The sequence below is a fragment of the Meles meles genome, chromosome 3 (assembly GCF_922984935.1).
Source record: "Meles meles chromosome 3, mMelMel3.1 paternal haplotype, whole genome shotgun sequence".
NCBI lineage: Eukaryota > Metazoa > Chordata > Mammalia > Carnivora > Mustelidae > Meles > Meles meles.
Window position 1 is genome coordinate 151,021,881 of NC_060068.1, and position 276,513 is coordinate 151,298,393.

General features: G+C 39.1%; 2 protein-coding genes across 2 annotated transcripts; one reads left to right on the top strand and one right to left on the bottom strand.

The window, feature by feature from the left end:
- Positions 1–45,295: 45,295 nt before the first annotated feature.
- On the top strand, positions 45,296–219,683 carry PLCXD3 (phosphatidylinositol specific phospholipase C X domain containing 3). Its single transcript, XM_046000972.1, has 3 exons — positions 45,296–45,590; positions 157,815–158,523; positions 213,070–219,683. The coding sequence occupies exons 1-3, from the start codon at positions 45,488–45,490 to the stop codon at positions 213,221–213,223; spliced, it is 966 nt and encodes a 321-aa protein (XP_045856928.1). The 5' UTR covers positions 45,296–45,487; the 3' UTR covers positions 213,224–219,683.
- Positions 219,684–256,086: 36,403 nt separating this feature from the next.
- LOC123938691 (40S ribosomal protein S4-like) lies at positions 256,087–256,791 on the bottom strand. Its single transcript, XM_046000297.1, has one exon. It carries the CDS (start codon positions 256,789–256,791, stop codon positions 256,087–256,089), a length of 705 nt encoding a protein of 234 aa, XP_045856253.1.
- Positions 256,792–276,513: the final 19,722 nt, after the last annotated feature.

The following is a 276,513-nucleotide window of genomic DNA, read 5'->3' on the forward strand; positions in this document are numbered from 1 at the left end:
GTCAGGATTCACAGGCAGCTGCCTGACTCCAGGATAGGGGTCATTTCATTATATCAGGCTACCTTTCAGAGTGTAGTCCGTATTTTTAAGATCTTATGAGGGCTTTATTGTAATTTGCTTGGAGTGAGAGGATGAATGAAGCTCCTTCCAGAGCTATGACTGATGCTGTAAGTATGCCAAATACTGTAGATATTGGCAGCCATAATGTTTACAGTGAAGTATCGAGTTGAGTATGAGAAAGTGGCTGAGAAGTCAAGAGAGACTTGTATTCTACCCTCATTTCCATAGGTAACAAAGTGTAAGACTTCGAGCAAGTCATAACCAATTTGCCCTCCTATTCGTCCTCTGTAAAATGATCTGAACTTTTTATAGACTGATTCTATGACGCTTTAAAGAAGAAATAAAAACCTTCCATTAATCTGTTGTGTGGAGAAGTTAACTAAGATCTGTATAACATTTTCTATTTCTTAAAGTCACTTAAAGCTTCATTGCATCTTTTAACGACCCAGATGTGTTCTAGAAGATGTGTGTATCCACACTGAATGGCTTTGCTGTGTTTCTAACATGATCTAGAGGTTGAAATAAGAGAATAGGAAGAGAGGTCATGGTTGAAAATACTTCTAGACCACCACTTTGGACCTCAAGGTCATGATGCCTTTCTAAGTGTCTTAGGTCATCAATCTGAAAGGATAGGGGGAAATCTGGGCTAAATGCTTGAATTTCAACTCCATCTCACATACTCACACACATACTCTTCTAGCCATTTCCTGTCCCATTTCCTGGTAGAATGAAGCAGATGATCACCAGTACTATTGATGCCACAAAAAAAACAACAGTTGCTTTTGTTGGAGAGCATGTATTGGTAGGGAGATCTTTTTTTTTGTTGAGAGATCTGCTCCAGGAAAACCTGGAGAGAAACTCTACACTGTCCTAAACTAGGACAGGTCCCACATGGTACCTATTGTGGGTGCTTTGTGTCTCCTTCCCAGAGAAGGAGTTCTTCTCAGAGAAGGGCTCTTCTCCCAGAGCCCATGGTAGTCCTCTTCCTTATAAGGGATAAAGATGAGCCTCTTTTCACCACCTATTGAAGAATGACACATCCTTCCTTCTCCATGAATATTTGGGGTAGTCTGCTTCTGTCTTTGGTCTAGATCATCTCTCTTATCTATGGGATCTTATTCTAATAACAAAGCAAAATCTTTTATGTTAGGTCTGTAAATATGGTCTCTCACCCTTTGGGAATTCTTTCACTAAATAGTTTTAAAAATTGTGAAACTTTATAATAAATATCTACATATTGAAAAAATGAATAAACTCTTACATTATGAGAAAACATTAATTCCTCCAGCTTTCCTCTGGATATTTTTCCAAACAAACCATTTAACCTTTTGTTTAGTTTTCTGCTCACACTACATAGGCCAATTTTGCAGTAGCACCTGCCCAGGTGAGATGTGGAGCAGGGGAGGTTTTTTCTCACTTGTACATACTCATATGGTCAACTACCCACTGGAAATCACCATACGGTTCAGATGTATCTAAAACAAACATCTAAAACTTAGTATGTTCATTGAGCTCTTGATTTCCCTCCCGCACCAGCTCTTTTCATATTCCACATATCCAGGTTATTAAGGACTGTCTTCTTTTAGTTACTATATCCAAACATCTTGGGTCATCCTTGACTCCACTCTTTCTTTCACACTCTGTGACCAGTCCGTCAGCATATTTTGTTAGCTCTACCTTCAAAAAATATCCAGAAACTGATTACTTCTAACAGTCTCCACTGTCGATGCGTCATCATCTCTTACCAGAATTACTTCACTAGTCTTTTAAGCTGGATCCCTGCTTCTACCCTCCTCCTCTGTAGTCCATTCCTGACAGTGGCCAGAAAGGTCCTGTTAAGACATAAGTCAGATCATGTTATCTTCTGATCAAAATCTTCCAGGGAATTCCCATATCACTTGAAATAAAAGCCAAAGTTTGTATATCACATCTGCCTCTTGTATTATATCTCAGAACTCACCTCCTACCACATCACCTCTTGTTCATTCTGCTGCAGCCATGCTGGTCTCCTTGCTGTGCTTTGAGCACGTCTGGTTTCCTCCCCAGAGCCTTTGCATATATGCATATGCATCCACAGCCTGGCTCCCTCAACTTCAGATCTTTATGCAAATATTTCCTTTCACTGAGACTTATTTTGGCTATTCTATTTAATACTGCATTTGACCCCTATTCTCCACGTACACATATGTCATGTTGAGTGTTCCTACTTCATTTTCTCATAGCATCTGTTTTGGATTGAATCGTGTTCCCAAACATGTCTGTTGAATGTCCTAACCCTTCATACATATGAATGTGACCTTATTTGGAAATAGTATGTTTGTCCACTTAATCAAGGTAAGATGAGGTCATTAGGGTAGACTGTAACTCAATTTGACTTGTATCTTTACGAGAAGAAGAAAACATCATAGGAAGACAGAGACACACAGGGAGATTGCTAAGTGATGACAGAGGCAGAGCTTGGAGCAATGCATTTGCAAACCAAGGAAAGACAAGTATTGACATTCACCACCAGAAGCTAGAGAGAGTCAGGGAAGGATTCTAGAGGGAGCATGGACCTGCCAACACCTTGATTTCAGATTTTTAGCCTCCAGATTATGAGAGAATGAATTTCTGTTGTTTTAAGCCAGCTAGCTGTAGTACATTATCATGGCAGCCCTGGTAAACGAATACAGTATGTATAATACCATCTGATACACTACATATTTTGCATATTTGTTGTATTTATCATCTGTCTCCCCAACACAGTAATGTAAACTTGAGGGAGGACATCCCAGTTCTTGTTTTCTGTTCTATACTGCTCCGGTCTCTTCTGGATTCCACACAATTTGACTTCTGCCTAGGATTAATTGGTCCTAATGCTTCTGAATGAACCTGCAGAGGAATTTTATGGGGATAAGAACTGAACTCAAAGCAAGAAGTGGAAATTCTATCTTATAAGGATAGTGGGAGAGTAATTTGGAATTGGAAAAAAAAATGGAGACTAGAGTATCATGTTCCAATATAAGAAGTCATCCATTTGAACTCCCAGCTAATGCTGACCATGTGCCCAGACCATATAGTGAAAGGGATTAGGTCAGTGCCTGTGTATTAGAGGAAGAAAGTGCTGATGGATTGGTTGGACACAGGACACATACCACAGAGAATCCCTGACAATTATGAAGATATCTTGTCAAAAATTTATTTGTTTTTAGTTTTTCCTCAGTGTTGGTTTTAATAGATTTAATTTTTTTCATAGCAATGAAAGTGTCTCAATAATACTTTGCCCCAAAGGAAAATGTATTAACTTTGTAACACAATATTATATATATTATTGAATTCTGAAGCTAAACATGTTAGAAGAGCAATGCATGACATACAAAGCATTCTCTAGAATGCTTTAGAGCATTTCAAATAACACCAAAGAGAAATGCTGTCCATCACCCAGAAGATGCCCTATACCTCATTCCTGGTTTGTAAACACAAATAGAAAATTATAAAGGGAGGGGGAAAGTAAAAACTTGAAAAAGAAAGTGAGGACCTTAGGGTAATATAGTGCAAAGTTTGGGGGAACAGACTATGGAGTTAGAGCTGGATTTGAGTTCTGGTTGAAGACTCAGTAGCTGTGGATAGTCACTAAAACAGCTTAAAGAGTTGTCGTAAGTTAAAGTGGGTTATAAATTAAATACACATGGAAAATACTTAGCTCAATCCTCAGAAAGGGGTAGCCATTACTGTTATGTCTCCCAATGGAGCTGTACTCTGTAGGTGAGGTTTGTTTTAACCTCTTGTAAAAGAACATTGAAAGGAGAGACTTGGCTGAAAGACTGCTGTGGAGCTGCTCAAGATCTCCTTTCAGGAGATATAAATGTGCTTGTTGACAGTAACTATTATTGGGAGAAAGGAATCATGCACAGCCTTCCTGATTAACTACTGTATTGCTTCCCATCATTATCCTTTTCATCTTACTTGATACAAATATGTAATCTAATGATCCTTTCACTTAAATGGCTCCTTTGATGATGGGATTTCTAAGTGCTTTCTTTAATTATGCAAGTCCACCCATTTTTCTAGAGCTCGCTGAGATACTTGAAGAACTTGGGGGAATAGGAAATTCCCCCTGATTTTCTAGAGGAGACAGACAGCCTGACTAATTTTAAAGTAAATCATGTAGAGGAGGAGAAAGGTTATTCTAGGACTTAACCTTGTAACTGTTTCCTTATTAGTGTTTATTTGTAAGTTCCCTTGAAAATCTTTTACCATGTGCATGAATTGACTAGAGTCTGTCACATGACATTTAGAACTTCTGGAAAATATGCCTCCCTGTTTTAATTATCTTCTTCTTCAAGGTCTGGTATCATGGATTCTGATTTCTCAGCATTACCTTTACCTCTCTAATTTCATCCCATGGCAAATAATTATCCAGCTGAACGTTCAATATTACCTTTAACTGGGGGACAGCAGCTATTAGATAACTGTGAATTTAAAACTACTCAGCTAAAGGAAAACACCAGCATGCAGATAATCCAGGAACTTCATTGAACCTGAGTTTGATCCACAATCTGAGCAGGGAACTTGGCTGTCAACAAATGAAGCATGCTTTAATTAAGAAGTTTTGTTACATCATTACAGGGAGTAAAGACAGTGTGGTTCCAGAAATCAAAGGCTAAAGGCTTAAATGAAGCTCTCCAGCCATAAGACCCCCATCAGATCTGACCTCTGCCATTCTGGAAGATGATAAGAAAGAAATGGTCCTGTGTTTCTTGGTTTGCTCAGTGGTTAAGAAAATAACCAGGTTTTTTGAAATTGCAGTAAAATGCCTTCTTCAGAATTATTTTGGAAAAAGAGTGTGAGATTATTGCTGTGCCCTCTCCAGGGAATCCACACCCTAAGATTGCATGGCAAGTTCCTCACTTTGCTTAGGTCTCTCTACTCAAATGCTTCCTCCTTGATCTGTCTTTGTGGGACACATCAGAACATTTTCTTTCCTTTATTTTTTTTTAAATTTTATTTATTTACTTGACAGACAGAGATCATAAGTAGGCAGAGAGGCAAGCAGAGAGAGAGGAAGGGAAGCAGTCTCCCTGCTGAGCAGAGAGCCTGATGTAGGGATTGATCCCAGGACCCTGAGATCATGACCTGAGCAGAAGGCAGAGGCTTAACCCACTGAGCCACCCAGGCGACTCCATCACAACCTTTTCATTGCATTTTATATTTGTATGGTTATTTATTGTCTTGTCACCTCTACTGGAACATGGATTCTGTGACAGCACAGACTTGAGATGGTCACCACTCCATTGCTAGTCAATAATTGTTGAATGGAAATTGAAAGACTTGAAGGAGGTTCTGGAGAGATGGAGTTAGATGCATGGTGTATGGTAATGAAGTGGACACAATGAACTGGTGTGGGAGCTACCAGGCCTAGTCTGAAAAAGTTTTTATGAAAACCTGACTCTTCTTTTAAGAGCCTCATTTCTGTCACTGTAGTAATGAGAAGCAGGAAGAATTATAATCTGCAAATAATCCTAAAACACTCTTCAATTTTAGCCACTAGTTCAACCTCTCTGTCAGACTGACCTATCCCCTATTTTCTGCATCCCTTTTCCTCATCCTAGGCAGAAGAGAGGAGTTGAGCTGGGAGGAACATCAGAGGGTAAGGGAAGGGTGGGTACTGGAAGTGTTGGCGTTGGTAGGGATTTGGCGAAAATGGTAGGTGTTTTGAGGCTTTCTCTCTCAGGTGGCTAGTGACAAGAGCCTATTGCATTGGCAACTAGATTACACTCCCATTTCTCTATGGCTCCTACCTTCTTCCCTCAATGCTAAGCCTTATTTAAACCCTTTTCCTTTGCTTTCCTTCCTTATTAGTATCTTTCTTTCCATCCTGCCTTCATGACTAGGCGCAGAGACTCAAGCTCCTTCTTGGAAAAGTCAAGATAAAACCTTTGGAACTAAAGGACAGAGATACCAAAATAGTATCTGTTCTTTTCATTATTGGCTGGGCTGCCCAGACTCTGTGGAAGAGGTTGGGTATAAATCATTCTTTTTTTCTAGTTTGTCTTTTGTCCAGGGTGTGTTAAGGATGGAATAAGTCTTAAATGCATTTTGAACAAATCTACTTATGCTCTTCTCTGTGTGTCTGCTTTGAATAAATTTATTGTCTGCTGTTAGTTTTAGTGAAAAGTATCAGATGATGATGGTGATGGTGAGAGCTACCATTTTTGAACATGAATGTTCTAGGCCTTGTACTAAGTGCTATATTTGCATTATTTATTTAATAGTCTCAACAATGAAGGTAGGTATTAATATTAGCTCCATTTTACCAATAAGGAAGTTTCTCAAAGCCAAGAGCTAATAAAAATAAAAGTCTAAGGCACCTGGATGGCTCAGTTGGTTAAGTGTCTGCCTTTGGCTCAGGTCATGGTCTCAGGATCCTGGGATAGGACCTCATCATGTTCTCTGCTCAGCGGGGAGTCTGCCTCTCTCTCTTACTCTCCCTCTGTGCTCTCTCTTTCAAATAAATAAATAAAATCTTGGAAAAAAAAGCAGTCTGTGGTTCAGCATATGCAATACACCACAGTAATTGAATGAAGTATGAAAAACACATTATTCTAGCTGATGCAGAAAAAAAATTTGAAAAATTCAATACTCTTTCATGTACAGAAAAACTCAGCAAACTAGAAATAGAATGAAACAACTTGAAGATGTTGACTAGGATGTGGAGAAACTGGAACCCTTATAAATCATTGGTGAGGATATAAAAGGGTGTAGCTACTATGGAAAACATTATATCAGTTCCTCAAAAAATTATAAATAGAATTAACCTATGATCCAGCAATCACAATTCTGGGTATATATCAAAAATAATAGAAAACAGTGTCCTGAAAAGATGTTTTCATACCCTTGTTTATAGTGGCACTATTCACAATAGACAAAAGGTAAGAAGAAGTGCAAATGTCCATCAATGGGCAATAAACAAAATCTGGTATATATGTACAGTGTAATATTATTCAGCCTCAAAAAGGAAGGAAGATCAGACACACAGCATAACATAGATGAACCTTAAGGACATTATGCTTAGGTAAAATAAGCTATTCTCAAAAGGACAGATATTGTAGGATTCCACGTATATGAGGTACCCATATTAGACAAATGCAAAAAGACAAAGTAAAGTGGTTGACAAGGGCTGGGAGAAGGAATGGGTGTTAATATTTAATGGGCACATAGTTTCAGGTTAGAAAGATGAAAAGTGTTCTGGAGATGGGTTGGTCATGATTGTTGCACAACAGCGTGAATGCACTTACTGCCACAGAAATGTGTGCTTAAAAATGTAGTTTTAAGTTATTTAAATTTTACCAAAACTTTTAAAAAAGTGAAATTGGGACTTACACCTAAACTTGTTTTTAAAAAAAGCTCTGAGAATCCAACATGTCCAGAGCACTTGGGAGAATTATGAAGGAGGAACTCTGCTGTAGAGCCTATCGAGTGTGAGTGGCAGCCTTCTGTGTTTTGGTCCAAGATGCCTGACCAATGTGATACAGAAGCCAATATGGTTAAGACTTCGATTTCACAGTCAGAATGCCTGATTTCAGGTCCTACAGTTCATGCATGAGCTTGTGCCCTCTGTTAATCTGGTACCATCCTTCTCATGCCCTAACATGAGTGGTAATTTCAGAAACTTGTTCAGAAAGGCCAAGTTCTTCTGAGACAAGTATCAATTGTATTGCTTATCTGGGCATCATTCAGGTGTGGTCTGTACCACGACTTTATGAATGAGATTTTGAGGCAACAGCTCTTCTCTAACACATCATGCCCTTACACTTAGAAAATACCTTATTGACCAATTTAGTAGACAATGGGATGGGTGTAAATTTGGTACAGTCTAACCTTTCAAAGTCTAGACTTAGAAATATGTGTTAATTCTCAGGGGTATTATGAAAGCATTTTTTCCCAATCTGCTTAACAGAAACTAAATATGTAACACCAGCTTCAACCTCTGATTTTATGACTTCGAGCCACAAACATGGACAAAGTGTATCCAGGAGAACATTAGGAAAATTACAATATATTCAGTGCTTCTGATTATGGCCTTCTATAGTATTTGTTGGCTGCGTGACATTAAGAAAGTTATACAATCTTCCAGGCCTCAGTTTCTTCATCTTACGGTGAGTTTTATAATAGTATCTACTGCCCAGGATGGTGGTAATGATTAAATGAGATGATCCCAAATGGCCTTTCTATTTCTACCCTCATTCTATTAAAGCTGTTTCAACACAGCAGTTGTAGTTATAGGCACACTTTCAAGTCGCAACATGTCACGTCTTGGCTCAGTACTAGAATGGCTTGCCATTTTGCTCAGAGTGAAAGCCAAAGTCTGCAAGTAGCCTGTAGGGCCATATGTAATCCTTTGAAATTTGTGTGGCCTGCAAGGCCATATGTGCTCCTTAAAATTGGTGTGGCCCTTCTAACTCCTAAATGGTAATTTTACTATTTCCCCCCTTTTCTCTGTTAGTAATAGTGACCATTAGCATACCAAGGATATTTCTGCCTGGAGGTCTTTTGGGGACCTTTCACTATGGGACATTCTTTTTTTTTATTTTTTTTAAGATTTTATTTATTTATTGGACAGACAGAGATCACAAGTAGGCAGAGAGGCCGGCAGAGAGAGAGGGGAAAGCAGGCTCCCTGAGGAGCAGAGATCCTGGTCTGGGGCTCAATCCCAGGACCCTGGGATCATGACCTGAGCCGAAGACAGAGGCTTTAACCCACTGAGCCACCCAGGCGCCCCTGGGACATTCTTTACCCACATATGCATAGAGCTCATTCTTTACCTGCTTTAAAACTTTCTTTCAGTGAGGCCTAGACTAACCACTCTAGTCAAAATATAATTAATATCGCTTCCCGAGCATTATCTGTCCCCCTTAGCTTATTATGATCTTTTGCTGGCACTTACTGTCTTCTAATATACTAAACAATAAACTTAGAGATTGTATATTTGTCTGTAGCCACTACTAGAATTTAAGAGCATGAGGACAGAGATGTTGATCTGTTTTTTTCACTACCGTATCTCCAGTGCCTAGAACAGTGCTGGAACATGGTAGGCATTTAATGGATTTGAATGAATGAGTAATTCCATATAAAGCACTTAGCATAGATACTGGTATATAGTAAGCGCTTAATATACAGTAGCTATTTTAAGGACTGTAGGCTGGTTCAAATTTAAGACTAGAAGTGGTGCTTCATACTTCTGCTGTAATGAACATGAGGAAAGCAAATCTATCAAACACAGATCTAGGAAAAGTCCTGTGATGCCAAGGTCCTGAGCATAATTTGTCCTATTCCCTAATTGTAGAAAGTAGGACATTAGGGAATGTTTTTAAATGTATAATTTAAAATAAGCAGGAATCTCAATAATGTATATTATTACTACCTGGCAATCAAATTCTTGGAAATAAACTTAGATATTTTTACATTAATCTTTTAAAGAATAACTTTTGTTAATTAAATGACTTTGGGTAAGTCATTAATGTCACTGAACCTCAGTGTCTTGCCTGTTAGTATCAGGTAACTGGGAATTGATGTCCTGCCAGACTGGGATACAGTCTTGGGTGTGGTCCCTCTAGGACCATAAGTTGTATCATCTAGTATTCTCAGGGGGTAAGAAGGTTGAAGTTCTTCATTCATACCCACTCACTACACAACTAAGGCTTAAGAAAATAAATGAATATTAAGCACCAGGTAAGATATGCCTACCAAGCCATCCTTTTTTTGAGCTCAACTAAGCCGGAGGAATTGGCTGTCTGTTAACTTGTTGCTATGGTTTTGTGCCTTGCCTTTTGTAAGTTCTTTCTCTCCACTTTTTTCCCCCCTTGGGTCCTCATCTTGTTCCCCATTCCTCCCTCTTAAGGCGTTACCTCTCCTCTGTGTGGCTGCTTCACTCTTTGGGGACTTTGATGTCTACTCCCTAGATGAGGAAGTCTGCATCTTTATCTAGCACTAAAGATTTTTCCCTACCCACAATAAAATAATAAGAACAGTATGAATAATTTTATGCAAAGAATATATGTGACAACTTACATGAAATAGAAAAATTCTTTAAAAGCACAACTTGTCAAAACTGACACAAAAGAGAATATTGGAATAAGGTTTATATCTGCCAAAGAAATTGAAACCATAATTAAAATACTTCCCATGGGAAAATTCCAGGCCTAAATGACCTCACTGGTTCAATCCTCCAAAACTTCAGGAGATAATACTGTGTTTACACAGATTCTTTCAGAAAATAAAGAAAGAGAACTCTCACGGTTCATTTTGTGAGGTCAGTACAACCTTGAAACTGAAACATGATAAGGACATTATAGGAAAAAAATGACATCCCTTTATCTATTATGAACATAGACTCAAAATTCTAAAACACAATATTAGCAGAGTACAATAGTACAGAAATAACATAATACTCCCTGACCAACTAAAATTTATTTAAGGAATACAATAATAACTTAATATTTAAAACCCAATTAATCCATGTAATTTTAAAAGTAACTTTAAAACATAGAAAATCATATTATCATCTCAATAGATACAGAAAAGACGTGTGACAAAATTTAACTCCATTCATGACTAACATAAGATGATGGCAAGAAAATTAAGAATAGAAGAGAACTTTCTTAATGTGAATAAAGGCATCTACAAAACTCTACAGCTGATACCATATTTAATGGCATAATATTGAACTCTTTTCCCTTAAATTTGGGAATGTCCAATGTTACCATGTCTATTTAACATACTTTTGAAGGTTACAGTCAGAAGAAAAAAGAATAAAAATATTTGCAAATATCAAAAGGAATAAAATTGCCTCTATTTACAAATGACATACTTATATAAGAAATTTAAAAGAAGTTATAAGCTATTAGATTAAATTACTTAACAGATCTGCTGGTTGAGAAAATCCTTACAGAAAAAGTACACTGTTTCTTTTTTTTTAAATAAATAAAATGTTTTATTGTCATAGTGGAATTAAATTAGAAATCAATGACAGAAGAGATGACATATGGAAAATTCTCAAATATTTGGAAACTAAATATAACACTTCTAAATATTTCATGGATCAAAGAAAAAGTTGAATGGAAAGTAGAACTTTTTTGAACAGAATGAAAGTGAAAACACAAAATACAAAACTTTGTGAAATGCAGTATTATTTTCACTGGAATGCAATTCTAGAATGACAGTTCTTTCAGCACTTGCAAAATGTTATGCCACCTCTTCTGGCCTCCATGGTTTTGATGAGAAGTCTTTTGTCATTTAAATTGTCTCTTCTCCAGGAAAGTGTCATTTCTTTCACTGGTTTCAAGTGTTTTTGTTTTTGTTTTTTTTTTTCCTTTAGTTTCAGAAGTTTGGTTATGATGAGTTTTGTGTATTTCTTTGGGTTTATCCTGTTTAGGGTTTGATCACCTTCTGTAAGCTGCAAATTTATGTTTTTTGGCCAAATTTGGGGAGTTTTTAGCCATTATTCCTTTGCATACTTGTTAAGCCCCACTCTCTTCTCTCCTGAGACTCTGATAATGGGCATACTAGATTTTTTTGTTTACAAAACCACAGTTCTTTGAGGCTCTGCTAATTTCTTTTTAGTTTGTTTTCTCTCTATTGTTCATCCTAAATTCTATTGTACTATCTTCCATTTCATTGATTCTTCCTCTGTTTCATCCATTCTATTGAGTCAGTCTACTGAGATTTTATTTTAGTTATTGTATTTCTCAGTTCTAAAAATTCCATTTGTTTCTTTACAGCTTATATTCTTTACTGAGATTTTCTATTTCTTTGATGGGACTTCTTTCTTCATTTGTTTTGAGTATGTTAGCAGTTGCTCGTTGAAATATGTTTATGATGGCTGCTTTAAAGTCCTTGTCAGATAATTCTAACATCTGTGTCAATTTGTTGTTCTCGTGTACTAGTTGTTTTTTCTTAAGTCGAACTCTACTTGGTCTTGGTGTGACAGGTAACTTTTGCTTGAAACCTGGACAATTTGGGCATTATGTCATGAGACTCTAAGACTCCGGATCTTACTTAAACCTATTTTCACTAGTTTCTTCTGATGGTATTGAGGTGAAGGTATTGGTGGGGTAGAAGTCCAGGTTCCCCACTCAGCCTTACTGACACCCAGGAGAGGGCTCCATGTTAATTTAGCAGGGATGGGACTTCTAGCTCTCCACCATGTCCCCCTGATACCCTACACCCCCAGGCTGGGAGGGATAGGAGGGCCTCTTTACTGGTTTCTGCATGGTCTCTGTGTCTTGCTAAGCTGCCCCTTTGCGGGTCCATGGACTAGAGGGATTGGGGAATTCATCACTGTCTCATTCCTTGCATCCTGAGGTCCCTAGTCAACCTGCCCTTTTCTATCTTTCAGTGTCTTATGTTTGTTTTATATATAATGACCAGGGTTTTAGTTGTACTTAGAGGGAAGAATCGGAAATAGTATGGCTTATTGTCTTCCCAAGCAGAAGTCACTCTTTTCAGCTTTTTACTGTAAGAAAAAGTACTTAATTCACCTTCATTTTTTTTCACTTTTTTAAAATTTCTTTTCAGCGTAACAGTATTCATTGTTTTTGCACAACACCCAGTGCTCCATGCAATACATGCCCTCCCTATTACCCACCACCTTGTTCCCCAACCTCCCACCCCCCGCCCCTTCAAAACCCTCAGGTTGTTTTTCAGAGTCCATAGTCTCTCATGGTTCATCTCCCCTTCCATTTTCCCTCAACTCCCTTCTCCTCTCCATCTCCCCAGGTCCTCCATGTTCTTTGTTATGCTCCACAAATAAGTGAAACCATATGATACTTGACTCTCTCTGCTTGACTTATTTCACTCAGCACAATCTCTTCCAGTCCCGTCCATATTGCTACAGAAGTTGTGTATTCATCCTTTCTGATGGAGGCATAATACTCCATCGTGTCTATGGACCACATCTTCCTTATCCATTCGTCCATTGAAGGGCATCTTGGTTCTTTCCATGGTTTGGCAACCATGGCCATTGCTGCTATAAACATTGGGGCACAGATGACTCTTCTTTTCACTACATCTGTATCTTTGGGGTAAATATCCAGCAGTGCAATTGCAGGGTCATAGGGAAGCTCTATTTTTAATTTCTTGAGGAATCTCCACACTGTTCTCCAAAGTGGCTGCACCAACTTGCATTCCCACCAACAGTGTAAGAGGGTTCCCCTTTCTCCACATCCTCTCCAAGACACGTTGTTTCCTGTCTTGCTAATTTTGGCCATTCTAACTGGTGTAAGGTGATATCTCAATGAGGTTTTCATTTGAATCTCCCTGATGGCTAGTGATGATGAGCATTTTCTCATGTGTCTGATAGCCATTTGTATGTCTTCATTGGAGAAGTGTCTGTTCATATCTTCTGCTCATTTTTTTTTTTTGATATGATTATCTGTTTTGTGTGTGTTGAGTTTGAGGAGTTCTTTATAGATCTTGGATATCAACCTTTTGTCTGTACTGTCATTTGCAAATATCTTCTCCCATTCTGTGGGTTGCCTTTTTGTTTTGTTGACTGTTTCCTTTGCTGTGCAGAAGTTTTGATCTTGATGAAGTCCCAAAAGTTCATTTTCACTTTTGTTTCCTTGGCCTTTGGAGACATACCTTGAAAGAAGTTGCTGTGGCTGATATCGAAGAGGTTAAAAGAGGTTAGGTTCTCCTCTAGGATTCTGATGGATTCCTATCTCACGTTGAGGTCTCTTATCCATTTCGAGTTTATCTTTGTGTACGGTGTAAGAGAATGGTCGAGTTTCATTCTTCTACATATAGCTGTCCAGTTTTCCCAGCACCATTTATTGAAGAGACTGTCTTTTTTCATTGTATATTTTTTCCTGTTTTGTCGAAGATTATTTGACCATAGAGTTGAGGGTCCATATCTGGGCTCTCCACTCTGTTCCACTGGTCTATGCGTCTGTTTTTATGCCAGTACCACGCTGTCTTGGTGATCACAGCTTTGTAGTAAAGCTTGAAATCAGGTAACGTGATGCCGCCTTGAGTACAGATCCTTTACCTCTTTTGTTAGGTTTATTCCCAGGTATCTTATGGTTCTTGGTGCTCTAGTAAATGGAATTGATTCTCTAATTTCCCTTTCTGTATTTTCATTGTTAGTGTACAAGAAAGTCACTGATTTCTGTACATTGACTTGGTATCCTGCCACGTTACTGAATTGCTGTATGAGTTCTAGTAGTTTGGGGGTTTTCCATATAAAGTCTTTGGGTTTTCCATATAAAGAATCATGTCATCTGTGAAGAGAGAGAGTTTGACTTCTTCCTTGCCAATTTGGATACCTTTTATTTCTCTTTGTTGTCTGATTGCCATTGTTAGGACTTTAATACTATGTTGAACAAGAGTGGTGAGAGTGGGCATCCTTGTTGTGTTCCTGATCTCAACGGGGAGGCTGCAAGCTTTTTCCCACTGAGGATGATATTTGCTGTGGGTCTTTCATAGATAGATTTTATGAAGTTCAGGAATGTTCCCTCTATCCCTATACTTTGAAGTGGTTTAATCAGGAATGGATGCTGGATTTTGTCAAATGCTTTTTCTGTATCAATTGAGAGGACCATGTGGTTCTTCTCTCTTCTCTTATTGATTTGTTCTATTACATTGATTGTTTTGCGAATGTTGAACTATCCTTGTAACCCAGGGATGAATCCCACCTGGTCATGGTGGATAATCTTTTTAATGTGCTGCTGGATCCTGTTTGCTAGGATCTTGTTGAGAATCTTAGTATCCATATTCATCAGCAATATTGGTCTGAAATTCTCCTTTTTGGTAGGGTCTTTGCCTGGTTTGTGGATCAGGGTAATGCTGGCTTCATAGAAAGAGTCTGGAAGTTTTCCTTCCATTTCAATTTTTTGAAACAGCTTCAGGAGAATTGGTGTTATTTCTTCTTTGAAAGTTTGGTAGAATTCCCCAGGGAATCTGTCAGGTCCTGGGCTCTTGTTTTTTGGGAGGTTTTTGATCACTGCTTCAATCTTGTTACTAGATATCAGTCTATTCAGGTTGTCAATTTCTTCCTGGTTCAATTTTGGGAGTTTATAGTTTTCCAGGAATGCATCCATTTCATCTAGGTTGCTTAGCTTATTGGCATATAACTGTTGGTAATAATTTCTGATGATTGTTTCTATTTCCTTAGTGTTAGTTGTGATCTCTCCCTTTTCATTCATAATTTTATTAATTTGGGCTTTCTCTCTTTTCTTTTGGGTTGGTGTGGCCAGTGGTTTATTGATCTTATTGATTCTTTCAAAAAACCAGCTTCTAGTTTCATTGATACATTCTACTGTATCTCTGGTTTCTACCTCATTGATCTCTGCTCTAATCTTGATTATTTCCCTTCTTGCGTGTGGAGTTGGTTTGATTTGTTGTTGATTCTCCAGTTCTTTAAGGTGTAGAGACAGCTGGTGTATTCTGGATTTTTCAATTTTTTGGAGGGAGGCTTGGATGGCTATGTATTTCCCCCTTAGAACCACCTTTGCTGATTCCCATAGGTTTTGGATAGAAGTGTCTTCCTTCTCATTGGTTTCCATGAATTGTTTAAGTTCTTCTTTGATCTCCTGGTTGATCCAAGCATTCTTAAGCAAAGTATTCTTTAGCTTCCTGGTTTTTGAGTTCCTTCCGAACTTTTCCTTGTGATTGAGCTCCAGTTTCAAAGCATTGTGATCTGAGAATATGCAGGGAATAATGTCAGTCTTTTGGTATCGGTTGAGTCCTGCTTTGTGACCGAGTATGTGGTCTAAACTGGAGAAGGTTCCATGTGCACTTGAGAAGAATGAGTATTCTGTTGTTTTAGGGTGGAATGTTCTGTATATGTCTATGAGGTCCAACTGGTCCAATGTTTCATTCAATGCTCTTATTTCTTTATTGATTTTCTGCTTCAGTGATCTGTCTATTACTGAGAGAGGCATGTTAAAATATCCTACTATTAATGAATTCATATCAATATGACTCTTTATCTTGATTAATAGTTTTCTTATGTAACTGGCTGCTCCCATATTGGGGGCATAGATATTCACAATTGTTAGATCGTCTTGGCGGATAGTCCCTTTAAGAATTATGTAGTGTCCTTCTGTATCTCTGACTACAGTCTTTAGTTTAAAATCTAATTTATCAAAAAAGAGAATCACTATCCCGGCCTTCTTTTGAGGCCCATTGGCATGAAAGATGCTTCTCCATCCCTTCACTTTCAGTCTGGTTGTATCTTTAGGTTCAAAGTGTGTCTCTTGTAGACAACATATGGATAGGTCCTGTCGTTTTATCCAATCTGCAACCCTGTGTCATTTTATGGGTGCATTTAGGCCATTCACATTGAGAGTGATTATTGATAGATATGTTTTTATTGATATCATGTTACCTTTGAAGTCTTTCTGTCTGTAGAATGTCTCTATATTTCTGTTCAATGATATTCTTAGGATTTTTTCTCTTTTATAGAACCCCCCTTAATATTTCCTGCAGTGTCGGCTTGGTGGTTGCATAGTCTTTTTTTTTTTTTTTCTTTCTTTTCAGCATAACTGTAACAACCAGAGACTATGGTTGCATAGTGTTTTAAACCTTGCCAGTTTTGGAAACTCTTTATCTCTCCATCCATTTTGAATGTCAGTCTTGCCGGATAAAGTATTCTTGGCTGCATGTTCCTCTCATTTAGTAGTCTGAATATAGTTTGCCAGCCCTTCCTGGCTTGCCAGGTCTCTGTGGACAGGTCTGACATTATTCTAATGGGCTTTCCTCTGTATGTAAGGAGCTTCTTTGTCCTAGCTGCTTTCAGGAGGGTCTGCCTACAATTGTAATTCTTCATTCTAACTCTAGGTGTCGTGAGGACTTTTGAGAATCTAAAATCTTGGGGGGGGGGGGATCGTTCTGCCTCTAGCACATGAACGCTGTTTGCATTCGTGAGATTGGGGAAATTTTCATAGACAACTTGTTCTACTATATCTTCTAGACTTCTTTCTTTCTCCTCCCCTTCAGGGATTCCAATAATTCTGACGGAACGTTTCATGGCATCATTTATTTCCCTGATTCTGTTTTCGTGGCTTCTGAGCTGTTTGTTCCAGGCTTCCTCCTGATCCTTTCTCTCTATCTGTTTGTCCTCCAGATCGATAATTCTATCTTCTGTCTCAGTTACCCTAGCTTTTAGAGAACTTAGATTAGATTGGAACTCATTGAGAGCATTTTGAACATCATCCCTGGTGGCTTTCAGTTCTGCCCTAATCAATTCGGTTTGGTCATCCATGGCTTTCTCCAACCTAGCTATTGCCTGGATAATTGTTATCCTGAATTCCTTTTCCGACATATTGTCTATGTCGGTAGCCATTAGCTCTGTTGCAGAAGGTCCATCCTCTGTATTTTTCTTCTGTTGGGCATTCCTCCTCCTAGTCATTTTGGTAAGAGATGACTGATCGGATGTAGCTGGATGTATTCTGTGCAATCAGGATTCCCCACCCAAATGAGAGAAAAGAAAAAAGAAAAGAAAAAGAGAGAGAGAGAGAGAGAGAGAGACAGGAAAAAAGGAAGATAAAAGAGAAGGCTCAGCCCAAATGGGCCCCAAGGTAAGATTTATGAAGTATACAAACAAAAACAGACAAACAAAAAGACTGATAAAAGTATATGACAAGAGAAAGAAAAAAATATATATATAAAAGCAAAAAAAAAAAAAAAGGAAGAACCTCATCAAAAAGAACCCCAATTATAAGATTTATATACTATCAGGACAAACACAAATACACAGAAACACTGGCAGAAGAAAAGATGGGAGAGTGGTTATAAATTCTCAGTATTGGTGAGGAAGGTTATTTTGATTCTTCCTGGATGTATCTTGATGTCTTTGTTAAAGGACTCAACTTTCCTAAGATAAAGGGGGATTTAAAATTAGTTTACCTATAGGGGTAGCATTGATTGGGGAAAGGGGATTACCTTGATGTTTAACTCTATATGTATATTAGAAAATAAAAATTAAAAAGAATAAATTAGACTAAACTAAACTAAAATTAAAAAAATTTTTTTAAATAGAAAAGCAAAAGAAAAACATGGGTGTATGTATCAAGAAGTTCAGGTTAGAAGGTTATTAAGGAGTTTGATGTACTGGACATCTCACTGTGATGGTAAATAGGTCAAAAAATTATATGTATAAAAAAAATGAACCAGAATAGTGGTAACGAGTTAAAAATAAAAGTTGTATTTATGAAGTAGTGGTGGTTGTTCTCTTATAGTCTTTTTTTTTTTCTTCCTTCCTGGTTGGTTTTCTGGGGGAGGGGCCTGCCACGTGGGTTTTTTAGTCAATGATGTTCCCTGAGTTAAGTCCTCCCACACCCCTCAAGGGGGTGGGCTCTGAGGAAACCGGTTTTTTTTCAGGCTTTTGTTCTGGAGGTATTTATGTTTGTTCATCTGTTTTCTCTCGCCTTGACAGCTTTTGATGGTTTTCCGAGGTTTAGAGGAGAGCAAACTGCACCCCAACCTCCCTCTCAGAGAGAAGCCTCAGAATGCTCTGCAGAGCTGCTGACAGAGTAGGTTCCGAGTCATGGTCCCTGGGGATTCAGGATCTCTTCCGTGTACCCAAAACCATGGCAGCGGCGGCTGTCTGGGCAGCTCCAGACCGCCAGAGAGGTTCCAAGCAGCGATCGCACAATGAGATTTTCTTGCTGGCCCGGGCTGGGAGTGCCTGGTTTTTCCAGGTCCCAGAGCTCCCGGTAGTGCCTGTGAGCACCTCTCCCAGGGGAGGGTGTGGGGCACGCGCATCTCAGGAATGCCATCTGGTGAGGCTCCCAGCCCCTCACGGGAGCCAGACCCCACAGGTTCTCTGGCCCGCTGGTGGCTCAGGGACCAAGACCTGGTTTCTCTGGCGCACTCTCTCTGGCTCAGCACCGGGGAGGCTGTCCTGGGTCCGGGGACTTAAGCCCCTGTCCCTAACTGCCCCGATTCCCACAATTTCCCCCCGCGATCCTTTGCTCTTTTTTTTTTTTTTTGAGTGCTTTCAACCAGACTCCAAGTTAATGCTGGTCCCCAGACACAGGGCACTCTCATGTTGGGGTGTTACTTTCCAATCGGTCGCCTCTGGTGGCTCCCTCCCCCTTTTGTTTATCTTCCGGTATCAGTCTGACGCTCCCAGTCTGCTTTACCTGCCACTGGCGTCTTCTGCTCCAGTAGAGATCCAGACGTGTATAATTCTGATCTCAGGCTGATTTCATGGGTGGTCGGAGTTCTTTGGTAGGTAATCAGCTCACTTTAGGGTACAGGTTGAAACGGGGTCTCCTCCTACTTCCCCGCCATCTTGACTCCCCCAAAGAACTCTATTTCTATATATCAGCCAAAAATACAACAATAAAATTAGAAAAGTAATACTACTTAAAATAGCACTTAAAAATTGTGTACCTGTGGATTAAACTTAACAAAATAGTTATAATATGTCTATAATTAAAATTACAAAATGTTGCTAAAAGAAATTAAAGAATACTTACATGGGGAGATATATCAAGTTTGTGGATTGGAAGACTCAGTATTTTTAAGATGTTATTTTCCCCCAAATTGATGTATAAATTCAATCTGACCCCAATCAAAATACCTAGCAGGATTGACAAGCTGATTCCAAAATTTATATGGAAATGAAAGGACTTAAAAAAGCTTAGATAATATTGAAGAAGAACAAAGTTGGAGGACTTAGACTACCAGATTTCCAGACTTAGTGTAAAGCTCTAGTAATTAAGACAGTGTGCTATTATGCAAGGAAAGACAAATAGATGAAATGGACAGAAATATTATGAGTCCAGAAATAGACTCACACATACAGAGTCTCTTGATTTATCATAAAGGTGCAATTGCAGTTCAGTGGGAGAAAGTTGGTTTTGCATTAAACTGTGCTGTAACATTAAATATTCATATGAAAACAATGAACCTGACCCCCTATATTACAGCATACAGTAAAATTAATTTTAGGTGGAATGTAGATCTCTATGTGCAAGATAGAAAAATAAGCTTCAAGAATAAAACAGAAGGTACATCTATGACCTTACGTTAGACATGAATTTCTTAAACAAGATACATAAAGCATTACCAATAATAAAGCAAAACCCTGATAAACTGGACTTCAATAAAATTATGACTATCAATTCATCAAAAGATATTAATCATTATAATAATGAAAAGACAGGCCATATACTGGGAGAAAATATTTGTAATTTATGTCTGGCAAAGGCCTGGTACCCTGAATATATGAAGAGTACATGCAAATTAATATGATGTAAACAAGCCATACAAATTTTTCAAAAATTTCAGACATTTCATAAATAAGATATCCAAATATTGAATAAATATACAAAAATCTAATATTATTATTCATGAAGCAAATAAAAAACAGAATCTGACTTATAAATACAGAGAACAAGTTGATGGTTGGTGTGGGGATAGAGGTGGGAGTTGGGGCAAAATTGGTGAAGGGGAGTAGGAGATATAGGCTTCCAGTTATGGAATGAATAAGTCATGGAAATAAAAAGTCCAATATAGGGAATATAGTCAATGGTGATTTTAATAGTGTTGTATGGTAACAGATAGCAGCTACACTGTGATCAGCAGAGCATAATATAGAGACTTATCTAATCACTGGCATGTACCTGAAACTAACGTAACATCATGTGCCAACTACACTCAAAAAAACCTAAGAAAGGGACGCCTGGGTGGCTCAGTTGGTTGGACGACTGCCTTCGGCTCATGATCCCGGAGTGCTGGCATCTAGTCCCGCATCAGGCTCCCAGCTCCACAGGGAGTCTGCTTCTCTCTCTGACCTTCTCGTCGCTCATGCTCTCTCTCACTGTCTCTCTAAAATAAATAAATAAAATATTAAAAAAAAACAAACCTAAGAAAGTGTAAACACTTTATACCACTAAAATGGCAAAAAGTTAAAGGATTTACGGTATAAAGGCCTATTGTCATACATTGCTGCTGGGAGTGTAACTGGTACACTTACTTTGGAAAACTGACAATATCTACTAAAACTGCATCATGTTATTCAGGAACTTTACTCTTAGTTATATAAACAGTAGAAATGTGTACATATATTCACCAAAACCTCCAGCAAGAATGTCGATAGAATTATTATTCATAATAGCTAAAAAGCAGAAACAACAAAATGTCTATCAACGGGAGAATGGATAAAAAACCATGATGCATTCATACAATGGAATGCTACAGGCAATGAAAAAAATCAACTACTGGTCAAAACATGGATGAATATCAAAATAATTATGCCCTAGGAAGCCAGATCAAAAAAAGAATGCATAGTTTTGATTTTGTTTATGTGAAGTTCAAACAGGTAAAACCAGTGTATTTGTGACAGAAGTCAGAATAGTGTTTATCCCAAGGGACTGTAATTATTGGGAGGAGGCATAAAAGGATTTCCTTGGCTGCTGGTAATATTCTCTGGCTTGATTTAGTGGGGGTTACACAGGAATATACATATATGAAGATACATTCAGCTTTCTGGTCAAGATTTGTGTACTCTATGCACTTCGGTGGATGTGCATTATACATAAAAAGCAAAATTTAAAATTAGATTTTAGTAAAGGTAAAAAGCATTAGTTAAAAGAACATAATTAAACAAGAAAGAATATCCAATGCAAAAAAATAGTCCCTTCAACAAATGGTGCTGGGAATACTGGACAGCTACATGCAAAATAATTAAAATGAACTACTTTGTTACACCATATGCAAAAACAAATCGAAAATGCATAAAATAACTAAATGTAAGACATGAAACCATAAATATCCTAGAGGAGAACATATGCAGTAACCTCTGGCATTGGCTTTGGCAACTTCTTTCTAGGTATGTCTCCTGAGGCAAGGGAAACAAATGCAAAAATAAACCATTGGGACTTCATCAAAATAAAAAGCTACACAGCAAAGGAAACAATCAATAGAACTAATAGACAACCCAAGGAATGAGAGGAGAGATTTGTAAATGACATATCTGATAAAGGATTAGTATCCAAAATATATAAAGAAATTATAAAACTTAACACCCAAAAAAACAAATAATACAATTTAAAAATGGGCAGAAGATATGAATAGACATTTCTCCAAGGAAGACATCCGGGTAAGAACTATGAAAACATACTCAACGTCACTCCATTCTAGGGAAATACAAACCAAAACCACAATGTGATATCACCTCACACCTATCATAATGGTTAAAATCAACAGCACGAGAAACAACAGGTGTTAGTGAGGATGTGGAGAAAGGGGAAACTTTTTGTACTATTGGTGGGAATGCAAGCTGATGCAGCCACTCTGGAAAACAGTATGGAGGTTCCTCAAAAAATTGAAAATAGAACTACCCTACAATTGAAAATAGAACTACCCTACAATACTACTGGGTATTTGTACATAGAATACAAAAATACTAATTTGAAGGGAAACATGCCTCCTGAGGTTTATAGCAGCATTATCTACCGTGGCCAAATCATTGAAACAATTGTCTCTCTACTGATGAACAGATAAGTAAGATATACACACATATGCAATGGAATATTAGTCATATAGACAGATACGCAATGGAATATTAGTCATAGAAAAGGATAAAATCTTGCCACAATTGGATGGAGTTAGGGAGTATAATGCTAAGTGGAGGAAGTCAGTCAAAGAAAGACAAATACCATATGATTTCACTTATTTGTGAAATTTAAGAAGCAAAATAAAGGGGAAAAAGAGAGAGGCAAGCCAAGAAACACACTCTTGACTATAGAGAACAAACTGATCATTATCAGAGGGGAGGTAGGTGGGGGGATGGGTGAAATAGGTGATGGGGATTAAGGCATGCACTTGTTGTGATGAGCACTGGGTGATGTACGGAAGTGTTGAATCAGTAGATTGTACACCTGACACTAATATTACACTGTATGTTAACTAACTGGAATGTAAATTAAAACTTAAAAAATTAAGATAAAATAATGAAAGTTAAATCAACATGTGGAAGAACACAAATCCCAAATTCTCACACATCTGAATGGGCAGACCACTAGGTTACAGTTTCCTGGAGCGAACAGCAGGCAGTGTACACTGAGGTTTGGGCAGGATTTAGGTTCAGTAGAGGTCACCTAACCCCCTGAGCAGTAGACTTTAGAGCTAACAGCCCTTGAGCTCCTGTGGATGACTCAGCTGCTACAAACAGGCATGAGTATCTCAAAGAGAGCAGAGAACTGAGCGGCCTCAGGCACCCAGCTAGACTCTGCAGCCTAGTAGCCTCTAGCAACCAGAAGGGGACTTTTGGTACTTAGACTTTCCTTATCTCACCAGCAGATCCTGGAGGGGGCCTCTGGCATTGACTGACACTGGACCTTTTGACCATTTTGTTCATTTTCCACAAAAAAAGAAGTCCCATTCTATGCATACCTTTTTGAGGATAGGTTTTTAGGCATTGTCGATAAGACTACCACTAAGTAATCCATTTTAGGACATGGGAAAACTATTTTTAATCAATTCTGATGGACAAATTTGTTCAAGAACTGCAAATATTCTAAATTTGGTTTTTGGAATTTTATCACATCCTCAAACTTTGCTGTGGATGGAAGTAACAGCCAAAAAGCTCTGTCTAAATCATTGCTTTCTGTTGCTCTAAGCTTACTCAGTGTTGACTGCTGTCTTAGATGCCAAGCTGAACCAAAAGCATCAGAAGCTTCTATCTAGTCTTTGACGTCATAAACTATAATGACTAAAACAATGGCCCTGTTTGACAATGACCATCTCAGATTCTGATCCATCTCAAGCTACAAAGGGAAACATGTTAAGATTTATGGTCACATATTGGCCAGTTGAAACCTTATAAATCGCTTTCACAATCAAGTGAACAAATGATTTTCAGGGACAAGTCACTTGCAAAGAACTACACAACATTGTAATTGACAGCTCTTTGTCTAGTATACATTCATCCCTGCTAATATTGTCTTACATGTATATGAGACTTCACAATTTCAGCATGCTTCTATATACATTGTCTCATTTGATTTTCATAAATTTTCATAAAATAGGTGCCATATCCCTTGGAAGTCCATTCAAGGTCACCCACTAAGTGGATATGTTGGGACTGGAACTCATATGACTTAGTCATTACACTCCATTTCTATGGTGGTGAGGCTGGACTTTGCTTTTGAGCCTTCAAATTAGAGAGTTTGAACTAGCTAGCAGCCCTTCCCCCATCTATCTCATATTGGGCAAAACCTTGCAATTCTTGACATTTATACAGAAGGTGTTCATCACACCATTCCCATGAGGTAGGGCATACCAGGAGCATGAACCTAATGGAGATCTTGTTATATTGCCCCCAAATTAATAGACACCCATGATAAAAGTCACAGGCTTGTAAAAAATCATAAACAAAGCTCCACATTTTGCTCTAGGTTTAGAGAGTACCAGATAAACTTTTATTGAATCATTAGAGAGAGAAAACAAATGCATAATTACCATCTCAAACACGTAAGTGACATTATTTTTTAAGTAAAGTGTGAAAACACAGGATTTTACTCTGAGGAAATAAAGCTTAAAAATTAAGTTAAGCATCTGAAGTGATTATTAATAGGTATAATTAATGCACTATCATAATTGCCTTTACTCTGGATATATTATTTTTCTCTATTGTTTTAGTAAAGTATTTACATTCAGCAAAATTCCTCCTTTTTAGTTGTTTAGTTCATTCAGCAAAATTCCTCCTTTTTAGTTGTTTAGTTCCAGAAGTTTTGGCTGACATATAACCACCACCCAAATCAAGATACAGAACAGTCTTGTCAACCCTCCAAAGTATTATGTCATTATGTTTTATGAATTTTTACAATTACCTACAATGTATTGAAAGACCAAGACATTCAGAAACATAGAAGTTAAGATATGTATGTATAAGCCAAAAATGTGTATATATAGTCATTATTTGTCCTTTATTTATAGATTGGGAAACCGGGACCAGAAAAGCCAATAATTTCTCTAAGTGGTGACACTAGGGTTGAAACCATGTCTGTCAGACTCCCCCACTCTCATCATTATTCCAGGGTGCACTCTGTTGAGATATGGAGATATAAAGTTAAGAAATACCCAACTGATGTAGAAAAACCTAAGAAGACCCTCTGTTAGGAAAATGGGGCCTGCTGAGGAGGTCTCCAGCTCTCTGGTTATATTTTTATTTTCTTAAATATTTTTTTTAATTTTTAAATTAACATATAATATATTATTAGCCCCAGGGGTACATGTTATTTATTTTTTAATGATTTTTTATTTTTTATTGATATATAATGTATTATTAGCCCCAGGGGTACAGGTTATTTTTTTTAATAATGTAAAAATTTTTTTATCAACATATAATGTATTGTTAGCCCCAGAGGTACAGGTTATTTATTTATTTTTTTTAATATATTTTTATTTTTTTTTAACGTATAATGTATTATTAGCCTCCCTGGTTATAAAGAAATAGGTTGTTCTTCCTTTTCTTTGATAACACAAACCCGCCTTCATCAATCATTTTTGACTTAGCCTAATGTGAGACTTTTCTCCCTGTATGAATTCTGCTCTGTTTTACAATAGAAATTTGTAAGAGAACAGAATTTATAGACTGTGCTGTACTTGAACAAATGGTTAATTCTATAATTCTATGATTCTAGCTACAAATTGAACATTAAATGTGTGAGATGCCTAAGTTTATCAATGGGCAAGCTATCCTGGACTGAAATCCCACAGAAGAAGAGATGATTAATCAGACAAGTAAAAATTTGCTGATTACAGCATCATCCAACTGCGTATAGAGCAAGAATCATTATATTTTAACATGCTGGGAATAGTTGTCTTGATTGTTAGTCAATAAAAATTCTCATTTAAAGGATTACTGCTGTGGGGTCTGCTATTGTTTCCTGAAACTGCAGACACACGCTGAGAATTCACAGAAAAGCATACTGCACAATACTTGATAAAATGTTATAAAGTACTAAAGAGGCACAGTCCCTTGTCCATTAAAAATGCAGTAAATTTTTCTGAAAATTAGATTTTATACTGTGTGTTATTTTTTTTTCCTTTTGGAACCATAGATCATTTAAATATTTCCATTAGAGCCTAGATAGAATGATATGATAAATATAATGAAATGAAAAATTATAGTTGTCCACTGGATATCAGAAGAAAAAGATTGGGAGAATTATAATAAAAGTAAAACTCAAAGGAATTCAAATTCATTCCATCTACATTTAAAGCACACATTTAAGTCATAAGGTTAGGCAGCCTTGGAAGAGGAGCTGTGCTAATTTATAGGTATTTAATTAACTCCACAGGGTAGAGTCCCTGTTGTTACTTTGTGAGTATAATATTTATATGGATAATTATAAAACTAATTTAAAATACTAAAAAAGACCCGTGAATCCAGTAAAGCTCTTTCTCTCTCAAATTCCAAATAGTCCATCTCAGATTATGAAAGTTGACCCAATATTTAGCAAGATCTTTATTCAAAACTTCAGCAGTAGTGGGACAAGGATGAAGGGGAGTAAAGGAAAATGTAGGAAGATTTCCTTCTTTTTGTTCTTTGGATGGAGGAATATAAAGTGTATTCTGTGTGGACCTAAATGTGAGACCTGAAACCATAAATATCCTAGTAGCGAGCATAGGCAGTAATTTTTCTAACATGATACGATATGATAGCAACATTTTTCTGCATATGTCTCCTAAGGCAAGGGAAACAAAAGCAAAAATAAAGCATTGGGACTACATAAAAATAAAAAGCTTCTGCTCAACAAAGGAAACAATCAGAAAAACTAACATCCTAAGGAATGGGAGAACAGATTTGCAGTTGACATATCTGATAAAGGGTTAGTATCAAAATATATAAAGAACTTATAAAACTCAACACCCAAAAAACAAATAATCCAATTTAAAAATGGGCAGAAGACATCAATAGACAATTCTCCAAGGAGGGCATCTAGATGGCCAACAGAAACATGAAAAGATGCTCACCATCAAACCTCAAACATCAAACATCACCAAAACCACAATTAGATATCACCTCACACCTGACAGAGTGGTTAAAATCAACAGCATAAGAAACAACAGTGTTGTCGAGGATGTGGAGAAAAGGGAACAACACCCTTGCAGTGTTGGTGGTAATGAAAATTGGTGCAGCCATTCTGGAAAACACTATGAAGGTTCTTCAAAAAATTAAAAATGGAATTATCATATGATCCAGCTATTCTACTTTGGATACTTTGTATCCAAAGTATACAAACCCACCAATTTGAAGGGATGCCTGTTCTTCTTGTTTATTGCTGCATTATTCACAATAGCCAAATTATGGAAGCAACCCAAGTACCCATTGATAAATGGATAAAGAAGAAATTACACACACACACAAACACACACACACACAAGAATATTGCTCAGCCATAAAAAAGAATAAAATCTTGCTATTTACAACAATATGGGTGGAACCAGAGAATATAATGCTAAGTGAAGTAAGTCAGAGAAAGAGAAAATGCCATATGATTTCACTTATATGTGGAATTTAAGAAACAAAACAAGAAAAAAAAAAGATGCTAACCAAAAAACAGACTTTTAACTTTAGAGAACCAACTGATGGTTACCAGAGGGAAGGTTGGTGGGGAATGGGGGAAGTAGGTGAAGGGAGTTAAGAATACACTTATCCTAGTGCCTGGGTGGCTCAGTGGGTTAAAAAATACGCTTATCATGAGGGGCTCCTAGCAATGTAAAGAGTTGTTGAATCACTCTATTGTACACCTGAAACTAATATAAACTGTATGTTAACTATATTGGAATAAAAACAATAAATAAGTAAATAAAAAGATTTAGATAGTACCCATTTGCTTTTTACCACCTTAGCGGAAAGTAACATAAGGCCAACAGGATAATGCAATTTCCTTTAAAAGACACCCTTGACAAGCTGGCAATTCCTCAGTTAGTATTTATTAATGTAATTTTTTTTTTTTTTTACCTCTCTTGCATTTCTCCCACTCCCTCTAAGGCACTTCCCCCCCAAAGTCATCTAAGTTTTCTCCTTTGTATTTAGGAACTGACTCTATTCTAGAGCTTGCTGGAAGATCAGCCAACAGGGCTACAGAACTGCGTGCTCTCCCAACAGTGGGAGCAACATTGTTGAGAAGCAGAACTCTCCTGGGGGGGAAAAACTCAAAGTTCTTAGAGGAAGTAGTGGAAATGTAAAAAAGGGTAGTAACTGACAATATTTGCTGAGCATGGAACGGACAGTATTTATACAATTATCTCTAAGCTTCATCATGCCTGTCTTTGGAGAGGAGTGTTAAGTGTTATTTTCCAAATTGTCTTGAGTTAGAAGCACCAGGGTGTCTCAACCCGTTAAGTGTCTGCCTTCGGCACAGGTCATAATGCCAGGGTCCTTGGATCTAACTGGTGTTGGGATGGGGTGGGGGGCTCCCTGTTCAGCGGGGAGCCTTCTTCTCCCTCTCCCTCTGCCCCTCCCCTCCACTCATGTTCTCTCTTGCTTGCTCTGCTGTCTCAAATAAATAAAATCTTTAAATAATAAAAAAATAAATTATCTTGAGTTAAAACTCTGAATGATTCCAAAAATATTAGAGAAATTGTTACTAGAGTAAATATATTTTTAAAAGAATAAGACTTTATTCATTATTCACAATGGTATACTTAGAATCTAATACTAGATATCTTAAAGTTAACATCTTTAAATCTTCCTCTCTTCTGCTTCTGTCTTCCCATCACCTTCTCGGATTCTGACCCTTCTGCCCTGGGGCTGCCCTCTTCTAAGGACACTTATAATTCCTCTCGCCTACCCTGATAATCAGGATATTCTCCCCATCTTAAGATCCCTGACATATTTACATCTGCAAGGTTCCTTTTGCCATGTCAGATAATGTATACACAGGTTTCAGAGATTAGGATGCGGATAACTTTCAGGGAGTCATTATTCTGCCTACCACACATGACAGTTGCTAAGCTTTTGTTCTGTGGTGAACAAATCCCATTTCTGTATCTCTAATTAGAGAGAATGGGACTCTGCAAACTGTATTTCTTGGTAGCTGGTTCTCTTTTAGGTTCTGCCAATAGGGGGCATTAAAGGCTACTGGAAGGCAGGGAGAGGAAGGGAATTAATTCTGTTAGCACTATGCTCTTACTGGCATAGCCCCAGAAATGGTCCTCCCTGGCAGTAGCAGATGGTGTAGATCCCAACTTCTCCCCATATGCTCAGAATGGCCACACTTCCAGAATCAGCTTCATTACCCTTGGACCTATGTATACTGGACAATGGACCTCTTCAGAAGTTTGAGTCTCCATTCGTCAAAGCCTCTGCTCCAAGCATCTGGCTTCTAAAAACCCCAAATTATTTTCTTTCTTTCTTTCTCCAACCATAGAGATGACAATTTTATTGCTTTTTGCAATAATTACTGTAGTGTGTGTTTTTAGGTTTTTTGGTTCTCTAGCATCTGTTTAACTGTTTCCTTAATTTAAAATGTCTTAGTTGAAGTACTTAGTTGAAGTACTTTTGATCGGTTTTTAAACTCTCCCAACAAATGGGTACCAAACTAAGGAATGATAATAGCCTTAGAAGAAATAGCTAGAAAGAGCTGTGAGGGAAGAAAAATGATCTCAAACCTGTCTGATGCAGTTGTTTTACAAGAAAGGTTATGGTGTAGAAATAAAAGTCTATCTTCCCAACAAAATCATTTCACAGGATTGTAATATGAAAATTTTTTCTTAATGTGAAGGAACAAAAATCCCAAAGACATTTACTTTTTTTTTTAAATAGAAAAATCATTTAGAAGAATACAACACAGGATTTAAAAAACTTAATCCAGTTTAAAGTTAAAACTATGCAAGAAATGGATTTAATTTGGCCAGATTTAATTCAATACTTATGAAAAAAATTCTTTTTTCTTAGTAGGCTCCATGGCCAGTGTGGAACCCAACACAAGGCTTGAACTCACAACCCTGAGAGCAAGACAAGGACTGAGATCAAGAGTCCTACACTTAACTGATTGAGCCACCCAGGTGCTCCAATACTTATGGAATTTTTGTTACCAGTAGTTTAATAGTCTTTTCAATGAAGATCTTAATAAAATTTCACACACATGTGTATGTTTGCCCGTGTGTATGTGTGAAAGAGATTTATGTTTTACAATCTTATAATCTTTAATTAAGCTGCCAAAAGAAAGGATGCATTTGAATTTCTACATGTGTGCTACAGTGCTACTACACTGACAATTTATGACCTCATTACATGTTTGGACATCCTTTGGATTACACTCCTGCCAGAGATAAAAGCACTCAACATAAAATAATAATGTTTCAATCATGGAAATGTGATCTTAATCATGTTTAAATCTGCTTTTTATACTCTGACATTAATTAGCAACGCACAACCCCTTCTAAACCTCCACACCCAGTCTTTGAAGAGGTTATTCATCAGATAGGAATGATGTTTGTCTAGGAGAGCACTTTTCTTAATGGACTTAATATCATTATTTCTAAAATGTCCAGATCCTCATCCCCTCCCCACCTCTCCCAGCTCCTACTCAAGTTTGATGGCCTACAAAGGTCTTTAAGGTCATTGAGACATTGAGAGGAGGTGATGTGATATAAATCTATCAGAGTCAAAACAATCAAATACTCGTGTATTAAAAAGATGACACGTTGGGGGCCTCGTAGGGAGAAGTTGGGGACATAGAGCAAGTTACACTGAAGGTTACCAGGTATCTGAATTTGAGTGGCATGAACAATGGAGTTTAAAGGGAGAAAATAATTTACAAAAGGAAAAACTCAAGTGGGGTGTGTGTGTGCATGTGTCCAGACTAGAACATGGATAATATTCTTATGTTCCAATCTGAGGTTAGTGCTAGTAGTAAGGAACTTGGGGAATGTAAGGAAGACTCAGATGTGTAGATTCTTTCCCACTGGTTACAAATTGCTTCCCTGAGTTACTGCCCATCCTTCTGCAGCACCCTCCTCCTCCAAGCACAGAGCTCAAGGTTATCACAGAGATTTCCCCATATCCTAAGATAGGCTTGTTTACTGAGAACTTAATGAGAATTTAAGATGAGATTAGTTATGTCATTATCTAATAAGCTGACCTATCATAGAAATGGCTTTAACAGTCTGAATTACTGTGCAAGATTAGAGACTCATAGTGGATGCTAGTTAGAAAAGAGAGAAGAGGTTCTATGGGAAAATATTAATTTTGATTTGAAAATATAGATGTAAGGACAAAAGCAGAGAAAAACAAAACCCACCTATAAATGAATTTAAAGTTTATAAAACCAGATTCATGTTTCAAATCCATGGGTAAATGTTTAACTGGAAACATTAGTGTTATACCCAGATTCCTATGCCCCCTCTTCCTTAATATCACAGGGTAGTGAGCATAAGAAAAGCACAATTATTAGGAAAACATACAGTAAGGGGTAGAAAAAACAACAATGGTGGTAGAGAGAAGGTTTGAGGATACTTAGCACATCAGCAAAGGAAACATGCAATATGGCTTCTGTGAGCTAAATGGCAAATCAATTTGAGTGGCTTATATATTTAATCATTAGGACCTTTGCATTTCTCTGATGACTCAACTGAAAATTTAAGCCTGGAGAGAGGACCTTGGGCACTAATGGGTCCATGCATCCTCATCCCCATGTAAGGTACTAACGGAATCTTATACATGCTGTGTTGTTTATGCTATTGCCTCCAGTGTGTACTAATGACTCAGGAACGATGTCTAATATTATTAGGTGTATCTTCCTTCTTCCCTGATGCTCAGCTAATATATGGTAGAGAGTCTGGATCACTGACTGAAATACTGAAATATGGCTGATTATTTTTCTTTTAATTTATTATGTCAGATGAAGGTGTATTTTCTGACACTGTTTAAAAAATATTTTAAATTATTTTTACAGTGTTTTTTTCTATCCTGGCATATGTCCCTGGGGAATTACACAAAATTTACCACTTGGGTCTATATATCTATATATCTATATACCACTTCTTTTGTTGAAATGATGTATACTGCCAAAATATCTAAATGAAACAGGAAAAAGAATTCAAGATTTCCAGATATAGGCAAAACATCTGAATAATTGAATGAATCACCCCGTTTTCATCTGGATCTTTTGTTAGAGGATAGCTTTAGGCATAACTACACAATAGAAGGCGAAATGAAGAGGAACAAGCTAATTAGTGTTAAATAAACAAGAGTGTAGATGTGCCAAACTTGGTATCTTGATCCAAATTCATCAGCAAAATTTTCTACGGTAATTGTATTAACTGAATAATTTTCCAATTTGAGTTTTTCTTTTTGTTGTAAAGAATGGTCAGGTAAGTTCATATACTTATCATCATCATTCTATTTCACCCTTGACCATGCTTTATATCCAGCTTTTGTTTTTATTCATTTTCTTGGCTTCTTCTACTTTGATTCCAGGATGCCTCCTACTTTTCTTCTCTTCTGCCCATTGCTTGCAGTATTAACTGTACTGGTCTGTAGTTCAATTTTAAAAGGTTAATACCAATCAGTGACAGATACTCAAAATTATCTTTTGTTAGTCTGAAACCGTTAAGTCATATTACTAATTAGCTGACCTGCCAATATTTGCTTCACATGAAATCCATTCACATAATTTCTAAATTTTTTATAATATATTTTAATTACTCCTATAACTATTAAGTTCAACTAATGCCCTACCATCAAAGCACATCATTAAATACATAGCGTGTAGAAATGTGCTTACTTCACATAGCCTTATTATTGTTTCCAATAGCTGTTTTGTATAGTTTATTTTAATTTTTAACAAGATGAAGGCCTCCCAATCCACGTTAAAGGTGTGGTAATGAAGCGAAGTCAGTTCAAACCCATTCTTTCCAAATGTCGGATTTTCCAAATCCCGTGTCTTTTCAGTATAAGTCAAGAGTCACATCTCAGCTTTTTCAGTGCTTGTGAAAGAAAATAATAGTGGCATGAATAATCATAATAGATGTATTCTTTTTCAATCTCACTAATCAAAGTTAATAATGAGATATAATGAGTAATATCTTTGTGGAAAATTATACCAACAAATGTCATGTATGAAAAATTCAAGTTTTATAATTACAGAAAGTATATGATAATGCTGGGTTATAATTTTCTTACTATAAATTATTTTAAAAGAAAATAACTTCCCTGTTATTAGCCAGTGCATACTGGGACATTTTTCTGTTGCTTGTCTGCCTGCAGGTGGCCACATTACTCAACCGTAACTTTCAGTATTGCCTTTTTGAATTTCCGTGCAAAATCCAGATTAGTCTTGTGACTCTTTGGGTCAGCAAACCAGTATGATTCACTTTGAGAAATGTGCCACTTTGCAGTACCCTGACCACATGAGTTTTCTGCCAATTTCATTAAAATATCGAGGTTGAACGCCTACCAATTTTTCTGTTTCTGGAAGGTAGCTCCGTAACTGCCTTATCCCACAGTGATGTGGGAAAGTGGCAGGGAGGTCTCCTCTTGGATTATATTTTCTTATTTCCTCTTCTCTTCCAGGTGCTTTACAAATTAGAATCTCTCAGCCAGGGAAGTAAGCATCTAGGCATTTGCAGTCTCCTTTTGGACCTTTTTGTCAGTTGCTATGTGATTTATGATGGACTTGGCATTCATCTCTTTTGGGACCGTAGCTGTCTTTGCTGGGCCAGGAAAGCTGCTCTTTAGCTACCTTTTATTAATGTTAGTTTGTTCTTATTGGATGTGGTGTAAACTTCATAACCATAATCATTTTCTGTAGTGTGTATAAAGGCAAGTTTGCTTTTAAAGAAATTTTGACTCCTAATACAGTCAGTCAGCACTTGGTACAAATATTTAGATCACTATTAGATAGAATGCATTCTATATTTTAGAAATGTGGTTTCTCTATTACTGTGAAAGGGTCTTTATATGTCTCTTCAGAGACATCTGCAAAATGTGTTCTTACTATGTTTGACAAATGTTATTTTCAAGCTGTATGTAGTAATTAAGTAAAATTATATTATTACCTATATGAGGAAGTATAAAAATGTATCTTATATACATGTGATACGTAATAGAACAATGTAGTTGTCATGTGGATGACTTGATGTGTAGTGAACAAGATGAAGCCTAAATCTTAGTTTTTTTTTTTTCAAAGATTTTATTTATTTGTTTGACAGACAGAGATCACAAGCAGGCAGAGCAGCAAGCAGAGAGAGAGAGAGGGGGAAGCAGGCTTCCCGCTGAGCAGAGAGCCTGATGTGGGGCTCCATCCCAGGACCCTGGGGTCATGACCTGAGCCGAAGGCAGAGGATTTAGAGCATCACGAATATATTCCACAGGTTAACGATAAATGCAGTCAGAAAAACTCCGTTCATTCAATCACTGATGATTTTAAAAATATGAATTGACTGTTCGAATTAAGTAATCAACTTAATATATCAAATGAAATTTTTTATGGTAACATGGCATCAATCAGAAGCTAGTTGTGGCTTAAACCACATACACACACACACACACACACACACACACACAGAATTTAGTGTTTACCACCAGAACAGTATAGTGACAGGTTTATGACAGCTGGCCATGATAAACACATGCCCAGGGCAAATTATGAATTCATTTTTGTTCAGGACTAGAATTGTGTACAGCTACTCTGAGTGTCTGTAGTTTATGGCTTAGATTAAAGATCCGCCAAGTTTATACATTTACTAAGGCAAATACAGGATCTGGGCATTTTATTACATCTTTACTTATTTTTATGTTTTTGAAAATATAAATAATTCACATAAACTTTTTTAATGTAATGAAGAAAAAAATTAAATGCCTTCTGCTTTGCTTTCCTCCATCCTACCCTCACCTTTATAATCTCTGACAAGAGTGGTATGGCCCAAAGCTATAGTATTAATTTGAATAAGTCAAGGCACTATAAATGCTGTGGAATTCATCTTTCCAAATAAAGGGGATGTGGCAACATTTTTTTAAAATTTTAATTCAATTAGCAACATATTTTACATCATTAGTTTCAGATGTAGAGTTCAGTTATTCATCAGTTGCCTATGACACCCAGTGCTCATTACATCACTTAACATCTTTTTAATGCATAGTTACATTCGAGCCATTAAGCTTAAGCATGAAAAAGAGGAGCTTCAATCTTTAAATCGTTTGTTATATAATGAAAGCAAAAGGAAAAAAAAGTCATGTAGGGACTAAGAGTTGCATAAAGTTGTAAAGAAATGTTTAGTACTGAATGAAGACGATTATCCAGTCATTAGAGTAAACCTTTATTAGGAGAAGTTTTTCCTTAAATGGTGCTACAATGGTAATTGGAAAAAATGTATGAGCACAAATAGTCATTGTTTCTAATTCCTTTTTGTTTCCCAGTGTTGCACATTGCTCAGAGCTCCCTGTACAGCCACATACCTGGCCTCCCTCTCACAGTGTGCCCAGATTTCTGACACCCTCCTTCCCAGCTGATCTGCAGTTCTAGGACTAGGGCTGGACCCAGAGCTCAGTGTCTGACTTTTCTTCTTAGAATCCTTCTCTCAGGTGTTAGTTGTATCCCACAACATTACCTGTGCCTGTCAGACAGCCCTAGATCTACAGGATTAACTTTGGGGGTTGCAAATTGAATGAGTTACCCTGCAGCGAGGATTATCTTTGCTTATGTGTACACTAGGAAATATTCGAGGATGGCAAGGAGCTCCAAAAGTTCTCATGAGAATATTTGTGCAAGAGCCCTCATGAGCTTGCACATGCAGATATATAATTTGCTTTATTGCATCAAGCTGTTTGTGCCATAAAGTATAAATGAAAATTTTATTGATGGGGAGTACATATCTAAGTTGTCAGTAACATTTATTGTTGGCAAAGGTCTACTAGACTAAGACTCTTAGACTTCTAGATAAATTAGATTGGGCCATGTCCTGCTTAGAAGTGAGAAAGAGAAAAGTAGTCCCTGACATCTGGCTGTTGTTCTTCAGGTACTATCAGCTTGGCCTTGGTGTTCCCCTGTTGAATATAAACACGTTTATGGAACATCAATATTGGACAAGGCCACTCTGTGACCTTGATGAATAAGAAAAGGAACATGATTCCTCTGTAATCATGTCTGAAAATAGATAAAACATTAGTATTGTCCATATCACAAAAATGATCCAATATCCTGCACTTTTTTTTTTGCTGTGCAATTTTTTTATTGTGTTATATTAGTCACCATACAGTACATCATTAGGTTTTGATGTAGTGTTCCATGATTCATTGTTTGAGTATAACACCCAGTGCTCCATACAATCCATGCCCTCCTTAATACCCAACACCAGGCTCACTCATCCCCCACACCCCTCCCTTCTAGAACCCTCAGTTTGTTTCCCAGAGTCCATAGTCTCTCATGGTTCCTCTCCCCCTCCAATTTTTCCCCCTTCATTTTTCCCTTCTCCTAATGTCCTCCATGCTATTCTTTATGCTCCACAGATAAGTGAAACCATATGATAATTGACCTTTTCTGACTTATTTCACTCAGCATAATCTCCTCCGGTCCCATCCATGTTGATGCAAAAGTTGGGTATTCATCCTTTGTGATGGTTAAGTAATATTCCACCATGTATATGGACCACATTTTTATCCATTCATCTGTTGAAGGGCATCTTGGCACTTTCCACATTTTGGCTGTTGTGGACATTGCTGCTATGAATGTTGAGGTGCATATGACCCTTCTTTTCACTACATCTGTATCATTGGGGTAGATATCCATAATGCAATTGCTGGGTCATAGGGTAGCTCTATCTTTAATTTTTTGAGGACCTTCCACATTGTTTATCCCTGGGATGCAAGGGTGGTTCTACATTTGCAAATCAATCAATGTGATAGAACACAAAAATAAGAGAAGAGACAAGAACCATATGCTCCTCTCAGTTGATGCAGAAAAAGCATTTGACAAAATACAGCATCTTTTCCTGATAAAACTCTTCAGAGTATAGGGATAGAAGGAATATTCCTCAACTTCATAAAATCCATCTATGAAAAACCCACAGTGAATATCACTCTCAATGAAGAAAAGCTAAGAGCCTTCCTACTGAGATCAGGAACACAAGAATGTCCACTCTCTACCACTATTGTTCAACATAGTACTAGAAGTCATAGGAACAGCAATCAGACAACAAAAGGAAATAAAAAGTATTCATATTGGCAAACAAGAAGTCAAACTCTCTCTTTTCACAGATGACATGATACTATATGTGGAAAACCCAAAATCTCTGCCCCCAAATCACTAGAACTCATACAGCAATTCAGTAATGTGGCAGGATACAAAATCAATGTGCAGAAATCAGTTGCTTTCTTATACACTAACAATGAAACTGTAGAACAAGAAATTAAAGAACTGACTCCATTTACAATAGCACCAAAAACAATAAGATACCTTGGTACAAACCTAACCAAAGAGTTAAATGACCTATAATCTAGGAACTAAAAAACACTCATGAAAGATATTGAAGAAGACACAAAAAGATGAAAAAATTTTCCACGCTCATGGATCAGAAGTATAAACATTGTTAAAATGTCTATGTGCCCAGAGCAATCTGTACGATCAACATCATCCCAATCAAAATATCCTGCACCCTTGTGAGTGACTCCTGCTTCTTGACTTCCTACAGCTCTAGTCTTAGTCTAGCCTAACCTCCTTCTATATAAGACTTACCAAGATCCTCACTGAATTACCCCTACACCACTTCCTAGCAGCATCCAAATCAGAGCAAATACCACTTCTTAAAATCCACCCCCCAAATTGCATAACAAAAGAGCAAATTTTATAAGCTCACATGCCCTCTTGAGGAGATATTCCACAGTTTCCATGATGTATGTTTTCCCTCACAGCCAAAAGTAACAGACCTAATTTGTGTAATTTCAGGTGTGTTCCTCATAGTCATTGGCTAGAAGATAAACTCTTATTAGATGAGTATGATGGGAAATTTATAGTTGATCAAACAACTATGGTCCTTCTGATGACTAATAATCATTGGTCATTAGGGTTTTTTGTTTTGTTAAAATATACATAACATAAAATTTGCCATCTGAACTATTTTTAAGTGCACAGTTCAGTGGCATTAAGTACATTTACGTTGTTGTGTTACTATCATCACTAACTATCCATCTCCAGAACTTTTTCATGATCCTAAACTGAATCTCTGTACCCATTAAACCGTAATCCTTGTTCTCACTTCCCCAGACCCTGCTTGATAACCACGATTCTTCTTTCTGTCTCTATGTATTTTACTATGTTAGTTAGCTGATATTGGTGGAATCACATAATAATTGTCCTTTTGTATCTGGCTTATTTCATTTGGAGTAATGTCTTCAAAGTTTATCCAAGTTGTAGCAGGGGTCAGAATTTCTTTCCTTTTTAAAAGCTGAATAATATTCCATCATACAATTAAACCACATTTTGTTTATGCATTCATCCATCAATGGACATTCCTTTGTCAATTGCCTTTTGGCAATTGTGAATAATGCTGCTATGAGCTCTGGTATAATTATAGTCATAGTTTTTTAAGGAAGAATGAGTAAAATAATTTTTGGATTTTTTTGATTCTGCATGTGGACCTGTAGGGGTCTCTTTCTTCCTTCCCAGGCCACCCTCCACCTCTAGCCATTCCCATGCCAAGAGAAATCACACATTTTGCTGGTAATGGCCCCTCAAAAATCTACATCATGCTATTTCTAGGTTTCAGCACTAATTTTACCAAGATGGCTCTAGGGATAGGACAAATGAGAGGAAACAGTAGAGATGCAGAAAAATTTTGAACCAGTTTTTCTTTCAAAATATATTTTCAAAACTAAGTTCTAAGTGTTTGGTACCCAGTGAGGTGCTAAAGGATAGGCATGCCAAAGAAGGCTTCTTGACATTGAGGTGAGAGATCTAGGCTTGTCATTTCTTTGTTCAGCCATGAAGCTATCATTTGCCACTTTCTGATGGAAACAAGCTCAGGGACTTGCAGCTCTATCTTTGCTCTCCAGGACAGAGCACATGAGAGACACTCAAGAAATATTTATGAAATGAGGAAATGGATGGGTATTATGAGGCTGTACGCCTTAGGCATTGAGAGGGGCATTACAGAGTATCCAATAGCACCATCCCGATCCACATAATGCTTTAAGAGTAAATGCAGAATTAGAAACACATAAGCTAGCTATAACCAAACTGCAGTGGGCGTGCAGAGAAAGAGATTACTTCTACTATGGACAGGAAGGGGAGTTGCCAAGATGAGTTTGAATGGGAAGAATTTTGCCAGATAAAAGCAGGAAAGTGCATTCCACAGGGTAGCAAGAAGCAAAACTGTAAACCACAGTTTACAAAGTTCCCATTCTGTTCAATAAACTTTAGATTCTGCACTTCGTTTCAGCTTCAGAGTGCCTTCTACTTTCCCTCCCCCAAGAGGAAATAATTTCTCTCACACTTGAGTTCAGGAAACCAAGAAATGCACAGTAACTAAGTGGGAAAACATGGATTTGAATCCAGGCCTTCAGATGCCAGAGCCTGTGATTCCAACCCCTAGATTATATTCAATGGGTGTTAATTAGCTTGTCCTGGGCTGGCACATAAGGGGCAGATGTGGGGGAAGAGAGCGGGGGAGACTGAACACTTTAATGTGACTAAGTAGTATTCTAATATATATGGTATAATATGTATGTGGTATAATATTACATTATACCAAAAATTCTTTATCCATTTATCTATCAGTGGACACTTAGGTTGCTTCATTTTACTGACTATTAAAAATAATGCTGCAGTAATCATAGAGGTGTGTATATCTTTTTGAATTAATGTTTTCATTTTCTTTGGATAAATACCCAGTAGTGGAATTACTGGATCATATGGTATTTCTATGTTTAATTTTTTTTTAAACAAAACTTCATATTGTTTTCCACAGTGGCTGCACCAATACACGTTCCCACGAACAGATGCTTAAGGAAGGATTCCTTTTTCTCTATCTCCTTGTCAATACTTGTTATTTCTTGTCTCTTTGATGGCAAGTGTAAGGTGATCTCCCATTGTGGTTTTTGCTTTGTTTTTTTTTAGATTTTATTTATTTATTTGACAGAGATCACAAATAGGCAGAGAGAGAGAGAGGAAGGGAAGCAGCCTTCTTGCCAAGCAGAGAGCCCCATGCAGGGCTTGATTCCAGGATCCTGGGATCATGACCTGAGCCAAAGGCAGAGGCTTTAACCCACTGAGCCACCCAGGCACCACACATTATGGTTTTGATTTGCACTTCCCTGATGATGAGTGGTGTTGAGCATCTTTTCATGTGTCTGTTGGCCATTTCTATACCTTCTTTGGAAAAATGTCTATTCAGTTCTTCTGCCCAGTTTATGATCAGATTTTTTTTTAATGGTGTGAGTTGTATAAATTCTTTATGTATTTTGGATCTATTAACCCCTTACCAGATATATTATCTGCAAATATCTTCTCCCATTTAGTAGGTTGCCTTTTTGTTTTGTTGATGCTTTCCATCACTGTGCAAAAGCTTTTTATTTTAGTGTTGTTCCAATCAATTTATTTTTGGTTTTGTTTCCCTTGCCTGAGGAGACATATCTAGAATAATGTGGCTAAGGCCAATGTCAAAAAAATTACTGCCTATGTTTTCTCCTAGGATTTTTATGGTTTCAGGTCTTACATTTAGGTGTTTAATCCATTTTTAGTTTATTTTTGTGTTGGGTGTAAGAAAGTAGTTCAGTTTCATTCTTTGGCATGTAGCTGTCCAGTTTCCCAAGCACCATTTATTGAAGAGACTGTTTTATCCCCCAGTGTATATTCTTGCCTCCTTTGTCATAGATTAATTGACCATATAAGCATGGGTTTAGTTCCAGGAAGAAAGAGCCATGTGTGTTTAAGAGTGGAAGAGGATATGACATAAGGAAATGTTTCAAATGAGTAGTAATGTGTATCAACTGGGCATAACTTGATTTTAATTGAGAGTTAAAGATTACATGAAAAAGTTTTAATAGTAGCATGGCCACTGCAACAAGTCATTTTGCTCTTTCCACTTATGCTTAACAGTTTTTTAAGGTTAACAATTATTGACACCACAACTGAAAATCATTAGTCTTTTCCATCTCTGTTGCAGAGATTAAAATGTTATTCCACACCTTAAGTTGTCTGGTTAGAGAAAACAAAGTAAAACAAAAACAAAGGAAATATTTTCATTCTACCTCTTGCTATTTCCAGAAGCTATACACATGAGAAACAATCACAAAGGAAATAGAGCTGTAGGATAATAGAGTCACAGGGGGCCCTAGAGATCAGTAACAACTTCTAGTTTAGTTTACCAGTGGTTGTGATGGTTAATTTTTTTTTTTAAAGATTTCATTTATTTATTTGACAGAGAGACAGAGATCCCAAGTAGGCAGAGAGGCAGACAGAGAGAAGGGGGGAGGCAGGCTCTCTGCCAAGCAGAGAGCCTGATGCGGGGCTCGATCCCAGGACCCTGAGATCATGACCTGAGCCAAAGGCTTAACCCACTGAGACACCCAGGCGCCCCGTGATGGTTAATTTTATGTGTCAGCTTGGTTAGACTATGATGCCCAGTAGTTTAGTCAAACACTAGTCTAGATGTTGCTGTGAAGATCTTTGTGGATGTGATTAGCATATGTAGTTATTTGACTTTAAGTAAAGCAAATTATTTTCTATAATGTTACTGGGCCTCATCTAATCAGTCAAAGGTCTTGAGAACTGGGACAGGTTTCCTAAAGAATTCCTATTCAAGACGGCAATATAGAAATCCTACCGGATTTCCCAACCTACTGGATGCCTTTCAGGTTTTCCAGCTCTTACAATCACATGAGCCAAGTCCTTAAAATAAATCCTGTCTCTTCCTCCTCCCTTCCCTTTTTTCCACCTTTCTCCTTCCCTCACTCTCCCCATATATATTTATAAACATAAATATATGTAATATATATTTATTTATATTTTATATTTATATTTTACTTTATATATGAATAATAACATATTTATATTTATTATATAAAGTTATTTATATTTTATATATAAATATATAATATACTTTATGTATAATAATATATATTATATATATTTCTCTAGAGAATTATGGCTAATGCAGTGGGATAACTAAAGCTTAGTGAAATTACATGAATTTCTTAATGTCATTTAATAAGTGATGGCAGAGCCGGTAATAGAAAGATGGGGAAACTGGGTCATAAAATTGCCTAAAATATTGATTATAAGACTAGGAAAGAAATTCAGAACTATGAACTTTTAACCCTGTGTTTTCTGGTGGATTGCAAGCTGAAAAATGTGAAATTTTATGCAAAACCAATATATTAAAAATTCTGAAATTTAAAGCAGATAAAACAGGAGAGGGATTGTTTATTTCACCAAAAGGTATGTACTAATTCTTTTTTTAATATATAATTGAAATTCAATTAGCCAACATATAGTACATCATTAATCTCAGATATAGTGTTTGACAGTTCATCAGTTGCATATAACACCCAGTGTTCATCATATCACACGCCTTCCTTAGCGCTCATCACCCAGTTAACTCATTCTCCCATACACCTCCCCTCCAACAACACTCAGTTTGTTTCCTATAGTTAAGAGTTTCTCATGGTTTTTCTCTCTCTCTGATGACTTCCCATTCAGTTTTTCCTCCCTTCCTCTATGATCCTCTGCTATTTCCTATATTCCACATATGAGTGAAGGCATGTGATAGCTGTCTTTCCCTGACTGACTTATTTTACTCAACATAATACCCTCCAGTTCCATCCATGTCAATGTAAATGGTAAGTATTCATCCTTTCTGATGGCTGAGTAATATTTCATTGTATATATGTATATCACATCTTCTTTATCCCTTCGTCTGTTGATGGACATCTCAGCTCTTTTCACAGTTTGGCTATTGTGGACATTGCTGGTATATACAGTGGGGTGCAGGTGCCCCTTTGGATCATTACATTTGTATCTTTGCGGTAAATACCTAGTAGTGCAGCTGGTGGGTCATAGGGAAGTTCTTTTTAACTTCTTGAGGAACCTCCATACCGTTTTCCAGAGTGGTTGCACCAGCTTTCATTCCCACCAACAGTGTAAGAGGGTTCCCCTTTTTCTGCATTGTCATACAATTCTTTATAAAGACAATTTTCCTCAACACTTAAAGTGGCCTCATTTAAAAAAAAAAAAAAAAAAGTAAGCTTAGAGGCACCTGGGTGGTTTAGTTGGTTAAGTGACTGCCTTTGGCTCAGGTCATGATCCCAGCTTACTGGGACAAGAGCCTTGAATCAGGCTCCCTGCTCGGTGGGAAGCCTGCATCCCTCTCTCCCTCTGCCTGCTGCTCCTCTTGTATGCTCTGTCTCTCTCTTTCTGTCAAATAAATAAATAAATAAAATCTTAAAAAATAAAAAAGGTTTGCAACCTTTTAGAGACACATAAGTTCAACATAGTTGAACAGGGCATTTTTAAAGTGTATCTTATTAAAAAATATTCCCAAGATCTAATAATTGCTTCATTCTCCTGAAGATGGATGCTCTGTGTGGATAGAAAAGATAATGAAGGAAATAATCATATGTTATCTTAATAAACAGAAATCTTGTATTTTGTATGATGCTTTGCTGATAACAAAGTTTTTCATGTACACTCCTTCCTGGAAGCTTCACCACAAATCTCTGAGTTATTATCAACATTTTATAATGGAGATAACCAGGACTAACAGAACTAGAAGACTTGTCCAAACTATTTAGACAAAGCAACTGATTCCCAGATCTGAGCTCTCTCCTCGCAGCCTTGCCATAATGCCGGCAGAGCACCAGCATTATTCAGAAGGGTGGTATTTGTAGGTCTCTTGACCTAGCATCTTATAGGGAACTAAATTTTCACTCTAATCAAAAGGATTTGTGGGCTCCTACTGGGCTCTCAAGAATATTAAGATTTATCTTAGGAAAAAGAATCCTAGGATAGGTCTTTCTTATTCTGAAAGATAACCCTACCTTGTTCTCTTGAAGCTATGAATTATTCGAAGAAGCAATGGAAAATTGGATCACTAAGGATGAGGAACAATCTCTTCTCTCCATCTTTCTCACAGTGTACCCCATTTGGAGTAAATATTCTGTGGGCTCTGCATCTTCTTATAATAAGCAAGCATTAGTTGTGGTTTTGGGTGCTGTGTGGTTTACTGAATGATCATTCCCAGCTTTTCTAGCTCTCTCTCCTACCTTGTTTTCATTTCTCCAACTGAAAGCATTTGCTTTAGGAACAGGATTTACACACCACTGCATCTACATTCTTTGGGTTGCAACGACTTAACATATTTTGAGTGCATTTCTTGAACGTTCCTCAGGCCACCCCTGGACTATCATATTTGTAAAACTGGATTTTTCTTCTCTTTCTTATCTGAGAGCAGGTGGACCAAGACAGTTCTTTGGAGGCTCAATGAGTGATTTCTCCTGAGAGAGACACATCTCTCCAGTCTGCGGAGGAATGAAAAGTCAGACAATCGCATAAATCATTTTGAAAGTTGCCAAATAAATTCTACCAACTGCTACTGGCAATAATTACAGTATGTCACTGGGAAATGCGATTTTCCTCTAGCATTGGGCTTTAGCCATGTCCTGAGTGCCATGAAAACGACACAGAGAGCACACCGGCAGCTCTCTCCATAGCAATAACCGATTTCTCACGATCCAGGAAAAGAAGGGGTTGAAGTGCTTCTTTACCTTGAAATGTCTGGAACAGGGTATCAGGGAATAAGTAGGAACCACTAGAATTTACTGCTCTTTGCGGAAAGCACTCTTGTCAACTACTCCAAAAATTAGGCGAACTGGTGATTAAAGACCACCATTTTGTTATAAGCAGGGCTGTGGGCTCTGGCCGGGGAGAGGCACAACCTGTTGTAGCTTACAAAAAGGAAAGCTCTTTGGTAAGAATGGAAAGTCCTGAAAGCCAGTATGAGAGTCTGCTCCCTGGGAGGCGATAGCATCCCAAGTCTACTAGGATTTTAGGTTCAACCCCAAGACTGGTTTTCATACAGATAGGACCGGGAAGTCACATCAAGGGCCGAGCACAGCCATGGGCAAAGCAGCTGGGTGAACCAAGTTAGAAAGAAGACAAGGAAAGCTGCAGAATGGCGAGAAAAGGCAGAGACGCAGAGGAGGGATAAGACGGGAGGAGGGAGTCGAGGAGGGAGGGGAGAGAGGAGAAAGCCGAGCGCGGACGTCAGGAACAAAAGCTCCAGCGGAGTCTGGCGGAGGCACTAGGGGAGCATGGGGTGTTTTGAATAATTATTAAAATTAGCATGTGTCTGCGCCATCCTGTGGGTGTGGCGCAGAGCGGAGTGTAAACTCCAGCGGGGCCGGAGCAAACATTGGATTAGAGGCAGCAGCCTGCCAGCCTGCCGAGGAGTGCGGGGACCAGCGCGCGGCACGCCGACCGGCACGATGGCCTCGTCTCAGGGGAAGAACGAGCTGAAATTTGCCGACTGGATGGCAACTCTGCCGGAGAGCATCCACAGCATCCCCCTCACCAATTTAGCCATCCCAGGTAGGTGCGCGGAGGCTGCCGACGGGGCGCTCACCTGCCCCGCCCTGCATTATCTGCCACGAAGTGGGAACTTGCCACGCTGCCCGAGGGAGGGAAACTCGTCCCCAGGGGAGGGTCTCCGGCCAGGCGAGCGCGTGCCTGGGAGCCTCGGCCCTCTGGCGTTTTGCAAACCTCTGGGGACCGTGGCGCGGCGAGTCAAGGTGACTGCTGTTGCACTGGGCTTGGGAAGCAGGCAGGCTGCACGAGAGGGCTGGGGCAGGGGAAGCCTCCGCTCTAGGATCCGCCTTGCGCCCCCTCCCACGGTTCTCCTCGCAGACTTGGGGGGGTGGGGTGCGCGGGGGCGACTTCTCGGACTGTGGGGTGACCGAGCGCCGTGAGCGCGAGCGGTGTCCTGAGGGCTTGGCCCCGGCTCGTGGACCTCCGACTCCATCCCTGTCACGGAATGGAGCGGATTTGGTAGATTTCTCGGTTAGAACCTACCCGGGTCGTTAATATTCATCCCCAGTCTCCTTTAAAGAGACAAAGCGCTTCTCTAAGAGCGAGGAAAGTTCAGGGACCTGCGGCGGCGCGATCGCTGCCCTTGACCGCAAGCTGAAGGGAGCGAGGGGAGGAGGGCGCCGCTTCCCGGTCTGCCGGGTGGTCACCGTCTGGATTCTGTTTCAAGTGCGGCTGGCGGCGTGTAGCGCCGGGGTCAGGAAAGCAAACCCTTGGGAACCGTGCGTCTGCTGCTCGGGACAGAAGCCCGGCGGCGGAGGGGTGGGATTCACAGGCGAACCAAAGGGGGAAAGGGGAGCACGCGAGTGTCGAGACAGCCTCGAAGGAAGGAAATCTGGGCAAAGCGAGGAAGAGACGCGAGGGATCCGATCCAGAAGCTTCAGCATGGCGCGCGGGGCTCAGATCAGAGGACTAGACAGGCTTCCTGGGCGGGAGCGTGCAGTAGCCCCTAGCTCAGGTGTGCAGAAGAGACGGACGTTTCAGGGCAGAGTACCACGGTGACAGCTGGGGACACGGCCATACTTCGTTACCAATTTGACTTTTCACTTGGGTTGAGGGTGCAGATGCCTGATTTTCCCAGGAGCCGGCCAGAGGGCAATTTACCCACAGGTAGTCCCCCCGCCCCCCAGCTCTCCTCCCCCCCCCCCCCCCCCCCTCGAGCTCAGCCCTGTTATCAAGTTCAACCCTCTGGTCTGTCTCCTCTTAATCTACCCCATCCAGCGCCCCCTCTCAGCCACTGGAGGAAGACAAAATAAAGAGGAAAGGGGAAGGGGAAAAAAAAGGGAAGAGAGGAGTTCCTTTGAGAAATCCCAACAGGCTCAACCAGCAGCTCTGGAATTGATCAGTAAACCTAAATCAATGGTCGTTAGTCAAGTGGATGTTTGGCTGCTATGACAGGCACAGGCTGCACTCAGCACCAACCCCTGAAGAAAGGGGTTGTCTCCTTATACCCTTCCTCAAGAGGTAACTTCCCAAGAGCCCAGGTATCTCGGAGGAAAAGAACAACCCAGCTTCTCCACTGTGTGCTTAGCCCTGCTACCTGGGTGAGCCTAGGGATTGCTCTTTTGAAGGAGACCGTAGAAAGTACACAACTTTGTTGGCAAAATTTCTCTCTCGCTTCCACAGGCGTTCCTATCCTCTTTGCTTCCTTTCGTTTTACACAGTTGCTTTCATACAATCTCACCTGAATATTTCCGTACACGTAGAAAGTAATCAAGGCAAGGACTCTGATGCTGGCCTTCTGATGGGTGACTTGCCAGGTACACACGGAGTTAAAAAGCCCAAGTTCACATTGTTACTTACGAGGGATAGTAGGATACTACGTCAGAATCTATATCACATTTCTGTAATTCTTCACTTTTCAAAACCCTAGTATGGACACCAGATCAGAGAACTCTTCCCCAAACCTCATCAGTGCTGGTCATATTCACTCCATTTCATAAATGTAAAAACTGCAGCTCGGTGAAGGCCAGTAATTTACCCCCAGACCAGTGATCTGACCCCTAGAGTGGTCCTTAGAGAAAGTCTCCTAGGAATTTTTGAGGGAAATGCATTGGGGGTTGTGTCTGGATGGCTCAGTAGCAACAGCTACTAATCAGGGTGAGGGGATAAGGAGTGAGGCATTAACAGGATACAGGGCAGTTTTCCTTTTCTCAAGTGAAAACCTGAGGTCAGAGACCGATACTCTGCTTGTCTTCCTGTGGAGGCGTTGGGGGTAAGATTGGGAGGCTTTGCATGGGATCCATTTTGAGTGTAATACTAAGAGGGGTTATGGCATTGGATGCCATGGGAATTCTCACTGCTTTCTCAGCTCTTCTTAATATGATTCTCAAAGTGAACCCCCTGCAAAACCTCACATCCTTACCCCCAATACTTCTGAGAAGAAAAAAAAAGATGTTTCACCAAATCCACACCCCCGAATTTCCCCCATGATTTTGTAAAGTTGGTTTGGTGGATCCATGTATATAAATCTAGGTGTTAGAATGGGTTTGGTACTTTTCTGCATTACTCAACTCTAAGAATTTTCGGAGGAAAAAAAGACATTCAAACTTTGATAGAGAAGACTAATTGGAGACTATTAAACACTAATGGAATAATTGCCTTAAAATCATGCTAATAGCTTCCTGGCTGCTACATGTTTACTTGGCCAGTTGCTACAGCTTGAATTAAGTAATTATCTCCACCATTTAAAACCACTCCTGATGTACCACACAAGCGTTTCTGTGGAAGGCAACGACTGCTCCGTCATCCTCAAAGTTCAGGTTTTTCTTAGGTGAAGCAACTGGAGAGTGAAGAGCCGCTTAATTAAGAGGCCACCCACTTGGGGCAGCTGACCCAGATCACCCAGGGCTAGTGCAAAGAACAACTGTGCAGGTGTGTGATACTCCCCACCGCGAGTGCCTTTCTGACTTCTCTAAACATTTCTCACGTGTCTGCATCTTCCGTGCTTTCAGAACCAAATCGCTTACTGGCTGTTTGCATTTAAATGGTCTCATGATTTGATATTGACTGGCCTAACTAGTTGCTGGTAATCGGCATTAGTAGTTTTACTAACAGTTTACCTTTCAAAGGCATGGAGCTGTCGGAATATATTGAAAGGTGCTCAGATTCTCGTCTCATTCGTCATTTCTTCCAGTCTCTAATGAGGCCAAATGGAATTTTCATTCATACATGTTTTTTTAAACAATATCCTGGCATTTGGGGTTATGAGTGATGCTTCCTGTCACTACAGGCAGGTGAGAGAGAATAAAGAGAAATGGAAGCAGGAAGACAAATGGTGAAATTCAGGTGAAAGCGAGTTTGATGAATTTCTGACATCTTTGCAGGAGAGTTCTAACCTTCCAATCATGGCGTCTCCAGAACCACAGTAAAGAGACGCATCGTGGGAGTAAGCAAGCTTTTTGCTTGATCTGGGTAGGGTGTTGGTGATCTGGGTCTAGGAGAGGGAGTCATTCTGTCCAAAATCTGAAAGATCGGGCAGGGTTTTTAATTCCACGGGATGGTTCTGCCATACATTTTCTGATAACATGATGAAAATCTTCACATAATACAGCAAACTGACCATGTAATAATGAAAGATTGGCCAAAATATTGTGGTATTGGAACTCAGAGAGAGTGTATATTTCCTTGGTGTTGGAGTTCACGGAGAGGCTGAGACCTCCAGCTGACCCTAAATATGGACCCCAGCAATCAGAGTCTCCTCATCCCCTCCCCTTTCCTTGGAACATACTTTCTACCCACTGTCCCACAGTTGGAGGTCTTTCAAGGACGCTGCCGTAAGAGAGTAGTCCTTATTAAGACCATCTGGTGGTACACGTGACTGAACCCAGGCAAGGTCTCTCCAAATAAAGTCTTAAGATTCCCGTTGGTGGGTGTGAAGATCTACTCTTCCTGTAGCCACCCCAGACAAGCCTCATATATAGGTTCTCTTGCTTCTGAAACGTGCCACCTACCAGTCTGGGGTGGCCTGCTTCTTTCTTTAGTCTCTTCATGACCTCTGTGTACAGGGGTTAGTTTTCAAACAGACACTTAAATAGGAATTGTTGATTGTGCTTTAGATAAGGAACGCAGAAATGCTTTGGAAATCAATAATTGTACCTGATGATTTTGTCCGTTTCTTCCAGAAAATACCAATGGCAATGGAAAAGAGCAGTTTTACTTAGAGAAACTAGATGTTTATACAGCTCTGACTTTTGTGTTCTTGTGTCTGCTTTTATTAGTTTTTCATTTCTTTCCTCACAACAATCTCTTCTTGTTGCCAGTATTTCTGGAGCCAGCTGTCTTCTTCCTTTTCTTTGTAATTTACTGTTTCTATTTTGATTGGGTTGAGACCATCTAAAGGGCAAATCTATGATTGTGTCTCATTGTACAAATTTCTTTTAAGAAGCAGGGTTTGTTTTTGTGTGGGTTTTTTTCCCCCCCATCATTTTAGTCAGGATGGTATTATGGGAGTTAATCTTTGAAAGCAATCAAAAAGCAACTAAATTGTTTAGGGTGAATACCTTTTTGTGTTGCTTTTCTATTTCCTGATTTTGTTTTTGATTTTGCTAAAAAGGAAAAATTAAGTATCTGGAACATCATTTATTCTTGGACTTTTTCTTGATGAGTTGAACTGCATCACCACCTATTAAGATAAAGTGATACTGATGCCATTTTACAGCTTATAAAATGTGTTCTCATTTACACACATGTTTTCTACATGTTGTATCAGTAAACCTCCAAGGCCTTGCTACTTAGAGTTGGACAAGGGGAGGTAGAAATGTATCTCAGATTCCACCTCTCAGACCAATTTAATCATAATCAGCCTTTAACAAGAACCCGAGGTGACTTATATACACATTTAAAGTTGGAAAAACACTGCTTGAGGGTAGCTCTAAGGGGATCCTTTATGTAAGTGGCAGAGTCAAATTTAAATATACATCTTTGACTAAGCTCTTTCTTTTGGACCATGCCATCTATTTCTGAGTGTTCAAAATTATAATCAGGCTTAGAGCCAGAATGTAGGTATTTGACTCAAGGCTAATGGCCCAGGTTGGGAACATACTGATAACTCACATTATAGTTCATCATGCACCTTGAACATAAATGTGACTTAATTGCTACCTAACTGTTCAAATTAGGTCGCTGTGGTAAATGTAAAACCTTTCCCCTCATTTCCTTAAAGTACTGCTATCAGCCATCAACAACACTTAAAATTGGCCCATTTGGAGATGCTAGTGGTCGCTAATGGCAATTTAGGAAACATCCCTGTGTTGCTTCTTTGTCCATTTGGTCTCATTCTTTGTTGTGTTAAAGGCCCAGCTACTCTTATGTTTATGGGTTACTCTTGTATTTATGGGATTATGAGTCATTCAATTTATCTAAGAGCTAAATTTTTCAATATTACTCTTGAGTAAAAGTGGTATCATGAAGGCAAAAATCAGCATCAGAAAGCCATCAAAAAAAAGGTGAACAGTAAATTGATTTTTTTTTATTAAAAGGGAAATGACCAACCTTGTCTGTATTTGCAAACCATGCCTCGTTTATTTGACGCATGGTTGACATAGAATAGAAATATGAATGTGGTTATAACAAACTTATTTGAATTTTAGTTATTGAGCATAATCAGTATTCCAAAATACTTGACATTTTTTTAAAAAACCCTCAATTTGCTAAAATGAATAACATTATGTTTTTATGTTAGGGCTTACACACTTTACCCATATGAAAATTTCTCATATCTTTACTTAGAGTTTCTCATATTTAATTCCAACCCCACCCAATCAAAATGGTTGATTTTGAATCCCCTGGGATCCCACCCAATCAAAATGGAAAGCATGAATTAGAAAGAAGAGGAATAAGACTGTCAAGTGCCATACATCAGCAGTAATATAGGGAATATTCATGAAGGAAGGCTAAGAAATGAAGATACAAGGACACAGAAGGTAGGTTTTCCTAAACCCTGCCACCCCAAAGTAAAATCAGAATCATGTTAGATTGTTTTCATCCTTCCCAAGCCCCTGTTTAATGGACTTCCAAATAGTTCTAGAAATTTCCAGACAAATTCTTAAGTATGTATTGTAAGCCAATTTGGGGCTATATACATGGTATCTGCCAAGTTTTGAGGAGTTGTCACTTTTACTGATGGGACATCTAGAGGAACTGTGCTTCCGTAACTTTTATACCTAAAATACCACTGCTCCTGGCAGTTCCACTAGGGCCTTTGCTATGTCTGCAGAGACCCAACACTGAGGATGTTAGTATGTCACAAGGGCCCTGGATTCCACTGTGGTCAAAGGCTCCCAGGGCTGGGTTCCCCATTGTGGAAGCTGCAGGACCCACCTCTGCTGACCCCACCTGCCATCACTGCTAGAGTTGTGAATGCCAACACTGACAGAACCCTTCAGTCTTTCTACCTAGGATGGATTCAACAAAAGTGCTTTTTGAATTTATATTGATTCTTTTGTTGCTTTGCCCTCACCCTAGGACTCAGGTATGAGATTATGAGGGCTGGATGGAGGATAATATGTAGAATAGACTTTGTTCTACACTCTGCATTATTCTCAATTTTAGCCCACTCTCTGTGTGCACGTGTGTGTATGTACACACATATAGTGTGTATTGACTTTAATTACTTTTCCAAAGAACTCGTTTCCATCCTCCCCCGCCCCCGCCCAGTAGGTAGACCTCTGGTAGGTGCGACCTAATTAATCCTAACTCCAGACAGGTCCAGGGCAAGAAAGCAGTTGGGGTCCATATTGTTCCTGGTGAGCAGCCCTGTAGAGCATAAATAGAGCCAAATAAACGGACACACCTAAAGTAATTGGTAACACCTTCACTGTTTGAAAGCAGAATGGTAGAGTAAGAGATGTGCTCTGACCTTAAAGAAAATGTTAAATCTCATGCATATGTGTGTGTGTGTGTGTGTGTGTGTGTGTGTGTGTGTGTGTATGCACAGATTTTAACTATTGTTAATCAAAGCGATCAGCTCTGCTAATCTAGAAGTTACCTATTACTACCAATGATGCTGCCTCTTACGTAAAAGCATTAGTTTGGGAAACTGGAGAACGTGTCCCTTTAATGGGTACTCAAGGAACTTCTAGACAGAAGCATTTGCTACCCTCAAGAAGCTTATATATTCTCTTATTTCTCCTTCTTTGGGTGGATTAGGATCTAAGATTGGAGGCCAGAAAAGTATCTAAATTATATATTCCAGAAGGCAGAGACGAGTGAGAGAGAAATTTACCATGCTTCACATGGAATTCTGCTGCCAGAAGCTTTCTCTAGAGCCATATGCTTTTATTATGCTCTATTAAGAGAGGAAGATGGGTCAGGAAGAGGGGCAGGAGGAGACGGTTAAACATTCTTGAGAAGCAGCCAGGATTAGTCACCTCCGGAGACCAGGTACTGAAGCAGATGGCACACTGCTTCGTTAGATATGCTCTTGTTATGTCCCTATATTTCATCACAGACCCTGGAAATGGACAGCTCTGTTACCACTTTATCTTAAATGCCAGCTAATACTATGTTTCACATAGAATTCTTTCCCGTGAGTTAATTCACAGGAAGCAGCCATATTTATCCTTAGTCAATGTTACAAATGATGATTGTGTTCCTTGACTCACCTGGGGAATTTATTTTATGAAGAAAAGTGGACTATGACAAATAGCAATTCTAGTGGCCTGCTAGGCTTTCCTGAAAGTCCCCTCTGGCTTGTGGGGTGGTGAAGAGGAAGATGTACTCAAAGGTATCCAATGGGTGAATGGGAACTTCTCTCAGTGCATGTCTCAGGCCACACTCTCCTGTGGAGGGAGGAGGACAAAGAGGAAAAGGAAGACCAGGGCTGTCTTTAGCAGAGTTAGCTCTAAACACACTCCTGCCGTGTCCTGCCCTGGGCTTTTCTCCAAGGAGCAGGTAGGGAAGGTGGTCAAGGGGTTGTAAAAATACTGAATTGAAAGTTGCTAGAAGGGAAGGCTACAGAATTAAGTTTTGCTTAGTCCTAACCACCCCCCCCACCCCACTTGTCCTTATTTCTCTTCATATCTGCTCAAATTCTTGGGTCTGGCATTAGAGTACCAGTCTTGAAAATGTCCTTAATTCTCTTATCTCACTCTTTTTTGTTCTGCTTACCTGGAAAAACTTCAACTCCATCAACCTGTATTTTTTTTTTTTAACCTATTCCAATCCCAGAAAACTTCAGTAGCTAAACATTACTGGGGTTGGGGAGCAAGAAATTACACAACCTGGATATCTCAACTCACTAGAAGTTTCTGACCATATATTTTATTTCCTATCTCCAGTAAATTCATTTTCCTGTTCTCTGAGATGACACTTTCATATCTCTTTTCCTCCTCGTATCAGCACTTCTCACCTCACTCTGCACTTATGGGCTCACTTTATATTTTATATAAAAAAATACAGATAGAGGAGAACTTCCTCGTTTTCCCACCATTAACCCAGCAACTTACCTGCAACTATTCCTGCATTTTCTTTATGTAGGAGAAATTCCTGAATCCGCCCCTCTCTAAGTCCACCTTCTCTACTTGTGGTATGGATCTCATTCACTCAAATCTCCTCAGCATTTACTCCCAAATTCATCCCCTGTCTTTCCTGTGTCACTATCTTTCTCTACCTCTGAGGAATCACTCTAGTCCATACACAAACATATTATTATTGCCCCTGTTTAAAAAAAAAAGCCCTTTGGCTCCATACCAGCCTTTCTCTCCACTGTAGCAGTTCTCTGTGATGACCATAAAAACTATCTTGTCCTGAAATTATTTCCTCTTTTCTCTAGCCCTTGCTAATCTCATTATTTCCTTACCACTGCACTAAAATTTTTTTTATCAAGGTTGCTAGTGATCTGTATTTTGCTAAAGTTAATGGTTAATTCTTTATCATCTTATTTGATCTTTCAGCATCATTTGATGTGTTTGACTACACTTCTGTTTTTAAACATGCTCTTCCTTTAACTTCTTATGACACTTTTTAAAATATTGTGCCAAAAAACATAACACAAGATTTACTGTTTTTAAGTGTACGGTATTACTAGCTATAAGTATAGGGGTGTATAGCATATCTCTAGGATGTTTTCATCTTGCATGACTGAAGCTTTATATCCATCAAATAACAGTTCTTCCTTTCCTCCTCCCACCAGCCCCTGGCAACCACCATTCTACTTTTTGCTTTTATGAATTTGACTACTTTAGATACTACTGAATGTAATATTTATTCTTCTGTAACTGGCTTATTTCACTTATCATAATGTCCTCAAGGTTCATTCATATTGTAGCATAGGACAGTTTTCCTTCTTCATGGATAAATACTATTCCATTGTCTGTATATTTCACATTATGTTTATCTGTTTGTCCATTGATGGGTATTTAGGTTGTTTCTATATCTTGGCTGTTTTGAATAATGCTACAATGAACCTAGGAGTGCTAATAGCTCTTTGATATCCTTATTTCAGGTTTTTTTTTTTGATAAATACCCAAATATAGAACTATAAGGTCATATAGTTGTTCTGTTTTTATTTTTTGAGGAATTGCCATATTCCATATGAGGAAACAAATGATGTTTCCTGCATCATTTTACAATCCCACCAGTAATAAACAGGGGTTCTGATTTCTCCATATCTTCACTAACACTTGTTTTCTGTTATTGTCTTTGATAATGACCATACTAACCGGTATGAGGTATTCTCTCATTGCAGTTGTGATTTTTAATTTCCATGATGACTACTGATGTTGAACATCTTTTCATATACCTGTTGGCTATTTGTATGTCTTTTTTTTGAGAGATGTTTATTCAAGATTTCTGCCACTTTTAAATTGAGTTATGTGGTATTTTGCTATTTGGTTAGAGGAATTAATTATGTGTTGGAAATTAATCCCTTGCAGATATATGGTTTGAAAATATTTTTTCCCATTTCATGTTTTTTTTTTAATTCTTTTTATTGCTTGGTTGCTTTCTTGCTGTGTGGAAGTTTTTTAGCTTGTGGTCCCACTTCTCTATTTTCCTTCTATTGTCTGTGCTTTTGGTCTCTTGTACCAGAAATTGTTGCCAAGCCCAATGTCCAGAAACCTTTTCCCCATGTTTTCTTCTAAGAGCTCTACTGTTTCAGATCTCATATTTAAATCTTTAATTCACTTTGAATTAATTTTTGTATATGGTATGAGATAACGGTCCAGTTTCATTCTCTTGAATGTAGATATCCAGTTTTCCCAACACAGTTATTAAAGAGCCTATCCTTTCATCCTTGTCAACCTTGTCAAAGGTCAGTTGACTCTATATGTGTAGGTTTATTTCTGGGTTCTCATTTTGTTCTGTTGATCTATGTGTCTGTCTTTATACTAGTACCATACTGTTTTGTTTACTGTAGCTTTGTAATATGTTTTAAAACATGAAGTGTGAGTCCTCCAGCTTAGTTCTTTTTCCTCAAGATAATTTTTGCTATTTGGGTTTTTTTTTTGTGTGTGTGTGTCTATGTGTGTGGTTTCCTATGAATTTTAGAGTTATTTTTTTCTGTTTCCATTAAAAAAATAATTGGGATTTTGATGGAGATCACAATGAATCTGTAGATCAATTCAGGTAGTCTGGACATTAGAATATTGTCTTCCATCCATGAACAGGGGATGTCTTTCCATTTATGTGAATCTTCAGTCTGTTTCACAAAGTTTTCTGAGTACAAATCTTTTACCTCCGTTAAGTTTATTACTAAATATTTTATTCTTTTTAATGCTGTTATATGAGATTGCTTTTTTAAATTTCTTCTTCAGATAGTTTATTTTTAGTATATAGAAATGAGACTGATTTTTGCATATTGATTTTTGTATCCTGCAAATTTATTAACTGCATTTATTTGAACAGTTTGCATCTGTGTATAATCTTTAGGATTTTCTACATATTAGATCATATCATCTACAAGCTGAAATCATTTTAGTTCTTTCTTTCCTATTTGAATGTCTTATTTTTCTTGCTTAATTGCTGTGTCTAAGTCCAGTACTATGTTGAAAAGAAATGGTAAAAGTGGGCATCCTTGCTTTGTGCTTAAGAACTTTTAGCTTTGAGTATATTTTCATGGACATTCCACATATGACCTTTTTAATGTTAAAGTCATTCCCTTCTATTCCCTATTCTGCTGAGTGTTTTTAACATGAAAGCATGTTGAGTTTTTGTCAAGTGTTTTTTCTGCATTTGTTAAAATAATCATGTATTTTTTATCTTTTATTCTGTTAATGTGATGTATCACATTGATTTTTTAAAATATTTTTCTTAATATCATACTATCCTTGCACTCTTGGGTTAAATCTCACCTGATCATGGTGTGTGATCCTTTTAATGTGCTGCTGAATTTGATTTGCTACTGTTTTGTTGAGGAGTTTTGCATTTTTAACTCATCAGGGATATTGGCCTGTAGTTTTATTATCTTGTAGTGTTTTTGTCTGGCTTTGGCATCAGAGTAATGTTGGCCTCACAAGATGAGTTCAAAAGTGTTACTGCCTCTAATTTTTTGGGAGAGTTTAAGAAAGACTGGTGTTAATTCTTTAAATGTTTTGTAGACTTCAGCAGTGAAGCAATCTGATATCTGGCTTTTCTTTGTTCAGAGGTTTTGACTATTGATTTAATCTCCTATTAGTTATAGATTTGTCCAGAATTTCCCTCTCTTCATGATTCAGTTTTGGTCAAGTGTCAAGTGTTTCTAGGAATTTATCCATTTTATTCTAGGTTATACAGTTTAGTGTATACTTTTTCATATTAGTCTTTTTAAGTCCTTTTTATTTCTGTGGTCTCAATTGTAATGTATCCTTTTTCATTTCTGATTTCATTTATTTAAGTCTTCTCTTTTTTCTTATTTAGTCTTCCTAAAGTCTTGTCATTTTTCTTTTTTACATTTTCAAGAATCCAACTTAATTTTGTTTTCTATTTTTCTATTCTCAATTTCATTGATTTACTCTCTAATCTTTATTATTTCCTTTCTCCTACTAACTTTGGGCCCAATTTGTTTTTAGTTTCTTGAGGGTCTAGAATTAGGTTGTTTGAGACTTCCTTCTTTTTTTAAAAATATTTTATTTATTTGAGAGAGAGAGAGTGAGAGAGCACATGTGCATGTGGGGGAGGGACAGAGGAAGAGGGAGTAAGAGAATCTTAAGTAGGCTTCATGCCCAGCACATGAGCCTGATGTGGGGCTCGATCTTACAACCTAAGATCATGATCGGGCTGAAATCAAGAGTGAGATGCTTAACCAACTGAGCCACCCATGCAACCTAAGATTTCCTTTATTAATGAAGGAATTTATTGCTCTAAATTTTTCTCTTAATAGTGCTTTTGAGGTATCCCATGTGTTTTGGTGTGGTGTCTTCAATTTCTTTTGTCCCGAGATAGTTTCTTTTTTTTTTTTTTAAAGATTTATTCATTCATTTATTTGACAGAGAGAGAGAGAGAGAGAAGTAGGCAGAGCATCAGGCAGAGGGAGAGGAAAAAGTAGGTTCCCTACTGAGCAGGGAGCCCGATGCAGGGCTCGATCCCAGGACCCTGAGATCATGACTTGAGCTGAAGGCAGACACTTAACCAAGTGAGTCACCCAGCTGCCCCCCGAGATATTTTCTAATATCCATTTTAATTTCTTATTTGATCCAAATTAACCAAATTTCTTATTGGTTATTAAAGAGTATATTGTTTCCATGTATTTGAGAATTTTCAGTTTCATTCTACTGATTACTAGTTTTATTCCATTGTGGACAAAAAAACACTTGATATGATTCTAATCTTTTAAATTCCCTGAGATCTATTTTGTGACCTAAAATGTGATCTGTCATGGAGAATGTTCTGCGTGTGTTTAATAAGAATGTGTAATCTGGGGGCACCTGGGTGGCTCAGTGGGTTAAGCCTCTGCCTTCTGCTCAGATCATGATCCCAGATCAAGACCTTGATCCTGGGATCAAGCCCCACATCAGGCTCTCTGCTCAGCGGGAAGCCTGCTTCCTCCTCTCTCTCTCTGCCTGCCTCTCTCCCTACTTGTGATCTCTGTCAAATAAATAAATAAAAATCTTAAAAAAAATGTGTATTCTGCTGCAATTGGATGGAATATTCTATATATGTCTGTTAGGTACATTTGGTCTATAGTGTTCAGGTTCTCTATTTCCTTATTGATCTCTATTTCCTTATTGATCTGGATGTTCTATCCATTCTCCAAAGTGGAGTATTGAAATTTCCTATTTATTTCTCTTTTCAGTTTTGTCAATATTTGTTTCATATATATGGTACATGTGTATTTTTATGTATATAAATATGCATATGTATATGTGTTAGGTACATGTATATTTATAATTTGTATATTTTCCCTGTGAATTGACCCTTTGTGGTTATATAATTTTTTCTGTCTCTTGTGATACTTTTTGACTTAAATTCTCTTTTCATTATTATAAGTATGGCTACCTCTGCTCTCTTTTGGTTACCATTTGTATGGAATATCTTTTTTGATCCTTTCATTTTCAGCCTATGTCCTTAAATCTAAAGTGATTCTCTTTTTTCAACAACACATTAAAAGTATCATGCACCATTATCAAGTGGGTTTTATCCCTGGAACGCAAATGTGGTTTAACATATTCAAATCAATAAATGTGATATGCCACATTAACAGAATCAAGGATAAAAAAATTATTTGATGATTTATATATATATAATATATTTATTTTATATATGTTTATATATAACATATTATATATATTTTTTCATCTCAATAGGTGCAGATCAATAGATGCAGATAAAGCTTTGACAAACTCAATGCATGTCATGATAAATTCTCTCACCGAGTTGGATATGTAAGGAACATACTTCAACATAAAATAAAGACCGTATATGACAAAACCACAGCTAACTTCATACTCAGTGGTGAAAGCTGAAAGCTTTTCCTCTAAAATTAGAAACAAGGGTGCCAACGCTAACCATTCCTATTGAACCAAGTATGGAAATGCTACCCATAGCAATTAGGCAGTAAAAAGAACTAAAAGGCATCCAAATCAGAAAAGAAGAAGGAAAATTTTGTGCAGATGACCTGCTCTTATATATGAGAAAACCCTAAAGTCTCAACTATAAACCTGCTAGAACTAATAAAAAAAATTCAGTAAAATTGCAGCTTACAAAACAACATAGAAAAATCAGTTGCCTTTTATACACTAACAACAAAGTTTTTGAAAGAAATAAAGAAAGAGCTCCATTTATAATAGCACAAAAAGCCAATAAAATACTTAAGAACAAATCTAACCAAAGAGATGAAAGATTTCTACATTGAAAGCTATAAGGCATACATAAAAGAAATTGAAAAAGACAGATTAATGGAAAGGATGGTATTTTCAATAAATGATGTTGGCAAGACTGGTATTTGCATGCAAAAGAATGAAATTGGGCCTCTATCTTAATCATACACAAAGATACGTTCAAAATGGATTAAAGACTGAAATAATAACACTCCTAGAAGAAAACATATGGAAAAAGTTTCTTGACAGTAGTCTTGGCAATGACTTTTTTGAATGTGACACCAGAAGTAGAAGAAGTAAAAGCAAAAATGAATAAAAACAGGACTACATCAAACTAGAAAGCTTCTGCACAGCAGAAGAAATAATCAACAAAATGGGAGAAAATATTTTCAAACTGTATCTCTGATAAGGAGTTAATTTCCAAAATATAAGGAACTCCTCTGAACTCTATAGCTAAAAAACGATCTGATTAAAAACTGGACAGAGGACAGTCTATGCAGATAGACATTTTCCAGAATAAACATACAAATAGCCCACAGGTACATGAAAACATGTGCAAATTCACTAATCATCAGGGAAATGCAAATCAAAACCACAATGAGCTATCCCCTAATACCTATTAGAATGGCCATTATCAAAAATACAATTAACCTGGTTAGAGATTCTGGAGGCCTCTTAAACCATTTTTGTGGATCTGTCTTCTCTGGGCTTGTCTTTGTAGATCCTTCATGAGAGGGCTTTGCTGGTCCCTTCCCTCCACCCTGCCAGCATCTCATAATCTCTCAGTCCCTTTCACATCTGTTATCATGCCACCCAGCTCTTTTTTTGTTCTCAGCAGTTCCCAGGCACCTAGAACGTGCCGGGTCCCTTCAAGAGGCAAGCAAGGCAGTAGTCAGTTCCTTGGGCAGTCCCTTGAAAAGCTAGAACGTTGGACACATGCTCTGCTCTTCTCTACCCTCCAGGGGAGAGGCTCCCAAGCCATATTAGCCTCTGTCTCTAGTATTGCCAGTCCTCTGGAGCAGCAACAAGCCATCCAGCTTTCTTATGTTCAGTGGCCCCCAGTCATTTCGAATGTGTTGGGTTTTCCATTAGGTCTCTGAGACAGATGAGGTAGAAGGCAGTCGTTGGGGTGCCGCTCCTCCCCGCAAAGTCAGAACATTAGAAACATTGTCCAGTCTTATCTTTCCCTCTCCAAGGAGAAGCTGGGGGTTTACTCTCAATCATGTGGTACTGTGTTGGGGGAGCGACTAAGGCAGGAGCATGCCACAGATTTTCCTACCAGCTTCAATGGCTACTGTTGCACTTGTGTGGGATGTAGGAGCCTCTGAACCGGTGTCTCCATTTCCTCCAAAGCAAATTAATTCATGTATTGTTGAATTAGTGTCTCCACGGGGGGAGAAAGGGTTTGCGGCTTCCAATTCTGCCATCTTGCTGATGTCACTATCTTATTTTTTCAACTTTACTGGCTATTCCCTTTAGGTCATCTTTGCTAGCTATGTCCTCCAGATTTCTTCTTGGTTTAGAGATCTGAATTGTCCTCCAGATTGTCACCAGTCTGCCTTCTTCCACTTCTAATGCTGCCTTTTCCTCAGGATACATTCCCTGACCATGCTAGCCAATGCAGTTTACCTCTATCCTCATAATTTTTCCAACAATTGTTTGATCTATCCTCTTCATAGTGCTTAAGTAGTAACAATTAACTCCTTTAGTTATGTATTTATTGTATGTCAACTGCGTATTATACAAGCTTCTCAAGAACAAGACCTTGTCAGTCTTTCCAGATACCCAGAATATGTCTGGGCTACAGTCAGTATGTAATAAATGTTTGTTGACTAATAAATGATTGTATAAAGGGAGTCTGATTTTGCACGAAGACCTCTGTTCCATTGATTTGAAAATAAGGCAACCCAACAAAAGTATTCAAGGCAGATCCATTATTTGAATTCTTTATAAAGTACTGACCCGAAACAGGTTAATTTCAACAAAAGAATGATCTCCATGAACACTAGTTGAGATTAACACTAGTTAAGATTATACTGCACAATCCAGTGTTCTGTGAATAAGACACATGACAATTGAACAAAGTGAAGTAGGAATTTGTTTTATATGGCAGTTTATGGCACTATGTGTTCAACCGGTTTTCTTCTATTTTTATATACTAAGTTGATTGGTTATAATAAAGACTTTGAAGAAGTATCAGATTGGACTGTGACTTTAGGAAAAAAATAGCTGTGCTATCCTTAATACTGCTCAGGTTTCTGAGTTTTGTATTCTAATCGTCTATAAGTTGTTCACTAGAATATGATCTGTATAGTGACATATTTAATCAAAACATAGTAGTAATACTAGATTCCACAATCTTTGAATGTTTTATTCCTTATTAGCCTCCATAAGAAATTTCTATTACAATACAACAAAAGTATTAAGGATAGCCACAAGGCAAAAAAGGAGGATCCAAATAGGAACCGATATAACGGATTTTAAATGCCATGTGCAAAAGATGTCAGAGCTGGCATTTAATTGCAGAAATGTGTCAGCATGACTGAAGTCCAGAAAAGGCAGAGACTGAAACAAACAAGACAATACCAAGATCTCTCCTCACCATGCCTGGAGCTAAATGTAGTACAAGTGAGCCTAGAACATTGCTTGGGGCAGATCATGTAAAATTAACAAATGATAACAAGAAATAACCATTCCCTGGTTCAGGCAAAAGATAGTTTAAAAGTTCAAGTTCTGGCTTCAAGTGCCTGGGTTTACACCCTGGCTTTGTCATTTATTAGCTCTGTGAGTGTCCAGGTTAGCTTCCTCCTCTAAAAAGTACAATAGGTTGAGTACTTTATAGATATAGTATTTCTTGTGTATGGAAATGTTTTCAAGTGTGTTCAAACTTTTATGCCAAGGCAATATGTATCTCCATGTGCTAAGGGAAAAAAACCAGACAAAATATTAGAGAAGTAAACAGTCATTTCTAGAGATTGTAGAAGTTGAAGTATAAAGACATGTAAATGTCACAGTTTCCAAAAGAGGAAAAATGGATCCCAGCAACTTTACATGGTAATGATGAATGGTTTGTGGGTAATTAAAAAGAAAGTGACAAGGGTTGCCTGGGGGGCTCTGTCTGCCCTTGGCTTAGTTCGTGATCCTGGGATCCTGGGGTCAAGCCCCGTGTTGAACTCCCTGCTCATCAGGGAGTCTGTTTCTCCCTCTCCCTCTGCCCCTCCCTTCCACTAGTGCTCTCTCCCTCTCTCTCTCTCTCAAATGAGTAATAAAATTTGGGGTCGGGGAGAAAAAGGAAGTGACAGAAATCTATGTCCTGGGTGGAAAAGTGAACTGCCCGGGAAATAGAAGACCCCGACTATAGGCTCGATTTGCAACCACGTCTTGGATAAGTCACTTAACTGCACTAGGTCCTTGGTTACCTCTGCAAGACTGTACAACAGCTGATATTGTGGGCCTCCTTGCCCTAACCCCATCTCTGCCACTTACCAGCTCACTCAGGGGTGCTGCCAGAAACTCTGGGTTACCATTTCCTCACCTCCGCAATGGAAATAATGGTGGTACCAACCTCACGTTCTTTGTTGCGAGGATCAATATATATGTATGTGTGTATGTGGTATACCTGTCCCAGAGTAAGTGGTCAGCAAACGTAGTGCTTTTGATCATTCCATCGCATCTAAATAGCCTCCTTTACTTTGCTAACAGGTCCCTAGCAGGGCCTACCTGGTTCTCTGCCTCTCTAAGCTCCCCTTTACTTGCCTTAAATCTTCCTGCCTTTTCTCTCTTCCCTGTTCAAGTTCAGCACGGCCTTGGGTTCCAGAATCAGTCCACCCATAAACAAGGGAATGGGAAGAGGCTTACTTCAGTGCTTACCATACTGTGTCCAGCACTCCGTTTCTCTGATGCAGCTGAGTACAGAAAATGGGCTGTTGTGGGAGGAGCAGTCTGAGTAACACAGAGAGGAGACTGGATCTCCCATTGGTGGAGAGGTTGGCTAGGTAGACACAGTGACAAGTACTTGGGAGGATGTCCATGTCCAGAGAAGACAGTGACCAACAATAGTGCTGGTGTGGCAGAGGGAACAGATTGCAATATATGGACAGACATAATAGAAAATCTACAAGCAGATTTTCCAGGAACATAGGAAAGCTTCAGTCAGATTAGTCTTCCTCGTACAAAATTTACTTGTCAGTGTTTGAACTTTGGTCACCACCTAGAAAACAAGATTTTTCCAAGATTAAGCTCCTCAGCCCCAGACTATACCCATATCATAGGATAGAAAGAATTCCATATGGTTCTTCCTACCCAGGTTAGACTGCCTTGTGCCTGAATGAGCACTCTCTCACTGTGATTTATGAGAAAACTGCTAGTTGTTACAAGTTGGTACATTAGGTAACATAGCCTAAATTTTAAAATGACTTAAAAACTTGAAGATTAATTGAAGTTATTCTCATGAGCTTTAACAAGAATCAAACTAACAAAAGAAAAACAAATTAAAATACAAAATATGTAACAGCTGGTCAACAGAAACCTGTGGTTTTTGGGTAAAAGACTTAGGACAAATTGTCACTAGAAGCTAACTATAAATTAGTAGTGTGACATGGTGGCCAATAGGTCCCTACATGCTTGGACCGTGTGGCTAGCTATAGTTTCCAGAGCAAGGGATGTGAGAGCCTGGCTGGCTCTGACTGGCCTGAGCATCTGCAGCAGCATGGGGCTCTGTTCCGTGCTTCAAACTTGCACAGAGGTTGGAAAGCTGCAGTGATTTAGGGGTAGCCAAGGAGTGGGGATCCTGGGGAGGGCTTTACCAAGCCATTGACTCTGACATTTCTGGGAGCAAAACCCTAAGGAAATATAGCCACCTCTCTTCAAACACATGAAGAAGAGGTTTGTGGAGTTCTAAATTAAAGCAACCGTAAAATAGAATTCAGACATATGAAGGTTTTGGCAAGCAGAAAGGAAAGGGGGAAGCCTTTATCAATGTGACTTTTAAGTAGTGAACTCGCCCTCTCCGGTAGAAGTATGTAAAAAGAGGCCGGACAGTCATCTTCCAAACACCTGCATTGACACGGAGTTTGAGTTAGATGACCCTGAAGGCATTGCCTGGTTCTAAGATCCTGTGTGGTTTGGGATATGTTACTTAGTCTTTTTGAACATCTGTTTCTCATATGACAATAGAGATAGGAGTAGGACCCATCTTCATGAAGCTGTTGGGCAAATTGAGTAACTGACGTGAAACATTTAGCATAGTGCCTGACCCCTAGTAAGTTTTCAGTGCAGGAGTTGTGAATTATAAAAGTTACCTAATGAATTCTTCACAAACAGAATAAATCAAACCTTCTCATAAACACTATGCTACCTTACCTGTCCTCCATCTGTAGCATATTTTTGGTCTTTTACCTTCATTTTTTATAGTTTTATGTATTGTTTAATTGCCTAGAAGGATTTAGCAATCTCTTTGAGCAGGCAGGATGTGAACTGAAAATTGAATATAGCAGGAACAAAGCCCATTTTAATTTAGGACCTGAATATTATTTCCAAGGCTATTCGATTAAGAACAATATTTTGGCATATCAGTAGAAGGAACTTATTTTTCTCCTGTGTCAATGTAATTATTGAGATTGACGTCCTGTGATAGAGATGTGCAGATTCCAGGCCACGATCGTTCCATTATCCCTACACCGACTGGGATCCCCTGGGCCTTCCCTGAAGTCAGGATGCCAGAATGACCCTTAGGGGTCTTCAAGCAAAGTTCTGAAAGGAGAAAGCAATAAACCTGACTTCAAAGTTTTTAAAAAATGTTTTCCTCCCTAAAACCAGCTTATTCTTCTTTTCATTATGTCAGTGGACAATTCATCTAAGGGCAATTTAAACAATTTAATGGGGGCACACTGTAGTATTTGGCAATGGTATTTGCTTATTCAGTGTTGATAAAATGAAAGATGGGTAATAGAAAAAAAACTGCTGGACTTGAGAGCTAGAAATGTATGAACAAATATTTTGCAAAAAGTTGCTAAAAAATATAGTTGTGCGGGATCTCCTGGGTAACTCAATGGGCTAAGCATCTGACTCATTTCAGATGAGTCAAGACCTGATTTCAGCTCAGGTCTTGATCTTGGTTCGGGTCATGATCTCAGGGTTGTGAGATTGAGCCCTGTGTGGGGCTCTGTGCAGTTGTGGAGCTTGCTTGAGATTCTCTCTCTCCTACTCCTACTGCCCCTCCCTCTACAACTTGAGTGTGTATGTGTGTATGTGTGTGTGCATGCACTCTAAATGAATGAATGAATGAATGAATGAATGAATGAATAAATAAGTGTGACTCATGGGGACAGTAACTCAAACATGGCTCACCCACTTTGGGCTCAATAATTCAATGAATGTGCATGTAAATATTAGAATACTGTAGTTGTGCGTACATATATGTGTGTGTTTTAGTATCTTAAATTACCCATTTTATAGGTATCAAATATTACCAAGTCAGCCCAATTAAGCACTGAAAATTAAACATGTAAAATTAACTTCCCATCTTTCCCCCACCATCCCATGCACCTGACAAGATGGGCGTTACCTTTTTTGGTCACTGCTATTTGGACTCCTGGGTGGAGCATGTCTCTCAACCCCTTTGTGTTTGTTTTCCCACCTACTTAGTGATATCAATAACTACTTCCTTAAAAGGTGATTGATTCTATTTTAATGGATTTGAAGCCTTTACAAAATGTGTTGGATAATACCAAGCTCAGTAAAATTAGACTAAATAATTATGTGTGCGTTTGTGGTGCAGACAGTATTTTGGATAGAGGAGGGCAATAAAAATGGCAATTCAAAAATCCAAGCACCTATGACTGTGAATTTATATAGGAAAATAATGGGATTTTTTTTTACTTCCAAAATATATAATCTGATTGACCAATCAGTTTTCAAGGTGTAAATAGCATTTTATACATATATAAATTCAAAGATTTTACTTTAAAAATTATGGTAAAATACACATAACCCAAGATTCACCATTTTAACTATCTGTAAGTGTGTGAGTCTTTGGCATTAAGTACATTTACACTATTGCAAAACCATCACTGCCATTCATTCATAAAATATTTTCATCTTACAAAACAAATTTATTAATAAGATTTTAAAATATTTTAAAAATAATTTTATCTTTCTCCTATAAATCCCTTTTGATATTGCAAAGCCATAGTATATATTTTTTCATAGTTGTATCAACAATCTTTTAAGAAAGATGGGGAATCAAGGCTCAGAGACACTTGGTAGCTTGCTAGCTCTCACTCTTCTGATTAACTGGAGAGTCAGAACTGGAGCTCAGGACATCTGGCTTCCAGTGTCATATTTTTCTTGCTTAATCCATTAATAATGCAAAATGAACTCTTTGCTGTTTCACCTGTGTTCAATCAAATGGGCTTATTTTTCTTTGTGCTAACCCATTGTAAACTTTGTTTTGCTCTCCAGGTTCTCTTTTAACCCCTGTATTTCAGATTTGTGTTTTTTTCTGATGAGATCATATTAGGTGCACTTTAATTGAGGGCCTTTTTGCTTTCAATTATATATATACACATACATACATCAGGTTCTATATACATATATAGAATATATAGAACCTGATGAGATCATATTAGGTGCACTTTAGCTGAGAGCCTTTTTACTTTCAATTATACACACACAGACACACACACACACACACACACACACACACACACACACATACATCAGGTTCTATATATATATAGAACCTGATGTTAAAGTGAACCTGCCCAATGGATGCATCTTGAGAATATTATGTGAAGTGAAATAAGCCAGTGACAAAAAGACAAATATTGCATGATTCCATTTGCCTGTGTTCTGTCTAAAATAGTCAAACTCATAGAATCAAAGAGTGGTTGCCAGGGGCCTGTATTGGGGAAAGGAACTGGGGAAATCTTGGGCATTGATAGAGTTCCCGTTATGCAAAATAAAAAAGTTCTGGAGATCCATTGCACAACTTAATAGATTTAATAGACTTAATAGTCTGAATAGACAACACTATTGAACTGTACACATAGAAGTGACTGATAGATGGTAAGTTTTATGTTATGTGTGCATGTATTTTTTGGTTTTGTTACCATAATTGGGGGGGTGCAGAACTTGCCCATTCAGATCATGCTTTATGGGTTTTGACATAAACACCTGGAGGTTTGCTCTGCAGTTTCCTGCAGTGTTGTAATTCTCTGAGGCTCTAACATCAAGAAACAGCATCTTGTTTAGCATTGCTTCTGGCTATGAGACTAATAATCTTGCTTTTCTCTCTTATTTCACTCACGATTTCACTGATTGGACATGGCCAAGTCATATTACCTTTTCAGGTCTCTGTTTTAGTGTGATATCAGACTAATGTACTTTGGCATCTTGAGTATCCTGCTGGTAAGGATTAGCAAAATAATATATGACAAGGTTTTAAATTCTTTCTATTGGAAACATCTTTGTGGGTTTATAAAACACATTAGGATTCACATTGCCTAGAGTTACATACCAAGGACATTTTCTCTTCTTGGATGGAGTGAGTGGCACCATATGACAACTTGGGCAAGATCAGGATTTGCTCATTTAGAAATTATATACCAAGCAATGTATCCCAGGCTGTTCTCAGGGGGAGTGGAAGCCAACCAGCTAAATCAGGCAGTTCCATTCCTTAGTAGGAAGGAGACCATAAAAAACTGCAGAGAAGAAGAGCCTTTGAAAGAGTTGTCAAAAAACTGTAAGTTGTAAAATAAAATATGTGTATTTATTTGGGGTCTTACAGATTGCAATCCAGCAGACAGATTCAATGAAAATCAAAACTGAGCTGGGGGAAATAGTCTAAGATGGCAGAGAAGTAGGAAACCTTATTTTCATCTGATCCCAGGAATTCAGCTAGATAGCTATCGAATCATTCTGAACACCTGCAAACTCAACTGGAGATCTAAGAAAAGAATAGCTGCACCTCTACAAATAGAGAAGCAATCACTTTCTGCAAGGATGACAAGACAGAAAAACTCACCTCAAAAAAGGGAATAAAAGGCAGTACTGACTGCCAAGGACCTAATCAGTATGGATATAAGTAAGATGTCAGATCTAGAGTTCAGAATAATGTTGATAAAGATACTAGCTGGGGAAAAAAAAAAAAGATACCAGCTGGGCTTGAAAAAAGAATAGAAGACACTAGAGAATCGCTTCCTGGAGAAATAAAAGAACTAAAATCTATTCAAATTGAAATTAAAAAGGCTATTAATGAGATGCAATTAAAAATGGAGGCTCTAACTGCTAGGATAAATGAAGCAGAAGAGAGAATTAGTGATATAGAAGACAAAATATGGAGAATAAAGAAGCTGAGAAAAAGAGAAAAACAACTCCTCGATCACAAATGGAGAATTCAAAAGATAAGTGATACCATAAAACAAAACAATGTTAGAATAATTGGGATCCTAGAAGAAGAGGAAAGGGGGTGGGGTAGAAGGTATATTGGAGCAAATTATAGTGGAGTTCTTCCCTAATCTGGGGAGGGAAACATTCAAGTACAGGAGGCACAGAGAACCCCCTTCAAGATAATAAAAATATGTCAACACTTAGATGTATAATAGTGAATCTTGCAACTCTCAGGGACAAAGAGAAAAATCCTGAAATAAGCTAGCTAGAGGTCTGTAACCTACAAGGGTAGAAACATCAGACTGGCAGATGCCCTATCCCCCAAGACTTGACAGGCCAGAAAGGACAGGCATGATATATTCAGGGTGCTAAATGAGAAAAACACACAGCCAAGAATACTTTATCCAGCAAGGATGTCATTCAAAATAGGATAGATAAAAAGCTTCCAGGACAAACAGAAACTAAAAGAATTTGTGATCACTAAGCCAGCCCTGCAAGAAATATTAAAGGGGATCCTTTAGGTAAATAGAGAGCCCCAAAGTAACATAGATCGGAAAGGAACAGAGATAATATACAGAAACAGTGAGTTTATAGGTAATACAATGGTACTAAATTCATATTTTTCAATAGCTACTCTGAATGTAAATTAGTTAAATGCCCTCATCAAAAGACACAGGATATCAGTTTAGATAAAAAAGCAAGACCCATCAATATGCTGTCTGCAAGAGACTCATTTTAGATCCAAAGACACCTCCAGATTGAAAGTGAGGAGGTGGAGAATGATTTAATGTGCTAATGGACCTCAAAAGAAAGCTGGGATAGCAATCCTTATATCAGAGAAATCAGATTTTAAGCCAAAGACTGTAATAAAAGATAAGGAAGGATATTGTATCATAATCAAAGTGTCTATGCACAAGAAGATCTAACTATTGTAAATATTTATGCCCCTAATATGGGAGCAGCCAATTATATACACCAATTAACAGCAAAATTAAAGAAACACATTGATAATAATACAATAATCACAGGGGACTTTAATAGCCCACTCACTGCAATGGACAGATTATCTAAGCAGAAGATCAACAAGGAAACAAGGACTTTGAATGACACACTGGACCAGATGGACTTCATAGATATATTCGGAGCATTCCATCTTAAAGCAACAGAATACACATTCTTCTCTTATGTACATGGAACAGTCTCCAGAATAGATCACATATTGGGTCGCAGACAGGTCTCAACTAGTACCAAAGGATTGGGATCATTTCCTGCATATTTTCAGAGCACAGTGGTTTGAAACTGGAACTCAATCACAAGAGGGAATTTGGAAAGAACTCAAAATACCTGGGGGCTAGAGAGTATCCTACTAAAGAATGAATGGGCCAGCCAGGAAATTAAAGATTTTAAAAAATTCATGGAAACAAATGAAAATGAAAACACAATTGTTTAAAACCTTTGGGATACAGCAAAGTTTGTCCTGAGAGAGCAGTATATAGCAATAAAAGCCTTTCTCAAGAAACAAGAAAGGTCTCAAGTACACAACCTAACCTTACACCTAAAGGAGCTGGAAGAAGAACAACAAATAAAACCTAAACTCAGAAGGAGAAGATAAGTAATATTAGAACAGAAATCAATGAAATAGAAACCAAAAGAACAGTAGAACAGATCAATGAAACCAGGAGCTGGTTCTTAGACAGAACTGATAAGATTGATAACCCCCTGGTCAGACTTATCAAAAAGAAAAGAGAAAGCATCCAAATAAATAAAATCATGAATGAAAGAGGAGAGATCACAACTGACACCAAAGAAATACAATTATAAGAACATATTATGAGCAACTATATGCCAACAAATCAGGCAATCTGGAGGAAATGGATGCATTCCTAGAAATGTGTAAACTACCAAAACTGAAAAAGGAGGAAATAGAAAACCTGAACAGACTCATAACCAGCAAGTAAATTAAAGCCATAATCAAAGAAATCTCTCAACAAATAAGAGTCCAGGGCCAGATGACTCCCCAGGGGAATTCTACCAGACATTTAAAGAACAATTAATACCCATTCTTCTAAAGCTGTATCAAAAAGTAGAAATAGAAGGAAAACTTCCAAACTCTTTCTATGAGGCCAGCATTACCTTGATCCCCAAACCAGACAAAGACCCCACCAAAAAAAATTATAGACCAATATCCCTGATAAACATGGATGAAAAATTCTCACCAAGATACTAGCCAATAGGATCTAACAGTACATTAAAAGAATCATTCACCATAACAAAATGGGATTTATTTCTGGGCTGCAAGGGTGAGTCAATATCCACAAATCAATCAGTGTGATACAGTACATTAGTAAAAGAAAGGACAAGAACTGTATGATCCTCTCGGTAGCTGCAGAAAAAGCATTGAGAAAGTACAGCATCCTTTCTTTCTTTTTTTTTTTTTTAAGATTTTATTTATTTGACAGACAGAGATTTCAAGTAGGCAGAGAGGCAGGCAGAGAGAGAGAGGAGGAAGCAGGTTCCCTGCTGAGCAGAGAACCCGATGCGGGGCTCAATCCCAGGACCCTGGGATCGTGACCTGAGCCGAAGGCAGAGGCTTTAACCCACTAAGCCACCCAGGCGCCCCCTGTACAGCATCCTTTCTTGATTAAAACTCTTCACAGTGTAGGGATAGAGGGAGCATACCTCAGTATCATAAAAGCCATATACAAAAAGCCTACAGTGAATAACATTCTCAATGGGGAAAAACAGAGCTTTTCCCCTAAGGTCAGGAACATGGCAGGGATGTCTGCTATCACCACTGCTGTTCAACATAGCACTAGCATTCCTATGCTGATAGACTCAGCAATCAGACAATGAAAAAAAAAACGATATCAAAATTTGTAACAAGGAGTCAAACTCTCACTCTTTGCAGATGACATGATACTCTATGTGGAAAACCCAAAATACTCCACCCTAAAATTGCTAGAACACATACAGGAATTCAGCAAAGAGGCAGGATATATAATCAATGCACGGAAATCAATTCTATTGCTATACACTAACAATGAGACTGAAGAAAGAGAAATTAAGGAGCTGTTCTCATTTATAATTGCATCCAAAACCATTGATACCTAGGAATAAACTCAACCAAAGAGGCAAAGGATCTGTACTAGAAAACTATAAAACACTCATGAAAGAAATTGAGGAAGACTCAAAGAAATGGAAAAATGTTCCATGCTTATGGATTAGAAGGACAAATATTGTGAAAATGTCTATGCTACCCAGAGCAATCTATACAAATCTATATCAAATCTATATTTGATAGGTAATCCCTATCAAAAGATCATTAGCTTTTTTTCATAGAGCTAAAACAAATAATACTAAAATTTGTATGGAGCCAGAAAAGATCCCAAATAGCCAAAGGAATGTTGAAAAAGAAAACCAAACCTGGTGACATCACAATCTTGGACTTCAAGTCTTATTACAAAGCTTTAATCATTAAGACAGTATGGTACTGGCACAAAAGCAGACACATAGATCAATGGAACAGACTAGAGAACCCATAAAAGGACCCTCAACTCCATGGGCAACTAATCTTTGATAGGAAAGAATATCCAATGGAAAAAGACAGTATCTTCAACAAATGGTGTTGGAAAAAATTGGATAGCCACATGCAGAAGTATGACTCTGGACCATTTCCTTACACCATATATAAAAATAGACTCAGAACAGATGAAAGACCTGAATGTGAGAAAGGAATCCATCAAAATCGTAGGGGAGAACATAAGCAGCGACCTCTTCGACCTTAGCTGCAGCAACTTCTTGCTAGACACGTCTCCAGAGGCAAGGGAAACAAAGGCAAAAATGAACTATTGGAATTTCATCAACATAAGAAGCTTTGCACCACAAAGGAAATAGTGGACAAAACCTAAAGACAACCAACAGAATGGGAGAAGACATTTGCAAATGTCTTATCAGATAAAGGGCTAGTATCCAAAATCTATAAAGAACTTATCAAAATCAACACCCAAAGAACCAGTCATCCAATTGAGAAATGGGCAGAAGACATGACCAGACATCTCTCCAAAGAAGAAATCCAAATGGCCAACAGACACATGTAAAAATGCTCAACATCACTTGGCATCAGAGAAGTACAAATCAAAACCACAATGAGATATGACCTCACACCAGTCAGAATAGCTAAAATTACTATTCAGGAAATGACAGATGTTGGCAAGGATGTGGAGAAAGGGGAACCCTCCTACACTGTTAGTGGGAATGCAAGTTGCTGCAGCCACTCTGGAAAATAACATGGAGGTTCCTCAAGAGGTTGAAAATAGAGCTACCCTATGACCCAGGAACGGCACTACTAGGGATTTACCCCAAAGATACAAATGAAGTGATCTGAAGGAGGGCACGTGATGTAATGAGTCCTAGGTGTTATGTAAAACTGATGAATCACTGACCTCTATGCCTGAAACTAATAATATATGTTAACTAAGTGAATTTAAATAAAAATTTAAAAAATGAGAGAAGAAAAAACTGAACTGGGGAGAGACAAAGAAAGTTAGAATTTTTAAAGAAAAAAGAGGGGATTTACATAAGTTGTTTTGAAGAGAAAGCAGTTTGTGCCAGCTTATTTACAGTTACATTAATCTATGTGTGATTAGTTGCTGGGCCTGGTGTTAGGCAGAAAGTCCATTTATGCCCATTATATCATAAGTGGTGCCTTGGCTTTTAGCTGAATTCAGAAAAGAAAAAAATCCAAGAATTTGAGACAAAAGATATGTATGAATTCCACTTCCTCAGTGTCCTCTTGGCTACATTTTAAATAACTCTCTTAGCAGTGGTTATTCCATTTTATGTTCTTCATTGTCAGAATTCACCTAAATCAGAGAAGCATATTGATTTTTATCAAAATCTCTGAGCTCAAGGTGAGAATAAGTCCTCTTGGAGGATTTCACTTATTTTCACATTAAAATATGGAGCATGAGCACAATGGTTGGGGCTCCATCCTATGCTCCCTAAAGCACTTTCAGGTCATTAGCTGGGGCCCTGAATAGCCAATTAAAGACTGAAATTTTCACTATCTTAGATATTTTCAAATATCCAGATGAAGGCCTGAACTTTTCACCTTTCTCAGGGATGTTTTTGTGGGTTCACTCTCTGATCTTCGTGCTGGAAGATGGGAAAAGGGAAGGAGGCCAAGGCTGAGGGGCTCATCCCTGAAGGCTCTCTGCCTTCCTTTAACCTCATTTCCCACAGAGCCTCAGTTTCTTTTAGTCTTCTTCCAGGCCGAGGGACAGCTGCTTGCCATCATCTTACACTCTAGTTACCTGCATCTTCAGTTTTAGGCCCCAACCACAATAATATCAAAAGACAGCATTCTGTTCTTTTGCCTGGCCTTTTTAGAAGCTGTCCATCTGGTTGGAGGACACTTGCTGAGTTCTGGGGTCACCCTACTCGAAGAAGTTTTTTCAGAAGTGATGGAAAGGCAGTTGTTGGTTTTGTTCCTTATGTGCGAATCCAAAAGTGCAACGTGACTCATCTTCAGTAGGCTGGAAAGCTCTCATGCAGGCAGAAGTCGGTTCTGGGAGGTCTCGCTGGAAGTCCTGTAGCAGGATGTTCATGGAAAGGATTGGAGTAATAGTTGCCATTTATCAAAGGCCTGCCTTTTGGCAGTCACTTATATATATCAGCTCTAATCTCTATAACAACCCTGTATGGTCAGTGTTATTCCCATTTTACAGAGGTTCAAACATTAAATAGTTGAGCTCACAGAGGTATTAGGTGATAAAGACAGAGCTGTCAAGCTTCCAAGTTCAGGTGTTTTTTTTTGTTTGTTTGTTTGTTTTTCTTTTTCAGATTAGGTCTTCTGTCCTGAATAAAACTCCTAGGTCTTGAGTAGCTCTCCTCATTATTTGTCCAGAATTATTTTCATTGACTATTATAAAATATATTTTTCTGTTGTTCTAGGTAAAGAGCTTGTTTGAGAGCTTTTAAAAACAATCACTACTCACATGTTTTAATGTTTTTAACTTACTTTCTTGTTGGGCTATGTCTTTAAAAAGGGACCTAGATATTTTCTCAAATCCTAAAACAAGTAAATCACCCAAACTAATGGAATTAAATTCAGCAAGAGTAAGATGAAAGGTTTGCTTTATGCCCAAATTGTGTTTTTTCTTTACGCTCTATCCTTGGCTGCAAATGTCATGACACCATTTTCTATCAGATGAGAAACAGCAAATGTTATAAATGACAAAAATGTTCGGTGCAGCTGCATCAGCCTCACAAGTGCCTAAGTGGAACTTTAAATCCCAGGGTTGTGTCCGAAAGGACATTGGTGCGTAGTAGTGCAGCTCAGAGAGTCTCTCAATGGGTGATGCGTTTGTCCTTGACCCTGAGAGATGGCATTTTGATTTTGATTGCTTTTTTATGGAGAGTTTAGAAACTTTCCCAGAATATTGCTTTTAGGGGATTTTTTTCTCGGCTAATGTTTGGGCAAAATCATTTTTATTCCAGCTGAAAGTCATCTTTTTTTTTTTTTTTTTTTTTTTTTTTTTAATCACTATGGCAAAGCTTTGGCTCCCAGCTACTTAAAATTGTTTGATTTCATTGTAACCCCTGCTGGTCATCATCACAAATGTATTTTCCCAAACTTTAAGACAACATTTTAATAGAAAAATTAATGAAAAAAATGTATTTACTAGATTTTTTCCTCCATTAAAAAAAGAAACCTATGGAAACAACATTTAATGATTACTTTCTATATTCTAAGCCACATGTTAGCTACTTAGCCAAATATTGGCTAACATTTCTATGTAATGAATTCATGGGGTTATCTTTTTTTTAATTAGAGAATTTCTCCCTTTAAGAGTGATGCCATGATTCATTGCAACTATTGTGAACAAAATTTTTAAAAAGGACCAGACTTTCTTTTTTGTCTTGCATTAAGACCAATATAACTTATCATTTTTATGATACAGGATAATTATTAGCATCAATTACTGAACTATGTACCCTACAGAGATATTTGGAAGAAGCTGTCAGTATGTGCACTGCTGTTTACACACATACTCTCCGGACTAGACATCTGTTTTTTTCTTGCATTTGAATATTACAGTTTTTTACATTTGCGGTAAATAGGTAAAACATAAAATTGACCGGTTTAACCATTTTCAGGTGTAGAGTTTTATAGCATTAAGTATATTCATATTGCTGTGCAACCATCACCCATTCATCTCCAGAACTTTCTTCTCTTCCTAAAACCCGTTAAACACTAACTCTCCATTCCTCCAGAGGAGGAATTCTAGAGTTCTAGAATTCTTCTAGATCTCTTCTCTAGAGATCACCATTCATCTTACAGTCTCTATGGATTTGACTATGCTAGGAACTTCTTATATGTGGACTCATGCAATATTTGACCTCTTGTGAAGGGCTTATCTCACTTACCGTAATGGTTACGCTTCATCCATGTTGTAACACAAGTCTAAATTTCTTTCCAATTTGAGGCTGAACAATGCTGCGTGGTCTTAATGTACCACATGTTGCTTACCCATTCCTTTACTGATTGACACCCGTGTTGTACCTACCTTTTGGCTATTGTGAATGAGGCTGCTGTGAACGTGGTAGTGCAAGTATCTGCTTATGTCCCTGTTTTCACCGTTTTTGTATACATTCCCGAAAGGAGAATTGCTGGGTAGTTCTATGTGTAATTTTTTGAGGAATGTGATTGCTATATTTTTATCTCTCTTCTCTTGCTGCGATATCTCTGTACTGTTAGTACGCTTGTCTTTAGAAACCTTTTCCTACCTAATTACACCTCTTTATTTGCTGTTTATTTTCTCTTAGTTGAAGAGGGATTTAGCTAAATTGATTACAATTGTGCTTAGAATAGAAGTAAATAGGCTCTGAGGGAAATCTAATCAAGTAAAGTTCATCAGCTTTAGTATATAAATGTTATCACATCTACTTTAACACTGAAAGGTCCTTTTAGATACTTGCAATGTATATAATTGAAAGTGCTATTGATGGTGTTTTAGATAATTAAGACATAGGAGTTGTGACTTCTAGATCATTACAGTCATTTGAATTAAGATTCCTTAATCTAGATGTTATATATATTCTCATAATGAACCAAATATTGGATTTATCCATAGCAGATATTTTTTGGGGAAATTCATGAAATATTATTATAGATCATTATTATGTATTTATGTCAATTTAAGCAGTTTCAGATTAGTATGTGGAAATAGTCTAGATCTTGAGTATAAAATGCAAATATAAACCTTTGTTCACCTGCCAAAACAAAACAAAACAAGACATAATTTACTGGTGGTACAAACGACTTTAGTAATAGCCAGCAATTTCACTAAAAAGAAATATCAGTAAATAATATGGCCACATGGAAAGGGAATTTATAATGACTATCAAATATAAGATCTTTTTTTAAAAAGATTATTTATTTATTTATTTGACGCACAGAGAGAGAGATCACAAATAGGCAGAGAGGCAGGCAGAGAGAAAGGGGGAAGCAGCCTCCCTGCTGACCAGAGAGCCCAATGTGTGGCTCCATCCCAGGACCCTGAGATCATGACCTGAGCTGAAGGCAGAGGCTTTAACCCACTGAGCCACCCAGGTGCCCCCAAATATTAGATCTTTAACTATGATATAAGCAAGTCTCCTAAGATCATTTCTTAATGGTGTGTTTTTTTTGAAGGATTACCATTAACTACTGCAGTATTTTGGCCAGTTGTCTTCCCTGACTTCTTTCCCTGTTTAAGCAAGCCATGCTACCCAGCTGTCACTAGGCACCTCACAACCCAACCTTGACCTTTATGTTGGATCTTGTTGGATCCTGTTGGATCCATTCCCACTGTACTCTAGATCCATGTTTCCATTCAAAGTCTATTTGAATTATGACCCATTTGTCTTGTTTCCCTTTCTACTTGTCTCTCACACTTGAGGACAGGGGAAAACTAGACCTCTAGAAAAAAGAATGGAAGAATTATCTATATTAGAAACTTCATCAGAATCAAAATCAAAACGGAAAAGACCTTTTTCTCCTGAAATGGAGATGCTACTTTATTGAGGATTAGTAGTAGGAAATCAGTATACCCTTCTTCCTTCTCTTTCTCTCCCTCCCTATCTTTCTTTAATTCGATGACCATTTACCTGATTGAACTTACCAGACACTGCTGGGTTTTAGGTACTTAAGTTGTTCGTAGCTTTCTGGGGGAAGCACACATCTCAAAAAATAAAGATAATATGGTATGATCAAAGTAGGGATCTACCTAGCTTCTCTGCAATGTATAAGCTATAGGGGGAGTGGACAGGGAAGATTTACCGTAAGAGGTAATTTGAGGTTGCATCTCAAGGAATTAGTTTTCTTAGCAGAAAAGGAAACCCAGGGCAATTCCAGGCAAAGGGTCAATATGTGCAGCATCAAGGTGTCAAGTAATATGGCACATTCCAGAAATCATTAGTTGTTTGACACAAGGAGACATAATTGGAGATGAGATAGAATTGGTAAGGACTGGATAAGAACTCAAGGAGAATGGGGCATTTTCAGCTAGAGCTGAGAAAGAAACTTTCCTAGCATCTATGCTTGGGGGATGATTCTAAGATAGTATATAAATATGACATAGTTAGAAGAACTGTCAAATAAGAATTCATATTAGAACAGCTAAAAGTCTGGGGAATCCCATATCACCACTTTCCTTGATCTTTGAAACTGGGACCACTCAGACTTCACTTTATAGGGTTTCTAGCTCAGACAATTCATCCAAGACTGTCCTTGGGCCGTGGGGATATCTCTCCTAATGGATTAGTTACTTAACATTTAGCTTCATTTCCCTGTGCATTAATTTCTCAATATAAAAGAGGTTTTGGATTGGCTTCTCAATCAGATTGGTGATCTCACTCTAACTTTTTGTATAGGTACAAATGGCTTCTTAATACAGAGTACCAGAGTTAGTCTGGCTAACTCTTCAGGACTCTAATTGTCATAACCTGACAGAGGGGAAGCATAGCACATTCTCTGGTAGGACAGGATGTCTAGTAAGAGAAAAAGAAATGCTTTATGTCACAGAGTCATTCCTGTGCTCTTAAAGGGAAGAACTGAGAAAGCAGTCATGGAGAGGAGGAAGGAATTTCTCCCCTCAAATATTCTCTGCTCACAGTTCCATAGGACTTGTGTTTTGTCATAGCACAGAACCCTCCAGAAGACTTAAGTTATGCCTTGAATTATGGTTCTATATCATTCCTGCCATCCAATGGGGCACTAGGAGACTTCTTCCATTTTGGCTTTCTTTTCTTGCCTCTTATTTAAACTTCCACTAATTACCTTCTGGGTTTGTCTCAGCTTTATAACATGTCAACAAAGCCTAACAGCCGAGTATTGTTTATAATGGGTAAATTTACTCAATCTTGCTAAGCTTTTATTCCTTGAGAGGGCAGATCATAGTATGTGTGATTCATTGAGTGCAAAAAATATTTCCTCTGAGTAGCTGTCATTTAAACTTTCTGGTACTCAGAGTTCTTGTTTTTAAAATCTGAGGATTGGACTAGATGATCCTAAAATCCACAAGGCTATCTTATCCTAGAACTTCATAGTAAATTAAAATTTTGACTTCTTTCTTCGTCTCTCCATTCATCCACTTGATATAGCCACATTATGAGCAGAGAATACTTCCTTATACCTTGACTTTGGAATTGGCCATGTGACTTGCTGAGAATAGGACAGAAGGTACAGTTTGCTAGTTCTGAGCCTAAGCTGTAAGGATGTCTCTCCCTTGCACTTCTGCCATGGTTATGAGAGTAGCTTCTCTGGGTAGCCTGCCAGTCCCAAGAGGAGGATACGGACATGTGGAGTAGAGCTGCACAAGCGACCGTTGTCTTATGTCAAGTTTTCTTGGCTGAATTTGTGAATAAGAAGTGAATATTTTTTGTTGTATACCACTGAGATTTTGAAGTTTTTTTTATTATATAGCCTTATTATGGGAATCCCTAACTGATTCAGTCTACATGGCTGTAGTGTTTTACATATAGTATACTTGATGAATATTGATTGAATGATTCTATTATTGAGAATTGTCTTATTGTTTTTGCGTGAAACACAATGGTCGAAATAAAATATCCCCTTCATTATAGGTATCATCAATTTAAACAACAATGATTAAGGATTCTTTTTTTAAAATTTTTTAAAAAAATTTTCTATTAACATATAATGTATTATTAGCCCCAGGGGCACAGGTCTGTGACTCACCAGGTTTACACACTTCACAGCACTCACCATAGCACATACCTTCCCCAGTATCCATAACCCAACCACCCTCTCCTTACCTCCCTCCCCCTGGCAACTCTGAGTTTGTTTTGTGAGATTAAAGTCTCTCATGGTTTGTCTCCCTCCTGATCCCATCTTGTTTTATTTATTCTTTTCCTACCCCCCAAACTCCCCATGTTGCCTCTCAACTTCCTCATATCAGGGAGATTATATGGTAATTGTCTTTCTCTGACTTATTTCTCTAAGCATAATACCCTCTAGTTTCATCCACGTCATTGCAAATGGCAAAATTTCATTTCTTTTGATGGCTGCATAGTATTCCATTGTAAATATATACCATATCTTCTTTATCCATTCATTTGTTGATGGACATCTAGGTTCTTTCCATAGTTTGGCTATTGTGGAAATTGCTACTATAAACATTCGGGTGCACGTGCCCCTTCAGATCACTACATTTGTATCTTTAGGGTAAATACCCAGTAGTGCGATTGCTAGGTTGTAGGGTAGCTCTATTTTCAACTTTTTGAGGAACCTCCATGCTGTTTTCCAGAGTGGTTGCACCAGCTTGCATTTCCATCAACAGTGTAGGAAGGTTCCCCTTTCTCCGCATCCTTGCCAGCATCTGTCGTTTCCTGACTTGCTAATTTTAGCCATTCTGACTGGTGTGAGGTGGTATCTCATTGTAGTTTTGATTTGTATTTCCCTGATGTTGAATGACGTGGAGCATTTTTTCATGTGTCTGTTGGCCATCCGGATGTCTTCTTTGCAGAAATGTCTGTTCATGTCCTCTACCCATTTCTTGATTGGATTATTTGTTCTTTGGGTGTTGAGTTTGCTAAGCTCTTTATAGATTTTGGATACTAGCCCTTTATCTGTATGTCGTTTGCAAATATCTTCTCCCGTTCTATCAGTTGTCTTTTGGTTTTCTTAATTGTTTCCTTTGCTGTGCAAAAGCTTTTGATCGTGATGAAATCCCAATAGTTCATTTTTGCCCTTGCTTCCCTTGCCTTTGGTGATGTTCCTAGGAAGAAGTTGCTGCGGTCAAGGTTGAAGAGGTTGCTGCCTGCATTCTCCTCAAGGATTTTGATGGATTCCTTTCTCACATTGAGGTCCTTCATCCATTTTGAGTCTATTTTCGTGTGTGGTGTAAGGAAATGGTCCAATTTCATTTCTCTGCATGTGGCTGTCCAATTTTCCCAACACCATTTATTGAAGAGGCTGGTTTTTTTTTCCATTGGACATTCTTTCCTACTTTGTCGAAGATTAGTTGACCATAGAGTTGAGAGTCTAATTCTGGGCTCTCTATTCTGTTCCACTGATCTATGTGTCTGTTTTTGTGCCAGTACCATACTGTCTTGATGATGACAGCTTTGTAATAGAGCTTGAAGTCCGGAATTGTGATGCCACCAACTTTGGCTTTCTTTTTCAATATTCCTTTGGCTATTCGAGGTCTTTTCTGGTTCCATATAAATTTTAGGATTATTTGTTCCCTTTCCTTGATAAAAATGGATGGGATTTTGATAGGGGTTGCATTAAATGTGTAGATTGCTTTAGGTAGCATAGACATTTTCACAATATTTGTTTTTCCAATCCAAGAGCATGGAACATTTTTCCATTTCTTTGTGTCTTCCTCAATTTCTTTCATGAGTACTTTGTAGTTTTCTGAGTACAGATTCTTTGCCTCTTTGGTTAGGTTTATTCCTAGGTATCTTATGGTTTTGGGTGCAATTGTAAATGGGATTGACTCCTTAATTTCTCTTTCTTCAGTCTTGTTGTTGGTGTAGAGAAATGCAACTGATTTTTGTGCACTGATTTTATATATTGACACTTTACTGAATTCTTATATAAGTTCTAGCAGATTTGGAGTGGAGTCTTTTGGGTTTTTCACATAAAGTATCATATCATCTGCAAAGAGTGATAGTTTGACTTCTTCTTTGCCAATTTGGATGCTTTTCATTTGTTTTTTGTTGTCTGATTGCTGAGACTAGGACTAGTAGTACTTCTAGTACTATGTTGAATATCAGTGGTGATAATGGACATCCCTGCTGTGTTCTTGACTTAGTGGAAAAGCTCTCAGTTTTCCTCCATTGAGAATGATGTTCATTGTGGGTTTTTCATAGATGGCTTTGATGATATTGAGGTATGTACCCTCTATCTCTACACCTTGAAGAGTTTTGATCAGGAAAGGATGCTGTACTTTGTCAAATGATTTTTCAGCATCTATTGAGAGTATCATATGATTCTTGTTCTTTCTTTTATTAATGTATTGTATCACATTGATTTGTGGATGTTGAACCAACCTTGCAGCCTTGGGATAATTCCTACTTGGTTGTGGAATAATCCTTTTAATCCTATTGGCTAGTATTTTGGTGAGAATTTTCACATCTGTGTTCATCAAGGTTATTAGTCTGTAATTTTCTTTTTTGATGGGATCCTTGTCTGGTTTTGGGATCAAGTCTCCTTCTATTTTCAATGATAGCCTAGCTGGATATAGTATTCTTGGCTGCATGTTTTTCTCATTTAGTGCTCTGAATATATCATGCCAGTTATTTCTGGATTGCCAGGTCTCTGTGGATAAGTCTGGGGCTAATCTAATATTTTTACCATTGTATGTTACAGACTTCTTGTCCCAGGCTGCTTTCAGGATTTTCTCTTTGTCACCAAGACTTGTAAACTTTACTATTAGATGACAGGGTGTGGACCTAGTCTTATTGGTTTTGAGGGGAGGCTCTCTGTGCCTCCCAGATTTTGATACTTGTTCCTTTTGCCATATTAGGGAAATTCTCTACAGTAATTTGCTCCAATGTACCTTCTGCTCCTTTCTCTCTTCTTCTTCTGGAATTCCAATTTTTCTAATGTTGTTTCATCTTAAGGTATCACTTATCTCTTGAATTCTCCCCTCATGGTCCAGTAGTTGTTTGTCTCTCTTTTGCTCAGCTTCTTTATTCTCTGTCATTTGGTCTTCTATATCACTAATTCTCTCTTCTGCCTCATTTATCCTAGCTGTAAGAGCCTCCATTTTTGATTGCACCTCATTAATAGCTTTTTTGATTTCAGCTTGGTCAGATTTTAGTTCTTTAATTTCTCCAGAAAGGGCTTTTATCTCTCTAGACAGGGTTTCTCTAATATCTTCCATGCCTTTTTCAAGCCCAGCTAGCATCTTGAGAATCATCATTCTGAACTCTAGATATGACATATTACCAATATCCGTAATGATTAGGTCCCTAGCCTTCGGTACTTCCTTTTTTCTTTTTTTGTGTGGTGAGTTTTTCCACCTTGTCATTTTATCCAGATAAGATTATATGAAGGAGAGAATAAAATACTTCCTGAAAGTTGCCAATTTTCTGTTTCTAGAACTGCTGCTCTTCTTCTCTTCAATCTGGTTGGATTTGTTGGTGTTCGGAAAGGTTTGATAAACTATCTAGCTGATCTGCTGCTACCTGATGTTATCTCAGGCTGCTACTCCTCTGCCATCTTGACTCCTCCTCCAGTGATTAAGAATTCTTAAAAAACTTTTCTGTAAAAGGAAGTAGAGTAAGAGTTATTAAGTGCTATACCTTTCAGACGATTCTGAAAGTACTTTACCCTCGCAACTGCACTCAACTGCACTCCTAGTCAGTACATGTCTATTATTATTTCTTAGAGACACCACTCCTTGCCCACTCCCTTCAGAAGGTTCTCAAGTGACTATGTAATTTATACAGCTGGTTGTATTGGGCCATGCTGACCTAGATCATTTTAGGGAGAAAAGAGCAGCTGCTGAAGAGATGAAGGTTTTTAATGAGACTCTTTAAATTGGAGTTTTTACAAATTAGGTCAGTTATAATCTGATAAAAGCAGGAGATGGTCTAGTGGATAATTAGGAAATTGCACCAAGATATAGGGCAGCCTCTTCAAAATGACTTCCAACACTGAGAAATCTAGAGATTGGAAGTTACTGTGGTATAAGGGCACTTCATCTTAGGTATCATGGGAGAGACCTCTTGATTCTGAGTACCATTTGAGACCAAGTGTCTGAGAAAAGAGGTACCTGATCCTTTGAAGGACCATTCAGGGAGAACCAGGTAATGTCACAGGCCTTTTAGCAATGAGAATGCAGAAACTCAGAAGGTAGGAAATTGACCTAAATTCTTCCTACTACCCAGTGATACTCGGGTTATTTTGTATAATGCCATGCTAATAAAGTATGTTTTTTAAAACTGATCACCCATAATAACCTCTGCATTATACCAAAAGATGAAAAGATTATTGGCTATTATAAAAACTACAACTATTACAAGTACCAAGTACCATTTCTTGAGTTCTTACTTTGAACTAAGTAATTGTATCTGTATTATTTAATTTCATTTTCAAAATTTAACTCTAAGACTGATAGCATTATTACCATTTTTCAAATGAGGAGATAGAGCCCAGAGAAAAGAAGTGATTTTTCTTCAAGTTCACAGGACCAGAAATATAAAACGTAAGCGCTTTGGCTTTTAGGAGATTGAGGGAGTTTTCTCAGAAAAATGATATGTGGGAGATGATAGCAGTAGAAGTGGCATAAGATTGGTTAGGAAAGAAAGGCCTTGACATGAAGGTTCTAGAGTAGGGAGCTCCATCTTTTTCTGTAAAGGGCTTTGAGGGCCATATGGTTTCTGTTGCAATTACTCTGCCAGTAACATGCAAGCAGCCCTAGAAACATGTAAACTAATGGGCATGGGTGTGTTCTAATAAAACCAGATATGAAGACTCAAATTTGGATTTCTCAATTTTAATGTCACCTTATATTATTCTTCTTTGCCTCTTTTTAACCATTTAAATGGAAGGCCATTCTTAGCCTGCAGGCTATCCATACACAGGTGGCAGGCTAGATTTGTCCTGTGGTCTGTAGCTTGCTGAGCCCCAGTCTGGTGTCCAGCAGTATGTATGTCTCCATACGTATATGTTTTTATTATTTATTGTAGTAGGAAATGAGAACAACACTGTCACTGAATACTAGTAAAACAGGGAAATCTGTGGAAACCTCATTCTGTAACCTTCTCAAAGACAGTGGAAGATTGGAAGGTGCAGCACTGTTATGTCCTCTAGAATCATCTTTGACCTTTACTAAAAGCCTTGATGGGAACTTTGGGATTTCCTTAACCTTTCTGTACTTCATTTTTCTCTTTTGTGTAATGTGGGTAATAAGAATGCCCTCTGATGTCAGGTTCCCTGAAACCAACCCCAGGTCCAGCAATTCACTAGGAGGAATCCTAGAACTCAGCATTTAGTCATATTCACAGCTGTGACTTACTGTGTTTGAAAGGATACAGACCAAAGTCAGGAAAGGGAGAAGGCACTTGGAGCATAGCTAGGAAATCCAGGTGCAAACTTCCAGTGGTTCTCTCTCAGTGGAGTCACACAAGACATGCATAATTCTTTCAGCAATGAGTTGAGACAACACCTCTGAGGTGTTGCCAACCAGGGAAGAGCATTAGAGATTCAACAGGGTTTCTACTGGGAGCTGTCACCCAAGCATCTTCCGTCTGGCATGTGTCACATTTCAGATATCCAAAAGGAAAGCAGATTCAATGTAAGCTGCATCATTTGCACAAATAGTGTAGGCATAGTGACCCACTCTTATCATTTGTGGAAATGGTGACCGCTGCCCCCCCCCCCCCCCGAAATCCGTATTCCTAGATGCCTGCCAAGTGAAACTTGTAGGTAGGCCTTTCAAAGGATAGCAGTCAGGTCTGTTATGTTAATTCTTTTCCATACATTTTCCCAAAGTGGTGAGGATTAAATGAGTTAATATATTGTGCCTAAATAACCCTTGGCAGAGAATGAGCTCACAAGCTGTACATTTCACTCTCAAAAGATTAACCAGGAGGCAAGAAGGCATCATGAGAAAGTCTCATAGAATTACAGATAGGGCACATTCTTTTGTGGATATGTTTTTGTGGTATTTTACATTATACACTCATATACACATTTACATTATACACTTATATAAACACATGGGAGAGTGTCATTAATTTTACCTCTTAAACTGTAGCAATTAAGAATATGCCTCCTCCCCCCCCGAATTATCTCTAACCAAACAGATACTTAAAGAGGTCCACACACAAGAAAAGATGTCATCCTGCTGTTCAGAACTCCTTTGATAGTGGAGGAAATTCATGCTCATGGACTCCTGAAGATTTGCTTGCAATTAACAAAGAAGAAGGGACATTTTGTTGTAAGTTTCCACTGAAGTGCTAGAGGGGGCATCTAGATCATTGTACAGTACTAATTGACAAGGTTACTTCTGTGGACTGTTCTAGGAAGCCTGAATGCAGAATGGTTCTTCTACTGGTTCAGTCATTGTATTGTTCACAGTTGGTACCAAGAAAGGATGATAAATGTGCTATCAGTTTGTATGAGAGAGCAAGTCATTACTTTGTTTTGTGCAGCAGAAATCCCAGTGATCATAAATTGATTCATTAAAGGCCTAAGATGTCAGAGTTCCTCTTTTATTCTGTTGAGATACTGTTAATCCTCAATTACCCACCTATGCATTTTCCACTTTATGACTAATTTAGATGCTAATTTTTAATACTGGGCAGTGTTTCCCCTCCCACCCAAAATGTTTTCCTGGAGATATTTGTGGAGATTTTTTTTTTTTTTTAAGATTTTATTCATTTACTTGACAGACAGAGATCACAAGTAGAGAGCCAGGCAGAGAGAGAGGAAGGGAAGCAGGCTCCATGCTGAGCAGAGAGCCCCATGCGGGCCTCGATCCCAGGACCCTGAGATCATGACCTGAGCCGAAGGCAGAGGCCTTAACCCACTGAGCCACCCAGGCGCCCCTCTGTGGAGATATTTTTTAAGACAATAAAAATGCTTTAGAAAGTAAAACACTTAAATATCTTCTGCATTATGCATCATATAAATTAAGGAGATAGACATATACTTTACACATAATAAAACAATTATCTTTTTATAATGGAGATTTACTTAAGAAACATATTAGTATCTACAATGAGCAATTCTTCCTTTTTTTTAAATCTCCTGAGTACTGAGCAATTGATATCAAGCTAAAAATCATCAATTCTTTAATAACCCAGTGCTTTTCTAACAAAACCATAACCTTCAAACCATCATTACTTCTTAGAAAGCAGAGTCATAAGTCACTGCAGTGTTATCTCTGAAAGAGAACAATATGGCCTGCCCACTTGGGATGAGAATTCATATTACTTTGTTATATTGATATTATGGTCTAGATCTTTTCTTTTTAAGAGCTTGCTTTAATTACTGAAGGACTTAAAAAAAAACAACCTTTGGGTGAAAACAAAAAAATGTAGCCATTTCTAATTCTATCACATACAATTTAGTACAGTAAGTGTTTTTCTTAATCACCTTAAAAACCTTACTGAGGTTTGTAGGCCAGGGACTCTTAAGTCATGAGAATAATGGTATTTAGTTAGATAATGAAGACAGTGAATAATTTAGCCAATTTTTAGTCCATACTCTAAGAAGTGTTTCAGAAACCAGGCAGGGCAGATTAGATGAAGTTATTGATGCTTACAGATTAATTTGCCTGTTCTTGAAATGTATGAAATGGCAGAAGTACAGTTAGAAAGAATGAAAAGAGAAATTTTCCTCAATAATATATCTTTTATAACCAGGTAGGGTATCCTTTATGCTATAGGTCTGTTTAAAACCTTAAATTGTGGACTCATTTCATTTAGCAATTTAATTTTAAGTAGGAAATCAATTCAGATTTTAATTCTGTAGCATTGTCTAAGTTTGGGCCAGTGGTTTAGAATCTTGGTTGTCAAGGGAGGAGCAAAGGGGATGAGATCATCATTAAAACCCAGCTACACAGAGAGAGCAACAGGAAGGGAATATGAAGAGGGAAGGGTATAAGCAAATAAACTACATTGTGGTTTTGCTAACAAACATTTCTTTTAACTTTTTTTAAATTTTTTTTTATTTTTTCAGTGTAAACTAACAAACATTTCTATGTGTAGTCAGGAAAGACCATCTTTAGTTCTGATAAATCTTATTGGTATTTAACCTTGGTTATGAGTGTTTAAATCCAGTGAGTAATTCAAAGCTCATTCTCAATAGGGGAACATTGGTTAGTGAAGTAGGGAGGAGCTTTCCATTTACTTTCAGAGAGGGGCTTGAGGAAATGTTCTGTCTTCCTTGATTCAGCTAGACTCATCAAAATGCTTATTTCATTAAAATTCAGATAGGTTTTTTGCAGGTGTTCACTTAAGTTATCCAATCAAAATCTGACATTAGGTTAACTTTAACTTTCAGTTATGGACACACTTTGAAACTTGCTTTTACCTAGAAAGTCTACTTCTAGAAATGTACCTACTTTTCAGCTGTTTCAGCTTTGTTTGTGGTAGTAAAATATTGGAAACAATCAGAATATCTATCATTAGTGGTCTGTTTAAATAAGTTATGAACAATGAACTACTCTGCCATAGAAAAAAATACTAGGCTCTATACATCTAATGTGGAATGATCTTCATGGTATTTTAAATGAAAATTGTCATGTAGGAATCTGTATTATGTGCAACCATTTGTATCCAAGTATATTTTTAATGCTTATTTATGAATATATATTTCTGTTCATGCTCAAAATGCATAGAACATCTTTGGAAGGATACAGAGTAATTGTTAACAATAGTTGCCTCTTAGAAGATGTAAAGGTGTTGGGATGAAAGGAAGATTTAAATTTCACCATATACACTATTTTATACCTTTTGACTTTTGGAATGTGTGTGTATTATTTATGCAAAATGTTGTTTTAAAAAACTCACCTGCTTGAGAAGAGCAAATGGATTTGTCCCCTGTTCTCCAGAATACTTTGTTCATACTACTATTATCACATTTATCAAATTGTCTCCTGTTAAGAATTTTCTGTGAATTCTCTTGCTAATTTGTGAGCTCCTGAAGCTTAAAACTGTTTTATGCATTTTAACTTCAGATCTAACATATCTGGCATATGGCAGAGGTTTGATAATGCTTTTAATTTAATTTAAAAATGCATTTAATGCTTTAAATGTACTTTTGTACGACATGATTTACTTTAATTACATTTTTTTCTTTGTTATTTTATGGTAAATTATAAACAAAGTAATAGTTAAATTGTATAGTACAGAAAGCTTGTATTTTGAAAAGCAGAAGTCTCTATCCCTATCCAGTTTTTTTCCCATAGAGAAAACTACTCTTAAATTCCTTTTTGCTGCATTTTCTGATATTTACTTCTATGCCTCTAAATAATAAGTTTACATTGATGCTTGCTGATTTGTCCATTTTAGGCACCATCTACTGACTCCTTGGTATAGTACTTGAGGATTTAAGTCTCTTACTGATTCCTACTGCTTCCCACCTCCACCCCATCATTCTCTCGTTATAATTGTATTATTATTTTTGGTTAAATCATATAGTTAATGTCTACATTCCACCCCTATCATTCTCTCATTATAATTATATTATTATTTTTGGTTAAATCATATAGTTAATGTCTACATTCCTATGACTAGGTATCTACTGTTTGCTACTAAGCCAAATGATGTACTATGCTTATATTTCATACAGTTTTTTTCCTAAAGCTAAAAATTGCATTAAAAATTGTTTTCTTTATGCTTATGGTAGTTATGTTCCAAATGCTTACAAAGATTTGTCATTTGCCTATAATAACTTTTCAAATGCTCACAGTTTCAAATAGTATGCAGGCTTCTTTTTCCCCTGGATACCATACTCCTGAGCCCTCCAAACTCCTATTAAGTATGGATTGTTCTCTAGGTAGATAGGCGCTTTCCTCTGGACTTACTTTTCTGACACAGTAGAATTTCTTATATCCCAGATTCTAAATTCGTATCCTGTGTGATTTGGTAAAGTTAATAGTGATATTGATTAACATTTGTTTTGTGTCAGACACTGTTAACATGCATGGACTTGCTGAATCCTAATATGCCTGTATTAGGTAGGAACTACCTCCTAATACCACCTACCTCATGGTGGATACTATTGCCTCCATTTTACTCATGAGAAAATCGAGGTGCACAAAGGTTAAATAGTTTCCTCAGTGGCCCACAGCTAGAAAGTGAAAGAATTCAAACCAAGGTATCTGATTATAGGATCTGTGCCTTAATCAATTTAGTATACTACCTCTTTTTCTCAAACTGTGTTTTCATTATACGTGAAAGGGCATTTAGGAGGTAAACTTCTGAGTCCTTGCATGTCAGAAAAGGTAATTTATGGTCATGATTGACTGACACATGGACTAGGTATAGAAGTCTAAGTTGAAAATTGTTTCAACTCAGAATTTTGAAGGTATTGCCTTTTAGCATCTGTTACTTTTGAGAAATAAAATGCCATTTGACTCCCTTTGTTTTGCTCTGTTTGTAAATAGCTTCTATAGACTCAGAAATTCCTGTTTATCACTAGTATTTTCAACTCTCATGATCTTTGATGATATCCTTTCAGTCTTCAATATATTAATTTATATTTTTAGCACTCAGCAATCATCCCTTATTGCTTCTTTTTTTGTTCTTGTTTTTGTTTTTTAAAAGATTTTTTAAATTTATTTGACAGAGAGAGAGTGAGAGAGGGAACACAAGAGGGGGAGTGGGAGAGGGAGAAGCAGGTTGCCCGCCAAGCAGAAAGCCTGATGTGGGGCTCAATCCCAGGACCCTGGGATCATGACCCAGGCCAAAGGTAGACGCTTAATGACTGAGCCACCCAGGCGCACTTGCTTCTTTGTCAAGTTCTTCCCTGTTCTTTTTGTTTCTTTATAAAATCCTTTTAGTTTGTGTCCTTAGAGCTCCCTTTTCTCATTTGTTTCTGCTCCCCTTCATGTTGGTAATCCTTGGATGTCCACTCAGATGTAGGGGTGAGACCAGATGAAAGTTTATGGGAAGTTTGATAATGATGGTGATGATGATTTGTATCTGTGTTGGAGGGAGCTAAGGAATGCAGTTTTATCAACTCTTAGGATTCATTCTAAGGTGATCAGAGGGTAAGCATATCTGTTCACTGAAGTAGATACCACCCCAGATTGTTTTGTGGAACTAATTTAAGAACATTCTAGGTTTGTGGGGGATTTTTTGGTTTGTTTGTTTTGTTTTTGTCTGTTTAGGCTTCTAGCACTGGGGAAAGTAGGTCAGTAAGGGATCTGGGATTTTCATTGTTGAGAGGCATTTACCCACCTTCAATTCCGGCCATACGCATGCCTCTCCTGGATCAGTTTCTCCTGAGCAAAATGTTTGTTCTTCCAGTTTGTGGGAGGAGAAATCCCTGCACAGTTGTATGGGATTGAGGAAGAGACCTATAGGTCTAGCTGCTCTGATTCATAGACTTTTGACTAATGCTTTCCTCATTCACACCTTGTCTCATTGCATCTTCCATGATACTTGGTGCTTCTAGATCCTGTGCATTTTGAGGCTTCTGTGGAAATATCTTTCATTCCATCAGTATCCTCTCCTCAGGCCCTTGGATTTCAGCTTCCTCTGCTCTTCTAAGTCATTCATAAGTCATTTGTTCATCCACATTTTAGCTTCCAGATATTTGTTGATGTCTGTTTCTTTTTACATTCTCATTATTCTTGTAATTTTTAAATCTCTTTTTTTTTTAATTATGGGAGATGGATAAACACATATTTAGTCTGCCATATTTCCTAAGTTTATTCCATAAATTGTCCATTTTTAAAAAACCGGGGTATAGTTGACCTTAAATGTTACATTGGTTTCAGGTATAGAATATAATCATTCAACAAGTCTATACATTGTGCTATGCTCACCATACATCATATATTTTTAATTGATACCTTGGTTAACAAAATCACTGGAGAGAGCTGCTGGTCTGGATCATACCAAAGAGACTTTGTTGAGTTCTTCTTAAACTAGTTAACTAGTTCCTTTCACCCCATAATCAGCCTGGTCACATCATTCTTTTTTTTTTTTTTTTTTTAATTTGACAGAGAGAGATCACAAGCAGACAGAGCAGCAAGCAGAGAGAGAGGGGGAAGCAGGCTCCCCACCAAGCAGAGAGCCCAACGTGGGGCTTGATCCCAGGACCCCAAACAGGGAGCCAGATATGGGGCTCGATCCCAGGACCCTGGCATCATGACCTGAGCCAAAGACAGATGCTTAGTGACTGAACCACCCAGGTGCTCTGATCCCACCATTCTTATTTTTTATGTCCATGAAGGGAAGCAAGGTATTTAAGAAGACAGAGACTCTAAATAAGGCCGTTGATGCCTAAGACCTTTCATTAGGGTGAAAAATATGGTAGTTGAATTTGTGACTCACACCACTAAGAAAAGTAATGAAAACAGCATATGTTCTGATACAGAAAGAATGTTTTCCTACCAAGATAATATGTAAGTATAAAGATGAAAATATACCCTAATTTTTTTCCTCACTCATTATTTTAGTGATGGTAAGTTTTTAAAAACATAATTACTGCTGTTTTATAAAAATTTAACTGTGATACCTTTTATAATACCTATGGTGCTTCTTCCCACATTGCTAGATTCAGTTATTAACTCTACATCCATTTTTAGATCTGCCTTTTCTGCCCAGTTCTCAATTTTCTTACACATTTGAAAGTACTTTCTTTTTGATTCTTTTCTTAATTTTTTTAAAGTAATCTCTATACCCAATGTGAGACTCAAACTCAAAATCCTGAGATCAAGAGTTACATGCTCTACCGACTGAGCCAGCAGGCACCCCTGAAAGTACTTTTCAATGAAATCTTTAAAAAAATTATTTTCTGACCTTCAAAATCTGTTTTTATTAAACACTTAATATAGTATTTTAATGTCAAATTCTTATTATAATTTTAATTCTATTTGTAGACTACAACTCTTTAGGTGATTAGAAAAAAAGGGCACAAAAGAGAGCGATTTTTTTAAAAAATATTGGTTAATGAGATCGAGGGTGAAAGACGAAAAAAGTGGGTTTCCCTTTGTGTTTGCAGGAGGATGGAGAGAAAAGGAAGAACAGACTTAATTGGGTCGTTTTTTTTCTTACTCAAGATCTTGTTTTCATGGGTTAGGAAAATTTGGGGCTTAAAAAACTCATAGATAGCCAATTTCATAGCAGAGGTATATTTTCAAATTGAATTGAGGGGAAAGATCTTTTGAGGTTAGTATGAAGCATCATTAGAGAGCTGAGACAGCAGCTTTTACCCTAGGCTATTTCAAAAGTCAAGAGCAAAGCTAAGAATAGATGTTTGTAATGGCCTGTCCAGGTTTCAGACCACAGACACATGTTCCCTGGTTCCCCTGCCTGCTTAGAGTATCATTTTAGAATATGAAGTGGCTGGCTATCTTAGAAGAGAGTAAGTTGCCTCCTCAAGCTCCATTTTTCTTTTACTCTCCTGCTTGGTTATTGGACTGAAAGCAAAGCTGAGGCAAGGACCAAGAACAAGAAATCTGGATCAAGAGGGTAAATTGAGAATTGAGCTCATGCTGACTCCTCTCTCATCTGTTTCAAGCTCATAAAAAATATTGGGTACATACTTATAAAAACTAAGAAAAAAATAAATTCCAAATGCTAGGAAAGGGAACTCTCTGGAAACTCTAGTAGAAATCCTTAAAAAAAAAAAAAAAAAAAAAAAAAGACCAGCATCTATGGGGATAAATGGAAATTGAAGCTTAGGAACATAAAATGCTGTTCTTAAGCTGAGTTTCCCTGACAGAGCCTGAGGGCTGGGCACTACACTGTCAACACTGGGAACTTCATGAAGCTATAATGGGTTTATACAGAATGCAGTCTCCCTGAGTTTCTGAGGTCAATACAATGAAAAGTACATAATACGTTTAGCAAGCTTAAGAATCTGTTTCCGGCTTGCCTGGGTGGCCCAGTGGGTTAAAGCCTCTGCTTTCAGCTCAGGTCATGATCGGGTCCTGGGATCGAATCTATGTTTCCCAAAATGGGGAGCATTAAACAATCTGAAAAAAAAAAAAAACTTTTAAGTAAATATTTTTATGGCCCTTAAAAGATAAATAATGGAGTAGAGACATTAAAAATTATCAGTGATAATAAAGCAAGAATGAGTGACAATGAAAACCGGTGTATTGAAATTAAGTTAAGATTCTTAGAACTTCATAGAATTGTTATAGAAATGAAAGGAAAACAGATACTTTAAATAGAAGACTGTCAGTTGAGGAGAGAATGATGAACTGGGAGAACACTGCACAAAGATATAAAAATGGAAAGTTTGAGATAGTTAGGAGACATAGAAGATTCAGAAAGTCCACTGTGCATGTGCTACAAACTGAGAAAGGAGAAAATACGAAGAATGTTGTAGAAACTATTTCAAGAGATAATGGTTGAGAATTCCCAGAAGGAACATAAAGGTAGTCAGATTAGAAATGCCTTCTGAGTACTGAGCAAGATAAACAATGACCAGAGGGAAATAAAGGAGTACTTTTTGAAAATGGACACTGAAAACACAATTTTTACTCATGTTTATTACATTATACCTCATCTCTTGTCTTTTTATTATATGCATTATACAAAGCAGTGGTATACAGAAATAATTTTTTTTCTGATTGTGGTGCAGGGTCAGTAAAGTTTGGAACTCACTGATATTTACATCTTGTAAGTATAATCTTAGAATTTTTTTTAAATAAATAGGTAATTAAGCTGAACCAAACTGTGAGAACTTGATAAATGGATCCTCAAATGTCCCAGTACTAGACCACAGAGTTTTTCATATTAAAGCTGACTGAGAAGTCAACACAATATAGACCAAGGGATCCTGTCAGAGGAGAGAGAAAGAATAATGATCATTTTGCACTCAGTACTGGGCATGATGATGGACTGGTCTGTAAGTGGAAATTGGATGGCTCAATTATGGAAGCCCAGGTGATCAGCAAGAGCCTGACCAAAAGTGTCTAGACCAATGCTTATGGCATAATTGCTAATAAAACCTTTACATTAAAAGTGTTGTCACTGATTTTGTTGAGCTCCCAAGGACTTAGGAAGCCTGGTCCTCCTTGAGAAAAGGAAGTGTTCAAACAGCAAGGGTAGTCCTGATTGTGGATGCTGTGACTGGTAGAATAAAAGAAACTCAAGGAAAACCAAGCCAGCAGTCAATGCCAATGCCCAAAACACAGAGGCATGGAAATGAGTGCAGCAGCTGTTTTGGGACACCTGCCATGATCAGGAATATAAGCCTTATGTTATGGTCAGTTAAGTCTGGGGAAAATTTAACTCATGGAACATTTGTATCCAGATAGCAAGACCTGGGAAAATCCCTAAGAAGTTGCAAATAGGGAGTCTGCTTTCTGAAGGAAAGCAGACACTCAGATGGAAAGCAGACACTCAGACAAAGACCAGAAATGTGAATCTCTTACCAGTAGAAGCAAGTACACTATGACAAATTCTTCTTGAGGTAGGATTGGTGTTTAGGTGAGACCACAGTTGTTTTATACAATTGGCTGTTAAGACACACAGTTTATAAACTTTTCTCAAAGACAAGTTAGCTCACAGTTCTATACATACTGTTTCCATTTTCTGACTTTCTATTCATTTTCTTAACTTAAGTCAGTCTGGTTGCTTCCCTCACCATTCTACAAAAAATGCTTATTATTTACTGATAACTTTTGGTTGGCAAAGCCCATGCACACTTTTTATGTATTTTATTTATTTATTTTTATTCCATTCCTCTTTATTTCTCTTTCTTTTTTTAATTATGTTCAGCTAGCCAATATATACTACATCATTAGTTTTGATGTAGCGTTCAACGATTCATTAGTTGCATATAACACCCTGTGCTCATCACCATACATGCCCTCTCTAATATCCATCACTCAGTTACCCCATCCCTCCACCTGCCCCCTTCTGTAACCCTCAGTTTGTTTCTGGAGTCCAGTCTCTTATGGTTTGTCTCCCTCTCTGATTTCTTTCCATTCAGTTTGCCCTCCCTTCTCCTGTGTTCCTCCATGCTATTCCTTATGTTCACATGAGTGAAACCGTATGATAATTGTCTTTCTCTGCTTGACTTATTTTACTTGGCACAGTCCCTTCTAGTTCCATCCATATCGATGCAAACTGTGGGTATTCATTCTTTCCAATGGCTGAGTAATATTCCATTGCATATATGAACCACATTTTCTTTATCCATTTATCTGTTGAAGGGCATCTTGGCTCCTTCCACTGTTTGGCTATTGTGGACATTGCTACTATGAACTTTGGGGTGCATGTGCCCCTTCTTTTCACTACATCTGTATCTTTGGGATAAATACCTAGTAGTGCAATTGTTGGGTCATAGGGTAGCTCTATTTCTGTCTTGAGGAACATCCATACTGTTTTCCAGAATGGTTGTACCAGCTTGCATTCCCATCAACAGTGTAAGATGGTTCCCTTTTCTCAACATCCCCACCAACATTTGTTGTATCCTGTCTTGTTAAATTTTGCCATTCTAACTGGTGCAAGGTGGTGTCTCATTGTGGTTTTGATTTGTATTTTCCTGATGGCTAATGATGTTGAGCTTTTTTTCATGTGTCTTTTGGCCATTTGTATGTCTTCTTTGGAGAAGTGTCTGTTCATGTCTTCTGCCCATTTCTTGACTGGATTATTTGTTTTTTTGGGTGTTGATATTAAGAACTCCTTTATAGATCTTGGATACCATCCTTTTATCTGTAATGTCATTTGCAAATATCTTTTCCCATTCCATGGGTTGCCTCTTAGTTTTTTTTTTTTTTTTTTTTTTTACAGATAGAGATCACAAGTAGGGAAAGAGGCAGGCAGAGAGAGAGAGAGAGAGAGAGGAGGAAGCAGGCTCCCTGCCAAGCAGAGAGCCCAATGCGGGACTCGATCCCAGGACCCTGAGATCATGACCTGAGCTGAAGGCAGCAGCTTAAACCACTGAGCCACCCAGGCGCCCCGCCTCTTAGTTTTGATGAGAGTTTCCTTTGCTGTGCTTTTTATCTTGATGAAGTCCCAACAGCTCATTTTTGCCTTTGTTTCCCTTGCCTTTGGAGACGTAATGCACATTTTTAAATCATCTCAGCATCCATTCACAAAGTTGAGCATACTCTCTTTCTTTTAAAAAGACACCTTACTCTACAAGCTTCTGCTACAGGTACTCTCATGGATTTCTCTCCTGTGTCTTAAGCCACTCCTCCTCAGCCATACTCTCCTATCAGATCTCTCAATGTTAGATTTCAGCTTTATCCTGCACCCACTTTTCACCCTTCACTCTAGATGAGATCACTGAACAAAACCCATATGCAAATGACTTCTAAATTTCTATGTCCAGTCAAGATCTCTCATCTGTGTTCTAAGACTATCCAACTCCCCACATGCGGTCTGCATTGGATGGTCTCATAGGTATTGCAAATATGTTCAATACTGCAAGTCTTAAACCCTATTTCCCCTGCAATGTCAGAATCTGACCTTTGGTTAACTTCCTAGCTCTGTTCCCCTGGTAACCTGATCAGAGCAAAATGTCAACCATATTTTTAGGTAGAATGGCTTATAATAAAATGACCTTGGATTTCTAAACTGAACCTTGACAGAGCACCATACACTGAAGGTAGTCATCAGAGCTTTGGGCTTTCCTGAATATGATGACTCTTGTAACTGGACATGTCCCTTGCAGAAATATGACAATGACTTGCCTGGGCTAAAGGGCTTGCTGAAGAATGAGCCTGAAATCACATGTGACCCCGAGGCTCTCTAAGGCTGCTTGATACAGTGTTAATATTGTTAGTTTCTCAGGGCTGTGGGTAAAACAAAGTTATTAATTGTGAGGTATATACTTCTTCAGTGGATTTGAAATCTAAATCAAAATAAACTCTGTTAATGTAAAATGAGAATATGGACATAATTTATCACAGCCCAATTTCTAAAGAGTTGTACCTGAAATAGGAGTGGGAGGCTGATGATGTGGGAGGTTGATGTGGAACCCACTTTGTGTTCTAACTATGACACTGAATTTGTCTGCTGCTGCTGGTTTGGGAGCAGAATAAGCCCCTTCATCCTCCCTCTTCTGAGCAACTAATGTGGCTGACATTATCATCTTTTCTTTTCTTTATGGTCTTATTACTTAATCATTTGAAAGATGATCAGATACCTCTGAAATGCTGTAAAAATAAAGCTAAAGTAGAAATATCACTGTAGGTTAAGAAGTGAGGCAGTGATGAAAAGATGTTTCTGTAACCCAGTGTTATAGAAAGAAAGAAACAAAAAGAAAGAGAGAGAGAGAGAGAGAGAAAGCAAGAAACCCATCACGATTTTGCAGCATACTTTATAGAAGAGTGAAAATGAAATTCTCAAGTGTGCGTGAAACCAATTGCTGTGACTTAGAGTAGAGTCATTATTTCAAGAAAGCCGCGTTATTCCTCCTCCTCTCCTCTTTTACAAAATTTAAGAGGTAGGAGGGAAAATTTCCTACTCTTTTGTAGGATACCAGAAAAAAAAAAAAAAAAGGAAATTATTTCAGTCATGTGTTATACTGTTCCCATAGGCTTCTCTGGCATAGAATCCTATTGCCTTCATTCTTAATGCATAACATGCTAAGGTATCCCTTTTGGTTTTATCTGTTGAGTCAATGTATGGATTATATGGAAAAGTCTGTTCCATATCTAGGAGAAAGGTTTGCTTCAGTTTATTTATAAATAAACCAACATAATACTAAACTGTATAATACAATTTGATTATCCAATTCAGTTTTTAGATATAGTCCAGATAATGTTTCATCCTTTCAGAAAATAAACTAATTGTTAGAGGACAAAAATGTGACACTACCGAGAATGCATTTGCTGAAAAAAATATTTAAAAATTCACCTTATATGAATTTAGAAGCCAGACTTATTCTAATCCCTTTGATCACAGACAAAATATTTAGGCAACAACAATAACTGCACCAGGGATAAAAACCTGACAATTCCAAAGCAATCAAAGAATGGTTTCAATAACTTTACACATTTATAATAAGACTTAAATAACTTGCAGAAGGCAGACTGTAAGCCACTTGTTCATGATAACACATGAAATAGAATTATCAACGATTTCAAATGAAATTTCATTTTATAAATACATTTAAAAAAATCTATCTTAAATAAAGAAATGAATCTTTCAATTCTTGCAGGGTGAAGAGGACTCACTAGGTAAAAATGTTTGTGTGAAAACACATTTAATTTCTTGGTTCCCCAGAGTACAATGACACTGAAGTAGAAGGATACATAAACCTCCGGATTCCTTTCGATGTTCCAGGCTCTCTGTTCTAAATGTTGATGAGCTGCAAGAAACCTGGAGTTTTCCATACTGGGATTTGATACCTCATGTTCCAACTTTTATTCAGCTAAAAAAAGGAAATCCTATGAATCCCATGTCTTATCCATTAAGGCTGCTGTACCAAAATTATAGACAAGGTGGTTTATGAACTGCAGGAATTTATTTCTCACAATTCTAGAGGTTGGGAAATCCAAGATTAAGGTGTTGGCAGATTTTGTGTCTCGTGAGAGCCTGCTCCTTGGTTCATAGATTAGTTTTTTTGTTTGTTTGTTTGTTTGTTTTAATGTCCTCACATGCAGCATGGAAAGGGACCTCTCTGGGGCCTCTTTTCTCAGGTCACGAATCCCATTCATGAGGGTTCTAGCCTCATGACCTAAGACTTCCCAAATCCCCACCTCCACAGGCAATCGTATTGGAGATTAGCTTTCCATATATGAATTTGTGGAGTTCATATTCAGTTTATAGCAGCACACACTCGAACAGAAGATGAGGAACCCATATGTATTACATGTGCACCTCAATTTAGCCACATGCTGAATGATTTAAGTACCGTTCAGCAGGAGCAAAGGTGAGGTATATTAAAACTTCAACCAACATCATTGGGAACTAGCAGTGTGGTCACCACTGTGGTAGGCGTTGGTGTGCTGAAATGAAAATCCCCTGTCTCTGAAAGGTGTACAGTGTAGATGGGGAAAGAAAGCACCCACAAAAGCACCTTTTAGAGGAGACCGGGAATTAGTATATTTTACATACATATATCTTTTTTGGCATACATAGCTTAGTTAACTCCTTTAAATTGGAGTTCCTTTTCTCTTTGCACTATATAGTTAAGCCTTTGTTGCATATGACCTTGACCTGGGATTGGTCCTGGAAGCTATACTTTGACCTCCATCATTAGTTCCTTGGCAAGATTTGTATTTACGTAACTACTCATTTCTCCTTCCCTTCTCCTCCGTGACACCTTAGCCCACACAGAACAGACACTCCGTCAGTACTTGTCACTCACCTGCTTGTGTGCTTGCTCGAGGTAAGCCTTAAGCTGGGCACAAAAAAAGTTGGTAGGTAGAAGTCGGAATCGGACAGGTAGTTGAGAGTGGCAATATTGGCAGAGAACATAATGGAAGACGCAGACATGGTAAGGAAGTGTCTGATGAAACAGAGTGGGATGTGTTAGGAAGCAGTAAGTTTAAGGCGCTCTAACCAGTTGGCCATCTTGAAGCTACGGCTATTAAGTCTTGTTACTCACTTTATAAACATGGCATTTTAGGAATATTAACTTGGCATGGGTGTGCTAAAGGGACTTACGTAGTGTGATGCTACTTGGACATGTTCCATTCATTCATGTGAATATATCATTCTATCAGAATTAGTGAGATTATGATGGATTTGGTATGTATTCATTGCAGTGTGTTTTTTTGTGTGTTTTTGTTTGTTTCAGTTGTGTTGACTGATTTCTCACCTCCATTTACAGTAAAGGAATCTAATTGAAGGGCTTTTAAGCAAGCAACCGTGCCACGCAGATGTGGGTGATTTGTTATAACATTTCTGAAATTCTGAAGACTATTTTTTCCTTTTATCTAGTCTGAATGCCATTTACATTTGGAAGAATCAAGACATGAAATTCTCCTAACCTCTTCAAACATGAAAGTGGCTGTGAATGTATTTTTGTTATTTGTCTTCTTAAGCCATATTTTTCTCTACAGCCTTGAACCTAAGTGAGAGGACTTAGAAAAAGAAGAGAATGTTTAATCAATAACTTTCCTGTTCTTTTATTTAGTCATTTGGAAGAATACTTGGCATTTAAGGGAAATATTTTTCTTTGAAAAAATAGGTAAGAAAGAAGAAATTCAAGGAAGACTGTATGGAAATGTCTAAACAAAAGATACTTTTCATACAGATGTAAGCTGTAGGAACAGACTCTCTGAAAAAAAAAAAAAAACAACCAGATATATCTTTTTTCATTTGAAAATGTGCAGGTAAAATGTAGTATAGGTTACATGCGTGTGTCTAACACCACCCTGTGTTTCTGTATAAATTATTTTTACATTCGGATAAGGTACCCTCCCTGTTAAATGTGTATGTAGCTCCTGGAATAAATGCAGTTTATATAGGTGCCTTTGAAGGTTTTCCCTCTGGACCCTTGTTTTTTTTACTTCAGCCATTCTTCCTGCTTTAGCTTTTTCTGCCTTCACAGCCTAAAGACAAGCATTTGGATTTCCAGGGGGATTCAGCGTACTGTGAAATGACCTGACCCTTTACCCTGGCCACTTGCTTTAAATCCACTGTTCTGCCGACCACTGGATCCCAGCAATTAGCTCAGTGCCTGGCACTGTGATTGGCATTCAGTTAACACTTATTGGATGAAAATTATTAAAGTTCCTTTTATTTGCCCCAACTTGCCTCATCACTGATAAACTTCCGCTCTCTTAAAAAAAAAAAATAAAGATTTTACTTATTTATTTGAGAGAGAGAGAGATAACAAGAGAGAGCATAAGCGTGGTGGGTGAAGGGTAGAATCCAGCAGGCTCCCCACTGAGCAGGTAGGCCAACATGGGGCTCAATCCTAAGACCCCGGGATCATGACCTGAGCCAAAGGCAAGCACTTAACTGACTAAGCCACCCAGGCGTCCTGATAAACGTCTGTTCTTTAAGGTATATGACTACAATTTCTTATTCATCCTGGTCACATTTCTTCTTCCCTCTTACTTTTGCATTACTTCTGGTTTTATTTTCAACTTTTTGGTTTCATTGTCTAACCTTTCTTTTCCACTGGGGATTCTCAGGCTGTTCACTGTATCCTTTATTCCTTCTATATTCAGTTCTTTAAATATTGAATCCCTAAAGCTTCATCCAGTTGGGTCATATCTAAATCTGTTTTCTAAAATATTGCACTGACCACCCTCTACCCTTTCATCTCTGATCTAATTAATTTTTAAGAATTGGCATATAACGTATTAGTTTCAAGAGTACAACATAATGATTCGATATTGTATTTATCCGACCTGGCTAACCTTTCCCACCATAGATTTTATCTAGAATGGAGAGAGAGAGGAGAAAAAGCAACTGATGGCTGGTGGTTAAACATTGCTCCAGGGACAACACACATTTGTTCCCTCCCTTTGAAAGTTGTCGTGTTTCAAACATATTATATATAATGTTGGTTGATTCTTCCCTAAATTAAAGTTGCTGCCTCCGTTGGTTCTTTCCACTCATATATACACATATATATGTGGATGTAACCATCCACAAACAGTATTATATTTCTCTGATTTATGAACTGTTTTCTTTCTTGGAACTATAGAACATCACCTTTTGGGAGGGTGAGATGAAACACAGTGGTCTACAGAAATGGGGAACTACTTTTTGTAGTTCCTTGAAGAAACATATGACAAAGTCAGGGAAATATGATACTGGTCTCAAAAATACCAGGGACCTGCTGAATGACCCTGGGCAGTTCAGCAGCTTTTACCCCTATGGGGAAGAGTGACTAAGACACAGATTTCCTACACGTGAACTTATTCTCTTGTCTAAGAATTGGAGTCTTGTTGTTATATAACCGTGTGCAGAGAAAGCACCTATGTTTCATTGAGGAAATTATTTAGTACCTAGTACATGCCCAGAGCTATACTAGCCTCTTTATAAAAACATAAGTCATCTATTTCTTTTTTTTTTCAAGATTTTTATTTATTTATTTGACAGAGAGAGATCACAAGTAGGCAGAGAGGCAAGCAGAGAGAGAGCGCGGGAAGCAGGCTCCCTGCTAAGCAGAGAGCCTGATGGGGGGCTTGATCCCAGGATGCTGGGATCATGACCTGAGCCAAAGGCAGAGGCTTAACCCACTGAGCCACCCAGGTGCCCCAAGTCATCTATTTCTTAACACAACCCTGTAAGATATTTATTAGCTCCATTTTACTGAGGAGGCAAAGGTTTTAGTAAGAAAGCTAAAAAGATTTTGCCCATGATAAATAGTCCTACTGAATCACTAGACTAGGATTTGTACCCACATTTGTGTATACTTACGGCCATACAGCAAGCAAAACAAAGCAGACCAACTCCAGTTGGGTGGCTAACTGAGGGAACATGCCTGCCAAGAATACAGATCTCTAGGAAACCAGTTCCCGTGTGGTAGGAGAAAGAAGATAGAAAATAGTGGGCATAATGGCAAAACATTCCATATCAATAATAAAAATATTACTGATATTCTTATCAATATTAAGAAGAATATCTCTGGCAGGAAAGGGGCAGGTCCCAGGGCTTTTAGACTGGAGTTAAGCTGTGGGAGCCTCAGAAATGTGTTGCTTTAAGTGTAAATGCTTTTAAATTTCTGGCATTTGCTGGGCGGGCCAACATTCCTCAAGAAAATAATGAAGCATTGCTTAAAGAAACACGTCTTTGCCGGCACCGATGTGGAAGTAGGCAACGCGGATGCCTGTGAGGAGGGCCGCGTGAGGGTGTGTCATTGCCTTGTGTGTCTGCTCTTGAGATTTTTCACTTGGAGGTCGTATTTGACACCATTTTCGTTACTGTTAGCTTTTCCTCTGTAATCTGCGCTGCTGTCTCCTTAGCAAGAGCTGCACAGGCCTCTTGGACTGAGTTGCACCTGCCCTCGGTGACACGATCTAGTCGTGTTAGGTGCGGCTAAATAGCCTCTATTTATCAAGTTCAGACCTCTCAAACGTGACTTAGTTTGGTGAAAGTTTGGTGAAAATCTTAACAGTTTCTTTTTATGAACGTAGATTTTTCTCAGATAATTTCCCCTTTATTCTTCTTGAATTAGTGAGGTTCCATACTTGTGAAAGTCCTATGGTACCGTAAGAAAGAGAGCCGAAGGAAGTCTTGTCCAAACTCTGACAAGCGATTTGACAGGAGACAATGCCAGCAGAATTTGGGAGAAGAGAATACCATGGGAAGGGCAAAGTTGGGAGATGAACTCAGCTCAGCTCAGTCTGCTTTCCCCCTCCAACTTTATCGGGCACCCGTACCTTGGGCACTGGTTTTGTTTCAGTAAGGAATGTGATCCCCATGAGAGGAAAGAAAAAAACTAGACTGATGGGACAGTCATTGAAAACATCACTGTTTTGCAACATAGCCACAAAATTTTCCTCATCTGAGAGCTGGGTTAATATTCTACTTTACATGTCAGGATGACCTTGGGAAGCCTCTACACCAACAAGAAAATGATATTTTATCTTACTGTTCAGTGAATCAGTTGATTATATTGTTTAAAGAAAATTGTTAGCTGAAAGCTCTAGAATAAAGTAACAAATGTGAAAAAAGGAAGAACTCCAGGAGAGTCAGTGCTTAGGGTACAACCTCCCCCCAGTGTCGTTCGTTCAGTGAGTTCATCTGGTCCTTTGCTGATAACAAGGATGATGCCAGATGGAAAATTAAAAAAGCCCAGCTCTACCGGACAAAATAATGTCTCTGTTCCTCTTTTGAGGTGTTTTTACAATGTTCTTGGCAAAGCAGTGCTTTTTCGTCTCTGCAGAAATGTTATTATCACAGTGGTCTATACCCATCTCTTCAGCTAGACTTTGACCTTGTCGATCCTAGGGACAATTTTGTGCTCACTTGTGTAATAGTAGGCATATAAATGTCTATCAAATTGAAGTGTAAATATAATCCTACCATTTTCTTCCTCAAGCAGAGATCTTTTATAACATTTCCCAATGATCAACATACGGCAGATATTCTATATATTTTTTCTGGTGTGATATTCACTGGCTTACACAATATTTTGTATGTGTATCTCAGGAGCCAAAAAATAACAAAAGAAATTTAGACATGCACTTCTTCTTCTTCTTCTTCTTCTTCTTTTTTTTTTTTTTTTTGAGACATCCTAGAATACTCTGAAGTATTTGGAACCTTTGACCCTTCCTATCTTAGGAAGAGTCTTCCCTAGAGTAACAGGTACCAAAAGAACATCATTTTCCCAGATTCCACTTACTTCATCTGAAGCTTGCACCAGGAGAACATTCTCCTGACTCAGAGACCTTCTCCAAGCTGGAAACGAGGACACAAATTTGCATTCCAGGGTCATACTAATTTGGTATGGAGACAGCAGGAGGCTCCCCCTCCTTCAGTTTTGCTAATTGGCTTCCTGTTCTTCCTCCATGTTTCTGCTTCTGTCCTTCCCAAGACAGGTGGGTCTGGGCTGCACACTCTCTCCTTCTCTACCCCCTTTCTCTTTGCCTCTCTTCTTTCTCTCTATCCACTGGGAAAACCTTTGAACGGAGAGGAGGAGTGAGCTGAGGCCCCCCTTCTTTCTCTACATTCCTCACAAACAAGGGTCTGTATGCACACATTAGAGGCCATCCAAGGATTCAGGAGACCTGCATTTAGAAAATACACCACCGATAAACAACTTCTATAGGCATTTTCATCTCCCCTTAACAAGTAAAACATTCTAGGAAGATGAGAGTTAAATGGGAAGACAGTAAATTTGCCTCTCTTTGCTAGTGGGGAGACCTGAAGTCAGGTGTGTGTTTGCAAAAAAAAAAAAAAAAAATTCAACCTGTTCCTATTAGTGCTGGCAGTCAGTCTTGTAAAGTCTGTATAAATAGCCAGCAGCTTTCCTGACAGCCACCTTTCCCAGGAAGTGCCCAGGGAACTTCATCTTTAAGTTCTTAAGGAATAGACGGTTAATTTTTAATTCTCTGTCAATTGAAACTCGCCATTAAAATTTCATGTTCTTTTGTCTTAAAGACCTTTGAAAAATGGAGTATAGAAGCTTATCTAGAGATAACATATCTACTCCCTGGCTTAAAACTTTTATACTTAAGATGCTATAAATGTTAATTTCCTATCAATTACAACTTGCAAGAAAATCCACAGCTTTCCTGCTTTCTTTGCATCAGACTTTTATATGGCATCTACTCTGGCCTATCCTTTATCCCTATCTTCACCAAGCTGCTCTACATCCTTATCCTAGGGAAATCAAAGTAAAACCAAGGGCAGCTTTGAAGATTAAAGGAAGGATGAAGTTCTGTAGGATGGAGTCACTTTTTGTTTTTAGGGTACCGTTTCTGTATGTCGGTGTAGTAACTACATTGTTGCTGTCTTGCATACTTCTCCAAAGAATGCCATTGACATCTCCTTTAGAATGGCAACTATGAAAGTGTTCGGTGTCAGTACCGTTTCTCTGCTAGCAGTTACATTACACTTACCCTTAGATACACTGTAGAGCAGACACTATTGATGGCCCGCATTTATCTCCCCTGGGTGGGCCCTCCCCATTCCTGTGGCTGCCAACGGCTTCTAAATGCAACTCTTCCTAATGAAAATTTGCTTGTGGGGTGGGATGCAGCAGGGCTTTAGTCAATGGCAAAAGAAAGCTGGTAGATAAATATAGCAGTTTCCTCAACCAACACCATCCCCACTGGAGGTGAGACAGCTCTGAGGCACAGCTCTAAGGCATGTTCTATATTACACGTTAGATGGTCGCAGTGGGAGGAGGTCCTGGTCTCACAGTGAATCCTGCTCATTACCACACCTTGCACTGGCTCCTTTCCCTTTCCTGTCTCCCTTCCCCATTCTCCTCCTGGTGTTTCTGTAATTACTTCCCAAATAAACTACTTGAGCTAAAATCTTGGGCTCAGCATCTGCTTTTGGGCAATCCAAACTCAGCTACAAGCAGAGAGAATAGATTTTATTCTTTGAAAGTGAAAATGTATGGTGTCATTGATAATGGTAGAAAAATGTGGGTATAATTTAGAAAATGAGAAAGTTATCTTAATAATAGACTGGGACCTATGCTCTAAGATTTTTGCTTTATAATCTCAGCACAATCTTGTTTAGTTATATTTAAAAATCTTTTCCTGATCTTCAATATAAAAGATATTAAAGCAAATTGTTATGAAGATATTAATAGATACAACATCTTTTCCTATTTATAAGAGTATTACATTATACATTTAAAGAGATTAGTGAAAACATAAAAAGTTAAAAGATAATAGGTAAAATAATATGCAGAATGTCAAGGAGTAAAAGCTAAAATGTAACACAAAAATGGAGACAATTTATACTGGAGGAATTTCGAAGGAAAGATATGTATATGCAAAGTATCCTGGAAAATACTATGGAAGAAGATCCCTGATGGTCTAAAGGAAGGTTTACAGATACAGAAAGGAGAAAATGCATGTGTGTGGTGTTCTGGGTCTGGCTGAAATTGGAAGATTCTTTTAGAGAAGTGCTAAAATTAAAAGTACGTAGATACATTGTCCTAGTTAAGAAGAAGCTGAATGGGAGCACCTTGGTGGCTCAGTCGGTTAAGTATCTGCCTTCAGCTCAGGTCATGATTTCAGGGACCAGTTTCCCTGCTCAGCAGGGAATTTCTTTTCCCTCTCCCTCTCCATCTGCCCCTCCTCCGCCCCCTGCTCTTGCGCGTGCCCGCACTCTCTCTTTCTCCCTCAAATAAATAAAATCTTAAAAGTAAAAAGAACCTGAATGTGTCTAAGGAGTGTGGAAAGTGAATACAATTTTTCTCTTTCTTTTTTTTAAATAAAGTATTAACATTTATTCATTTTCTTATGGGTCATTAAGCACATCCCGAACTGCTCCATTGAAAGGCATACACTTGGTTTTGTTACTTGGTGAAAAGAAGACAGGAAAAAAGGATGACTCAGATGATTTAAGAAGTTAGGAAATTTAAAAAATAATTGAGCTCGGTTTTAGACAAATTATGTATTTATTTAGTTATTCGCTAACTTTTTTCCAGAAACATTGAAGTCCACATGAACCCATGTACCAGTCCTGTATGGTTTTTAACAACACGAGAGGTCTTCACACATTTATCTCGTTCTCTGATTCTATCCATTTTTTCAGTTACTTTTTGAAAACCTAATTGGCACAAATTCTTAAGATATTTTTCAAAGGATTATTGTATTGGCCAGTGGCTAGATTGGGATGTGGGATGCAAGAAGCCTCCAGCCAAAGTAAATTTGCCCACAGCTTGGCCCCAGACCTCTCCTCTTCAAGGGCAGGTGGCATTTTCATCCTGCTCAGTTTGTTGAAGTCCGCAGGGTTCCTGGCTTGAGTCAGCTCTGCAGACTCCAGGAGTGGTGGGAGAAATGGGCTCCAGGTGCCAGTCTTTGTCAGATGCATTGATTTTATAAAACCTCTTTTGCCTGTTTTGGTCCTGGAGATCTGGGGAAATATGATCTAGAGAGCCAGTGTTTCAACATTTATGGCCTGTGAAGAGCTATTAGGAGGCTTTCAGTTACAGTCGCACTGATGTCTGAGGGCTTCTCTCTGGTCTCCTCTCTTCCCCCTCATCATTTTGGTGTGTGGATGACTGGTGGTGTTCGCGCTGTTATACTGCGCATCAACCAACAACAGCCGGAATGTTTCTGAATCCTCGTTTAATTTATTCACAGCACCGTGTGCAACCAGATGATGATGGCAAGTTAATGGGCTTTGCCTTAATGAAATAACTGTCTTCCAGGTTTGGAGGCTTATGCTAGTTGTATTTGTCAGCATTACCTAAGTGGATACAAGCAGAAAATGTAGCTTTACGCTGACACATTACCGGGTCCATTTGCAGAGAAAGACAGATGTTCTGGCCTCCTGCCGCTGCTCTGTTCTTTGATCCCTTCCAAGTTTTATCCCCTTTCATTCCTGGCAATTAAATGCAACATCCCTTGGGGCTCACCTGTGTGTTTAGAGGAAGTAGCTATTCAGTTGCATATTCCAAGGAGTTGCATTGTAATTCCAACATGCTGTTATCAAGCAGGGTCTATTAAGTGTACCTGCTCTGTCTCTCTGTTTTCCCCTTCCCTTTGCCTCCCTCCTTTCCTCCCTCTTAATCCATCATCATTTAGTATCCTGGAATTAACATGACAGGAAAACCAATGTCTCCCATAGAACAAGAAATTGACGGGGGCTTGGCCTTAGCTTTATATATATACATTTTGACTTTGTCCTTTTTCTCTCAAATTCGTTTTTTCCCCATTCACTTCAATTGCTACTGAGTCTTTAACCTCAGCTAACAACTGCGCCTTTCCCAGTCTGCCTTTCTGGTAACTTATTAATGCTTAGCTATGAAAAGAAAAGGGCAACAGCTCTATTAACACAACCAAATTGATTCATAATCAGACATGAACCAGGAATAGGTAAGAGTTTTACAGGCACTAAAGGTTAATAGAACAAATCTCCAGCCCGTTTTCCAAACCAACCTTCCTCAGGTTTGCTGACCTTCACCCCCAGACATACAGCCATTGCTTAAGAGCTTCTGGCAAGGGTGGCAAGTAGGTGGAAGTTATTTATGAACATTAATAGCTTTTTCAACCACTGTACAATCATCAGAGCACCCCTCCATGTAGCCCTCGCTAGGTTCAGAACAAAGCAATTATATAGTTAATTTAGCATTTATCTGGAAGACTGGGTTCCAAATTTAAAAGCTTGTTCAGTTGAAGCTAGCACTTACTCCTTTCATGGGGATTTTTACACAGGCTCTGTTGCCGGTATGAAACCCCCGCTCTTTACTGGAGTTGACTAGTTGAGTCAGATCACAGTTCAATCAATTTCAGAGTGAACAGCCAGCTGGATAGAAGCCATACATTCCATTACTGGTTAATTGCTGTGGTATGAATGTGATTGGCTAATCCATCCTCCAAAGCCAAGAAGACTCTAAAATCTTTGTATGTGGTAATTCACTGGTAGGGAAGAACCAAACAAAGTCACTCCCTCTCAGGCTCCCCCTTTGTGCTATTCTCTGATTCTCGAGAAGAACAATTTCACCTTCCTCCCTCTGTCCCTCCCACCTCCAATAGAGTTTCTCTTGCATTTTTGTTTTTGGAGATATTATTTCAATATCTTTTTCTCAAGAAAGACACTGCCGTGGTATCAGAGAGGAACTCAAAGAGGTCTTTCCACCATTGAATTCAAGCCTTGCTTCCTAGCGAGAATCAGAGGCAATATTGCCATATTCCCATTGAAGGGGTTTTCAAGACTTTAATAATCCTTCACCTGCTGAATGACTTGCTTGTTGAGGTTCTGTGTTGCCTTGAGGTGTAATACTAATTTTCCTTTGACTCACTGGATAAAATGTGGCATAATAAGGACACCCCAATCAGCATAATTCCCGTGTTTGGGGCCGAGATGATCTGATTTATGTGCCCTTCCTTAATAAGAGACCCTGAACACTGGATATAAATAAATAGGCACTTGAAAATAGTCTGTCACCAGGAATTATTTCCCGCAATGCAATAAACCAGCCTTGTTATGAATTCAGTTGGCAGGATCCTAGCGTCACAAATCAAAATTGACCTTACCCTTGTCAACTGTGCTCAGCACATTAATATAAAGAAACCGGTCTCTCTTCAGGGCCATGGACTTAGATCCTCATCAGTGGGGAAGTTTTTCTGGAGCTGTGTCCAGGGAGAGCATGTGACATATTTACATGTAACTAGCTGTCTCTGTGACAAGAGCTTATTGGATAAGCTCTTTCTTTTCCTTTCACTTTAAGACTATGACCCAGTTATTACTTCCTTCTCTCCCATTTAATTCTTTAAAATAGAATATCCAAATAATAGACAAAAGCAGTCTACTAATTCCACTGCCAAAATTAATGCCCATACCGAGAGCAGACTCTGACAGAGAGCTTCCTGTATGCTACCCTAATCAAAATACCTACCAGGTGCTAATAAAACAGCTTTGGCACAGATTTGCTGTGAGTCATTGGTTTGTGTCGGGTTGCTTTGATGCACAAACAGTTAATGGGCTTCAGCTCACAAGACCTATTTAAAGTTGAATTGGTCATTTGATTATTCATTTTTATTAATATCATTATCTGCAGTTATGAAACCACTGCTTAAAAGGTGTCCTCTTTTATTAATTCATGTATTATTAACCTTCCAGAATAGTATTGGGCTGAACTGGTATTAGAGGACCCAAGTCATTTGTTTAAGTAATGAGGACAAAATAAGAAGAATTGGGCTTATATTTCAGCAGGGGGAATTGAGTTCCATTACAGGTAAATAGGCTGTTCTTGGCAGACGAAGTTGATACTACTGCCCAGGTGGGAGATACCGGCTAATGCTATCTGAGAAGCACTGAATGAGCCCCTGAAACCCCAACCAAAAATGACTCCACCTGTTTCTCCTGGGGTCGGAAGTGCCATCATTAGGATTTCTTCCCTTTGATTCCAACTTTGCCATCCTCAGACAGAAGTGCTATAGGATCAGATTGCTAAGAGAGCTTGAGGAGTCTTGCAGACATGCATGATGAAAGCCTAATCAGAGGGAGATGCCCCTGGACCCACTAGGGGACTAAAACAGCAGACAAATAACCAAATGGTTGTTATGTGAGAAACACAGCTGTCATCACTGTTCACTCGGAATTAAGGCCACCAAATTACAGGGTGAAACTTAATACTGGCCTAGAGGTGAGTAATAAAACATGAGAAGGAAATATATTCACAGACTGATTTACACTTCACGATTTTTCCTATTTTAAGGAATGCCTACAATAACTAGGAGCAAAAAATAAAAAAAAATTTAAAAAAGCAGATTCTAACCTCTTACCAACCAAGTAGCTCAGGAAAAGTACTGAGACAGAATGGGGTTAAAAAAAACAAAAATGAAAACTAAAGGTGCTGGAGAATATATGTGGATTCTCAGACAAATTTGTTATTTTCCAGTACAGTCACACGCTGTCTTAGTACTGATACCTCAGTCTGGTATGTCTGTGCTTCACCCAGCCTGCCCTAAAACATTTGTCAAAAAACCTAATAATTTTGTTTTATCAACACCTCCCAAGTTTCCTTGAAGGGAATACACAGTTCCGATTTCTTCCCTAAGACTTCTGCCCTACTCAGCAATCTGCAGCTCCTCCAGGCTGTGCTTCTCCTAATTAAAAATAAAAATAAAAAATAATAATAGTAATAATAAATTGAATACTTACTAAGTCCCAGGTCCTGTAATGACTGATTTTATCTATCATCTATTTATCTATCTGTCATCTATCTCTCTAAATTACTGGACAGATATTAATATGTGAGAATTCCCTGGATCTCTTCCTACTCACAATAAAAAGAATTCTTTTCTGACTTCATTTTTGTGACTCGTGCAGGTTGAAGCAAAGTGAAGGACCAAAACCAGCCATGGCATGTTGAGTCACATTGGAAGATAGAGAGGAACAAGCAAGATAAGAGGGGTCTTTCGAGCGCCTGGGTGGCTCAGTGGGTTAAGCCTCTGCCTTCTGCTCAGGTCATGATCTCAGGGTCCTGGGATCAATCCCTACATCAGGCTTTCTGCTCAGCAGGGAGCCTGCTTCCTCCCCCAACACTCTGCCCTGCCTGCCTCTCTGCCTACTTGTGATCTCTCTCTCTCTCTGTCAAATAAATAAAAAAAAATCTTAAAAAAAAAAAAAGACAAGAGGGGTCTTTGAGGACTTTGTGTGAGAGCAGGGGATCTAGGGGCAGCAAACCAGCCAGGGAAGGACTGCAGAGTCTTCTCCTATGTGGTGCGCGGAAGTCCTCTTTGGCCTTGTTTCCCCACTACATTTTTTTAAGCTTGCTTAGTTTCATTATTTTTGGATGTTGGAAAAGTGTTATTTCTCTATGGTACTGTGTGTTCCGGCAAAGCATGAAACAGCTCAGTGGTACATTATAAGTGGTTTACATGTTCATTAGCTCATTTATTCCTCTTAATCTTCACAATGTTGACTTTCATTTTTCTTCTGTTTTATAGATGAGAAAACTGTGGCTTAGAAACATGGTGGTGCGGGCAGGTTGGCAGCATATTATGACTTTAACGTGTGTCAGGAGACATAAAGGGTTGGGATGTGCCGATGGAACGTATTAAGGAACTTTGTCAGCAATGGAAAGTGTCAGTGTGCATGAAAGACTGTAGAATATTGTCCGCTAAGCCACACAGCGGGCCTACTTTGTGCATCCACTTCTCCGTGAGCTGACACCTTTTGGAGTTACTGGAGTTTATTATTACATATGAATTTAGAAGGGAAATTCACTGTTATCCTGGCATAAGGGAGGTTTGCTCTTTTTAATAAAATTTATTAAAATTGCATTGTGATTATCTGAATAAGACTCTGATATCCTTTGCTGATCTGCATAATGTTCTTTAACGGCCATCAACAATGGAGTTGACTTGGAGAAGAATCTAAAATGGTCTGTGCAAAATCTAAATTTCGTTTTCACAAACACAGTATGACTCATGTTTAAGAAGAATAAAGCCAGATACTGAGAACTCCCCCAAAATTAGGACTCATATAGATTTAAACAATTTTTTTTGGTGTTAAATGTGGCCAAAGCAAGCATCTGTGTCTTCTCTGTGGAGACACTTTTGGCTTTCACATTTATAGTATAGACCAATACATATTTTGTTTTATAGACAGGAAGCTTGAAACTCAGACGACACTGCTAGACCCAGCTGATCCCAGACACCAGAAGGGCCTTAAACATGCAGAGGAAGGCACTCCAAAGTGTAGGGTCCCCGGAGGCACACGGCCTGGGACAGTGGTCTTGCTGGCTCAGGACTATTGACTTTCTCCTCTTAAACTCAGCAGGTCTGGACCCATAACTTCTAGGTTTAACCCTTCCCAGTCTCCCGAAAAGAGGAGAATCCCTCCTTCTCAGCTTCAGTTTAAGAGTTCTAGGGAATACCTTTTCTGCCTTCGGTTAGGTCACATGTTTACTTCTTAGAATAATCAAAGTGGCCAGAGGGCCAAGTGTGCTTTAGCCTGGTTTGACTCCTCTTATTAGCCTGTGAAATTGTTGGGAAGAGAAGTACCATGATTACCATGAATTATGAACAGATTCCCCAAATTCAGAGAGTGATGTTACTAGAAAGTGTTCCAAATTGGAATCAAAATCAATATAGCTAACACCTATAGAACATTTATTATATGTCACTCTATGTACTTATATATATTAACTAATAGAATCACTACAACTCTCTATAAGGTAGATATTACTTCCTCTATGTAATAGATTAGAAAACTGAGGCATGAAAGATTACATAATTTGCTCACGCCACATAGCTAATAAGGGGTGGAGCTAGGATCTGAACCCAGGTGGTCTGGCTCCTGCACCATGGACCTAATCACTATATGCCACTTCTCCTTATAAATGGCCATCACATAAGCCAAGCCCACGACCCACCTGTCTATGAATCCTTCCCTTCCTACCCTTACCCCAGTTGACTTATTCCTTTCTACTTCTTGAAAATCATAGTCACTTCTCTCCAATTTAATTCTAGTTACTATTTTTTTTACTATTTATTCTCTAAATTCTCCCTTCCCTCCTAGCCTGAGAAAATGTATCAAAAAAGACAATGTTATATGGTTCTTTTGTGTCTATAGAGAATCTGGTACATAAAAAGGGACCCATATACAGCTCAATGGAAATTTGAGATACTGGAAGTTTTAGAAATTAGGCTTGGGGCGCCTGGGTGGCTCACACAGTAGAGCATCTGACTCTTGATTTCAGTTCACGTCCTGATCTCGGAGTCCTGAGATCAGCTCTGCACCAGGCAGGGAATCTGCTCTCTCTCTCTCTCTCCCTTTGCCTCTCCCAGGCTTGCACACACACATACTCACACATGTGTGCACTCTCTCCCTCTCATAAATAAATAAATTAATCTTCTTAAAAAAAGAAATTAGGTTTAAACATATGGGCGATTGTCAATTTAAGAGTAAGTTTTATTGCATAAAACAGAAGAAAATTTGAATAATAGTAGTTTAAACAGTATTTTTTTTTTCTTTTTGCCTGAAGGAAGCTTGGAGGGAGTGAGTACAGGGCTGAAATGGGGGTTTTATGATGTCTTCGGGGACCCAGACTCCAATCTTTGTGCTCTGTCACTCTCATACTTAGTGTCCATCCTTAAGGCCACTTCAGGGTCAGGTATTATATCTGCATTTCAGACAGCAGAGAATAAGAAAGGCACTCCTCAATGGGAAAACTTCTTTTAAAGAGACTTCCTGAAGGTCTCAAATAATACTTTAGTTTACATCTCACTGGAGGGAACTCTTCATAAGGCTACTCCTAGCTGCAAGGTTCCTCTTTAATTTAACCTATCAATGTGCCCATTTAAAAATCGAGGTTCTCATAATATATTGGAAGGGGAGACTGGATGTTAGATAGGCACAAGAAGAAGTTTTTCCACAAGAAGAATGAAAATAATCTTCTATCAGTTTCTTCTCGGCTACCTTTTACTTTTTATGAGAAGATTTTCCATTCATGACCTATGCAAGAAATTAAAATGTGTTCTGGGGAGCTCTTGGGGGGTGTGTGGACACCTACAGAGCAGGCTGGTCTCTTTCTATGGCAACAGGTACTAGGAAATAACCCCGTGCACCACTGCCAATCACTAGTAGTGCTGTTTTTGTTTGCTTAAATTGTTAAAGATGAGGGTTCACTTGCATTCAAATGAGCAAAACTCTTGCAAGTTACTTTAATAAATGTACTTTTACAGTTCTAGGAATGAACATGTAGAACTTGGCTTTCTTTGCTCTTTTCCAAGGAGGAAAACATTTGGGTGACTACTTAGATTTTTCTTTTTTCTGATGCTCTGATATTCACTGGTATAAATAGCTTCTAAAGTTGCTTTTCCAATCAGAAGTTCAATATTAAATAATAATTTCCAAAGTCCCCTCCCCACATTAACAACCTTGGATATTTCTAATGGAGAAATTGCACAGAAGTTTGCATGCCGCTCTTATTGCCTTGTTTGTTTATTAAGGTGATGATTAAGCTGCAGAAATAAGAAGCCCAACAATACTTTGACTTAAAAAGTGCAGGAATTTAATTTCCTGCTCATGTAAAACTCTCTTTTTATTCCTTTTCTCTTTTTTCCCCTTCTTCATTATGTTCAGTTAGCCAGCATATAGTACATCGTAAGTTTTTGTTGTAGTGTTTAACGATTCATTACTTGCATTTAACACCCAGGGCTCATTCCAACACCTGCTCTCCTTACTGCCTGTCACTCGGTCATGTAAAATTTTGATACGAGTGTTCTAAGTCGGCAGCAGCTTGGCTCCACACAGTCATTCAAGGATTCAGTCATGATTTGTCTAGCGATCACCTTTCCAAGCAACTTAAGGCAGAATAAACCAAAGCCCAGGGCTAGGGATTTCTTTCCAAACATTACTTTTCTCACATTCCATTGATAAGCACAACCAACAGCTACATGAGGAGCTGAGACAGGTTGTTATAGCCTTGCGTCCAAGAAGAAAAAACCAGACTTGAGTGGATGGCTAGCAGTATTTCACACTGAGGGACAGTAGTTAGTCTCCCTTTTTCCCCTTCTCTCTTCACATCATAATCCAGTCTCCCCACTACCAAAGAGATCTTCTGAAAAAGTAAATTAGATCCTATGGCCCTTCTGATCCAGCCTCTCCAATGGCTACCCCCAATACTTGAATAAAGTCCAAGCTTTGTGCCGCTATCTGCCGGACGGGGCGTCATCTGGCTTCTGGCTCGTCTTCATTCTTCACCCCACCCCCTCCATTACTGCACGGTTTGGGTTCTGCCACAATGGCTTCTTTCTATTTTTTTGACCCCACCCAGTGCTTTTTGGCTTTAAAGCTTATGGATTTGCTGTGTTGTGGGTCTGGGCCACAGTACCTTGAGATGATCACATTGCTCTTCCTTTGTGTGATTTCACTTTCTTCTCACCTGTCACTTCTGCAAGAAGGCCTTCCCCAGCTACTTCCCACTGCCACCAATTACTACCATGAGACTCTGTCATTATGGTGTTCTTTAGTGCTTAGTAGTTTCTGAAATTGACTTTTAAAAAATCCATTTACTTATTTGTCACATTTGTTTGTTTGCTATGTGTTTACTGCCACTTGGAATGAAAGTTTATTGTGGCCAGACCCTCTGTCTGACTGGCTCATAGCCCTTTCCAATGGGCTGATGTCTCAGTCATTCATATTTCTATTTGTTTCTTGTATATTGTTGTCTTGTTCACTGTGTTTCGATTATAAGCTCCATAAAGACAGAGGTGATGTCTTCTAATTTAATTATATATTTAAATTTCCAGTAGGGTGAGTTTATTAAATGAAAGATAAAAGGGAAAAACGCAGGTTTTTTAAAGAGAAAATGTCCCAAAGGGCTAACATTGCAATAATAAGATCACCCTTTACACTATTTCCCTTTCTAACCTCATGAAGTTCTGGTGACAAACTTGTCCGTATCATGCTTAAGTAAAAGAGCTTTCAGAAAGAATTAAGGGGCACCTCAGTGGCTCAGTTGGTTAAGCATCTGCCTTTGGCTCAGGTTATGATTTCAGGGTGCTGGGATGGAGTCCTGTGTAGGGTTCCTTGCTGAGTAGGGAGTCTGCTTCTCCCTCTCCCTCTGAGCTCCCTTTATCTCTAAAATAAATAAATAAAATCTTTAAAAAAAAAAGGAAAACATTAAGGTGATACTTCCTGTTAAATTCATACCTTTTCCTTGACTCTAAAAACGAAACATCCCAAAGTATGGAAAACACACAATAAAAAATAACGGAACTGTAGTGCACATAGATTAGAGGCATATAGTAAATATCTGCCTTTGTAGAAATGATGACAGCATTGTACACTTGTTGAGCTGTAGGAATGCCCATTATTTATTACTATTATTTAGTCAATACAGATATATTATTTTGGTTTTCAATACTTTCAGTTTGGTTTTTAAAAAAGATCTGTTCTGAAGTAGGTTTATATCTTTTGTCCAAGAGAGCTCACAGCAATGCGCAAGAGGGTTCTGCTTTTCAAACTCTGGATTTAGCTCTCTATACCTCCTTTCTGTGCACCTGCTGAATAATATTGGATTGAATCGAAAGATGTCACATCTCTCCATCATAGTAAGTAGTAGAGGGTCACAGCCTTTGACTGTCAGAATTTCTTAGTAGAACACCTGCTGATGCTGTTGCAAAGAGATGCCTAATAAGAATTTTTCAAATAATTCAGCAATAGTAACAGCTAATATTTATTGAATATATTAAGTAGTATACTCTGAGAGATGAGTCAACCAAGGGTTAGAGACATTAAATCACTTGCAAATGATCACACAGCTGGTGAGAGATGAAGCCAGGATTCAAACCCAACTCTGCCTTATCACAGATCCCATTCTTTTTACCTTGTATTAATTAGTAGGCATTTGCAGGGTTGGTGCTCAGATATCTTAGAAAATGCTATATTAGGTAATTGCTAAGGTAGTTTTCAAGGTTGACATTTATGAGTCTAGCCAGTTGTAATATTCAAATTAGGTACCAGGCATTCAGTCATAATGGATCCCGAACTAATGTGAATGAATCCTAGCACAAATACACTAAGAACCGCTCACCCCCAACCAACATGTCAGGGCAGGCCAAGCTGTCGGGGCAGGGATGCCATCCAGAAGGTAGTATAGAGTGACTTCAGAGGTCCTACAGAGGGATCTGTGTAGTATGATGCCGAATGCTGCTTCCTGTTTCTTCATGGCAGAAAGAGAGTCTCCCTCAGCTAAATTCTGAGTAAGAACCTCTGTTCCTATAACTTGTCTCCACAAGTATTATCTTCCAAAATTTAGCCAGTGTTGTAACTTATTTTGCAACAGAACCATTATGTTTACCAAAGAACACCTATTACCTTTGCTCTGAGTTAGTATTTTGGGAAGTGCCAAGTAATCTGCAAGTGTCTTCCCCTCCTATGCCTGACCAACCCTTCTCCCCACACCACCACCCCGCCCCCCACCCCGCCTCAGTTACACAGGAGGAAATTCAGATTCAGAGAGGCTTGGTGACTTTTCTAAGATTTCTCAGGCAGAACCTGAGACTCCTGTGTTTTCAGAATCTTTAGCATCTAGCCCAGTGCACTTTCCACCACATCCCCCTGCTTGCACACCACAGCTGCCCAGTGTCCATGGGAGCCGCACCCAATGAATCACATTTGTCAGATGATAAAACAAGACATGAATCGTGGGTATCAATGGCAGGCTGGCTTTTTTGCATACTCTGGCTTCTCTAAAGAGATCGATCAGAAGGTTACTCATAATAGTCATAACTTGGAAAATAATATCATCGACATGGGACTACTTATATAAATTCTGGTGCAACCATATAGTGGCATCCACTGTCTTCATAACAGTGACGACAGCATTGTACACTTGTTGAAGAGATGCCCAGAACATATCAAAAAGGGATAAAGGCAGATTACAAAATAATATTCTTAGTATGATACCTTTTAAAGTCATATGGTATGTCTATGTGGACACACATCTTTGTGCCCCCCAAAATCTAAAATCTGTATGCCAAAATATTAATAGACAATTATTTGAATGGCAGCATTATATGTAACTTTTATTTTCCTCATATGCCTTGTATACTGCTGAAAATGTTATATAAAGATTGTGTACTACCATTAAATTTAAGAGGGAAAAGCTATGAAGCTATTTTCATTTAGGGAAACAAAACATTAGTGCTCATCATTCCCTCTTTACCAATTCCAAACCCACATACTGTCCCCCCATCCTCCACAGTACTGGCTAATGCTGCTGGCTCCAGGCATAATCCCAGGAGCCCTCTAGAAACAGTTCTTCCTGCCCCCTCTCTCACCAGCCTTTCCCTGGGTCCTTGATAATTTTGGTTTCTTTCTTGCCTACACAATGCCTGCCTCTTCACCTTTCACCATATTATCTCCATCCACCAAAAATGTATCCATCTTTCAAAGCCCATTCCAAGATTCACCTCTGGAAAAACAGATTCTTGGTGCCTTTGAAATCATCCTATCCATTGTATTTTTGTGCTGCTTGTACAAGTTTCCACATTGCAGGACGGGATACAGGGCTCTGTGCTCATCACACCCTGCATAAAGGCATTGACGAAGGGACTGAGTGGAGAATGAGATCCAGGCTGCAATCTGATGGCCAACCTGAGGCCCCTGAACTCCATCACTGGGTTAGATCCTCAGTTGTTGTGAAAACAGTGATAGCTGGACCTCGTGACACCCACGGTTATACATTGTCAATACTCATCTCTTCATTACCTAACGAGGACAGGGTTTGGATCTGCTTTTGCTCGCCATCAGATCCCCAGCACCTACAACAGTGTCTGGCACCCAGAAGGTACTCAGTAAATATTCCCTCCGTGAATTAACAAATGTATGCAAGGTCAAGTGACTTGTCCAAAATCACACACAGAAATCAAACCTGGGGTGCTTTGTAATATAGCAACTTGGGTAGCTGCCACCATGGCAAATAGAGGTAAGCAGTGACATGTAGAAATACCACAAGAGTTTCCAGCTTTTGGCAAGCCCCCCCCCCCCCAGGGGCTTTCTTGAGTGCAGTCTCCTTGTGCAGGGGCAGTGGAGCTCACAGTTTGGGGGCTGCTGCTGGATGTGTTAGCAAGGTGTGGGCTGCCATCAGACACTCCATCCCATTGACTCTAATCACATCATAGGACATCACAGGTCCACGTGTGCCCCATTCATTTTCACTTCCCACCTCTAAGCTTTTGATGGAAGCAGATTAGAGGAGGGGAAAAAACCAGATCACCTCGAGGGAGATGAGTCATTTTCTGTTTTTGTTTCTGTGCATTAAAGAATTGATTCATAAGGTTTTAATGTATTGCTCGATATTGCAGAAATTTTCTCTCCCTACCGTGAGGGTGCTGATTAGATCAGCCGAGATGAGCCAGGCCACATTCATACCACTTTAATCATTCTTGGGATGAGCATTTTATTTCCTGATTTTTACTGTCATTCTTGTGAGTCAGTAATAGAAGAAACACGTTGGCACCAAGAGCACAGGTCTTGTATCTTCTGTGCCTAAGCAAATAAGGAAAAAAAGCTATAAAATTGCTCTCAGAGGTTACTGAGAAATGAATCTAGCCGCCTCCTGCTTGAGACTGAGGAAAGGGGTGTTTTAGCAATTATTGAGTGGCATACTTTATAACAGGGAAATTTAGGGAGCCAAGACCAGTACTTTTTTTTTTGGCTTTCTCATTAGCACCATTGAGGCACAAATCAGGTGGGAAATGGGGCAAAAGGGAAGGAGATAAGTATCAGTTACTGAACACAAGGCAGAGTCCAGGTAGCAAATATTAAGGATTTGTTGTCACATAATCTGCAAAAAGAGGGATGAGGTCGATGTGGTTATTTTCACTTAGGATGTGGGTTCTGAAGCTCAGAGAAGCCAAGATTTGCCCAAGATTACTGGGTTGGTAAGTAGCAGGGTCCAAATTCTCATCCTGGTCTGACTCTCCCAGGGGAGTAGCCATAGGCATAGAAGGCAGGCTGGGGCTGTGCTTGTGTCCTCCCCTGCCCCCTCCCCACTTCCCACCCCCAGTTCCTCACTCCTGTGCTGACCTCCCTAGCAGCACAGGCTCCCAGCTCTGGTACCTTGAAAATAAGGTCGAGTTCCTTGTAAAGTAAGAAAATGATTCTGGGCTAAAACAAAACTTCAGGCAAGACAGAATGAGACGAGGACAGAGTAGGCAGCCCTTTTTGTCCTTTCACGGGAAAAGAAACAACGCACCAGTTAGTGCCAACCGCAAGCAGGTCAGCTCAATGGAAATATCAAAAAAGTCACCAGATCGCGGTGCTTTATTTAAGGCATAACAACTGGTTGGTTATTATGTTTTTCCTTTTCATCTGTTGCTTGTGCTATTATGTTAAATAGAATCTTCTTCCTCTCATTTATGTACTTAACCGATGTCCATTAGGCACCAATGGGGGCAGATTTTGCTGGGTGCTCAGATATTACAGACCTGCTGTTTTTCCTCTTGGAACTTGATTCTCTTACTTGCTTTTCTCTGGCAGGTTGTGATTTTGGAAAGTCCAGTTTTAAGGTACTTTCTGAAGAAGTAGACATTGAAAAAAACACCATGCCATTTATCACTGAAATTTTTAAGACCTGGTAAGAGAAATCAGAAGTAAATGACATCAGTTCAAGTACATCTTCCTTCCTTTCTCCCACTCTTCCTCCCCTCCTCTTTTCTTCCTTCCTTCCTTTCCTTTATCTTTTGAAAAAACTCGTTCTGGCCACCAGAAGAGCAGTGGTAGCCAAAGAAGTGAGAGTTTTTCAGCTTTGATCAACTTACCCAAGTTACAAATGGAGATATTTAGAAAGAAACCCTACTTTTAGCACCAATATAAAAATTGCAATTTCTGCATTAAAATTGCTTTTGGAGTTACATTGTAGGGTGAGGGAGGCTTGTAAAATTATCCAGATTTGAAAATCTAAATCTGCTCTGGATTATAAAGTCAATTGAAACAATATCATAGCATCCAACAGCAGGAAACCAGGGAAAGTTGTGTTCTTTGTGGCAAGGCACAGGGTAGTTAGAAAAAGCCCCTCATATCTCCCAGAGCAATCTCTCTCTTCATCTTTCTGTGTCCTGTATTCTCTTCTGGCCCCTGACTGGCTTCTCTCTCTTGTTCCTCTTGCTCATGGTCCCATGTGGTTTACCTTAGACTATTTCTGTGCAACAGACCTCATGGGCCTAGCACCCATCCTGGACCAGTTGTAGAGAGATGGCCTTGAAATTGGAAGTAATTGCATTATTGTTCCCCTCTTGAATTTCTGGAAACAGAGTTTCATCTGAATCCCACCACAATGATCTGTCTCTCGCCTCCAACACCTTGTTTTTATTAGACATTTGTGAGTAATGGCTGAGCAAGACAGCTAGGTCAATGAGACCTTCCTTTGCAGGTTTTAATGTAAAAGACTCCACATTTAGTCTGAAAACAATCAAATGAACAGGATGATTGGATTCTGTTCTACTAGTTTTCCTTCTGAGTGAAGAATAGAAAAGTGAAATATATAGACAGGCAGCCAGCCACTTAATATACTACTTAGTGATTGTTTTCCTCCCAATTCAAGTCATACCTCAATAAAGTGGTTTCAAGTATAAATATAAAAATAAAAAATAAATATCAACCATTTTATATACTTAGTGTACATTTTACCTTTGCAAACTCTTAACACAGTCTCTCCTGTGCTTAGAGAAGTGTATATAAATAACTATATTTCTGATTCCTATTCAGATCAAAGAATAGGCCAGTAGTTCTATCTATGAGCATTCTTTAATTAATTTAAGTGCTTGGAATTCAAAACGTCATTAGTGAGAGATGAAAGTTCTACATGGAAATGGATTAATGATCTCTAGCCTGGGGCAGTGATTGGCATGGATCTTCTCTAACTCTGACATTCTGTGCCTCTGCTTGGTGACTCCTGCCCGTGGTAGCTCTCAGTAGAGAATTCCTTTCTTGCGTATTTCTAAATGAAGATAGTTCGGTCAGATACCCAGGAGAGGACAACCAATGGGTCAGCCAAACTTGGGGGACAATTGTTCATAGAGCCAGCTTGGATAAGCAGCACATGGAAATGTTGTAATGGGCTGGAGGGACAGTTCCGGGGGAGCAGCATTTCCTCTTTCACAGTCACTTTCCTATTTCCTTTTGACAATATGTTTTTAAGGATTTAAATATTTCATTCCCCCTCCCAAAGCTCGTAGGTAATTTATATTTTCAAATTATGTTAGCCCTAAGGACCACTCTGGCGGTTGAAGGCGTCCTGAAACATAACTGGGGAAGGTCAACCACTAAACCAGTAAGTGAGTACTTAGCACACATCAGGTCACAGAATTCTCTTATAGGCTTGCCAAGTTAATTTTGGAAAGGCAAAGACCCAAGCAGAGAGGCCAGTGAAAAACTAACCATGCTTGTGAAACATTTCGTGTCTTTTCTAAATATTCCTGCCTCATTAAACTCCGTTATTGCAGGAAGATGTGGAAATTTTTGCTGCCTCAAGCTGCGGTTATTTTCAATAAATTGAATTAGTGCTGTTTTCATACTTAACCTTGGAAAACTACAGACAGGTCAATTCTTTATAAGTTCACTATTTTGGTTTTATAATCTAATCCTACCAGAATTCCAAGCAACTGTTTGATTTATTTCAGTTCAGATCTTTCTTGGATTCATTCCTCTCTCAAGGAAAGCAGATTGATTAAATGTAGGTATTTACTTTATTGAGAAATATTATATAGCGTTTGCTTTGTGCTAGAAACTGTTAAAAGTACTTTATAAATATTAACTCATTTAATTCATAATAACCTATTGAGGGGAGAACTGTTATTATAACTATGCTGTATGTGAGACAACTAAGGGCACAGAGAGGTTAAATAATTTGTTGAAGGCTGCACAACTGGCAAATAAGACAAGATTATTGGCGATCTCTTTCTTTCTCCCTTTCTCTTTTCCTCCCATCCTACCTCAACTTTCCCTGCAGTATCATTTCTGGATATTAAATGTATCCATTTTCACCACCCCCCCCCGTGTTGTCTTTGTCCCATTCCATTCAGTTTTCAGTCTCATTCCTGATATCATTGGAGGATCACTTGGTCACTAAGGAAACACTAGCAGAGAAAAAAGCTCGTGTGTTAAGTCCAGTGGCTTTTCTGAATGGTGTAAGTTTTTATAGGAAATACTGGATTTTTATTTTGGTGATTGTTCGTATGCCTAATGTGAAAGGTAGAATGAGTGAATCCCCTTTGAGGGACATCCCACAGTCTGGGCTGTTTGGGTAAATCCTCAGTGATATAGATGCAGAGACTTTCTAGGAAGCTGGAATAATTCAGTATTTCTCCCAGGTAGAAATGCCCTCTCCCAGCCTCCCAAGTCAATCTGTAGTCTGGCTATTTCAGTTTCTAGAAAGAGTCTGAATTCAGGGAGCCTTTGAAATATTATATGGATAAAACCAGCATTTCTTTTACCCATCCCATGTATCTTACTATGAGACCAATTTTTAAAAAACTACCTTTTGTCACCAACTGTTTGTTTGCTTTTTAATAGCATCTGAAGCCTCTATAAAGCATTTGCTTTGTGTGGAAAAGTGCACTAAATATTATGGAGTGGAAATCGGGAGGATAAGGGTATTGATTGTAAAAATTAAGCAATTGCTGAAAAAAAAATATCGGAGTAGATGAGGATGGAAATAAAAGTGTTAAAACACTATAATAGTCTGTGAGGGATGTCAAAACAAAATAGCACAGATGAGTGGCATAAAAAACAAATTGATTTTCTCATAGTCCTGGAGAATGGAAGTCCAAGATTAGATTGTCGGCAGTTGGGTTCTTCGGTGGCCTCTCTCCTTGGCTTACAGAAGGCCCCCTTCTCACCATGTCCTCATGTGATCTTTACTGTATGTGTGCACACCCCTGGTGTCTCTCTTTGTGTGTCCAAATTTCCTCTTCTCATAAGGACACCAGTCAGATTGGATTAGGGCTCATCTTCAATGGCCTCATTTTTTACTGAACCACCCCTGTAAAGGCCGTATCTCCAATGACAGCTGCACCCTGAGGTTAGAGCTTAGGGGATAGGGCTTCCTATCATGAATTTTGTGGGAGCACAGTTCAACCTATAATAAATATCTAGGAATGCTGGTTGAAATGCAATTTTTAAAATATATATCCAAGCTTAGAAAAAAGATGTAGAAATTTCTGTAAGCCAGAGATAAGAGGGAGCTAAAAGCTAGTGAAATTGTATTGCATTTAAGCCATGGTCAAATGGGGTGCAGGTGTGGGGGGAGGGATAAAGCTCAAGTCTGAATGCCTTCCCAGGGATGAAAAGACATCTGACCCAAAGTGATCCCACAGAAGGTGGGAAATGAGTACTGAGACTCCCAAGAAAAGATGGGAAACTTGAAACATTTCTACCAGAAGAAAAGGGACGACAGGGACTCACTGCTTAGCTTGGGGAAAAAATGCAAGATGTGTGTTTCTTTTCTGGTTTTGAGTAGGTTAAAAACATGTTTCTTGGGCCTTTAATGAGATTGGAGCCCAAATTTATCCTACCTAAGTAGTACTTCAAACTCTACCCTGAAAAATTAACTTAAAAACTTGTTCCCATGTGAATGATACCCATGGGGTGAATGGAGGAAGAAAATCCCAAACTATTTGAGAGCAACATTCAATAATCCAGACTCCCGTAGGGATTGGAGTCAAGATTGCCTTAGGAAAAGCAATGCTTGCTTCAAATGACCTCTCAATAAAAGTTTCAAAGCACACCTGCAATTATCTACCATGAACATGGGCAGCAGATAATTAATTTGTAAGGCTGGCTGGAGGGTTAGCAACCAGAAAACTCAAAAATAATAGACAAATCATCTGAAAGAGATATTCATGTAAGTAGAGCTAAACTATTAAAAAGATTAAAACAACCATGAGAAAGGATGAATGCCTACCATTTACATGACGTGGATGGAACTGGAAGGTATTATGCTAAATGAAATAAGTCAGAGAAAGACAATTATCAGAGGGTTTCACACATATGTGGAATATAAGAAAGCACAGAGGATCATAGGGGAAGGGAGGGAAACCTGAATGGAAATAAATCAGAGAGGAAGAAAAACCATGAGAGACTCTTAACTCTGGGAAACAACTGAGGGTTGCTGGAGGGGAGGTTGATGGGGAGGTGGGGTAGTTTGGTGATGGGCATTAAGGAGGGCACCTAATGTGATTAGTACTAGAGGTTATATGCAACCCATGAATCATTGAACACTACATCTGAAACTAATGATGTACTATATGTTGGCTAATTAAGTGTAAATTAAAAAAGATTAAGATTAAAATCAGATTTAGAAGCCAAAAAGAAAAAAAGAGTAAGATGTTACTTACCAGAATAAGAAAAATATGAACAATAAAACTCCTAAATATAGACTATTCTTCACTGAATTTAAAACCTAATATACTGGGTAAATAGTAGATTTACAGCTAAAGAAATTTAGTGAGCTAGAAAACAGAGCTGAGAAAATTTACAAGACTGCGATACTGAGGGAAAGAAATGGACACTTGCATGATAGGGTAAGATTCACAGAGGATAGAATGAGTAAATCCGAAAAAAAAGGGAATAGGATTTCTGAAAGAAATATATTGGGGAATGCACAATATTCAAAGAAATCATGGCTGAGAATTTTCCAGATTTGATTAGCAACATGAATCCTCATATTGAAAAACTCCATGGGTTCTGAGTGGAAAAACAAAAAGCAAATCTACATGTAAACATATTGTAGTGTATTCTCAAAACAACAAAGAGAAAAGTCTTAATAGCAATAAGAGGAAAGATCAATATGTTACAAAGAGTAGAATCAATTAACAGAATCCTCAAAAAAATAATTAATGATCAGAAAAGAGTGAAATAATACTTTCAGATATGAATACCAGTAACAGTCATTCTAGAATTCTCTATTCAGACATATTATTTCAGTGAAAACAAAATAAAGCCATTTTCAGAAGAATAAAAACTGAGAGAACTAATTACTCAAAGACCCTCATTGAATGAATTACACTAAAAATGTTATTTTAAGAAGCAATGGGATGCAGGAAGTAATGCGGAACAAAGAAATTAATAAATACATATAAATCTAAATGAACTTTAGATGCACAATTTAATAACAGTGATAATTTGGGCAGATGACTAAAAGCAAGATAGAACAAAGATTGTTAATAACTAAAGGGATAATCAGTTTTCTAATATGTTTTTCAAGAGAAGAATAGGAACATTAATGTTAGACTGTCGAATTAAGCATGCTTGTTAAAATTTTGAAGGATAAAGACTAAAATAGAAATAGAATAAATAATTTTCAAACCAGTAGAAGGACAAGAGGGAAATAAACTTCATACAAAAGAAAGTGGAAAATAATTAGAAAGAAAAAGTATGGCAAATAGAAGGCACAAATAAGATGGTAAGAATAAATCCAAATTCATTGCTGCAATGAATACAAGCAAATTAAAAGACAAATAAGAAACAATGGAAATAAAAAATGGGTCAAAAAACCTTAAATATCTCACTGAAGAAGATCTATAGATGGCAAGGAAGCATATTAAAAGATGCTTCACATTATAGGGAATTACGAATTAAACAACAGGGAAATGCCAAAATCCTGAACCAACCTCTGACACCAGCTGCTGGTGAGGATGAGGAACAGCAGGAAGTCTCATTCCTTGGTTGTGGAACTGCAACTTGGTACAGCCACTTTGGAAGACATTTTGGCAGTTTCTTACAAAACTGAACATACTCTTACCACACAATTCAGCACAATTCAGCACTTCACAAAACTGAACATACTATTACCACACAATTCAGCTCTTTGGTATTTACCCAAAAGAATTGAAAGCTTCGTCCACACAAAAACCTATACATGGGTGTTTATAGCAGCTTTCTTCATAATTGCCCAAACTTGGAAGCTACAATGATGTCCTTCAGGAGAATGGATAAACTGTGATTCATCCAGACAATGGAGTATTATTTGGCATGAGAAAGAAATGAGCTATCAAGCCATAAAAAGACTTGACAAAATCTTAGATGCATATGACTAAGTTAAAGAAGCCAGTCTGAAAAGGCTACATTCTATATGATTCCAGCTGTATGACCTTTTGGAAAAGGCAAAGCTTTGGAGAAGTAAAATGATAAGAGGTTCCCAGGCTTAGTGGGAGAAAAGGGATTGATGGGTAGAGTATGTTTAGGTCAGTGGAACATTTCTGTATTGTTCTGTGATGGTGGACACATGCTATTATATATTTATCTTAATCTATAGGTATACACACCAAGAGTGAACCCTAATGTAAACTATGGACTTTGGGTGACAATGATGTGTCAATGTAGGTTCATCAATTACAACAAATTTTCCACTCTGTTGGGGATGTTGATATGGGAGGCTCTGTGTGAGGATAGGGAATATATGGGAAATCTTTGTGCCTTCACTTCAATTTTACTGCAACCCTAAAGCTTCTTTAAAATATAAAATACACTTTTTTTTTTTTAAAGACCATTAAGAGGCAGTTTCAGAGAGTCTTGCTTTTATTATCTTCAAGAGAGACACACCTGAGACATAACGACACAGGAAAGTTGAAAGTAAAAGGATGGGAAAAATACACGAAGTGAATATTAACAAAAGAAAGTTGATGCAGCTTTGTTGATGTCACAAATCAGACTGTAAGACAAAGAGCATTACTATAAGAGAAAGATAGTTACTACACAATGACTAAAATAACAATTCACCAAGAAAAAGCTTGAATAGCCATAAGGATGACATACACCTAACAAAATAGCCTCAGAACAGAGATAAAAGCTTATTGCATGCGCTTCAATAACTAAAACCACAATTTTAGTTGAGGAATATTTTTAGCATAATTCTCATACTATGTGCTAGATCGTGCAGTTAATAAATTAGTAAAGGTATCTATGATTTGTCAAGACAATAAAAAAGCTTGATATAACAGGTAACTAGAATCATGCTCCCCTCGAGGATACTTGAACCCTGAAAGGATTCTCATTCTTTTCAAGCACATATGGAATATACTCAAATATTAAATTCATATTAGGTCACATAGCAGGTCTTAACAAATACCAAGATTAATTATCAAGATTATACTTACCCAATTCCTCATTTTCAATGCAAAAAATGAGAACGAAATAATAAAAACATAGAAAAAATGATTTTTAAAAAACATTAGGTCATTAAAAATTATTTCTTGTGTTGAAGAAAAATATAATGGGCAGTGAAAGTAGGTATCAAAACCTGCATAATAAAGCTAAACTTGTTATAAGAATGAAATTCAGAATCTTTTATGCATACATTAGAAAAGAAAAAAATGGGAATGAATAAGCTAACACCTAACTTAAGAAGTTAGACAAATAAAAGGAAATTAAACCCAAACAAAGAGGGGAAAATGATAATGGCAGAAATTGACTAAATACACATCAGAAAATATAGAGAGACAATAAAGTAAGAATCTATTTCTTCTAATAAAATAGACTATCCTCTGGAAAAATAATCAAGAAAAAAAGAATATGAAAATAAATAATGTTAGAAATGAGAAAGCATAACTAATGAAGCAGTAGAATTTTAAAAGAAGTTCATAAATTACTTTATGCCAATACATTTGAAAAACTTCCCTTTTTAGAAAAATATAGCTTAACTAAAAATAACTCATTAGAAATAGAAAATCTGAAAGGTTTTTTAATGATGAAGCATTAAGAAAAAGAAAAAAAAAGCCCTTGGGTAAAAAAAAAAAATCTATCCTAATTGACAGAGAAAACATTTGGACCAGACTATGTTCTAATCATAATCTTTCAAACCAGCAAAGAACATATAACCCCCTACTTAATATCAACCGTTCTGGAGAAAAGAAAGAAAAGTTAAAATAATAAATAAAAGCCAGATAGGGCTTATGCCAAGAATGCAAGGATATGGGGTGCCTGGTGGCTCAGTCCGTTAAGTGTCTGCCTTCGACTCAGGTCATGATCCCCAGGTCCTGTGATCAAGTCCTGGGATCGAGTCTGCATAGGCCTCTCTGCTCTGCGGGAAGCCCGCTTCTCCCTCTCTGTCTGCCTGCTGCTCTGCCTGCTTGAGCTCTCTCTCTTTCTCTCTGTCAAATAGAGAAAATCTTAAAAAAAGAAAAAGCAAAAGAAAAAGAATGCAAAGATATTTTAAAATTAGAAAATCTATAAATGTTATTTACCACATTAACAGATTTGTAAAGGAAAAAAAAAAGTTGATCAGCTCACAAATACAAAGAAAGTATTTGATAAACTTAAACACCCATTCATAATTTTTAAAAATATATACTCTTTAGAAAACTAAAAATAAAAAAGAGATTCCTTAACCTGATAGTGTATCTACCAAATATCTAAAGTTAGCATTCTATTTAGCAATGTAAAGACTCTAAGTTTACAAACAAGGCAAAAATGCTCTCTCTCTTTACTGCTGTCCACCACTGTGTTGGAGGCCCAGCTAGTATATTAAGAAATAATAAATAAAACCACATCTATTGGAAAGAAGGAAAACTTGCTATTTTTTGTAGCAAACCAAGCTATAACAAACCTGAAAATAAGTCTAATTAAAGAAACATACAAACGTCCTGAACAAATTATAAACCCTTAAGGACAAAAAAGACTTGAAGAGTTGAATACAATAATGATGACAATTCTCCCAAAATTGTTCTATCAATCAATTCAATCCCAATCAAAATTGCAACAAGTTTGGTCAACAAGTACATTTGTAATATATTCTAAAATTCAAAGGAAAGAATGAAACTCCAAGATCAGCCAACTCAATTTTGACTGAAAAAGGGGGGTTGGAAGGGTGAGAGATCCACCCTATCCAGAGTAGCAAAGACACTGGTTGATAAATTTCCCAAGACTAGAGTTTAGTAAAAGGCAGAGCTAGGATCAAGTCCTTTTCATACTGCTGCCAAGTCTACATTCTCACCCATCATGCCCCTCAGTAACATTTAAGCCATAATTTACAGTTATTTCTAGAATTGATAAAATGGATAATGTGCGCATAAAACAACAGTCCCGGGTAAGGAAGTTATTTATAAGGAAGAACGGGGCTAATTAATTTGGCTGTGGATCCCACTGAATCTACATTACGCGTACTTATTCAGAAGTGTAGAATTCTGAGTCTTTGCACAATAATATGTACTTTCTCTTAACTATAAAGATCCAGAATAAGATTAAAAATACCATAAGCATGTTAAGAAGATTAAATATATAAGTAACTCTTTTTTTAAAAAAGATTTTATTTATTTATTTGACAAAGAGAGATCACAAGTAGGCAGAGAGGCAGGCAGTGGTTGGGCCCCCCTTCCCAGCAGGCTTCCCGCTGAGCAGAGAGCCCCATGCAGAGCTCAATCCCAGGACCCTGAGATCATGACCCAAGCCGAAGCAGAGGCTTAACCCTCTGAACCACCCAGACGCTCCTACATAAGTAACTCTTAAAGCAAGGTTGACTTTTTATATGCATTGTATATACATAATATATATATTTGGAAGAATCTTGGTTGTTTATCCTTTTATAAGTGATACTGAGAATTACAGTTAATATGTGAAGAAAACATGTCCTTACAGCAATCTTGTTTTATTAATGTTTTATTAATGAGTAATTAGGACATGATATCTGAGATGACTTGAATCTGAATTTTTCTTAAAATCAGCTGAAATTAGAATGTGCATATATTTAAGTTTTCCATTCGTCTCTTTTCTGGCAACTAGTTTTTGTTTGTTTGTTTGTTTGTTTTAAGATCTGCTAAACACCCAACACTGTAATATTCTGTAGACTCTTGAAAGAAATATAATCCATGGACTCGACCTACCCTCAAATATCTTATGTTTTAACTAGAGAGATAGAGTGTAGAACACAATTAAAGAGGAATTAAGGACTGAGCAATGTGACTCCGGCGATAAATTTTATGGCAGAGATGCACAAACATAAATATTAGTAAGGGAGAGTTTAATACATTCTGTTTTTAGTATTTGGAGTTCTGATACTGAACATATTTTTCCATTTTTATGTTACTGAAAAACGCTCTGGGGCTTCAGAGCAGATACTGTTACTGAAAAAGCCTTTTGCTCACCTTGGGAGAGCAGAAGAGAACTAGGGAGAACCCATTTGGTGGGTTGGATTCAACTGAAAGAACCAGACAGAGCAGGGGAAAACGTGCCAGCCTGTGAGCCTAACGGGGCGCAGGAATTGATTATCTGTAGCCTCACACAATGGGGTTAGCCCGCCCCCTGACTGTAGAGAAGCTGTGTGAGTTAGTATAGTGAAAACAACCAGTAACAGGCTACAATGCACAGGTGGTGATGTGACAAAATTAAGGGGTTGGGGGCGGGGGGACTAGAAATGCAGAAATAATGTCACTTTGTATCTGTGTTGCGTGGCCTGGCCTCTCGCCTGTAATTATCCTGCTGTGAAAAGATAAATTCTGTCCTGAGCACTGGAGGTGCCGTTTGCCACAGAGGAGCAGGAGGAATTGTGTGGCTAAGCCTGGCGGGTCTGGCGGGAGACCAGCCTGAGACGGAACCTGTTTGCAGGCTAGCCAGGGAAGGAGTGCGGTAGGTAGGCGTGGACGGTTAAGCTCCTTTGCATCTTTTCTTGCTACCCTTTACATTCCTAATAGCAAATGTGATTATCATGATCTTATTTTGTGCGGCATCTGAAGTTGACTGTTTTGGAGGATGAGGAACACTGACTTGGTGCCAATAGATCTCTGGGTTGTTGCGTAGCTTTGGCTAGAATTTCTCTACTAGCCATCTGACTCTGAGACATGTGTTCTTCTGGGCTGAGGAAAAGAGACAAACAGATATAATGGATTCATTGCAAACACCTAGTGACACCTATGTGGGGTTTTTTTTTTTTTTTTCTTTTGTTGTACTTGCTAACTGATATACACCCAGAAGTTCCTTTCTGTTCTGTGGGTATGAATTACATGTAAAAAGAAGTCCATTTACACACCGGCACATGCGGTACTTGATACAGTATTACAACTGTGACCTTTATTTTTATTTGTAATTCACACCCCCACCTGCTTTTGGAAAAGATTTGAGCATATGATAGCGACAACACATTTGACACCAAATAATTAAAATAAGAAAGAAAAGGAGATTCGTAATTAGAGGAAAGAGTAGAAAGGAAGTACCATGCATCTCTAGCCCGGAATTATTTAGCTATCAAAGGAACTGCTAAGGAAGCTTAGAGATGTAACTTTCTGACAATAAGCATAATCAAAATCTAATATTTAATTCTGTGGTATTTAAGCACTGTGCTGAGTTCCTTACACGCGTTACATCATAGAATTCTGCTGGTGGCCACTGAGTGAGGTTGGCCTGTGGTATTTTCTCCATATCACAGCTCGGAACACTGAGGCACAAAGAGGTTAAGTCGTTTAGCTTGTCACATAGCTAACAAGTAGTGGAACTGGGTAATATAATTCTAGAATACATGTCACTCTGTCCAGTATGACCATTGATGTGGCATGACTTAGGGGATAATAGGATAATACTATTCAAAAAACTAAGGATTTTGGGGCACTTGGGTGGCGCAGTTGGTTAAGTATCTGCCTTCAGCTCAGGTCATGATCCCAGGGTCCTGGGACCGAGCTTTGCATTGGGCTCCCTGCTCAGTGGGGAGCCTGCTTCTCTCTCTCCCGCTCCCCCTGCTTGTGCTCTTTCTCTCTCTCAAATAACTAACTAACTAACTAAATAAATAAATAAAATCTTCAAGCAAACAAACAACTAAGGATTTTGCCCTGGCTACCCGGGGTTCAGTCTCAGAATTTTTAAAAATTGCTTCATGGTAAACATAGAACAAAATGTTATTTTCCATTTTCCCAAAACTCCAACTATGTCTTGGTATCATGGAGATCTCACTTGCCCGTATGTTGCTCTCTATTGAAAAGAAAATATGTCCTAGAAAACCTCTTACATCCTCCCCTAGTTCTTTGATTCCATTGTTCCATGAAATTATTCTAAGTAATGTATATATTGTATAGGATATTGGCCTTAATTTTTTTGTGAAATCCTTTTATGAATCATGAGATCTGAGGGTAGGGAGTTTTCTATGATTTGGGACAGACTTGTGGCGGCACAATCTTCAGAACAACTGGAAAGGGAAGGAGTCTTGCTGCTGGCTGCATTTTCCTATGTCCTTCTCCCTGGAAACCCCATCAGAGGTGATTTTCCCTCAAAATTACTAACCCCCAACCCCTATCCTGCCCAACTTCCAACTTTTAATGTTTCTAATCTACACAGAGGGAGAAAAGGTAACTAATAAGGACATAAAGTAGGACCCATTGCCCAACAATCAAGGGCTGTGGCCTCTGTCACTCCTCCAAGATGGAAGAACCTTGAGCTCTACAGCCCGAGGCTTAGCCTTGGCCCCTCTCTGACTCTCCTGCTCTGCACACCCTCTCTGTGATTTTATGGGGCACAGTGTAACCTTTTGGGGTGTAATGGCTCATCATTTCATCGTGAGTTGTAGGAAATAACAAAATATTGGGAATCATCTTCTTTCAAAAAAGATGAAAGATTCAGTGTCACTGTTGGAATAGCAAATGGCTCAGATGATTTATGAGTAAATGTGTTTTCAGCCGGAAGCTGGGGTGGATGGTGTGGGGATGGGGTACAGCAGGAAGAAGAGAAGGAACAAGAAGACACTACTACTACCTTAGGAACTCTTGATCTAGTCTAATTTATAAACTGGAAGACTTGTGAATGAGGTGATTGTAGTCTTCAACTTTGTGTTTGACTCGGTGTCTAGGTAGGATATTGCCAGGCATATGTCAAATATTAAGTAAAATTTACCAAAAGAATGAATATGACTCCAATGTATTATTTTGTCTTCAACTTTTAGGTTTTGTTTATTTATTTTTTAAAGATTATTTATTAATTTCTTTGACAGAGAGAGAGATCACAAGTAGGCAGAGAGAGAGAGAGAGAGAGGAGGAAGCAGGCTCCCTGCTGAGCAGAGAGCCCAATGCAGGACTCGAACCCAGGACCCTGGGATCATGACCTAAGCTGAAGGCAGAGGCTTAACCCACTGAGCCATCCAGGCACCCCAACTTCTAGGTTTTAAAAGACCATAAGGGTTCTTTTTGCTGCCTGTCCCTCTGTTTTCACACAGGGCTGTACATCACCAGAATTTCTTGGAATTTTCCACCCAAATACCTCTAATGACTTTTTATGAATAGCAGCTCCCAACGGGAGTGGGGAGGGGGGCCGTGTGACTTTGTTCAGAGTAGCCTGCCGCAAGAAAGTCTTTGAAGACTCATGTTTTATCCTAAAAAAACAAAGGTAAATTTCTTGGGGGGTGTGTGAGTGTGTATTTGATGAAAATAATCTCATTCTCCTTAAAATATCAGGCAAAACAGGGGGTGCTTGAGTGACTCAATCAGCCAGTTAAACATCTAACTCTTGGTTCTGGCTCAGGTCATTATCTCAGGGTCCTGAGATGGAGCCCAGCATCGGGCTCTGCGCTCTGCGCTCAACCCTCAGAGCAAGTCTGCTTAAGATTCTTTCCCCCTTTCTCTCCCTCTGCCTCTACTCATCCCTCTGCTTGCATGCATGTGCACTTTCTCTCTCTAAAATAAATAAATGAAATCTATAAAAATTTCATGCAAAATTGGTGTTGTAGAAACATATGCCATGCTTGGCAAATGTATTGGCTACCACACTGCCATGTACCTATATTGTAATTGGAAAAGACTATCCCAAGCCATCCTGGACAAATTTTTTTCCCTTACAAGAAATTACATTTGTTGTCTGATTATTTGATAGGGCTTAAGTTAGGACACCTTAATATGTCATTTGAATTCCGAACACCAGTACATAGATAATTCTAAACTGTTAGTAAGTAATGAGATGAACACATGAGGGTATCATCTCTTCCCTATCCCACATATCCTAGGCTCCAAAAACCTGCTTGGTATGTTCAGCCAGTCTGACATGTGTACCAGACCCGGCTCCACTGTAGGTGGGTTTCCCTGGCCGCCCTGCCCTGGAGTTCATGGCCTTCCCACAGGAGTCCAGGCTATGCAGGGTGCACAGCACAGATCTGTGCCTTGGCCTGACAGCTTTGTGATGGCAGAGCTCTCCTAATTGTCAGGGGAAAGGTCGGTAAGCTCATTTGCAACAATTAGCTGCTGATCAGAGAGTAGTTAATATTAATGTGTTATTCTGTTACGGGTTTTTGGTTTTTTTTTTATTATTCTCTTGGGAGTTCTCCAAGGATTTCTCAGAGGCCTGATTGCCCCCTCTGCTGATTCTTCAGTCGCCAGCTCTGTCTTCTTGCTTTGCTAGCTCGAACAGGAGGCAAGGAAGTACTTTTTCTCAGTCTGATCAAACAGCACTCTGAGTCCCTTTCTTTGTATCAAGCCAAGTATCATCATCAGCTTCTAGCTGTTAGTTTCTGGGGTGGTAAGAGAAGGAAGGTGACCCATGAATTCAGCTGAGGCTCCTAAGAGGACATATTCCATCAACCAACTGCAATGGGGAAACTCTTTGTAATGTAGACACCAGTAATAGGACCATCTTTGAGGATAGCGGCCAGCCTAGGGTGTAGAAATGGGTATTCCTTCCTGGGACCATTAGGCATCCCACAGTGGGTAATAATAACAATTGCCATATGCAGAGAGCCCTACAATTTACAAAGTGCTATTTCATTGTTTCATTTAATTATCATAATAGCCCAGTGAGGAACGTCTACAAAGGACTAATGGGCACCATTAGTGTTAACTACATATTTGAGAAGGAAAGAGAGATGTCTAGTGGACATCTACTCAATCATCCTGAAATGTCCCCACCATTGTTCTTGTAATGTCTCTGCATATCAGTGTTCTCAGTCTGATGATTGGCCCTAGGAAATGTTCTTTGTTCATATGGGATTAATTGTTATCCCTGGAACTCTGCTGTAGTGGACTTCAAGAAGAGCCGCCCACAAATAAGCCCACAAATAAGTGTGAGACTCTTCCTGTCTTTCGGTGTTCAGTTCTGCCTCTGACTGGAGTAGAGGTCTTTGATATGGGCAAAAGGTCACCAACAGTTCCTGAACTTTTTCCTCCTGCCAGATTCTTTCTCACATAGAAAGACATCTCACAGAGTTAACTCAAATTCTGCAAATTAGCATATTTCTTTTGAATCCGACCAGATCTATCTTTGGCTATGGTCCCATGCTTCACAGAGTGTCCGGCCTGCCATATGCTGGGTTGTGTCACTGCTTAGCAAAAGGGGAGGCTGAATGGATCTTGTTGTTTGGAACATTCTACTCACTTGGCCCTGGGCACTATGCTGGCTTCCCATCTGCTTCTGAGTACAGCTCTTGGATCTGATTCTAATTCTGAAAGTGGGAGATGGTCTGAGATCTACCCTCACTGGGTTCTGACTCAATCTTATGGGCGCAGAGCTTCCTTCTTTGGGGAGAGTTTTTATTCAGTTCAGTCAAACTCAAAGTCATTAGGCCTTTGACTAGTATAAGAAGAATTGTGTTGTACTTAGTGGTGGACTCAGAGTTAAGAGAACCATTCCAACCAAAGCTATATGTCCTACATATTGTTTTTTTTTCCTTCAGATCACTCTACCCATTCACTTGTCCTTGGCTCCTGACTATTATGGAATTCATCAGTGTCCTCCTGTGTTCTCAAGTTCTCACTGGCTTGACTAATGGAGGTAACTTGAGTGGATATAGGGAAGTGATGTTGGGGTCTGGGGTATTTATTGCTCTGGATCCCTTTCTGAGCTTGCTTGGGTTGGGTGAATCCCTTTGCTATGGATTCCTTCCAGGGAGCCTTCATTGGAGCCCTTTTCTACCAGTTTTTGGTAGTACTCTTCATCCTTACCCTTTGCTGCCCAGCAATAATAGCAAAGTCTTCAACTGTTCCTAGCCTTGAGAAACTACATTATAGTCTGTGGTTTCTCTATACCCCATTCACATGGTCCCATCATGTATAAACTTTCCCTAAATTATCCTAATTGGACTGTGCCATCTGTTTTATGTTGAGACTCTGACAGATGTGCTGTTTGATTTGCGGGCAAGCCCCTTCACAGGACTAGTTAACCTCAAATGTTATATGAGAGATTTAAAGCAGATAGCATCCCTTCCAGCTCAAAATTTTCTCGGCAATGTAGGGAATGGAAAGTAAATCTCTTCTTCAGGAGCTTCAGATCTCATTAAAGAGAGAATCTACATACCTCTGAAATGCAGAATAGAGCAAAGTATCCAAGTGATAAGAGTACATAATAAGCATTGTATGAATTCAGAAATGGGCAAGGTCATTGAGAACTGACTGGCCAAAGGAAACATATAGATCTGCCAGTGAACTCTGCCCCACACCAAAGAACCATTTGTTGGTTGATTTTCTAATCCAGATCCAATTTGGATGTTGTATTCAAGGCTGCACCAAGCAGAAAGCCTATTTTGGAATTATTCCAAAGAGCCCACGTATTGTTGGTTAACCGTAACGAGGCCTTTTGGAAATGATTTACTCTTGATTTACCCAGCTACAGCCCACAATAAAATATAAAACTTCTAGGATTTCTTGAATTTAAATACTCTTTAAAAAAAAAAGCAGAAGACTAGGGGTCGAGAGGCTAGAATTCTAATTTTAATTGCCCTTCTTTAGCTCTACCTGAAATGTTTTTTCATCCAAAAATAATTCTTTTATTTTATTTGTTATTGGTGACTTTTTTCCCCGATTCATCTATATTAAAGACATACATACTGATATAAGAATAATAAAACAATCACCATCATATCTATCATACAAGTTAAAAAATAAAATACTGTCAATACAGTTGAAGTCCATGGTATATCCTCCCCATTTAGATGCTACTTATTTTCCCACCAAAGATAATTCCTACTCCCTCTTGTCACACACCCATCTCTACTCCCTCTCTACACCCACCACGCCAACCAAGGCCAAGATGGACACATTGCTTTCCTAAATCCCTTTGTGTAGGGTAGCCTCTCTTTCATTGAAGATATATACTTTTAGCCTCAAAGGATTTCAGCTTTATGTGAACATGGCCCAGGCTTTCTGCTGTATATTTGTAAAAACCCAACGTCTTAGGGGTTTAGATCACTAAATGTCCTCATGGCATCCAAGGCTTCAGGGCTTGCTTACCCTATTGGATTCTGTCTGCTCTTTGGTTCAGTTGTTTTGATCATTGGAGCTTTTCCTTATTTTCTTACTGGTTCAACTGTATGTTTTTAAAGTAAAATATTTAAAAAATATACCTCCATGTATTTCTTTGGAGTAGAAGACTTTAAAAAATATCTGGTTTACCACATTCTGCACCAGGGTGCAGAAATGAGACCTTCTACTGAGAATCGAAGACTACTCATGCTGGAAGTTTGAAAACCCTTCTCCGATTTCATAGGCAAGATGACCATTACCTAATCTAATTATGAAAATGAAAAACTTTCATCACCAAGAAGCCAATTCGGCTAAGCCAATCTGTCATAATTCAAATACACTGAGTATTAGAAATGAATAATGGCAAGTAAAATAAGTCCCTTCAGCAGTATTCTGTAGAACTTCTCACTTAAAATTTCTTTTTTTTTTTTAAGATTTTATTTATTCATTTAACGGACAGAGATTACATGTAGGCAGAGAGGCAGGTAGAGAGGGAAAGGGCAGCCGGCTCCCTGCTGAGCAGAGAGCCCGATGCAGGGCTCGATCCCAGGACCCAGAGATCATGACATGAGCTGAAGACAACCTACTGAGCCACCCACTTTAAGTGAAGTGCCCCTTCACTTAAAATTCTTAAAGGCAGGAACCATTGTTTTAAAAACCATTTACATGAGTTTATTAGAGACAAGAATGGCCTGATATATCTTTACATCTCTCACGTGCTTAGCACCTTTCCTTTCCTATTGCAGGTATTCAGTGTGCATTTACTGATTTGATTTGAATTGACTTTTTCAAGTTTTTTAGGATCGAGTCAGCTTACAGCAATCCCTTCCGTATGTTCCAGATAATTTGTGACTTTCATGATCTAGTATGGCGCTCATTCAGTTGCAGAGTATTTGCTTGGCTTGTACAAAAATAAATAACTTTTAACTAGGGAGTTGTTTTTTAATTATTTGCAATCCTATGTGGTTGAGTGTTAACTCCCAAATTAAATACCTAGCAAGTGTAATTCAATAAATGGCAGGGTTTATTATTGTTACATTTCTTTTGTTATCATCTCAGCCTGGGATCATTAGAAATGACTGATTCGTGTGGGAGATCATTCCATCTATTGTTATGTCTTTTTTTTTCCTGAGGAGACCTAAAAAAATTGAATAAGAACAGGGAGTTTACATTTGACCACAATTTAAATACAATCTGAACCGTTCCTATGCAAAAACAACACAAATAGTCTGGTACAATAAAAAGGCTTTTCCAAAAAAAAAAAAAGAAAGGAATTTTCTTCAGAAATAAAACAGGTGGTTGAGATGTGCTTGTTTCTGTGTGTGCTCCACACAGTGTATGTCCAAACTCGGAAACTTTGAGGTAAGGTCTTGAGTAACTAGACATCGGAAGTAAGGACTAGCAAAAATAGAAGATGAATGAGGGAATCGAGATGGGAAGCATGGAGGCTGAATCAAGAAATGTGTGTCTTGCAGGAGGCAGACAGAGAAAGGTATGAGATCGGAAGATAGTTTTAGCAGGAGTGAACAGCAAAAGAGCTGTAATTTTCCCTACTTACAGCTCCCGTGACTGCCACAGCGAGCTTTTGAGGTCCCTTCCTTCTCTGAAGGGAATGACACCACTCTGAGAGGAGACAGGACGAATAAAGTAGAGGAGGAAAGAGTGTGTTAAGTCACACACACACACACACACACACACACACACTACTGACTTTCTGCGAATTTATTGTAAAAAAAAAAATAGGACAAGGTTCCCTTCAGAATCATTTATAGAAGAGGAAATTTAGACATGCGTGCTAATAGAGGAATTACTAAAATATGTTAGCACATGCAATATAATGCAATCATTTAAACGTTTGAAGACTATTTCATGATGATGGGAAAAGACTATGAAAAGACTTGGATGATATGACTTAATGTGTTTGGTACATGCTGATCGAACTAGGTAAACTATGAATGTGGATGGATGCGTACTAAAAGGTTATATGGGTAAATGGATGGTTTTCTCTAAGGTAACTCCCATAAGGTAGGAAAATTGTGTATCTTGTACATTTTTAAACTATCCTTTAATGTTGTCACATTTGCTCTGTAGCCAATAAAAACACCGCATGTGGGACGCCTGGGTGGCTCAGTGGGTTAAGCTGCTGCCTTCGGCTCAGGTCATGATCCCGGGGTCCTGGGATTGAGCCCCACATCCGGCTCTCTGCTCAGCAGGGAGCCTGCTTCCCTCTCTCTCTCTCTCTCTGCCTGCCTCTCTATCTACTTGTGATCTCTCTCTGTCAAATAAATAAATAAAAAAAAAGAAAAAAGAAAAAAAAAACACCGCATGTATGCTGGGGTGTAGAAGAGGAAGTGGGGTGAAGTGGTTTGGGAGTATTTGTATTGGGTGTAGCCTGTATGTGTGCTCTTGGATTTATGACACAAAATATCGTGTAGCAGTAAGGTGATACTATCCAGAACCTTCTTAGATTTAATGTTGGTACCCATATTTTAGATTTTAGCAACCAGTCGGTGTGCATGCATGAGATCTACAGACAGCGCTCATCACCTTAGCTCTGTCATGAGTTTAGAAAGCAGGAGGAGGTGTGCAGTTCTCCCCGTACACAGAATTCAAATCCTAAAGCTGGAGGAAGGGAGAAGGAGATTGGAAGGAGGACCAAAGGAATAAAAAATTCCCCATGCTTCAAACACTTCTTTGATAAGAAAAGATCCAGCTGTTGGCAAAAAGTGATGTTTTGTGAGGGCATTGGAGAATCAAAGGCTTAAATATCAAGGAGATGTTCTCTCTGTAGCACAAACATGATTAAGGGTAATGTTGCATTATTTCAGATTTTCATTATTCATAAAAGGAAAACCAGTAGTGCCAGATACACAAGAACAAAGCTAAACAGGCTTCAGAGGCCTTCTGGCTCTCAAATCTAAGAGAATGTAATAATTGGACTGTTTATTTGCCATATTTCATATTTGTTTTCTTCTTAGAGGGAAAACACAACAGAGATTCTTTTCATTCAGAGTAGTTGGTTTTAGTGCTAGGGATTGAGTTTTATGTAATCTGTCCCCTCCCTTTCCCTGGACCATTCATTCTGTCTGTGCAGAAAACCAGGGAGGATCCCACTCAGGGCTGGCCCCAACTCTGGGACCCGCCAGTACAGGGAAGTTCTAGTGAAGAAACCGGTGGACGAGGTGGCATAAAAAACACATTAGCATCTTGGGGCGCCTGGGTGGCTCCGTGGGTTAAAGCCTCTGCCTTCAGCTCAGGTCATGATCTCAGGGTCCTGGGATCCAGCCCCATGTAGGGCTCTCCACTCAGCAGGGAGCCTGCTTCCCTTCCTCTCTCTCTGCCTGCCTCTCTGCCTACTTGTGATCTCTGTCTGTCAAATAAGTAAATAAAAATCTTAAAAAAAATAAATACATAAAAACACATTAGCATTAGCATCTTAAACAACTAGCTCCCAAAGAGGAGTGGGCAAGACTAGGCTGGGTGTCTGCTGACCACCTCTCCCTTCCCCACTTCTTCGCTCTTGGGATGCATGTTACCAGAGTGTGGCTGAATTTCCTTAGCTTCTCCTTCGGTGGCTGCTCAGTTCTGAGTACCTGTCCCAGGTCCTCCTGGGGGAAGAGATGGTCATGGAGCAAGCTGCCCTCCGGGTGGTCTGGATTGAGGGAAAGCTGAGGGTTGTGACTCTGGATATCGGGAGGAGGACCTCCACTTGTAAGAATCTGGAATGACGTTTTCATAAGGAGCAGAGTCTTCCAGTGAAGGTAGGTGTTGGCATTGCTGTGTCTAGTACAGAAAAGGAGACTCGGGTCCAGGGAATGAAAAAGAGAAAGGAATTTAAAACACACTTATCTTTCTATAGCACCCTTAGATGCTGTGGCAATATTTCATGGAGTAGTTCTAAGAACTTATGACAGCCAAACCGGTTATAAATTTTGGTGAAATTCTCATTCACTCATTCATTTATTCAGCCTACGGTTGGTGAGCATCTGCTGTGTGCTAAGCAGTTAGGGCTCAGAGTTAGTAATGCAGAAATCATAGCTAATATTGATAATAAAAGCTAACATTTATTGAGTATTTTCTGTGATCAATGTTCAGTGCTTACCATTTACTTTATAAACTATTTGTAGATAGTCCTATCAGTTCTATTTACAGATTAGGATATTGAGGCTTATTTATACTCAAATTTATTGAGTATCTTTAATGTGCCAATTACTGTGCCTTTTAGTGGGGATATAGTAGGGAGCAAGACAGATTAGATTCTGATTCTCGGAATTAAATTCTAGTGAGGGGAGATAGACAATAAGCAAATAAGCAATTAAATAAAATGAAACTTGCAGCTTGTGATAAATACTATGAAGAGAATGAAAGTTGATCATGTGATAGAGCCTGACAGGCAGCAGGGAAAGATTGGAAGTTATACACTGTAGATGCAGGAAGGTTTAGTTAAAAAGATGGCAGTTGAGCTGAGACTTGAACAAAAAGATCCTAGCCCTAAAAATAACTAGGGGCAGAGCATTGCAAGCAGTGGGAATAGTGAGCACAAGGGAATGAACTTAGCGAATTCAATAAGCAGAAAGAATCCCAGTGTAGCTGGAGTCCAGCCAGCAAAGGGAGAGTGACCCATCTTGAGGAGCCGTGGGACCCTGGACTAAAGACCCCTGGGATCCCAATTTCCTTCAACTTCATGGAGCATCTAAGGGGGCAGTGAATGGGGAAAGAACCACGGAGTGGGCTGTGCAAAACAGATTTTCTTGTTGCCTCTTAGATTAAGCATGTCTCTCTCAGGTGCAGGATGTCTGGTCCTTCTTGAGCTGTCCAGGCCCTTTAGGAGTTAAGGCAGAGAAGATTGCCAAAAGGAGCATGATTTTTTTTTTCTCGTTCTCTCCCAGATTATTTGCCAACAGATAGGAGTTCCCCTTTAGGCTCTGCTAAAATACACAAGGCCAAGACTCTTGACAAAACATGCCATTTTTCTTCCTAATCTTTGCCCTGTTTCTTTCATGGACACCACCTCCCTTCTTTCTTATTTAGTCATCTTTGATTCATCCTTTTCCCTGAATCACAGCATCTGGTAGAGTGGCCATTATGAGTCTGGAAATAGAGACATTTGAAGAAATTGCAGCTTCGTGGCCTCAAGAATAAGAGGAGCGAGACTCAGATCTGCTGTTGCCTTTTCCTTATGGCCAGGGACTTGTGTTTTGTTATTAATTAAGATGTTAGGTTGATTTCCAGTGTTCATATGAGTATTAATAAGCAAATGACCTCAGAAAATTTATCAAAATAAATCTTATTATAAAAATGATCAATAAATTTATCATAAAAAGATTAGTTCAGATTTTCTTCTTTGTGAGACAGCAAAGTATTTTTTAAATTTTTTTTTAAATTTATTCATTTGAGGGAGAGAGAGAGAGAGCACATAGGCATGGGGACCAGCAGAGGGGGAGAGAGGAGCAGGCTCCCCACTGAGCAAGGAACCCGATGTGGGACTCAATCCCAGGACTCCGAGATCACAACCTGAGCTGAAGGCAGATGCCAAACCCACTGAGCCGCCCAGATGCCCTGACAGCAAAGTACTCAGTCAAGAACCCACAACACAGGCATTATGACATCTCTCCAAACTTCGAAAGCATGCGAGCAGAAGCGTATGCATCAGTGTGTGAGTGTGTGTGTGTGTATGTGTGGGTGCCTGTGAAGATAAAGGAACTGAGGGATGGGGAAGCGTAGACAAATGGAGAGAGAAAGCAGTTTGCCGGCAGTTGTTGATCAAGAAGAGGCCAATATTACCTTAAAACCTTGCTATTCGAAGTGTGGTCCTTGAAACAACATTGATAATACCTGGGAGCTTGTTAGAAGTGCAGAATCTCATGCCCCATCTCAGACCAACATAATTAGATTTTAAGAAGAGACCTAAGAAATCCCTATGCATTTTGACATTGAAAAAGTATAGCCTTAATGATGGCATGTGTTTGGGGTTTTGTTCTTACCCTTTGGCTTTGATTATTAGTTATTCTAAAAGATCATGTTGAGCTCAGGACTGAACTACTGTTTTATCAAAAGGTATTATGTATAGTTTATCATGGCATTTATCATACTTTATGGTAATGGTGGCTTTCCTGGTCTATTTCTGCTCACTCTGATCTGAACTCCACAAGGACAGAATCCAGATGAGTCTTGTCTGTTTTATTTCCATATCCCTGTGACAGTGCATGGCATATAATAGATAATAAATATCTACCAAAAGCTTGGCCTAGCAGAGCAGAAGACGGAGCATAAGAAATAGAGGGATGAATAAAGAAGATGTGATATATATAGAAAGAGAGAACGGAATATTACTGAACCATAAAACAGAATGAAATCTTGCCATTTACAATGACATGAATGGAGTTAGAGAGTATAATGCTAAGCAAAATAAGTTAGAGAAATACAAATACCATATGATTTCACTCCTGTGTGGAATTTAAGAAACAAAACAAATGAACATAGAGGGGAAAAGAAAGAAAGAAATATCAAGAAAAGACTCAACTATAGAGAACAAACTGATGGTTACCAGAGGGGAAGAGGTAGAGGGGAGGGGCTAAATGGGTGATGGGGGTTGAGGAGGGCACGTGTGGCAATGGGCACCAGGTGTTGAATGGAAGTGTTGACTCACTAAATTCTATACCTGAAACTAATATCACAGTGTATATTAACTAACGAGAATTAAAAAAAAAAAAAAACTTAAAAAAAAGAAAGAAAGAAGCAGAGGGAAACAACTCTCCCTTTTTCGACTTAGTAAGTGCTGTTATTGTCATTTTTCCAAACCCATCTCCACGTCTTCACAGCCATACATAGAACTTTCATACTGTCTTGCATACAATAGGTGCTTGATTTATTTAACCCATTAAGTAAGAGCTAGACAAATCATGCCACACAGAAGCTTCTGGAGTGGAGATGGAGATCGGCGAGTAAAAGGACCTGTCTGCATGGGTTTAATCTTGGCCCCAAAGAGCGACTGATTACTTTGAGAACTTGTCAGAACCGCTGAAAGAAATTTTGAAGTAAAAAATCTAGAGATGAGTGCCAAAGCCGCACATTCTGTTGGGTTACAAACGAACTCAAAAGCATTGCCTCAAGAGTGACAGCTGTATTCAGACAGATTCAAAGTAGAATGGCACCATGAGATGTGAGCGAGAGAGTTGTGGGTGTGGGGAAGTGTGGGTATTATAGACGAAGCCGGGACATTGGGAGTGTTTGGTTTCTACAACTGGAAGCCACCCCATCTGCCTGTATGCTTTTCACCAGCGCAGGCTTTCTCAACCTTGTTGCTACCGGCATTTGGGCGGGTTGATTCTTTGGTGTGGGATCGCTTGGTGCCTTGAAGGACAGGCAGCAGTGTTCCCGACCTTCTACCCATGAGATGCCAAGTAGCGGCTTCCTTGCGTTGTGACAACGCAAAGTATTTTCACACATTTCAAATATCTCTGGGGTCAAAATCACCACTGGTTGAGTCTCTAGGAAAGCCGATGGTCTGTTGCTCTTTCGAATTACCCAGCAAACACTCCTAATCTACTGATTTCTTTCTTACATCTTTACATCTGGGTGACAGATTCTCTCTGGTCTCAGGACCTTCCCTTTGTGGAAGCTGTCCTCACTGATGCTGTGTGGCTAGGCTCTGAAGGTCGAGATGCTGTCAGTCCTGGTTTAGCAGCACCGTATACACAGCAAAACCTTGGAGTTCCATGTGACCAGCTGCTGGGGAGAAGGGCCCAGATGGATGCCACTGAAAGGGAGACTGCATGCCTGGGCTGGCTTAGGCAGTCATCTCAAACTTCTCTGTTTCTTGGGGTCTCTTTTAATTATTTTTCTGGCAGCCCCTATTGATAGCCCTTAAGAAGAAATTCATATGAGAAGCAGGTTTAATAGTTTCACCAAGGGTGACGATTAGAACAAGCTGTTCTTCCTGCCCCTTGATTGGAACACTGTCACTCTTAAGCTATTCGCTGTCGGTTTATCTATTGGTTTAAGGAAACAGCCCTGCAGTTCTAAAGAAATTGTGATGAATATTGAGCTTCTGTACTCCTGGGAAGCATCAATGTAATAAGGCTTCTCAAATTTAGCATCTGGGATCTTGGATCAAAAGACTGAGGGGAGTAAACCAACCTCCTTTACCTCAGCTCACTATCTCTGAGGTGTGCCGGCAGGGGAAGGCGTTACACAGTACGAAAGATACAGATTTAGCCAAAGATAAATCACAGCATGACTATTTTGATCACTCTTTTATGAAAGGTTTCATCTGTGTCTGCAAGATATGTCAGATTTACTATTTGAAAATGTATGTTCTATACATTCATTTTGTCAAGTGAAGTATATGTATGATCAGTGTGTGGTTTTTAATTATCTGTTCAATTCTAGAAGTGTTCTGGTTTCTGATACATATTGTCCGTTATCTCTGTTGATGCAAAATCTCTTGAATTGTCCACAAAGACTTGATCATGTACTGGGGCACTGAGGCACGATTATGTGTTGGGAGTAAGCAGTGATCCTATCTTTCAAGGCTTGGTCTTTGTCTCCAAAAAAACTCCCAGTAACTGATCAGTTTAATTAATGGGGTAAATGTAAATTAATGAGATTAATTATAGGCTGTCAAGTAAGAACCAACTAATTAATTTTAAAGGGTTTTTATTTTTTTTCTGTCCGATTGAGCATCATGTATTTACAGTGGAAAGAACTGGTTGACTTCCACACCAAGTAAAAGTGACTTGAGAATTAATATTGTCTTCATAATCTGGGTGTTTTCTCTCCCCCGTTACAGTTAAAAACCAAGAGTGGATTTTAGTTATTTGAGGTACTATCAGGGATGAGCATTACCCATCTATCTGCCGAGAGGATCATGTGCTGATGTCCATATGCCATCAGTCAGGTTTGTGGCCTCTCAAGGCCAAAGTCTGCACAAAAGGTTGTGTGTAGGGATTTAGTACGAGGTAACAGGGAATGGAGCTGGTTAATGGGTACTCTGGAGAAAGCACTGAAGGATATTAAAGGAATACCAATAGGCATACTGACTCACCAGATAACCAGGTCCTCATTACCACTCTAGCATTTAGGGATGAGATTTCATTCTTGTCGGGGTTGCAGGGGGTTATAAGGGCAGATAATTTCCCTAGAAGAGTTGGGCACTTAGATATAAGTTACCAAGTCAAAATTCCTGTTAATGAAAACAGGGCAGAAAGCAAGAGGAACTTGCCGATGAATACCAGTGTATTTAGCTGGGATCGACTGTATCTTTTCTCTTTTCTCTAAGACTAAATCTATTCTAGAGGCCGAGACAAGGTAAAACCATTGAGGAGGAGGGGATGGTGGGATCTGGAATCAAGGGAATGGTACCTGAAATCTATTTTAGTGGCCCCAGTAGGAAACCAGGCCACTGGTTCAGAAAAGAAGAAAGCCCATCTGAGAGAAGATTTGAAGGCCAATACAACGGGACTGTAAGACCGATTAAATGTGAGGTATGAGAGACAGGTTAAGAATTGAAGATAAACCCAAGGATGAGGTAGAAGGATTATAAGATAATTATGTGAGGGGGCACCCGAAAAGGAGCAGTTTGGAAGAGGAAGATGGTAAGGGTCACCTGGAACATTTTAAGATTCCCATGAAACGATGAAATTCGGTTGCCTGCTTGGCAGACAGGGGGTGTGGAATGCAGGTCAGAGGAGATGGTGTCAGTTCATGGTCCCTCTATTAAAGGCGTGAGGTCAAAGAAGTGGGATGAGATTACCTGAGGAAAAAGCACGGAGCCACTTGAGGTCTTGAATAGAGCTTTGGTTAAACTCATTTAGGAACTGGAAGAACAACGAAAGGTCTTGAAGGAGACTGAGAAAGGACAATCACAGAGAGTATAGGAAAACTAGGCAAGAGCCATGTCCCAAAAGCCAAAGGAGGAAAAGATTGCAAGAAGGGAGCACAGCAGTGTCAAATGTTCCAGAAAGGCTGAGCAGGAGTCACTCATTTGCTTATTCGACAACTAAATTGTTGCTGAGTTACAATCATTAGCTGAATGCCTGCTGAGTCTGTGGGAGGACTTCAGAATGAGGTCACAGAAGTGGCTCAAAGGTTTTGTGCTGTCATCATCAGTGATATTTCACAGAGGATTGAAATGAGTGGCAACAGTGATGATGAGAGATGGAACAGAAGTTGGAAAGAGAGCCATGGTGCGTACACTAATCTCCTGAGAAATTTGAGGGGAAATGGTAAAGAAAAATGGCCTAATCTGTAAAAATGACTATTAGAAGTAGTTATTTCACCTTCACAGAATATCCTGTATGAACGATTTTGACCCACTGGCTTCAAATAATTTTATATACATACAACCAGGTGTGGTAATGGACACGGAATTATAAGCCTTAGGGTTTTGTTTTTTTTCTTTTTAGGAAGTGTATAATCTGCCTATAGAGTGTGCATATACGTGTGTGTAGAGAGGAGGGTTTTCAGGTGGAGAACCAGATACAAAAAGAAAATATTTAATGAACATGATTGTTAATAACAACATCTAAAATAAGTTTCTAGCTGATGAGGGGGGACTGCAGACCAAAAGCCAAAAGAACTACGCATTCAGGAGAAAGGAAAGCCACCATGAGTGGAAAAATTCTTTGTCACAGTGAAGGGAATACACATGGGTCATAAAAGAAGACTAGGATTAAGAATTTCATAAAGCACGGAGCCTGGGTGGCTCAGTTGGCTAAGTATCTGCCTTCGGCTCAGGTCATGATCCGGGGGTCCTGGGATCAAGGCTTGCATTGGACTCCCTGCTCATCAGAGAACCTGCTTTTCTCCCTCTCCCTCTACCCTGCTCCCGCTCCTGCACTAGCACACATGTGCTATCTCTCTCAAAGAAATAAATAAAATCTTAAAAAAAAAAAAAAAAAAGAATTTCACAAAGGGGAGACAAGAGGGTAAACTTCACTCCAGAGCTGCAACTCTTCCCATAGAAAGTAGTGATTTTGCCCCTTGCCTATCTCCACCCTAGAAAAGGGCCTCAAAAATGAAATGTACCCTTTCAGTTCCTCACCCAGCAGTTTTCCTTTGGTTCACAGGTGGAGGGTCCATATGCTTCCTCATTCCTGGAGTGTTGGCCCTATTATCATAAAAGGTATCAAAGTATCAAATATTCAAGAAACCTGTTACCAGACAGCAGGAGTCTTGAAAACCTCAGCACTGTGCCAAATGACAGGAATAAAATGGGCCGGGAGAGGGAAGCATGGCATGCCATACATGAATTTGCAAGCAAGCTCAGTGCTCTGCAGAGCAAGGAGGGGAACCGTTCTTCTGATAGAGTCAGAGCCTGAAGTCTAAGGTCAGGACAGAGATACTGGAATTGCACACCCATGGGCACATCCAAACCTAGCCTTTTGTTCTGAAGGCCTTTTGTTCTGAAGGTTCACAGATGAAATTGACTTGATACCTTCCCTTTGAGGTTTATTAAACCCATAATTTTGTACAATTTGAAATGGAACTATGGCCAAATCAAGGAACCAATCAGAAGTCCATCCCAGAGAACCTGTATAGATAACAATGGGAAGATACTGAATGCAAGAGGGTTAATATTTAGTATAAGAAGATGGCAGAATGTAAATATTTAGTTGCTGTTCAAAGCAACAAGGAATGGAGTAAATTTGATTGCTCAGTATCTGCTAAAATCTTAGACAAATGGTAGAGATGAACCTTGTTTTCAAGAAACATCTACAAACCTAAGTCCTACAATTTAAAGAATTTCCTTTCTTGTCCTCCCTCCTGTCTGAACTTGCAAAGCTGTCCCAATGTATATTAATCTAGGTAATGTTTTCTTGGTCACAACTGAATCTATGCTTTTATGACTAGGGATGCCACCCTAAGAAAATAACTGTAATTTAAGGTTTATAGTCTTTTTATGGAACTTTTGTGAACATGATTTCATTTATTCTTTGTAAGAATCCCATGGAGTAGGTATGGAGAGTATTTTAATTTGGCAAATGGGGAGACCAAAGGCCAGAAAGCTTAACAATCTGATGATCCATCAGTTAAATGGTGAGTTTGTGATTGAGCTCGAATTCGAGGCTCGTCTCCCAACACCCACTTTGCACAGCATTACCCAGCTTACTTTAATCTGAAGGCCAGACTGCACCAGACTGAAATCCAAGTGTTGGCCAAGGTTGTAATCTCATCATTTGAGGCTGAGGCCCCTCTTGCAAGCTTGCTGCTTGCTGGCAGAATCTAGTTCCTTGAGTTGTGGGGCTGTGGTCCTCAAGCTCCACGTGGCTGCCCACGATTCCACAGGGTTGGGAGAAACACTTCCCCTTTCCCAGCTTGGGTCCTGTGATCGGCAGTCTGAAAGTTAATTGATGTTAGATTACCAGGAGAAAAGACAAGGTTTATCTCTGCATGCACAGTGTATATGCAGGATCACTCCGAGATGAGTAACCCACTAAATAACTAGGAAGAATAGGCTTAACCAAATTAACTTAAAGGAATAAACTTAGCCAAAGGGAGACAGGCAGGGCTTCAGTGGGCCGGTGTGGAAGGTTATAAAGAGCAGCTGAATTTATACTTCCTAGTGCTCAGGATCAGTCTTTTCCCAATCAAGAGAGGTCAATGGCAGCTGTATTTTCAGAAGCTCTGCTTAAATTTAGATAAATATTTCTGTTTGTGGTGGCTGATTATTCAGATGTTTTCAACTTAAAGTAAGTTTCATACCACTTTGGTATTAATCCCATCAAAGACCATATGACCCTCTCTACAGCACTGTATTGCTTTTCTAAAACAGACAGAACCCTCTTGCTGCTTGTTGTTTCTGTTTTATGGGTTTACCTGCTTAGGTCAGGCCCACCCAGGATAGGATAATCTCTCTTTGGTTAACTCAAAGCCAATTGATTAATCTGAGGAAATTTTCCCTTTCTTTATACTAGAACATAATCATTAGAATGATATCCCATCATATATACCACCCTCAAGGGGAAGGGAATTAAACAGGGCATCTGTACTCAGGGTGTGCATGTTTTGGGGGCCATCTTAGAATTTTTCCTACCACATGACATGATAGGATGAGAAGCTAAGTCCAATGCTACTGGAGACCATAAAATGAGATTATCACACATATTCCCTATATTTTTGAGTTAATACAATGGATGTTGCATGCTAGTTGGTTAGACCAGATGACATCAAAGATCATTCATGACAGTATGCAGAATGGAATAACTCCATTTGTACATTCAAGAAGACATTTTCTTCTTGAAACTAACTCTGTTTTTTTTCATTCTCTTACCTGATGTCTTGCTTTCAAGTATAGAAAGATGCAACATGAACTTTTTTTAGAGAGAGAGAGAGCATGAGCAGGGGGTGGGGGACAGGAAGGGTCGGGGGAAAGGGAGAGAGAGAATCCCAAGCAGACTCCATGTCCAGCATGGAGCCTGACTCTGGGCTTGATCTTATGACTCTGAGATCATGACCTGAACCCAGATCGAGAGTCAGACACTTAAATGATTGAGTCACCCAGAAGCCCCTGCACATGAACATTTTTAATTAATTTATCTTCATTGAAATTTCAAGTATTTGGGGCGCCTGGGTGGCTCAGTGGATTAAGCCGCTGCCTTCGGCTCAGGTCATGATCTCAGGGTCCTGAGATCGAGCCCCGCGTCGGGCTCTCTGCTCCGCAGGGAGCCTGCTTCCTCCTCTCTCTCTGCCTGCCTCTCTGCTTACTTGTGATCTCTCTCTCTGTCAAATAAATGAAATAAAATCTTTTTTAAAAAAAAGAAATTTCAAGTATTTATTTATTTATTCATTCATTTGGAGTATAGTTAACACAATGTTACATTAGTTTCAGGTGTACAATACAGTGATTTAACTCTGTATGTTATGCTATGCTCACTACATATGTAGTAAAATTCCAAGTTCTTATATTAGGCACTTGGGTCTATAGACCTCAGATCCCTTTGTTGATGCAAAAGAGTTGTTATAGCCTGTATTAGTTAACTGTTACTGTGTAACAATTTATCCCAAAACCTAATCACTTAAAATAATGTAGTTTCTATGGGTCAGGAATCCAGGCAAGACTTAACTGTATTCTGTGCTTTAGAGTGTCTCACAAGGCTACAAATCAGGATCCTTGCGGGGCAGGCAGGATGTGCTTCCAAGCTTAGCCAGTGGCTGTTGACAGGATTCCAATCCTTGAGGGCTATTAGATTGAAGGCCTCATTTCCTAGCTTGCCATTGGCAGGATGCCATTCCCAGTTCTTTGACACATGGGCCTCTCCAACATGATATTGTGCTTCATCAAAGTCAGCATGGGAGAGAGTAGCAAGATGGAAGTCACAACGTTTGTTATCTAATCTCAGATGTGGTATCCCATCATGTCTGTGTTATTTAATTCATTAGAAACAAGTCACTAGATTGGGCCTTTACTATGGGAGTTAAGGGGGAGGATAATGAATGCCAGAGTGCAGGGATCATTGGGGTCTATTTTAGAAGCATGTCTACTGCCTGAATGAAGGAATGATCTAGCAGACTGAGGAGAAAATGATAAAAGTGCTTGTTTCAAAGAAATGAAAAATGACCTCTTCCACTCCGTTAATTTATTCAGAGCCAGAGCAAATGAACTTGATTATTATGGGTTCAAAGTGGGAGTGGCCAGCTCTTCTCGGAGTGGAGAAGGCAAATCAAACCTAAAATTGAGAGGCTAAGTTTAGAATCAGGGTAGCAACATTAAGTATCAAGTCCAGGGTAAGAGTTTGGGGCTATAGACAAGAAAAAGTAAGAGGTGAGGAGTCCAGGAATACTGAACTAGTGTAGATGCAAAATATTACACCAGATAAGACAGAAAGGTTGTGGAGGTAGCCAAGAACAAAGAAATAACGCTTAGCACTCTTGTGGTCAGAGCTCTCTGATTTTAAAGAACCAGGGTGGGGCCAGACTTTTCTCCTGTTATTGAAAGTCCTAAAATACCATTGTATTTTTGTTTTATATTCAAACAAGTAGAAAATTTTATGGTTTAGTGAAAGCATTGAAATTGGGGAGGAATTACTATTCCAAATGAAAAGCCATGAAGATATTTCATTTTTGGCCAACATTAGATTACGTATTTTCTCCCCAAATGCAAAGATAGTGTTTTGTATTGATTGATGATTTAATTCTTCCCTCCAAGTAATGCTTGCATCTGGTGCCTCATTCTGCACCAAATGCTGGACATGGCCCTCAGAGTCTTCTAGCTTAGAACAAATATTAGTGGGGGCACCAATGGTTTCTACCGACAGCTGTTTCTAATTTTTCTTTTAACATTGCCTTATTTTGATCTTATATTTTCCTGAAATGTCAACAAATAATTTAACTAGAGACTAATGTTCTTTTTTTTTTAAGATTTTATTTATTTATTTAACAGAGAGAAATCACAACTAGGCCAGAGAGGCAGGCAAAGAGAGGGGAGGAAGCAGGCTCCCTGCTGAGCAGAGAGCCTGATGCAGGACTCGATCCCAGGACCCTGAGATCATGACCTGAGCCAAAGGCAGCAGGTAAACCCACTGAGCCACCCAGACGCCCTGAGACTAATGTACTTTTATAGGATTTTCAAAATTGGTGAATTTCCTAGGTTTTTGTTTTTTGTTTTTTTTTTCAATTTGCCAGATAGCCATATGTCAGAATAGTGAAACTAAAGTCATACTGAAAATAAAGAGCCACTCATTTCTGGAAAAAGAAATTTAGTCATATTTAATTCCCTTTCTACTTTTTTCCAGTCATGTCTTCTACTAGGTTACGGACGTAAACAGTTGTTTTCATTCACCTTTTTTTTATGTGCTTGGAAATTAACTTCTAATTTTTTTTAAATTTTATAAATTAACCCTTATTTTGAAGGCTTATTTATTCATTTGTACCTATTTTAATCCTAGAACATTTGATTATAGCTCTTCTTAAGCTCTCCTTTTTCTTTCTTTCTTTAAACTTATTTTCTCTGTATATTGATCCACAGTACAGTTTGTTCAGCTTTTTCATTTATATTAGCAATTGGCTGAACAGCAACTAATAAATCGATACACAGCAATTTAAATCCCTGTTAAAATTTGCCAATGCCAGATCCCAACTGCCAGTTCTGCTTATTCAGAAAGTGCTGACATTTTCTCCCCATACCATGTACTAAAGATAAATAGATCAGATAGTACCAGATTAAATTAAACATGGCATTTCTGTATTTTGGGGTGACTTTTCATTGAGGAGTTAGCTGTTCCAAATCTTAAAGGTTATCATTTTTAAGGTATTAAAGTGTTTTCCAAAACATTTTCTCTAACAACTTACAGAGGTGTCTGCAGTTCATACTCTTGTGTTTCCTCTTGGCTGTTTAATGTTCGACATAGACAGGTAGATGTACATAGAGAGATAGAAATTGATGTCGATATGGAATATAGACAAAGATAAATATTGCACCACTGGGGGGAAAAATGGCTTCAAATAGTTTATCAGGCAACGGCCCTGAGGTGATGGATGCTAAAGGGAAAGGGGTGTGTGTGTGTGTGTGTGTGTGTGTGTGTGTGTGTGTGCACGCGCACATGCGCGCATGTTGGCTGGGAGGAATGTAGGAACTAGAACTAGGTGTGTGTTTTTTCACTTCGAGAGAACTAAATTGGGAGTAAGACAACACGGTCTGAGGAAGCCTGAATAACACATGGGGAATGATGACATCTGCCCTTACTAATGTGTGAAAAATTCAGGATACGTTAATTTCACTTTACCTGTTCAGTAGGTTTTGCCCAAGAATTAAAGGAGGCTTTAAAAAATAAAATTAAAACTTGAAATAACTTTTCTTCATAGGTCCAACAGTATTTTAAATGGCCTTCTATACTTACCGGCAAATCATGGACATATGCTGCTACATTTCTGGAGTTCTGGTATTTGTAAAAGACAAAAAAAAAAATAATCATAATTAAATAGGCTGACCTCGTTCTTCCTAGAAGAAATTCTTCCAAATTTGGAAGCCAACTCCAAAGAGAGCTTTCACTGTTGAGAGGAAATATTTGTAAAGAAAATAGTCTGTCAGTTAATTTTTTCATGCTATTGGTTTTGCTAACCTCTAAGAAAAATTGTTTATTCCATATGTGAAAAGTACTTGGCCTCATCTGAGTTCATCGGTGTTCAAATGCAGGGTCAGGAGTGATGTTAATTATATCAACATCGTATTGTCTGTCCTCTTGCTTATTTCTCCCTTTCTCTATAAGGACCTCTTGTGCTTTCTCTATAAGGACCTCTTTCTCTATAAGGACTTTTCTATAAGAGAAAATGAGGTAGCAATTCATATGATGATCAAGTGCCCATTCATTGAAACAAGTTATGTACCATTAAAATCAATTCAGAATGGAGGGAGAGGGCAAGATAGTAGACAAAGTATTTGGGAACCAGTGAGTCCCCATAAATTCCACGTTATGAATGGTCACTTACGCCACCTGTATGGAAAGACAATCCTAATGCATACACTAAATTCTTTGTTTACAGAAGTAGAAAGTGATCGTTTTTATTCATAATATTGATCAGAAGGAATTTCAACATCATGTTATAATCAGATCTGTTGATGTGCTAAGCATGCTATATAGGCTGTAAAAAGGACCCTCCTAAGACCTGAGACTGAACTAAGCAAATATTGCTTATTATTTCCTTTCATTCCTTTAAGGGAGAGAGATGGACTTTGCAAGAGGGAAAGAAGTTGGAAAGAACAAAGGACTGAACTATAACCACATTATGCCTTGTTATTTTTCTAGGATCTCACGATTCCTTCAGCTTCTACATTGATGAAGCCTCACCAGTAGGGCCTGAACAGCCAGAAACCGTCCAGAATTTTGTTTCTGTGTTTGGAACCGTAGCCAAAAAGCTGATGCGGAAATGGTTAGCCACTCAAACAATGAACTTTACTGGTCAGCTAGGAGCTGGGATCCGTTATTTTGATCTTCGAATTTCCACCAAGCCCAGAGACCCCGACAATGAACTCTACTTTGCTCATGGCTTGTTCAGTGCCAAAGTCAATGAAGGCCTTGAGGAGATTAATGCGTTCCTCACAGATCACCATAAGGAGGTGGTATTCTTGGACTTCAACCATTTTTATGGGATGCAGAAATATCACCATGAAAAACTGGTCCAAATGCTGAAAGACATCTATGGAAACAAGATGTGCCCAGCGATTTTTGCCCAGGAAGTTAGTCTCAAGTACCTGTGGGAGAAAGACTATCAAGTGCTGGTCTTCTACCACAGTCCAGTGGCTCTGGAAGTGCCCTTTCTCTGGCCTGGGCAGATGATGCCGGCACCCTGGGCCAACACCACAGACCCGGAGAAACTGATCCAGTTTCTTCAGGCATCCATCACGGAGAGAAGAAAGAAGGGCTCGTTTTTTATATCTCAGGTGGTGCTGACCCCCAAAGCTAGCACTGTGGTCAAAGGAGTGGCCAGTGGCCTCAGAGAAACTATCACAGAGAGGTAAGTGTCCTTCAGGTATCAGAGGAAAGGCTTAAGGAATCTAACACACGTTCATAGAGCCGGTAACTGACAGAGCTAAAATTTATACTCGTGTGTATTAGTTTCCTAGGGTTGCCACACAACATGGCACACACTGGGTGGCTTAGAAAGGAGAAACTTGCTGCTTCCCAGTTTCAGAGGCTAGAAGTCTGAAATCAAGGTGTCAGCAAGGTCCACTCCTTCTGACGGCTTTGAGGGAGAATCTTTCCCATGCCTCCCCGCGAACTCTGGTGATGGTTGACAATCCTTGGCGTTCCTTAGCTTGTAGGTAGTAGATTCATCATTCCAGTATCTTCATGGGGTATTCTCCCCATGTGTCTTTGTTCCGTCTTCTTATAAGGCCGGTCATACTGCATTAGGGCCCACTCTAATGATATCATCTTACTATGTCTGCCTACACCCTACTTCCAAATGGGCCGTAGTAATGGGTACAGGGGATTAAGACTTCAACCCATTTTTTTCTAGGACACAGAACGACACATAACACCATGCATTTTGACTCCATGTCCAGTTATCTTTTCATAGCGCTCCTTTTCACATTTGTATAGCACTTTATTACAAAGCCTTTTCTCTCCCGCTCACAGATTCTTTTTATTATATGTCTAATTCCATTTGATCTGCACAGCAAACCTGGGAAGTTGTCTTACAGATAAAAACTGAGATTCAGAGACATGAAATGTTTTGCTTCAGGCCAGTTGGACAATGAATGAGGAAACAGAGGTGCAAATTCCATTCTTCTCACTCTATGTTCTATTCCTTGCTCTATACCAGAAGCAAGGATCACCCTCCAGAGTATGGGTATTCCATTTGTCAAGCCCAGCCACATATGTTGGAGTGGTGATTACTTGTAAGTATACAACGTGAGCCATCACCAAAGATCTCTAGCTCTTTCCCATGAGTGTGATACAACGTGCAGAATGGCACATATCATTTATTCTTTTGAGTTCAAGTACTAAACAATGCAAGTATTGTCTGAAGATAAAATGTAATTCTGATCAGACTTTTATCTTTAACTTTAGTTGATATTTTGAATTGGGGTAAGGAGATAGAGGATGGATGTTTTGCTCCAGGTCTTTGTAGGGAAAGACAAGGAGATGAGGGGGAAAGGTTAGGAGATGAAATGATATGGATGGCCTCAAAGTATGGCACATAGAGTAGGGAATGGTGGATGATGCTCGCAGTGGAGCAGGAGCACACTTGCAAGAAAGCGTTGAGCCAGGCTAAAGTAAAGATCTCATCCTGTGAACAATAGGGAGGTAGAGAATGGCACTTAATGTCATAGTGACTTGACCAGATCTACATTTTAGACAGATAACTGGTGGAGCATGGAGGCAGAGGATGGGAGAGAGTGGACAGTGAGGAGGTGCTTAGAACTGTTTTGGCATGGTGATGCAAGCTACACTGAGGAAGGGAGAAACCCCAGAAGGGGATAGTACGCCACAACAAAAAATTAGGATTCTGTGATGACAATTTGGCTATGAGGTATGATGGGAGAAAAGAGTTAGGGATAAAATTTCTTCTTGGGAAGTAGAACGAGTGATGCAGACATTTACCGAATCAGGAGACAAAGACAGAGGGATTTAGGGAGGAGCTGGGGAGGTTTCCGTTAGGGTCATGTATCCAGTAGATGTGGCCAATCCATCATTAAGAATATAAGCCAGCTCTAGTGGCAGTTACTGGCATTTTTTGGGCAGTGAAAGCCACAAACCATTCAAGTCAAACAGTTCTTCCATACAGAATCATAACCTCCGTCTGTTACTCAGATATTAGCTGAGATATCCCTATTCTTCAAAATTTAAATGCAATACCTAGCTCTTCATTGCATGCCCTACGCAGGTATGAGGCCTGCCCTAGGATATCTGCTCATGTCTCGATTCCTTAGATTCTTACAGTATGAGCCCTTGCTGCTTCTGCATCACATCATTTTCCATAAAGTGATGGATTTGATTGCCCTACGTGGCTTGTCCACGTCCCTGTTGAACCGGAGATATGAAACTCACTTCTTGCTCAATTTCCACAATGATTTTTAGGCTTTATTGAGGATTTGAGGCAACAGGGTAGGTTTTATAATTATGGATAATACAGATAATTTAAAATTGAATTTTAGAATTGTCTGTAAGTACAAATATTCTGGCCTGGGATTTCTCACCCCAGAGACTTGTGACTGGAACCCCATCCTCAGGTCTATGGCTGAAACTTCTCTTCCACTTCCTTCTCCTTGTCTTTTTCTCATCTCTTTTCTTCCCCTACCCCCACATTGTCTTGGAGATGCCACACTCTAGATTATTTTGCCAAATTATTCACCTCTCTTCTGGCCCTAAGGCTCTGCTAGTCCCATCAGAGTGTTCATCAAACCAAGGTTTTCTATTTAACAACACACCTTCTACAAAAGTTCATGTTTTGGTAAATAACAACTTACCACCTCTCTTACACCCTTAAAAATGAGGGAGTTATAACATATACACCTAAGAATGTGCTGTTCTCAACCATACCACAGAGGCCCCAGATCTTGAGGAATTCCTGAGGACTTACTAGAGGTGGGGAAGAGGCAACAAGGGTCTGAGACTCAGCCAACTCCAATATTCCTTATTCTCACTACATCTTTAATGAAGGAAGCTTCATTTCTAAAATTTTACACATTGGTCATGAAAGGAGTCTTCCCATAGCCCTCCCAGCTTTACCTTCTGTTGCCTGATTCTATATTTAGGAGAACACTTTTCCTTATAATATGCCTGCTTTGCATTTGGCCAAGAACCATACCCTGATTTTACCTGTGTAGGGAATAGCCTTTGGGTAGTCAAGAAGAAAAATCTACTCAAGGAATAGATGACTTTCATTTTTCTCCCTTCTGGTGTTTCATGCAGCTAGGTCTTTGCAAGCTATAACTTGAACTGCTCTTTGGTTACTTATGCTATAGTACAGGGTTAGTGAAGCAGGATTTGTGGGAAAAAGATCAAATAAGAAAGTACTGAAAATTATGTATCTACACAACTGTCTCAAAATATTCACAATCTTTAGCATATAAAAGGCACTAACAAGCATTTTAGTGAAGAATCCTATTTAAATTGAACTAATGCAATGTTGTGCGAGCACTTAATTTTTTTTTTTTCAGATAGCACTTATGAACAGCCCATGGAATTCATTTTGAAAAACTGTCCTCAGGCATCTGCTCTAATTCAGAGCTTTTTCACTTGCCTCTGGCTTACTTCTCTGGCAGAGTAGAGCTGTGTCATTGAAAGGAGGAAAGAAGTGGAGGGTGGGGAGGATGGTGGGAAGAAAAAAGTCTAATAAATTGAAATGAAGACCCTACAAGTAGAATCAGTTTTTTCTTCTCTCTAGGATTATGTTAATTACTTGCAAACAATTTGCAAATGTATCTGAATCTGGCCAGGGTGAACAGAATTTGCCTCTGAAGTACGAGAAAGACCTCCTTGTAAACAAATTGCATTGCCTGTATTCTGCATATGATATATGTGTGAAACTCAGGTTTTGTTTTGATTTAATTTGACATATTTCAGCCTTCTGCGAGGGTTATAGGAAAAGGTCATTGTCAGTCCGTGGATAGTGCCTTGCAAAAGTAATTTACTTACCTCTGAAAGAGTCAGTGAAAGAACACCTGATTCCCCAAGGACATATTGCTTCTCTTTCCTCATCAAGTGGTAAAGGCCACAAAGACAACTTTCTGCCATTTTCCTCTTGCTATTGTGCACAAATCTGCTCATTCAGAAAGTCCTATGTTAACACGAAAAGATGTAATGAGACTCTCTTTTGCCACCAAAGGAGAAGTTACTAGGCGATTTTAAGACCTCTCTGGGGCTTAAGTATTTTCATCTGCAAAATTTGGAGTTTGCCCTAGACTATCTCCAAAATACTTTCCAGTTCTAAAATCCTACAATCCTAAGATCCTTCATTGGACTAGTTTCCCTATAACTTTTTTATTATGCCTAATATTTGGGCTAAAAAAACTCTGAGCACATGCATTTAGAAAACAATGTTTGAAGCTGTGGGTGGCTTTCAGGGAAACTGAAGTCAGCCTGCATTCAGGTAATGTAGCTTTCAATCCGGCCACTTGTTCCAAATACTGCAAATGCATTTTCTACATTTTAGCAATGCCAAAAGACACAGATTTTTATTTCTTAAAGACCTATTTTTAATTTATTTTTCAAACACCAGCTTTTGCACCTCACCCCCACGGAATTCACACATTCTTAAAAAGAAGGTGTGCAACTTGAGTCAAGTCCTTCCCTAATTTGTGGAGGTTTATTAAATTATAGGTTTTGTTAGTAAAAAAAAAAAAAAAAATCAGTTAGACCACCTGTCAGAATATTCAAGAAGCAATGCATCTTGAGAAGTAAATTGATACTGAATTAATTTAGACAATGTTTATACAGGCCAACAATTTAGATGATGATGATGATGATGATGATGATGATGATGGTTGATGATCATCTGTTTAAAGTGTTCCACATCTCCTTAATACTGTGCTAACTGCCCTGACCATTTTCTCTCATCATCATAGTCATTGCCTTGAGGATAGGATAGAATTTTCAGCATGTAATTGATTATTGGTTGGTTGTTAATAAGCATCCGTGTAACCCAACTGAGAAAATAAAGGTGACTATGTTTGTTGAGCCCACATCATGTCCCAGGCAAAGTGCTACATGCTTTCCACGAATTGTATCCATTCAGTCTTCCTTCCAACAAGGAAGGTATTATTAGATACATTAGAGATGAGAAACCGAGCCTCAGAAATGTCTAGTACCTTCCTCAAAATTCCCATATTAGTTTGGCAAGGCCAGATCATTATTTGGGTTTATTTGACTCCAAGTTCTATGCTTCCTCCTGCAAACTAGGTAAAATCCACATTTCTTAACAGTGGTATGTATAATATGTTATCTGTCATCTTGGAAGGCAGAGTCAGGTCCAGGGATTTGGGAAGGTCAAGTATGCCACAGCTGGGATGGACAAGGCTATAAGAAGAGAAGCTTTGAAGTGTTTGGCTTTTCCTCAAGAAAGCACACCCAGGTAGAATGCTGTCGTGGGGGCTCATGGGAGCCACACCACTAAATAACAGAAAGGAAAGGAACTTAAAGGTGACTTGGCTTAATCCTCATTGCCTTGTGCATGCTGCCCATTTGGCTGTTTGCCTTGAGTAAGGAAACCAAGGCCAGAGGAATGCTAAATGATTGCCCGAGTAATAGAGGCAACTGGCAGCAAAGATGGGATTAAATCCAGGTCTCTTGGCTTAGGAGACAGAATTCTGTCCTCTACACCCCAGGGAGAGATGAGGACAGAGGATGGACAGGAAGACTGGAGAGGACCAGAGAACATCAGTCTGCAGGCATCAACATGGAAGGGCAAGCTGGCTCTCAGTCTGCACCGTGTGCAATGTAACAAGTGCCCTGGAACCTTGCCTTGAGGGGTCAGAGGTTGGGCCTGCAGATGGGCCATGGATTTTGTGCAGAGCTGGCCTTTCCTGGGCTCTTTCTGCCTTGTGAACACAATAAATTCTAATATTTCCATATAAAGGGGACACACCCTGGCTCACAACCACAACTCACACAACACTTCTGCAGTCCAGTTCACCCTCTCACTGCCTGGCCCAGCAGGGTGGGGCTGGTCTCTGGGAAGTTGTTCACCTGCAGTACCAGTCCTCTTAGGAATTTTAGGGAACTCACGAAGGGTGGAGACTCCAAATGGTTCAAAGACAGCTCAGGGTGACAGGAGAGAGCACCAGTCTCCATGAGGAGTGGCTTTCTGGCTCTGCCCCCCCTGGGGCCATGCCCCCAAATAGGTTAGTGCACCCATGGACCAGCTGTTAAAGGATTAGTCTGTTCAGGAAAAGGGAAAGCTGCCTCCTGGGGCTATGTATGCCTGCAGAGAAAGAATATCAAAGAGAGTATGGAAGATCCGTATTAGAATAATCCTTGTTTGTAAGATGCTTTCATCATAAGATTTCATGTCTTCAACACGTACTTACGGGAGGTGACATTTATTCAACAGGTTTTATTCTCCATTTGCAATTTAAGAAACTGAAGGTCAGAAGTGCTAAATAATTTGTGCAGGTGAGACTTGAACCAGTGCTGGGTTCGATTCAAAATCTAGGTCCTTTGAACCAGTGGAAGGAGGAGTGGGGTTTGTAAATCAGAAGGAAGCACCTGGAAAGCAAGCCTCTTGGCCAAGGGACATACTTAAGGAGAGTTTATTCAAATGCAAATTTATGGGCGCTGCCCTAGAGACTCTGATTCAGGAGTCTGTGGCTCAGAGCTTTAAAATTTTTTTTTTCCCCAAGATTTTACTTAAATTCAAATTACTTAACATATAGTGTAGTATTAGTTTCCGGAGTAGAATTTAGTGATTCATCACTTACACATAAACATCCAGCGCTCACCCCAAGTGAATGCCCATCCCCACCTCTCTCCCCTCCAACAGCCCTCGGTGTGTTCACTCTAGCTAAGAGTCTTACGGTTTGCCTCCCTCTCTGTTTTTATCTTATTTTATTTTTCCTTCCCTTCCCTTACGGTCATCTGTCTGTTTCTTAAATTCCACATATGAGTGAAGTCATAGGGTATTTGTCTCTCCCTGACTTACTTCACTTAGCATAACGCACTCTTGCTCCATCTGGGTCATTGCAAATGGCACGATCTCATTCTTTTTGGATGGCTGAGTATTACTGCATTGTAGGCATATACAGCCCATCTTTATCCATTCATCAGTCGATGGACACCTGGGTCTCTCTCTAATGTTTGGCTGTTGTGGACACCGCTGCTGGGTGGGCACATGCTCCCCAATGTTTATAGCAGCACTATCAGAATTTTACATGTCTAACAGACTCCAGGTGAGCCCTTCTTTGAGTAGCAAACTGTACCTCAGCCATCCCCAACAAGACATAAACTTGGCTTTAGGAAACCTGGAAAAAGTTAACGCGGAGATTTATCAGTCCTTTTCCAACACCAGGTTCAGGTAGGTCTTCCTTAAATCATAGCCAAGACCTCACTACCTACAGACCCCGCCAGATTTGTTCTGTCACTAAAGTAGAGCTGCCCAGCACTGATTTCCCAAAAACCAGTCCTCTGCTCTTCTCTCTCATGCCATCATCTCTTATGAAAAGATGTCTCATGTCTCTTATCTCCATCCTTGTTTGATGGCGCTGCAGGAGCACGGACAAGTCTTAGGGGAGGAAGCCTTCCTTCCCTTGGGCTCAGAAGCACATTCCTTTGCAAGAAGACTTAACAACTCTGAGACTTGGTGTCTCCCACCAAACTCAATGAATATTACAGCACTTTGCAAACCTGTGGCCTCCCCAGTCCTGATTTCAAACGGTAAAAAAGAAGATTCTCTAACAACTTCCAACCATGAGGCCATGTAACTCACAAGTGACTTCAGCTTGGGTCCTGCTGGGGTATGGCAGGAGGGAGGGCTGTCTATAACCCTCTCTGTTTCCCAACTTTTGACCTAAGAACGTTTAAAGCAAGAGTGTACATAAGAGCTCTCTCTTGTCTTCATTCTGCTGGTGTTGTATGATTGAAGTACAGGTGAATACAGGCAGGAACCTTTCATTATCTGTGTCAGGAAAGTCAAAGATGAGAGCGGATGTCAAGCTGTTGGGAAGTCAGATGTCCATTCAGTGCCTGGTGAAGATGTGTGTGTGTGTGTGTGTGTGTGTGTGTGTGTGTGTGTGTGTGCGAGAGAGAGAAAGAGAGAGAGAGAGAGAAAGGAAGTGTGTGTAGGGGGGAAGGGAAGGAAAATACATATACTTTTCTTAAAAGCATGGCATAGGATAGAGGTTCACTCACTTTAATCTCTCTGGACATTGGTTTTCTTATGGGGAATTGCTGGGCAGATTGAGTTTAACATCTGGAAAGGAACGAACAAAGTGTGTCGCTGGAACTCCCAAAAAGCTGAGAGCAGGTGGGCTGGTGGTAGGCAGATTAAGACGGAGAGTCCGGCAGCAGGGGTGTTCAGTCAATCAGGTTGCGGCACAATAATCTGGGGACCTCAGCCAGCGACTGAGGGGGCAGGGAGGCTTGTCTGGGACTTGAAATGAACCATAAGATGTACTGTAGGTAGACACGCCAGTAAGTTGTGTCTGACTCGAGAAGTGAGGTGGACCAGATGTGGACGGCACAGGCCACATATTGGGGTACAAGGACGAGGACTTCAGGCCTTCTCTCCCCTTTCTGCTGTGTGCATACAGGGCTCCTGACGTGGAGTGCAAGTCTATTCTGCTGAAATCTCATCCAAGGGGACCAGCTCCACTCTGGAGAGACCTTTTTTTAAAACTGAGGGAAGAGGAGGTATTGCCAAATCACTAGACACAATTATGAAGTTGAACATGCAGAGCTCACTTGTTGCAGCAAAGAACACACACCACTGGGAACCACGAGACATCCCTGTGTGAGAGCGCTCTTAGGAGGGACTCGTAAGCCCTATAGAATGGGGGCTTAGGTGGACTGACTTGGGGGAAAGTTTAAGGAAGCAGAGGTTCTCTCTAGATTGGGTGTTGTCTGAAGGCAAGGTTGATTCTGTAAATGGGAACCTCCATAAGTCTCACCTATAGGGTTAGAGAGGATAAATTATAATTTATAATTATATAATTATATAATAATTATCTTATATAATATAACTATAAATTATATATATAAAGGAGTAGTGGCCTCATTTATTTCAGTGTAGAGAGGTATAGAGAGGTAGATGTTTGGTTACTTTGGGGGTGATCTTGTTTCTGGGCTTAGATAAAAATCACAAAGTATCCTTTTTTTTCTCACTGTCTCGCCATCCCAGATAACGTTGTCTGAGGCTGGTGTTCCGGGAGGTTGTTCATGTCGGACAGGAGAATAATATGGCCTGGTTGTGAGTGGCAGGCCAGCTTCCTCATGTCAGGGGTTGCTTTTAAGTTCTTTTCGCCCTTTCCAGTGCAAAGCAAGGAAGAAATATCACTTATTTCCATTTGCTTTGAAAGCCTCTGGTGTGAAATCGGCTTTCCCTGTGCTTTTCCGTTGTGTTGTTTTTCTCAGGGAAACAAACGAGGTCCTGTCTAATCAGAAGCCCAGACCATTTTGATAACGAAGCCAGTCCAAGAGTTGGTGATGCCCTAGCCCAGGGTTTGTCTGCTGAAAACACTCTCCGCATTGAGCCCCACAGACAGCCAGCTTGCTACTCTTTCCCTGTAGTCTTAAGTTTCTGCCAATCTCACTGCGCAAGGGCTGGAATCCCAGGTGGTAACCATCAAAGAGGTTGGGGGTGAGAAAGAAATGTGAAAACACGGCGTTTTGAAAAGGGAATTGCTGATCCTTTAATATTTGTGAACATGCCAACTTCCCCAAATTTCTCAACTTATTCAGGGCACAAAGAAAGAGGAGGTGAGAGTCAACTGTTACATTTACAGTTGAATTGTTTTCTTGCCCTTTTTTGGGCAGGGGGAGGCATATTAGTCTTGGCCTTGTTTGAATGGGTGCCCCTGAAGGCTTATTTGTGCTGGCTATACTTGGGAGACCCAGCTTTGGGTGACTGAGCTACTCATTAGCAAGGGTGACTCTGACAAGTATGAATACTTATTATCTAAGTGAGGGGCATCAGTTAATCCTCTCTGTCAAAGGATGAAAGGAAGAGGAGTTGTTCTTCCCGCACCCCACCTAGCAAAATTGTTACATAAAGCTCAAATAGCTGACTGATACCACTCTTGGCAATGATATTGCAGCTTTTAATTTATCTCATTCATAAAATATTTTCTTCCATAATATTCTCAACAGAACAACAACAATTTAAAAAGCGGAAAATACAAGATTTTCTCAGATTATCTGGCCGTGGCATTTCGGAAGAAAATACTACCTCCGACACCACAGACACTAATACTTGGCTTCATGGTAGAGAGCACAAATCTTCTGGCTCTCGATCTGTATGTCTGGGATTATAGCCTCGCTCATTAACTTATTTTAAAGTAGTAAAAATAATTAGACAAGGAAAGATAGAAACTTGCTTGTCATAATTGATTTTTTTTCCGGAAATCGCAAGTATAGCTTGCATTTTTGCTTTAAAATATTCCTTCCTGCCGCCCCCTCATCACTTATTTCCCTGTGGTCTCAGCTGTTAAAAGAAAAGAAGATTACCAGTTGTTTCTGGAGCTGTGACATCGTTTCGTGCAGGAGTGGTATGTGGCAGTGAGACTGTAATGTGTGATTTCATTAGCGAATGCTAAAAGCACGGGCTGCCCTTTGGAAATGCATGGGAGATTTGGCCAACATAAAACTCACCGTGTCGCTGCCTCTTATGTGAATACTAAGCAGAAAAGCTGTTGCCAGTATGACTTAACTAAGGTTCGAAAATGAACCCGTTGGGAGAATAAATAACACAATAATGAGCTACATATGAATGCACGTTTTTCAGATTTTTTGATTCATCTTTGAAGAGTTGAATTTAGACAGCCTTTTTCTCCAGATAAAATACTTGTAAGAAGTAGCTTGTACTGAATCGATTGTAGGGAAGTTTAGTTAGATCACTCAGTCTAGGTTCAGTCTGTTAACAGACACCATATGCGAATTTGGGGAAGATGTGATGAATCTATGGCTAAAAAGTAACCTGGAAACTTACCTTTATTCCTGTCTTGGTTTTACATTTACTGGTCGGCCATTGAAGGTTTATTTAATGAATTTGACTCATTGCCATTCACAAGCAGAGCAGACTGCAAAATTGTATACCTTTGGACACACGCACCTCATTCATTGCCACAGTGTGCCTACACTTTACCCATGTGTCTAAGCAGCCCCCAAAGAGGATATGGCCAAGGACTCTTGTATCTGATAATGACTGAGAGACTCCTTAATGCCGTGAACATGGATGGGGACATTTTGATGTCTCCATGACATGGCCATGCAAAGAAAGGCTTATTCAGTGGTCCACCATTTTCTGTTCCAACTAGCATGAGGTAGCCAGATTTAGATTTAAAAGGTGGTGTGTGTGTGTGTGTGTGTGTGTGTGTGTGTGTGTGTGTGCGTGTTTTGAAGGGATAAGAGAGAAGTAATGAGAATAAGTAGAAATCTACTTTTCTCTCAGGACCTGTGAGAGTACATTGCTTTATTCCTTCTCCCTGAGGAGAGAAGAGTTTCGCATGCAGTGTGTTCTTATCTTTCAATGGAGGGTAGAGGAAGTGCTCAAATACCCAAATGTGGTATTCTCTCACCTAATTCCAAGATTGTTCTGGAGCATGCATTTACATTCGTTTTGCTTGCTCTAGACCTGATATTTTCTTGAGTGTTGTTCTTGAGGTATTTCTCTGGCAATTGCATTGTGAAATTCCCAACATTGCATGGCTTATTATATTTGTGATATTTTGAGGTTTTTCTCTGTCTATGACTCTTGCTAAAAATTCAAATAGAACTTAGATATGGTGGATAGACGTGGGGAAGAAAATAGTATATTCCACTTGGTGAATAGGACGTTTTTTATGCTATGAGTTTGGAGAATTTTAATTTCTACTTTTCAAAGTGGACCAAGATAGTCTTTCCCAGAGTTCAAGAATCTATCCAGTCTTTGAATCGGCCAGTCACTCAACCAACATGGACATATTAAGACCATGCTGTGGACTCAGAGGTCAAGTAGGAGAGGCATAGTGCACTGTCTTATAAAATATTGATCCTTATGTTACAGGCAATCTTTTCAGAATTTGAAATTTATGTAAGAGACAGAAGTAGAGAATGGTACATGATAGAATTTGCAACTAAGTACTAACATTTTGACCAGTAGGTAAGTTATCGGATATTTCAGCACAATAATACATTAATGTTTCCTGCCCTTTTCCTTTCCTCAAACCATTGTAATGATGTGCTCAAATACCAAAAGTATATCTATTTTCTTTATTTAAATATGATCTACTTTTGTGGTTCTCCAATCATTGACCATTGACAACTCTAAGAAGCATCTTTTCTAAGGTAGAAAATTCTGCTCAGTTTTGGGAACATTTCCAGACAATAAGGTTCAGACTAGACCAACACGTGAGAGCTCCATGACGGTCTGAAACACCGAGCCAAGGACACTCAATTCTTTGTGTGTTCATCGGTGTTAGTGATGGTTGTTTTTGAGAGAAGGGAAAACAAAACCACTGTGTGAGAGGATTTCCTTTGGACCACAAAATTCAGCAAGTCCCCTGAGAAAGCTTGGTAACAACCCATGACATATCTTATTGTAAAAATTAGAAGTAGAAAAATACGCCTTTAGGCTCGGCACTCTGTCCTGCTCACTGTATGTGCCAAGATCGATTCCTTTGTTATCAGAAGTATGTATCAATGGAGTACGTGCCCTCATTTATTGAATTAACTTGACAAGGGAGTCACCTTTGGGACCGACTTCTGAAAGACAGCTGAGAAGCAACTTTTGACAACTATGGTTGTTGGTCTTTGCACTATTTTTTCCTCTCTTCCTTCTCAGTTTTGCAGTGAAAAGGGACACTTTTATAGCAACTAGGCAAAACAGTAGTGCAGGAAGTCCCAGCTGTTCCTGCCCCAGCTGCCTGCGAGATCTAATCACATAGGGTGGGAATAGCACGTCTCCCAGAAGAGCGCGCACATTTTAGGTTGCTTTAATTTCCCTGCCAATTAGACGTTTAAGATGCCAAATGTATCTCCAGGCAACCTCTGTGACAATTTAGTACCCTTTGGTAAAGGAGCCTGAGGCAAAGAAAGATTTTCAAGTGGCAAGTAGCAGGAAAAATATTTACTCTTTCATCACCAAAGGAGAGGGCATGTACGTACCCCATGGAAACAGAAGGACACAGGGATACTAACACTGCCACTACTGAAGGATGTGAAAGAGCCTGGGAGGCAGAATTCTCGGCCGAGAGCAGGATTTCTTAGCTCAGCAGAACTGACATTTTAGACGACACGGTTCTCTGCGGAGAGGAAGTATCCTGTGCATTGTACCATGTTTGGCAGCACCCCCAGCCTCTGCCACAGGACTCCAGTAACACCTTGCCCCCCTGTCACAACAGTCCAGAATGTCTCCAGATATTGCCAAATACCACCCCGACCCTGTGTGTGTGTGTGTGTGTGTGTGTGTGTGTGTGTGAAATCCCTCTAGTAGAAAATCACTGGCCTAGAACGGCCACTGTACAAAAGATCTGGGAAGATATTTTTCCTGGAGCGCCATTCCTTTCCTTGTTAAACAAATGATGCCAACTGCTCAGGGATTAGGGAAACATAAAATATTTAGTTATATGGCTTGTGGGGTTTTTTTTTTTGGTCTAATTGAACATGCCAAAATGTATATATTTTCCGTTTCTGCTGCCTTCAGATGAGTCACCTGGGAACTTACTTATCCACCCAAGTGATACCAAAGCACTTTGAAGACTGGTATTAGTGGGGTAAATCTTCATCTTTTCAGGGTGAACAACTTTTAGGTTGTTTTTGAAACAACCTAAACACAGGGCCAAGTTTAGTAAATAAGGTGGGTGAGCAAAGCTGATGAAATCTAAGCCAAAATTCAAGTGGTACAATAATGAGATTGATTTTTCTTCTGTGCCTCATGAACATACTCTGAAGGCAATTTCAATAGAGGAGTTATAAAAAGATTTTGAGTCATCCTACCATTGATGGGATAAGTGAATAATCATCTCCGCAGGTAACAATTCTGAATGATGGCTCACTTTCAGCTTGTAAGTTTTGGGGTGTGTGTTATAAAAAGAACATCCCACGTCTTTAGAGACATACCTCATAGAATAAAGTAGTATAAGAGGAAATATTCTTGATTTTTGAGAATAATGTCTATCTTTAAATATATTTATCATTATTTGTATTATGTTGCTTAAACCATCATTGCAGAACATTGCCTGAGTCTGTGCTAAGTGCCTGACTTCAGAACAACTAAGATACAGTCCTTCGTGCCCAAGGGGAGTTACTTTCTAGTGGGGAGACATATTCATGAACAGTTTATTTCAACATCGTGTGGTAAGCGCTAAGATAAACAAGAAGCAGATGTTTACTGGTCTCTGAATCCAGCACTGTCATTTACTGACTAATTATGTAAGCTGGAAGAAGTCAATTTCATCTGCCTTCAGGTTCCTGATCTTGTAAAGTAAAGACATTGACTAGCCTTTGTCCCCTCTTCTGGCATCAATACTCTAATTCGACAGTAACAGTGACAATTTCCAAGGGCATACCTATTACCGTGTTTTTAGGGGAAATCTAATCATTTGGTGTCTAAACACTAACCTTTAGTTTCAGATAAATTATTACCAAAACAGGAAGAAATGCCCAGTTAGATGATCATGAACACCAACTCTTGAGAGACCTGACCTGTTACTGGTCGTTCATTGTTAAAGGGTGATTGTAAACTGAGTGAATTATTCTTTCTTTTTCCTGACTATGCAAGGTTGTCATGAGTTGTATGTAGCTGTGGTTGACCAGGAGTTGCTGTATCTTAGGAAAGTGGTAAGCTGTGGAAAGTGAAGTAAAATGTTTATCTTTAAAAATTAACTCATAAACACTTTGTTGTTCAAATCGGTGCATTATTAGAAAAAATGAGTGACATCCATTAACCTAAGTTCAAGTTTGTATGATTTTCAGGTTGTCAGTTTAACCTCAACATTCTCAACTGTAAGATGAAGTAACTGGAATAAGAAGTTATATTTTTGAGGGCTCCTGGGTGGCTCAGTGGTTTAAGCCTCTGCCTTCGGCTCAGGTCATGATCTCAAGGTCCTGAGATCGAGTCCCACATCGGGCTCTCTGCTCTGCGGGGAGCCTGCTTCCCCCTCTCTCTCTGCTGCCTGCCTCTCTGCCTACTTGTGACCTCTCTCTCTCTGTCAAATAAATGAATAAAATCTTTAAAAAAAAAAAAAGATGTTATATTTTTGAATAACTACGGTAGATAGGTCTCTTCTCATTGTAAGCCTCCTAACATTGAATGATGCAGATATTTTCATTTCTGTTTTATATGTGGAAAAAAGGAGGCTTAGCAAAGTAAACCAACACACGCAGCCTTACACAGCATCTGTGGCAGAGCTGGATACAAACCTATGTCTGCCAGATTTCAGAGTCTGTGTTTCTTTTTTAAAGCCCCTACACATCACTCCACATTCTAAGTTGTTTCTGATTAAATTCTGAAATTGGATGATTTTTTCGTGAGGAACCCCAGGCAGTCATCTGAAAGTACCATATTTACCAACAAGTGCAAAATGAGAGAGAAGGAAATGTTTCTATCTCCTTCCAAATTCAGGAATTTTAAATAACAAACAATTTAAAAGTCCTGTCAGAAGAGTAGCTTTCCCCAACATGTGAAAATGGCTTCCAGTGAGTGTCTTTGATTTCTACCCAGAATATTTTCAATTTATGATGCTTCAGGGATCTAGAAAAGGCAATCTAATTTGCAGATTATCTCCTTTGGCTACTGTACTAATCGATATGCTAACATCAAGTAAGGGTGGGGTTCTGTTGGGTTGGCTTGCAAAAAGTAGACACTTCCATCTCCAGTTCTAAACTTCCATCTGTGAGGAGCCTTGGTGATTCAAGTCTTATATATTACAATTGTGATGGTGAGTTCAAGATTAAAATAGTCAATTAAGTGAAATATCCCTTTTAACTTTATTATTTTTTTATGTTGTAAATTAAAAAAAAAAAGTCGTAGTGGATAATAGAGTCAGGGATTAGCAAGAACCCTCAGATGTGGCTTCCAGCAGAGAGTGGCAAAGCAGTCTATCCATTCATTTCTTTATTCCTCCTTTTATTCTCCATCCAGGAAATAAATGAGTGAGAGAGATTCTCTAGTTCATTCCATTAGGCATCTTGTTTATGATTCCTGTATAGTTTAAGTAGCTCAGAAAATTCACTCTGCACACAGAGTTGAGCTTGTCCTGACTACCACTTGCCATGTGTGATCTCAGGCAAATTTTTAAAACTCTCAGCCTCAGTTCCTCCTCTGTAAAATGGAAGCCTAAATACATCTGTCTCAAAAGATTACTGCAAAATGTGAAGAGGATAATTATGCAAGGTATTCAGCTCAGACCCTGACACATAGTGACAGAAAAATAAATGTTGGCTTTTAGTATTATTATTAACAACAATAGTTTTGTAGGATACTCTGGTTTTCTGCTAAATTAAAAAAGTAAATAATTCTCTTCAAGAACCTAATTTCCTATGAAGAGATCTCATTGTTAAGTTATATATTTTAAGTAAGTATTTCATTAATTAAGTTGACTTTAAATAGAACCTTTTGTTATTATGATTTGGATTTTCCAATAGATGTGGATACCCATGGCAATTCTAAACACTCCTATGTTATCTGGCTATCTGGGCCATATATCTGGGGGTTTTATTTTTCTCTAACGCTAATATTACAGATTTCTATTATGTTTCTCATTATCTATGTGTGTTCAAGCCCCTTTTCTGGAGATTTTGCAGTGGGCCTGGATCTCAATGTCGCTCTGGTGTTGGGTCAGGTTTGAGAGCCACTGACTGACTATACCATGAGCTCCTCAAAGACAAGGACACCACCTTTACAGCTCTAAAACGGCTTATAATAGCACTTGGGTATTTTCTGGAGTTTTGGAGGTCAGATATCATAGAAGACAATGAAAGATTATTGGTAACATATTCTAAAGAAACCAAGTCATGCATGCTTTTGCATGAGCTAATACCTAATAAATAATTGGCCAGAGCCACCTAAAATTATTACAACAATTTTTGATTGCTAACATTGTTTTCTAAAATTCAGTCTATAGTAAGATTCTGAAATCTATTTTGCTTTATACCAAGGAGTGAAGATTAGCCACAATTAACAAATAACTTAAACACCCGTCCTTCAGGGATCTATTGACAGATTGGGCTAGCTGGATAATGTTGACAAGGAACTATGCTGAGAAAGACATATTGTTGCCATTAATCACATTCCCATTGCATAAATACATCAGCCAATGCCACAGGTTCTGTTGAAAATAAGTATATATCCACTTCAGGGTGAGGTCAAGCATGTCTGCACACACATTGTTGTTAAAGTAAAACTAAAAATAACTCATTATGTCTCTTCTAGGATCTCTGTCACCCTTGGTGACAATTTGGTGTGACTGTGGTAATTGTGCAGCTAATTCTGACAGCTAATGGTGGGCCCCTGGGATGTGTACATTTTCCACATCCACATGCCGCTCTCCCTGTTTGCCATGTAGCTTGGGAAAACAACACGTGACCCTCCAGATGGCATGGCTTAGTGAACTTCCCCCACTTTGGCCATATCAGCAGAAAGACGGGAAAGGAGAAAGTTTCCTTCTTTCTCTGGGAGTCACTTCCCCATGAGGTTTTGGAAAGGGTTCATAGCATGTGTTTCAGAATATATTAATATCAGAAAGGTTTGTTCAGACATGGTACTCTATAAACTGGATTAAAGTGAGAGGCCATTTTCATTTTCAAAAACAGGGATCAACACAGTTTGGGAATTGTTGATACCCCCAATAATATAAAGGTTAATATTTGTGTTAATGGAAGAACAATCTAAAGGAGTGACCCACACAAAAGTCGGTTAATAATAATAGCATCTCAATAATTGCTGACACCTGTGATCAGAGATCCACACACCTGAGATGATTTGCCCAAAGTCTCTTGCTAATTTTTACTTCAATCAAAATCTCCTGTAATCATGCCCAGTTTTCTCTCCATAACGCAAGGTCATCTATCGGTAGTAATGCCCACCATTGTGGTAGATTTCTCGGGGATACAAGATGCTCAGTTTCCTTGGAGAGGCAGTTAATAAATTTCCTTGGAGAAGCAGTAAAGATAAATGACCTGGTTTTGCAAACAATTATTTCACATAAGTTAAAAATCAAAGCCAAAAGAAATCATTTGATGTCCAAAAGAAAAAGATATACTAGTGGAATGAGAAAGAAGGCCTGAGGTATGGTGAGCAAAAATTATTTTCTTCTCATATTATCCTCACCTATTCCAATCCAGACTTCAGCCTGACCAATACCCCCCTGCCCCCACTTTCCAGATCTTGCATGCAATATACTCTTGTGATTAGGACAGCATGGCTCAGGGATCAGGAGGAAGGTAACATTTGGTGAGTGAAAACAATGAATGGTGAGTGAAAACAACCAGGGGCACGTGGGTGTCTCAGTCTGTTAAGGATCTGCCTTCAGCTCAGATCATGATCTCAGGGTCCTGGGATTGAGCCCCATGTTGGGCTCCCTGCTCAGTGGAGAGTCTGCTTCTCCCTCTCCCTCTACCCTTCCCTCTGCTCATGTTCTCCCTCACAAATAAATAAAGTCTTTTTAAAGAAAAGAAAACAATGCAACGATGCTCATTTCCTTTAAATGTGTTATAATATGGTAAAACCAGTTAAAGAAAAACTCCTAGGCATGGACTTCCAGCTTGCTGGGTAGATATGGAGTCCCTCTTCAGCGGTGGCAGGAAGAGTTTGGATGGAGTATAAATGAACACTGTGTACGGCATGACTCTGTTAAGAGTTCAAAAAAAGATGGAGAAGAGAAGTGAGTTGGGGGAAATCAGAGGGGGAGACAAACCATGAGAGACTGTGGACTCTGAGAAACAAACTGAGGGTATGGGAGGGGAGACGGGTGGGGGATTGGGTGTGTCTGGTGGTGGGTATTAAGGAAGGCACATATTGCGTGGAGCACTGGATGTGTGTATGGACAGTGAATTTTGTAACTGAAAAGAAATAAAATTAAATTTTAAAAAAAGGTGGGGCTTCAGGCTGAAACAGGAGCATGACGGTTGGAGGAGAGGTGGATCGTGATGTTATCATGTCAGACAAGTGCCTTATTGCCTCGGAAAGATCATTATTATTTAAGCTGTAAAGTGTTGTAGAGTGCACTGTCCCTATTCCTGTTGAAGAGGTATTGCTTCAGGTATTATATGGCTCTTCATAGCTCTGTGCATTTTAAAATAAGATCTCCAAAGGCAGAATAATCATTCACATCACATAATAAAATGTTAAGTTAGAAGCTGTGATACCTAGAACTCAGAGTATGTTCTGTCTGTCATAGAGTAAGAGGCTGCCTGCTTCTACACTCTTAGTAGACTGATGCCCGGTATCAGGCTAGTGCTGGTGGAGGGAGGAATTGGTAGTATAGGGAGGTGTCTTGGAGTAGACATGGACATATTGGGGTTTCTAAAGTTTGGTGTGTATCTGTAGTCTGCTAGGAGTTTTTTCTTTATATATATAGACCAGTGTGTGCCTACAGATAAGGGAAAGCATACTTTAGGGAAATTACGAGGGATTCTATATTCTGTAACATTGCATTTGGGATTAGAGCAAGAAATAATTCTGGAGAAAGAGAAATGGTGCACATTACAAACGGTCTTCCTTGTATTCCATGCTGAGAAATTTGAGGCTTCCATGAGAACTAATTGAAGGCTTCTAAACAGGGAAGGAGTACGATCAGACTTAGGCAAATCACTCCACTTACAGTAGAAGGAATGGGTTCAAGTAGGGCAGTACTAGACCAGAGAGGAGACAGGGGACCCGAGAGGAGTTACCAGACCAAAATTCCCATTGAACAGGAATTTTGTCTATTTTTACACCTAAAGGTCTAGGTACATAATAGGTAGTCAATAAATGTTTGTTGTTGAATATGGATGTCGTTATAATTTAGTTACCATATGGTGATGGACAAACTAATATTGTGGCCGCAGGGATTAAAAGAGGCCGACAGAGATTCTGAAAATGTTAGTAAGGCAGAATCTACAAAAGTTGACTATTGACTTGTGACAGGAAAAGGTGAGGGGAAGGAGTTGTAGGAGTCAAAATAAAAACACAGGTTTCTGGCTTGGCTCATGATGCCATTCACTAAAGTCAGAAACACTGTCTTGTAGAGCAAGACGTAGAGAGAGAGAAAGTGATAGTTTACTTCAGGTATGTGGTCTTTGAGAGGTTTGTAGGACATCCAAGTCCTGATGACCTGAAAGTCCTGGGAAGAAGGATCTGAAGGTCTCAGGAGAGTCCTGGCTGTGAAATTACCTGGAGAAGTTACTACCACATAGATGGGAATTAAAACTGTGGAAATAATGAGATTGTCCACTGGTTGCATGGGGTGGGAGGCATCCAAAAAGAAGTGACATAGTTCGGCAATCACCAACATTTTAGGTTTGGGCTGAAGAAAAGAGGTGGTAGAAATGTGCAGAATGGGGCGCCTGAGTGGCTCAGTGGGTTAAAGCCTCTGCCTTTGGCTCAGGTCATGATCTCAGGGTCCTGGGATCGAGCTCCATATCAGGCTCTATGCTCCTCAGGGAGCCTGCTTCCCCCCCCCTCTCTCTGCTTGCCTCTCTGCCTACTTGTGATCTCTGTCTGTCAAATAAATAAATAAAATCTTAAAAAATAAAAAAAATAAAACTTTCTCTTAAAAAAAAAGGAAATGTGCAGAATGTGTATCGAAGAAGGAGCAAATATTCTAGCACTGAAGATATAAAGATAAAAGAAACATAGTCCTTCCCGGGAGAAGTTTGAATTCTGGTGTGGGAGGAGAAAATTAGGTAGATAATTCAGACCCATTAATGCTCACAATAGAGATGGAAAGTATTGCTGGAACCCAGAGGAGAAGTGTCCCTACCAATCCCTTAACTCCTGTCCTCCCCCGAACGCACAAGTAGAATCTGAACAATTGCTTACCCAGTGTTTTCATAGCACAGCATGACTCTATATTTTACCTGCTAATTTGTTTATTAAGTCTCCCTTTCATAAAATTGAAACGCTACAAAGGCATAGCATTTTGTCTGTTTTGCTCACTTCTGTGTTCCTCGTGCCTAGAACAGTTGCCAACAGATAGTGGATGTCAATAAATATTTGTTGAAAGAATAACATGAAAACCATACATTTGGACCAGATGTGTACTGACATTAGACCATATCTAGGAAAGCCTACTTCTATATAACTCCTGAAATGAATTTATTTTCTTGTATTGGGCTCTTTCTCCTAAAAGCTGAATTCTTGGGGGGCCTGGGTGGCTCAGTGGGTTAAGTGTCCAACTCTTGATTTTGGCTCAGGTCATGATCTCATGGATCATGGGACTGAGCCCCAAATGAGACTGCATGCCCATGGAGGAATCTGTTTAAGGACTCTCTCCCTCTGCACCTACTCCACTCAGGGGTGTGTGTGTGTGTGTGTGTGTGTGTCCCTAAAAAAAAATAAATAAATAAATCTTTTTATAAAGTTGAATGCTCAAAATACTGCTCAAAATACTGGTTTGAGTGCTCGCTTCGGCAGCACATATACTAAAATACTGGTTTGGACTCAAGGTTCCAGTATGCAGTGCTTTAGTTAAACAAGAGGTCACGGTGTCAGGAGGATATTTAATGCCTCTGGTAAACCTCCTTAGCCATTGGATGCACTGTCTCTAAATTATATGATAAAATCATCACATAATCTTTCTCTTCAGAACTTTTTACTAAGAAGATTCTCTTTCAAATAGTTCCAACTCGGGGAAGTATGATGTGTTGGAGGTTCTTTCTTCAAATTAACTTTTCTCATTTAGAATTCTCCTAGAAAATTACCTGAAACAAACAAGATAAGATTCACAGCTTCAAAAGAATGACTTGCTAAAAAAGGATTTGTCTCATTTTAAGCTCTCTAAACAAAGCATTTTTTGGCTGTCAAGAATTGTTCAGATGTATGTTTGGTTTTTGCTTGAATAACTCAAAGACATCTGAGTCTTAAAAAATATCAGGCTGACTAGTGCAGAGTTCTGAATAGTTTGGGCAAAAGTAGTTTGTGTGATGGATTGCTACCTTTTTTGTAACCAAGTACATTCAGAAAAACAGGCCGAGATTTACGACAAGGCTATCATTCATTCATATCTTAAGCACCTGTTTTGTCAGCATTTGCTAGACGTTGTCCACTTAAGATTGAAGAAGATGCTGTCCCTGCCCTCACAAACCCAGAGATTTCCAGAAAAACCTCACAGAAAAAGTGGTTTTTATCTCAAAGCAATAATCAGTAGGGATTTGTCAGATGAATCTGGGGAAAAAGAACCGTTAAGGCAGTAGGAATGCTGCATGCAACTTGTAGGAGGTGTTTAATAGGCAAGGATGTTCATGTTAAAGATATACAAGGTAGGGGCGCCTGGGTGGCTCAGTCGATTAAGTGTCTGACTTAGGCTCAGGTCACGATCCCAGGGTTCTGAGATCAAGCCCCAAGGCGGGCTCTGCATTCCTTCTTCCAGAAGGCTCTTCAGGAGTTGGCTTCTCCTTTTCCCTCTCTGTTGCCCCTCCCTCAGCTTGTGTGTGCTCTGTCTCTCAGATAAATAAATAAAAATAAATAGTAAAGATGCATAAGGTATTTGATGGGGTTTGAACTTAAGTTCATGTGGAAGAGGGCCAGATGATGTAATCAGGAGTTTAAAAGAGGTCAGAAAATGGAGCATGTCCCTTGTGTGTAAAGCTTTTCAGTTGATAAGAGAGACATAGTTCTTTATTTTATATTTTTAAAATACATGTAAGCATTGGGAGAGTATATTTAGGGCTATAATTCATACTGTGACGAGTTTTATCATCAGCCAAGTTCATCGATTAAGATTCTCAGGATCTGGTCATTCTTGGAAATAGACCATTTCTGGCCCCTTTAAGCCCCCACAACTTAATGTTGCAGTACGTAAATTAGATAAAAGTGACCTAGTTCTCTTAAATTTAATATTCACGGGGCACCTGGGTAGCTCAGTGGGTTAAAGCCTCTGCCTTCGGCTCAGGTCATGATTCCGGGGTCCTGGGATCGAGCCCCACATCGGGCTCTCTGCTCAGTGGGGAGCCTGCTCTCTCTCTCTCTCTCTGCCTGCCTCTCTGCCTGCTTGTGATCTCCGTCTGCTTGTGATCTCTGTCTGTCAAATAAATAAAAAAAATCTTTTAAAAAATTTAATATTCACCATGAAATTTAATATTCACCATACTAGAATGTTGCAATTATTTTCCTCCTTTTTTCAAATATTTCTTCAAAAAAAAAATGACGTATTTCTCATGTGTTGTAAAGCAGCAAAGTGAGCAATGGAATTTGTGGGATATGAGTTAACTGGAAAATAATATACACTGGATTTAACCTACTAAGACCGAGATCTGGAGATCCTTAAAGTGTAATGGGCTATAGTAATATCATTAACATTGCTTATTCACTGAATGAATGAGTAAACAACTTACTACATTGACCACAGTGAGAAACCTGGAATTTGAAAACTGGAAAGGATCGTAAGATCTCCTTATAGCAATTTCACTTAAATAAATGAAACCTGAGGGCTACAAGTCAAAGAGCTATTTAGTAGAGTTGGTCCTAAAGTTCAGGCCTTCGGGCTCCCAGGCCAATGGCCCCTTCTACTATGTGTCTCCTGTCATCACTGAGATAATGTTTGAACTCCCTGTGTTCTTCAAGGAGCCCAAGTAGGAAGGAGCATGAGAACCTTACTTTACTTGTATACATTGTGTCCTCAGACCTCCTGCCACATTCTGGAAATATAAGGATGGATAAAAGGGAATAGGATCCCTACTAATCTGAAGCTCATCCTTCAGTGAGAACCGATTTTAGTGGGATGCTAAATAAAATCACACTGATGTGAAATGACAAGCCGGAGGGATGATGAGTGGGAAAGATAGATGTATGCTATAACAGAAGCGTAGATCAGAGGGACCACGTGAGTGAGTGAGGGTATGTACCTTGATTTTCAAATTTCCTTAGAAGTCCAAGAAATCTGAAGGTTAGAGCAAGTTTGCCTCCAAAAAAGTAGGTGCGACAACACTTGGTATTTCTTGGACAGTTTATGAAACATAAAATCACCTCATTCAAACTTTTTCCAGTCTTTGCCAATAACAATTTTATGAAGGATGGTTTGGTGAATTTTACCCCTGTAAGAGCAGGAGCAATTCTTCCCAGAGTTTTCCCTTCAAGGTGGTGGTAAAGGCATAAAGTTGTGAAAAGTAATTACCAGTCTCAAATAATAACACCAAGATCTAAAAAGGACTTTAGCAAATAAGAGATTTCGATTTGTTTATGCAATATATTTATCAGACTTAAGAAGCGATTTTCTGAGATAAAATAAATGTTGTTTATAGTTACTCTACTTCAAAAACCTCTGTGGGACTTTTCTCCCACTAAGTCTTTTAGAATGGATACCCAGGAAAATTTTCTTAATCTTATCTTTGGACAGAATTGTACCTGATTTTTCTGATTCATCTTTAGTGCTCAGGTCATGTTTATTGCTGTATTCTTTGAGATATGATTGAAGAAAGATTAAATTTGTATTTAATTACTCAGTTCCCCATTGCTGTGACAGCCTTTTTAATGGAATGTATTTAAGCCCTAAAAAGAAAGATAGAATCCCTTGAAAATTCATAGTATCATCTGCATAAAGGAGATAGGAACTAGTTGCCTAAGATTTTTTTTCCCCCTTATAGCTCATATAGCTTCAGGTGGAGAAAAAGGAACTAATGGAGGACAAGGGCAAGTGCAGGAAAGTCTCCGATAGAGCTGGGGTGTGTGGTAGATGTGGGGTCAGGTAGTGGAAACTATAGCAAACAGAGCTCTCCCAGTGCCTCCCTGATAGGGTCTGCCGTGGAACTGGCTGAACCAAACATGCCTCATTCATTTCCAAGAAATAAATAGAGAGTAGAAATGAAAAGAATGAGAGAACCGGGCCTTTCAAGAGAGGAAAATGGAGGAAAGCCTCAGCCAGGCATATGGTGTTTCAGGCCTAGTCATTTCTGGGAGTCTCACTGTGGAAATGACCTTGAGTATTTTAATGCAAGGGCACTCAACCAGCGTGTTGTAAAACTTCACACTGAGCTGTCAACTTTTGATCAATGTGTAGAATTTACTTAATCTTTGTTGTGAAAGTAAAGAAAGCAGACAGCAAATGGTCCCTGAAGTTTATGACAGGAGGAAGAAAAGACTTAGCAGATACTCAGCCCGGAGGGGGAATGGTTGGGCTTTTGAAGTCTCTTGGGACCTTGAAATTAAAATTTTTCTATGCAGAACTACTTAAAGACATGAGCAAGAGGGAGCTGTGTGAGGATTATGATGTCTTGTGACACGGGGATGGTGGAAAGTTCTGGTATGGGAAGTATGACCGGAATATTCTTCACCCTCAACCATTGTGTGGCAATCTGCAGATGGAGATGAGCTCAGCTGAGCAGGCTGAGCAACAAAGGTAGACACGGATGCAGTTCTCTGCAACAAAATGGAGCAGAGCACTAAGAAAAGAATAAACCCTGCATGTTTACTGGGATGTGCTAGGACTTTGCCTTGGGAGTTTAAGGGTACAGTTACGGGATTAAGTAGGTAGAATAACCACAGAGCTGAAGGACAACCCAGAGAGACAACCATTAATGTAGGGTGATTTATACTCACCGTGATAACCTGTGATTGTATTGTAATGATTGTTCATTTAGTGCTTTTTTTAGTCAAGTGCGCAGCAAACTGTTCTATAGCATTTTAAAGTATCATTTGAATCTCCAAAGTGTAAGAACCGTTGCTTTAAACTCTTGGAGCCCTTCATATAGGGAAAGTGTGAGATGTGTTTGACAAACCCTCATCTCCAACTCTCCCCTCCCCCATGAAGCCAGATGTCCTCTGGTTGTTGTGGTTTAAAGGAATGTTGATGTCTTGGGGATACTATCCTTCTATTACATTCTGGTACAATTTATTATAACAAAATGTTAAAGAATTTCATACACTTTCCCCCAAAAGAGACATCTCTGAATTTGGGAGAAGTTATTTTCTTGAGAATGTCAGCCCTGGTTAGGAGCTATTTGATGATCAAAATGACATTTTTCATCCAGGCATTACACTTTGAACTTGTGATCGCTCCTTTCTTCCTGAAGTCATGTTTAGTATCCTAACTGCCTCTAATGAGCCCAGCCATTCTTTTTTATTTTTTTAAGTTTTTATTTAAATTCTAGTTAGTTAACATACAGTGTAATATTAGTTGTAGGTGTATAATACAGTGATTCAACAGTTGGATACAACATCTGGTGCTCATCTCAAGTGCACTCCTTCATCCTCATCATCTATTTAACCCATTTCCCACTGGCTTCCCCTCTGGCAACCATCAATTTGTTCTCTATAGTTCAGGGTCTCTTTCTTGGTCTGCCTCTCTTCCTGTCTGTCTTTTCTCCCTTTGCTTATTTATTTCATTTCTTAAAATCCATATATTAGTCAAATCATATAGTATTTGTCTTTCTCTCACTTATTTTGCTTAGGCTTATACTCTCTAACTCCATCCATGTCATTGCAAATGGCAAGATTTCATTCTTTTTTATGGCTGAGTATTATTTCTGTGTGTGTCTCTGTGTGTGTGTGTGTGTGTGTGTGCGCACACGCACACACATGAGCGCACACGCACGCGTAATACATCCTCTTTATCCATTCATCAGTTGACAGACACTTGAGCTGTTTTCATAATTTGGCTATCATAGATAATGCTGCTATAAACATTGAGGTGTGTGTGTTCCATTGAATTAGTATTTTTGTATTCTTTGGGTGAATACCTGGTCGTGTGATTGCCAGGTAATAGAGTAGTTCAATTTTTAATTTTTTGAGGAACCTCCAAACTGTTTTTGAGAGGGGCTGCACCAGTTTATGTACCTACCAGCAGTACAAGAGGGCTCCTTTTTGTCTACGTCAGCAGCTGTTGTTTCTTCTGTTCTTGATTTTAGCCATTTTGACAGGTGTGCAGTGATATCTCATTGAAGTTTTGGTTTGTATTTCCCTAATGATCAGTGAAGTTGAGCATCTTTTCATGTGTCTGTTAGCCAACCGTATGTCTTCTTTGGAAAAAATATCTATTCCTGTCTTCCGCTCATTTATTTTTAAAGATTTTGCTTATTTATTTATTTTAGAGAGAGAAAGAGCATGAGCAGGGGAAGGAGCAGAGGTGGGGGAGAGGAAGGAGGGGAAAGAACCTCAAGCAGGCTCTGTGTTGAGTGTGGAGCCCAACACAGGGCTCAATCTCATGACCCTGAAATCATGACCTGAGCTGAAACCAAGAGTCAGATACTTAACCGGCTGAGCCACCCAGGCACCCCTTCTGCCCATTTTTAATTTGATTATTTGTTTATTGGGTGTTAAGTTGTATGTGTTCTTTATATATTTTGGATACTAACCCTTTATCAGATATGTCATTTGCAAATATCTTCTCTCATTCTGTTGGTTGCCTTTTAGTGTTGTTTCCTTCACTGTGCAGAAGCTTTTAATTTTGATGCAGTCCTAACAGTTTATTTTTGTTTTTGTTTCCCTTGCCTTTGGAGACATTTCTAGAAGGAAGTTACAGCTGATGTCAAAGAGCTTACTGCCTATATTCTCTAAGATTTTTATGGTTTCAGGTATCACATTTAGGTCTTTAATCCAATTTACTTTTTGTATTTGGTGTAAGAAAATGGTCCAGTTGCATTCTTTTGCATTTGTTGTCCAGTTTTCCCAATGCCATTTGTTGCAGGGACCATCTCTTTCCCATTGAACAGTCCTTCCCACTTTGTTGAAGATTAGCTGACCAGCCATCCTTTAAAAAAAATAAATCTTGCTTTGGAAACAGAAGAACAAACACACACACACACACACACACACACACACACATACACACACACACAACAATTTTCCGGACACTTAAATAACTACTGGATAGAATTAGGGGTCTTCACCTTGCATATGCAGAACTGATAACATGTAGGTATGTGGAATCTTTCTATTACTTTTACCTAACAGCCATTATCTGTTGATGGATTTTGTCAACAAATCACAGGAAAGATTAGTAGGTCACATTACAGTCAACCAAGGATTTTGAGTTATGTTTTAAATCCAGTTGCCAGATCATTAAACAAATATTTGGATGTGTGATTATTTGACCTTGTTAGTTCCTACTGTTCTTCACGACCCTTGGCAGACTTTCCACAGCTCAGTATTTCTATACTTTAGAGGTACAGAAGGCAGTTTAGAAGTCACTGTTCTTCTTTGTCAAGCACTCATGGAACTGCAGCAGACCTTGAGCTCTCCCAATCCCTTTTCCTTAGTGAGCCTACATCTTAGGGACTTCCAAGCATGTAATGTGTTCACCATAACTTCTGGCCCAGTTCTGTTTGGATATAAAATGAAACCAGACTAAAAGCCCCAATAATTTGCTCTATTTGTAAGTCATCATTTTATGTGGTGGTTATGGAATATTCTGGGAAAAAATCCATTTCAAAGTTGGAAAGATATTTGTCCTTTTATTTGCAAAAGCCACTTTATCTTCTTAATTAAGTAGTTTGGTTAAACTAGTAGATATTGACATTTCAAAGGAACACCAGAACGACTGGATTTCTTTTTTCCAGTTTCCCATACCACCTCAAAACCCTATTTTCATTCTTGTGACATTAGATATAAAGATACCAAAAAAAAATTAGTTCCTGACAGGATTTCTCAGCTATACTGTGATTATTTCTTTTTATCTTCCTGCTATATTTTAAGATAATTGTGCATTGGGGTCCATTTGGAACCTCTATTAGACCATAATATCACACAAATAGTCATGCCTTTGTTTTGAAAACAGCACCCAGAACAGCTGCTCCCCTAACTCATTTTGGAAATGAGACTAATACCTTATAAAGCAAGAACACTTTACAACAGAGATTGCCATGAAGTGCTAAATAATCATTTGGAAAAAGTGTTTGTCCTCTGAATACCCACTAACGCTGCCAGAGAACATTTCTAAAAAATCTCCATCAAGCCAGCTTTACTTAATGCTTTGGAAGAGCACCGAGTAGGATATCCACCTTCCCCTATAGAAGTGGTGGCTGTAGGGACACCTGGGTGGCTCCATCAGTTAAGCCTCTGCCTTCAGCTCAGATCATGATCCCAGGGTCCTGGGATGGAGTCCCGCATTGGGCTCCCTGTTCAGTGCGGAGCCTGCTTCTCCCCTTCCCTCTGCCTACCGTTCCCACTGCTTGTGCTCTCTCTCTCTGACAAATAAATAAATTCTTTAAAAAAAAAAAAAAAAAAACAAGAGTGGCGGCTGCCACAGAGAAGCTGATGTCACTGCCTGGAGAGGTGGGGAAGCAAAGGAAAGAGTGGTAAAGCCAGCAACTTTCGTTGTCTTAGGGACCAGTTAGCCCTTTGGGGGACTACTGTGGTTTTCTCCTCTCTGTCTTTTCTTTCTGGTCCCTACTTGGTAATGCTTCGAGCACTAGTGCCTCTACCTGATGTGGCGCTGGAACAGGAAGAGCCCTGGGGCAACTGCAGGTCAGGGCAAACTTGACAGAGAGAAGTGAAGCTGAAGGCCAGCAGGAGTTGAGTTGGTTTCACTTGTCCCCCACTAATCTCCGTCATAATCTGGAACAACTCTAAGCTGATAACTGCCACATACAGATCGTGCTCAGCCCAGAGGTGCAGACCCAGGAACATGGAGCTTCCTGCCTTTAGGACCTCAAAGTCCAATGAGAAAGGCTGGCATAGCAATAAACTGTCACGGTGTGGTATGATAAGCAAGTAATGTAAGTCTGAACAACACACCGTAAGAGTTGAGAGAAGAAATCAATCATTTTGCCTTAGGGTAAAAGATTGCTGAAGACCTGAGACTGAGCTAGGAAATACCAGAACAGATCAATTCTACTAGGTAGCACACTTTGCTAATAATGGACCAGAGATCATTTAAATAAGTGAAGGGTTTTGTTTTTGTTACTGTGCTGAGGTCTATCTTCAAAGTCCTGAACTATTCCCTTATTAAACAATGAGATACCACTATACACCTGCTAGAAAGACTAAAGCCCAAACACTGACAACACCGAATGTCCCACCAAATATGGAGCAACAGGAACTCTCATTCTTTCTGGGCAGGAATGCGAAATGAAGCAGCCATTTTGGAAGACAGTTTGGCAATTCCTTACAAAGCTAAACCTAATCTAATTAGATGATCCAGCAACCCTACTCTTAGATCTTTATTAAAATGAGTTGAAGCCTTATATCCACCCAAAAACCTGCACATGGATGTTTATAGCAGCTTCATTCATAATTGCCACAACTTGGAGGGAACTAAGATGTTCTTCAGTAGATGTATGGATAAACTGGGATCCATCCCTACAGGGGAGTACTATTCAGTGTTAAAAAGAAAAGGGACATGAAAAAACATGGAAGAAACTTAAATGCATATTGATACATGAAAGACGCTGACCTGAAAATGCTACTTATTGTTTCCAACAAAATGACATTCTGGTAAAGGCAAAGCTACAGAGACCGTTGAATGGTGATGATGGTTGCATGACCGTGTGAATGTATTTAATGACCACTGAACTGTACACTTAAAAATGGTTACAATTATAGGGGCACCAGGGTGGCTAGTGGGTAAAAGCCTCTGCCTTCAGCTCAGGTCATGATCCCAGGGTCCTGGGATCGAGTCCCGCATCAGGCTCTCTGCTCAGCAGGGAGCCTGCTTCCTCCTCTCTCTCTGCCTGCCTCTCTGCCTACTTGTGCTCTCTGTCTGTCAAATAAATAAAAATTAAAATTAAAAAAAAATGGTTACAATTACAAATCTATGTTATGCATAGTGTACCCGCCCCAATACACAGACAAATAAAAGGACACTAAAAGATCAGTGGTTGCCCAGGGTTTAGGGGAAAGGAGGATGGGTCGAATGGGTGGAGCACAGCATTTTTAAGGCAGCAAAACTATGACACTATACTGGTGGATTCAGGACATTTTGCATTCTTCAAAACCCACAGAACTCTACGACACAAAGGATGACTCCTACTGTAAACTATGGACTTAAGTTAATAATGGTGTTATCAATATGGGCTCATCAGTTATAACAAATGTACCACACTCATGCAAGATGTTAGTGACATAAGAAACTGTCTATGTGGGGAGATGGGAGAGAGTATATATGTGAGCTTACTTTACTTTATGTATAAATTTTCTGTAAACTTTAAACTTATCTTAAAAACAGAGTCTATTAAGAAATCCATTTGTCATGGGGCTCCTGGGTGGCTCAGTGGGTTAAAGCCTCTGCCTTTCGCTCAGGTCATGATCCCAGGGTCCGGGATCGAGCCCCGCATCGGGCTCCTTGGTGGGGAGCCTGCTTCCTCCTCTCTCTCTCTCTGCCTGCCTCTCTACTTGTGATCTCTATCTGTCAAATAAATAAATAAAATCTTTAAAAAAAAAAAGAAAAAAAAAGAAATCCATTTGTCATAAGTATATGGCAAAAATTAAATATGACTTGGCCATGAGTTAATGTCAGTTTTTGATCTGAGCAGAAGAAAAGAGATCTACAAAAGTTAGTGGCTTTAAACCTGAAAATACACACACACACACACACATGCATATACATTCATGTACATAATTTAGGGGAAAAGATGAAATATAAGTAATTGGAAACTTAACAAGATATTTGGTTGTATGTATTAGCTATATTTTTCTTTCACAGTGGCTTGAGCTAAATGAACAGGTCGTGTTCAGAAAACAATTGTTACCTTGTGAATATTCTCATCCTCTAGCTTCTCATATCACGTTGCTATTTCAGTTCTTGCCTTAGTGCATCAGAGTAGATAACATTAGGTAAACCACACCCAGAGTGGTATGGATGAGAGGGATGCACTCTGGACGGGATTTTAGCATAATGGGCTTCCAATTTCAGCTCTGCCACTGAGTGAAAACAATGCAAGGGCAAGGTCCTTACCCTTCCTCATGCATAGTTTCTACATCTATCCAATGAGAGGGTTGGACTACATGTTCTCTGTGCTCCATTCTTGCTCTCCAGTTCATTTGTTTGTCCGGTTAAATAGAGCCAAAACACAATTTGGATAATCTCAAAGAAAACCCATGTCTGCAGAGATAATGTCATTTTGAAAGAAATCTAATGTTGACTTCCTTCATTAATTACTATTTGGATTTCAAAAAAGAAAATACTCAGGGCACCTGGGTGGCTCAGTCAGTTAAGTGTCTGCCTTCGGCTCAAGTCATGATCCCAGGGTCCTGGGATTGAGGCCTGTGTCTGGCTCCCTGCTCAGCAGGGAGTCTGCTTTTCCCTCTCCCTCTGCCCCTGCCTCCTACTTGTACTCTCTCTCTCTCACTCGCTCACTCTCTCACTCTCAAAATAAATAAATAAAACCTAAAAAAATATAAAAAGAGAATAAAATACTTGTTATCCTGACTGCCCTGGCTGGGCAAATTTGCCTAAATTATATGTCATTCAACTTCCTTACATATCTCTCACCAGTTTGTAATTACACTCTCATTTTCCTGATCATCTTGTTAATGCCTGCACACACACACACACACACACACACACACACACACACACACACACCACTAAACTGTGAGCTGTGTGAGAGCAAGGAATGAATGGATTGTATTCACCATCAAATTCCCAGCACCTAGAGCCCAGAGCAGGTGGGTAATACACGTGTACTGAATCAATCAATAAGTTAATCAATGAATGATTCACTATAGTAGTTTAGTGCAATAGAAATATAAGTTTTAATTATATGAAGCAAAAGAGAATTATGATATTTAAAACATGATTTCATCTGCACAAATTAGGAAACTTTCTCTAAATGATGCCAAACATAGGTTGGAGATTTGAGCTGAAAGTTTTCCAACAGAAACTTGGGAATTTTAATTTTTAGTACTCAGTAGTAATTTCTTTTACATAAATGATCTTCTGTTAATTGATATGAGCCACAGGTATCAGTTTTATTTATGAATTTCTCATCTAGAATAATTTCTAGGGGTACCTGTGTGGCTCAGGTGGTTGAGCGTCTGACTCTTGATTTCCACTCAGGTTATGATCTCAGGGTCATGGAATCCGGCCCCGGGTTGGGCTCCCCATTTGGTGTGGAGTCCACTTGTCCCTCTCCACCTCCCCCTACTTGCTCTCTCTTTCTGTCTCTCTCTCAAGTGAATAAATAAGTAAAATATATTTAAAAAAAAAAAACAATTTCTAGGCAAACTAATGAATTAAAGTTATAAGAGCAAATCAATGGGAACTATGCTGAACATAAAACTTACAACAAAAATAACTACTTCCTCATGTGACAAAATGGAAATAGATTTTTATTTTAGATGCAAATATTTCTTCAAATGATGATTTGATTATTTGGAAATGCAGAAAGTCCTACGTTGTATTTGAATGAGAGCTGAAGAAATCTGAAACCTTAATTATTGAGTCACTCTTTCTAAAAATAAGTTGCATTTCTGGACGGTTGACTTAGTGCTTGGTCCTTTGGTCAAATATGTCAATAAAATATTGGGCGGACTACCTTTTGCCTTATTGTATCCTGTGTTCGTGGAGATGATTTTAAATGCCAACTTGGTGTTTGCCTTTATTTCCAATTTATTATTCATGTTTTAGAAGCCCATCTGAAATCATTCCTTTTAAACATACCCATTAATTCAGAACATCAACTTCGAAAGATTATTTCTCCAGCCCAAGATAATGTTTTTTAGGTGAATGGAGAATCATAGATGCCATTTAAAACTTAGAGCTAATACAAAATGGTAAGAAAGCAATATAGTTTGTTGTTACTTATCTGAAATTGAAATAGATGCCTGAGGTGTAAAGAAGACTTTTCCTTTTCAAACAAATGAATCAGCCAATTCAGCGTAAGCAAGTAAATAACACAATTCATGGAAATGGTTGCCTTGTGTATAGCAAATATATGCTTAGGCTTTAGGGGGAAATGTTTTAATATGACTTGACACTGAAAAACATTTTCATTAAGGTCAGAAAAAATGTCAGAATCCACTATTAGTTGATGCCATTCTTTATTTTCTCCAGGCTCAAGCATTCTGAGTTTTTATTTTTATGCTCTCAGTCTAGACATGTGTTATGGTTTTAAACTATTTCAAACCAGTGTTCAGGATGTAGGTACACACTGAGTTTAGTCATTTCTGTGACAGTCCAACATAGAACCACCTACTGAGGTTAGAACTTTTGACTTCAGAACTGAATTGACCATTTATTTTAGCCAAAGGAAGACACTTACTTTGCATATAAACAAAGTTAATTTTCCTTTTGGTTAACAGTAATTCATTTTCAAAATACTCATCTGATATTTAGAGATATTTTATTTTGGTCCTTGATTTTTTTTTTCCATTTCTGGAAAAGATTTTTTGAAGCAAACTAGATTTCAAGTAAACGTAACATCTTCAGATTGAGTAATCAAGGATAGTCACTCCATTTGAAGGGAAAATATGCTTTTAATAGCTTTAGTCCAATTTCTCTGTATCACTGTGGTGTAGTAAATGGCCACCATGTACCCACACCCTTAGAAGCCCAGGCAGCAGGCAAGGACTCAAGGGCAGGAAAGGCGGAGCTGCCTGGGTTTAACTCTGAGGATCCCGCACCTTGTGAGAAGTTAGAGCAGTTTGACAGCACAGGTGTATTGACTGTGATGAGTTCATTATCATTAAGCTTTTACATACTTCAGATGAAAGTGAAGTCTATGCTCACGCTACTCACATTCAGGTAAGTCCAGATTTTTGAAGCTGTCAGTCTTCCACTTTTGAGAAGATGAAGACTTCCAGGACCCATTCAGACACCCACCAATCCACCGTTATTTTTACTTTTGTCCAGATACTACCCTTAAAAAAAATGCAAAAAAGAGAAGAAAAGGAGGCACCATAGCTCATGTTTCTCTATAGGTGAAACAATAATACCAACTTACTGAAATAACTACCTAAGTACATTACAAAATCTTATGTATTTCAGTATTAGAATGAATCCGCTCCTTTTCCATTGACTCTGTTTACTTTTATGCTGCATTTGTGGGTTTTTCTTCTATTTTGAGATTTGTCTACAACAGTTGTAGTTGGCTTAATATAGTAAATGGAGATAGAAGATGAGATGTTGAAGCTGATAATTGAATTTCAGCATGGAATTTACAAAGCATTCTGGGCATCTTCTTTCGTATGTTCAATAAGACATATTTTGTGAACCCTCATCTTAGTCATCAAACTGCCTTGTGAGTCGGGCTCTTTGGGGCCCAGATTTTCTGTACCATTGCTAAGGAGATCAGTGGAAAGAATCAGTAACATCTAACTACTGCACTAATGTTGAAACTAAGGTCATTTCTTGAGTAAGTGTTCAGGTTTTCTGGTTTAAACTAGAAACTTTTAAGGCCTCATCTCTATATACTCTTCTGAGTTCACTCTTCAACACCAAGAACAGTGCCTGACATGCAGTAGAATTCGGTTTAAAGGGATTGAATGAAAACTATGGCACCACTAGCCAGAAAGATCCAAGTGTGTTAGTTAATGTTACCATGGCCTGATCAATTAGAGGATATATCAATTATCCTGTGAAGGACAGGGCCCTCAAAAACACATCTGTTTGCTGCTGTGCTCATTTCCAAAAGGGAAAGATCCTTTACTGGCTACCCAGATTTATTTTTGAATAGTTAGATAAGAAGACAGGGGCTTACCAGACTTAAGCTCCATAATCAAGTCTCACTTATTATAAGGAATAGAACAAAGCTTTCTTATGGATGGTAGAAACTCCAGCTGAGAAAGAGCTGTGGTCTTGTATCTTAAATAAGAAAATGTGGCTAAAAATGGCTCCTCTGTAACCCAGATGAGTTGTTTGGTACCAAAGCAATAGGCTAGTATTTCAGTTTATAACTTCTAGTACCTATATAGGTACGTAGTAACTAGAAGGCTCCAACTTCATTTTAGATTCAGGTTATTTGAGATTAGCAACATGAGGGAGATTCTAAGAAATGCAAGAAGAGTGATAGAAACTCTCTTCTCTACCATGGCCTTGACTACTTCCCCACCTTCCCCGTGACCTCCAATAAAGCAAGAGGAATGATGCCTAGCCAACGCAGGCTGGGTGAACAAACCTTGAAAATCCAATGGCAAGCCAATCCATTTACAAGTGAAAGGTTCAGCTGAGGGCAAGGGGGATTTTCAGTATAAAGAATTCCAAGTAATTCATTTATATGGAGTAACTTAAATTTGTAGGGCTCTTTGCAATTTTCCAGGGTGTTCACAGTCGTGTTTGTATCTGAGCCTTCCAATAACTCTGAGATGGAGTGATATATTTCCATCCTGCACTTTGCAAAGACAGAGCCTGTCATTTGCAGACATGGCTCAAGTAGAGTTGGTTTCAAGAAATATTTTTTCAAAGTCAGGAGGGAAGCTTCATTCTAGACATCAATGTAGCAGTGTAGAAATATGATATGGATGGTGTTGTCTTCTTTAGGTTGCCTGTCAGTGCTAGAGCTAGGTTCAGAATCAAGGATTCATAATTTACAAGTCAATCTTACTGATTTTGTTTTCCCGCTCACTTCCACCAGATACAATAGTGTGATGAGTGTGAAAGGATATCTGATTATAATTTGGAATTGTTTTTTACTTATTACTGGGGAGATTGAGATCATATATTTCTTCACCATTTGGGTTTCTCCTTTTGGGAGGGAGGGAAGAACCCTTCTCCTTTGAGGTGCTTACGACCATTCTTTTTTTTTTTTTTTCTTTTTGGTTTGCCTTTTTCTGAATAAAGGATTTAATTATGTATCATGTTTACTAAAATTTTACACAAGTTGGATATGTCTTCCCAGTTTGATTTTTATAGTTTTTGTAATAAAGATTTTAAATTTGATAGTTTCAAAAAAATAGTATGATATAGCTAAGGAAAGTAAATCAGCATTATGGACCTTCTTTATTTGTCATTAGAAAAAAGGGATGAAGAGCATTTAAAAATGGCAAGTATTTTATAAGCAATGATTTTATATTTATTTTAAACACCTTACTTCAGTAGGATATTAAGAAAGGTTTCTGTTTGTTTTTTAAATGCCAATCCTAAAATGGAATGGAATACCAGAAATAAGACTTGTTATAAAATACATCTTATTAGTAGTAGCTAAGGAAGTCACACATTTGAAGATGTTTTCAAATGATTTCCACTTAATGACTTCCAGTGGGACATGAGTTCCTAATAAAATTAGCAGCATTACTCTTTAGGTTTTTTCCTGCTGATTTGAACTTTTAGTTGAAAAGTATTCATTAATTCTTTCACCTGAAAATAGCAATGTCCCTGTGAACAGTTCCCTATTGGACTACTCCACCTTGATGAAGAAGGTTCTTTCTGGGCCTTGTATCTCCCTGCGGGGGCAGGGCTAGTAAAACTGATGAACAGCGGGCCCTCAAGTCATCACAGACAATGCCCATCACAGACAGAGCAGTGGTCTCATTCACCACTAACTGCCTTTTGTCAGTTCCTTTACGAATTTGAACTTGGGTTGCTTGAAAGAAAATTTTCCATTCTACAGTGGTGAGGATACATGGGATTTTAAGAATTATACTTCCCACCTAAAGCAGAGAAACGGAGACACCTAGCATTCACATTATTTTACAACTTTTGGTTAATTGATCTACCAGTAGATTGATGTGTCAGTTATATAGAAATATATTTTGTTGTCTCTTGGGCAGTTTTGATATTTTAATATAGTAGTTACTTAATTTCATAGTACCGTGTGATCAGTTTTCAAAGACACTGTGTACAGTCAAGTTCAAAATTCAGGTGTAAGCAAATGCACTGATATAAAGCAGGTTGTGGTGCATGCTGGTCACTTCATTCCCTAAATGAAACAGCTTCTTCATTATTTCACAGAAGTACTGCTGATGGAAGGACCCAGGAGAGCAGCGTCTATATAAAAACATGCCGTTAATGCAGTTGTAGAAGTGACTGTAGAATTTTGGAAGTTAATTGAGATGCCATAAACACACACATACACACACACCCCAGACCCTCTTTTCTGAATTTTCAACAGCTCCACATCCCCAGCAGAAGGCTCCCCCCACCTCTCTGGCCAGTGTCTTTCCTTCTAATCCAGCCTGAATCAATCCTATAACAATGTTCAAAGTTTTATCCCTGAAGACTTCCCCTCAGATAACCCAGGATTGGTCTGTCATAAGGGACCATTTTATTTCACCTTATCGAGGGGGGGCATTTTTATAGCATGCTCCCCAATAAATTTATGCATTAATCTGTATATAGGAAGATTTTGATTAAGCAAAAGTATAGCCATTGTTCTTTTAGGACCACATGTTCAAACCGTCCCCTAAAATTCAACCAGACACTGTTGCTAATGCTCATCATTCATATAGCACATTCCATGTTCATTGACTCTTAGGATCAATAGCTAGTTAATTAATGACTTAATTAAGGCTAGAGTGAGCACCAGCCCTAAGGAAGGGCTGTATTATTGTCACTATGTCACCTTGCCATACCCGACCTCTGTGTTTGCTAAGTGCACTCTCAGTCAGGAAGGCAGATCTTTTACTTACATGGCCAAACATTCACATGCATACGTGATGGCAAATTTTGAAAAAATTATATTATTTCAAATTTCTCTGTATCTGTACAAGTTCTTCTGATGTTGATATCTTGACTCTAAAGCAATCCAGAGGAGACTTACCTGGATGGCTAACATTCCCTGACTAATACCATTGCTACGGCCAGCTGGAGCTATCTCTGAGAGCATTGAAACTTCCATTTCTCATCTCCAACAGCTTAGTCTCCAGGCATTGTTCTAGCATCACAGCATTCTAGAGGACTTCTACAGCTCTGCTGGGAGCTCAGCTCCTGCATCCTTTCTATCTTCCTTGGCAGCAGAAAGGAGATTCCCTGAGTCAAACTGGGAGAAGAATGTGTAAGGTAGCAAGCTTGTGTTGACTTTTCTAGAAGCAGTGCTCCTTCCCTTCCACTAGGGCTGCCTAATATCATCCTGCTTCCTTCAGAAGAAGCTGTTAATTCCAGGAGAGAGGTGATGATGTGAAGATCTTGGAAGCATTAAAGGAGAAATCGTCAAAATAACCTTTGACCATAATAAGAGAACAATAGTACCCAGAACCGGGGTGGGAATACTCTGCTATACTCTAAACCCAGTTTAAAAATTGCATTATTTTCATGTACCTCTTCTGGAGGAAGTATTGACCAAGTGGAGTGTCCAGAAGAGATTGACAAATACAATAAGGATGTTCCAAACTGAATTATATAAGGGGAAAAAATGGGATATTTCAGATGGATAAGGGGAGGTACAGATGGAGGGGCCAAAGAGTCCAAGTTATTTTCAAATATTTAAATGAATGTCATGTGGAAGAGAAATAGACTTGTTCTGGATGAACCTAAGAAAGACTAGTGGGTGGTCAGAAAGAACCTTCTAATAGGGGAATCGTCCAAAGAGGTCTGACTCAGAAGGCTGTGAGAATTTCAAGTCCCTGAAACACATGGCAGAGGTGAGCCCTTGAAAATGAGTCTGTAGTGCAATAATTCCAGAATAGTGTTCCACAGAACATTAGATCCACTAGGTGTCCATTGGCGGTTTATAGGAAGAAATAAAAAGGGTGTGTGTGTGTGTGTGTGTGCGTGTGTGTGTGCACACGCAGGTGTTGTCCTTGGGTCAAATAAGTTTGAAAGCAGGGAAAGAAATTTTTAACTTATTTCAGTAACATCTCAATGTTTTATTTTTTGTTTTTGTTTTTGTTTTTGTTTTTAAGATTTTATTTTTTTTTATTTGACAGATAGATCACAAGTAGAGAGAGAGGCAGGCATAGAGAGAGAGGAGGAAGCAGGCTCCCTGCTAAGCAGAGAGCCCGATGTGGGGCTCGATCCCAGGACCCCGGGACCATGACCTGAGCCGAAGGCAGACATCTCAATGTTTTTAATATGATAATATGCCTAATATGCTACCATGTGTCCTGTGAACATCAAAGAGGCTTCAACATTAACTCTAGGTATTTGACCAAGGGAATATTTATTTGTCTTAAGAGTATCTTTCAATATTTCATGAAGTATTGTCCCATGGAACTTAGTTTAAAAAGCATTTTTATAGACAATGTGGTCAGTGTTTATAATGTCTTAAGGATATTTTCAAATCTGATACCCTCTGTCATTTTTCTAAATGTGGCAAGGAGAAAATATGCAAGGAAGAGGGAGAATGTATTAACAAATTATATATATACATGGCACCTCTATGGCTCAGCAGTATTTTTTAAGTTTCTAGGAATAGTCTGTGTTATCAAAGAATCTTAAAATGGACAATTTAAAATGTGTCAGGTAACATGATTTCCCAAAGATACAAAACAGACAACACAATGGAAAACACTCTTCTTGGTCTAACTGACCTGAAATTTTACACTCTTTTGGTGCTGTTAAAATACTCCGAGGGGTGCCTGGGTGGCTCATTCGGTTAAGCGTCTGACTCTTGATTTTGGCTCCTTCTAGGGCTCCCCATTCTCTAGGGAATCTGTTTGAGGATTCCCTCCCCCTATGCCTGCCCCCTGCCCCAACTCTTGCCTGTGCACTCACGTTCTTGCTCTCTCTCTCAAATAAATAAATAAATCTCTTTTTTTTTTTTTTAAAGACTCTGACTTTGTAAGACCACTGTCAGGAGGCAATTATAGAATTAATAGCACAATGGATATTATCCTCTTGCAGAACAGATGACATATTCCTCTTCGTCTTACACCTGCAGTTGTCACTGATTAAGGAGAAAAGGCCAAAGAAATCACCTCTGATAATTATGCGTGATTACATGGACCCAGAGACACATGAACACATTAGCACCTGGGATATTATGATCAAATTAAATTCTGTGTGTGTTATACCCATTAGCATTTTCTCTAAGGAAAGTGAAATTTCTGAATTTGGCCTTTTTTTTTTTTTTTAATTGAACATTCGATTTGGATGCTCTAACCACATTGATTTTTGAATGTGTCAGGGACGGGGAGTTGCACAAAGTACTATCCACAGAAGACAGTGATGAGGTAATAAATAGCCCCACCCAGTTCTGCTGAGCAATTTGGATTGGAAAAGTCTTCTATTAGAGTGACCATGACAAACATTTTCTTTAGAAGCAGGTTTAGATTTTCTGAGCCTGATACATTATTCATAGCATAATGGCATCCAGAGAAACTTCTAACAGATGATTAAAATAAGACTATGTGGTAACTGTTTCTAAGTAGTCTGATTTTGGTGGCCTTTCTGCTTTGCCAGAGGAAGTAGGGGTACCCCTGTGAGTCTGTACTTGCATGGCCCTAAGCATAAATGCAGTTTTCCTGGGATGATCTCCTCCTACCCTATCTCAAAAAAAAAAAAAAAAAAAAAAAAAAAAAAAAAAAAATCCCCTCACACCAGCCTAAGATCTATGCTGTTTGCATTTTGGAAAAAGAAATGTAGTTTTAACCTCCATCTCATTAAGGTTGCCAAAGGCCACTCTTGATTCCTACTCGGGTTGAAAGAGAAAGTCTACTGATCACAGAATTTCTTGCCATCTAAGCTGGAGACTTGTAGGTTGGATTTCCCAAGAAATACACTCTGAGATGCTGAAATTTGTATGCAGAAATTTTGTTCCAGGGTTCCCCTGGGATCCATGCCTATAGAAGAGTGAAAGAAACAGTTTTAGGCAGAGGGAGAAGCAAGGCTGTTCTCAACAAAGGCCTCAGCCAAGCCCATAGGAACTCTGGAGCTGTGATGAACATTCAGAATCATCCCACTTCCAGGCAAGTACCTCTATATACCCCTCCCCAAAGATTACTCATTGGATTCAAGTTATCCCCAGCGAGTGTGTGTCACTTGGAGTGAGGTGGCTTTCTTTGCCTGAGAGCAGCTCTTGGACAGAAACTCAGCTGAGAGCTGACAGCCAAAAACATTCAGAGCGTCTGGGAGAAGGAGTGCCCTCAATCTGGAAGGGGGGCGATCTGGCACTCTTCGCAGCAGTCATACATTTATACATAGAGTAATTTTTATACATAGAGTATACATTTATACATAGAGTAATTTTTTCAGTCCCTTGCCTTAAAGTAGCCTAAAACTAGGAAAAATGAAAAAATTAAGCTAACATTTATTCATTGTCTGCTATGTACTGGGCACTTTAAGCATTAACACTAAAAATGGAGTAGCAGCGGGGTGCCCCGGTGGCTCAGTGGGTTAAAGCCTCTGCTTTCAGCTTAGGTCATGATCCCAGGGTCATGGGTTTTGAGTGGAGAGCCCCACATCGGGTTCTCCACTCAGTGGGGAGCCTGCTTCCCCCTCTCTCTCTGCCTGCCTCTCTGCCTACTTATGATCTCTGTGTGTCAAATAAATAAATAAGATCTTTAAAAAAAAATGGAGCAGCAGCTAACATGTTCGGAATTATCTCTCACATATTATGTTAAATTTGATGTGCATGTTATTCCATTTAATCTTCGCATTTGTTTCTTTTTTAAAATTTAGTTTTATGAGCGAGGAAACTAAAGCTAGAAGAGATTGATTTGTCTGAAGTAACCCAAGTACAAATGAGAGTGCAGGTGTGAATTCAGAGTCCACTTCAACGTCTTCACTCTTCACTTCTAGGCTGTAGCCCCTATCCATGATCTGTTGTTTCATCTTATTCCCGCAAAACCACTGTGAGGCATGTACCATTACGATCCTCCGCTGACACTGAAGAAACTTCACATTGGGGAGGTTACCTAACCTTTCTCGAGGTCACACTTGATTAGTAAATCCAATAGAGCTCTGCCTGAATCTAAAGCTTTTGCTCTTCCCACTGCATTGATTGTAGGCAGTCCATTAAAACCCGATAAATACTCACTTAACTTATGAGTCCTTAGAGGGTAGTTTTTATTTAGCCTCATGAATTTATAAGAGTCCATGGGATGTTTCCATTGGAATTAGAGTGTATGTCAAGAAGAGACCAGCAGCTACTTCACGAGGCCAAAAGAAGCTTCATGGACATCTCCGTGTGTTACCTCGCAAGGCTATTCAAGGCAATTGCGCAATTTCTATCTGTAGCAGTTCAGGTAATTCCAGAATGAGTCCTATAATGAAGACAATGACCATATCCGGTCCATCCCTGTTTCTGTCCCTACAACTGTCACATGGTAAGTGCTCGGTAAGCATTTATGGACGGTAGGAAGGAATCTGTGAAGGGGAGGGAGATCAGTGGTTCCTAGGATTTCACATTAAAGTGGCTTTTACCACATTTTCCCCTAACAGAGCCCATCTCCTTAAATAAATGTATATTTGATAAGTAATAACTTATCTCCCCATTGTTAAAATTAAATGCATACAGAATTCCACTAGAACTTCCAATAAACAATAGGTACTCAATAGTAAAACTGAATTCATAAAATGATCCTGCCAGCAGTGAAGAAAAGGGGCATCTCAGTTAACTGGTGCACCACAGTACATGGGTGACTGATTTCTGTCAAGGCTTACATTATAGCCTCTGATATCCCTAGTCCAGGACCCCCCCCCAAGTCGGGAATCCTTGATCAGTCCAAGGGATCAACCGGGAGAGTCCTTGAGATGTATGTTCCAAGCAAAACCAGAAATGTCAAATTTACTTTCAGTGCAAGTTCAACTGCAGCTCTTTCTTAGCAAACGGAAATCTTTCCAAAGAGCAGAGAGGCAGGGCAGATGCCCGCAGATAAAAAACTGTCCTGAATAAAGCAAATTGCTGCTGAACTCTGAGTACCGCATACCCCGAACATTGCTCTGAGTGAGGGGCTACAGGTGTGTAAGAACAGACCAAAGTGAGAACACTTGACCCCACACAGAAGTGTTCATCATCTCGAGACTCTACCCTAAAGGGAAAACCCGTCGTGTGCCTCCTAGCCATCTCAATCTCAATATATGGAACTTCTGTGTGTTTAGAATTTGCAGTGCTTTCTTGCTTGTTTGCCCCCTTAGAAAATTCGCAGTTAGGAGAGTTCCTGCTCTGCGGGAGGCTGACCCGCTCACCTTGAGGGCTTCTGGCAGGGTTGTGGCTTTATGCTGGAACATTGGCTGGGAGCATATGATGAGCCTGCAGACACAGTGCATTTTAGGAACTCTAAACACCATTCTTCTTGTAGTGGCTATGATCTTATTTTAATTGAAAATGGATTTTTAACGGATTTCTTCCACACCACAATAAAAAGGGCTCCCGTTGCCAGCATCAAAGGGAAAAGAATGGTGTCCTCTGCTTTGATTTGACTGCATTGTTCTTTGCTAAACAAACACAAAAATAAACTAACCAATCTCCTGGGCATAGGAAGGAGAGGAAATAGCTTTCGCGTATTCCTGAGGACTTGGAATGTGTTCCTTTGAAAACTTAAAGCAGCAAGTGAGGGTGGCGAGGAGGGTTGGTCAGTCTCCTGCGCAAGGTTCCCTGTACGACCCAGGGGCTCTCGTGTCCTCCTTCTGTGGCTCCCAGAACATGTCTGCCTTGGTGGCTGTGCCAAGTCGCTTAGAAACAACCCCGGAGCTTACATTTGAATAGCACCCTCGTCTGTATCATCACTGTGTATGGGGGTGTGCCTACCTCCGAGTGCTATTATTCCTAATTAGGGAAAATGGGGAGTTTGCACAATTCATGCAAAATTATAAATAAAACACAGTATCATTGGGACCAGACTGAAGTTTCTCTTTTAACACCAATCCAGCTTGTGTGTTTTCTTGTTACTTGTTTGCTCATTCATGTATTTTTAAATAAATCCCTTTCCCATCCTAGACTGCATGGACCAAGAGAGCAAAGGCTGTGTCTGGTTCTGAGCCCAACTGTGTCCTCAGCACACAGAACAAGATACAGCCTGTGAGATGTGCTTTATAAATATTTGTTGAACATATCACTTTATCAAGCTACAAATGGGGTTTAAGCAGAGGATCTGGGAAAATCAAGGAGAGAAGGAATTCTTCCTTTCGCTGCCACAGAGGGAAAAATTCAGACCAGCTATGTGTGTCGTCGTGCCTTTAACTATTTTCTGTTTTACGCCCAACAGTTGCAGTAATTTCGTTCTGAAGGTATATAGTGCAGCTCATAGGAAGATGTGGGAAGGCTTTAGTCTCCTATTTAGGAAAGGTTAGGCCCTCTAAAATCTCTCGAGTTGTTTGTGAGGGCGTTTGTGTCACAGATAACTCATATGACTTCATTCTTTTTCTGCGCTCAATTTTAGGGGAAAAGGATTTTTTTCAAAAATGAGCTATTTTCATCAGACGTAAATCAGATATGCTGCTTCCTGAACAGAAACAGGTTTAGCAAAAAATGATAAGGCTTGTATTTTCAGAAGTTATGAGTTATGAGATAGCCCGTCTGTCTGCCTGAGGATATGTTGAAGCCCCTTCCAGGGTTTAAACCTACAGATGCCAAGGCCCTACCTTTTATCCCCTGATACTCTGCTGAATGAAATGCCAGTCTTTTCGGCAAGGGCTTTTTTGTCCTTTGTCTTTCTCTTCCTTACATTTTTCAAGTGAACTTTCTAAGCTTTTGGAAATGACCAGAATGACAGGAAATCACATATTAAAATATGTCAGACTTGCTTTTAATTAGTTGGTCCTGGGTAACTTAGTCACTCAGGGAGAGAAGGACCTGTGATCATAATTTTAAACTTTGCTGATAGACAAATATCCATTTCCCAGGAGTGGCTGGGTCTGGGACAGGCAGTAACAAGGCTCTGACATTTTCATTTGTAATCTTTATCCCCAAGGGCGTCAGAGAGTTGTGTAAAAATTAACAAACTGAATTTGGAGATTGTATTTCATTCAGTGAAAGCAACATGTCATTGTTTAAATGAAATACATTCAATTAAATTCACTGAAAGATGCAAGTGTTCTATTATCATTCATTTGTAACTGCAAAAAAAACATAGTTCGGAGAGGTTAAAGAAGTAGCATGCATAAAATACATTTGTGGTGAAAGTATTATGTTTCTATATGCAAACTTGAATATAACTTTAACATGGACCCCTAATAAATTTAAATCTAATTAAATAATAGATAATTATAATTAATAATTAAAACTAATACAAAATTAAGAGTAAATGAAATCTGATTAAGTTTAATTCTGGTAAACTTTATTTTTTTTTAAGAGTTTATTTATTTGACAGACAGAGATCACAACTAGGCAGAGAGGCAGGCAGAGAGAGAGAGGGAAGCAGGTTCCCTGCTGAGCAGAGATCCTGATGCGGGGCTTGATCCCAGAACCCTGACATCATGACCTGAGCCGAAGGCCAAGGCTTTAACCCACTGAGCCACCCAGGCGCCCCTCGTAAACTTTATTCTTATGAAGATAATGGTCACTGATCTCATTATTATTACACAGACTCTCCTGACTCCCTATGTATAACGCAGGGAAAGCCGTTTTGCAAATTGACTGGTCAAGTCAATTAAGAAAAAAAAAGGCAGCACTTTCATTTAACAAAAGCAGTGAATACACAAACTAAAATCTTGGGCAGTAGCCACAGTGAGAAAAACTGGACAGGCTTTTCACGAGTTACGTTACTGTGTACATCTCTATTCTAAAAGTAATGCAGAGGCACGTGGGTGGCTCAGTTAGTTGAGACTGAACATCCAACTGCTGATTTCGGCTCAGGTCATGACGTCATGGATTGTGGGTAGAGCCCTCAGGCAAGCTCCACAGTCAGTGGGGAGTCGCTTCTCTCCTTTCCCCTCTTCCTCTGCCCCTCCGCACTCTGTCTCTCTCTCTCTCAAATAAATAAATCTTTTAAGAAATTTTCTCATTAAAATCTGTTGATTTACTTAGTAAATATTTATTGGATATTTAGTCTATGCCAGGCACTGTGCTAAGCACTGGGAATATAGCAGTGGGAAAACAGACAGTCCTTGTCCTCAAAGTGATTGCAGTCCAGCTGGGGACACGGATATTGACCACACATATAAATATGATGACAATTCTCACTAGTGTTTTGAAGCAGTGACATTTAAACTATCACCTGAATGATGAGTGGCTTGGCCAGTGAAGGAGCATAAAAAACAAGACATTCTGGCCAAATAACAAGTAAACAACATTTACAAATTCCCTGAGCAAAGAGGCTGGTCGAGATGAGCAAGACTGAGGATGTGGCTAGAATTCAGTGAAGGAAAGAGTGACAAGAGACAGAACTGGAGAAGCCACAGGGGGCCGTTGTTCAAGGCCCCTAAGGCCAGCGAAGGATTTTTACCTTTGTGCTGAGAGCACAGAGAAGTGATGGCAGCCTCCTAAGTAGGAGACGGACGTGAATCGGTAAGTCAAGGTCAGCACACTGAGGGTTACTGAACTCAGCGCTTTCAACTCCTAAGTCTTTTCCTTTAAATCTTTTCAAAACCAGTTCTCAAAGCCAGCACATCAGAAGACCTCTGGCTCCTCTGTCTTTCCTCTCCCGTTGTTCTTGGCGGGAGGTTTTCTGATTCCTGCAGATGTGCCTGCTTCTCTCCGAAGAAGCCTGCAATCTGTTTGAAGATGCCTTTCCTGAGGAGAGCGCCACAGTCCAGAGAAGGGCTTTGAGGCTTCAGGTACCAGGCTCTGGTTGTGAAGTGCCTGTTCTTCCGCCGCCTTCATTTATTTAGCAGCTCTGATGGGAGAAGCATATCAGATGTTTGCCACAACTGTGTGCCTGGAAACAAAGCCCTTCCAAGAACATCTCCCTAAGAGCCTCATCACCTGTCTTGCCCTCATTCTTTCTTTGACTGGATTTTTGAAACTTAGAAAGACATCTCACAGGTTTGGTGTTGCTCTCTGGATTTCCTGCTACCTTCCTTCTCAAGAGACTCTGAAGACCGGAGCAGGCTGTCACTCAAAGGATGCTCAATACAGTCCCACTTTGAGAGAGCTGGACACTCAACACTTTACACACACTACTTTACAATCCTTGTTATTGTGCCCATTTTCTAGATGGTGAAACTGAGGCTTAGAGTGTTAACTAACTTGCTTACAATAAATACTGAGACTTGAGTAGAAATAGCTTGGCTCCAGATTTGACACTAGTGCCATGATTTTATTTAAATTTTAATAAAATTTTGTTTATACTGGGGTTTCTGGGTGGCTCAGTGGGTTCAAGCCTCTGCCTTCAGCTCGGGTCATGGTCTCAGGGTCTTGGGATCAAGCCCGCCCGGGCTCTGTGCTCAGCAGGGAGCCTGATTTCTCCTCTCTCTCTCTGCCTGCTTCTCTGCCTACTTGTGATCTCTGTCTGTCAAATAAATAAATAAAATCTTTAAAAAAAATTAAAAATAAATAAATAAATAAATTTTTGTTTATCTTGAAGTGATTCTCCTGGTTGTCTGGGTGGTCTTGTGAGTAAATAATCTAAATCTATACTACAAATCTAGCATCTGTTGAAAAAAAGAGATTAAGAAAAAGTGTGGCATTTATAAGACAACCTTGCAGTGTTTGTATAGTCCTATCTTTCTATACTATAAATAAATGCTAAAATATTAATATGCAGATTCAAAGGAAATTTAAGAATCTCTTCAGAAAATATAACTTCACTAAGAAATATTTTCCTTTAAAATATTAGTGAATGTTACTCAAATTCCACCAGCAACTTATTGGCTGAATGGTGGAAGTAATATGAATGAATGAATGAATGAATGAATGAATGTATTATGTCAGGATCTCGTAACAGTCTGAGAATAATCTAAGATCTTTCAAAGGGAGACAATGGGCTCTTTATTTGTATGTGACAAGAATACAAGATTCAGTGTCATTAGTTGATAGACTTTGTATGAAATTAATAGATTCTTTCTTCCATGGGAAAATCAAAGAACTCTTCTTTAACTGGACAAAACTAATGACAAACATTTAAGTGCATACAGAGTGAAGCTGAGACTCCACAGGCTGTCAAAGGAGGTTCTTTACAATCTGGCCAAACACCTTCCTGTCCCTCCCTTGCAGGTATGCAATACAGGTGTCCCCCTACTGTCCCTACACCTCCATGGCCTCTACTCTCTGGTCATCTTGTCTTTCTTAATCATATCATCTTTCATGCCCATATGCTTCTTCCTAAACCACTTTATTTAGGTCTGACTGACATAAAAAGCTGTGCATATTAATGTGTACAAGTTGATGAGTTTAGGGATAAATATATACCCATGAAAACATCACCATCAAGGCCACAAACATATCCATTACCTCCCAAAGTTTGCTTCTGCTCCCTTTGTTATTGTTATTACTTTTGTATGTGTGTGTAGGGAAGAACATCTAAAATAGGACTTACCTTCTTAGCAAATCTTAGTATACAGTACAGAGGATATTATGCCAAGTGAAATAAGCCAGACAGGGAAAGACAAATAATGGATCATCTCACTTACATATGGAAATGAAAATAGTCAAACTCATAGAAGCAGAGGGTAGAAGAGTAGTGTTAGAAGCTGGGGAGAAGGAAGAGGGATGAGAAGAGGTAGGATTAAGTGGTACAAAGTTTCAGTTATGCAAGAAGTAAATTCTGGAGATCTCCTGGACAGCCCCTATGCTTTGCATATACTGTTCCCTTTTCTTAAATGCCTTCCTTCTTTATGTCATGAGTCACGGCCAAGTTCGGATGTCACCTGTTTTGTGATGTATTCCCTAAATTCCTCCTAAATTTCTCCGAAGTGACATAAATTATTTCATCTCACATGCTCCCATAGATACTTATGCCCATGAACATTGTATCATATTGTATTATTACAGTTGGTTCACAGCCATTCTGCTTGATAGACTTTATGATACCTGAGACCAAGATTTCTAGTTCAACATTTAGATTCAACAAATGTGTTGTTTTCCTTTTGGATTTCAGGGATCATGGTAGGTTCAGGCGATATATCGGTGACTGTGATATGATTTTTGTTCTTGAAAAAGTGTGCAGGCCCTGACAGAAATAGGCAAGGAAATGGGTCCAGTCAATGTTGTGTGCAATTTACAGTCACAGAACTATGCTTCAGGAGTATAAAGCATAAGGAAAAGAAAGGATTCTTTACCCAGACTTGGATGGAAATTATCGCTATAATGGCTGAGCCAAACCTTGGAGGGCAAGTAGAAGTTAGTCAGACCAAGAAAGGTACTGAAGAAAGAGTGGTATTTCATAGAAAGAGAAGGCCTGAAAAAATACTGAGGTGTGAAACCACAGCATGTGGTTAGGGCAAAATACAAGTCAGTATTGCTGGAGAACAAATTCACATGTAGGAAGTAGTAACAAATGAGGTCAGAGAGGGATCTGTGTGGTAGATGGTGAGAGGGAGGTAGGGACAGATTCATATACACTGCTGAAGGGCTGGGTGTATCTTAAAGGGGAGAGAAGATTTTGTGGTTGTGTTTGTAGAGGAATAAAGAACGCAGATGAAAAAGCAATTGTCTTGACTGGAGTGTAGACAAAGCACAAAAAGGAGTGTGTGGATAAGGCTATGGCAACATTTCTCCAAGAGAGAAGAAGATGGTTTGAACTCCAGGATGGCTCTAGGGAGCCGCAAATACAACACCATCCTCCACAGGTGTGCAATACATCTTTGTTGAATGAATGAATGAATGAATGAAAAAGCTAAAGCTTAACTGGCTTATACCATGGAAATTGTTACATCAAGACAATATTTTATTACCACAAGAGTAAGGTTTTCAATTATTCAAGACTAAATATAATCAAAACTTGCCAATTAGCTATAAAGTTGTCAGTATCAATATGGCACCCCAAGTGCCAAAGCTTGGTTCTTGGGAGGGCAAATTAAAAAACTTACTCTTCTTTTGTATAAAATGCAGCTAAATAAACAGTATATAAGCAGAAACAGTCTATCTGTGGTGAAGCAGGAGGGAGAGCAGAAAAAATATTTTTAAAGGCTCCATGGCGGCGGGGGGGAGTAATGAAAATGGATTAAGAAATGGTACTCTGGGGGTGCCTGGGTGGCTCAGTGGGTTAAAGCCTCTGCCTTCGGCTCAGGTCATGATCCCGGGGTCCTGGGATCTCGGCTCCGCAGGGAGCCTGCTTCCTCCTCTCTCTCTGCCTAGTTGTGATTTCTCTCTGTCAAATAAATAAAATATTTAAAAAAAAAAAAAGAAATGGTACTCTGAAAAATTATTATAACTTCAGTAGTAAGTTTTAAGTAAGTAGTAAGTTTTTTCAGCTAGTTTTAATCCAGGATATTGACTCTTTTTGTTCAACTTAATTCTACTTAAGACCATCTGAGTATTTGAGATTCAGCCTGGCATTATTGCTTGCTTTGTCTTTGGTATCATACTGACTTGAGGAAAATACATCTGAAGAGAAATATAGAAATATTCCCATGACTCAGGGAAATGGCATTTTAAATGTAAAACTCATTTTTCACCTGAGACCCACAGGCCATTCCAAAATGGTGTCTCGTCAATCCTCGCAGCTATCTATTTTACAGGGAAACGGAACAGAGCACTCTTATGTTATCCTAACATTACCCTATGGGGTTGATAATTAGTTTCTCTAAATTCAGGCCCAGGACTTTTTTTTTTTTAATATTTTATTTATTTATTTGACAGACAGAGATTACAAGTAGGCAGAGAGGCAGGCAGAGAGAGAGAGAGGAGGAAGCAGGCTCCCTGCTGAGCAGAGAGCCCGATGCGGGGCTCGATCCCAGGACCCTGGGATCATGACCTGAGCTGAAGGCAGAGGCTTTAACCCACTGAGCCACCCAGGCACCCCAGGCCCAGGACTTTTAATCTTAGAGCAGCAGATGGCATCAGAGGAGCTGTTTCTGGGGTGGTCATGGTTCTAAGATGGGAATTGTTTGCTCTTGGAGCCTCCTGGGACCTAGTACCTCAAGGAATCTGGTGAACCCGCTGCTCAGTTAAGGTCAATGCAGAGTCAACACTGGCCTTAGTGTCATCCTATCCATGCCATCTCCTAACCTCCCACCCATTCTTCCCAGGAAATGCCCAATTCTGATGCTTTGTCCACAGAGGGTCTGCCTTTTCTAAAATGCCAAGGTGATACTGAGTTCACAACACAGAGATATCTGCTCCAGCAGGTCCAGAAGAAAAAGTAATGGCATACAATCCCGAGTGGCTGCACACACATTGCCACTGCATCTGTCTTTCTAATGAACCTGAACACACTCATGTCTGTGCTCAGGGATCCAGATTTTTCATTGTAAGGTAGAATGATCTTCTGAAACTGTTGCTGTGAAGACCCAATCTCTCCACCTGCCAGTCTAGTCTCTGAAAGCACTGGGCCTTTTAGATCCATGTTATACTCTTTTAGAAGCAATTGGATTATCCTCTATCTGTGCCTAATGGGAAAATGTATATGCTGAAAAACATGGATCAGAATTGTATAAGGTACGACCCACCAGATTAATGTTGCTCAAGGCAGCTGAGCCAGTTTTGCTTGGATGGCTTGAGTTTGCTTAGACTAGATTTGCTTTCTGAGATCTGCAGAAAGGCACATGTAGGACATCCCACACTTTCGCTTCACAAACCAAAAGGGGCATGCCTTCCTTTTTGTGCTGATTCTCGTGATAATTACATGCTCCTGATTTTCCTTCTACTTCTGTGCCTACTTCTCTTTTTCTTTTCTTGAATCAGGTTTCCCACCCAACCTTTACATGCTGCTGATCTTCACATTTTCTCTTTTCCTTCTATAAAATCAGGTAATCTTATCCACTCTTCTAGCTCTAACTATGCTGTGTGATGACTCTTGACAGCTCTGTGTCCTGAATATCAGATCTGTACTTATCTACCAATGGAGATCTCAATTCATGTGTCCCAAAGTCACCTGAGTATCTCAGACCAAACTTAGCACATTCACTGGAGAGCCTTCCCTCCTGTCTTTCCAAGACCTGCAAATGATGTCCACCTGCCAGAATACTGCTAGAGTCTATACTTCCATCCAGAGCCCCTTTCTCCCTCTCCATCTCCATCCCACCCACACTAACCAAACATCATTTTATCTCCTTAAGTCTTTTCAAGTATCTCTGTTGCTGCTGGTGCAACATAAGCTACCACTGTCTCTGGTCTGGATGGCTTTGACAGGTCCCTAACCATTACTCCTGCCCCTACTACAGTTCTGTCCCATTCATTGGCTCACACTGAAGTCAGGCGACTCTCTCCAAGCCACGAATCTAAACATAGGATTTCCCTAGTTAACTGCTGACAGTTCTACATTTTGAAAGCCCTCTTTCATCTAGTTCTTATTTCTTATCTCTCCAAATTCAGACTTCCTTAAATTTTATGACAGAACTCCTTTGAGATTCCTACCCACCACCTCATTCTCTCTCCATTCTCTACTCTCTCCTTCCTTCTCCATCTCACCCAAGCCTTCAGAGTCCACCTTGGTTTCCTCACACTTTCTTTGTTGTCTCACTGTCAGCTCTCAGGGCTGCTTGTTTATCCATTTCCCATGTAAAACCTCCCTTCCTGACACTTGGAGTCAGAGTAGATGTCACTTCCGTGTGCTTCAGAGGACACCGCACAGCGGTAATAACATCACCTGTGCCTCCCTGACCACATGCCCTGCTCGTAGGCACACATCATACTGTCAATCGTGAAGAAATGGCATTTCCTACACATAAAATGCCTCATCCTCCATCACCTCCTCACACCTTGACTTGGCTACTCTTCCTGATCTTTAACCTTCACGAGCAGGCTTCTGAAAAGTTTTCCCCAGCAGCTCAGGTCAAACTCAGTGACTCTCCTTTATGTTTTCATGGTCATGAGTCATCTTTTTGTTTTTAAGGATTTGTTTATTTATCTTAGAGAGAGAGAGTGAGCACAAGCAGAAGGGGCAAAGGGAGAGGGAGACAGAGAATCTCAAGAAGGCTTCACACTCAGCTCAGAGTCCAACACAGAGCTCGATCTCCCAACCCCGAGATCATGACTTGAGCTGAAACCAAGAGTTGGATGGTTAACCGACTGAGCCACATAGACTCCCCTGTAATGAGTCCTCTTTTATGATGAAGATCAGCTTGTACTCCTCTTTCCCACAAGATGTTCCAAAGCCTCCCTGTTTCACTCAAGGAACCCTCAAAGCCCTTAAAATGGTCTACAGTGCCCTGCAGGATCTGCCCTCTTGGTTCATCTTTTACTACCTCCCCTTCCTTTTTCCAAGTAGGCATGCTACCTCCTAAGGGCCATGGTGGTAACTGAAATGCTTTCCCTAGATATTCACATGACTCACTCCCTTGTCTCCTTTAACTTTTGGGCAAATGCCCCCTTATCAACGAGGCCTACTAACCCACCCTATTTTAAGTTGTAATCTACACCACCCCTCTCTACCTGCACACTCTTAACCCTTTTTGTCCTCCTTTTTATAACACTTATTCCCTCCTAGCAAATGATATCATTTATTAGTAGTTATTACTTATTATTTGTCCCTCTCTGTCCTGATTGTATTATGTTAAAATTTTTTTCTTTATCCACTTGCCCACCACCAAATCATGCACTCTTTGGCTGCAGGGGGTTTTGCTGTTTTGTCTATTTACAGTACCTAGCACATTTCCTGAAAATAGCCAGCTCGTAATAAATGTTGGTTAAGTGCATGTATTCGTCTCTGATCTTACCACCCCAAAGCTTTGCAAGGTTGGCAGTCACAGCATGCCAAACTAGAATGTGAATACAAGAGTGTCATTTTCTTAGTGGAAAAGCTGGACTGTAAACTCTCACACATCTGAGATCTCCAAAGATGAAAAGTCCAATATGGGCCACTACGGTGAATGTTTCTCCTGCAGAGACCCTTCAGAGGTTAAATATTTACCATTGTCCATCTGGCTTCTTTCTCTATTCTGTGTCTAGAATTGGGGCAATTATTTTGATGTGTTAGAAAACAAAAGGAAAGCATGGGTATCTTAAACTTGAAAAATAATATCTTGCCTTGTGTGACTTCTGTTTTTCTTTCCTTTCTCAGAGCTCTTCCTGCCATGATGCAGTGGGTCCGCACCCAGAAGCCAGGAGAGAGTGGCATCAATATTGTCACTGCTGATTTTGTAGAACTTGGTGATTTCATCAGCACCGTCATAAAGCTCAACTATGTCTTTGATGAGGGAGAAGCCAACACTTGATAGTACGGTTTGGAGCATCCACGAGTAAGATAGAGAAGACTCATTGTATTAGGCATATTATCTATAAACACTCTGATCTTCCTATTCCACTGGGTCTCTGAGGGGATTAGGCTGGTAGTGGGTGGGAAAAGGGGGAAACCATTTCTTCAGTGATTATTATCATACTGCATTACTATAAATGTTTCATTTCCCATTTGATGAGCAAAATCTGCTTCTAGTGTTAGGGATAAAAAAAGACCCGTGAATTTTGCTTTTCAGAATTAGTCTTTGCAACGTATAACTCATGAGTGTTTACTTGATTGCATTTCTGATTTCAGCCTAGGGCTCCTTCACTGATTCCTCTAACTGAACCTTCCCACTCCCTCTCTCGCTCGCTCTTTTTAATAAGATAGGACTCAAAACAATTGAATGCCCAACGTAATATGTATTACATTGTTGTACTGAAATTTGTTTTTTGTGAGACTAGGTATAATATAATATCCTGTAGTCATCTGCAATTGGTCGATCATTGCTAACTTTTGGCCATAGAAAATATGCATCAAGTCAGTTTCCCTGCATCAGTAATATTGGAGGACATAATCAGTAATTTTTGTGTTAGATGAAAATAACAGTGTTTCACAGTATTTCTATTTAAGGCAGCTATAAATATAGTGTAAAAATTTTTTGAAAGAACAATTAGTGCCAACTCTGTAGTGAAAGATGGGGGGGAGAAGGATGCCATTTTAATTCAGGAATCCTTTAAATAATATCGCCCTGCAAATGCTCAATAAATGAAAAATTATGACAAATGTGTTAAAATCAGGAAACCCTGAAAAGAACTCTTACAAAAATCTCCCCTAACAATTCTCTTGATTTAAAAAAAAAGGGGGGGGGTAGAAAAGAAAGAAGAAATAAATAAAAGATTGTGCACGCTTGCCTACGAAATTGGGATCTCCAAACATGTAATTCTAAATCCCAGATTTTAAGGAACATATTTTGAGAAGTTTCGATTCAGATTTTTACTTGAAATTGAGGAAAGAGGAAAGATGGCAGAAAGAACTAGAGTAATTTTTTGAAACTATGTCCATAAATTCTGAAAGATCCATGAAATGTCTTTAGGAGATTCTTAAATACACATGACCTGGGCAGCTGCACTGAAAATTAACACTGACCCATCATTTCTGGGTTCTGTCCTACCCCAGGATTGAGACTGGGGCAGAAGCAAAAGTTTTACAGAACCTTCCAGTGTCCCAACATTGGATAGTCTTGGTCTACAGGGAAGGAAAATAATAACAGGACTTTGAGCCTCGCTTCCTCATGGTGTCTTTGTGATATCTGACAGCTCTAAGATAATTTTAAAAGAGTACAATAACCCTCAACTATATGCCTCCCAGGAATATTGTGAGGCACTTTCCAAAATCTATAAATTGCTGAAATTCTTATAATTAGGAATTATTTTATCTTCATGTTTAGAAATAATTGCACCTCCGTAGTTCCCTGGGAAAATGCAGTCTGTGCAAAGTAGGGCTATAGTGAAATAAAAGTATGCCCTCAGTTTTTAATTCATTTAAACCCAGGACATATGGTTTAATCTCTTAGACCTAGACAAGGGGGTTGATTATGTCCAGATTATGAATAATCAAGAGCTGGTTATGAGATTGTAAATACTCTTTGTCCAAAAATAGTGTTTATTAGCAGCTGCAGGGTAGCAAGAGAAATTGATTACGCTGAAGACGGTACTTCTACAGAGTGTGTAGGTCTGCTCAGGAGACCTCAGTAGACCTCAGCATAGTATGCACATACACGGAACAGTTCCACATTCCAGTTGTGGGTCTATGTCTCGCTTCCCACAGTACGCAACGTCCACCCACTCCTGTCGGTGGACAGCTATGAAAGCACACAGACACACACAGACAGGGGCAGACACAGCCACAGTGCTGTTCAAGCAAAAACATGGATAATGTTAAATAATTTAATTTTGAGACTGAAACCCTTAACAAGGTATGAAAAGAGTGATAAGACCTTTGAAAGGAGAGCGGCTGACCATATTCAAATATTTTTGTAGAAATATCCTAGCCTGGGACTTAATTATTCACAAATATAGTTTTCTTCCCACCTTCCCTCCTCTTGTCTTTTTAGCTCTTTCACCCGCTCTTAACGTGCAATTGAATATAAATAATCTTTAAAGGACTATGGATTCGTGAAATGTTCATCCTGTAAATTTGCTTTGTGAGCAGATTTTCTCTCTGACAATTCATTTTTCATCCCTCAGGAGGCACTTGCAATGACACAAGGATTTAACTTATATATATAACAGAAAAAAAAATTCTCAACCTATTAATGAAGAATGAATAAAATATAGAGGTAACTATGTTGTATTTTCTTGAACTTAGATGCTTTCTTATAATGTTTGCTTAGAGTTAGCTTTGTCATATTTGTCATTTGGGTGCTGGAAAAAACAAACATGCTGAAGGTTTAGACGAACTGTGCAGTTTTTAACTGGAGAAAGCTTTTTGTCGCTGTTAATGATATGCACACAGAAACCTTGTTTGACAAAAGGTACTTTCAAGTCAATGCTATGATTTCCACGTGGACATACAGGCCCTATGTAGCAGGCACCAAGAATAAATGGACTTGCCTTAATTTCTAAAGAAGGGAACAGGTAGAAGCAAATTATGGGTCCTCCAGCTAGAGGGAGAGTCACCAGGAGGGAGTCCTTGGAAGGCGGAATGGAGAGGAGGCAGCTTTGGCTGTCTCCTGTCCATTGGCCCTGCTCTGGAGCACACTTAGGGAGCAGGCTGTGGGCCTTAAATAAAAAGTGGTTGAGGACTAGTATTATGCGATCAGAGCTTACCCTCAGCCTATGCTCCTTTGTCTCAGCAGGGCATTGTCTTTCTAGAGAGCTAGGAGCACAAGGGCTACAAATAGACCCCAAGATAGATAGTAGGAGATACATCTTGGTGCATTTTTTTTTTTTTTTTTGCTTTTTCTTGAGACTTTATGTCACAAGTCCTGCAAGGCAAAAAACAGAAACAAAATCGAACTTTTACCCAACCTGCAGCAGGAAATCAAAGGAGCGGGTGGGATGAGGGAAAATATGCGAAGAGTATCTTCTTTTTTTTTTTCTTGGTTTGCTTTCCTGTCTGTAATTTTGAAGGACCAAAATGGTGAACACTCCTGCCATTATCACGTATGTCTCCCTTATTACTACACAATCATATGAGTGCAGAGAATGAGGAGGCATCTTTTAAAAGCCTTAGGATATTCTGTATGATGACCTCAATATTCACTTTCAGCCATACTGGGAAAATTCACTTTTCTTGGAGCGCCACCTAACAGTGAATGTACTAGAGCATGAAGTGTTTGGCATGTATGTGCCTGTATGTGTACACACATGCACACACACACACACACACACACGAGATGCACATCTCACACACACATTATTCAAATTAAAACTGCACTCTCTAATCACTCAACTTGATTCTCTTGCCATTTTAACTCTCAAAATCGATATTTACTACATTAATGGACATAAACATAATTCAGATATTTAAATATTTAAAAGGAGAAGGAAATCACTAGAAAACCAGTGAAACATGAGACAGCCATAAATAAGAAATGCCTCGCAGTAATAGTTTAAATACATTGTCGATTGTACTTCAAGATGGAGAATTGAAGACGGACTTGAATATAAATTATAAACCAACCCTCATCTTCACTTAAAGCTGTTTTCAGTTCTTTGAGGGCCTGACATGTTTTAGCCAGTTACCTGTTCAGGTTCTCCTCTGTTAGCAGTCCAGACTGGGAAGTTGGAAGTCTCAGGAAATGCATGTTCTTGTGAGTTTCCAGTTCTATAATTTTACAGATCCAATGGCACAGTCTCCTGACCTTTGGTGACTCATCCAAATGAGAGCTCCATGGGTAGAGTGCTTGAGTTTTGAATTGCTAACAGAAAATCATGCAAGGTGTCCCTCAGGATATGCTAAGCAAGGTTTTTAAAAGTATTTGATTTTACAGCACTTTAGTCTTTTCAACTAGATTTCAGTGACACACTGGTGTAAATGCTATATTTGCCATAACTTCTTGGTGGCTCCTGTGTTACATACAGTTTTAAATAATGCTCTAAATTGTTTGTTTTCCCGACATCAATAAAATGTTCTATAGAATTTGTAAAATGTATTGATTGAGTCTGTTGAAAATTGTGCAGTTTTTATTTCATTTGTGATACTATTTCATAGGTATTAGTTCTAAATGTATATTTGTATGAGTCAAAAGTATGTGCTTGTATGTGGTTTGTGTGTTAATATATCATATCTTATAAAAAATCAAACTTATCCTAAAGAAAAAGGACACATTATGACCAGCCTTAATTCATTGCCATTTTTTGTTGTTGTAATTTGGGATTAAAATTTAAAGAAAAATTATGTTTTTGTTAAAATGTCCTTTTTAAAAAAAAAATCATATGAGGACTGTGCTTTAGAAATTATCTGAGTTCCCCCAAGCAAACAGATAAGCTTCTGGAACACCTGAAACTTCTCCAAAGTTTCCAATGTCAATCATTTATGAACTTCATTTTCATCCAAAAACATAGATTCATGTTATTTTCCATCAGCAACAGAACCAGTGCACTTCAAAAGCTGTTTTTCCAAACATGGAAACATTCTGCTTTTGAGGATAAATTTTCCATGGAAAATGGTTTCTTCAAACCATTCCTTTTTTTAAAGATTGGATCTTCTCAGTTAAGATGAACTGCCTAATCTCTGTGAGAGTTGCTAAGACCCATCAACAAGAACCTTCCAGTTCTTGTTGGTTCCTTCAACATGGTTCCCTTCTCAAAACACAGGCATACAATATCCTTTTAAACCTTTGCTATCTGCCCACGTGTAGTCTAGCAATAGAAAATGCATGACTAATTTGAGGATCTGCATGAGTTGTCATGCTCAAAGCAAAAATGTTGTAATCTTTCTTGAGCCTGGGCTCTGGGTGTGGAATATTAATCAATCTTATTTTCTCTTCTTTTTCTATCCTCAATTATTTCTATTCCATATTTAGGCTTTCTAGATCAAACACAGAACACCCAGTGAAACTCCAATTTCAGTAAAACAATATATTTTAGTATAAGAATTTCCAAAACATTCCATGAGGCATACTAAAAACATTTTCATTGTTTCTCTAAAGTTCAAATTTAACTGGATGTGTCCTGTATTTTTTTCCCCTGACAACCCTATTCATCTTGCCTCTCTCTTTTCAGTTGGGCTACCTATAAAGGGTGAGATCCTACCTCCTTCTAAACCCTATGTTAATGTATCTCATGGAAATCTATATCCTAATACCCTTCATGAAGGAAAATGTCGGTCCATAGTAAGTTCCACGACCAAAGGACCAGTTCAAATAGAGACAGCATAATCAAGCAAGCAAGTGCCTCTATAATATTAATGCTACCATATTCAAAATTTCCCTATACCATCCTGTTGCAAGATCTGGAGTCACCCCCCCATTAATCCTTTAAGCAACGTTCCTCAGCCACTGCGACACCCCAAAACACACTACATGTTACATATGTCCCTGGAAACTGGCAGCACCTTCCAACTCAATACCAGGACCTCTTTTAAAATTCAATATCTTCTTCATTTGGAGAGGTAACAGATTAATCCATTTCTCCCCTCATTAACCTCCTAGCACAAATTACTTTTATCAGTTTAGAACTGATCACCTATGGAATTATAGAAAATTTGACTAGAAAAAAAAAACACCTCTTTTGATTACTGCAAAAAGAGAGGAAAAGAGTCTGGGATATAAATGAAGGTTCATCAGTGCCTCCTTAGAAGATGGGGTTGGAGCTGGGCAGGGCATAGGATATGGATGCTGACAATGAACTAGTACCTGCCAGGGAGATTTGCCAAAGCAAATTATAACAACCAGCATTTTTCTTGAAGGAATTGAAAACTCAAGACACCCCAGGGCAAGAACAATGAGATCTAAGTCCAGTTTCTAGAACAGTCTGCAGAGAATAGAATTATGTTGGAATTCCTAAAATAGAGATTTCAAAAACTGTTGTATCCAACAGTGAATCCTTGACCTGGTCTGAATGTGGATGGAGTTTTGGGACATATTTGGAACCTACCTCCTCTCCTGAAATTCCTGTAAGTGACAAGAAAATTCAAATTCCCTTAGTATAACATTTTCATCTCATGGTCCCTGCTTGCACACCTTCGTATTGATTTGCTTCATTTCTAAAGGATGGGAGTTTGCAGAGCTGGTGACATTTCTTTCACTAGATACCAGAAAATCACCAGAGGGAGACAGATCTGTGCCTTCTCTTTTTAGGATCTGGTCATTGATACTTTAATAAATGTGGTGTAAAGAAAATACATGCCTACCACTGTTCTGTTTAGCAAATGTGAAACTTTTGGATAAGATTGTTGTTCTTAATGTTAAAAAAAAAGTTTCTTTGTATCCAGTGAAATGCCTAATAAAGTCCTGGTACCAGTTATCTTTATTTTTTTATTTCATATTCATCAGTGCTTCATTATAAGTCCAAAAGTAGATCTCTTAAATAGAACATGACTCAGAGCATGAGAAAATATAATTATTTTTTAAAAATATGAATCATCATATAAGGATTTCATCTGTGAAAGCATATATTCTCCACCAATACGGCAACACCATGAATACTTCCATTACATCAAAACTAGGTATCTCCAAAGTCCGATGCTCTTAGCTTCTGATATTACCACAAAGAAGACCATATCGATATAGCCATATTACATTAGTTTGGTGTTATTATTATAAAATGCCGTCTTGAGGTTAAAAGCTTAGGGTGAAGGAAATCTACTTTTGCTGAACCTTCCTTATGCCCGATGCATTCGAAACACTATTTCGAAAAGGAAATTGTATTTCACCAAATAAACCCTGTGTGCTGGGGTTAAATCCTCCCTGATATGAGGACATGGAGAAGCAACATGGGGGGGTAGGGGGATAGGAGAAGAATAAATGAAACAAGATGGGATTGGGAGGGAGACAAACCATAAATGACTCTTAATCTCACAAAACAAACTGGGGGTTGCTGGGGGGAGGTGGGATTGGGAGAGGGGGAGCGGGCTATGGACATTGGGGAGGGGAGGCGAACCATAAGAGACTATGGACTCTGAAAAACAACCTGAGGGTTTTGAAGGGTCAGGGGTGGGAGGTTGGGGGAACAGGTGGTGGGTAATGGGGAGGGCACGTTTTGCATGGAGCACTGGGTGTTGTGCAAAAAGAATGAATACTGTTACGCTGAAAAAATAAATAAAATGGAAAAAAAAATCATCCTTCAAGCAAAATGTAAACAATTGTGATAGTATTCTAAAGACCATCTAGCAAAACAAAACACACACACACACACACACACACACACACACACACACACGTGGTCCAAGATTATTTTGGGGGTTGAATTTGGACACAAGTCTCCTCAGAAGTTCTGCTTGTTATATACATTGGTGGGTTCATGACATTAGAGGATTTCTATTTATAAAGCTGTAATGATTTCTACATTTGTGAAACAGCGTATATCTGCAAATAATACTCCACATAACCATATTTGTCCTTAGCATAATATTGCTATAGTTTATCAGAATCATTATTCATTCAGTCAGTTATTCAGCAAACATTTGTCAAATACCTGCTGTATGGTAGCCCCCCCACTAAGCACCACAACACGTCTTTAAAACATTCCTCAGGAAAATGGATGAAACACATCTTTGGTAGTTTCTCAATGGAGTAAACCATTGGCGTCATTGTGTCCCTTTAACAAATAAACAATAAACATACATTTATTCCCAATGAACTTTTCAGAGTGATATTAAAGATAGGAAAGCTGTTTGAACAGAGTTGTTCCTGAAAACCTAAGAAGAAAACGACAACTTCTGCAGTAAGTATAATTGGAAATGGGTTGGTCAGGGCCGTGTGTTAATGAAGAGTGGATCCCCCTCTCTCCCTGCCACATTCCCTCATTCCCTGTCCTCATGAACAGAAACACTTTGTACAAGCATGGCAGCCCCATTCTCTCTGTGGTTCTAAAACAGCAAAAGCAAAGGCTCCATCTGTTTTCCCTCCTCTCCTCACCTCCAGGACTTCAGATGAAGCTTGTTCTAGGAGGGGCTGACTTCATAAAGTAAAGCAGGCCCCATAAAGAAGAGTCTCTCCCACAGGGTAAAAATGGTAATGTTTTCTAGATCAAAAGAGTGAAAATATCTGAAACTGGAAGAAATACTTCTTTTAAAGTAGAAAATAAGATTGTGGCTCCCCAATACCGTGATGGGTGGTTTCAGCATTGGCTCTCTTGGTGTGTGCTTCCCCATAATCCTTAGTCAGAAGCCATAATAAATAATAAAGGCCTCACTGGAATCAAGTTCAAGAAGCAAACCTCAGTGTAACTAAGAAACTTTCTACCATACTCATCCTTCAGTTTAGCAGATATAAGTATTCCTGGGACCATCTGGAACTAGCTAGTAAGTAAAGATAAACCACATTAAAACCATATTGAATTCCAGAAAGTGGAATTTAGTGCCCTAAGTGACAGGCAGAGGAGGGAGATGAGGAACACCAATGCTGACCGTTCCTGAAGAACTCCTTGTCGGAGTCTTTACTCTCCCCTCACACTTTTTACCTCAGAGAAAATGTGTAAACTGACCTCCTGGGATTTTACTGAGAAATAATTGAGAGAAAATCTTCTGCCTCAACATGAGTGCTCAGCTGTTATTAAATTTTGCTCTTATTTATTTATTTATTTATTTGACAGAGAGCAAGATCACAAGTAGGCAGGGAAGCAGGCAGAGAGAGAGAGAGAGAAGCAGGCTCCCTGCTGAGCAGAGAGCCCATGTGGGGCTTGATCCCAGGACGCTGAGATCTTGACCTGAGCTGAAGGCAGAGGCTTAACCCACTGAGCCACCCAGGCGCCCCAAGCTGTGCTCTTTCATTGTGAGGGGTAAGTGTGTCTGCAGACTAGTTTTTATTTTGGCATGAGGAAAAGGCAGAAAATATTGGTATACAACCAATAATCCTTTTCTCATTGGACTATAAGATGATGAATCTTTGACTTAAACTTTGACAGGAAGAGGCACATCTTAGCTATTTCTGCATTCCCACAGCATGGCAGTTATTAAAACATGTTTGGAAACAATGAAATTAAATTGTGAGTAGATGTGACCCAGGCAAATGGTAGACGACTGCTTGAGAAGGGCCATGCACATGCTGAGCACTGTTTGGTGGTGAGGAGGGTTCAAAAAAGGACAAGACAGTATCCTCCACCTCCTGCATTCCTTGGAGAACTGCTAACAACATTGGAGGAATTTAGGGGAAAATACACTGCATGGTGTCCACTCAAGTGCAGAAAGACCCCATCTCTTAGCCATAAAGTTAACTCAGTTGTTGCAAAGAATATCCACCCGGGAGAACTGGCTTATGATGCATCTATTTAAAAAGAGTTGAGGAAGGGTAAGCGAGGGACTAGATTTTGTTTTTACATTTTGAATTCTGACAAAATCTCTCTCTTGCAGAATTTTCCATGCTTCCTCTGCTCATAGGTACAAGTGGGGTTGCATGGATACATTAACTAAAATTCCACAGGCTCCTGCTTCTACACAAGACCTCTGCTCACACACCCTTTTGGAAGATTACTCCCTTCCCCACACTCACCTGGGTTCCGGGAAAATGTTTCCTGTGTGCTTAATAAAAAATTCCACATTTGGGGCACCTGGGTGGCTCAGTGGGTTAAATCTCTGCCTTCGGCTCAGGTCATGATCCTGGGGTCGTGCGGTCGAGCCCTGCATCGGGCTCTCTGCTCAGCAGTGAGACTGCTTCCCCCTCTCTGCCTGCCTCTCTGCCTGCTTGTGATCTTTCTGTCAAATAAATAGATAAAATCTAAAAGAACAACAACAAAAACTCCACATTTTCTGGCTGCTGGCTGTTGTTGCTTCCTCATCTTGATGCTCACTTCAGCCTCCAATCTTGGCCTCTTATCTACCAGACCCAAGAATCTTCCCAGAAGGCACTGCTTATCCCCAGCTGGGCATCGCTGCAAAGGCAAAGGTGCCAAAGGGGCAAGCAATCATGGCCAAATGCAGGTGGATGTGTGATGCTTCCCTTCACTTTATGTTATATTCTAATAGAGGGACTCTCTAGCATCCTGATCATTAGCCAAAATCAGTTCTCTCTCTCTCTCTCTTTCTTTCCCAGTGCCTCACACCATTGTCTATGGGCTTGGGACAGAAATTAAATCCAGGGACAGCCACTTCTCAAAGTCTCATGCTAGGCTCAAAGTCATTATCCCCCTCTCAGGACCATGCTTTCTTCCTGATCAAATTTATCTTCATGGCTTCTCCTTCTCCCAAGAAATTATCCTAGGAGATTGCCTTGTTTTTATACAAATAGTCCTCTGATAGACTCACCTTCTCGATTCTGTTATTTAGACCCATTCTAGGATCCTAGATACATGTATCCTAAAAGGACCAGCAGCTCCTGCCAGCAGCCATCTCCATACAAATGACACAATTGGGTAGGGAAATTTAGTGCTCAGGTTCACAGCTTCTCTTTCACAGGATTCATCCCTCCCTTATCCACTGCAAACAAAATGTGTTCCCTCACATTCTGAGGGGCTCGTTCACAATGAAGTCTTAATGGGGCTTAAAATAGTGGTTTTCAAATGTTTCGCACATTATAGAAGCAGTTACAGAAAAGTAAAAAATAAGACTCACAAAATAATATAGTATAGGATGGCTTTCATAACGGAAAAGCCAATAGCTTTATGTCCCCTTCCCCACCTGTGAATTTTCTTAGGAAGCCCTATGAAAACACCCAGGACTCCGTGGAGTTGCACTTCTCAAACTTTATGGTGCATACAATCACCAGAATGTTAATTAAAGACAGATTCAGCAATTCAGGGATGAGCCACCCGATTCTGCCTTTCAAAATGCTGAGTTTACTGCTACAGGCATCCCTCTTTGAGGAACTAGTACGGAGCTCAACTTTAAAACAACTGCTTTGAAATTCTTGACTTTCCCATGAGATTGGCTTTGGAGAGAAATATATGACTGGATCTTTAATTTTAAAATGAATTTGGGTAGAGGAATTACTACTGGGAGGACAAAAAGGCTATCATCATTAAAGCCCTTTTGTTTCCTAAACCTAGCCAACCTAAAACCACCAGTAACTACTTGTTCCTGGTGTCACAAATCAGTTTTATGTGTTTAATCAGTTTAATAAATCAGATTTATTTGCCCATCAACATGAGAGAGACCACACAGAAGATGAAATATAGGTCATCTCACCAAACAAAGGAAAACAGCCCTACAGAGTTCTGCAAAAGGGCGGAGTTTAGATGGAATTTCAATGCAACACTATTTTGATACACTTGAAGCAAGTAAGGCTATAGAAAGAGTCTGGACTACAGAGTAGACCCCGTGTCCTATTGCCTTTGGCCCTACAAAGAAGATAACTGTGTGAGAAACCCACTTCTCCAAAGGTCTACTCCTGCGCTGTGAGTAGAGGTGCTTTCTTGTGGCAGAGTGACTTCTATCCTGCATGCAGGAGTGGGATGTCGGTTCTTTCTGGTAGAATTTCAAAGAAGCCACAGTCTCTCAAGAAGGAGGTTCTTAGGACACGTTAGAGCCATGGTGTGTCCTTGCTGAGCTGGGTCTATCTCTCCTTGTTATTCCAGCCTGATGAATGGCCAGGCAGATTTTACTTTCTCAGTCCAAGTTAAATTCTTACCTTCTCAATTTGTAAGTGATAGAAATCCAACTCAAATTAATTTAAACCAAAAAGGGGGTGGGGGACTAATGGAAACTGACACATAAGCAGCTTTGGGGTAACTGGATATGGGATCTCACACCGTCTCATGAAGGCTTGAATTTTATCCATCTCTAAGCTATCTTTTCCTCTGCATTGACTATATTTAAGTAGGGTTTTCTACTTTGAGTCAAGATGACCAATGAGTTCTTCTCTTTCCCAATAACTTCAAGCAAGAAACAGAATTGAGTCTGACCTGTCTGAGCTGGGACTGAAGTCAATCTCCCAATCAAGTCCTGCACAAATGAGAATGGGGTGGGTGGAATATGGTAGCTTATAAGTGAACTTGAAAGTCTGCTACAAGGTGTGAAAAGGTGCTCCTATCAGGCCACAATACCAATGTGCACCAAGGATTTCCCATCCACCCTGAGATCAGGCCCTGCCTTTCTTCCTCCTCAGGTTGACCTTGACTGCCTTGACCTCCGTTCTGAGTCCCAGGGGAGATAGGAAAGTAAAAACTAACATTAAGTATATATTAAACTTTTATGTTTTATGGGTGTGGTTTTTTTATTGGTTTGTTTTACTTTCTTATTTTTTTTTAAAGATTTTATTTATTTATTTGACAGAGATCACAAGTAGGGAGAGAGGCAGGCAGAGAGAGAGAGAGGAGGAAGCAGGCTCCCTGCCAAGCAGAGAGCCCGATGCGGGACTCGATCCCAGGACCCTGAGATCATGACCTGAGCTGAAGGCAACAGCTTAAACCACTGAGCCACCCAGGCGCCCCTACTTTCTTATTTTAAATGATTTCAGACATACAGAAAAGTTACAAAAATATTCAAGAGAACTTTCACATAGACTTTCCTTGGAGTCATTTTTAATTAATTTCTCTTTAATGTTAGGCTCTTATCATCTGGGAAATAGTCCGTTTTAAAGTATTATTCACATTCCAGAAGCAATTGAGATGTCAGTACTGAAAACTTAAAAATTCTATATCCCCGAAGCCATTCATATAATAAAGTAGGTCTTCATTCAAAATGCACAATATACAAGAGCACTATGAGAATATAAAAATAAAGCTAGTGGTTCATATAAAAAGAGGAGAAAGGAAAATCCTTAAGGTGTAGAATATATGAGAGGATGCTAGGTCTGCGGTTTAGTCCAAACAAGATGCAGGCGAGAATTCGTGCTGTGGGGGACGTGATACGCAATTCTGAGCAAGACTGCTTTCAGAAGAAGGTAATATAGTGAAATTAATGGTTTTATAATGGGAGAAATTATAGCCTTGGTAGCACCAAATCATTTCTCCCTAATCAACACTAACCACAGGAGATCCAGAAGTCATCATCTCTGTCCTTGGGGTTACTGTTGAAATTATGGGCTGACCCAAATCTACCTGATATCTGAGATAAAGCTTTTCTGAATTAAGGAAGTGAATGAAGTAGAGGGTGGGTTGTGTGTGTCAATGTTTAGGAGCTCCATAGGATTTTCTGCAGGATTTCCTCTCAAAAGTTATTTATCAACAGCTGAATTGAAAGCTTATTAGATGCCCCCATCTATTAAGATTATCCACAAGGTCACATTTCCGAATTTTGGCTGCTATTTCAGCAGCTCAATTTCTTATGATGCCCACAAATAGGAAAAGGCCTTCCAAATAAAAAAAATTATATAAAAATGAGTTTTTAAACTATCAGTGGAAAATCGCAAAAGATATCTAACAGCCACCAGTGAATGCCCAATTCCTAGCCCAATCGCTGTGTATTAGTTTCCCAGAACTGCTATTAACAACCTGGGTGGCTTAAAACACAAATTTATTCTCTCCTAGTTTTGGAGACTGTGTCTGAAATCAAGGTGTTTGCACATCTGTTTGATTATTGCTGGACAATTTAGGAGGGGAAAAAAAACATCCTATGCTTCTCTCCTAACTTCTAGGAGTTGTAGGAAACCCTTGGCATTCCTTGACTTATGAAGGATTCACTGCCTCCACATTCTCATTGCCTCGTCCCCCATGCTTATGTCTGCGTCCTCTCCTCTTCTTATAAGGACACCACTCATTGGACTTAGGGACCTCTTTAATCCAGTAAACTTCATTTTAACTAATTACATCTTCAAAGACCCTATTTCCAAAGTAGATTGCGTTCTGAGGTTCAGGTAGATACTCTTCAACCTGCAACCAATTCTTATATATCTTAAAGAAATGCTGGAATAACCACAGTGTGTTAAAAAATAATGTCAATGTATCATCCATCTTCCTTTTGATAAAGTCCCCTATAGTTCAGTGGATGGTTTAGTTGTTCAGTAAGTTTAATTTAAATCAGAAGAGTGTCAAAATTCAAATTACTAGTATGTAAAACCCATTTGGAACTTTTTTTTCTTACAGACTGACAATATAGGAAGGCCTGGACACCAAAAACAACATTCTCACACTGTTACTTTGTAACTCTAAAAAATAACGTGCTAGCATACTCTGCTGAAATAATGTGTCTTTTTCCTACGACCTCCCCCATTACATGTCTCTGTATATGTCTTCCTAAGTAGAATGACTACATGATTAATAATGCTTTTATCCTTCTTTACTTACTATTTTTGGTTGCACTTCAAGACATATAATAGACTTGTGTTAACAAGTTTAAAGAACTACATCTAGACAGAACAGGTTTGTTGTCTCATGGTTCCATATAGATAATAATAAACTCTGTGTGCCCATGAGGATGAAACAAGGAAACAGAAACCATATAGTCATTTGAACAGGGAAAGATTAACATAATTATTAACTATAACAGGAGATTGAAGTAATAGAGACTTGGCTAGCATGAAATAAGGAGAAGTAGAACTCTAAAGAATATAGAAGTAACAGAAACAAGAAGTCTCCGCCTCCATGTCTGAGAGCATCCCAAAAAGAGGTCCTCCCAAAGTGAGATCCATATCTTATTGGGCATTTGTTAGGATGCTCTGTCACTGGAACTTGATAGCAATATGTCTTCTGGAGAAAGCCATCCAGAGGGAGGTGTAATGCCTCAGAACCCATTGGATGTTGCTCAAGGGGGTGCAGGGGAAACCATGGACAGTGGTGTGCTCCATCCCAGAGTCTCTGCTGCAGAGCCATCCCTGGGGGAAGCTGCTGACCAATGGGTGTTTCTGAGCATTGTGCACTGCAGGAACCCAGCACTAGAACGATCATTTGGCAGGAGGCTGGCAAGAGGTACGAACTGGGGCAAGGAAGGCAGTAACACTTTCTTCCTTCAGCACTTGTGATACTGTGACTGATAAGAAATAAATATATTTGGTTTCATCCACAATTCCCTGCTCACAGCTCCCAAAACCTTGAAATTTTCTAAGTGCTGACGGTGGTGGCTTTGGGACCCCATCTAGGAATGAGGGCTGATTGCCAGTGGAGCTCATCATGGTATGAGGGAATTAGAACTTTCAGTCCCTCCTCCAGACCTCCATGGAGGAGAGAAGAACCAGGGGTTGAATCAGTCACCAATGGCCAATGATTTAATCAATTGTGCCTATGTAATGAAGCTTCTGGCTTAGAGAGAGTATGGAAGCTCTTGTGCCTTTTCCCCATGTCTTTGCCCATGCCATGTCCTTTTATAATAAACTAGTAATCTAGTAAATAAAGTGTTTTTCTGAGTTCTGTGGGCTGCTCTAGCAAATTAATTGAACCCAAGGAGGGGGTTTGGGAACCCTCATTTGTAGCCAGCTAGACAAAAGTACAGATAAAAATACGAAATTGCTACTGTCATCTGGAGTGTGAAGGACAGTGTGGAGGACTGAACTTTTATCCTATGCAACCTAATGCTATTTCTGGGTAAATAGTGTTAGCATTTATTTGAGTTGAGATGAATTCTCAGACACCCTTTTGGTGTCTGAGAAGTCCTTGATGTCAGGTAGGAAGTCCTGCCAACACCCATGCTGGCCTTGGGTCCAAGAACCAATAAGAGTCTCCCTCCCATGTGCTCTATCCCTAAAACTTAACATTGTGACAGCTGACAAAGGAAATCTATTTAAAGGACCCAGCTATATTTTCATAACACGGGCAATGAAGTGTTGATTTGGAGCTATAAATTCATAACTGGCACATCTGGACATCAGCTTCCTTAGTTTGCAAACTGAATTTAATTATCTCTCCATGGCTTAATGAAACATTCTAGACTGCTAACTTTAAGCAGACTTTGTTGCTTAATGAGATATTCTAGACTGCAAACTAACTTTTATGGGGAAGAGAGAGTTTCTTTAAAATATACAAGTGCTAAGAGATCACCAGAACACTGGAGCTCAGGTATCTGCAGTGTCCTGTCTGTGACACTCAACATAGTGATCTTCAATGCAGGGCCAATTACAATGCTTTTCATCCTTAATATGAATAAAATTGAAATCATCCTTGCATAAAATTATTATTATTAATTAAAAATCTAATTAAGCATTTTTTATACTTTATGAAATATTGTTGTTTCTTGATAACTGTTAATATAGGAGAATCTAGCCTGTATTAAACATCTTTTATGTACTAGAACTTTCCTTATCTCATCTTATTTAATTGTCAGATACTGACCTTGGAGTTGAAGTTTCATCATCTTTTTTTACGTAAAGAAAAGAAGACTTTAAGTTTAATGACTATCCCAAACCTACAAAATCTAGTGAATGGTTGAACCAGGACGTAGATGCAGTCATATCTGGATCAATGACTCATTAGACCCCCATATAGCTCCCAAAAGAAAATAATACTAATGTTCAGAAAAAAATTATGAAATAGTTGGACCATTGCTACTGGCTGTTTGGCTCTTTTCCCTTCAATTATAATGGCCGAGAGCATTATCGTTTCTTGCAGAATTAGACCAGATAAAGCAGATCAATGATGATTATTTTTAATAACATGCATCATAAGTTATGATACTTACTATGTATGCTTATAGGAACTAACTTAGGTCATTTTTTTCCACTTCATCTTTTTGTTTCAACATTCCATTTCACTCAGAACCTTGTGTTCATAGGTCTTCTTCTGTTATCACGCTCTGACTCACAGGAAATCACTGTTAATATCCAGGAGAGGGTACAGCAAAAAATGAGCTTATCACCAATCCTTGCAGTTATTTCCATAGAGATTTAATGGAAAACATCAATAAAGAAAATTATTTAAAGGCAACTTAGAAGAATAAAGAAGTTGTGCAAACAGACATCCTATAGATCACCAGACATTAATGAGACTTCTCCTTCATTAACTGGCTTTAGGACCCACCTAGGAAATACTCCACCTTATCTTTGAATGCTTAAAATATTTGATTATTTGACAAAATAAGCATATGACCTACACATTGATTAGAATGTTCCATATATTTGATTCAAATATATTGTGAAAGCTTATAGTACCAGTCAAGAATTTTTATAAGTAATTCATTCACTACTTGTTGAATACATACTCTCTGTTAGTCTGGTAATAGAACAATGAACAAAACTAACAAAAATTACAGCTGTCCTAGAGCTTAGTCTAGTGAGAAAGACTGACAACAAAAATAAATAAGTTCATAGTATTCCATTGTGTATATATACCACATCTTCTTTATCCATTCATCTGTTGATGTGTAAACCTGGCGATTCACAGACCTGTACCCCTGGGGATAAAAATACATTATATGTTTATAAAAAAAAAAAATTGGAAGGGGAGGCGAACCATAAGAGACTATGGACTCTGAAAAACACCTGAGGGTTTTGAAGGGTCAGGGGTGGGAGGTTGGGGGAACAGGTGGTGGATAATGGGGAGGGCACGTTGTGCATGGAGCACTGGGTGTTGTGCAAAAACAATGAATACTGTTATGCTGAAAAAATAAATATATATATATATAAAATTTTTAAAAAATAAATAAATAAATAAGTTCTTTTATGGTTTATTGGAACGTAATACGGGAAAAAAATAAAGTAGGAAATGGGTATTGGGAATATGTAGGTGACTATAATTTTAAATGCGAAGTTGAAGAAAAGTCTTACTAAGAAGGTGGCATTCGAGTAATAAACTTTGCACAAAAGAAAAGTGAGCTGTCAGCCTCTGGAGAAGAATACTCAAGGCAGCCTATCAAACATCTCTTATGCCTCCCTGAGCTCCTCTTGGCCTCATCTGTGTCTTGTTCCAGTTCCGCATGGACTTTGATGGATATAATTTCTTTCCTTCTGCCCCAGGGCTTCTTGTTGATACTGCTGCAGACCCTCTGGCACTTAAACCCACACTGGCACAAGTTGGAATTGCAGAGGAATTAATGCCTATGTGGATAAACTTTAACAAGGCAGAAGAGGAGCTTGTGGATAAATTCTTTCCCCTTAATATTCCCAGGAACATTGCCGCTTGAAAGTGCAGTCACTGAATCAAACAACTGATTGCACTGAATGGAATCCTCCTCAATATGCCCTTGCATTGTGTCTCCCTCCTTTCCTGCTTCTTTCTTCTCTTTCCTGGCATGGGACTCCTTGAAAATATCACATAAACCCTATGTCTCTGTTTTTGGGTACCCTAATCTAAGACACAAACTGGAAAAGAAGGGCAAAGTCCTAAGGCAGACATCTGATTGGCACCCTAAAGAACAGTAAGAAGGCCTTTGTGGTAAGGCCAGATGGAGCAAAGGGAAGAATAGAAGGAAACTAAGTTAGAGAGGTAATTGAGGACCAATCATGGAAGGTCTTATAGACACTGGAGAACTTTGGCATTGATTCTGATTGAAGTAGAAAGTTCTTGACATAATCTGACTTATGATTGAACAGGATCACTATGGGCACTGTGTTAACAAGAGAGTAAGGGGAGTTACGGTAGACCTGGAAAACCACTTAAAAGTCTTCTGTAGTAATTCTGGTAAGAATTGATAGTGGTTTGGGCCAGAAGCAGCAGAGGTGAAAAGATGTGGTGGATTCTGGTTATTTTTTGAAGGTAAATATATCGAGATTTTCTTTATGAAGTGAGAAGGAAAGAGGAAGTAAAGATGACTCCAAGGAAACTTGATTTCATATAAGCTGTAAGACGAAGACAAGGAAAGAGTAGGTATGAGAGGAAAGCTCAAGATTCAGTTTTGGAGATGCTAAATTTAATAAGCCCATTAAACTCTGAGTGCAGATGCCAACAAAACAGTTGCATATACATGTCTGGATTTTAAAGGTTTGTGGTTCAGTTTTCAGAGGGGTACCCATCAAAGGGTTCTTATGATTTAAAGCCATGAGATTGAATGAGATTACCATGGAAATGAGTATAATCAGAGAAAAGAAAGGGTGCAAATACTGAACTCCTGGGATACTCCAACATTAGTCATTAAAATGAAGATGATAGAGAGAAATCAGTAAAGAAGACTGAGGAATGGTCAATGAAGATAATGAAAACTGGAAAAGAATGGCATCCTGGAAGTCTTCTAAAAAACAAACAAACAAACAAACAAAACAAAAAGCACTTCAAAAAGAAAAGAGAGGAGTGCCTGGGTAGCTCAGTGGGTTAAGCCTCTGCCTTTGGCTCAGATGGTTGTCTCAGGGGCCTGGGATTGAGCCCCTCATTGAGCTCTCTGCTCAGCGGGGAGCCTGCTTCTCCCTCTCTCTCTGCCTGCCTCTCTGCCCACTTATGCTCTCTCTCTCTCTGTGTCAAACAAATAAATAAAATCTTAAAAAAGAAAAGAAAAGAGAATAAAATGAAAGGTAAGTAATAAGTGATTTATTGTGTCTAATACTGCTGAAAGGACAGCCATGATGAGCATTGATAGTTGACCTTTGGATTTAGCAACTGGAACTTGTGGACAACAGTACTTTTTTTTTTTTTTGTGGTTTTTTTTTTTTCATTTTATTTATTTTTTCAGCGTAACAGTATTCATTCTTTTTGCACAACACCCAGTGCTCCATGCAAAACGTGCCCTCCCCATTACCCACCACCTGTTCCCCCAACCTCCCACCCCTTCAAAACCCTCAGGTTGCCCCAACCTCCCACCCCTGACCCTTCAAAACCCTCAGGTTGTTTTTCAGAGTCCATAGTCTCTTATGGTTCGCCTCCCCTCCCCAATGTCCATAGCCCGCTCCCCCTCTCCCAATCCCACTTGTAATGGAATAATAGAGATAAAAGCATGATTTGATTGGGTTCAAGAGAGAATGGCGGAGGAGAAATAAAGGTAGTGAGACAACACTGGACTTTGAAGGGTTTTGCTGTAAAGAAGAGTAAAGGAATTGAGTGATTACTAGAGTGAAAGTGAGGGGAAATGTTTAGTTGAGATTGTTAAAATAAGAGCTTATAAGTAGATAATGAGGATAATCCACCAGGGGGAAAACGATGATGCAGAAGAGGAGTATTACTGGGGAAATAGCTCTGAGAATGTGAGAATGGCATCTGATGGACAACTGAAGAGGTTGTCCCTACTAGGAACACAGACACCTCATCTGCAGTAGCAAAAGAGAAGGCAGAATATAAGGGTTCAGGGGCACCTGGGTAGCTCAGTCAGTTAAGTGCTGGACCCCTGATTCTGGTTAAGGTCATGATCTCAGGGTCCTGAGACAGAGCCCCAACTCAGGCTTTATGCTGGGTGAGGAGCCTGATTAAGATTCTCTCTACCTCTGCCCCTCCCCTCTCTCCTCCATTCCTAGCTCATTCATGCTCTCTCTCAAAAAAAAAAAAAAAAGAGAGAGAGAGAGAGAAAGAGAAAATATAAGGGTGCGATGCTGGCCAGTGAATAGATGTAATGTGGGAACTTGTGGACCTTCAGTCCTGTGATTGCCACCTTGTATTCTGTAAAACTAAAGCAAATTCATCAGCTGAGAGTAAGGATGGGTGAGTAGGTGTTGAAAGTAAGAAAAGAAAGGAGAGAGTATCATCCTTTCTGTTTGGGAATTCTAGGTTTCTTTCATTGTAAGCTATGTACTCCCTTCTCACCTACCTGAACTATCAACACCAAATAGTAATCAAAGTAGAAGAATTTAAGGAGGGGTTTCATAGTGAGCAGGCAAACAACACTCAACTCCTCTATTTTCCCGGAGCCACTTGGTATGGAACCAAATCACTCATAATTTTTTATTAGGCTACATTATATTTACCCAGCTTTTCTCTGCCTTCTACTACGATTATAGCATTATACCAACCCAATAAAATTCTAGATGAACTCAGCTAATCTAAGCTTACAATATCTAGCTAGAAATTGGTTGGCTATAGACATGTAGCATACTGAAGAAAGATTCTAAACTCTTCCAATCAATGGAAACGGATACTTCATCAGTAAACATAAAGAAATAGAATTTTTCACTGGTTATTCATATGCTGAAGGAAGGCTTAAATTTCCCTAAGTTACAGAATTCTGGAGAATCCACAGGCTAATATTTTAGCCAGCCAATACCCTAGAATTTAAAGAAAATCCTCAAGAGTCTCTCACACCAGGAAGACTATGACAAAAGAGTTAGAGTAAGGAAAACAAAGAAAGAGAAAATCAAAGGATGATGTGTAGGAAGAGAAAAACCCATATTTACCCAGCCTCTCTAATCTGCCAAGCATTTTATACATATTATTTTTTCAACCTTGACAGCCATGAAATAGAGGAAACAGGACCTCTCAAAGGCTAATAGCGTTCAAAACATTGCAAAATTCGTAGGTAGGATTTCAGCCCAGGACTCCCTGATGCCCAACCTCATGTTCTTTGCACTAAAATAGAAGGTATAAAAAAGAAAAGGGAAGGGTGATCTTACCTGCAAGTGTCCTAGAAACCTTGGCAATAGCAACATGGTTATCATAAATGTATTTAAGCCAAAAACACATTCCAAGGGGCCTGAAAGAGGCCAGCCAGTATGAAATCTAACTATGTTACCTCTTTCTAGAATAGATTGTTACTATCTCTATTGATTTGACTTGATTTTTTTATTTTTATTTTTATTGACAGTTGGTTAGTGATGGCTCTCAGTCATTAACTACAACCTGTGTCTATCCAACAAAATATGAACAAATATATAATGAAGCACTTAAACAAAAGGACAAAGTCCTGTTCTTCAGTGATGCACCAACCTATGCAATTAGCCAACACAAATCCAGAATCACAAGATATCTTGTCTTGGGAAACCTGTGATAGAACCTGCTACCTTCCTGTACATGCTGTTTTCAAATATGAATAGCTTCTTAACAAGACAGTTAAAAGGAAGGCAAGATTTGCCAAAAAGAATAATGGGTAATCCAATGTTCCGCCTGTATTCATCAGTTTAGCCATACAGATGTTAATTATATGCCCAAACCTAAATTAAGATTCAAAATCTCAGTAAATAATTGAACTCTTATAGGAGACATTCGTGTATTAAATGAATATGAAATATTCCTATTTTTCAATTATTCTCCTATATCCTATAGACACAGAGGTAAACAAAATATAAACATACTCATTCTTATGGAATAAACTTACATTCTAACAGGGAAAGCTAAAACCAATTTCGTACAATAATTACATAATCACAAGTGTAATCCAATATACAGAGTGAAATTAATGAGTTGTGATTGTACAAAAAAATACCTGACTCATTTTGGAAATCATAGCAGGCTCCTAGAAGAAGTGATACTTTAATTGAGTTCAAAAGGACAAGGAGGTGCTGGCTAGCTAATGAGAGAGGGAAGGTTAGGGAAAGCATGGGAAGCATTAAGTGAGAGCATGGAATACTCAGGTATCAGAAGGAATTCCTGCAATGCTCATGGAGACTGAGGAGGGAAGAGCCTGAGACAGAACTAAAGAGGTTATGCAAGGTCTTGTGGCTGTGAGAAGAATTCTGGACTATATTTTAAAGGCAATCTAATACTGTTAAAGAATTTTAAGCAAGAGAGAGAACTAATCATATTTGTTTCTTTTTTTTTTTTTTAAGATTTATTTATTTATTTATTTGACAGAGAGATCACAAGTAGGCAGAGAGAGGAGAAAGCAGGCTGCCTGCTGAGCAGAGAGCCCAATGCGGGGCTCAATCCCAGGACCCTGGGATCATGACCTGAGCCGAAGGCAGAGGCCTTAACCCCTGAGCCACCCAGGTGCCCCTCATATTTGCTTCTTAAAAGATTTCTCTGGATGCTATGTAAGGAATAAATTAGAAGGACCAAATAAAAATATTTTGCTAGAATTCGGGAGAGAGATGATGATGGTTTGAACTAGAATAAGGGCAAAATAGGTGAAGAAAAATAGGTGGGTTTGAAAATACAAGAATTAGTTTTTGACTCACTGTGGGGGCCAAGAAGAAAGAGGGTCTGATATTATTATTTCCATCTTTCTAACTTGAGAAATTCAAGAAATTGTACTACTTATAAAAATGGAAGAAATCTCAGGAAGCACACATGTGGAAAGATGTGTCATTGTTCAAACTTCGGGCATAATGAACTTTGGGTATTGTGTGATGAGGAGGAGCTCTAAAGCAGGCTGCTGGGTGAACTGGTTGAAGGTAGGAATCTGAGAACAAGGTGAACATCTCCAAATCTACTTAAGTACAGAACCTGATTGGAACAGGCTCACTCTCAATTATTTAGGTTGCATTGCATGATGATAGCAGGACACAGATGTGAGCAAAGGAGAAAGCAGTAAGAGATACGCCTTGTGACAAGCATTCTCCTCCCAGGTTGGTCCTTGAATTAACCGACCTAATCAGCCTTAATCCTTCCTCATCTAAGTGGCCTTCTTGTTTTCATCCTGTTGGGATAAGATTTGAGCCATCAACAAATGGAAATGGAGATGTGAAAGCAACATTGCCCAGAACTTTATGCCCTAAGAGGTGGAAAAGGTTAAAATTTTAAGTATAAAAGAACCTATTCAAAGATGAAAATTTTACAACAAAGCTTAACAGAAAACTGAGGTTAATATCAAGAAAGAGAACATAGTTCATCAAGGATAAATTCTCAACACTGACCCAGGTGATATATAGGGTATTTAAAAAATACTCGCTATACATCATGCTTATAATTAAAGGTAATGATTCATAGAAGAAAATATTTAATTAGTAGACAGTACAAGTAAAAAAATTTTTTAATTATGTTCAAACATATGGTATAGATTGTTTGTTCAGTCAATAAAGACTTGTTGAGGAATCACCATTTGATAGACCCTGTGTTGTATCTATATCTCAAGATATGGAGAAGATAAAATATTAGTTTCTTGCATTGTAGAAAGCCAAGTTTTAAGGAAAAAAAACAGAAAACCATCAAACAGTTACAAAACATAAGTGCTAAAAATAAATATGCATCTCCATGGGAAATTCCATGGGAACACATAAATAGGATCAATTAAATTAGTTGGAGGTAATGAAATTTGAATTTGATATTGAAGGGTGCGTGTGGCAAATTGTAAATGGTGGAAGGGCTTTATAAGCATAAGGCATAGTTTGGCAAAAGAATGGAAGAATGAAAGACTCTGATGGGCTCAGGGGCTGATATACAGGTGGATGGTGGGAACTGGTGGAAGAAGAGTCTGGAATGGCAGATTGGGGTTCTGTGCAGTGTGCCACAGGTTTTATCCTGCAGGTAATAAGGGAGCATCTGATCTATTCCCAAAAGGCAGGTGAGCTATGTTCCACATGGAATCTCATCTGGATATGGAACCTTTTGAATGGTTCCCTAAATTGTCATAGCACTACTACAAATCAAGTTTAAAAGAGAACACAACTGCTCAACACTAAGAAAGCCAAATCTGTCAAGTGTGAAGGACATCACAAGGTAAATGGTTGCAGGAATGGGTTGATGACAAAAAGGCAAGTGTAGAGGAAAATAAAGTGTCCCAAGAGCTGGAGAACAACAGATTCATTTAACTGGCTTCTGGTTAGGACATGGATGTAGTCATCTGATTAAAAGACATGCAAGTTGGCGAGCTCTCACATAGGGTGACACTGATGATGGTTAAACAAGGAGCTAACATAATAACTGATATTTTAGAAGAGTTGCACTGAGGTATGGTAAAAGATGGAGTGAAGGGAAACAGAGGTCAGGAGACCACTCTTTTGTGAAAGTGAAAGAGAGCCTTTATTTAGGGGCTGAAGTAGTTTGATCAGGAAGAGGAAAGATAATATGATGGCAGGATGGTTGGGCAAGACTTCAGGGTGATTTGCAGGATGGGTAGAATTTAGGTTGATAGTAAGGAATGGGGAAGGGACTCAATATGGGAGGAAAAGACAGCCCACCTTCTTACAGGATAGCAGATTTGGAAAACTCCTGAGCCAGGCTCCTTCTGGCATTTTCGTATTCATATCTGATTCCTGATATGAGCTCTACCTTTCAGAAAGAATTTTTAAGTGTCCTCAGTATGATACTGGTTACTGTCCAGTGGCTTCTGCATCAGTCACCTTCAAAGGTTTCAGCACAAAACCCTGTGGTTGGAAACCAATACAATAATAGTTACTCTGTGGGTCCACATTGATTCAGAAGTCTACGAGAAATTTCCAAAAGTCTTCAGCTGTCAGTTCTCACCATCTCCATAGGATATCAACCCTTCTCAAATGTGGCTGACCTTTTACATAAGATTATGTGCCATGGTAGAATAGAAAGAACTTGAGTTTTAACCACATCTTAGCTAAATGATTGATGAAATTTATCTTACAGTGAGAAAAGATGGCTGTCTGTCAAAAGGAAAAAAATGATATGGCTTAAGTATCTGCACATTGAGCTGCAATCAGAGACATTCTGCAGACTGGCCACTGCTTTTTAATGATTTCATTGACGTCAACAGTGTCTAGTGCAACCAGCTATTTTTATATATCAATTGAAAATGCCGCAGCTATATCTCCTCTGAATTAGATCACAGAGCAGCAAAGAAACACATGCCTCTGCCATAAGGTAGCTGAACGGGCGCTCTGGGTTGTGTTAGAGAGAATATGAGTTCTTCTCAATCTGCCCTGGAGCAATGGTTGCAGTTGCCAATTGTACAAATCACTGAGTATCTTTTCTTGAAGCATTTGTATGAAAGGAAGAAAGGGAATATTTTGCTTCGCTGATCTAAGAGTAACTACATGAAAGCTGAGTGTAGTGCACAGAGCAAACCAATCGTTAGGAAAGCAAGATTATCAATGTCAGACCAGGAAAGGATGTCCCTTCTCCATCTTAATGCTGATTCCTTTAATGAGGAGGAAATTGGAAGATCATGTTCAGGTCCAAGGAGATCACCTGGGCCCCAGGACGCTGAGGGGCTGGGGTTCCTGAAGAATTTCTGCAACTGGGTATATTCTGATGCCGCGGTTACTGAAAATACCTCTTGATGTTGTGAGATCAGAATCTCTGGATTAGAAAACCTTACGCATAAGCACACAGCAGCACAACTGTGACTGGTATTCTCAGCAGAATCCCAGAGTAGCTCTGCATATATCTTCATGTGCTATCATACTTTGATTAGAAATAAAGCAAACAACAAAACAAACTGGGGGTTGCTGGGGGGAGGTGGGGTTGGGAGAGGGGGAGGGGGTAATGGACATTGGGGAGGGTATGTGGTATCGTGAGTGCTGTGAAGTGTGTAAACCTGGTGATTCACAGACCTGTACACCTGGGGATAAAAATACATTATATGTTTATAAAAAAAAATGGAAGGGGAGGTGAACCATAAGAGACTATGGACTCTGAAAAACAACCTGAGGGTTTTGAAGGGTCGGGGGTGGGAGGTTGGGGGAACAGGTGGTGGGTGATAGGGAGGACACGTACTGCATGGAGCACTGGGTGTTGTGCAAAAACAATGAATACTGTTACGCTGAAAAAATAAATAAATTTAAATACTGAAAAAAAAAGAAATAAAGCAAACAAATGATCAACAAACCTCACAGGGTACGTGTTCAAGAAAAGACTTATAACCATAATGACAAAGGTCATAGTAGTAGATTTTTAAATCTCCCTATATAAAATCGGTTCCCAGTGCATACGATTTTGCTTAATGCAGAAGGTAGAAACTCATTATTTTATAAAATTTGGGGGGTGAGATGGGGAGGAATAAACATTCAGATTCAAAACCATCAGCTTTTTGTGACTCTGTTATTTCACAGATAAGGACAGACATTTCGGCAAGACCTTTGTTGCTGGGCAGTATTATATGACTGCACTTTATAAATTCTGAATTTTAAATTATAGACGATAATATCAGCTCCCAAATGTCAGACATCATGATGAATTGGTTTTTCGCCTTCTTAAGCCATTCACTTTCCCTGCTTCCGAAATGTCAGATGTAAAGACTCCTGATAACAAAGCTGTGCAAAGCATGTTATTATTATTTTTTTGCAACAATCATGATACCAGAGAATTCTTCCAAAGCTTATCTCATATGTGTTCTTTGCTTGATATTCTAATTGTTCAGACTGAGTCAGCTTTTGAGTAAACTAATCAATTAAAACCTACCCCCTCAGTATTGCACATTTGAAATGATTGTTTTCACCACTCCCATAGCACTAACGTTGTGTTTAAAATGTCAATTTAATGCCTAATTAACCTCTTATTTTTAATTTGTCTTTTGTTTCAGACGCACAGGTGTTCATTTTGCCCTTTTGGAAAGTGAAGTTAGAAGAGCTAGAAAAAGAATGCCAAGGCTCATGAATTTTTTCTTCATTGACATCTTAGTCTAGCAAAACTGGCGTAAGAATTGCACCTCGTAGTTCATGGCATGTTGTGATAAAGCGATATGAAAAACTGGACTGTTACGCTTTTTCTTCTATTTTCGTCAAAGCTAAAATGGAAATACTCCTTATGCGAAAGAATAGAAATTAAACTGTAGATTGTTTGATGGGTTGCTACATTTTTAAATGTACTCATTTACTCATTCATTCAATGCCTCTTCATAGAGTATCTACCAAGTCCTAAGTACTAGGTGAGGTTAGAAATACAAGAAATACAGTAAGGAACACTGCTTCTGAGTTTGAGGAGTTGGAATTAAAGTGGGAACAAGTGATACCATAGCCATAGATAGCAAGAACTCAGTAGGTCAAAGGCTATGCATATCTTTCTTCTGGACATGACTTTGAAATTAAGCTCCTGAAGTTCTGAAAATGACTATTACCCAGTAATTCTTTAACAAACAAACAAAACTCACCTAAACTATAATCTAACATAGCTCTAAAGAATCCTCCTGTGCTTGGGTCCCATTGCCATTCCGCTTTCATCCTCTTATTCAGTTATGTGTCCTTGAGAACATGAGGCAGGTCATAGTACCCTTATACATTCCATAATACAAACAAATCCCAGATTTCTAAGAGTGACTTTCATCAAATTAATTATACATATTGCTCCATTTTCAGCAAATTAAGTCTTTATTTTCTTTTGTATCTCTCAGGACAATGAGTTGGCATTCTAACTGATTCTGATGATCACAACCTTGAATTTTATTACAAAGAAAGCATAAAACTTTCAGATCGCTTAACTGATAAGCAGAACTGTGGACACAAAAGACTCAAACAGCCTTCCTCCAAATGAGCAATGGAAGAGAATAAATACAGTCACATGCTATATTCATGAAACATCTCTGGAAGGATACCCAAATTCATATTCTGGAGGCCTCTATATTCAAATTAAAACTATTCTGCACCACAAAAATAGAAAGACTCAACATTTTTCTCAGCGAGAAAAGCATTATCGATTGATAATTGTGACTCTAATAATAGCATCTAACACTTACTGAATGACTACCACGTGCTTACTCACATGTATTATCATTTGCCTTTCACATGCCTCATCTCAGTTCGTCCTTCTGAGGGCTCTCACTTCCACTGTTACAATCCTAAAAACAGCCCATGGACCAAAGATAGCCCAGTGCAGGCAGGACACCTGCAAAACCTGCTGCATGTGATCACAACTGCCAACCACCTGTGCCGTTCTGTGGAACTTAAATATGCAAAAGTAACTTTGGGGGTAATGACCAAAGAGAGCTTTATTCCTTTATGTATGAGAACAGACAATTAAGCCAAGTTGTATGGGGCGAAGAAGGGATCAGAAGGAGAGGAAATCGCAATGAAGCTCCCAGTGGTATGCGGTGGCTCAAGGACTTTTCACCCCAAAGATGTCTATAGTTTAATTTTAATTTGTTCATCTGTATGTGACACTACATATGTAATCTGACGTACTTCAGGGCAGTCTTCTAGTCACACAAAATTACCTTGTGTAGGTAGGTGTATGTTTATTTTTGTTGGTTAATTGGAGGGGGGGGTTGCATTTTTTTGTGTATGTGAAATGTAAGGAAAAGATCCAAGTTCTACCTCACAGCTGACACAGTCTGAGAGGAAGAACATGAGTAAAACAGCAAGTCAACTCATAAAATCAGAGTCAACTATTGGAAGGAGGTGTCTGAAGCCAGAGGTAACCATGAGAACACAAGAGCTCCCCTCTGGAGCTCATGGCAATCTTGGAAAGCGCTCTCGTCTTCCACGTTCCAGGGAATGGGTCAAATCCATCTTCGTTAGACCTGAAGAATTAGGGAGAACTCCAAACACCCAGAATAAATGAGTATTTGTGCAACTATTACAGAGGCCGAAAACAAAAGATTTGTGTATCTATTGTCTATTAGAAGGCTAAAGGGATAGGGTGGCTGGATGGCTCAGTGGTTAAGCCTCTGCCTTTGGCTCAGGTCATGATCTCAGGGTCTTGAGATAGAACCCAATATCAGGCTCTCTGCTCAGCAGGGAACCTGCTTCCCCCTTTCTCTCTGCCTGCTGTTCTACCTACTTGTGATCTCTCTCTCTCTGTCAAATAAATAAATAAAATCTTAAAAAAAAAAAGAAGGTTTGGGGCGCCTGGGTGGCTCAGTGGATTAAGCCGCTGCCTTCGGCTCAGGTCATGATCTCGGGGTCCTGGGATCGAGCCCCACATCGGGCTCTCTGCTCCGGGGGAGCCTGCTTCCTCCTCTCTCTCTGCCTGCCTCTCTGCCTACTTGTGATCTCTCTCTCTGTCAAATAAATAAATAAAATCTTTAAAAAAAAAAAAAGAAGGTTAAAGTAATATAAGACTCTGCACTGATTAAATCTCCTAACAACTAGATTTCTGTCTTCCGTATAATTATGAACTTCATTTTTTAAAAGTAGGCTGGTACCTAGAGAAGTGATTACTTAAACTAGAACCAACACGTTAAACATGTAATTATTTCTCTGGAGCTCCAGCATTCACTTCTCTTGAGAAAGCCTAGAAACCTGGGCTAAAATGGTGTAGATGCATCAGTATTTTGAGGCCATTGGACTATGTTCCCTAGTCTCTGATAACATATTTCTATAAAGGCTACATTTGAATTTTATATAAAATGGATATTGAAACCTTGTCCATTTTGTCATTTCCTGTCTGTGGCAGAGACTACCAGCTGTTCATCAGCTATTTTTAGTGGCGTATACCTACACAGAAGAAGACCACACTACCCAGCCAGTCCTGCATCCTTACATGATGTGGCACGTAATTAAATTAGAGCCAATAAAATAGGTGTAGGAGTTTCCAGAACACTCACACAACTTATGTGAAATTTCTCTTAAATAAGATTCTCTTATTTAATTCTCTTAAATAAGAAATTCTCTTATTTCTCTTAATTCTCTTAACTTCTCTTAAATCAGAAGGGATAAATAATTTGGGGGTCTTACTCCTTTTTGCTGACAGCCTAAAACTCAGATGTGGTAACTAAAGCACTGGTACCCATGTTGGACCAAAAGATACTTTGAGATTGGAGAGCACAAACCTTGACGATGATGGACCAGAAAATAGGAGCCCAGGTTCTTGGTGATACCATGAAATTCTCCAACAAAGCTTGGGATACCTTCTTTAACAAGAGAGAGAAATAGTTGCTCATTTGTTCAAAGCATTTTTATTTGGGGTTTTCCTGTTTTATGAAGCAAATCTAGCCATCTGTCTCTTGTATAACGATTTAAATTATAAGTTTCTTGTAGAGCTTATTGCCAGGAAAGGCTACTTCTTTCATAACAGGTTTACTTTATATCTCACTGCCTTTGTTTTTTATGGCCTTGTCCACGCAGAGTTAAATTTCATGGTTGTTGGCAGCAATGATTCTCATTCTAGGCTGTGGTGTAATGATTTCCATCCCTCCCCCTGCCCCCAGCCCTCCCACATGGTCTGGTAGTTTACCTCCGTTCTGAATTAGTTCAGTGGCATATCTTTGTAAACTTCCTGAAAGTATTCTCTAAAATATGTAATCATAGGATTTAGTCTGATCTGCTGAATAGATGTCATTATATTTTAGGAAAGAATAATATAGGAAAAGGGAACTGTGGCTTGAATCACTGATATTAAATCCTAAACTGAGTCTCCCTTAGCTAAAGGATATCCTGTCTTTGCTCACCAAACAAATCGAAGGCAAACAAGACCTATGTATATTTACAAATACAATTCAGATTATAAATATAGTTCTTAGCGCTGTTGCTTTCTTTGTATACACAGTACCTGGGAACCCAAGGCATGGCTATTTATGAGTACTAAGTGAATTGATGTTGAATAGTGAGTTTTTATGCTAACAGCTAGTAAGGGGCAGAGCCCAAATGGAAACCCAGTTATCTGTCCTCTGTCCATAGTACTGATTCCTACTTGTGGAAAACAATTATATGGCACAATCTCAAGGAAAAAAAAATAATAAAGCTAATGTGCTAACAGCCACCATCTTCTCTCCTTTTCAAAGATGTTTTTTGTTTTTTGTTTTTTAGTTAGAAAGAACAGATAAAGTAAGAGAAAATAAACCTCTACAGATTACACAGTTACACCTCCGCCACCAGTCTGAGGTGCTGGCATCTTGAAATCAGTGACCTGATGTTGACACACTTCCTGTCCCTCCCCCACCTGTTCTCTTTCTTCCTCCAAGACTGTGGAAACTTCTCAGATCTGTGGGGAGTTGCTACAGGTATTAACACATTGGAGAGAGGTGTGGAGTGATTTTCACCACACTGTATAAATAAATGCAGAGAATAGAAGCCTTGTTTTCATTAGAACATAGTTCTGACTGCAATCTCTTTTGTGGGTGGATAAAGTTGTGTACATAGCAAATGATTTTGTTAAACTTACTGTCAACAAAAGAATAAAGTTATATTCCTTTCAGGCAATTTCTTATTTAAACACAGAGATTTTCTTAAGCAGATTATTAGGAAAACATAAGTCAAGAGAACAAATAAAGGTATTCCCCTCCCCCCTCAAAAAACCTCTTAAAAGCCCAGAGATAGAAAAGGCTTAACTTCTCGTGGACATAGGTTCAAGTTTCTAGATTGTACCGGCACCTATGTCCACTGCTCCCTTAGCACATGCCTTAGGACAATGATGTTATATTTGCTTCCCTCAGAATCCCCGCTGTTGACTCTTCTAAAGCAGGGAACAAATCACAGTGACAGGAAAACATATAGTGGGGACTCAAAGCCATAATGAAACAAATTTCTAATTTAAATCCTTCTTGCCAGGTCCCTGTTCCTCACAGAAAGAGATCTGCTCATATTCACACTTCATCTACTCTTCTTATTTGAACTTTCACATCCCTCTTTACATTCTCCTCTCCAAGCCATTTGTGTTTAATTGTCATTCTTTCCTAGTTTATTGTGGTACTTGGTCTTCTGGCTGCTCCATTCCCTTTGAATGAGGGAGGAACTAACTCATTCTTGCGTTGATCAACTAGGAGTAGTTCCAAGAGCAATGAAACTAGGGTGTGCGGATTAAAATGTCAAGGAAGATTCAGCAGCTGTCCTGCATGGCGATCTCCCAGAAGACCTGGTCTTATCACTGAATGTTCAGGGTCTACAATCTGATTCCACAACCCACTTGCCATCCTGCTACATGGCATGCATAAGGCATGGGTTTGCTTTTGTTTCATTTTTAATATTTATATATTAGGGAGAGAGTGAGGGAAAGAGAGAGAGAGAGCATGCACGGATGGGAGCAAGAGCAGAGGGAGAGAATCTCCACTGACTGTGGAGCCAGACACAGGGCTCAATCCTACAACCCCGGGACCATGACTGGGGCCAAAACCGAGTCAGACACCCAACCAACTGAGCCACCCAAGTGCCCAAATATAGGTTTCTGTTACTAAGCAATTATTCTAATTCAGGAAAAAATTGGCGAATCAGTCTTTAAATGGATTGTCAATTTCCCAAGAATTTAAATACAATAAAATATAATCAATAAAAAAATACATCATGCAGATTTTTTTTTTCAAAATCCAGAAAGATTTCAAGATTGCATGTACAGCATTTTGCTCTGCCCTTGGAACACACTAAGTTCTCAACTCCAACTGGAATCAGTTTTATATTCTAATGGAAATTGTTATGTTCAACATGTCAGTAAACAAAAAGGTACAAAGAAGTCTATATTTAACCAGCTTTGAAAAATGGTTTTGATAACATCTTAAAATCAGATTGGGTGCCAAAAAAAAAAAAAACTGTTCTATATGGAAGAACCAAGCTGAGGAATAAATCACCAGGTAGATATCTATTTTTAAAGAGCTTAATCAAATAATAATTTTTTAATATTAAGATATATATCTTTATATATAATACATAATTATATGTTTATAATTATATATTATATATTTATAATTATATTTATAATAGATACATTCATATAAATGTATAAATAAATTATATTTATAATAGATGGTTATAATTATAATTAAATAAATATATAATTATGATTATAAATCTATATAATAGACTATGATATAATTAATATGCTATTGATTAATAATTATTGATTGATGTTATATAATATTATATATGTATAATATATACGTCTTTGTCCTGTTTCTGTGACAGAGCTCCTATAACCCTTGGAATATATGAGATAAGAGCAATAAAATTCTTTCATTACGTTAATGCTGTGACTTTTGAATCCCAACTAGGGGTGGGGCTGGTTGTCAGGAGAACCAATCATATGACAGAGGGTTAGAAATTTCAGTTCCATCCTCAGACCTCTGGTAATGGCAGAGGGGCTGGAGGTCATTGAGATTTACTTCCAAAGCCATGACTTTGAGCAAGGGTGAAGAGATTCTTTTTATTTAGGGTTTAGAGTGAATATTCAGAAGGGAATCTTTGTCATCGCATGTAGAGGTGGGTATAAGGTCACTCATGTATCTTTTTTTTTTTAATATTTTATTTGTTTATTTGACAGAGATCACAAGTAGGCAGAGAGGCAGGCAGAGAGAGAGGGGGAAACAGGCTCTCCGCTGAGCAGAGCGCCCGATGCGGGGCTCAATCCCAGGACCCTGAGATCATGACCTGAGCTGAAGGCAGAGGCTTTAACACACTGAGCCACCCAGGCGCCCCAGGTCACTCATGTGTCTTAAGGAAACGTGCTCATATATACCTTGTATCTTATGTTAAAGAGGTTTGTGCTTCTCCTTGGGAGGAGATATTAACATTACAGTGAGGTGGAGGTAACTGTTAAGATAAGGTTAACCTTCCTGTGAAGAGGAAAGCAGGAGTAGGGGTCTTGCTGTTGACACTTCCAGGTTGGTGGACACATGGAGGGACTGGGAGAGTGGGGCATCTGAAGAGGGCACGGAAACTCCAGGCTCTTTCTTCATGCCTTGTCCTGTGTACCTCTTCCATCTGGCTATTCCTGAATTATACCCTTTTAAAAGAAGCCAATAGTCTGGTGAGTAAAATGCTTCTCTGAGTTTCCCTGAGCTGCTCTAGGAAATTAATTGAACCCAGAGAGGAGGTCATGGGAACGTTTGGTTTATAGGCGGATAATCAGAAGTACAGGTAATAACCTGGGCTTATGACTGGCATTTGAATGGGGTTAGAGAATTTGTGGTCTTGTGGGAATAAACGTGTTACCTGTGGAACCTGAGGCTATCTCCCCATAGATAGTTGGAGAATTGAGTTGAATTTTCAGACATGCTTGTGGTATCCAAGAACCGTTAGTTGCTGGTACGAGAAACACGCCCTCCACACGTTGAAATTGGGTCTAGGGACTCAAGGAATGATAAAGCTTCAAAGCACTGAATTGGTTATTGTGTTCATAGCTCCTTTTTCAAATAGAATAGCTCAATAGGTGTTGCCAAGTAATTTACAACTCGAGAAAGGATTATGAAGGTATAAGCAATACACAGATGTCTTTCTGATTTCCTTTATTGTGGTTCCTCTGGGAGGTATTAGGGAAATCATTCCTTGGCTTTTCCAGAGTTTGTTGAGGATGTTGATCATAATGGGAATGAGTAAAGGCATGCAAACAAAGAACAGCCTGGCTCCTCTCATTCGAGAACGTGACTGGAGATGCTAGGTCAAGATGCCATCAGAAGTTGGACTTCTGGAAAATTGTTTCATAGAGAATTTAACTATGAAATATAAGCAGCCACTTGTATCATAGAATTTGCAGAAATATGACAGAAGCTGGTCAAGTTTATCACAATAATTTTATTCACTCACCAACAAATTTCCTAATAGGCCTGCTAAGAACTTTGGAGATACAGTAGTAAATGCAAACCAAGAAAATACAATAAAATTCAAGGTGTCACAGGAGCATAAGCAGGACTTCTAATATAAACTAAGAAATTACTATAGATTTCCAAAAGGAAGTGGCATTTTTAACTGAGACCTGAAAAATGAGTTGGGCCTACACTTTGAAAGAGGTCAGGGAAAAGTGTTCTAAATGAAGGGAGAAGCTTGGTCACAAGGAAAAAGAATGGCATACCTTAGAAAATAACCAAAAGGAAATTGGATGTTCAAGGGAAAGAGTGAGTGGGAAGGAGCTAGAGGTCAAGGGGGAGAATGGAACTAAATTATGAAGGACACCATAAACATGTTAAAAGGCTTGGATTTTATTGTCCAAGGGACATAAGGAAGCCATTGAAAGATTTAAAGCAGAGAAAATATATAACCATAGTTCAATTTTGTAAAAATGACTCTGATGACAGTGTGGATTGGGGAGAGCAGGACTCTAGGTAGAAACCAGGAAAGAGGCAAAAAAAAAAAAAAGATGTACTTTATCAGGGTATAGGAGATGGAGATGACTGATTTGGGCAATTTGGTGGTGATTTGTGCCATTTACTGTGTCAAATAAGGCTGGAAGGAGAAATGGAACTGACAAGTTCACTTTTGCGTGTTGGATGTTGAGGTACATTTGAGACATTAATAGGTAGAGTTTCAGTAGTGATTGGACTTTGCTTTGGGGGCTCCATGGGCTAGAGCCATCCATTAAACCCATCTGAAAGAATGTTATTGGCCAGGGGAATTTTGGAGACTAAAAAGAGTAGCACACTTAGAACAACCCCATGAAGTACGTCCAAGTTCTAGGATTAGGTAAAGAACAGGGTCATAAATGCATCTGAGAAAGAATATACAAAGAGGTAGGAAAAAATGAGGAGAGTTTGTTTGGCAAAGATTGTTATCTGAGCACCTATCTGCCTCTTCTTCCTTCTCCAGGTTTTCCTCAGCCTCCCAGGAAGTTCAATGTTGCCATATGATTGAGCTCTAACTAATGGAATGTGAACAGAAGTTGATGAAGGCCACTTTCAAAGCTGGTGCAAAAAAAATCTCCCATAATGATCTCTCTCTTTTCCATCTAATAGCTCAGTGTCAGTCCCAAGAAGAAGCCAAAAACCTTCTTCATCCCTTGGGGGAAAATACTATCGGACTTTATATGAGTGAGAAAGAAATTTCTTTTGTGTTAAGCCACCAAGATTTGGGTGTTTATCTACTGTAGCAGAAGCATCACCTTCACTCACACAGTGTGGACTTAGAGAAGCTAAGGGACAAGACTGTTTCAAAAAAGGAAGGAGTAGTCAGCAATGTTAAATGACTGATGAAAAGTCAAGCAAATTAAGTACTGAAAAGAGTCTCTCAGATTTAGCAACATATAGTTCTTGAATGACCTGCATGTATTACTATTTGCAACTGAAGATTTTTAAGATAAATGTAAGCATATCTCTGATCTTAATGCTGGTGGTTGTTTTCAGAAAGCTACTATACTCATTAATCGATTCAACTGTCTTAACAAACTTTATGTATAGGTGTTTAAATGTCATTTTTCAGTCAAATAAAACTTCTGAGATTGGTTACACGATTGGATTTTGATTTATTGACTTTGTCCTTAGTTTCAATTGACTGAGTGGATTATTTAATTCTCTTGACTCAATTTGGAAGGCCGCTATGCTCACCACTATACCACCAACGCTGATTGACTCAGTTTGGATGAGGAAATAAGGCTATCCACAAAGTGTCAGAGAAAAACTGGGGATCTATAAGAACCTATTAATCAATCAATGGTTGTTTTGCTTGGCTGAAACAATTACACCTATTGTGAATTCTCTGACTTTTCTAAGTCAATATTTTAAAACTAAATTTACCCATATTAAACATCAGTGTGTGTAAAAGACATAAGGTCCCTGTTAAGATATAGAGGCCTAGAATCCCACATTGAATATTCTAATTCAGTAAAGAGATCTTGGCACCAAGAATTCACTTTTTTTTTTTTTAAACAAGCTCTTCATGTGATTCTGATAAGCATGGCCCTTAACTCACACTTAGCTAAACACTGATCTGTATCTAATGGGATGCTTTAAAATCCAAATTTTTTCTCAAAAGAAGAACTATTACTAAGCCTTAGATACTTGGCACCAGAAAGAAAATTTGGGGGGAAAAAAAGCAGAAGAGCATTTTGTTACAAAAGAATGAAGGAGAATTATAAAAGACGATGACACATTTTTCTTTTCTTATAAACTTATAGGCATTATCTTCTCCATTTTTATACATCTTTGCCTCTTGAAATTTCAAATAAAATGGTAATTCAGTGATTGAAATTTTCTCCTTCCAGAGCCCAAGAATACAATTAGCGGGGAGGAAGCAAGCTTCTATAGTACTTCGTGGCATTATGAACTCGTCATTGAAAACAAGAAGGGTTGTTACTAATCTTCAGATGCACAGAAAGGCAGCTGAGGATAATATCACCTATTACATTCTGCTAGTGACTGAAGCCCATGCCTTAGGCAGCCTACACAATGCCTGTTTACCATTAAATTTTCATTTACTCTCATTAAGTCAATTTCTGATAGAATTTCTCTATCAGCGGCAATTTCATATGTAGAAAAATAAGCAACTGAGCCTTTTAGAAGCTTGTGTGCCAAGGAGTTTATGGGGTCTCCATTTTCCATGTCTGACCTGATTTTGTGCTGACCTAATCTCAGGGGAAGGAAGAAGGGAAGGAAAGAAGGAAGGAAGGAAGGAAGGAAGGAAGGCAGGCAGGCAGGCAGGCAGGCAGGCAGGCAGGCGGGAGGGAGGGAACAAGGAAGGAGGATGAGAAGTTGCAATTAATCAACTCCTACCAGAGTAACCAGTGCAATAACTGTAGTCCATTGCACATGGCATTGCATAGGTTCATACGGGATATCTATCGACAACTTGATTAAAAGCTGAAGAACAGTAATATGTACCTTACTGAGTTAAAGGAGAAATTGGTTATGTCTATTAACCTGTGTGGAAAAGCTTGAAAGCCAGTTTTCATCAGGTAAGGTTGTATGCTACCTGTATCAAATAGCCTCATTCTAACAGAATCTGATTTCCCAGCAAATTCACCTTTTCAGATAGCCCTCCCTCTGGTATAACTTAAAGAATAGGACCTTTCCCTCCGACCCCACCCAGATGTATGGCTACTTGGAACACTCATGATTCTGCTCTCCATTTATTCTCTCTGGATCTCAGTTTCCTCATTTGTAAAGATGGCAGAGTAATAGAACCAACCTCCTTAAGTTGTGAGAATTAGATGAAATAATGTACATAAAATGTGTAGAAAATATCTGGTGTTTTCTAAGTCTTACGCAAATGTTATTCCAGAAAAACACTAACACAGGTGTTTCTGCCATACAACTGGACATGTGCGTTCTTCACGTCTTGCAAAATCATGCAATAAACAACAGCATTCATGGGGCACCTGGGTGGTTCAGTGGGTTAAGCCTCTGCCTTCGGCTCAGGTCATGATCTCAGGGTCCTGGGATCGAGCCCTGCATCAGGCTCTCTGCTCAGCAGGGAGCCGGCTTCCCCCCCCCCCCCCCCCCCCCGCAACCCCGCCTGCCTCTTTGCGGACTTGTGATCTCTCTCTGTCAAATAAATAAATAAAATCTTTTTTAAAACAAACAAACAAACAAAAAAACCAACAGCGCTCATTGGAAAAAACAGGGTTAGGAGCAGATCCTCAAAAGCTATGGCACTTTTTAATAAGGGCACTAACCAAAATGGTAAGAATCCTGAAGATACTAAGATTGAGCTAAATCCCCACTAGCCTTTGCCCTGAGAATCTGTCACCCTGCCCTTTGATGTCTCAAAGCCTGGAACTGAAGCTTTCCCTGTGGAGACACAGGTCTTTAGAACTGTCACTTTGATAAAGGCCAGCTAAACTAAAATTATGACTCAGAAGTTTTTTCTTTTTTTGTACTTTTGGTTTTTGCTGCTGTCTTGTTTTAATACAGGAAAATACCTTCCCAGGTTATCATCCTTCAGGTAGATTAGCCTAGTGGACAATATCACTGATACTTCAGGCCACTGAGCCAGCCCCTCTCTTCAAATAAAGGAAGATATTTAGAGACTTTTCAGCTTTTTCCCCCCCAAACTCTTCAAATACCATTGAAGTTCTGTTTTATTTAACTGTGAAAAAGCTTACACAGTTGATCGCTTCAGACAATGAACCCACTAGGAAAAACCATGTTTGGTCCAATTTGTTTTCTGTGTTATGCTGATATCACTCCCCTAATTACCAATTGCATATGAGTTGATTTGCATTTAAAAACACATGTTGTAGCAGAACAGGCTGCAGATGTGATAAAAAGACTTCCAGAGGATTTGAGAATTGTGCTATAATAAACAGAGCCTTAGCGATCCAACTCCCCAGCATTCTTTTCAAAAAGTGACTTGAGTCCGATTACTAAGGGCTAAAAATGCTGATCTTGTTACAAGTTTGGAATGGTGTGAGCACTGGTGCACCCTGGCGGCAAGCGAAGACGATCAGCCTTGATGTATTTGGCTACTACAATAACCAGAGAAGGCGTCTCTACTGTTTAAATTCCCTTTATATCTCAGCCAGTAATAAACAAACAAATAAAACTCGGCTCTGAGCTTTCTCACAGGACATTCTTTTGTTGGTGGTTTTTTCCCTTCTTTTGGTCATGACTCATGGCCTATTTTTTCTTCTCATTTCTCCTTCAGGACAGGAGGAAAGTAAGTCTGCTGTTGTTCTAAACGCAAGAGCTGTTTTCCTGAAAGGTCTGAGGTGCCCCCTCCTCTGAGGAGGAGTAAGGAATGGGATATCACAGCAAGCAGCTGTGCCCCAACAGCTCCAGGCCCCTCTTGCACGACTGGTTCTCCCACCGACGGCTAGGCTCGCCCGGCTCCCCTGCTCTTTGCTGGGAGGCAGCACCACCAGACAAAAGAGAAACTACAAACTGCGGTGGATCAGGTGTCAATGGCTGAACCAGCGACAAGAGATGGAACCTTGTAATGTTGTTGACCTTTGTTCTACCATCCACATGGTGCGTCAACCCAACCTAAAGATCCCAGGGTTAGAAAAACCACAATACGAAACCTAGTTCACTTTGCTCCATCTCTTCGTGGCCCCAGGCAACTCAACCTTCTTTAAAAGGTAAGGTTTTCTGAAGTTCCCCATCCAGCCTTTGAATATATGAATGGTAATTAGGCAAAGTAGGGACTTGCTGAGTTGCACATTGGCGAAATTGTTAGCGATGTCAGTTGTGATCATTAATGAAAGAGAAGGCAGCAGATCTCAGAAGAATGCAAAGAGGGATTTCTCCTCAAATGAGGAGAAATATGAGAAGGATGGCCCCGTTGGGACAAGTTTCAAATCTGCTCATTCTTGCAGCCATCTGCCATGGCCCCACCGGTTGATAGGATAAGTCATCAGTATCTGTCATATTTCATTCACCTTATTTCGCACACTCTGTAGCCTTAGAACTCCGAATAATAGTGTCTGGACTCTGGCCACATGTCCTCTGAGACCGCATTCTTTCTGAGGTCAGTAATAATTGTCAAAGCCAGTGGATAAAACCCGGTTCTCGTGTGGCTGGCATCTCTACCACATTTGGCCTGATTATTCAATCCCCCTGCTCCTCCCAGAAACGATCCACCCGTGGCTGTTTTCATGGGTCTCTGTCTATCTTTCTGTCACTCTCACTTCCATTCTGACTGGCTGCCTCTTCATTTCTGCCTCTCTCAGCATGACAGCTCCATTTTCTCACCCACAGACTCTGTAAGGTCTGTAGCATTGCTGATGCCCTGAAGCATTAAGCTGCTTGTGGCTCAGGCTTGCCCGTGAGGTTCACATGTCTACACGGCAGTTGATCCAGTATACACTGTTGTATGATCAGACAGAGTCTCCAATCATATCTCTAAAGGCAAATGTCTGAGATAGATAATCAGCTTGATTATAGTCAAGCCAAAGGATGAACCGACTTTGGGCCAGCTATTCACCTTTATTCTAATCAGTCCAGGATGGCAGTAGGCATGCTCCCCACCCAGGAGGCCTCATAGGGAGCCCTGGGTGAAGGCCAGTTGACTGTGAGTTCATGGCCTAAGAGTTCGTCACTCTGTGTCTCCCCGCCGCCCCAGCCCATCTCTACCATGGTCCATTATTTATCTCTTGTTAGTTCCCTGCCCTCCCCCATCAGTCCTTTGCTACATCCACAACAGAAGTTTTGCCATTTTTGCCTTACTTTTTCCTCCCTTTGCAAATGTCATTCTCTCTGCCTGAAATGTCCTTTACCATTTCTTTGTCTGCAAATTTCTTTTGTCTGAAAAATTTATCTTTTAGCATCCAACTTTACCTTCCCTGGAACTTTCACCCTACTTCTGTAGGCCTTCTGTGAGATGCTTCTCATCTCTGAGCTCCCATTCTCTTTCGTGCTTCCTGCCATTTTAGCGCTTACCATACCTATGGGCCCTGTTCAGTAGTGCCTTTGTTTTCCCTGGTAGAATGGTTGCCCCTTGAGGTACAGTTCTACGTCTTAGTCATCGTAGTTTCTTCACCGGCGCTTAGGATCATGTCAGGAATGCGGTAGCGATTCAGTAAAGGTTTTCTGAGGGAATCCATATGTAAGTGAATGAGGTACTCGAAGTGAATGTGGAAATAGTAAATCAGGGATTAGTAAAAGGGGAAGAAAAAGAATGATATTATTCATTTTACAAATGACAGTTATTCTCTCAAGATGCTTTTTGTCAAATACATACACTTGTGCTAGGCAGATTTTTACTGTTTCAATTTACTTTTCTATAAAAAGTAAAGCTACCTTTATGGGGAAAGAAATTGATGCTGTAGCTTGTATACCATGGATCCCATTAAAATGAACTTCTTGCTGTAAAATAAACCATAGCTTTCCTTCATGTTAACATCCTGGGGAAATTCTTGCCATAGCAAAACTTCAAATTGACCAGCACTATTAAATCCTTCTAAACTGTGTTAATCTGGGTTAAGAGTAGGAGATAAGAAAAGTTTCATTTATAGAAAATGTAGAACTACGTACTTTTAAACAAAAAAATTCAGTTACTTATTACTGCAAATATATGACCCCAAAATGAAGTGGCCTAAAACAACAACTTTTTAATTATATCTCAAATTTTGTTAACTACAGATTCAAGTAAGACTCAACTGTGTGATTCATCTGTTGCCTGGGTTATCCACTGTGGTCACTTTGTGATATTTAGCTAGAAACTGAGCTGTTCTAGATAGTTCAAGACCGCTTTCTCACACACCTGGTGACTCGATAGGGATGCTGAAAGACCAGGCACAGCTGGTCTCTTCTCTTCTCTATGTAGTCTCAGGACCTCTTCAGCACTGAAGCTGAACTTTATGTATGACAGTCACGGGCTCCAAGGGACCAAGGCAAAAGCCACCAGCATCCTAAAGTTCAGGACCAGACCTGATGGAGTATCACTCTCACTGTGCTCTTTTGGTCAAAGCAGTGACAGGCTGGGCTAGATTCAAAGGTGTGGAGAAATAGACTTCATCTGACATGTGATATAGGCAAAGAAGAAATAAAAGGTGATTGTCTTGGGGATAGCTACCACAGAAATAGAATTGTATTACTTTTTTTTATCATGTTGTATTATCTTTAATTAAGTATAAAGACTTTTAATCACGTCATCTAGAGACCATTTCATCTGCTGCTCTGTTTGGCTACCAGTCTCTTGTCTCTCTCTTCAGTAATGGTGAGATGGATATGCTTTCCACAGGGAAGAGAAATCTACGGTTTGCTGGCTTTTCCAGTAACAAAAGTGTTGAAGAGCTGGGTGGCAAAGCTGTTGCCATTGGCATCTTTCATGTGAATTACATCAAAAGGACCAGGGTGTCTCTCTCTGCTGATGATCACATCGATTCTTCCCAAGTTAACATGTCTGCTTATCATACGCAGATTACCAGTATCAAACTTGATGAAGTCAATAATCTTTCCAGTCTCCAAATCAATCTGAATGGTGTCATTCACCTGGATGAGGGGATCAGGACAGAGGATAGCACAAGAAACGTGAGTCACCAGATGAGGGATTCCTTTTGTCCCCACAAAGATCCTTCTCACTTTGTACAACTTAGACTTGGCCTTGTCAGGTGTAATCCAATGAACAGCAAAGTGACCCGTGGTGTCATCCATCAGATGGAAATTCTCCCCAGTCTTGTCACTGCTGATGACATGCATAAAACCAGCAAGGTGGGTTGTACTGGTTCTGACCTTGCCATCAATCTTAATCAAACACTGCCAAGAGATCTCCTTTAACTCATTCCCTGTTAGAGCATACTTAAGTCTGTTCTTTAGGAAAATGATGAGAGGGAAACACTCTCTCAGCTTATGGGGACCAGTAGGTGGGTGAGGGGCAAACATACCCGTCAGTTTATCCAACATCCAATGCTTTGGAACTGCTACAGTCTTCAGATGCCTCTTGGGACCACAAGCCATGGCTGTGCTAGGCATGAAAAGATAACTAATTACTTCTGAGAAGATACAGTAATTTGATTCAAGTTTAAATCAATCAATGAATAGTGATTGGATATTTATTCTGTGTATTATTCTCCCTTTAATTTTCTTTGGCCTGCCTTAAAGTCCTTAACAGACCTGTTTTCATGGAAAAGATGCCATTGCCAATGTCACTTTTTGAAAAAAAAAACTATCTCAATTTGGCCTTGAAAAGGAACCAGCCCTTCCTGGATTGGGTCTCAGAAGAAGCAGATGCTCCAGTCTAGCTACCTGTTTGAGTTCAGGCAGCTTTAGCAGAATTTTTCAGAGTTCTTGTTTCTTTATCTGTAAAATTTGTTTAATTAATCTTTACTTAGTGTCTACTCTCTATCTGTACTGGTCTAAGTACTGATGATACAAGAAACACAAGACTATTTCCTCAAAGGAGGCACAAGGAAAGGGGCACATTCACAAATAATTATAATGCAGTTTTATAATAGTTGGTGCTTACTGCTAAGGTCTCTTTCATATCTAAGTCATGTGATCCTATGAGTTTTAATTAACTTATAAATAATTGATATGTAAATGACTGTCTTTGAACAACTTATTGTCTTAAGGGTTTAAAATATATGTCTGTGCAATTTGTTTACATTATCAATTTGTAATTAACTGCATTTTAATCTCTTCTTACAAGTCTTAAGATTCTAAGACTGAAAGTGGTTAGGAATACAACCATTCCAATCCCTTCTTCTATAGACAAGGAATCTGGGAAACAGAGAGCCTAAGGGACTTGTCTTCCATCACACAGCTTGTCCCTGGCAGAGGCAGGCCAGGCCAACATGCTCCACGCTTCACGGACCTGCTTGCCTATAGAGATATTTAGTCCAGCATCTGTCCCTTGACTGGGGTGCTATATTCCAGAGCCCAGTGCCATTTATTGGATTTTGTTTATACTGTCCAGCACTCTTGGGCTGTTTCTCTAAAAAGAGCTTTAATCTGTCTACTTCACAACTTTTGGAAATTATATAGTGATATGTTGACACGTACTTCTTCCATGGAGGAAGGTTGAACTAGAGAAACACGAAGACATACTGTTACAAGTTCTATTTCCATTTGCTTACAATTCTCAATCAGAGTAAGCATAAAAAACACAGTTGTTCACAAAGACAAAAATTTCTTCACTACTCAAACCATGGTATTAGCCTAATTTTTTATTACTTATAATGAAAAGACATATATTAGAGACATGATTTTCTTTCTCTGAGCTGTCTAGAAGAAACATAGATTTCTACAATATTGGCACTAGAAGGGATCTTAAAATACTTCTAAGTAAAAAAAAAAATACTTCTAAGTGAACCTCCACATTTTACAGATGTGAAAGATGAAGCCAAGGGGTCAGCAGCCTTTTCTAAGGTCCCAGACAGCCTTATCCAAATTAACCAGAGTCTAGCATTCTGATTTCCAGGCAGTATCCGTGTCTAAATGCAGGAGATTTGCTGAAATATTCTCAGAAAATTGTATTCTCATTTTTTGATGAAAGCAAGGATGCAATTAAGGCTATTCTCCTCCAAAAAGAAGTGCTGATATTTGCTATACATCGGAGAAAATCTTCCAAAATCTCTCCTGCCCTCTCATTCACAAAGACATTTTCCCCTCAAGCACTTCAATTGGTTTTCACAGATATGCCCTGGATTATCAGTAAACATTCAATTTGTCTTAATGAAAGTCAGACAAAAGGGACGAGACTTCCATGTTTGCCCCAGTGATTTTTATTGGTATCAAAATGGCTTACTATGGAAATTCCTTGAGCCATTGTTTTCTGCCCACAGATGTTTTCTTCAAAATTTTCCAAGTTGAATAAAGATTTGTGCAGATAACCTTTAGACTAGAGCAGAAACTAGTAGGAGCCAGCCACCCCTCACAGCAGCGCTGAGGGCATCGGTGCTCGGACTGTGTCCTGCTATTCCTCTTCCATTAGCCCCTAAGACCATCGAATCTTCCTACGTTTTCTTCATCTCTGTTCCTGCTTCCCTCTAAACATCTATCCCCTATCTTACTGTGGTCTTCCTCGTGTTTTCTTTTTTTGCAGGTATCCGTCCAAATCTATTTGAAGACAGAACAGTGTTCAGGCACCGCAAGCTTTTATGTCACAGAAACAAAACATCTGAAGGAAAGAATGGATATTTCACTTTAATTCTTTATGTACTGATTTTTTGCACACATAGCTTGACTCCACCGGTGTTTGGAGTTGAATAGGAAGACTTTGGTTTATTTTGAAAATGGGCCCCAAGAGTAGGCTCACCTCTTTCCACCTAATTATGAAGAAAACACCTAGACCTTTCAAAAATCTTCTGATTCCGACTCCCAGACAGAACTGATATTAGATTAAATCTGACCTTTGGGGCACAAACCCTTGAGGCTATTCACTTACTCTTTTCAGTGGGATTTGCTGATATTTTCCTCTGGTTCTAATGTAGCTTAAAGTCTTCTCTTTAAGACAGCTTTCAAAAAATTAGAGAGAAAGCAAAAAGCTAGCCTCAAGGCATAGGCAAACTGTCCAGACTCATCCCGTTGGCAGGCTGAGAAATCTCCATTTGGTTGTGGCAGCAGGCCTAATGTGAAGAAAGCCATTAATTAAATAAACAAAACACTGAAGTTTGGTCAGAGGAGCATATAGGTAGCAGAACATCAGCCAACTCCGGGCCCTTTTTAGGAGAGAATTACACATGTTCTAAGGAGTTGGTTTTGTTTAACCAACTGCAAACGCTTCCAGAGAAAGAACTTCAGAGTGTAGGCTAGGAACTGTTGAGCTTCTCCTGCACTTTGGCTTTATCTTAGAGGCTGAAGTTAACTGTAGCATCTTGGTTGCTTCCCTTCCATATGAGGAGAGACTAAAAGAATTTTCTCAGCCTCCAGGTTTTAGGAGATACGTAGCCTAGAACAGTCCTCTTGGCTCTTTCCTTCGTTGACTTCACTTGCTGGCTTCTATACCCTGGGTGTCTCATGACCTACCCTGGAAAATTAGGGCCACCCCACTCTGAGTCCTGTCTTCTCTCCACTGTACTAGGCATGGTGGGAGATGTATGATGAAAAAAGCCCTGAGTTCTGTTCTTTCTCTGTTATCTGGTCCCTAGCACAGCTGTGGTACCTCACTGGAACCTGGCCTAATGGCTTTATGCAGTCAGATAATTATTCACAGGACTTATCTTCATTGAGCACATGCTGGGGAGAAAAATAATAGCAGGATACAGGAAACATTATCTGCCTCAGATTCAAAATTGGCTTCCAATGACTCAATTCTGGTTTATGTTATGAGAGGGAAATGAATAGTCTGCCTGTCATCACTATGAATGTTTTTGCTGAGCCCCTACCCCATAACTTTACAAACATACATTAGAAAACACAGGTGTTCCGTACTGTTTTCCAGCAATGGGGATGAATAACAGAACCATCTATATTGCCTCTTTTGGTCCTTGTTGGGAGAAGTGAAAGTGACATTTATTTGTGTCACGATATTGGAGGAGGCGGGGGGTAGGAGGCTGTCTGTATTTGAGATTGTGTTACGGCTCCAGATGACCTCTGGTAAACATAATAATATATCCTGGAAATGGGACATATTCACCCCTAATGAGCACTCTACCAAGTTCAATTAAGATTAGGTAGCTTGAAAAAAAAAAAAAAAAAGATTAGGTAGCTTGAATCCAAAGCCATAAAGAGAGGCAAGGTGTTGATAGAAGAGAAAATTAAGAAAGATTTCTTAGAAGTTCAGATCTTTGTAGTTTGTAAAAATAAGGAAACCATACTCTGAGGATCTATCACACAAGATCTACATCCCCAGGCAATGCTTAGAGAGGAACAGCTGGCAGATCCCAAAGGAGGGGAGCAGCACATAAAGTTGGGAGGGATGATGGTGATGAGAAATAAGACAAGAGAGCACCAATTTCATCCTTGGTTTGCATATGAACTTGGAGGAATTCATACGACTTTATAATGAGTAAATATTATTCAGATATATTACCTACAATTTGTATTTAGGACTTTTTAAAAAGTCAGATCATTTCACCTAAAATTTGTATGTAGACTTTTTAAAAAGTCAGATCATTTTAAACCAGCGAACATCTTGTAGTCAACTTACTTAAAGTTTTGATTCTCCTTCTCAAATGATTGAGTGAAACAGTGGGACTATTGGCCTTTAAATTACCAGTGCATGGTCACTTGTTCTATTGGTCACCGCAAGAACAATCGGTACTGCCATGGTCAATGTGGGGGAAATAACTCCATGAAATAGCCTTCTGCTCCACTGCTAATTTTCCATCTAGGTCGCTTTACTCGCTCATTAATGACTCCATGCTTCAATTCAATCCCAATTATAAAAACAAAAAGCGCACTGACTTATATACCACAACATTTCATATTGCAATAACCTTCTTCCTTAGGTTGTAGCCAAGATGAAAACACTTTAGCCAAAATAATTGGAGCAATAAAACTTGTTATTTTACCTCCTGATCCGTCAGTAAAGAATCAGAGACGTAAGAGGAATGTACCTTCATTTGAAGGAATGCTTTTTAGATGGTGGGCATAACTAATTTGTTTTATGTTTTTACCTTCTACTGGATAGCCAAATGTATAACCCAGTTAAGTCTTTTCACAATCTTGTAATGCCTGTTTTCAGAGTGACTCCAAACAGCAATGACGTATGAGGTTCAGTCATGACCAAATGTGTCACGATATACAGAAAAGCAAAATTTCTAATACTATCCATTGTCTTCAATCAAAGAACGTCTTCCAATTTTTTGGTGATTACTAAGAATGGGAACATAAACAAAGATTGAATTTCATCCCCAAATCAGCAAACGAGTTACATAGGCCCTATCTCCCAACAGGCATAGTCTTTAAGTGGTCTTTTAAGTCATCCCAGGAAACTCAAACTTCCTGTTTGCTGTGTGTGCTCAGAAGTCCTCCAAGAGAATGAAAAAGTAATAGAACAGAGGCCCTTCTTGAGGAAGAAGGCTGCAGGAAGCAGAATGTGGAACAAATGGAAAGGCAAATTGGTTTCTGGTGGTGAATTCCTTCCTGATTTTTCACACCTCAGTACAAACCTGGATTCCTACTCCATTTTAAATTACTTCAAGTAGCTTCCCATCTTGGAGTGAGACCATAGACTACAAATTTTCTGTTTGCTGTGAATCTAACCCTCTTTCTTCTCTGTCTCTACTTTCTTTCTCCTCCTTGTCCACGCTAGTTCTTCAGTTCCAGTTTTGTGAAATATGCTTTAGGAAAAGTGAAATCTGAAAGGAAGGAAGGACAGAGAAGGAAGAAAACAAGGAAGCAAGAAACAAAAAGTAAGAGGAAGGAAGGAGGGGAGGAAAGAAAGAAAAAGTAGAACTTGCATACTCATTATATATTGACAGAACTTTCTTTTTTTTTCTTTCTTTGCCAGTTGTTTTTCTTGCCCCCAAAGAACATGTCTTGCTTGTTATAGCAGTTAGTATGTTTCATTCAGTTGAATTTCTGTATTCCCAAAGTCAAAAACAGAATTTGGAAAGTATTTTGAAAGCAGGAAAAATCACCCTTTCTGGTGTAGTGATAGTGCTATTTTTAAAAATCTCATTTAAAATGAAATAAAAGGTGGGGTGCCTAGGTGGCTCAGTGGGTTAAAGCCTCTGCCTTCGGCTCGAGTCATGATCCCAGGATCCTGGGATCGAGCCCTGCGTCGGGCTCTCTGCTCGGCGGGGAGCCTGCTTTCTCCTCTCTTTCTGCCTGCTTGTGATCTCTGTCTGTCAAATAAATAAATAAAGTCTTAAAAAAATAAAATAAATAAATAAATAAAATGAAATAAAAGGTGCTGAAACTAATCCAACACTATATGTTAACTATACTGGAATTAAAATTAAAAATTTAATTAAAAAAAGAAATAACAGATGTTAATAATTTTTGGACTGGAAGTGAGCATTAAACAATTCTTTTTTTTTTTTTAAAGTAGACTCCACACTGGTGGGGCAGGGACACAAGAGAACAAGAGTCGGACCCTTAACCAACCAAGCCACCCAGGCACCCTGAGCATCAAACAGTTCTTAAACTACTGTTTTCACCATTGAAAAATTTTAACTTTTTTTTTTAAAGATTTGTATTTATTTATTTGACAGAGAAAGAGATCACAAGTAGAGAGGCAGGCAGAGAGAGAGGGGAAACAGGCTCCTCGCGGAGCAGAGAGCCCAATGTGGGACTCGATATCAGGACCCTGAGATCATGAGTTGAGCTGAAGGCAGAGGCTTAACCCACTGAGCCACCCAGGCATCCCTGAAAAATTTTAATTGTAAGACATTTATATTTTAATTGTAGACATTTAGACACAACTCCAATGTTCTTTTCCTGAATTCATGATTGTTAAAAACTGAACTAAAAAGTTATTTCATGTTTAACTTGTATTTTTGAAAACGGAAGTAAAAATGGTAGACAGAAGACAGAACAAGAGAGCTGTGCCTCTGCCTGCATTGCCAAGGGTGCTGTGGGTGCTCTGGTTTGTTCACCTGGTTCAGAGGGACCCAGGGCTGTTATAACCCACCCACATCCTCATGGAAGGTTCACCTCTGCCCAGGTTCTCCTCACACCCTGTCCTGGAAGGAGAAGGCTGGTGGAGGCTGCTAGATGGCTGGGATCACACACACACACACACACACACACACACACACACACACACACACACACTCACACAGCCTGGGCTGGATCTGTCCTGTCAAGAGGGACTTCTGTCTTGCTCTCACCCCTCCTTCCTAGTTCTGCTGCTTCTGCTTCTTTAAAGTATACTTGATCACATTAAAAAAAAAAAAAGTTTTAAGAAACTTTCGTTGCGGGGTTGTGGGGCTCTTGTCTCACAGAATCGAAGAATGAATCTCATGGATACGAAAGGGTGAAGTGAAGTGGAATTTTATTAAGTGAAGTTGAGAACAGAAAGGAAAGGGTAGAGCTCTCTAGAGTGAGAGGGGTCCCAAATGGGTCGCCACTGAGGGCTTTTAGCAGCAGTGTTCCATCGAGAACTGACCAGGGATCTCAAATCCTCCTGGTGTCTCTCCCACTGAAAGCATCATGCTTACTTTTCTTTTTTTTTTTGAAGTTTGCTCATTTTTAGTGGTCCAGCACAGCTGTCACAGAGAGATCTCGTCTCTGACATTTAAGACATAGGGAGGTAGTCTCGCTATGTTCCCTTATTTCGAATGCCTCAGCGTTTCTCCACATCTGGGATTTTTGTGAGCCGGGGCCCAGAGCCTCCGGCATGAGCCTGGTCAGGGGAGTCAGGGGCCTCCTCTCTCTCCCTGCCTCGACCTTAATGCCTTCTCTGCTCACCAGACAGAACCTGTGGGCAGAAAGAGCTATACTGGGATTGGGAAGATAGACTTGTGTACTTTTTAATTAGTGGGGGTTGGAGATAGTGTGAGTCTCCAAGGAAACTGGAGGCAAGGCTTTCTGGCCCTTGAGGAACGAGCTGCTGCCAAGATAAGGTTCCTTTTAAATATTAAGGCACTAAGGCAGCCACGAGTTCCTTGAAGAGGGTCACGCTCTGCATGTTTCAGGTATTATCAGTGGGCTGCACGCTGTAAGGAGAGTTTAAGCTACATTTCTTTTGCCTTTGTTTCCCAGGTCGCTTAAACATGTAGCCATTTTATCCAGGTTTAAAGTTTATAGAGATTTCTCACTAAAATATATGTGAGTTCCTCATAATTTTCTCTTCAACTTAACATTTGTTAAGTTTTATTTATTCATCTATTTATATATTTATTTATTTTTGAGAAAGAAAGAACATGAGCAAGGGGGAGGTGTGTGGGAGGGGCAGAGGGAAAGAGAGAACCTTAAGCAGGCTCCACGCCCAGTGTGAGCCCCTCATAGGGCTCCATCTCATGACCCTGAGACCATGATCAGAGTTTGACGCTTGACCAATGGAGCCACCCAGGCGCCCAAATCAAATTTTATTTTGAAGCCAAGTCTTAAAAACTAGACTGTTTTTGAAGGGAAGTGCAGCTCACCTAACCTGTTTCAGGACATACTGAGATTCCTGACAAGAACCCATAAGGAATATGAAGTTTCTTGGGGCTTGGCTCTTGAGCCGAAGTGTGTGCTATATTTCTTGAAGTATTTCTTCAAGTCATAGGTAAATGGTAAGTTATCTACTTTTTTATTATTCTCTTTCATTGTATTGGAGGGCATGACTGTGAGGTTTGTGTTTCTTGGCATGGATGGTTTAAAAAATAAATTAAAAAGGACTTCTAGATTTAAATCGATTAAGCCAGTAGCCAAGTGTTACAGACTATGCTTAATAGTACATCAACACATAGTGTCCTTTCTAATATTGGATGGCTGTGCGACAACATCTTATGTGAGGTGAGTGGAGATTGTATTTATGCATTTGGGATGGCAAAACTGCTTATAGTATCTTGTCATTACTAACTGAAATGCACTCTTGTCAAATCTAACTTGTTAATATTTCATTTGTTCATTCAGCTTCCCCTTATTCCTATGGTTCATCTTTAAGACTGGTGTTCAAGACTAGTGAAACTGTGGGGCGTTGGTTCTGTGTTAGTGAACAATTCTGGATTTACTGAAAGAGGAAGTCTGAAAGTACTGATTAAGTGGTTTGATGTCATTATGCTCGAAGGCCAGTTTCTCAAAAAATGACTGTGTATCGTTTTCCTGCAGAAAATTATGTAACCAAGTCAGGAAGCTGGTGTGTGTGTGTGTGTGTGTGTCTGTGTGTGTGTGTATCTGTGTGTGTGTGTGTGCGTGTGTGTGTGTGAGTGTGTGAGCACAAGCTAATTCAGTCTACCACTTAGTAACCACTTCATTCGCCCAGACAGAGATTTTAAAATATGTTTGAGTTTTAAAATAAAATATATTTGAGTTTTAGAGCTTATATTTATTTAGCTTGTGGTGGAATAAAAACAAAAACTTAGCCTGACACTTTTGCGAAAAAAAATTAAACTATAGAAAACTTTGACTACAACTTATGAATAACCTAGAAATCATTATCTGTAAGTGGATAATAAACAGACACATTAAAAAAAAATTAGTTCTTCCTCTGAGGTTTAGGTTTTCATCTGGGGGTGGTTTGCTCCCTAGAGGACATTTGGAAATGTGTGGAGGAGGTTTTTGATTGTCATAATAACTAGAGACAACCCCGGCCATTTAGTGAGTACTGAGCCAGAGATGCCAAATAATCTTCAATACATACAAGACATTCTGGCTTAATGAAGAACTCTCGCATCATAATGCCAACAGCACCCCTGTTGGGAACTGATGGTGTCCCTATTTTTAATAGGTATGACATATGGGAAATATTAGAAAACTAGACTGGATAATCTTCTTTTTTTCTTTTCTAGTGCAGACTCAGGCCAGTAAAATGAACTAATTAAGAAACAAATTCCCGGGGCACCTGGGTGGCTCAGTGGGTTAAAGCCTCTGCTTTCAGCTCAGGTCATGATCCCAGGGTCCTGGGATGGAGCCCCGCATTTGGCTTTCTGCTCAGCGGGGAGCCTGCTTCCCTTCCTCTCTCTCTGGCTGCCTCTCTGCCTACCTGTGATCTCTCTCTGTCAAATAAATAAATAAAATCTTAAAAAAAAAAAAAAAGAAACAAATTCCCTCTTCCTAAATTATAGTTAACACCCACTGTAAGCACTTGGTAATTTAAATTCTTAATGTTTGTGCCAAGGGGTTTGATGGTTTTATATAAGGTGGCAATGTACCGGAAACAGTCTGACTTTTATTGGAGGACAATAGTGCCACTATCTAAGAAAACAAAAGATTTCTTATAATTTCAAGTGCTCAGAATTGGGACTACTGGAGATTTAATCACTTTGGACATGAAAAATAGGATTTAAAAAGAAAGTTGAACTTGGGAAGAGTCCAGACATCACTGTTTACATTGACGATGGAATAAACCTAAGAAACTCTAGAAATCTATATAAATCCAAAGAACAGGATAAAAGTGTAGTACAACTAACTGTACTGTAATAGCTTAAGCTTAACTAAAAGTCAAATGCAGTTGACCCTTGAACAACATGTGTTTGAATTGTCTGGTCCACTTATACGGAGATTTTTTTCAATAAATATGGAAAGTTTTTTGGAGATTTTCTCTTATGAGCTGTGTATTTAGTTTACCATGGGGCAACTAAACATTTTTATCCTTTATTTTCTCCATCAAGAAAAGCCATCATTAGATTAATATCTTTTTAAAAATTTCAACAAATGGGGGCGCCTGGGTGGCTCAGTGGGTTAAGCCGCTGCCTTCGGCTCAGGTCATGATCTCAGGGTCCTGGGATCGAGTCCCGCATCGGGCTCCCTGCTCAGCAGCGAGCCTGCTTCCCTCTCTCTCTCTCTGCCTGCCTCTCTGTCTACTTGTGATCTCTCTCTGTCAAATAAATAAATAAAGTCTTTAAAAAAAAATTTCAACAAATGTTCAATAATTTCTAAGATGAATAAATATTTTTTTCAAGTCCATTAGAGCAATATTCCCTAAAGGCAACACCATCTTATTATGTTCTTTTTTTCAAGTTTATAGGATGTCATTTCTCAGCTGTGATAATGACCCTGGCTCTGGTTCTTTATTATTTAATTAAAACCCACGAACATCTTGATTAATCTCACTGTATATGTATTTACCTTCGTGTAATGAGTGCCTACCTTTAATACCTGTTTAATATAAAAAGATCCCTTGTGAACTTTCTTTTTTTTTTTAAGATTTTATTTATTTATTTTTGTGAAAAAGAGTAACAGAGAGAAAGAGAGAGGGCATGAGTATGGGGAGGGGCAGAGGGAGACACAGACTCCCTGCTGAGCAGGAAGCCCGATGTATGACTCCATCCCAGGACCCTAGGATCATGACCTGAGTCCAAGGCAGACGGTTAACTGACTGAGCCACCCAGGCACCCCCGCCCTTGTGAGCTTCCAAAATACTTTTTTAATCTTCTATGGTGCAGCTAGGTTTTAGTTGTGTATTTCTCTGTTTTCAACTTCTTGAGTTATTGCTGGAAAGCAAAGTAGATAATAGTTTTTTTTTGTTTTTTGGTTTTTTTTAATTTTTATTTCTTTGACAGAGAGAAATCACAACTAGGCAGAGAGGCAGGCAGAGAGAGAGGAGGAAGCAGGCTCCCTGCCAAGCAGAGAGCCCGATGCGGGGCTCGATCCCAGGACCCTGGGACCATGACCTGAGCTGAAGGCAGAGGCTTTAACCCACTGAGCCACCCAGGTGCCCCGATAATAGTTTTTAATTACAGTTGACCCTTGGGGCACCTGGGAGTGGCTCAGTAGGTTAAGCTTCTGACTCTTGATTGTGGTTCTGACTTGAACCATAAGTCAGAATGAGCTCAGGATCCTGAAATCGAGTTGCCTCATGTAGTCAGTGGGGAATCTGCTTCTCTTCCTCTTCCTCTCCCTCTGCTCCTTTCCCCCTTACACTCACTCTCTTTTTGTCTCTCTCTCTCAAAAATAAATAAAATAAATCTTTAAAAAAATTACAGTTGAGGGGCGCCTGGGAGGCTCAGTGGGTTAAAGCCTCTGCCTTCGGCTCAGGTCATGATCCCAGGGTCCTGGGATCCAGCCCTGCATCGGGCTCTCCGCTCAGCAGAGAGCGTGCTTCCTCCTCTCTCTCTGCCTGCTTCTCTGCCTGCTTGTGATCTCTGTCTGTCAAATAAATAAAATAAAATCTTAAAAAAAAAATTACAGTTGACCTTGATACAACATGGAGTTAGGGGTGCCAAACCCCTTCACGGTCAAAAATTTGTGTATAACTTTTGACTCCCCCAAAACTTAACAACAGCTTACTGTTGACCATTGACCAAAAACCTTACTGATAATATAAACAGTCAATTAATACATATTTTGTATGTTATACATATTATATGCTATATACTTGCAATATAGTAAGCTAGAGAAAAGACAATGGTATTAAGAAAATCATAAGAGAAAATCTCCAAAAAACTTTCCATATTTATTGAGAAAAATCTGCGAATAAATGGACCAGACAATTCAAACACATGTTGTTCAAGGGTCAACTGCATTTGACTTTTGGTTAAGTTTAAGCTATTACACTACAGTTAGTTGTACTACACTGAACCCTTGAACAACCTTTGAACAACCTTTGAACCCTTGAACAACATGTGTTCTGTTCTAACAGAACACCAAAAGTGTTCTGTTAGAAAACTCTTTGACATTGTCTTTAATTCTTGCACCAACAGTCTAGGTTCAATGCTATTATCACCAAACCACAGCATCAGAGCACTTACATAACTGGGTCACAAGGTCTAACATCTGGAAAAGAGTCAGAAGCTCTAGTCAGAAGCACCTCCTGTAAGAGTATATATTCTTCCTATTTTCATTTCAGTGTGATTGCCTCATATTTTAGCTAATAAAAACATTAAATAAAATCCTGAAACTACTACAACACTGAAATTGAACCTAAAAAATTTTTAATAAGGGTCAGAATCATTTTTCATTCCATGTACAATAAAGAAATTTATTAAATTTGACTTTACAGGTGTTCTTTGGGACTTCAGGCTCTGCAAGGCAATGTAAAAATAATGGTTTTCAAATCTGTTTTATCTTTCTTTACACCTTTCTTTCATTTCTTTTGATAATACATTGATAAGAACTTTAAAATCAAGATTTGGACAATACTATAAATATGTTCTAAGATGATCAGGAGAATTAAAGCGATTTAATTTTTTGCTTCTGAGAAATATCCCTAGTGTTCTTCATTTTTTAATAGTCATATGGGAGGGATGCCTGGGTGTCTCAGTTGGTTAAGCCACTGCCTTTGGCTCAGGTCATGATCCCAGGGTCCTGGGATCGATTCCCACACTGGGCTCCTTACTCAGTGGGGAGTCTGCTTCTCTCTCTGCCTCTGCCTGCCACTCTGCCTGCTTGTGTGTGTGCACTCTCTCTCACTCTCTCTCTCTGACAAACAAATAAATAAAATCTTTAAAAAAATTAAAGGTCATATTACTTTAAATTTTTTTAAAATTTCTATTCTCTTATATTTTTGTTGATTTTTTTATTTTGTTCAGTTAGCCAGCATATAGTACATCATAAGTTTTTGTTCTAGAATATCAAATTTTATGATTTAATAGAAACACAGTGCTTTATAGAAAAAGATGTTAGCATCTGTGGTGAAATATTTTCTTACATGAGGTCTTTAATCTGATTAAAAGCCTTTTAGGCTGACAGTTTTTAATGCTTGTTTCTTTTTTTTTTTTTTAAGTCATTGTATCTGTCACAGAAAAAGAAAAGACTGAATGATGAAAAAAGGAAAACTGGCATACAAATAGGAGACTTTGAGTTTCACTGAAGATGTAAGCAGAGAAATGGAAGCTTAGTGGGAGGTAGAAATAGGGGTAATTGGGTTTGGGGGGGTTTGTTTGTCTGTTTGTTTTGGCTTGGTTTTAAGAAGGGAGAATGGGAGCAAACATGGGTTGATAGGAGCCAGCCTACAAGGAAGGAGAATTCGGTGATTAAAAAAGAGAAGGGAGATAGGTCAGAGGAATCTTCCTGATTCCGACAGGAGCAGGCAGGATCTGGTAAACTTAATTCCACCCCAGATTTCTAGGAGACAATGTGGAGCACATCTCAGACTTACTCCAACTAAGAGGAGAGAAAGTAGGAGTATCTTTTCACCAAATCTCCAACTGTTCAAGGCTGAGGGCTACTCCAGCAGCGTTAACTCCCTGGAATTTCTGCCTTGACTCATGCATTGGCAGATTCTTCCCAGGGTCATTAAAGGGACTCAGGTTAGGGCGTAGCAGAGATTTCATTAAGCAGGTTTTGGTGTGTAGAGGTAAGCTATGGGGATATGGCAGGCCATCCGTAGCTATCATCACACCCACACTCAAGACAGGAGATAGACTAAGTAATAACAGTCATGTCTAATTCAGTACTAGTCACATTGTTCCCCAAAGAATTTTATAAATCAAGAAGAACTTAAAGTACATATATACCAACTCAGTTCAAGACCTTCTATTTTAAAAATTTAATGCATTATTATGAAAACCTCTACAAGGTTAAAAAGCTCAAGAACAAAAATTTCTTTAACCTAAGTGAATAGTTATTTGTGACATCTATAATGTCCCAAACCAAGAGAAAAACAATGCTCCCATAAATCATATGATATGTCAACATGAAAACCATCTAATCCATTTATTTTTTTATGAGACTGATGTACTACCTACTGTGCTAATGAGACACTCCCATTTATTTTTTTAAATGACATTTAGTCTAGTTAGTTGTTTGCCTAAAGCTTGAGCAACTTCCTGCTCCATCACTCTTGGATACATTGGACTCAAAGATTAGTCCTTCTTCTGTTGTAGGTAGATATGATCTACTTTAAACAAACCCACTTACAGCCTTAACACTTCTCTGTCTGCTGTCCTTAACAAAACCAGGCTTTCTCCTGACCTTTCCCCAGTGGTAGCTTCTACCTACCAAGTTTACCCGAAAGGTCAGGAAATAGAAGTTGGTGTCCTTCCTCTCCTGCACTCCTGACCTCCTACACTCTTCTTCTTCTAGACGGTAACTCTTGCCTTTCTTCTAAAATTCTGTCTTCTCTGGGGATTGACTCAGCCTCTAATCCTGCAGATTAGTTTTTAGGCCATTCCTTTTCTCACTTCCCAAGGGAAACCTCCCTGATTCCAGACTCTCTGCCCCAGCACCTTCTGTCCTGTACCTTGCCTTCATTACACCAGTTAATGATTGTGATTATAATAAAATTCCAGATTTATCTATATGTATTTATTGTCAGTACTTTAGGCGGCCTTCTGAGTTCTAGCAATTTACATTGTTTTTATTTTTTTATTATTTTTTTAAGATTTTATTCATTTGACAGACAGAGATCATAAGTAGGCAGAGAGACAGGCAGAGAGAGGAGAAAGCAGGCTTCCCGCGGAGCAGAGAGCCCGATGTAGGGCTCAATCCCAGGACCTTGAGATCATGACCCGAGCCGAAGGCAGAGGCTTAACCCACTGAGCCACCCAGGCGCCCCTACATTAAGTTTTTAAATTTGATTCTCATGATAACTAATTTTATTCCAAATTTACAAGAGAAGAAAGTGAGGCTTGGTAAGGTTAAGAAACTCACCAGTACATATACACGATGGAGTATTACGCCTCCATCAGAAAGGATGAATACCCAACTTTTGTAGCAACATGGATGGGACTGGAGGAGATTATGCTGAGTGAAATAAGTCAAGCAGAGAGAGTCAAGTATCATCTGGTTTCACTTATTTGTGAGCATAACAAATAACATGGAGGACATGGGGAGATGGAGAGGAAAAAGGAATTGAGGGAAAGTGGAAGGGGAGATGAACCATGAGAGACTATGGACTCTGAAAAACAACCTGAGGGTTTTGAAGGGGCGGGGGTGGGAGGTTGGGGAACCAGATGGTGGGTAATAGGGAGGGCACGTATTGCATGGAGCACTGGGTGTGGTGCAAAAACAATGAATATTGTTATGCTGAAAATAAATTTAAAAAAAAAAAAAGAAACTCACCAGTATCATGGTAGCCCAACTTCAGCATTTGCTTTTCCACCACACTGCTTCGCTGCCTCCAGAGTATTTTAACTTGTTTTTTCATTATTGTTTATCTTCTTGAAAGGCTCTAAGCTTTTGAAAGAAGGGATCATATGTACCTTGCCACAAACCTAGGTCCTAGACTCATGCTTGACACAAAACGAGGGTCTGATTTACATTGTCTGAACAGATGAATGAATAAACCTGTTGATACCCAATTCTGCATTGCAAACTAACTAAAGGGATGATTGATAGGCTGGCGATGGGTCAGTCATTTTATTTTCCTGTGATAAAATCAAGCATGTTGACTAAAACAGAATCACAAAAATAAGCTACTTCATACTAATCCATAGCACCTGCCTGTAGATTTCTATTTTTGAAAATTATCATTTGCATGTAAGCATCTCAGTGTAGACTGGATAGATAAAGGCCAGTTTCAATTAATTAAGTATCCTTAAGGGGATAAAATTTTATTCCCCAAATGTATATTGCAATAAATGAAGGCAATAAGGTTTGCTTAATGGATATAAATAAATAAATAGATTTCCAATAAATTTTTAAAGTATTAACACATATGCCCAAGATTATGCTAAGTGTAACAAAGAATATAAAAGGAGAAGATCTAAACTTTGTTAAGTACTTTACAACCTAGTTTGATATATGGACATCAGGAACAGACCAAGAAAACGTTTGCTCAATGATATTTTACATGATAGAGATTAAAACATTAGAGATATTCTGAGCTGGAACTTATGCCTGCGGGGTGGAGAGGTCAAGAAAGTTTATGGGAGGAAATGGGCTTTGACTGAGAGAATGTAGTCTTTTCCTGAGTGGGTTGAAGGGATTTTAGGACAAGCACAGGGAAGGATAGAGAAATGAGTGGACAAGTGGGAAGTTGGAGAGTAGAACAGCAATCACATTGCTTGTCATGAAAACAGTTTATGGTAGGAAAGAATTACAATGCTCTGTTAAAAACCAGCTGGCTGATGGAAGAGAGTGACTGCCAAGCTGAGCATTTAGACTCAACATAAGAGAGCCATCATGGATGAAGAGCAGAGTGTGGATATGAGGTTACCAGGAAGTAAAATCAACATTATATTTAGAAGGATGAAGGAAGAACAGAGTCTGAAAGTAGAGAGATCAACTAGGAGACAACCATAGTTACTTAAACATGAGAGGAAAGGAGCCTGGATTCTAGTTAAGACAGAGGAATTAGAAGGAATAAAGAGATATAAGAAAGCTTATGGAGGCAGAATTGAAAGGGTCGTTGATTGGGCATGCGGGTCTGCGGAAAGGAAGAAACAGAAAGTGATTGTAAGTCAGGAGAACTGGAAGCTCGGATTTAGACACACCACTCTGGAGGTGACTGAAAGCATAAACATGGGATTTCTGAAGGCTTTTGCCAACATGAGAAAGAAACAATGTAGAATCTTAGCTAGCTGGGCGTTAAGGAGGGGACCGTGTTGTGATGAATACTGGGTGTTATATGCAACTAATGAATCGTTGAACACTACATCAAGAACTAATGACGTACTATATGATGGCTAACTGAACATAATGAAAAAAAAGTAGGAAAAATATCTTAGCTAGAAATATATTTGGGAACGAAACACAATTTACAAATTACTATTTTACATGAAAGATTATAGGAAGATTTTTTTAAGATCATAGAGAGGGTTTTGAAAAATTTCATAAGCAAGGAAACATTCTCCTACAGGTGTGTGCTGACTGTAGAGGAATTGGTACTTACCTGCTAGAACTCAGATATACCTCAAAAATGAGTTCTTCTTGCCTTTCTGACCCTAACTCAATGATTGAGGAAAAACATCTTAAATGATCAAATTAGTATCATTGTTCAAGGTAAACATGCAGTCAGCTCAAAATTTAAATTCCCTATCAATATTGTCTTTCACTCTGTCATAGGATTTCTATTCTGCCTTCTGTGTTTCATACTCATTGAAGTGGAGGGACAGCTGTAATCCACAGACTGTCAGTTCATACCATGCTGGCTGCCACTGCGATGGGCTTTGTCGTACTGACTTGCTCAATGTCTACCATTGGTATTCATTTTGAATGAGTCTTTCCATTTGTTCTTTTAAGGCTTTATGCAGGTACCCACTCAGAAATGTGTGTTCCTGGTCAGAACACCTACTCAAGGCCTTTTCTGTTCCATCAGTTTTCTTACTATCTTCTGATTACTCCTCTAGGCAATCTCTCACACAAGAGCTGTGGAGACCACAAATAGGCTTCCCACAACTGGTAAAAGTATCCCTAGTCCATTTGCTTCCTCCCGTGTTGCTGCTGGCTTGTTCACCGCCATATTGTTTTTGACACCATTCTGAATCCAGGGCTTCTCTCTAAGCTTTGTAATCTTTTCAGTCCGTGTCCAGGGTATCAGAGTTCAAGGTCCAGTATTTTTGGATTCCCCACAATGTATTCGGATACTTTTTGCTATCCCCTAGGTTTCAACTCTGGGACAGAGAGTGGTACCAAGATTTAGTGGTGTACAAGTGCCAGCTTATTCATCCCAGTTCATCAAAGTTCAAAAAGGTCACCAGCTGGCTGTTAAACACAGACTTTATTTTAAATTAAATTATATAAACTTTCATTTAAGTTAATTTTTAAAAAAAGGTAATGAATACTCCAAATCATTACATCCTAATGATCTTCATGCATTTTTACTAATTTTATTAGCATTTTACTAATAAAATAGACTTTACAATTACCTATGCCTTTGAAGTTACTTATATATATATTCTCTTTCTATCTCTGCCCTCAATAGATCAGATTTGTAGCCTGAAATTATCCATAATGTGAGTATTTATACAACAGAAATTGACAAGTTCTACAATGGTTAAATATTCACCAGCACACTTCTACTCATGGCTATCTTTTGCCCATTACTTCCTTAAACTTTTCATCTCTTCTCCTCTTCTTTTCAGTGGTCTAAATGTTGTATTACTACTGCTTCACGTATGACAAGACCTGCTTTTGCATCTTCCTCTCTTGCTGGGTTAAAGATGTAATAATGGCATTTATTATGTATTTAAAAAGAAGGAAAGCAGAGAGCCTAGATTTTTAAAATATATATTATCCTTATTGCTTGACTACTAACTTGCTTTCCAAACCCTATTTTTGTAAGGAATAAAAGGAGAGATCTCAGCCAAGACTCCGAATCATCCCAAACTCCAAATTAATACAGTTCCATTAGTGGGGACTTATTGTAGCAACAAGTAGTAATAAATTGTCTATCTTGAGTTCTGAATAATTCACAATTGCAAATGTGCTTCTATATTTTACTACCTTGGCATTCTTGAGTTCTCATAACTTTCAAAGTTTCTCATTGTACTAAAGCTGATTTAACTAGGAATTAATGAACAGGAGTAATTGTATTCACTTGGCATCTTCAAAAAATGGAATCACCTTAGTACAGCAATGTCAAAGCAGGGTATTTTCTGTGCTTCTTTTCTCCACGAATGGTATGGAGGAGGTAGGAGAATGCCTCATTAGTCACCAATAATCATTTATAAAATTGGAAAAACCACAGGTTGATGAATCTTTCAGCTTCTTCTAGTTTCTACACTCAGTCCTAATCCAATTAAGCTCTAGACTAAATCTCTATTTTCTCACTCTGTTGATTAAATGGCCACTTTGCCAGATAGAATTTAAAAGAACAAGCATTTGGGAAATATTTATTGCCAAATTCTCTGATGAAATGATTCTAGTTCCAGAGTAATGCAACACTTTCCAAATAAAAGGAACTTAGAATTGCCTTGTAATTACTTTGTTACTCTTGGGAATATACTAGAATTCCCCTCCTCTGCCCCTAGAAAATTTAAGGAAAGTGGAATTTATATTATGGAGACAAGCAATCTATTACTCTGGAGTGTTTCTATATAGATACCTTGCAATTATACAGTGTTGGGCTTTTTTTTTAACCTTTACTCTTCAAAATAAATAATATAAAGTTTACCTGGGAAGGATCATTCTTGAGAGAGAGAGAGCAGTATGTAGGTGATGCTGTTCCCCTAGTTTTGCAAACTCTGGCTACCAGAAGTTTGACTCTAATGGTTAGGCAGAGCCGCTCATCCAGTATTTACATATAGCAATACTTAAAGGTTTTCACTTAATCTCAAGAATTTATCAAGAAAACAGAAATATTTGTGGTAACGAAGCAAT

What these genes read in the sequence shown, in the direction of transcription:
- LOC123938691 (XM_046000297.1), bottom strand. Translation starts at nt 256,791, where the DNA reads ATGGCTTGTGGTCCCAAGAGGCATCTGAAGACTGTAGCAGTTCCAAAG.
- PLCXD3 (XM_046000972.1), top strand. Translation starts at nt 45,488, where the DNA reads ATGGCCTCGTCTCAGGGGAAGAACGAGCTGAAATTTGCCGACTGGATG. An exon ending in CACCAATTTAGCCATCCCAG is followed by an intron (nt 45,591 to 157,814) that starts GTAGGTGCGCGG and finishes TTATTTTTCTAG; the next exon opens with GATCTCACGATTCCTTCAGC. An exon ending in AGAGAAACTATCACAGAGAG is followed by an intron (nt 158,524 to 213,069) that starts GTAAGTGTCCTT and finishes TTCCTTTCTCAG; the next exon opens with AGCTCTTCCTGCCATGATGC.